The sequence below is a fragment of the Colossoma macropomum genome, unplaced genomic scaffold (assembly GCF_904425465.1).
Source record: "Colossoma macropomum unplaced genomic scaffold, Colossoma_macropomum, whole genome shotgun sequence".
Taxonomy (NCBI): Eukaryota; Metazoa; Chordata; class Actinopteri; order Characiformes; family Serrasalmidae; genus Colossoma; species Colossoma macropomum.
The window spans coordinates 31,175,744-31,464,101 of NW_023494804.1; the positions used below are offsets into that span (position 1 = coordinate 31,175,744).

General features: G+C 41.2%; 1 protein-coding gene across 1 annotated transcript; it reads left to right on the forward strand.

Moving 5' to 3' along the window:
* The first annotated feature begins 24,139 nt into the window (after positions 1 to 24,139).
* On the forward strand, positions 24,140 to 209,793 carry dchs1b (dachsous cadherin-related 1b). The gene is given in 23 exon segments (XM_036594360.1): positions 24,140 to 24,487; positions 43,248 to 45,072; positions 166,256 to 166,444; positions 168,701 to 168,932; positions 170,832 to 171,068; positions 173,485 to 174,016; positions 174,018 to 174,136; positions 175,566 to 175,958; positions 177,351 to 177,538; positions 179,049 to 179,145; positions 179,533 to 179,690; positions 184,283 to 185,132; positions 188,977 to 189,216; positions 194,966 to 195,091; positions 195,189 to 195,398; positions 197,146 to 198,012; positions 200,144 to 200,257; positions 201,080 to 201,291; positions 201,471 to 201,622; positions 203,244 to 203,374; positions 203,611 to 203,897; positions 205,328 to 205,469; positions 205,590 to 209,793. Coding segments are annotated over 22 exon segments (9,882 nt in total). The 5' UTR covers positions 24,140 to 24,487; positions 43,248 to 43,269; the 3' UTR covers positions 208,193 to 209,793.
* The last annotated feature ends 78,565 nt before the right edge of the window (positions 209,794 to 288,358 follow it).

Genomic DNA, 288,358 nt, shown 5'->3' on the forward strand with positions numbered 1-288,358 from the left:
GGCTTGTTCCTTAGCCGGCCAGACTGTAGAATCTACGGGTAATGTCTTTTGACTCACTGAGGAACGGGGCCAAACACTAGACATACTTAACTGGAGTAAATGGTGGCGTGTTTGTAAAATCTCTTGGTTGGAATGACCTTTATTCTCTGTGAGTAATTAATTTCAGTTATTTTAGGGGGGAAATAACTATTGAAAACTTCCAGATCTGCATTTTAATGGTTTTGTTGCTATGTTGCTTGTTAGGCTTCTGCTTGTTTACCCCTTTATCTATTACAAAGCTGTTTATAGTATGACATGGCAGATGTTCTTAATATAAGTTATAGATATGAAAACCAGTCCCCATTGTTATGATGTATTGTGTCAAGATTCATTATTTGTGGAAAATTGGCATCGAATGCAGTAAAGTAAGGTAGTGAGAGTTGCCTGACTCCCAGAGTTCAGCTCTCTTGGATTATTTGATTCCTCAATTTCTTTGGGCTCTTATTTAATGTATTGGCCAGGATGAAGTCATTTCCTCTTGAAGCTACCTGGCAGACCAATATCTGACTGGGAGGCGGCTGCTCTGCTCAGAGAAGGGGAGGCCGCTTTGTAACTCACGCTATTCCAGCCATTATCATAAACGATTGTGATAGACATTCTCCAGACATCATCAGATGAGGTCAATGGCTATTTCTTAGCTACAGAGAAAGAAGGAGAAGGTCCTCAATGATTAAGCACAGCATAAAACATTCTCCACTCTTTAAAATAAGGTTCCTAAATCGTGGCTTGGACACGCAGTTCTTGTAAAAAGCCTTTAATTGGTTACAATCTTCACATTATGTGGAGATTATTTAAACATTAAAAAGGTTCTTCACCCTCAATCTCGGTAAATCGTTCTTTAGCCCTTTAATGTTCTGCTCAACCATTTGGTAGAGCACATTTTGAGTCACAATATATGCCACAAAGTGCCATCTCGACTGTGTGGTAGACATGAGTATTTTAAAAATTGTGGGGTAAAAAATAATAATTAACACCAATTGTTTTTATTATCGCCCCAAACAAATAAAAAATACAAAATATAAAATTCCATTGCTTTTTTCTTGGTGAGGACATTAAAGGATTAAGGACTCACCTGTTGAAAGGGCACCTGGGGGCATACACACATACATATAGCATATAATCTGATTTGAGCGCATCTTAGTCAATGTTTTTTAGTAATTCTTCAGTCACCACAAACCACAACTGCAAGTATTATTGATAATAGTTCACTGCTGATTATTACATTATTATTATTTGTTCATTTCACAGTGGATTTCTTCTGGGATTGTTCAAATGCTTCCGTGCAAAGCAAGGTGAATGTATGCATTAATTGATATGGGTTTTTAATGAATGTATTTATGGGTCTGGTAGAGTTAAATGTTTTACAGTTCTATGTGTAAAACTATAACATTTTATATACAGTTTTACACTTTTATATGTAAATGTACAGTAAACTACTGGCTACTGAATTGCATTATTTTTACAGGAGATTACTGTATTTTAATTAGTTTATTGCTAAGTGTATGGCAGAATACCTCACAGTATTCATGTGGTCCAGGTGAGGGTGGAGTTACAGTGTACAGTTGTTATTTTACTGTCATCTACTGTTAATATGGTACAGTAAATTACTCTGAAAGTACTGTAAATAGTAGCCAGTAATTTTCTGTAATTTTACATTGATTTTTTTTACAGTAGTACTTCTACTAGTATGTACTAGTATATGAATGAATCCACAAAGGCAGACTTAGTTAACCATTGGTCTTAGTACTACTACTACTACTACTACTAATAATAATAATAATAATAGTAGTAGTAGTTGTTGTTGTTGTAATAGTAGTGGTGGTGACTGAAGAATTGCTAAGAAACTTTGACTAAGATGTATAGCATAAATAGCATTTAATAAATATTTATTCTTTAATTAAATTAAGTAAACTTACATTTAACAGTAGACCTGCACTGATCAGGCATAACATTATGACCACCTCCTTGTTTCTACGCTCATTGTCCATTTTATCAGCTCCACTTACTATATAGGTGCACTTTGTAGTTCTACAGTTACAGACTGTAGTCCATCTGTTTCTCTGATACTTGGTTAGCCCCCTTTTACCCTGTTCTTCAGTGGTCAGGACCCCCATGGACCCTCACAGAGCAGGTACTATTTGGGTGGTGGATCATTCTCAGCACTGCAGTAACACTGACGTGGTGGTGGTGTGTTAGTGTGTGTTGTGCTGGTCTGAGTGGATCAGAAACAGCAGTGCTGCTGGAGTTTTCAAACACTGTGTCCACCCACTGTCCACTCTATTAGACACTCCTACCTTGTCCGTCCACCTTGTAGATGTAAAGTCAGAGACGATAGCTCATCTGCTGCTGCACAGTTTGTGTTGGTCATCCTCTAGTCCTTCATCAGCGGTCACAGGACGCTGCCCACAGGACGCTGTTGGCTGGATATTTTTGGTAGGTGGACTATTCTCAGTCCAGCAGTGACACTGAGGTGTTCAAAAACTCCAGCAGCACTGCTGTGTCTAATCCACTCAGACCAGCACAACACACACTAACACACCACCACCACGTCAGTGTTACTGCAGTGCTGAGAATGATCCACCACCCAAATAGTACCTGCTCTGTGAGGGTCCATGGGGTCCTGACCACTGAAGAACTGTTGTTATGGTCCAGTCATTTTCCACATAATACCACTGTGTGGTATTGGCAGCTGTTTACCTGAGATGCCAGCTGGAGTGTACAATTGCAATGTTTGCATTCTCCCCCTCCAGAGGGACCCCTCATACACCTGCAGGATGAGCTAAAACCTTAAACCTCAGCTCTGTTTTGAGCAAAGTGTCCTCAGCTGCGAGTGAGCGTAGAAAGAGAACCTTGGCTCGACTTCCAAACCTAATCTGATTTAACAAATATATCACTATGAGTATGTTTATACGGCAAATGCATGTGTGTAAATATTTGGTCTGATTGTGTTGGAAGCTGCTGGAGATGGAGGATATAGACTCACTGGCTTAATCAGTGATTAGCCTGAGAGAGCTCACTGACCCTAATGTATGACGTGTTTACATTCCTTACTGTAGACGGTGTTCATTGTGTTAGTAGTGGCAGCACTTCCACACTGTTGGAAATAAAGGTTCTGTGCAGGTACAGTTTTCGTTCATCAAGGTACAAACAGTGTAAATGTTCCCTCAAAGGTTCAACAGTGGTTTTAAGGTCTGACTGTGAACCTTAAATAAGTTTTTCCAGGTGAAAAGTTCATATTGGCACCTTTTCATAACCGAATGCAGGGGTGTCAAACTCAAGCACTCAAAGGGCCGTTTCAAAATCTCTACAAATCTGTGGGCCAGCTGGGTTTTTACTTTAGTTTTACTCAACATTTTGCCGTTGTTTGTTCAAAATACGTCCAAACTACAACGGCAAAAAATGGGCACTGATTACCTGAACGATTAAAAAATTAATTATAAATAAAAACAAACTGTTTTGGATAAAAATATAAAACAATAGACTACAATAGCTCCAGATGACTGGAACCTCCCCAGCGTACAGTAGGTTTTTAAAACTGCCTATTCGCTTGAACTAGACACGTGGCATCGTTTTGTTTTGTTTTTGTGGTGCTGTGCCATGGATTGTTGTTGGGGAGGGGGTGGGAACAAACATTATGCTGCCGTGCATGCTGGGAACTGTAGTGCAGCTAATAATGAAATGGGCTAACATTAATAGAAAATTAAACTCATTTTGCGGGCTGAATAGGATTGTGCCTGCAGGCCTGACTTGGCCCACGGGTCTTGTGTTTGACACATGGGACCTAATGTTTTAAAACAGAACACTAAAATAAAAAGCCTGGAGACGAGACAGGGTGTGTGGAGTCAATACATACATACATCCATCATCTAAACCGCTTATCCTTCTGGGTCACGGTGGGGTGCTAGAGCCTATCCCAGGTGTCATTGGGCGGAAGGCAGGATACACCCTGGACAGGTTGCCAGTCCATCGCAGGGCAGACAGACAGACAGACATACACGATCACACACTCACTCACACCTAGGGGCAATTTTAGCATGTCCAATTGGCCTGACTGCATGTCTTTGGACTGTGGGAGGAAACCGGAGTACCCGGAGGAAACCCACGCGGACACAGGGAGAACAGGCAAACTCCACACAGAAATGACCCTGGTCACCGAGCCGGGAATCGAACCCAGGCCAGGCTGGGAGGCGACAGCGCTACCCACTGCGCCACCGTGCCGCCTGGAGTCAATACAATTTGTATAATTTCAATGGATTATGATACAGTTATGTTCCCTAACGAAAGGTACTGAGATGCACCCTTGAGGGAACCACCCCAGTGACAGGAGGGGCACTGCCCCAGGGACTGTTTCATACCTTTTTTCTGAGACTGTAGCTTCTAATGCTCTGATCTAGGTGATAAGCCAGAGGAAGTGTATGTTGTGCACTGAACTCATGAACTATGGATTAAATTCACAATTCAGCGACTTAGTGTTGGTAGTGCCTGTGATAATAGACCAAGGGACTGAGCTCAGCCGCCACCAGCGGCAAAGTAGATGCACTATTTTAAGTATCTGTACTTTATTAAAATATTTCCAGTTTTTCAGACTTTTTCTTTCACTCAGCTGTTTTCTGCATCATGTGCTGTTGCATATTATTGGGAATATGAATGCAACCCTCGACGCTCATGTTTCTGTTTCACTGCTTGGCTTCTGGTATAAAACAAGCTGGTGTTACAATAATTTGTGCTGTTGATATTTTATGTTCAATACCAAACAGCGTGCAGTAGACTAGCTGAAGTTTAACCGCGTTAAGCCTGTGTTGACCTAATGACCTATTCTTTAGAAATGTGATGCCAAATATTCAGTTTTACATACATACCACCCCAATAGAACACACACAATGTGTGCATCCTTAGGTAAGTCTCTATATATCGCTGCTGTTGGAAGAAAACCTCGTATCTCCATTTTTGTTTTTCAGTTTTTGTCATAATCTGAAAATGCCTGTTGCTCTTTACATTGTGTGTAAATTTCATGATGAATGGATCAAAAGAAACGGCTCAAAATGACTTGGAAAAAAGTCTGGTTCCATTGACTTACATTAAAAATAAAGCATTTTTTTCCTTTTCCTGTAAAGTTACCATTTTGGAGATACAAGGTTTTCTTCTGACAGCAGCGACATGCCCCCCCTAGAATTAACCCAAGTTGGGCAAGTGACCTGAGTGGTCTGAGCAAGTGAAATTTGAGTGACTGGTACCAGAGTGACAGAAAGACAGAATCTTTCTGATTATTGAAGTTACAGTGTGGGCGGATTTTATTTCTGCTCTGCTTCGTCTCATAAAATATAGAGACAGTGTGCAAGGTAGTGGGGGGGTGGGGGGGTGGGGCTTTTATAATTTGCGAAATAATACATATTGAAAGATCTTCACATTCTTAATGAGGGTTTCTTGGGCGTAATAATACTATATAAAATACTTAACTATTTATTATTCGACATAGAATTTTGTTGTACTTTCAATTATGACTTAATTACAATTATGACGTACAACACAGAGTCGTGTCATCTGCAGAAATTCTCGGACAGAAATTCACGGTGCACAAGGAATGGACAGGAGGAGGAATACAGGAAGCTGGTGAGGGACTTTGTTGACTGGTGTAAACTGAACCAGCTGCAGCTAAACATCAGTAAGACTAAGGAGATGGTGCTGGACTTCAGGAAGTCCAAACCTGCCTTGTCACCAGTCACTGAACTGTCTGAACTGAGCTGAACCACTTCACTGTATCTCCTCTCTGATTAATACACACTGTGCAATATATCATAACTACTACTGTATTGACTCTCACTATGCACTTTACACTGTAATATTGATGCAACTCAGAGTTAGTTATGTCTATAATCTGTGCTTTTAGTTAACCTCATTCCACTCAGTGCCTGCTGTCTTATAAATACAACAAATCTGTCTCATATGCCATGTAAATATGTAAATAGATACATTTTTAATTTTATTTTATTTCTCTTATACTTTAACTTGTCTAGATTTATTTCTATTTTCTATTTTTCTGCATTGTATATGTAAGTTAATGTGCAATTTTATGTCCTGCTACTGAAACACTGCAATTTCCCTCCAGGATCAATAAAGTTCTGTCTGTCTGTCTGGCTGTCTGTCTATCTATCTATCTAAAGGGTACTTTAAATTAATCATGTGTGAGTGTTAATGTTTTCATTTCTTCATTTTCTCCTAAGTGTGTTTTTAAATGCTTAATACTGTGATACCATGAAACTATGATCATAATCTGACAACATCAGACCATAACACCCCTAATTGACTCCTCTACAGCACTGGGCAAGGACTTTTTTATTTGCTCTATTTGCTGAGAAATGCACTAATCAGATTGTGAGAGTTAATTTGAGTAACTGTAAAATGTGTTTCAGTATAATCATCCCTGCCCCTATAATAATTTAAAGATGCCCTGCATTGATTCTGCCCCGGCACTGGCCCTCATCCCATCCAACTCTACCATCGTCAATTGCTATTACAACGCACTTAACCATGGACTGTTCCAGCCAATTTGAGGCTGCCCTGAGTAAAAATGATCAATTCTAATATGTTCAACTTAGCAAGAGTGACTTCCTTCTACACTAGCACCTGTGATAAGGTGAGAGCAACTCTTTCATATTCTCAATTATGAGAGAGCAATGTACATACAATAACATGATAGTCTTTTTTTCCAAGCCATCCACTCAACACAGTGATCCAGCGATGTATGTCTACTCATTTTAAGGCTTTTATTCTGCCTTCACGGTTTGTCACGCTGTACAAATAAACCATAGGACTGCTCACACTGGGAATGCCCCGCGTCCATTTTAATCGGCATCAAACGTGTATGAAAGACCTCAATTTCAAATAGTTTTGGACACATCCTCTCTCTCGGCCTATTTGGAGGGCCCAGTCAGTGTGTGCCAGAGCAGCAACCCGACAGCTGGGAGAGTTATCGCTGCACTGGAGTTGTTCTTGACCCAAATCCAGGCCCAAATAGACCACGAGGTCCTGCGTTCTGATTCCAAGATAGTCCAGTTTTCTGGAGGCATGTTATTCTTTACACAGAACTAACAGTGCTGTTGATTGTTCCCACAATTTTTTTAATACTGAGACTCAAGGAACCAGGAAATGGCAGCGAGTTTGTCATGTTGTTGTTAAGGTATTTAAGTTTATATACATCGATCAGGCATAACATTATGACCACCTCCTTGTTCATTTGATCAGCTCCACTTACTATATAGGTGCACTTTGTAGTTCTACAGTTACAGACTGTAGTCCATCTGTTTCTCTGATACTTTGTTAGCCCCCTTTTACCCTGTTCTTCAGTGGTCAGGACCCCCATGGACCCTCACAGAGCAGGTACTGTTTGGGTGGTGGATCATTCTCAGCACTGCAGTAACACTGACGTGGTGGTGGTATGTTAGTGTGTGTTGTGCTGGTCTGAGTGGATCAGACACAGCAGTGCTGCTGGGGTTTTTAAACACCTCAGTGTCACTGCTGGACTGAGAATAGTCCACCAACCAAAAATATCCAGCCAACAGCGTCCTGTGGGCAGCATCCTGTGACCACTGATGAAGGACTAGAGGATGACCAACACAAACTATGCAGCAGCAGATGAGCTATCGTCTCTGACTTTACATCTACAAGGTGGACTGACAAGGTAGGAGTGTCTAATAGAGTGGACAGTGAGTGGACACAGTGTTTAAAAACTCCAGCAGCACTGCTGTTTCTGATCCACTCAGACCAGCGCAACACACACTAACACACCACCACCACGTCAGTGTTACTGCAGGGCTGAGAATGATCCACCACCCAAATAGTACCTGCTCTGTGAGGGTCATGGGGGTCCTGACCACTGAAGAACAGGGTAAAAGGGGGCTAACAAAGTATGCAGAGAAACAGATGGACTACAGTCTGTAACTGTAGAACTACAAAGTGCACCTGTATAGTAAGTGGAGCTGAAAATGGACAATGAGGGTAAAATCAAGGAGGTGGTCATAATGTTATGCCTGATCGGTGTATATTTGTAAAATATTTTTGTCATTGGTCAGTTAGTGTAGTTGGTCCAGAGTAGTAGCCACATTGCACTTCCAAAACAAAACCAATGAATGACAACGTCTGTGAATAAATATCAGAGTAGCTGGCTTGTGGACAAACTGTCATAACAATGTCCACAATATCTATGCATTAATATCCATACAGCTGGCTGGAGAACATTCTGTCAAAACAATAACTATGAATAAATATGCGAGCAACTGGCTTGAGAACAGACTGTCATTCAAACCCACGCAAGCAGACGGCAAACTGTTCAAAAAGTCATATGCATTACATTTAAAAGAATAAAAAGAGAGTTCTGTCATTCACAGTTACAATCTTCTTCATCCCTCAAAGAACTCTTCAAGCCAGTAGCCTTCTGAGAGCGCTTCCCAAGCTCACACATCCTTCCTCAGGTTCATAGGCCAAAGGCTACTGTCGGATATGGACAAGCTGAATGATTTCATCCCCCGCGTGCACGGAAGCCCTTACAGGAAGCTTGCTCCCATGCTGGAGGTCGGTAGTTAAGCATCTTTATCAACAGAGGACAACACCTCTTCACAACAATAAACAGGAAGCATCTGAGGGATCCGTTCTGCGTGCTTCCAGAGACGATAGGGAGGAAGTGGGGGAATCCTTATGTGACTTTGTGCACTTGACCTTCACGTCATCCTCCTTTTTAGTAAGCATCTTTTGCGTATTACGCTTGCCAAGCTGAAGGACGAAGGAGAAGCAGAGGATGACTTCTCTGACACCGGCTCTGATCGCTTTCACATCAGACCAGGGATTCTCATTCAAAAGCCAAAGAAACGGCAGAAACGGCCCCATAAAAAAGGAAACCAGGCTCCTCGCTGACGACCCCTCTGTGTAACCTTACAATCCGGTTCGGACTGAGTTCTGTGACCCTCTCGGCCTGATAAGCCCAGATGGAGGCTGATAGGAGAAAGCCTACACAATGCAGAGCGAGCGCTACGTCTGCGATAACACGTCAACACAGAAAAGAATGCCAAATAAGTCAATTATGCCTTTTTTTCTTGCATGCACACACTTGTAGCCTCTTGACACGCAGGGGCAGGAACTTTCAGTCTCGCTCCCAGAACACAGACACACACAAGACCGAAAGCGTCACACTCTAAAACTGTCCTGGCTGTAGGTGAAGGGGCTCAGGGGTCCGGTAGTGCTGAGTGACTGAGCACAATGCAGAGGAAAGGCCCAGCGTAGCAATGCCTTTCTCCCTTTCCCACGATGCCGCTCACAGCCAGGCTGCTGCAGGGAAGGAAGCTGGTGGAGAGTTCTGTCGGCCAGGCAGGGGCAGCCATGTTGCTCTCCCAAAACACAGCGCTGCATATGCAAAATAAGCTTCAGGAAGTTCTCAGGATTTTACGCTTCCTGTTTTCTAGAGGGCCGGTTTGATGGACAATGCTGGCTGGAGCAGTGCTTTCACCGGGAATTGAAAATGGGGCTTTTTGAAAAAGACAACATTTTACATCTGAATTGTTCTACTAATATTTCACCACGGTAACATAAGATTATGATAAATTATAATGAGGTCTACAACATATCAGCAAAATTCACAACACTGAAATCAGGGACGTGTTGAAATGTCGGAAAAAACAAGATGTTTCCTTCAGAATGAATGACTACAGGGCAGTGTTGTAGTCAAGACCACTAGAAGTGAGTCCAAAACCAGACTAAGATTTTTTAGGAATATAAAAACAAAAAGACGACAGATTTTGTTTTTGTAGTTCAAATTCACTATCATTCATTCTGACCACCTCCTTGTTTCTACGCTCACTGTCCATTTTATCAGCTCCACTTACTATATAGGTGCACTTTGTAGTTCTACAGTTACAGACTGTAGTCCATCTGTTTCTCTGCATACTTTGTTAGCCCCCTTTTACCCTGTTCTTCAGTGGTCAGGACCCCCATGGACCCTCACAGAGCAGGTACTATTTGGGTGGTGGATCATTCTCAGCACTGCAGTAACACTGACGTGGTGGTGGTGTGTTAGTATGTTTTGCGCTGGTCTGAGTGGATCAGACACAAGGAGGTGGTCATAATGTTATGCCTGATTGGTGTATATATATACACACATCTAAAATGTAACACTAAACAATGTATAGCCCAAAAATATTATGAATTATTGTTCTATTACACTTTTGGTCCAACTTTTGGAAACAAATGATGATGAGGTTTTTCTGTCCCATCTTCTCTAAAATTTATTCAGAATCATCACCTAAAGTCAACTCAGCACAAACCAAACAACATACATACATTTTATTATTAAATTAATTTATTTAATTGATTAATATATTTTCATGAAAGCAGAATAATAATAATTACATTCTGATCTGCCCTCAGGAGATATTTGAATTTTGGAACTAATGAACATCAACAAACAAATAATACCCAGTTAAGCCATCATGGAAAGGATCAATAAGGTCCTCGACCCGCATTAAGCAGTTTTTCTTTTAAACATGTAGAAAAATTACTGTTTTATTCCGCTTGAAGGTATTATGGATATTTATTAATGACAAAAAAATTACTGCACATGTAGGCATTGCACTCAGCTGGTCTCGAGAACAATTTCCAAGTCCACCACATCCTGAGACCGAGACAAGACCGAGTCAAAATGATGCCGAGACTGAGATAAGATAAAAACTTTACGCTCTTAAGACGGAGACCGGACTACAGCACTACTACAGAGCCTGTATTTTCATTATCTTTGCATTGTCTTTCCACTGAGTTCCTGTTCTTTCTCCCAGTGGGACAACTGAAGCTCTATAGTATGAGCTCTATATGGAAACACTTTCTGAAGAGTGAGACGAAAGCAGAAGGATGTGGAAGGTGTCCTGCATTTTATGAGGAGAAGGGAATCCGGAGAGGATGATGAACGCATTAGTTGCTAAAGCACAGTAAAGTCATGCAAAATGATATCAAAACCAGCTCCTCCTGCTTCCTAGAGCACATTAAAACGTCTTTCGTCACACGTAAAACCTTTCTCCAGTAATCCAGGTCCCTGCGCCTCCAAACCCAAAGTTACCATAAAACTGAAGCGGGTAATTGCAGACAGTGAGCGAGCAGTTAACTACTTATCCATCAGAATTCAGCAGGAGGGAAAGGATAAGAAAGGGGTTCAAGAGCAATGCACTTTGTCCGGGAAGGGAGGGCAGGCAGGATGGACAGAAAGGATGATCTATACACTGTTAGTAATAAAGGTTCTGTGCAGGTACGTTTTTCGTCCATCAAGGTACAAACAGTGTAAATGTTCCCTCAAAGGTACAACAGTGGTTTTAAGGTCTGATTGTGAACCTTAAATAAGTTTTTCCAGGTGAAAAGTTCGTATTTGTACCTTTTCATAACCGAATGTTTTAAAAAGAACAGTAAAATAAAAGCCTGGAGACGAGACGGGGTGAGTGGAGTCAGTACAGCTTAGAACATATCATTTCAGTGGATCATGGTTCAGTTATGTTCCCTGACTAAAGGTACTGAGATGGACCCTTGAGGGTCCCCCCACTGACATGAGGAGCACTGACCCAGTGACAGTTTACTGCCTCTATTTCTGAGACTGCAGGAGCTGAAGGAGGAGACTGAGAAAACACATTTTTGGGATTCTTGATGGATGTAAATTACACTGTCAAACAAAAAAGCTTACCTTGTAGGTCCACCTTGATTTTGTACAGTAGAGACACTGCTATGTCTGATAAACTTGTACCTCACGTGGTACTTTGCCACTACTAGGTCAGTGTCTGTCACAAGCATTGAAAAGGTAGCTGATTATGCTTGAATGATGTCTGCTGTAGTCAGTATTGTGCACTAGAGATGCACTGAAATTTGAATTACTAAAAATTTTTGTGAGCTAAAAGTGGAAAAAAGGCTAAACGTTTGACTGCAAAAAGGCTTAAATAGGCCTACAAAGCTGCATCCTTTGTTGCTGGTCAGCACAGACATGATCAAGAAGTTTAAACAGTAACAAATCAGCAGTGAAAATTTCGGCCACGTGCAACTATTCCCCTGAGACACTGAGTACGATTACATGCACTGAATAATCCGATAACTGCAGGAAATCAGAGTTTGTCATTAATCCGATCAACACGTTCACATGCACTTGAGTAACCAGACAATGGGGAAACAGTAGTCTACAGTAATCAGATTTCTGCTTTGCAACCAGCCAATAAACTCACAGAAGACGACGTGACGTAAACGTAACGTAAAACTTTCGATAACATCGCACCACTTTACCTGAAAATACGAACATACATCGTCTAGGAGATGAAGAATATTTAAATCCTTTATTTTGTGTTTGGTTTCTGCGTCGCTCCAAAAGTGTTTTGCTGTGTCTCGCGGCGACGCTGCTCGCTTATTTCCGGTACCGCCGTCTGTTTTCACACAGGCGCAGACTGAGAAATCACATGCACTGTATCTGATTACTGAGCTATAATATAGCCTCTTTATCAGATTTCTTAATAGATTTCTAGATGGGAGTATGGTGTTTACATGACCATTTGAATGATCGGATAACCACAGAAATCCAGTTATAATCGGATTATTGAGTGCATATAATCGCACTCACTGTTCACCCTAGTACAGTGCCCAAGTATTTCCTCATTATGGGTTTGATACCACTTTGAAACAAGATATCCTGCTCAATATGTAAAAAACAGCAAAACAACAGAAGCAAAGAGGCCCCACTAGCATGCTGACACCATCTGTAGCCACAGCTTTGAAATAATGAAAAAAATCACAAATGATAGCACCGAAGTGCAAAATATAACTAAAAATAATGGGATTTATTGCCATAGATGACCATCCAATCTCTGTAGTTAAGGACTCTGGATTTTGTGACATTCATTGTAGTGCTACATTTCAGTAAGAGTATTTTAAACTGTTTTTGTTTAATATCAACTTTTTTGGGCCAGGCTGTCGGACCGTTTCAGTTTCAGTTCTGAATTGTGTTTAAGTGTACTAAAAAGAAGTCCTATAAGAAAGGTGCCTTATAAAATGGTCAGTGAATGAAGGTACAAGGTGTTATTGCAAATCAAAATCAAGTCAAATCAAATCAAATCATGTTTATGGTCACATCACATTTACAGAGGTAGAACGTGAGTGAAAATCTTAGATGTGTAGCCCCCTTGTAGAATTTAAGTACAAATATATATATATATACACCGACTCTGAATATACACATATACACAATATACACTAGTATTGCACTATTGTACTATGAAACAGTTACATATTGTGTTGAAATAAAACTATGATATGTTCTGTTGTACACATTTCCGTATATGCAGTTAGTCTGGGGTAGATAATAAATGAGATGCAGGTACTCAGGGGATAGAATACTGATATAGGAATCTTCCAGATTAATCAAGACATGGATAGAAGATGTACAAGATATCAGAGATAGATATGTGTAAGTACAGATTTGCTAGATTAGAGGTGCAGAAGATCAGAGTGAGTCTGATGAGATGTGGATGAGGTGTAGATTGTCCATGGAGACAATTATTTCTAATAATGTTCATGGCGAGTGTATTTACAGAAACAAGGGAAGGCATTACTTACCGTCTTCCTCTAAACACAAGAAAGCTCGTACAGAGAAGGGTTGAATTGGCTGCCAGCAAGCCTAATTAAAAAACGATTATATATATACAAACATTCCATGTTCATAGTAATAGCATTGACTGACCACACCATCCCCCTATACCCTCCACCCCAGCCCAACCCTTCCCCCTGTGTGTTCCCAGACCATCAACCTCCTCTCATCCTCAGGAACATAGCCTAGCCCCAATTACATCATCTCTCCTGAGTTATTAAAAGAAGGAAAGAAAGCAACATCAAAAAAAAGCTCATCTATGCTCTATGTCTATGTGTGTGTGTGTGTGTGTGTGTTTCTTGAATTATGATCTGATTATACCACTCTTTCCCACACAAAGCCTGGAACCCCATCATTGGACCTAAGCCATTTCTCACACTCAGTTCATTCCTACAGTAAAAATTAAGAAGGAAACGTGTTGGAGATGAATCACGGAGAAGCTGGCAGACGTGGCAGAGGAATTACAAGTGTTTTCCGGCTTCGCTTACTGACTTTTTCTGGCTGGTTGTAGTGATAATTCCTTTAAGTTGGACAATAACTTTCTGTGATGACTCTGCAGACTCGTCACATAGCCAGACATGAAAGTGGAATTACCATAAATTGCTGAGGGTTTCTGAACGTGCATGTTTAATACATTTAAGCCACTCGTATATTATGGAAATCAGTCGCTGAAGAGTGAGCCAAGATTACGGTGGCTTTGGGACAGTGGACCTGACTCACGCTTGCACAAAAGGGTGGATTTAGCCATGGAACTGGGCTACTAATATGATGAAGGAACAGCTCTGGACTTTGAGTTTACATCTTTGAAGAGAGTTCAAAGGAACTTTTTCTCAAAGTCCTACTAAACTGTCCACACAAGCTCCCGCTTTAACGCTGTCAGTCAACACTTCCTAGTTTAACCTACCACAGCAGGGCTGACCTCAGCGTTGTTGGTGGGCAGGGCAGCCAGGCCGCTGTTCTTTCCTGTTGCTTCTTTGGTTCCCACAACCGTTTTTTTCTTTACCTTGTGTCCTAAGAATAGGGCTGAGCTGCCGACGTCAAGACATCCTATGGGTCACAGCGCAAGAGAGGAAAGAGGAAGTAAATATCATCAAGCAGGATGGAGGTTGTTTCCAGAACCACAGCTGTACCTCCTGAAGTGATACTGCGCCAAGACCCCTAAAACACAGCAGCGTTACTCATAATACCCAAACCTGCACTCTTAAAAACGACGGTTCTTCAAGGGTTCCTCAATAAGGGAATGTTTCTATATAGAACCATGAGTTCCATATAGAACCATTTCATGTTAAATGCTTAAATGATTCATTGCATAGCAAAAAGTTTCTTTGTATTAATGGAGAATGTGCTGTAAATGGTTCTATATAGGACCAAAAAGGGTTCTTCTATTGTTACAAGCTTGACATTATAATAGTAGCAGAACAGTGTATGCAAGAAATGTATTGTTCTAAATAGAACAAGTTTCCTTTTCCTTTTACTAAAGAACCCTTGAAGAATCATCTTTTTTTGAGAATGTAAAGGGAATGGTTCTATGTAGAACCATGAGTTCTATTTAGAACCACTTCATGCTTAAATAAATCATTGCCTGGTGAAATGGTTCTTCAAATGGATGGATGATGTGTTGTATATAGCAACAAAAGGGTTCTTCTATTGTTACAAGCTTGATATCATATATGTACATGGTTCTACATAGATCCTTTCAAAAAGGTTCTATATAGAACCATATACAACTCATTTTTCATCAGTCTGAAGAAGCTTTTTCACCATGCAAAGAACCATTTAAGCATGAAATGGTTCCAAATAGAGCTAGAACGATTCTTTTTACTATAGAACGTAAAGGGAATGGTTCTATGTAGACCCATGGGTTCTATTTAGAACCATTTCATGTTTAAATGATTCATTGCATAGCGAAACTGTTCTTTAAATTAATGGAGAATGTGCTGTATATGGTTCTGTATAGAACCTTTTTGAAAATGGTTCTACATAGGACCAAAAAGCGTTCCTCTACTGGTACAAGCTTGACATTGTAACAATAGAGAACATAGTTCTATATAGAACCATTTTCAACACATTCTCCGTCAATCTGAAGAACCATTTTACCATGCAAAGAACCATTCATGCACGAAATTTGTTGTTCACTAAAGAAACCTTAAAGAACCATCTTTTTTTAAGAATGTAAAGGGAATGGTTCTATGTAGAATCATGAGTTCTATTTAGAACAATTTCATGCTTAAATAAATCAATGCCTGGTGAAAAGGTTCTTCACATCAATGAAGAATGTGTTGTATATAGCAACAAAAGGGTTATTCTATTATTACAAGCTTGATATCATATATATGTATGGTCCTACATAGATCCTTTCAAAAAGGTTCTATATAGAACCATATACAACTCATTCTCCATCATGCAAAGATCCAAATAAGCATATGGTTCCATATAGAGCTAGAACCATTCTCTTTACTAAAGAACCCTTGAAGAACCATCTTTTTTAAGAATGTAAAGCTAATGGTTCTATGTAGAAACATGAGCTCTATATAGAACCATTTCATGCTTAACCTTTTTAAAAAATGGTTCTACATAGGCACAAAAAGAGTTCTTCTTTTGTTACAAGCTTGACTTTGTAATAATAGCAGAACCTCTTGTACTAAAGAACGTAAAGGAAATGGTTCTATGTAGACCCATGAGTTCTATTTAGAACCATTTCATAGTTAAATGGTTCTATGCGCGGTGAAATCATTTGACACGTTTATCTCATCCTTATGAAGGTCCTGAACTGAGTCGTCGTCTACTGAAGGTGTCCTGGGAGAGGCTGAGTGTATGAGGGTCCCTTTGACCTTTGATGATGACATCAGATGATCTAATATGGGTCATTACTCTAAAGTCACTGTAGTGACTGATTTCTTTGTAAGCAGCACAGCTTTCTTTCAAGTGCAGAGAGATCCAGCCTGGGTTGGAGCCTGTAGAGCACTGAGAGCTGTGTGTTTGCAGCTGTCGCAACACACAAGCTTCGGTTTCAGCCACAGCCGTGATTGACGTTAGAAAAAAGCATCTCTCTTTGCTAAGGGTGGGCAACATGACGACATTTTATCATTATTGTGATAAATTATGTCACGGTATGCTTTCCTGAGCATATCATGGATATCGTCAGTACTTCAAGAACACTGACTAACTATGTTTCATTGAAAAATGACCATAATTAGGCCCGTTTAATTAGATTTAGTGCAGTGCAGTTTGTAAAACATTGATTAAGGCCCAATCCCATTTCACCCCTCGCCCCTACCACTCAGCCCTTAGCCCCCTGTTTTGCACGTTCATGTCTGGGGTAGGGTGTCCTGATTTTTGTTGAGGTACAGGGGTAGGGCGAAGTGTTAGAGCTACATGACCCTCCAAACGGAGGTTTTTCAGAGACTCTCCAAACAGAGTGATATGAGGAAAAAAGAAAAACAGGCAAGATGGCCAAGAAACCCACAAATGTGAGAATTTTCTCTGTTAAAAAATTACGATAACCATTGTTTTATCTTAAGTTAATGTCATTTCAATGTATTATGGTCGTTTTTTCATAACAAGCATAAAAGGGAGGGTAAAAGACAATTATTTATTATCACCCTCCCCTAATTCTTCAGTGATACGAAGCTGAAGTCAGATATTCACCAGCTTCTTGTTTGAATTTTCACATTCCACCTTAAACAGTCCAGCAGTTCTGACGCCTGAAGCGCCAGAATGTAACTGCTGCACCATTTAAGGTGGAACGGGAAAATTCAAACAAGAAGCTGGTGAATATCTGACTTCAGCTTCGTATCACTGAAGAATTAGGGGGGGTGATGATAAATAATTGCCCCCTCTTTGAAGGCACATGATGCCCTAAATGTAACTAAAGCCCAGCAGTGAGGAGCTGAACTTTACCCTCCTCTGCTGTCACTGCAGACTGGCAGGGTCGCCTACAGAGCAGCGCTGGTAGCTGTTAATGAAGTGATGCTCTTTTTATTATTTTTTTTTAATTTGTAACTCAGTTCCAAGGGGTTAGGGTGACACTCAAAAACCAGGGGTAGGGGTAAAAAGAAGAAATGGCATTATAGTGGGCAGGTACTCTTTGGAACTGCTGTGTCTGATCCACTCAGATCAGTCCAACACACACTAACACACCACCACCACGTCAGTGTTACTGCAGTGCTGAGAATGACCCACCACCCAAATAGTACCTGCTCTGTGAGGGTCCATGGGGGTCCTGACCACTGAAGAACAGGGTAAAAGGGGGCTAACAAAGTATCAGAGAAACAGATGGACTACAGTCTGTAACTGTAGAACTACAAAGTGCACCTATATAGTAAGTGGAGCTGATAAAATGGACAATGAGCGTAGAAACAAGGAGGTGGTCAGAATGTTATGCCTGATCGGTGTAAGTTCTCTGCTTTTCCCCCTGATGCTGAGAAATGAATAACGTGTATTTAATGACTATTATGACTGGAAATTAAATGAATCAGTGGTGGTTTTCAGATTTTGTGTGGCAGAAGCCAATTCATCTTCATCCCCTGAACATATTCATAATGTTATCTTTGCCACTGTGGGCATAAACACAACCAAAAGACTTACCTTTTTTAACCATAATCATAATGTATAATGTGCTTATGACTCTTTTTCAGCCTCTCCACAGTCTTGGCCATTCATTTTTGCTTTTCTTTTTCAGTCTTTTTATCTTTTGGTGTAGTTTTCTTGATTTCCTATTAGCTTTTTTCCCTCATTCTATTCTTATTTATTTTTGATTTTATCCTCCATATCATTTCTTATAACTGGGTCTTTGTCTTAATTGTATGTCAATCTGTAAAGCACTTTGAATTACAATTGTTTGTACAAAAGTTGCAGTATAAATAAAGACTGACTGACCGGTTGACTGATGGACTGCTGCCTCTGTTGCTTGTGCAGGGCCAGACTGAGATTTGGAACTGTAGATATGTTTGTGGTGGAAATGAACACCCTTTCCCTTCTCAGAAACACAGAGTGACCTCATTCCTGCCTTTCAGTGGAAGGAAGTATGAATCAGATAAAGGGGGAGCAGACACCTGCCTGAACGGGACCGCACCAGAAGATGCACTGATATTATAAAAGGGTACTGAAAACAATATCCGTCTCAGCTGAGATCCTTCATGCTGGGAAGAATGATTTTCTGAAATGCGGCAGCGCTGCTCTGGCCTTCTTTCCACCAAAATCGTTTTTGCGTCTTTGTGGTTATTTTCATTGACAAATAAATCACAATTATGGTGTCACTCATGATTTTGCAGTGAATGAATTTTTGACTATATTGGTCTCACTGTATTGCCCAATCAAACATCACGATGCATGACTCAGCTTCATCCAAGCTCGTGAAAAGTCCATTAAAAATGTTGGACTCGCCCCGTGCAAATGGTTCTTGCACCACAGACGAGAACCCCCATTAACTCCAAATGAGGGAGAACCAAATGACCTCACAGCGACCGAGTCTTAATTTACAACTGGTCTAGAAAGACAGATAACCGGCCATTAAAAAAGAAGGCCTCAGACCACAGTTGTGACCTGTATGAAGACTTGCTCCAGTTGGCAGTGGTGGACGAAGTACACAAACCATGCACTTGAGTTAAAGTAGAGACACCCAAGGTAAAATATTACTCCAGTAAAAGGAGAAGTTCCTCCCTTTAGACCTCCACTTGAGTAAAAGTACAAAAGTATTTCCTTCAAATGTACTTAAGTATCGAAAGTGAAAGTATCAAAGATTAATTATGGCTCTGATGTCCTATTATCATTTTTGTAACAAGACTCACTTCATTAACTCATTTTAGGTGAAAATACTCCAGTGTCTCTCTTGGTAAACCAGTCTTTTAATAGAATGTCATTAATTAGTGACGCTGATGTCTATTAAAATTATCATAAGCACAAAACACTGAAGGCAAACAGTTTCCATCAGGTAGAACTGAGTGGCTCTGAAATCACTTTTTACAAACAAGCAAAGTTTCAGTTTAAGATTTATTTGCAACTTAGTTTAAATAAAAATTAGTTTAAATTTAAACAAGTTTAAGTTTAATAAAAATTTGCTTTAAACTCACAAATGAGTTTCCTTTACCAAACTGCATCTGTAGGTCTCTGTTCATAAACATAAACTAGCAAAAACAAATTTACTATAAAATGAAATGTGTTTGTATAAATTCAGAAAAAAGACACGTCAGTCACAACTGCATATGTGTACATATTTCTATATTGTGGTCTATTTACACAAAGTTAGGTTAGTTCATCATTTATGTTGAATAGACTCTCCCAAAATTTTACGCTGCTGCACTGATGTTGAGCTGTGTGCTGCACTGGGTCGGTATGACCAACAGGTCAAAACAAGCTCAAAACAAAGTGAGCGCTGTGCCCTGATTGGTGTTCTTGCTTTGCGCTTCCTTAGTTTTGACATGTTATGATTTTATACACACATAAACCAAAAGGAACGACAGATTTCTCATAATGTAGTGGAGTAAAAAGTGAGATATTTGGCTTTGAAATGTAGTGGAGTTAAAGTAAAAAGTCACCAAAATGGAAAAACTTTAATAAAGTAGATACACTAAAAAAACTACTTAAGTACAGTAATGAATTACATTTACATCGTTACTGTCCACCACTGCCAGTCGCTGAGGAGTGCAGTTAGATCACAATGGGGGGGAGATAAGATCAGAGCGGGGCTGAAATGTAAAGTATATGAGCCAAATGGGTCCCAGCCATACATTTCCAGACCCACTGTGGGAATCAGTCTGGAGCTGTGTGGAGAACAGGAGTGACACAATTACTCCATCTGCTAACATTTAAGAATGTGTAGCGTAATCTCTTTGGTGCACTCCTCTCACAACAAAATGATGCCTTAAATAAAAAGGATGCACATGTACTAGAACCCATTCCACTCCCCATTTTCAGGCATATATCATCTTTCATATCCTGCATGAAGACGCCCGAGCTACGTCACCGCCGCCTGTGTGAACGTAAACAGAAAAATATTGCCGTTCTCCTCCTCCTTAGGACTATTTCACAGCCTTGCATGCGGGCAATCCACTCTCTGCACGTTATGGCCCAGCGACGGCAGTATATTGTTGACCTAAAATCCAGGTTGATTAATGGCCCTGTTGTCCTGCTGATGCTCCTGGTGCGCCAGCACACTCAGGCAGTGGTGTGTGTCCAAGCTCTAAGGCTCTCTTGGTCACAAAGACCCTCCCTGCTTCTCGCAGTCCATCATTTCAGTTTACAGCAACATTAAAAGGATGTAAACCGAGCTCAACCCTGTAGACACAGATACTATACTACTATACTATACTATTACACTGGGATGTACTGACCCCACTGATGAGTAAATACTATATTAGCTCACACTGTAAGACGCCCAAAACACAGCAGTGTATATCATCATACCCAAACCTGCACTCTTAAAAAGGATGATTCCTCAAGGGTTCTTTAGTACACTATCAAACAAAGATGGTTCTTAATGGGTTCTTCAATCAAGGGAAAGGTTCTATTTAGAGCCCTGAGTCTGTATAGAACTATTTCATGCTTAAATGATTCACTGCATGATGAAAAGGTCCTTCAGACTGATGGAGAATGTGCTGTATAAAGCACCAAAAGGGTTCTTCTATTGTTACAAGCTTGACATCATATATGTGTATTGTTTAATACAGAACCTTACAAAAAGTTCCTATATGTATCCATATACAACACTTTCTCCATAATCTGAAGAACCTTTTCACCATACAAAGAAGTGTGACAAGGGTCTGTATAATAGAACTCATGGTTCTAAATAGAACCATTTCCTTTACAAAAGAACCATTGAAGAAACATCTTTTTTAAGAATGTAAAACCATGAGTTCTAAATAGCTTAAATGGTTCTTTGCATGGTGAAATGGTTCTTCAGATTGATGGAGAATGTGTTGTATGTGGTTCTATATAGAACCTTTTTGAAAAGAGTTCTCTGTAGGACCAAAACGTGTTCTTCTATTGTTAGAAGCTTGCTACTGTGATAATAGCACAACCATTTTAGTGCTATACAGAACCATTTTCATCACATTCTCCATCAATCTGAAGAACAATTTTACCATGCAGAGAACCTTTTGTGCATGAAATTTACAGTTCTAAATAGAACAATTCCTTTAAACAAAGAACTCTTGAAGCATCCTCTTTTTAAAAAATGTAAAGGAAATCATTCTATGTAGAACCATGAGTTCTATTTAGAACTATTTGATGCTTAAATAAATCATTGCCTGGTGAAACGGTTCTTCAGACTGATGGAAAATGTGATCTTGATGTCATATATGTATATGGTTCTACATAGATCCTTTCAAAAAGGTTCTATATAGAACCATATACAACTCATTCTCCATCAATCTGAAGAACGTTTTCACCATGCAAACAACCACTTAACCATGAAATGGTTCTATATAGAGCTAGAACCATTCTCTTTACTAAAGAACTCTTGAAGAACCATCTTTTTCAAGAATGCAAAGGGAATGGTTCTATGTAGAGCCATGAGTTCTATTTAGAACCATTTCATGCTTAAATGGCTCTTTGCTCGGTGGAATCATTCTTCAGATTGGTGGAGAATGTGTTGTATATGGTTCTATACAGAATCTTTTTGAAAATGGTTCTAAGTAGCAACAAAAAGGGTTCTTTTATTCATACAAGCCTGACATCCTACTAACAGGTGCCATATAGAACCATCAGTACATTCTCTATCAATCTTAAGAACCTTTTCACCATGCAAAGAATAATTCAAGCATGAAATGATTCTATGTAGGACTCACGGTCCTAAATAGAACCATTCCCTTTACTAAAGAACCTTTGAAGAACCAACTTTTTTAAGAATGTAAAGGTAATGGTTCTATGTAGAAACGTGACCTCTGTATGGACTAGATTTCTTGCTTAAATGGTTCTATACAGAACCTTTTTTGAAAATGGTTCTATGTAAGAACAAAAAAGGGTTGTTCTATTGTTACAAGCTTCACATTTCAATAAAAGCAGAATCCATTCTAGTGCTTTGTAGAACCATTTTCAACACATTCTCCATCAATCTGAAGAACCATTTCACCATGCAAAGAATTATTTAAGCAAAAAATAGTTCTATATAGAACTCATGGTTCTATATAGAACCATTCTCTTTACTAAAGAACCCTTGAAGAACCATATTTTTAAGAATGTAAAGGGAACTGTTCTATGTAGAACCATGAGTTCTATTTAGAACCATTTCATGCTTAAATGGCTCTTTGCCTGGTGAAACCATTCTTCAGACTGATGGAGAATGTGTTGTATATGGTTCTATACAGAAAATGGTTCTAAATAGCAACAAAAAGTGTTTTTCCATTCTTACAAGCCTGACATCCTAATAATAGCAGAACCCTTTTTGTTGCTGTATAGAAGCATTTCAGTACAATCTCCATCAATCTTAAGAACCTTTTCACCATGCGAAGAACCATTTAAGCATGAAATGATTCTATGTAGGACTCATGGTTCTCAATAGAACCATTACCTTTACTAAAGAACCTTTTTTTTAATCTTTTTTTAAGAATGTAAAGATAATGGTTCTATGTAGAAACATGAGTTCTATATAGACTAGATTTCTTGCTTAAATAGTTCTATACAGAACCTTTTTGAAAATGGTTCTATATAAGAACAAATAGAGTTCTTCTTTTGTTACAAGCTTGACATTGTAATAATAGCAGAACCCTTTTTGGTGCTATATAGAACCATTGTCAACACATTCTCCATCAATGCGAAGACCCATTTCACCATGCAGAGAATTATTTAAGCATAAAATGGTTCTATATAGGACTCATGGTTCTAAATAGAACCATTCCCTTTACTAAACAACCCTTGAAGAACCATAAAATATTCATTTCAGTACACAAGCCTACACACACCTAACAACAATGTCTGCTCGGTTCTCCAAACGATGATCTGTTACAGTAATATAATAATTTACACAAAGCTCTGCTTTTGTATTCATTTCACCAGCTTGGACACCAGAACCACCAGCCTCCTTCCGGCTCTTTGTCTCTGCAAACCAGTTCTCTGAGGCAGAGCATGGTGGCACCAAAGCCTACCAGAACCACTCCTTTCTCCCCCTTTTTCTCCCTGCTCCCCTGCTCCCCCCCTTTTTGTGAGTAGCTCCCCACGTGTCGAACATATTAGCAATTCAAATGAGAAGGAGGCTGGGCTGCGTTCGGGTTTTATTTCCCACCCGTATTCCGCCTCCTGCGCTAGCATTGGTTAGTGGTTCATTCTCATTAGCGGTGCGCCTAGTGGGTCTGACCTATCAGCCAATCAGAGCGCGAGAAGCCGAATACTATCAGCCAATTGTAGCGCAGCTCGCGAGATACGGCCGGGGCTTGTCGGAATACGGGTGCGGAAAAAACATAACGCGGCGGCGGGGTCGGATTTCACTCGGTGAGATGGCGTGTGGTCACTCGGCTTTCTGTCCTGACTGGATTAGATGCTGTGGGAGCCGTTATACGGAGGTGCCTGCTGCTGGTTCTGCCTCATCCTTGTGGAAAGTGGACGCGGTGCTTCTTCTGCTTTGGGGAGGAATCTCGGAGGAGCCCGTCTCCACCTGACAGACGGGCTATAAGGCAAGCCGTGGTCTGTTAGACAGTTCCTGAGTGAAAGCAGTCTGGAAAGAACCCGAGATCAGTGCGGATTTTTCCTCTGGATCTCTTCCTCACCGGGAGCGCGCTGGAAGCACAGCCGCGTAGGGATTTTGGTGGAGGGGACGCAGCGGATGCGCCACGGCGGAGCGGAGGAGCTACGGGCAGATAGATGAGTGTAAGTGAAGGGCAGATGCTGTTTCAGTGGCTTTTATCCTGACCATTACCAGAGCGCGCAGCGGTTTAGCTCTGAATGCGTTGACTGCAAACGTCCCCATTCATGCGTTCCTGCGCAGCGGAAGGCTGGAGGACCAGCTCCATTCATCCTGGCGTCTTTTTGAGATCTGCTCCGAAAGATAAAGGCTCAGGCAGCCTGTAGACCGGCCACGTAGCCTGTTTAACACCAGTGACGAGGGAGCAGAGGTGCGATATCGATCCGTTCAGAGGAAGATCAGCGGGGCTGTGTGTGGTGTGTGGATGTCACGGTTTTGTCTCTGCGCTTTTTGAGTCGATACAGAGACGCTCAATGAAAAGCAGCCTCATTCACGCTCCTGTAGGCTATGATGAATTAATAAAAGTTATGAGTCACTCTTGAATAATGCTGCCTGCCGTTACTGCCATTATAGTGAATAAGTGTTTCCCTGAGCTAAGAGCCTGCGAAGGAGGAGCTGGAGTAAGACTGCCTGCGCTGAGGATGCTGCGTTCAGCCGTTCAGACAGGCAGAGCCGCGGCTCAGGTAGAGGCACTGTCGTGCGTGAACTTGGCGTGAGTGGACACGGTTTCTTTTCAGGCGTCTGAAAAACGTATAGTGTAAAGGTAAAGTATAGTTCAATAAGAAACACATGGTTAATCGCCGAAATACCCGTTTGTTCCTCTCTGCCTCGGCTGAGGCGGCCGGCCGGGCGCTTTGGGTCGCCTATGAGAGCGAACGTTATAGCAAGCTATAGGCTACTGCTCACCTCTATAGTACTTAGCAAAGGCTGCAATTAATACACACGAACGCCATGACCTGGAATTCAAGGTTAAAAGAAGTAAGAAAGGCTGAAGATAAGTTAAAGGGGAATTCCACCAATTTTTCAAAGTGTGGTTGAGATTTGATGTGAAATGGTTTGTAGGGAAACTTCACAACATTGGTTTCTTTACAGTGGTGGTGATGGGAACCAGGCATCCTGATATATGGGAACCAGGCGTCCTGATATATGGGAACCAGGCGTCCTGATATATAGGAACCAGGTGTACTGATATATGGGAACCAGGCATCCTGATATATAGGAACCAGGGTCCTGATATATGGGAACCAGGCGTCCTGATATATGGGAACCAGGCATCCTGATATGGGAACAAGGTATCCTGATGTATAGGAACCAGGCGTCCTGATATATGGGAACCAGGCGTCCTGATATATGGGAACCAGGCATCCTGATATATGGGAACCAGGCGTCCTGATATATAGGAACCAGGTGTACTGATATATGGGAACCAGGCATCCTGATATATGGGAACCAGGCGTCCTGATATATAGGAACCAGGTGTACTGATATATGGGAACCAGGCATCCTGATATATAGGAACCAGGCGTACTGATATATGGGAACCAGGCATCCTGATATATAGGAACCAGGCGTCCTGATATATAGGAACCAGGCAACCTGATATATGGGAACCAGGCAACCTGATGTATGGGAACCAGGGGTCCTGATATATGGGAACAAGGCATCCTGATGTATAGGAACCAGGCGTCTTGATATATGGGAACCAGGCGTCCTGATATATGGGAACCAGGCATCCTGATATATAGGAACCAGGGGTCCTGATATATGGGAACCAGGGGTCCTGATATATGGGAACCAGGCATCCTGATATGGGAACAAGGCATCCTGATGTATAGGAACCAGGCGTCCTGATATATGGGAACCAGGCGTCCTGATATATGGGAACCAGGCGTCCTGATATATAGGAACCGTCCTGATATATAGGAACCAGGCGTCCTGATATATGGGAACCTGGGGTCCTGATATATGGGAACCAGGCATCCTGATATATAGGAACCAGGCATCCTGATATATAGGAACCAGGTGTCCTGATATATGGGAACCAGGCGTCCTAATATATGGGAACCAGGCGTCCTGATATATAGGAACCAGGAGTCCTGATGTATGGGAGCCAGGCGTCCTGATGTATGGGAACCAGGCATCCTGATATACAGGAACCAGGCGTCCTGATATATGGGAACCAGGCGTCCTGATATATGGGAACCTGGGGTCCTGATATATAGGAACCAGGCGTCCTGATGTATGGGAGCCAGGCGTCCTGATGTATATAATCTTCAGATTCATGGAGAATGTGTTGTACATGGTTCTGTGCGGAACCTTTTTGAAAATGGTTCTATATAGCACCAAAAAGGGTTCTTCTTTTGTTACAAGCTTGACATCACAGTGATTGCAGAACCTCATCTTCCTACATAGAACCATAACCTGCACATTCTTAAAAAAGATGGTTCTTCAAGAGTTTGAGGAATGGTTCTAGCTCTATATAGAATCATTTCATGCTTAACATGTTCTTTGGCATGGTGAAAAAGGTCTTCAGATTGATGGAGAATATGTTGAAAAATGGGTCTGTATAGCACCAAAAAAGGGTTCTTCTATTGTTACAAGCTTGACATCACAATAATAGCAAAACCCTTTTTAGTGCTATATAGAACCATTTTCAACACACTCTGCATCAGTCTGAAGAACTTTTTCACCATGCAGAGAACCATTTAAGCATGAAATGATTCTATATGGAACTCATGGTTCTAAATAGAACCATTCCCTTTACTAAACAACCCTTGAAGAAACATCTTTTTTAAGAATGTAAAGGTAAAGGTTCTATGTAGGAAGATGAGTTCTGTATAGAACCATTTCATGCTTAACCTTTTTGAAAATGGTTCTATATAGGAACAAAAAGAGTTCTTCTGTTGTTATAAGCTTGACATTATAGCAGAACCTTTTTGGTGCTATATAGGAACCAGGTGTCCTGATATATGGGAACCAGGGGTCTTGATGTCTACAACACAAATGCAGACCACCAGTGAGCCTACATGTGTCTTCAAGGTGGTGATGATTTAAGCAATGGTCTGTCTTTTCTTTGGGAACTGCTTTGCCCTAGAACACTGTTCATGTGTCCCTCAACCATGAGTAGATTAAAATAAATGGATTAAGATACATTTTAGGCCACGCCTTTATCACAAAGCTACTGTCAAACAATGTCTCAGACATCAGGCTAAATATTCATAACCGTTTTACATACTAGCTTTCTGGGAGGGAGCTTTTAAAGGTGGACGTCTGGTTCCTATCACCACCACTGTGAAAAATTCTGACTCGGCAAGTTTCTCTAAAACAAAGTATTTTACACCAACCCTCTCTGATTTTGTTGACATGTTAACAATTTAATCAGGTAGAAATTTAAAAAAATGGTGGAGTTCCTCTTGTAATGTAAGCCACATATAGGGAGCATTGCGGTTTTTAGAAGTCGCGTCAGTCTGTGACTGTCGCAGGTGGGCTGCCGTTATGAGGATGTCCCATGTATTATTTTATTAGTTTTTAATTTATGCCTCCTGTGACTTTCATTCATCTATTATGAGCAAATATGACCTGTTTATGAATGCGCTTGACTAATAAGCAGAGGTGAACCCAATAACCTCTCTGCTTGGTGGTGCCTAGAGATGGACTTTCCTCCTGTAGTTTAGGCTGAACCTCAAATAGGTCCATGTTTCCTATATAGTGCACTTCTTAGGTCATTACAAATAATAGTCTGAACATCCAAACAGTGCACTGGATGTCTAAGAAGGAGCCTTTTGGGATTCGACCTCACAATCAATTCAAACCCAAATTATTTCAAAGCAAGCCATCAAATTGGTTTCAGATAAGCTGAGTGGCTGGAGGCGCATCTAGTACAGCTGTGGGCTTAGTCCTGAGGACCCAGTGCGCTGCAGATTTAGGTTTTCCCCCTGTCGTAAGACACCCTGAATGGGTTGAGAGTTACGTTAGTCATGTTGGACTAGGGAAAACTCGTGCAGTGTGTCTCTCACCAGGCCTGGGACTGAGGACCACTCAACTAGAGCACCTGTGAGGTCTGGGCACACTGAGCACACATGTTCATTCCCAGAGTGGATTGCAGATCACAGAGCCATAAAATAAAACAGTGCCCAGTGAGGGGCAGTCTGTTAATACTGCTACTCGTCATCACTTGGATGTGGATCATACAGCTGGGTTTGATGAGGACTGTTGGCTTTCAATGTTACTGGGACACATGCTAGCTTGAGATGTGGGGGAAAGTGTGTGTGTGTGGACGTGGAGACAATGTGGCATTATTCTAAAACACTTTGCCTTACAGTCATCTTGGTAATGGCTGTATTTTTTAAGGATTGTTGTACTGCTTTTGTATTCTATGGGGTCTTTTATGAGTTGAAAGGCGCTGTATAGTGAGACCAGGGAGGGTTGAAACATGGGGTGAGTTATTACACTCCCAGTTTCATCAATCAGAAATAAGCTGCAGGGGTGATATCACTGCTGCGGACACCCTCCAACCTCCTGAGCTGACAGGGGAAGTGTGGAGACTTGGTGTGAAATGGCGAGGAGTTTACAAAATGTTGAGCTAAGAAAGTTAAATTTCACATCTGGATCACATCTGGAATTTCACAGCCTGGTTAGCACTCATATTTGTATAGGCTAAACATTCTAACTGGTCTAAATCGGCTGTTTCTCTTGTTTAATTTGAGGTGTAAAATGTTTGCTGGTTTAAAACATGCATGATAAAAATCTCGTAATGTCGTGACTGATCAGGACGGGGGGGGTTGTAACACACAGTGTAATGTACGAGGCTGATCAAAGAACAATTGGCCCACTTACATTTTTTACATGAAACCTCTCAAGTAGTGGGCGATATGGCAAAATATCACGATACTTCAAGAAGTTTTAACAATACTCAGTATGCTGGGGGTCGTCAACACATGGCTCCGGAGTCACATGTGGCTCTTTTGCTGTCCTGTTGTGGCTCCACAGCAGAATCAGATTTGTAGGTAAAAATAAAATAATCCTCCTTTACAGTAAAATAAAGCTCTGCTGATCGTTCAACACAGTTTAACAATAAATGGTCTTAAACTCTGGAGTTAATGTAGAACTGCTGATTCACCCTTTAACCCTGAAGATCAGCGCAGACTGCTGGTCACCATAGCAACAGTCTTGCCTAGCTAGTAGCTAACGAAACGGCAAAGAGAAAGATTTGAGACAAACATCGATAATTTGGAGATGAATGGACTTAATTGTGTTTATAATCACTCCAGCTGGTTTCCTGAGATGTTTAATCAGCAACGAGAAACTGACAAACACTAGAAAGTCACAAAGCTGAAGTCAGTTTCTTGCTCACCCTCTTTTTGTTTAAATTTTCATGTTCTACCTTAAATGGTGCAATAGTTGGCTACATAGTTAGCTACATTCTGGCGCCTCAGGCACCATTTAAGGTGGAACGGAAAAGTTCGAACAAGAAGCTGGCGAATGAGAAGCGACTTCAGCCTCGTAAAAGACAAACGCTGAGAGACATTTTACAAGAAACTGTTCTATTTTAGCAGAAAGTTTCCTGCCGGAGATGTGAGAAAAGTGGCTATAGCTGAGCTAAAGCTTAAAGCAGAGCAAAGTAAGTCTACGTTTTTGTTTATATTATATTTTTTAGTCTATACTGGTACATCAGCACATACTGAGACATATTTACAGCCAAGATAGTGAAATGTTAAAATGGTAAAATGGACATGAAATGTTTTGGCTCCCAAGGTGCTTTTGATTTTTGTTGAAACCACAATATGGCTCTTTTTAACAACTGGGTTGTGACAACTGGCGTAGGTAAACTTTAACTGTCAATGAAAATTTGACTTCCTTTGATGACCTACCGTTTACACACACACACACACACACACACACACACAGTGCTGAGTGTTTAAAATGTTTTAGTATAGACTGTTCAGTGTTTTTTTCCCCCATTTACTGCTTTAAATTTAAGAAAAATTTAAGAAAAAATAAAAGAAACTATCCTTTACAAATAATTATTTTATACTTCACCTACTGTTCTGGTCCTTTTAAGTAGATTTCCATGCTATTGCTATTTGTTACAGACAAATTTAATGAGTATAAAAGTTTGAAAGCAAACAACCACTAAGTTAGAGGGTGAGGGTGAACTATCCTGGTCTCTTCTATACAAACTAGGAGTAATCAGTTTCATTTAAACAATGGAAATGGAAGTTTCTCTGCTATTTTTCCCACCCAATTTAACTTTAAGTTTAGGTTTCATGAGAAACAGGACAAAAAAAATCTCACCTTTTCTTCGGCCCAATCCCATTTCTTCTTTTTACCCCTACCCCTTCTTTTCGAATATCACCCTAACCCATTGGAACTGGTTGAAATCTTGCCCTTTGAAATGGGACAACCCTAAAACAAAAAAAAAAGAGCATTGCTTCATTAACAGCTACCAGCGCTGCTCTGTAGGCGACCCTGCCAGTCTGCAGTGACAGCAGAGGAGGGTAAAGTTCAGCTCCTCACTGCTGGGCTTTAGTTACATTTAGGGCATCATATGCCTTCAAAGAGGGGGGCAATTATTTATTATCACCCACCCCTAATTCTTCAGTGATATGAAGCTGAAGTCAGATATTCACCAGCTTCTTGTTCTAATTTTCCAGTTCCACCTTAAGTAGTGCAGCAGTTACATTCTGGCGCTTCATTCGTCAGAACTGCTGGACTATTTAAGGTGGAACAGGAAAGTTAGCTAGCTAGCTACCGAGACATTAGCATGCTATTAGCGATTTTTAATGCTTGTTATGAAGAAAACGACCAAAATACACTGAAACGTCATTAAACTAATATAAAACAGTGGTTATCGTAATTTTTAACAGAGAAAATTCTCACATTTGTGGGTTTCTTTGGTCTCTTGTTCAGCTGTCTTGCCGGTTTTTCTTTTTTTCTCATGTCACTCTGTTTGGAGTCTCCGTTTGGAGGGCCATGTAGCCCCAACACTTCGCCCTCCCCCTGTATCCCAACTAAAATCAGGACACCCCACCCCTAGACGTCAACGCGCAAGGGCCAAGTGTTAGGGGCGAGGGGGGGGAATGGGATTGGGCCTTCTTCTTCTTCTTGAAAAAGTTTCTATTTTAGATATGCATGGTGGTGCTATACTTCCATTGGCCGGCTTTTTATCTCTCATCTTTTGTGGTACAAACTATCTCAGTCACCACTCATTGTGCCTCATATTTGAGAAGCTGAATGTTAAGTGCTAAGGTCAGGAATTGCAAGCACACACACACACACACACACACACACACACACTAGAATGAGTACCAGATGACAGGAGCGAGAGTGCAGAGAGAACAAATAAGATTGTGCGTCTGATCCCCCCGTCTAAAGTAGCCGAGGGGAAATGTTTACACAAGAATTTAACTCCAAGCCCCCCCCCCCACACACACACACCCCCCACCCCGCTTGCTTAAGGCATCCATGAGATGTCGTGCTTCTTCTTTTGTTGATCATCAATATCTTATTACCACATTAACTGGAAAACAATGCTACAGAACCAATGGAAAAAGCGCTGAATGTCTGCAAAGCATTCCATTTTAATTAGTTTGCAACACACTCTCTATAGTTAGCCTATGCTGTCAGCTTGCTGGCACTCTAGTTAAAGCAAAAGCTATTATGTCTAAATGCTCCAGAATAATGCTGTTCTCCTGGAAACCAAGGTCTCCTTTTTGCCCATGGAAGGTTATTATTATTAATAGCCTCTCTAAGTCTCTAAAAGGGTAATAAGGTAATGGTGTATTCTCGTTGAGTGAGATGTTGGAATGCCAATTCAAAGCTGGTTAGTTGCCTCTGCCTCCTTTTCGTATGTTCCTCTGTTTTTGTTGGATTTTTTTTCTTCTTGTATGTGTTTTTGTATGTATTCTGTGCACAGTGTTCGGTAATCCAAAGGTTGTTGGGTTCATATCAGCTTGTAGAGCTGCACGTAGACTGTGGCAGGGTAGCCTGTATCAGAAGAAAGCTTTGTTTTCCATTGAGGTTTGGTCTGAAACACTGAAGTCCATTTGGTCCATACCGGAGAGAATAGCCATACCAGAGAAAGAGATGGAAATTGTTTGTAGGTTTGTCGTCAGAGACCCATTGCCAGCGGTGAACCACCAAAAAGAACACACATGAGAACCTCAGGTTTATCAGGCTGTTGAGATATCACTGTAGGAATGCACACAAAGATCTCAATTTCCAAAGAAATCTCAAACGTGCATGAGTAGGGTCGAATTTTATAATATATCCAGTGTCAGGAACTAAAACAATGGTGAAAACGTTTTAGTCTAATAGCCTTGAGCTGCCTGACTGGGCTGCTTGTGGTGGCATTTATGTTTTTTTTGCCAGTAATGGGCATTTAGCTCAAGCCTAACCTCAGGCAAATGGACTGGAAACAGCATGCTTGGAGATAAGGCCTGAGTTTGCCTAAGTCCATGTGAACCTCTACTGAGGCATGGTTCCTGTAACTGTGGTGGACGTCTTTGGGTGGAAGTTCTTTGCTGATCTTGGGCCAGTTAGTCAAGTTAAGTCAAGTCAAGTCAAATTTATTTGTGTAGCGCTTTTTACAGCTGATGCTGTCACAAAGCAGCTTCACAGAAATCCATTAAAGACAAAGTTTTACCATGAAATGTAAATCCTCCAGGTGAGCAAGCCAGGGGCGACAGTGGCAAGGAAAAACTCCCTCAGAGCTGAGGAAGAAACCTTGGGAGGAACCCCACAGGCTCACAAGGGGGGACCCATCCTCCTCTGGTCAAACTACCTACAAAATGATTATACCACTAATATTAATAGTAGTAGTAGTAGTAATAATTAGAAGTCCATGAAAACTTCAGTGTAGGGTGGGCAGCTGGTCAAGTGGCGGTGACTGGGGCGTGGGCAACTGGTCTGAAGCGGGTAGCAGGAGAGCTCCACAGACAATCATCCGTCAGTGTCCGGCCGGACAGGTGGGCAGTCGTTTACTCGGAAAAAGGTAGGGAGATGGAATTAGTTTGTTCTGTTTGGGTGTATGTAGAACAGTATGCAACTAACTGTAACAAAGGAACCACAAACTGGTCTCGGGTCAGCATAAAAGTCCTACGTCTGCCAACCCCAGCTGTTGAGCAAGCTTTGGAAGGAGTGAAGCTTTGGCCATTGATATGTGCTGGCTTAAGCAAGAGACTCTTAGCCCTACGGCCAGGTTTACGCTGACATTTAACGAGACCCAGTGCCGTATTATTCACATATTCCTTTTTAAAATCCATACATTACTCACATAAGTGCTTGTAAAATGGGATTTCACTTTGTAAATGTGTGAATAGGGGAAATGTTTATTCCCTCCAATTGGACTCAATGGGCAGAAGGAATTAGATTAGATGCAAAGTCTGTATTTTTTCCCCTTTAGAGATCAGAGATCGGCAGTAGCGCAGGCTGAGTTTACTGAAACCATCTAATATGTTCACATTTAATCATTACGACGAGATAAAGTCACTATTGAAAGCGCTGCTGGGTGACCCAATCATGTTTTTTAATGGAGATGCTAAGTATCTCAGCTGGTGTTGACTTCACGGTGACAGCCCTTCTCATTTGAGCACATTATGCAAGCAAATAAATCAGCAAGGACGTTCAAAGCTCTGAGTGATGGAGGGATTCCTGCATAGCTAAAGTAAAAGCAACCCGCTGAGCTCCGTTCGCGAGCCACTTTCCTCAGAGCTCTATGAGTGGATATATAGATGCTGAAGCCTATAAGTGTCAATCAGGCGTTTTCCATGTATGCACTGTGTCTAGACCCGATCAGACTGCACTCCGTTTGATCCCAGGACAAAATTGCATCAGATCCAGACGTCACTGCGGAACACTCGATGGCTAGAATCCGCAACAGAGTATGCGGTTGAACCTGATCTGCTGCCACTGCTGTGTTTAACATCTTGTCTTCTCCAATAACCAGCCAGCCCTTTGCGTATTAATAATTCAGTGACCTCGTCTCTCTCGCCGTCTCCGTTTTCCTGTGGAGTTTTTATTCCTCAAGAGAGCACGCATCGCACCCCAAGCCCTGCAGGAGCGAACCCGGCTCTGATCGCAACATGGTAACCGCAGGTTGTTTTTGATTTGTCTCAGTCATACAGTGCCTTGATACTGCCTCTCCGTATCTCTCTCACAGCGAGGCATGTGCTCCCCCCCCTCAGTGAGGACAAATGTCTGCTGTGCCCTAATCTGATTATATTATTGAATTCAAATCTGGCAAATTGCACGGTGGAAAAAGAGGCAAAGTGCACGACTGGGTGTTTATGTTACTCAGGAAAGAATAATATAACTTTTCACTGGAGAGGTTAGGAGATGGGAAAGTGATCTGAATTTATAATACAGGGATGCTTTTGATTTGTATGACCCCGTTTTGGCTTTTCACCCTGTGATTCGTCTCTTTTGTCTTCCGGCTTCTTCTTTCTTGGAAAGTTTGAATAGAACAGAGCAGCTCTTTTGACTATAAGGTGTCAGTAGATGATCTATGTCATATGGTGACTCGGTTGGAGGCTGCCTCAGTGCTCGACATTTTTACACTTTCACGTCACCCTTGGTTGACGCTTCACAGTTCCCACGAGAAAAAGAATGACTTCAACCTTTTTTCCAGCGAGTTTCCGAGAAGATTTAGAGATTTTAGGTGCACCTAAAAATCAGCCACTGTTCCAAGATAGGAAGAGGGAAATGACATTTGGCAATGATGGAGTGTGTTTCTTGGAATGGACGGATTTGAAGTGATCAAATTTGCACAGTTTTCTCAGCAGAAGACAGTAGATATAAAATAGTAGTAACATACATCTTGAAGCTTGAGTCGTGTCTGTTGTCAGTTTTTATAGATAACTGTATTTCACACAGTGGCAGGAACCATATAAGCAAGTCTATTTGAAGTTACTTAACTCAGTGAGGACTTTACTTGATGCTGATTGGTGGGGTATAAGCCTACATTACTTGTTAGCTACATTTGCCATGCAGCAAACTCTGGGCACCAAACGTGTCTTGGCCGACTGACTACATTTTGGCCAAAGGGAAACCTATGTAAATTCGATTTTTCAGCAAACTATTATTTTAAAGAAATCCAGAAAGGACCAGAGCGAAAGAGTGACTAGTGAAACTCAATCAGCATCCGCTCTGGCGATATCGTTGAAAGTTCAGGTATAGAGCGAGAGCAGACGCCTGGCATGAAACATGTATCACCTGGACTTGTGGGGTCACTGGCTGAAACCCCTGTTTTGTTTTCTCTGGCCTTGCCTCCAGTTTGAGAGGGGAAACTTGGAAGCCCTGGAGTTTATTTCCTCTCGTTTTTACAGCGATTACAGCACCGTGTTTCGGCCGTTACGGCGCTTTTTCGGGATACTTCATATCCCATTAAACCTGCCTCTCTGGGAGGCTGTAAAAAAGCAAACAAGTAGACTGTGTGTGCTCGCTTGTGTGTGTTTGCAAAAGGAACCGTCCGGAAAAGTGTTACACAGCACGGCCCCTGCTGGCTTGCGTCATTAGTATATCTGTAAATCAAAATCAGGCTTTCATTTGTCCACCTGATCCTGACCGCAGCCAGGCTTGTGTGTATGAAAGCTCTCCTCACCTTCTGTGAGTGGAGTTATCCTGGCCTGACTCACGGTTTGGCACTGACGCAGCTCCACTCGTCCTCTGGCAGTCGCTTTTTTATGCAGCGCTGTTCCTCTGTACCAGTCCCGTCTTGACGGTTTAAGTGTTTTGTTAAAGTTCACAGAGGGTCTTTATATGCGGAACAAATTAGCCTGTGATTGCACTCAGGAGCATCATCTTGGCCTTTATTGCAACAAAGAAGTTCTAAGGGAAGCTACAGTACATGCCATAGCAGTAGCCAGTGAGTCTCTGTTTAATGCATTCTTATACATTCTTACAGATTAAATCTGCTACATCGCTGCTCTGCGGAGATGTGAAGAGATTGATATCAAATGCTTTGCTTGCCTGGCACAGCTTTATATCTTTGTTAAAGTCAGAAATAGGTCACATAAATACCAGAGCATTCCAGCTCTCTGAAACCTCTACTGCAAAATGATATTTCTGCTCTTACATTTGGCCGCTGGTGTATCAGAGTCTGGTAACTTGAGCTGCCCTTTACATTGTGTGAACATTTATTGATGAATGGGTGAATAGAAATGGTCTAAAACTTGGAATGAAACCAACTTACATTAATGTACATTGAATTTCAGTTAAATTGAAAGACGTACGTTGAGTCAGAATAAAAAAACGCTAAAATTTGTTCGTGCGCTGTAAAAGCACACAAATGTCACTCTAAATGTCACTCTCGTACGTCATACGTCTTTATGCATTAACGTCACGGTCACAGCCTCAATAAGAAGGTCCAGCTCGACATACTGATGAAGGTATGACAACAATGATAGATAATTCACTTACATCCTTGGACGACATGTCATTTACCAGGTTTTGATTGAGTTCTCTTTGGCTACGTTCACATTACAAGCCTCATTGCTCAAATCCGATCTCTCTGACACGACGGTTCACACTCGTTTAGGTAAGTGACTCAAATCTGTAATTAATGTGATGAACTGACGTCCTGAAATGACCCTCATGAGCTTATCCTACTCAGTAACGTCACGTGAACGAATCACGTTCATCATCAGCACAAACTAACGAGCAGAACGAGCTTCGCTGAGAAGATAATTAACTCTGATCAGCTCTCAGCTTCATTATTAGAGCGAGACGAAGGAGAAAAAGGTGAGATGAGCTGCTTTTCCACCGTTTACAGGCTTTAACTTCTGTTCGGCGCTGCTGCCATGGTAACGCTGAATGACGGCGCAGTGGAAGAAAAAACGCATTCAAAAAAAAAGGACACAAATTCTGATCTGAGCGTCACATTAAGGCCACATGGCCACAAATCGGGTACGTATCTGATGTAGGACCACATATGAAAGTGACTCGGGTCGGATTTGAAAAGATCAGATTTGTGTCCACACATTCCTGAAAACATCAGATCTGAGTCACATTAGGGCAAAAAAATCGGATTTGTGCCACTTCAGCCTGGTAATGTGAACGTAGCCTTTGAGGCACAACCATCTTTACCAAGTTTTCTTCTAGTTGCGCATTATTTATTTAAACCAGAGTCTCCACATCCTCAAAACGTACACAGTGTTGCTTCAAAGGTTTTTTCCTTCACCCAGAAAGGTACCATTGTGGAGATACGTGTTGTCAGAGGAGCAGTAATACACTATGTGTTCAAAAGTGTGTAGACACCTGCTAATCCAACATTTCTTCCGAATTCAAGGGTATTAATAGATAGTTTGTAACTCCTTTGCTTCAGTAACAGCCTCTACTCTTCTGGGAAGGCTATACACTAGACATTGGAACATTGCTGTGAGGATTTGATTGCATTCAGGCACAAGAGCATTAGTGAAGTCAGTTACTATCATTGGATGATTAGTTTTGGATTACAAATGCCACTCCAACTCATCTCAAAGGTATTGGATGGAGCTTCATCGCTCCACTGCTCCACAGCCCAGTGCTGGGGGCTTTATACCCCTCTAGCTGACGCTTGGCATTGGGCAGGATGACCTTAGGTTCATGTGCAGCTGCTCTGGAGTGTTCCATTGGCAGTGCTTTTCTATAAATGATAGATTACACAATGTGTGTGCGATTGACTCATTAAAGTAGCTAAATTAACTAATTAGAAGGGGCATCTGGCTAGTGCATCTGTTTTTTATACTTTAGTCTTAGGTTCTGTACATTATGGGGATGTTTAAGGCTGTTGCATTCAATGCTATGCTAAACAAAAAAATGAAAAATGCATTTTTTTGGCTGTTCTTCAATTCAGCTGGGCTGCCACAGCTGCCATCTCTGCTCATTGCACGCATGTAAAAGGATCAGTGCTCATTCGTAAAAGCTGTTGCTTGCCGAGACCCGTCTACCACCTTCTTCCCAAAGCTAACTCCTTGATGACAGCTGGATGGCTATATGCAGAAGGCTTGGGCATTGTGGTTGTCTAAGTCCTGGAAACTGAGTAGGAGTGCATTCCTTACCCATTCAGTGCAGGGAACTATGCAGCAAGTCAGCATCCTGAAAAATAAAACCTCCAACATTTCATGAGCAAAAAATATGATTATTTGAAGCATTATGGGTTTAAGTGTTTTTAATCATTAATACTGGCCTAATCATCTGCACGCTGCATGCTTGGGGAAGAACACCCTGAAACTATGAGGGGAAAAAACACGGACAAAATAGGAGTTTATGGGTTTGTGCTGGAGACTGAGACATCTGCAGTGGTTTAAGGCTTAGAGCTCCTAGATCTTCTGTACTTTCATGCTGGAACTGCAAAGGTTTGCGTAGCTTATCGGCAGCAGAAGTTTAATGTGCTGACTTTCTATACTTCTACACTTATGTAGACTATTGCACTGTAAAGTTGATTACTAGGGGTCCAAGCACCATGGGTGATGGAATCGTATCGTAAGAACTTTCCAGTCAAGATGCTCATCGGTTTCTTCCATCTTCACATTGTTTACAGACTCTGTTTTGGATAAAGGTAATGCGTATAGATGCTACAGATGCAAAAATAACGTATCACAAAGTCTGAGTGCTTCTTTAGACATACAATACAAATCTTGCTCCCAGCTGTTCCAAGATGGCGAATGCAGTTCTAGAGTGCCACCGTGTAGCAATGCGGAGAACAGAAAAGCCCCCCGCTAGCTCTCCTCAGACGCCACTGTCAATCACTCAGTCTGGCTTCTGTTTATTCTGTGTGATGGAGAGACAGCCGGGTCCCTGCCATATATTTTAATAAGCCGTTAAGTTTAAGAATAAGACACATTGTTGAGGCGGTGTGGCAGTTCAGAGAGATCCTTTGCGACTCTGGAGCCTGTTTAACTTGGCTTCTGTTGGCGCTTGTGTTCTGCTGCGTCTGTTACATGCATTAGAGGAAGACTGGCCTTGCTGCACCCCCAGCTGGGGCCTGCAGGGGGGGCTATTACCTGAACCCCCCAAGTTCAGGTGACACAGCTTCATTTTGGTTGCAGAGAGAAACTTTTCAGATTTGAGACTTAGCTGTAGTTCATTTAGTGGTGTCACCAACGTTTATGCCTTATTGCTGTTTCCTAAGACGTGCCAGAGGACCCTTCATGTGCTGTGGTTAAAGACAATGTTGAAAACAATATAGTTCATATTTGACGGATCACATAAATGTCTTGAAACATCTGACATTGGTCTGTACATCAAGCTCTTGGGGAGCAGATCCCCAAGCGTGAAGACTGTGTGATGAATGGGAATGTTAATGTGTACCTACATGAGACAGGGGATGCAGAGAGGTGAAGTGATGGTCAGGAGATAGTCCCTTAGGTCTCTGTAAGTTCTGGACATGTTTATATGACTATATAGCCATGACAGGCTGAGATTGTATCTGTAGTCACATGTGCTGGCAATGGGTTTCCAACAGCCAGATTGTAATGTGGGGTAGACTGTAAGGAGCCTTACTGGTCATCTGTGCCTGTGTGGTTCATCATATGTAACATTAACCATGAGGCACACAGTCACAAACATGCATACACACACACACACACACACACACACACACACACACACATACATACATATAATCACTGTACAAATATGCACATACAGTACTGTGCAAAGGCCCTTAGAATTCTTTTAATATTTAGGATGTCCACCTTTTGCCTTTATTACAGCTTCTTTTCAGAAGACTTGCTTTCTGTTGTACAAAGAAATCTGTAGCTGGGTCATTCTACAGAAACGTCCATTTTTGTGTCCTTAGCGTTTACAGATATATTACACTTGAAAAACATGTTGGAGTTACAATTTATTACTATTTATTATTATTTATTTTGTACATTATTTTAACAATCACACCTTCTTGAGCCTCAATTTAGCAATATTGTTTTTTTAATTAATTATATAGAATTCCAAGCACCACAGAAAGCTCGTCCCCACAGTCATGTGTGAAGGCTGAAGCCATATTTTGAGGTAAAAAACACATTTTTCTGCAATTTTAACTACAATAATCTATACATGGCTATGAAATATTGGAATTAAATGACAAAGAAAACAAATGCCAAATAAATATTATAAAATATATAATGAAAGTTACCCAGGAGTCGTGTCACTGGTGTTACCACATAAAAAAAATCCCTTATTTTGAAATAAATGTCACACTGATGACATCACTTGACTTCCTTTTCCCTATTTTCTGAGGATCTTTGAAGAAAAGCTCATGGTGAGTCTTTCAGTTATCAGATTTTCTCATTTAGCTCATGATTTCATGTGAAGCTTTTAGCTGATGTCACTGGTATGAGCGACTTTATTCTGAGGTAATTGTGAAAAAATAGAATACAAATGGATTAAATTACATATTTTAGTGGATATTCCATGATTGACAATGTGTGGTTTGATGCTCTGTAGCAGCCATTTTGTAAAATGCGTTCTTCATTAAAATGTCTCTGGTGTTTCCTTTATTATGTGTAACACCAATGAGGATCAGTAACACCAGTGACTCCTATGGATAGACAGAAAAGTGGACGTTTCTGTGGAATGACCCAGGTGTATTTTTCCATGCTTCTTGTAAACACCTCCAAAGTTCAGTCTTAGAATTTGGTTGCATGTTCTGCTGCAATCCCAAATTACACGTTTAGATTTAGACAAATTTTTCAGTTCATAAAATCTTACTCCACATCTCAGATGTCCGGTTTTGATGTTCTTGTACAATTTTTTTGTCCATTTTATTTTCTCAGTAATGACGTCTTGACAGCTACACATCATTTCAGCCCCATAGCACTGAGTTGTGTCCTCTCAGTGGGGGATGGACAGAAAAACCTTTGGATTTTTTCAGATGTGAAGTGAGATTTTATGGATCTTGATTTCCTCCCATGCCTCAAAGAGGAAAGCTTTAAGTACTCTTTATTTTATGGTGACAGTTTTGGAGGTTGGTCTATTGGGTTGTTAGAAATCCCACTTCCTCCTCATCTTTTAATCATTTTTTTAACTTTTTTTGAACTTATTTATTTAATTGCTTATTTCGTTGCACTTTCTCCTTCCATTTGCCAGTGGATTGTGTTATATCTAATCTCCTTTAACCATTTTAGATGGACGAATTGCAAGGCAGGTAAGTTGTATTTGGATAGTGGCTTTCATGAAACTTGAAGAGGATGGATGGTTAAAGTGGCCGTGCGGTGCAGAAAAGTAAAGAGTGGACCATTTCGATACTGACGGATTTGATATTATTCTCAGTAGACTTTGACGCTTGTGTGGAATTTTCTGTTGAATATGTTTTCTGCCTGTTTTCTGACTCTGAAGAACTGCTGCTTGTTTTGACTGGAAATTAAATAAAGGAAAGGGTGGTCTCTGATTTTTGCACAGTACTGTATGCACTGTATGTTTGGATTGAGAGAGAGTAATTATTAGAATCTAAACATTATCAGTGAAATAATACATGCATTTATACTTCTTTCTTTCTCTTTCAGAATCACTCTTTCCTGCTTTTACCCACCTAAATTCCTATTTTACCACTAGAGGGAGTGTAAAAGTGTGGCCATGAGTAATGCTTTAAAACTGAAGCCATGCGGTCGAATCTCCTGGAGTAACAGAGCAAAAATCAAAGTGAAATCCAAATTCAATTTTTCTTTTTATTCCCTTTTTGGTCTCTGTGGGTTTCGGAAGGACACTTTCTAAAAGAGTACTGACAAGGACAAATTGCAGTCATAATCCAGCCATAACTGCAGTCTGCAATGATGGTCCGCACTGCTTCGCCAGCGTGGTCTGAAGAACCCCCACTTTCACTGACAAGTAACTAGTCTCCCCAGCACAGAATAGGCAGATCTCTGAGGTTTGCAGTTCCAGCCAAAGCTGTACAACCGCCTAATCTCTGCAGTGTTTTTTTTAGTTCTGGATGAAATAGCATCTGTAAGTCTGGCCACCTGTGGCTCTCAGTGTTCTGCATTCCCATATGTGACAGGAGCAGAGCTGCTCTCCAAACAGGCACACACACTGCTCCAAACTCCTGCCTTGCTTTTGTGTTTCCTCTCTCTCTCTCTCTCTCTCTCTCTCTCTCTCTCTCTCATATAACCTTTACTTTCTTCTTCATTTTGGAAAAAGTTTCCAGAATTAAAATCTCTTTGAAAGCTTTTAAAAACTGTATTTTTTCCCCTTTCAGACTTTTTTGGGGTTGCATTGACCACACTCAGTGGACATTCCTCACGTTAGCACTCCTGAATAAATCGCAGCACGGAGAGTTGAATGAATGAGTCTTTCCCTACAGCCTTGTGCCCAGGGCTTTAAACATCATTAAATCTGTGCCACATTCCTGTCATGCTCTGTAGTTATACTACCCACTCTACTGAATGTACATACAGACTATTATATTATAATAATCGAGTTATTCATCATCCTAAAAATACTTTAGCGTACTACAGAGGGCTGTTTAACATACAGTATATTGCTAGCAAAGATGGAGCGGCCCTTGAAAATTCTGCTATGTAAAATACACAACTAGGGCAGTTATAAAACACTTTATACAAGGTAGCACTGTTACCATTCTTGATGCATTCCTGACGAGCTTAGCAGATTAAGTATAAAAGAGTAGCCCATGTGTGATTAGCGTGAGGATTGTGTTATGTTTTGAGAAGAGCTGTGGGTAGGATACACGGAAGAGAGCTTACAGTCTTACAGTCTTAGTGTCCCGGGCTGGGCCAAAGCCTTTCCTCGCCTCTGCTCGCTAAGGAAAAGGCAGAATGATCCACACCAGACCTCTCTCATGCATTCCAGCACCTGATGGACTTCAGCGGTGGAGTTTGACATATGCGTGCTTTTAAAAGATGTCATGGTGTTTTCTTAGTGTAACTGTTTTCTGTTTTGTCTCTTTTCTTGCAGGTGTAAGAGAAACTGTGCCGCGATGACGTTATTCAAAGGCCCTGGGGACAACATATGTAGTCAGTTTTACAAGCAAGGAAGCTGGAAACTAAGAATGTTACTGCTTTTGTTTGTGACTGTGGAGTTGTTAACAGTAACTGTCGATGCGAACGCCACGCCAGGCATCCTGGAGCTACAGTTGGACGAAGAGCAGCCTGCAGGAACAATAGTGGGTGACATTAGTGCTGGATTACCGCCTGGAGAAACCGCGTCACTCTACTTCATCTCTGATCACGAAGGCACAGGTGTGGGGAGCGATCTCCATATTGACGAGACCACTGGCATCATCAAGACCGCTCGACGGCTGGACCGGGAGGAGAGGGATCACTACAGCTTTATAGCAGTCACTATGACCGGCCTTACAGTGAAGGTGTCTATCACTGTGAATGACATCAATGATCATGCACCGGTGTTCCCCAAGAAGAAGGCCTCTCTGAAGATCCCTGAACAGACCGCAGTGGGGACCAAGTTTTCCCTGGAGCCGGCCACTGATGCAGACAAAGACCAGCTCACCACCCAGGGGTATCTCATCAAAGAAGGCAATGTAGGGCAAGTGTTCAGGCTGGAGACCAAGAGGGCAGCAAACAAAGTCCTTTACCTGGACCTGGTGGTCAATGGTGTCCTAGACCGGGAGAAGAGGGCTTCTTACTCCTTGCTTCTGGAGGCCTTTGATGGTGGATCTCCTAAGAAAACTGGGCAGATGACGCTTGATGTGACGGTGCAGGATATAAACGACCATGCACCTGTTTTTAATCAGAGCAGATACCATGCCATCATCTCTGAAAGCCTGCCCCAGGGTAGCAACATCCTTCAGGTGTTCGCCTCAGATGCAGATGAAGGCGACAATGGCCTTGTGCTTTATGAGATCAACCGCCGACAAAGTGACCCAGACAGATACTTTGTCATTGACCCTCGGTCCGGAATTATCACGCTCAATAAGCCTTTGGACTACGAAGTAAGGAAGGTCCATGAGCTGGTAGTGCAGGCGAGAGACAACGCCAGCCACCCAGAGATCACTAATGCCTTTGTCACAATCCATGTCCGAGACTACAATGACAACCAGCCCACTATGACCATCATCTTCCTCAGTGAAGATGGGTCCCCACGAATATCTGAGGGCGCCCAGCCTGGTCAGTATGTTGCCCGTATCTCAGTCTCAGACCCTGATTACGGTGAATATTCCAACGTCAATGTCTCCCTGGAAGGCGGAGATGGTAAATTTGCCCTCACTACCAAGGACAGCATCATCTACCTCATCTATGTGGACCAGGTTCTGGACCGTGAAGAGAGAGACTCGTACGAGCTCCGTGTCATGGCTACAGACTCCGGCACCCCACCACTCCGAGCCGAGTCGTCCTTTACAATCGAAGTCACAGACATCAACGATAACCCTCCTTTGTTTGACCAGCAGGCATACAAGCAGACTATTCCAGAGGTGGTTTATCCAGGTAGCTTTGTGTTACAGGTGACAGCACGAGATAAAGACCAAGGCCCCAATGGTGACGTTCGCTACAGCATCTTGCCCGACAAGGGCACACATTCTGATTGGTTCACCATCGACCCTGTGACAGGGATCATCACTACGGCTACCCAGCTGGATTACGAGACCTACCCGAAGCCCAGTATCAAGGTAGTGGCTACGGACAGAGGAAAGCCCCCCTTGTCCTCCACTGCCCTGGTGGAAATCAACCTACAGGATATTAATGACAACGAGCCAGTCTTTGGGAGCAGCTTCTACAATGTGTCCATCAAGGAGAACACAGCCGCTGGGACCTGTTTCCTTGAGGTAGGGATCATATCAGCATGTTGATACAGCATTGATCGTTAAGCTGTATTTAATAGTAGCTAGTCATACATTACTATGATGTAGCCCACATCATTTATACATACTCCGATCAGGCATAACATTATGACCACCTCCTTGTTTCTACACTCATTGTCCATTTTATCAGCTCCACTTACTATATAGGTGCACTTTGTAGTTCTACAGTTACAGACTGTAGTCCATCTGTTTCTCTGCATACATGTTAGCCCCCTTTTACCCTGTTCTTCAGTGGTCAGGACCCCCATGGACCCTCACAGAGCAGGTACTATGTGGGTGGTGGATCATTCTCAGCACTGCAGTAACACTGACGTGGTGGTGGTGTGTTAGTGTGTGTTGTGCTGGTACGAGTGGATCAGACACAGCAGTGCTGCTAGAGTTTTTAAAGACTGTGTCCACTCACTGTCCACTCTATTAGACACTCCTACCTTGTCAGTCCACCTTGTAGATGTAAAGTCAGAGACGATAGCTCATCTGCTGCTGCACAGTTTGTGTTGGTCATCCTCTGGTCCTTAATCAGTGGTCACAGGACGCTGCCCAAAGGACGCTGTTGGCTGGATATTTTTGGTTGGTGGACTATTCTAAGTCCAGCAGTGACACTGAGGTGTTTAAAACACCTCACAACACACACTAACACACCACCACCACGTCAGTGTTACTGCAGTGCTGAGAATGACCCACCACCCAAATAGTACCTGATCTGTGGGGGTCCTTGAGGGTCCTGACCACTGAAGAACAGGGTAAAAGGGGGCTAACATGTATGCAGAGAAACAGATGGACTACAGTCTGTAACTGTAGAACTACAAAGTGCACCTATATAGTAAGTGGAGCTGATAAAATGGACAACGAGTGTAGAAACAAGGAGGTGGTCATAATGTTATGCCTGATTGGTGTATATCAGTATCACAAGACAGCTGTGCAGTTAAATCCCATATTAAATTATTAGAGAAGGATATGCCAACATTTTGACTCACTGTAAGGATTTACTCAGATCTACTTTGTGCATCTTTCACCTACTTGGATTGATAACATGGTGCAAACATTTTTATTTCACCTAGTGAGTCTACTTATGAGTACAAAATACAGCACTTGATTTTGCAGATGTTATCTCTGAATACAGACCAGCGAAGGAAAGTGTTGCTTGGCTGATAGCAAATTATGTTCTGTGCTGTTTTAAATGTTGACTTAAGACCGTTGCCATGAACTTAGTGACCATGCATCATTTTGGCCATCTATTTCTTCAGCTTGTTGTTGCCTCTGTGCAACAGAAAGGGAAACTGGGGCATGTTTTCTTTTTATGTTTTCCCTCTTTCCTCGCAAAAAGAACCACAAACTTCAAAAGTCTGAGAGATCATATGGTTCCAACAGAAGCATCTGCACCAAAAACGCCCTCCAGAAAAAATAGTTCGGATAAATACTGGAATTCCACAGTGTTGCAGGTTCATTTAGCTTATATTTGGAGAAGGCGGCTGGTCAGTGATCAGAGGAATTTGGAATGTGGGTTCCCTATAAGGGGAATTGGAGTGAGAGACTGAGAGCAGCGCTGCACTAATACAGATACGTTGACACTGAGATCAGGAAAGAATATAGAAACCAGAAGGGATTTAGAAAGGAGGAACGTTCAAGCACTGAAAAAGATCTGTCAGTTTTTCAGAAGCAACTATTCTAAGCTACCCTGCTTCGTACTACACCGAAGGTCTTTGGTTTGTAGCCACTAATGATAAAATGTCAACTATGGAAGAAATCTGGGTTACTTTTCTGTGTAAAACTATTTCGTGCCAGTTATTATTAGTCGACACCATCTTTAGAACTCATTTCATGCCGCACGCCACCGCCGTTGGTTTTTCACTGTTTCTAGAATGTGATTTTATTCGTTCCACTACATTCCTCAAAGCCCCAAAGGAACAAATCGGGACACTCTGACAGTCCACAGGATTGTTTTAGCCATAGCTCCGCTGCAGCCTCCACACAATCCGAGTTACACTGTGTTCCACACACTGACGTGCATAGCGCCAAACCGACTGTGGTTCCTGGTTACGATCCACAGGGAGGCAGAAGATGGCATTTGACGGCTGCTCCTTTCTCTCCAAGCCTGGCCTAAATATTTGACAGGTCATTTTCTTCTCTTTTTGTGTGACATCGGCACTGTAGACTTTTATTCACTTTTATTTAGATGGAAATTCTGAATTAATAGGAATGTCAGACATAGTGTCTATAATCCGTATCGCTGTTGACGGAAGAAGACCTCGTATCTCCATTTTTGTCATTTTTTTATTTTTAACATAATTTGAAAATGTCTATTACCCTTTACACTGTATAGAAATTTCATGATGAATGGACTAAAAGAAAAGGCCCAAAATGACTTGGAAAAAAGTCTGGTTCCATTGACTTACATTAAAAGTCAAGTCAGTTTTTTCCTTCTCCTGTAAAGTTGTAGTCGGAGATACAAGGTTTTCTTCTGACAACAGCGACATGCACCGTATGTTCTTTTTTCACTGTTTTCTGTCGACTGTTTCCCTGTGAATACTATGCATATCTGGTGTGGAGACAGTACCACAAGTTATAGAATGGGAATTTTAATATACTGCTTTTTTTATTGCCTCTCCTTGAGCCACTTTTTTCGTTCCCTCTGAAGGCTCATCTGTAGGGAGGAGTCCTTATCTGCGGCATAGCGTGGTGTACTATTTACATAACAGTGAAAGAAAAGACTGCCTTTTATTTATTTTTCGGTTTCCCAAGTTATCCCAAGAGTGGTGCTCATGAAGTCCGTCGTCTCCGGTTCTCAGTATGTTTTCCTGCTAGGTCCTGTGGATGTCTTGAGTTTAGTTTGATAACCAGACCCAATTCAGCGGAGGGCCCGTTATGGCATGCTGGGCTGAGAATGACCCCTCTGTGTGCGCGTGGTAGTTTCCTCCGCTCGGTCGAGTGTGTTTCTCTCTGTTTTGGGTTCAGTTCCTCATGTGATGATTGTTTCAGCATGAAGTTCAGCATGTTGGCTGAGCAAGATGGTCCCAGGTCAGGATGCTCAGTATGGTTCCTGCACTCTGTTTTGACTTATCCTGAGGGGTCAGCTTCCTCTTGTCCTCATTCAATCATAGGCCTGTTAGCGTTAGCTGTGATGACTTAAGGGTCTGCTTTGGGTTCCAGACCATCACGTACGATCTCAAACCCAGTGAGTGACAAATTACGACTGTTTCCACTTTGTAGGCTAAAAAGAAACAAACTTGACAGCATCTTTAGCATTTTTCAGGGCGAGTTTTGATTGCTTTCACATTTGAGGCAGGAGCGCTTGTGTTTATCAGCTCCTCACCGAGCCGGAGAGGAATCCTTTCCTGTGCGAGTCGTGCCTTGGCAGCCTTTCTCCCCGCTGATTTCAGATCTACTCGCTGGTGCTTGAAAACAGATCATATTGAGATCGCTTGCTTATGTATGCTAGACGTTAGGCACGGGGGTGTTGGGAAGGACTCTGGAGTGATTTTATCAGTTCCTTCACTCAGCAGCCCCATTCGATACTGTGCGTTGTATCTACCTTGGGTGTATGTGTGTGTGTGCATGTGCAGGTGCTGCAATATTGAGTGCTGTACCTCACATTAAACGGCAGTAAATTTCTGCCGTCTCTCCACCTGTCTCAGCAATCACGCGCGCCGCGGTGTGAAATAATGCTTTTCCCGAATCCTCAAGGAAAGACTAATCGCATTTAATAAATCCAAGGGTAGAACACATCTGGGCCGGCGCTAGTGGAGGAAGCTACCTGGGGACAGTTTCCTGTAACGCAAGACTTGGCCCACGGTGGGGTCACGTTGAAATGTGCCCTGACCGGAAATATGAGCCAGACTGTGGCTACCTGCTCACACAGACTGTAGCATGCAGCCCTGCAGAGCACAGACCCCTTTTTGTACTGTGCCCAGGAACCGGGTTGAACATGTCCTGAAATGAGATGCATGCACCAGTTGCACGTTTTGGCCGGCAGGCATGCTATAGAATATTTTTGAATTAATTATTATAATATGTGGGCCTGTTTGCGCCCTCAGAATGATGTATATACATCCTCCAATCGTTGGCACACAGGCATACGCTCAAACATTGCACTCAGTAAACTCTATTCCCATGAAGCCAAAACAATTACTTGATTCACTTAAAAAAACACTTCAGAAGCAGAGTCATTGGTTAGTGTTTACTTTGATTATTCACAATCCAAACATCTCAAATATTGGCAGATAGCTGGACTGTGTGGATCGGGGGTGGTGGTATGCCTCATTAAGTCGAATGCTTACTACCATATGGCATGGAGATTTCTCCCCGTTCCCTTAATCTCCCTTGTTTTTCTAGCTTTTTTTTAAATTTCTGCTTGGAATTTAATTCCAAAAATATGCTGATAGCCCCTAATTTTGCGAACTGATACATGTATGCAGGTTCTGATGCATCAGCCAGTGGAACTGAGATGGGTAATCATGCTTAATACACTTACCATGGCCTAGGGCTGAACGATTTTGGCGAAATATCTAATTGCGATTTTTCTGTCCAATATTGCGATTATGAAAATTGCAAATGTTTTCTATAAACTGATGTATGAGCCTTTTTTTTTTAATGAGAAGGCTATGTATGTGTTTCTGTCTTGAGGCTTGAACTCTTAACACGGAGCACCAGCCTCCCAGTTATTTGCGGTTGTGATGTCACAGCACACGGTTGTTTGGTTGCTTCTGGTTCGTCGAATTCATTTAAAAGCAGTTCACGAGCTCCGTGTGATTAGGTTAAATTAATACTTAAACCTCACAACGTATCAACATTCACACTTAAAAAGATGGTTCTTTAAGGGTAAGGAAAATGGTTCTATATGGAACTATGAACCCTCAAGAAACCCTTGGCCTGAATAAATGTTTTTTTTATTGTGAAACGGTTCTTCTGATTGTGCTGTATATGGTTCTATATAGCACCCAAAAGGGTTCTGCTACTGTTACTAGCTTGACACCGAAACAATAGAAGAACGCTTTTGGGTGCTATGTAGAACCCTTTTCAAAAAGATTCTATATAGAACCATCTACAGCACATTCTCCATCAGTCTGAAGAACGCTTTCATGATGCGAGGAACCATTTAATCATGCAAAGCGTTCTTTGAGGTGTTCACGGTTCTATATAGAGCCATTTTCTTTACTAAAGAACCCTTGGCCTCAACACAACTATTCATGTCCTTGGTGAAACCAGCTCAAAATCATAGACATAATATGAGTGAACAGATTTCCTGTTCCTTTCTGTGAAGTGTGTAAGCCGCTTCCTTGGTTTGATTGGTCGGAAGGACAAACAAGAAAGCTTGGCGTCCCAATGTGGAAAACCTCCCACTTGCTCCATACATACAATGCATTTCCTGCATCGCTGCTGTTCTAGTTCAACATCTAGTATGCAGAACAATAGTTGGACGCCGATGAAAGAAAAAAGTATAGGAAAAGTTCCTTACTCTCCTTTTTCTCTCTGACACCTGTCTATCTCTGTAAATACACTCCTTTCTTTTTTATTTATGATCGCCAGGAGAAAGAGGCCTTTTCATCTCATCAAGAAATTTTCCTTTGTGTTTATGTTTTGCTCCCTGACTCGTTCATTTTGTCCCTGCTTTATAGCTTTTGTTTAGCAAGCTTTCCGCCATTCTCCGATATACTGTCTCCTGTTCCCACGCTATTTTGCCGTTTGATTAATCACCAGGACCTGTTCTTGCTGTATCTCGTCGTCGCTCCCTTGTGTAATGTTACATAGGGGAGACCTCACGAAGGAACATCTGGTGTCTCGGTATTCCTTACTGGCTTTAGCGCCACGAGGTCCACTGGGTCATGGTGGTCCTCATGGTCACAATAATCGAAATTTCATGACGTACCGAGGCAGATTACTGCGAATTTGTGCAATTCTTTGGGTTCAGGGGAGGATCGTAGAGGGATGGTAACATGAGCCAGCAGGTGGTCTGAGGGTTTTAGGGATCACAAGGGTCTGTGGCGACAACTTTCCCACATAGTCATATTTGGTCAATACGATCTTAGGAAAACACTGATAAAAAGACGGAAAAGCAGGGCGCTCCGTCCTGACAGCAGGTGGCTGATTCCGACATCTGCTCTCCATGAGAAGAGGCTTATAGGAGATCCGGGACATGCTCTTGAGGATTCGTGTTTTAGTGTTAGCTACGTCCCAGTGGAGGACAGCTCCATCAGTGAATTCCTGCAAATCGTATGTCATTCTCATGAAAGACAGCAGTGCGAAATCCATCTTTACAGACTCAGGGATAATATAAAGGTTGACAGCCATATGCAAAGTAAACATGGTGCGTGCCTTGGTACCATAATGGTGGGGATGGGAGATATGGTGAAAATATAACTAGGTACACAAAAAGTATCATGATCTTTAGAAAAAGATAAAAAATTTTGAATATTTAAATGAAAGTTTAAAAAACTAACTTCTAAATTAGGTTTTTGATAGGAAAATTAGCTTCTCTCTAGCATTACATGTTCTAATTTAAGAACCATGAGATGTCTGAGCTTAATACTCGACCAGACCTCAGTAAAGAGCCCTTACATCATCTTACATTAGAGTTTCTTATCTGTTTAATGCAAAGAAGGAAGCAGAAAGACTACAACACCCAGCTAAAGGATACCACCCACCAAATGAGAAGCGCCACACCACTAGAGGGCCAGGTAGCAGATAGTACAAGGCACAGCTGTAACACATAGGAAGCGTCGCAGAAAAGAGCAGATAAACAGGATGCACGAATACTTGTATAGATTTGATGGAATAAAACTTTCAACATCATTTAGTGAATTGATCAAGTTTGGTTTTTACTCACAGACTTGCTGTTTTCAGTCTGAATGATCTGACGTAAAAAACGATCCAACAAGGCAAGTAATGTTAGCAGAGGTAACAGACGATTAGTATTTGTCTCATTATCTTAAAGTCAGAGTTTCCTACCGCGTTGTACATCTTTATGTATTACCGTCACACTCACAGGCTCAAAAAGGTCTGGCTCGATGTTTAGGTGTCAAATGCAAATTCAACATTGTACCGATGAAGATGTGAAGACAATAGTGGATAATTCACTGAAATCCTGAGAACGTATGTCCTTCACCAAGTTTTGACTGAGTTCTCCTTGAATATTCTTTCAGTGCGCTCATCAGATTCATCCACTCGGGGGAGGGGTCCAAAACACAGCTGATATTACAAAATGTTCTTCTGTACGTTGCCTGCAATTACACATTTTCAGAATAGAGGCCTCCAAATCCCCCAAACCTACATAATGTAGCTTTCAAGACTTCCTCGTCAGTGGAAAGCTGAAGCTAAACGACACTGACGACGGATCCGTGGTCTGGATTTAATGAGGCAGAATGGTGTCCCTGTTTTTGGAGGTGTCCAGTGTGCTGTGGCCTGTAGCTTCAAGAGCCCTGTACATTTAGACTTTTATGTGTGCATGTGTGTTAAAGGGGGGGGAGTGTTATTTTGTGACTGATGCCTTACAAATTCAGAAATTAAATTTGACTGAAACTCCATCCATAATGTTTAGTTTTCTGAGGTTTGGAATAGAGAAAAATCGACCAGTGGTGCCACATTTAAAAACACTTTCAGAAACAATGAAATTCAATCACTTTCATTCAACAGACTAACTGTTATTGCAGTTGCAGTTGCATTTAACCAGACCTAATTTTGCTCTATTTGCAATGAAGCATGTAGTTCAGTGTTTTTTAAGCACTGTGGATCTCCAGGATATGCTCAGAAATGCTTCCTATATCAATCACGATAACTTTAAACGTCGTCATGTTGCCCAACTCTACTTAATGCGCTGTCACAATGGTGTTCATAGCGTTTTTATAGTCTGTGCAGAGTTTCGCCCCATGTTTCATGTTTTACCTACCTCCTCTTGAGTATTTCCTGGCCTAGAAATCTGGATATCACTGATTTTTCCATTGTTGTGTCTCAGTCTCAACATTTCATCCAATTTATTTATTTTCCAGAAGGTCAGGAAGAGTTCCCAGCATGGTGTTTGCTCTTGTTCTATGTTTTAGACTGTGACACTGTGATACCATGATCTACTGCTTTCTTCTCTTTCTTTCTTCCTCTGGCTAAACTCTCCCATGCACTCTTCCAACAAAAGTGGATCTGTGCAGAGTTGTCCAAGGTGAGTCTTGAGGAGAGATGCTCTGGTCCTAATCCTGTTTGCTATCGCAGCTGCTTGTCTCTCGCCACACACGATCCTCTAAATCAACATCTCAGAGGAAGCGTGTGCCAAAACTGCTTATGCTAACACACACACACCCCCACACACACGCAGTCATACAGCACCGCTCACACTGTCTGGCTTACATATTCATACTCATAGATTATAATCAACCAAGTTCACTTGACGTTATATAAATAAGCATCAGCCACGCTTTTTCCATTTCCATCTTCTCACCAGCCACAATACGAAGGCCTCAGCTTTTGTTAGTAAAGCCCTGAATGGCACAGTTGGTCGGGATCAAACGTAGCCCAAATATTTTTGACTAGATTTGCGTTCAGACGACGCTGTTTGGGATTGCTTCGGAATGGTTTGTGTACAGTGACAGGCTTTTCGCCCCGAACTGAAAGGGCTTGTTTTAAGAGTGTGAGAGAGTGCAAGCTTGGGGCAAGCAGGCCTTTTTTTCAACAAACACCCCACCCTAGCCTTCCTCCAGGCCTGCCAACCTCTCCAATCAAAATCTCCTGCCTGGCTCCAGTGTGCAGCAGTGAAGAATGAGCAGAACGGTGGGGCTGAACCCAGATAAAAAATGCATTAGTCCAAAGCGAGACAAAGAGCCAAAAGAGTCTGAACTAAAACGCTACTACAGCTGCACAAAGGGGCAAATCAGGAGAGGCGACGGGACGGTCTTTCTCTTTATTTCAGTCTGTCCCTCCCTGGCATGTGTCCACTCCCTTTCCAACACTGTGCTCCCACTCTCTACCCCCTTCTTGCGTCTTTTTGCGTCTTTTTATCCTCCCTCTTTATACACTCTGCCTTTCCCTGTTTATCTTTCTCTCTTAGTCTTTATTGTCTATTTGCTTGTTGTTTATCGTGTACAGTTAACTGCTCTCAGAGTGTTAAGCTCCAATACATGGCCAAGGTCCGGAACATCATAATGTCTAACTTGCATCATGATTCAGTGCCATAGACTGTTTACTGAAGTAGCCTAGTAGGTATATCAACATCTTATACAGTCAACAACTGAATGTCAAATCAAATAAAGTAAATTCAGTCATATTTCAACAACATTTGTCAGTTTTCTCTTTTTGGAGCACGTCATGTGAAATAACCTCCCTCTGACTCACTTTCTTCTTCGACTGCTGTTCCTCGCCTCGTCCCTCCCCTGTGTGTGTGCGTCACTCACTCGGGTCTCAGTGCTCATCGTAATGCACAGATCTGATTGGCTGAGTCGCGTCATGTGTGATATTTACAACGCATGCGATTGGTCTGTGAGTCTCCCGGGCCGCTAAAGCTACCGTAAAGGCTAGAAAAGTTACGCTGATTAAAATAGGACCACCCCAAAATTAAATAATTCTCCATAGTTTATTGGTTATAGGTTCAGGTCCGCATAGGACAGCGTCTGGGTCTGGACTCGGACTGCCTATCAGTGACCTCTGGTATAGATTAGAGGAAAATGAGACCACCCATGCATACTTGTCAAATGTGAGATTAACTACACAAAAGCATGTGATTTTTTTATTTTTTATTTTTTTTTGCTCAAATTTGACTCAAAGAAAGATTTTTTTTATTTATACATCAGTGCATTTTGATATAGCTGCATTAGTGGCAGGTTTTTTCCTTCTCCTGTAAAGTTACCATTATGGAGATACGAGGTTTTCTTACGACAACAGCGATATATAACACACAGTCAATGGTGCCAACTCCTCCACCACTGTAACCTTCTCGCTTTCATACTGCAACATTATGTCTTGTTTCAAGGGTAAGTAGAGCTTTTCACAAAGCTTTTTTCTTTCTTAGCTGCTCATTGATTTATCCATATCCCGTGAGGACTGTCTATCATGGTCTGCCAAATTACAGATATTGCCGCATCAGTGTTTTACTTGTAGCTGATATTTCAGACTCGATGTGCTTCGGTGATAAACAAATTCAACATGGCAGTAGCCGGAGCTAACTTTGGCTTGTCAAGAGAGCCATTAATAGAACTTGGCTGGGCTTCAGGGTGAAACTGCGAAATCAAAGGGTCAGTAAGAGCGTTAAAATAAATTGGTGGTGTTGATCATTGATCATAAAATAAGCACTAATCATGTAATTAGTTACGCAACAAGTTATATCACCAGGTTCATGTCTGCACTTCTGACTAATGTTTGTTTCAATGTCAAGTAAGGGCAAAAGCATGTCAGAAATATAAAGGATGTTTTTTATTTCCACAAAATTACCATATTTGTGAAAGTATCTTTCAGCAAATCAAAATCATAATAAAATAAAAATATATGCTTTCTCTTCTACTTACTAACACAAATGTGGTATAGGTTAAACGTATAGAATCCACACTTTCAGCAACATTTGTTTCAATACGCTACAAGTGAAACGAATATATAAATCCACGCTTTTGTCATTGTTGGCCATTTTCTAAATTTGCTAAAGGCCTTTGCAGCTCTGTGATTCTGAAGGATGTGCCCAAGCATTACATCCTCTCAGTCTGAGAACGGAAAGATGGCTAACCGTTCTCTTCTCCCGCCTCCAAAATAAGCATTACTCTCTCTCACCCTCTCCCCCTCTAACATGCAGTGAGACGTTCCCATTAAAGAGCTCAGCTGAGTGAAATTTAATTACAAGGCTACTGCTGGCTGCAGACATACGGCCAGCAATAATAAGAGGTATATTGATTTAATGAACAGGTTGAAGTGCATGCTCTATTAAGGCTTGCGCAGGAGCAGACCTAAGCTTGAGTTGGATTGGACTCGCAACCGCACTGTGGTCCTGCTAATCTCCGCTGCTTTCAGCCTCTCCACCTCATGGTTATGGACCATTGTATTTATTAGCTGAGTTGTACTTTCATGAAGTGCAGGAGCACAAAGACTGATGTGGGCACTGGCTGCAGAAAAGTCACATGCATGCAAATATGCTCATATATTGATTCTCTGTTTTATAGTGTTAGGATTTGGGAACGTGTGTGTTGTGTATGTATCATATATATCATCACCGCCTTGTCAAAACCTCATAACGCCTTTTTTACTTTATTTTTCTTTTTTTATCTACTCTGCAGTTTGAAAACACCAGCTGGTCTTTACATTGTGTGACCATTTCATGACCAATTAACCAAGAGAAATGGTCCAAAATTACTTCATCTAAATATAAAAATATTAAAACTCCGGCAGCACTGCTGTGACTGATCCACTCAGACCAGCACAACACACCTTAACACACTGTCAGTGTTACTGCAGTGCTGAGAATGATCCACCACCCAAATAGTACCTGCTCGGTGAGGGTCCATGGGGGTCCTGACCACTGAAGAACAGGGTAAAAGGGGGCTAACAAAGTATCAGAGAAACAGATGGACTACAGTCTGTAACTGTAGAACTACAAAGTGCACCTATATAGTAAGTGGAGCTGATAAAATGGACAAGGAGCGTAGAAACAAGGAGGTGGTCATAATGTTATGCCTGATCGGTGTATCTTATTACATTAACATACATTACAGTGAAGAGCATTTTTCCTTCTTCCATAATATTAGCATTTTGGAGATATACGGTTTAGCTACAACGGCTACAATATCTAACTCCATTAACTCCTATTAAGAATTTTTAGGGATGCATCAAATGTGGGAATTGTATCAAAATATGGACATGCAATATTTTTCATGTATAATACTGAAATGTCTACATTAGCATTATGAAGAAGTGCAACTCTTATAGCTAAAATTTTAACACCCCCTGTCAAATTACACATTACACATTGTCTACAATTGTCAAAAAACGTGAGTCTTCAAGGGTTGTTTTAGTAAAGATATTGGTTCTGTATAGAACCATGAACACTAATGCATGTTTAAATGTTTCTTTGCATGATGAAATAGTTCTTCAGATTGATAGAGAATGTGTGAGAATGTGTTTTGTGTAAAGTTCTATATATAACCTTTTTTTAATGGTTCTATAAAATGGTTCTTTTTGAAAAGGGATCTTCTCTTGCTACAAGCTTGACATCATGACAATAGCAGAACAGCACTGCATTTTTGGTGCTATATCGAACCATTTTCAAGAAGGTTCTATATAGAGCCATTGTCTTTACTAAAGAACCTCTGAAGAACCATTTTTTTAAAGAGTGTACAAGGAACAAACTCAAACTTTATTGCGCGATTTCTGTTTATTTAATTTACCATGTTGGAAAAAATAAAACATCAAATATAAAATGTGCCATAACTCGTGCACAGGTCATTTTCCATGTTGAATTCAGCAAATAAACAGTGATTGTGCATTAAAATGTGTAGAAGTGTGTCTCTGTAGATGATGTGTTCACTAATTTTTACTGAGAAAATCAACAAAACAAATCATTTGACCCAAACTTTGGCACACGACTGCATTTGTAGAGAATCATAAATGCAGTTGAATAGATAATGAATAACGGCCTGAACGTTCAGCTCTTAGTACAAAATGAGCTTCATAAAAATCAGTTTGAAATATTAGCCAAATGTAAACATCTATCCGATGTTTTTTTGTTTTTTTTTTGAGAAATGATCTGAAGAAACTGATATGATTCCTTATCATTGTACGTCCATAGAATTTTCTAAACCTAACCCCGAATCTCAGTATCAAAACCCTGTCAATTTAAAAAATGGATCAGTTTTTACAAAAGTTTGCTCTGGATTTCAAAAAGCAAACTTTTCTCTGGTTTTCCTACAAAGACGGGCCATTTTGTCCTGAAAGTGTACAAAAACAAACACACACACACTCACTTTACCATAAATTGTGGCTGCCCAAACCCTTCCCTGTCTGCTGTAGACTGTCAGGCACCCAGCGTATTCCTCCCATGCCCTGTCCAGCACACCCAGTAATCCCATCCTCTCCCTGGTGGTCTGTTTCCTGACCTCCACCGTTCGAGTACGCACACACACCAGCACGCCGCAAACATTCTGCCAGCTGCCTGGCGGCATGAAACCGTCTCCGACTCATCCCCTTCGTTGTGGCGCTTAAGAGAAGCACCCACCATCTGCTCTCTTGCCACCATTACCCAACATGCTGCTGATGCGAGGGGGTAAATATGGTACGTTTGTTTTATAATTAAGACGCCGTACATTAGCTTGAGGTTTCTGTGTGACGGGAAGAAGGCCTTACTGCTTTTTTCCAAACCTCATGCTGAGTTGATTCATAGCCGCTTGGCCCAGTTTAGGTAAACTTGTTTTAGTTGGCATCTTGGTGTGGCTCTGTAAGATTTAGTTCCCCAAGACAGCTTTTGCTTAGAGAACGCCAAGACTAGGCCAAAAACTCCTCCGAAGTTGTGCTTCATATCTGCATTTCTGTAATTTACAGCCAGCGTTTAGAGCAGATTGTGACTGACAGTTGGTTTGGGTTTTCTGAATCTGCGCTGAACAGCGGAGCCAGAATCAAGTGTATGAATGAATCACTCTTCTGAACTGGTTTGAGTTCATGAGTCCAACTGAGTGAAACTTTTAGTAGCAATATTTACATCCATGTCAGAGACTGAATTATCACAAAATTTGAATAATATTCACAGTCGAAACTTGTGAATCAGTGGACGGTGTGAAAGACTCGGTTTGCTGAGCTGGATATCTGACTGTATCTGCCATCGTTCATGTACAAAAGATATGATATGCTTGAAAATATCTACTATTTACCAAACAGTAGATCCTCTCTTTCATAAGCTGACCACTGTCCATGCAGAAAGAAGTAGGATGGATGGAACAAAAGGTTGCAGTTCCTCCTTCGCCCTGATGGAGAGGCAAGAAGAACCTGGTCTACGGCATGTTGTGTGAACAAGGCTTGGAGACCATAATGCTGTGTGATGCAGCTGACTGAGTTAAGTTGCTTCTACACTCTCAGAAATAAAGGTAGTAAACTGTCACTGGGGCAGTGGCCCTCTGGTCACTGGGGTGGAACCCTCAAGGGTCCATCTCAGTACCTTTAGTCAGGGAACATAACTGAACCATAATCCACTGAAATGATATGTTCTAAGCTGTACTGACTCCACACACCCCGTCTCGTCTCCAGGCTTTTATTTTACTGTTCTGTTTTAAAACATTCGGTTATGAAAAGGTACAAATACCAACTTTTCACCTGGAAAAACTTATTTAAGGTTCACAATCAGACCTTAAAACCACTGTTGTACCTTTGAGGGAACATTTACACTGTTTGTACCTTGAATGAAAGAAAAATGTACCTGCATAAAACCTTTATTTCTAACAGTGTAAGCTGGGCTTCTTTGATCTGGTGTCCATTTTAGGCTATATCCACTGCCATGAAAACAAAGGACCACTTCAGAGGTGATCCAAGGGAACCCCCTGTTTTCTTTTTCATTGGAAACATCCGTCAGCCACCCAGCTTAAAGGAATAACGTTAACATGGCTTGAACTATTTGTATTTCGCTTTATCTGACATTATTTATGGCATAGTAGTATAGCAACTCTGACAAAGCTCATACTTGAGGAATCATTTTGTCCAGTACAGAACTGGATGAACCTCATTCGGCTTCTGATGATCTGAACTAAGATTAACATCGAGGACTACCTGGGGCGAACAAAAGGAACAGGGTAGTGCTTCTCAAGCCAGATTTGCCTCTGAAATGCAGCGGTCTCTTACTCCGCAGCATCCAACAATCCTTTTGGCATCCCTCTTCTTGAGTACGATGCAGTCTGTCCCTCCTTAGAGCAACATGACACAGTGTGTTTCATATCCTTCTATTGGCCTGGCCCTCTCTTTTCCCTCATATATTTGAGAGCAGGTATGAAGGGTCTCAGCGGACCAATCTGAAATACTTCATAGTCCAGAGCCTGGAAAATGGGCTCTTTGACCTTGCGTCTCTGTCAGGCCGATCAAATGAGGGAGTGATGCTGAAATACTTTCAAAAAGAGGAGAAGATTCCAGTAGCTTGGATTTGGAATCATCGTATTTGGCCGGGTGCCTGACGTCACTCAAGGCCGGCCTGGAAAAAGAAAGAGATGTTCAATGAATTCTCATTATTTGCCTTCAAATGGAAATGATTTGTCTCCGATTGTTAGTCAGCCAGCCAGCAGTTCCCAGCCGTTTTTGCTGTAGTCTGTAGCTTTTGTTGTTCCACAAGAGTTATGCATATTCTCAATGGTTTACTAGGTAACATTGTTCCAGTCAGCCCCGCCACCCACCCTAAAAGGCAACAAGATTTGTGTGTTAATGTTCTTAAATATTCAGCAAGCTGGCTAATGTCTGTATTCATAAAGCATCGTAGCGTAGGAGTTCTGATTTAAGACCAGGCTTGGATTTTAACATGTAAGGATTATGATCAGTAGGCACAAAGGGAATTAATGAGCCTGTTCTTTATGAACGCCGCCTCTGGTCTGTTATTTTGTTCTGCAGTTAAGAGGCCACAGAGCTCAGCTCTGCTCCAAGCCCTGTGTCAGATCCAGAGTAAGATGCTTGGACTGTGTCCCATGTCTCTTCAATTAAGAGCTGTATTTTCACAGTGACTGTCTTGTCCTGAGCTCCTACACGTGCAAGTTGCAATGAATTGTTCCTTCATTCAGTCTCTCCTGCCCTGTGGCTCATACTCTTGTTACTCTTGTTGAGCTGTGACCGTGGAATGCTGGTCTCGTTGTGCCCATATGGTCAAAGCGGATGTGCAGGGGCTCCCTGATTGCAGTGTGGACGACCAGACCGGATCTCGCAGGCCTCCACGAGCGAGAGATCGCTGCTATTGCGCACACCTGATGAGCTGGAAATGCCTTTTCCTCGGTGCTTATCTGTGAATAAGCACTTCAAACGCTGGACAGATGTGTCGGCACTGATCAAACGAAACATATGTCTGATTAGATCTCTGGCCTTTTGACTGCCTTTTGAGTTTGATGGTGGCTGGAATGCTTACATAAGAGTCTAGTAGCCAAGCCTGTTGGGTAATACCCAATGAATCAGTTCGCATGCTGCTGAAATTCGACGACCTGGCGCATGCCGATGACAGACTCGGATTTCATATGCTGCGCAACAGTGATGTGTGCAGTAAAAGGGTGAATTTGAATCAGTCATTCTTTATCATTTTTAAATGTGCCACAACTGGTCGCTGGTGCTTTATGTCTCAACCTTCAAACACTACAAAAACGGAATACGGTCATACGTCTTGTGTATTGCTGTTATAGAGAAACGGGCCTTCTAATAACTGTGCAAGACCTGGTAGACCACCAAAATGTCCCAATCAGATAAACAGTACTCAAAGTTTTGAGAGAGAGGAGAAACTCAAGCCTCACTCTTGCTTCAGGTCTAAAAAATCCATCGTGAGAAGACAACACTGGGTCTGAAAAGAATGTGTAGCTGTCAAAAAGCTCATACTGAGAAAAGGAAATAGACAAAGAAAAAAATGGTAATGCTTTACTGTAATTCATAAGGCTACATGACACCTACATAAGCTTGTTATTACAACTGACATAACCCTACATAAATGTTTATAAATGCTTCCATTTCAATTGGCGCCATTCACTATAAAGGTTACATTTGCCAATTTTGATCAAAGTTAGCTAAAGTAGCCTTTATGACAGATTATGCCTATTGGAATATGTAGGTCTATGTCAGCTGTCATGACAAGCTGTAGTAAAGTGTTACCAGAATTGTAACACAGAAGCTGTTGGTGTTTCTGGAACAGTGGACTGACCACCCCAGAGCCCAGACCTCAACATCATTGAATGTGTTTGGGACTGCTTGGATCGTGAGGAGAAGAAAATGCGACTAACTTCCAGCAAGTGAAAGGTGTGGAAAAATATCCCTGTAGATTTCTTGGAAAAAACGGAAAGCAAGTCTCTCGAAAAGAATGTAGGCTGTAATGACCGCAAACGGTGGACACACTAGATAGTAACAAATTGATATTACATATGACAATTATGTGTACATTTCTGTTAAATATATATATATATATATATATATATATATATATATATATATATATATATATGTGTAGTTTTTGACATTATGTAAAAATGCCTGTTGTCCTTTACATTGTTTGTAAATTTAATGATGAATGATCTAAAATGACATGGAAAACAGTCTGGTTCCATTGACTTACATTAAAAGTAAAGTCTTTTTTTTTTTCTTTCGCCTGTAAAGTTACCATTTTGAAGATATGAGGTTTTCTTCTGACAACAGCGATATATGTATATATTGTATGTGTATATATATATTTTTTTTCCTGACACTGAAAAAGAATAGTGCCGTTATCCTGAGGTAACCCTTTTGCCAAACGGCGTGTGACGCAGGGTTTTTTTTAGAAATTCACTGCTGTTGTTCTTGTGAGTGAAAGTGGTGGGAGGCTTTATACGACATACTTGTTAAACACAGGCACTTTTACGAGAGAGGCTGTGGACCTTTGCTGCCTCTTGCTGTTTACAGTCGAAACCACACAAACTGACTTGGACCGCATGAAAACATGGTGCACTGACTTAAATGCCACTTTCACAAAGACTACAGTGCCAATACCAGAGGAGAGCAGTACAGCAGAACTGTCACAGTACACGATACATACGGCAGTGTTTCGTTTTTGTGGTGTTTGAAGGTTGAAAAATACACAATGTACCAGTGCAACAGTTGTGGGACATTTAAAAGTACAAGTAAACTGATATGTATAAATTCACTGCTTTACTGCATATCACTACTAGGGGTGGGCAGATCGATCCGAATATCGATACTATCGATACCAATGTTGGTATCGGATCGATACTAGCATGATGGGATCGATATTTCTCTCTTCTACGTCTCCTTTTGCATCTTGCATGCACACTTTGTTCCTCCTCTCCTGCTGTTTTGTTGTTGTGCTGTCACGTGACTCAGCGGCGCTAAGAGCAGACACTTGTAGGCTGCAGTCATTAGCAGAGAGAAAGAGGAGCATCGTGTGGAGATATTTTATGGCTGTAAATGAAAACCTTGCAAACTGTGATGTGTGTAAGGAGGCTATTCTCTGCTGTGGCAACACCACCAACTTATACAAACATATGAAAAAACATGAAAAACTTATCCTTCTGGGTCGCGGTGGGGTGCTGGAGCCTATCCCAGCTGTCAATGGGCGGAAGGCAGGATACACCCTGGACAGGTCGCCAGTCCATCGCAGGGTAGACAGACAGACATACACAGTCACACACTCACACCTAGGGGCAATTCAGCATGTCCAATCAGCCTGACTGCATGTCTTTGGACTGTGGGAGGAAACCGGAGTACCCGGAGGAAACCCACACAGACACGGGTAGAACAGGCAAACTCCCCACAGAAATGACCCTGGTCACCCGGCCGGGAATCGAACCCAGGCCATTCTTACTGTGAGGCGCCAGCGCCACCGTGCCGCCCGGTAGCTTATATAGTGGTATATTATATTATTGTTTTGAACAAAAACCTCTGAAAAAGTATTTCAGTTTTAAAAAATTCGTTCTCCAGTAATAATTTTGTACACTCTGTATCTGCGATCCAACACCAATTGGTATCGGCGACACTGGTCCTATATTTACTTGGTATCAGATCAGTACCAAATTTTGCAGTATGGCACACCACTAATCACTACACCCAATTATCCTGATCAAATCAAACATTTTGCCAGCAGTTTCACTGTTTAAATCTGCCGCGAAAGTAGTTACGGTGTGTGTATCAGCATGTAGAACTGGAGCTTTTTGTGTGTCATGCACAAGACATCCTTTATTGTTGGAGCAGGCGTGTGAGCATGGTAAGCACTTATTACTGACTTGTTTGATTGGAGTGCTGATGAAACACAACTGATGTGTGATTTGTACTCCTATTCATGCATTTTCTGGTTCAGAATGGTAGTTTGTGACACAAATAATTAAAATCTGCACTTTGTTGGGTTTGAAAATAGGAGTTATTTGAGAGTTTTTCAGTATAGAACTATATAGCACCAAAAAAGGTTCTGCTGTTGTTCTAGAACCCTTTTTGCTGAGAGTGTAGCTCATGTTCTTTACATACCAAATAAATGCAGCAACAGCTTTTAGAAATCACATTATTAATGGAGAACAGATTGAACAGCAGAAATAGCCCACTTTCTTGTGTTGGCCTTAAAGGGGAATTCCACTAATATTTCACAAATTCTGCACAATTAATTCATGAAGAGGTAAACAGTCATTCAATATGGTGTGAAATGCTCCATTCTAGAGAAACTGACCAAGTTAGAGCTGTTCTCGGTGGTGGTGATAGGAACCAGACCTCCACCACTAAAAGCTCCCCCACCGAATGCTCTTACAAATATGCTCCCTGACGCTTGAGACATTGTTTTACGGTAGTTTTGAGATAAGATTTCAGAATAAAATGTGTTTTAAACCCCATTCATGATAGAGAGATATAAGTAGGTACAACAAGTCTCAAAGAAAAAGTGTTTTTTCATGCTTATCATTATTAACATTAACTATAAAACACACATGTAGGTTCACTGGTGGTTTTAGGTAATAAATAAAGTGTTCATATTTCTATTGTAGACATTGCAACTCCTGTATATATATATATATATATATATATATGTGTATACACCGATCAGGCATCCTTGTTTCTATGCTCATTGTCCATTTTATCAGCTCCACTTACTATATAGGTGCACTTTGTAGTCTACAGTTACAGACTGTAGTCCATCTGTTTCTCTGCATACTTTGTTAGCCCCCTTTTACCCTGTTCTTCAGTGGTCAGGACCCCCATGGACCCTCACAGAGCAGGTACTATTTGGGTGGTGGATCATTCTCAGCACTGCAGTAACACTGACGTGGTGGTGGTGTGTTAGTGTGTGTTGTGCTGGTCTGAGTGGATCAGACACAGCAGTAAGTGGAGCTGATAAAATGGACAATGAGCATAGAAACATTGAGGTGGTCATAATGTTATGCCTGATCGGTGTGTATATATATATATACGTGTATATATATATATATATATATATATATATATATATATATATACATACCTAGTCAGTACATGTGCATATGAGACTGAGAGAGATAGGAGGGTGAGTAAGATGTAGACTGCGAGACAAAGAGGGACAGGAGTGAGAGAGAGAGAGAGAGACGGGAGACAGGAGACGGAGACGTCTGCATGTGGCGTGATGTATCAGCAGTGAATTGTGCTGGTTGTGGTTGCCATGGTTACTGTGACCGTGCTAGGGTGTAAAGGAGGGATGGTGTGCACGTGGGTACATAGGAGTGCCTTTGTATTTAGGGGCAGTAATGTGTTCTCCATCGATGGTCTGCCGGGAACGCTCCACTTTCAGACTGCGTCGTATTTTCGGTGAGTTTTTCGTACGTGTGTGTGATTGTCTGCTTTGCGTCTGATGGTCTGTGGTCAAGGACGTGATAAGTGGGCTAATGAACTGCAAGGGCAAATCTCTTGGCTTGCAGTGTTAATGCAGCCTCCACATACACATTCACTCCCCAGCCTCTCTGTAGAGGAAAAAAAAACAAACCACTCCCTGTTTCCTCACATATCACTGATCACTGGCGTGCCTCCATCTCATAGACCTCCAAACACACAAACGTGGTTATCAGGCCGCCACAGGCCGTACAGAATGGAAGCGGACGGGCAGTGGGCAGAGTCGTGAGGGGAAAAAAACACACCCCCCATAAATCTCCGCTCCATCAGAACAAAGAGAGATCCCTTCCTCTGCCGCACCACCAGCTAAATGCTGTTACCGTCCGTCGTCACTGATGATCTGTCACTGCGCTCTTTTCCTTTATAAATGGCCGTCTTTGGATGTGCAGTAGGCTGTCAGTGCTGTCAGAGTAAAACCATGTATTACCTCTGAAACGGTAACTTTACAGCAGAAACAGAAGAAGGAAAATATATCTTAACTCTAATGTGTGTTGATTTAAAGATTTTATTCTGAACCATTTCTATTAGAGATGCATGATGATATGGGAATTAAATGGGCATCGGCATATAATTGCTTAAAAATATTATCGGTGTTGGAAAACCTTTGGATTTGACCGATATTTTAGACCAGTATTTGATGACACAGTCCTGTGCAAAATGCAAAACCCTTCATTTAATTCCCAGTTAAAGCAGCCATTAAGTACAACTCATTTTTAATAATCCACTTGCATAAGGAAGGTGAAAAAAATCAAAGTAAAATAAGTGAAAACAGGAGTATTTAAAACAGTATATAGGTTACAGTATATAGAGACTCCTAACAACTGGGCAAGACCTGGCTGACCACCAGAACCCCATCAGATAAACAGCACTTAAAGCTTTGAGAAAGAGGAGAAATTAAACTCCACTTTTGCTTCAGATCTGAAAAATCCCCAGGTGTTTCTCTCCATCCTTCCACTGTGAGAAGACGACTCAGCACTATGGGTCTGAAAGGGAGTGTAGCTGTCAGAAAGTTACTGAGGAAAGGAATCAGATGAAAAAATTGCAAATCAAACAAAGAAAAAATTCAAGCAGAGAAGCTGCTGCTGTTCTCAGAACCAACTTTCCCATCACTGAACGTATTTATGATGCAACCAACCTGAACTTCAGAGGTAGATTTCCTTGAAAAACTGAAAGCAAGTCTTCTAAAAAGCATGGAAACAGTGTAATAAATGCAAATGGTGGACACAGAAGATATGCTATCATATATATACCTTGTTTTCTGCTTTTTTGATGCCCAAAAATAAATAAATAAATGAAATAAATTAAGGTCTCTGAATTTTGCACAGTGCTGTATTTACTGCAGTCTGGAAGAGCAGAATGTTTAGACGATGGCCTACTGTGCTAAAATATCTGTATTTTTTATTCATTTTACTGCATTTTGCCCTGTTACATTTCTCTGTAATGCTAATCCAGTTAGATATAGTCCCAGTTTCTATATTTTCTAGATATTTATGTATCATATCGGCAGATATGTACATGAACAATTTTGGATGTCGGCGTTGACCCACAATTCCCATATTGGCGCATCAGTAATCTCTCTTGGTCCATTTGTCATGGAGCAGTTCTGATGTACAGGTGGTGTGAAATGAAGTTGCATGTGATTGATTGCTGATATTTTACGCAGTTGCTTGTGACTTTGCTTCTAAGTGTCCTCAAGAAGACGCTGTAGTTCACCATGAATGTTTGTGTTTGTCGTATAAGGTTAGCGGGACTCATGCTATTGTAATTTGGCAGAGGAATAGAGGTCAGACAGCTCCTTATTAGACATCACCCTCTAGCACCACACACACACACACACACACACACACACACACACAAACACACTGTTTTAACAAAGAAGAGGAGAGAAAGCAGACAGCTTCTTATTTGAAAGGCCCCTACCCTTCTACCCTTCCCCCACCAGTCGAATACAATGAGGGACGAGTTCCATTACCTCATAGGCTAGCATGTGTGTGTGTGTGAGCGTGTGGGTGTGTATCAGGGTGTGTGTGATGTGTGTGTAAAGCACGGTGTACATTTTTAATTTAGCTCAATTTAAAGAAGAGACCAGAATGCTAGCATTGCTAATAGAAAGTGAAGACCATTAGCCCTCAATTAGCATCATGTAGCCTATTATATACAATGCTGATTGGAAACTAGTGTTCATTTGCTGTTAGCCATGCTTGCTTATTAAAGCCATTTTTGTCCAGACTGTTCTGTTCATTCATTCATCCAATATCTTTCCTGATGTTTAAGCAATCTCCTCTGGTTACGTCTATAATTAATCTACAGATCAGTTGATTGGTTAGTCCAGCGCAGGGGTCGGCAACACTCGGCTCCGGAGCTGCGTGCGGCTCTTTTACTGGCCTGTTGTGGCTCCACAGCTGAATCAGATTTGTAGGTAATAATAAAATAATCCTCCTTTACAGTGAAATAAAGCTCTGCTGATCGTTCAACACAGTTTAACAATAAATGGTCTTAAACTCTGGAGTTAATGTAGAACTGCTGATTCACCCTTTAACCCTGAAGATCAGCGCAGACTGCTGGTCATCAACGACAACAGTCTCACCTAACAAGCTAACGAAAAGGCAAAGAGAAAGATTTAGAAAAATCATCGATAATTTGGAGACGAATGGGCTTATTTGCATTTATTATCCCTCCAGCTGATTCAGCTTCGAAAAAGTCAAACGTTGAGAAACATTTTACAGAAACTGTTCTACTTTTGTGGAAAAGTTTCCTGCCAGAGATGTGGGAAAAGCAAATGTAGCTGAGCTAAAGCTTAAAGCAGAGCAAAGTAAGTCTGTGTTTTGTTCATATTATATTTTTTAGTCTATACTAGTACATAAACACATACTGAGACATATTTACAGCCAAGATGGTGAGACGTTACTTCAGTAAAATGGATATAAAACGTTGTGGCTCCCAAGGTGGTTAGATTTTTTGTCGAAACTTGACAAAATGGCTCTTCTTAACATTCGGGTTGCGACCCCTGGTCCAGAGGTAAAGGCTGCTAAGCTCGAAGACGGCAGAAATGCTGATCTAGAGTCAGTTCTGGACTCGGATATACACTAAATCTGATTTGGTGAACAGACGGTGGCTGATCCTAGACCACTTTTTCTCAGCTGCTTTACTCAGACTGTTGTTTTTGCCTCGTGTTACTCGAGGATTGCAGCATGGTGGCCTGATCATGACTCAGAAAGTAGTGTGTTTGATCTCTTCATTCACTTTCTGGCTCCATACGTTCTCCTCTGACTACCTGAGGCATCGGTTGGGGAGGGCCAGAGTCAGGCCAGAATAAAGGCCATGATGAAAGGCACAGCCAGAAGCTCTGTTGTTGCAAGTGGTAAAGCTTCATGCCAGACGCTATCAGTGTTAGTGAAGGGTCTCCACACAGCAGAGGAGTTCTGGGTTGTTGTCTTGTAAATAGATACGAAGTAAAGGAAGCGAAAAGAGAAGATCAGTTTCCCCCTCTAATTTGTCTTTATAAGCACTTACTCAAGGATTTGGCGTACAGTACAGTTCCTTGAGGGTCTTTCAGGCCATCCATCATTGACCCACCCCCAAAAACAAACACACAACCCCCCAATACCTGTCTGTTTAAGAACCTAATGCATTCTGTCCTTTCCAAGGTCAGCTGAAAAGGCCTTTGCGGTGGGAAGGCTCATATTCTTCAGGCTCGGGGCGGGAGCTGCTTCATCTTTGAGTTCCAAATCATGGGCTGTATTTTCTCCATTATTAACTAATGAAGCTCTGACACTTATCCTGCTGCTATTTGGAAAAATCGCTTTCAAGCCCAGACTGGCGGAACGCAATGGTTTAAAAAAACGAAATACCAGACTGGTTTCAAAGCCCCATGGCAGGATTTTTATTGGAAAAGTTTGGACTGTAAATTGATAATGATTTTCTTTTTGATTATGCTCGGTTTCGCAGAGAGCACATAGGGCGTGGGTTCCAAACGTTCCTATGAAAACGCCCAACAGCTTGTGACAGAAGAAAGAAGCAATGGTTTTTTTTTCTCAGTTTACAGAGTAAACCAGAAACAAAACAGATTAGGCCTTTTTAATGCTGTTTTGGGGTTTTCTAGTAACAGCGTGTACCTCAGTCTCGCTCTCGTTCTCTCTCTGTCTCTCTCTCTCTCCCCATATTTGTCCTTTTAACTTTATTTTCATTACAAAGATGCCAGGAGTGACGTGACATACAGTCATGTGATGCAAACATTTAGGCACCCAGGCCATAATATGTGTTATTGCTTACAAATGAGTTAACTTATACTTGTCCTTTACAGCGAACGCACTTCTGCACATCTTAATGCACAATTACTGTTTATCTGCAGAATTTTCTATATTTTTCATGAATAATGAATGATGAAATATGAAATAAATGAATGATGAAATACAATAAATGAAAATATAAATTAAATATGTTGTGGAAAAAGAAGCAATATGAACAAAATCAACAAAATATGTCAGCGTTTTTCAGTTTTTGACATAATCTGAATAAATAAGTAAATTTCATGATGAATGGACCAAAAGAAACGGCCCAGAAATGACTTGGGAAAAATTCTGGTTCCGTTGACTTACATTAAAAGTAAAGTAGGTTTTTTCCTTCTCCTGTAAAGTTACCATTTTGGAGATACGAGGTTTTCTTCCGATATGTATTATTAGTGGTCTGTGGTTAAAGAAAGACAGAAAAATCACACAGAGTGAAATAAAGATGACATGTTATAGATAAATATGCGCGTGGGTGGAGATAAGTATATCATTAAAAGATGAAATAGCAGTAGAGGTATTGCTCTCTCTCTCTCTCTTTCTCTCCCTCTCGCTGGTTGCGCGCTGTAGTTCTCATGGGATTGGGATGTGTCTGAGCGCTGGAGCGTAGTGTCTGGGTTAATATGCCCACCGTCCGCCAACCAGATAAACGACTTGTTGGGGGGGGCAGGGGAGAAAAAAAGTGCCATTAGCTGAGTTCGGCAACCAGGTAACCATGGTAACCAGTCCCCTGTGGGCAGCAGTTTTAGAGGAAGTGCAATACGAGAGTAGGACAAAGGCTGCGAGGGAATACGAGTTAAACGAAGCTGCGTTTGTACGGCACTGCTGTAGTGCTGTGGTAGCACTGGCTCATACACTCATCTCTCAGCACCGCTACGCACAGAACTGAACCTTTTATGGCTGCACTGTTTGGAGTGTTGTGGCAAAAAAACAGTGCTGAAACACATTTTCCACAGTTCTCATTAGTGAGTAGGTGTGAGCGCTCGTGTGAGTTTGTGTGTGTGTGTGTGTGTAAGCATGCATGTGCTGCGCTCATATGAACAGGTGTGTGAAACTATGCATGTATTATAGGAGAACACAATATGTCTACACCGGTCAGGCATAACATTCTGACCACCTCCTTATTTTTACGCTCATTGTCCATTTTATCAGCTCCACTTACTATATAGGTGCACTTTGTAGTTCTACAGTTACAGACTGTAGTCCATCTGTTTCTCTGCATGCTTTGTTACCCTGTTCTTCAGTGGTCAGGACCCCCATGGACCCTCACAGAGCAGGTACTATTTGGGTGGTGGATCATTCTCAGCACTGCAGTAACACTGACGTGGTGAGGTGTGTTAGTGTGTGTTGTGCTGGTACAAGTGGATCAGACACAGCAGTGCTGCTGGAGGTTTTAAACACTCACTGTCCACTCTATTAGACACTCCTGCCTTGTCAGTCCACCCTGTAGATGTGAAGTCAGAGACGATAGCTCATCTGCTGCGGCACAGTTTGTGTTGTTCATCCTCTAGTCCTTCATCAGTGGTCACAGGATGCTGCCCACAGGACGCTATATGTTGATAGAGATATTTTTGGTTGGTGGACTATTCTCAGTCCAGCAGTGACACTGAGGTGTTTAAAAACTCCAGCAGCACTGCTGTGTCTGATCCACTCAGACCAGCACAACACACACTAACACACCACCACCACGTCAGTGTTACTGCAGTGCTGAGAATGATCCACCACCCACATAGTACCTGCTCTGTGAGGGTCCATGGGGGTCCTGACCACTGAAGAACAGGGTAAAAGGGGGCTAACAAAGTATCAGAGAAACAGATGGACTACAGTCTGTAACTGTAGAACTACAAAGTGCACCTATATAGTAAGTGGAGCTGATAAAATGGACAATGAGCGTAGAAACAAGGAGGTGGTCATAATGTTATGCCTGATTGGTGTAAGTGTCGATTGGTGTGATCACCAGCCTGTGTGAAGTTAGCATTTGCACATCGCTCATAATCATTCAGGAAACAAGCGTTCTACCAGCTTTCCTCAGGGATTCTGCCCATGCCTTAATCAAAATATGAATCTGTATGAACACGGCCCTTTAGACAAACTAAAGGAACCCATAAACCCATTTTTATTTACCTCAAAGGAAATTGGTCCTAATCCTCGGCAGCCTGATTTTTTCCCTCCCGTAGGAAATCTGCAGAAAGCTCAATGTGCCTGTTGCCGCACAGATGCTAACCATTATACACAGTGAAAGCAAAAGCTAATAACTCCAACAAAACTGAGTAATGAAAAAAAAGAAAAACAAGCTGGATGGCATGCAGACACACAAGCAAGTGGCACAGGATCCCTCCTGGCTCCGAGACGCGGAGTGTGCGCCGTTCCTAACCGGCTTTATTTTCCATAATCAGAGAAATTGAGCTGTCAATCATCGGCTGAGCCAAACTACACAGTCCTTTCAAACCCGACGCCCTTGCTGGAGCACTAATGTGCTCTTATAGAAAAAGTGCTCTGCTCTGGGATGATAGTGATCAAATGAGCAAAGTGGGGAATTCTAGCCTGGTTTTATTTTTGCCTCTAACCCAATTAGAGCGCTTGAGCTCCATGTACTGGTTGACAGGAAAGCACCTCACCTCCGAAAGTACCGCTTTCATTATTTTCAGTTTACATTCATGCTGTCTGTTTCACAATCATTACCGTTTCTATCAGTACTGAAAATAGCCTTAACCCTTTAATGTCCTCACCAAGAACAAAGCAATGGAATATTTTTGGTTGTATTTTTTATTTGTTTGGAGGTTATTTGTTATTTTTATTTCTTAACAGAATTGGTGTTTTTGTTTTGTTTTTTTTTAAATATTCACGTCTACCAAACGGTCAAGATGGCACTTTGTGGCAGTTATAGTGACTCAAAATGTGCTCTACCAAATGTCTAAGCAGAACATTAAAGGGTTAAACCTCGCAACGTATTAACATTCTCACTTAAAAAGATGGTTCTCTAAAGGTTGTAACTCTTGGCCTGATTAAACGTTTTTTTTTGCATTGTGAAACGGTTCTTCTGATTGATGTGTTGTATATGGTTCTATATAGCACCCAAAAGGGTTCTGCTACTGTTACTAGCTTGACACTTTTTCAAAAAGATTCTATATAGAACCATCTACAGCACATTCTCCATCAGTCTGAAGAACCCTTTTATGATGCAAGGAACCCTTTAATCACTCAAAGCATTCTTTGAGGTGTTCACGGTTCTATATAAAACCATTTTCCTTATTAAAGAACCCTCAAAGAACCATCTTTTTAAGAGTGTAGATGAAAATAGACTATAAGGCTTTGATGATAATTGCAGCTCCTGCGATTTGAAAATTGTGCTCTTTTAAAAACTCCAGCAGCACTGCTGTGTCTGATCCACTCGTACCAGCGCAACACACACTAACACACCACCACCACATCAGTGTTACTGCAGTGCTGAGAATGATCCAGTACCTGCTCGGTGAGGGTCCATGGGGGTCCTCACCACTGAAGAACAGGGTAAAAGGGGGCTAACAAAGTATGCAGAGAAACAGATGGACTACAGTCTGTAACTGTAGAACTACAAAGTGCACCTATATAGTAAGTGGAGCTGATAAAATGGACAATGAGCTGTAGAAACAAGGAGGTGGTCATAATGTTATGCCTGACCGGTGTGGGTAGTATCTCTGATTACTCTTGTCGATGGTAGCACCAAAGCTGCCTGCACTTCATTAAGCTGTGTTCATACAGAAAGCTGCTGTACGATAAACAGGTTTTTAAGACTTAATCAAAATCTCTCTTTAACTGGCAGATTCGCTGCTAAATTTGTCTGCTGTGCTTCTCTTATTAGTTAAGGTCACATCCTCTCTGCATTTTTCCAGGCCGTATCTTGGCGTTCCACTCTTGCAGGCATCAAGCATTCTGGCAGTCTTTGTCAATGTTACACACTTTGCATGTAAATGAATCTGGCTGCTTGGGATTCTGGAGCGTTTTGGGATTTCTTATTTGGACGGCAGCGCCTGCTGGCATTGGGTGAAACAAAGCTGGCTGGCAGGACGCCTTGGCAAAAAGGTCACTGAAAGACTTAGTTAATATACAAGCTTAATGTGGCTGCTTAGGTTAATCTTAGCGTATAAGTTTGGTAAAAGCAATGTGAGGACTCAAACTTCCATGTTAAGTTGTTTTTCAGTGGTGGACAGTAACTAAGTAAATGTAATTCATTACTGTACTTAAGTAGTTTTTCGTGTATCTGTACTTTACTGAAGTTTTTCCATTTTGGGCGACTTTTTACTTTCACTCCACCACATTTCAAAGCGAAATATCTCACTTTTTACTACACTACATTATGAGAAATCTGTCGTTCCTTTCGGTTTATGTGTGTATAAAAACGTAAAACGGCAAAACGAAAGAAGTGCAAAGCAAGAACACCAATCAGGGCACAGCGGTCACTTTGTTTTGAGCTTGTTTTGACCTGTTGGTCATACCGACCCAGTGCAACACACGGTTCAACATCAGTGCAGCAGCATAAAATTCTGGGAGAGTCTATTCAACATAAATGATGAACTAACCTAACTTTGTGTAAACAGACCACAATATAGAAATATGTACACATATGCAGTTGTGACTGACGTGTCTTTTTTCTGAATTTATACAAACACTATTTCATTTTATAGTAAATTAGTTTTGGCTAGTTTATGTTTATGAACAGAGACCTACAGATGCAGTTTAGTAAAGGAAACTCATTTGTGAATCTGAGTTTAAAGTTTTTATTAAACTTAAACTTGGAACTGAGTTCAAATAAATCTTAAACTGAAACTTTGCTTGTTTGCAAAAAGTGATTTCAGAGCCACTCAGTTCTACCTGATGGAAACAGTTTGTCTTCAGTGTTTTGTGCTTATGACAATTTTAATAGACATCAGTGACAGAGTAATTAATGACATGTCATAATTAATCTTTTAGTACTTTCACTTTTGATACTTATGTACATTTGAAGGCAAATACTTTTGTACTTTTACTCAAGTGGAGGTCTAAAGGGAGGAACTTCTACTTTTACTGGAGTAATATTTTACCTTGGGTGTCTCTACTTTAACTCAAGTACATGGTTTGAGTACTTCGTCCACCACTGTTGTTTTTAGTCACACTGTTCATGCTTTTCATTTCTGCGAGAAGGTATTATTTGAAGGTTGAAGGTTGGTTGTAGAGTGGACTGTAATCTTTAATCGCTGATGTATTTGACAAAATTGCAGTCTGTAGCAGAAATACAGCTTAACCCCTATAGAAAGCACTGAGAGAAGGTGATATGGGCTGATTACAGCTTGACGTGTGGTCTTTGGTGGCCTGTTTTGTCAGATGGTGACCTGGGGCTTCATGATTTGGATGTAAATTACATCATCTGTTAAGGAATCACTTCCTTCCCTTGGAGATCTCAGAGCAGGAAGTTAGCTCTTCATGCTGATTAGAGATAGGGAGGGTGAACCCGTACGGCGCTGCTACGATTCTTATCAGTAATCAAAAAATAGAGCATTCCTATCAAGAACACACATTGTGGTCCCACACACAATACGAAACTAGGGAAGGAGGTGAAAAAAGAAGGAGATAATAGACTCCCCATCTGGACCAAGTTATAAGGGAATATTTTCATAACTGCTTGAAATTGTTTATTCAAATTTGGTTGATTTTTTTTCAGAAATCTGAATATGGTTATCATTTAACAGGCCTTATCTCGCTGGTTTGTTTTTGTTGGGTTAGGTGATGTGGGACCAGAAACTGGCAAATTGATTGAGCGACAACTTTAACAAATCTGTCATTTTTAGTCATTAATCAGAAAATCGTTTCTCCATCTGACCATGTTCAGGTTCTTGCCCATCTTGGTTATCTGGATGAGTTTAAGCCTTACATGTCAACTATTACTTTTGTTGATTTGTACTGTACCTGCGTAATTATGCAATTATGTATTTAATAACAATGAGCATTTATATTTGATTTACATGTTGTATCCAAGTCTGCACGTATGACTTTTTCCATTTGTCTCAGTGTCAAGAAATGACGAATCACACTAAAAATGTGGAATGTTTTTGTTCTTGTATGCTGAACTATACTGTATGCACAGCAGTGACTTTTAATCAAATTCAAATCATTGTAAAATTTCTCCTCTTCCACTTTTTGAGGTGTAGATTGAAAGCCCAGAATCTGCACTCTCAACAGAATTTCTCTGGTTGTTTGAATGATCTATAAATGAGTAATAGCTAATATAAAATCATGCCATACATGGCTGCAGGACAATTCATATTTTTATCATTTTAGTAAGCAGCCAGTTACAAAACGAACAAGTGTTCAGCTCTAAACCTGCTCTATCCTGAGCTACTAGCCAGTAAAACTGCTTAAACATGATAACTGTTCTCACTCCCAGTGTTGTGTGTAAAATGCAAAGACCGTATGGTAAAAATTTTTAAGCAGTAATGACAACTGTCACAACAAATCTGCATCATCATGAAGATGGGAGGGGGGGTCAGCAAGATTGAACTCACGATCTCCTGATGATAGGGCCAACACTTAGACAGCTGGGCCACTCAGGAGCCCATAAAGAGCTTTTATTAAGAAATTAGTTATATGTTTATTAATTTTGTTGGTCTGGGTTAACCTTGGACTGTCATTGACCTTCAGTTTGGGACGCCTGATGTCTTTACAAGCCATTTTATTCTTGGTTAAAACCCGTGTCTGGAGAGAAAGTCCATAGAGAGTCCATGAGCAGCCTCTGGAGATGACAGGCAGGAGATGAACTGTTCAAGTGGTTGCATAAGTGGGGAAGACGGAAAGAGCAAAGTCGGGCCGCTGAGAGAGGGGGAAGCACTTTGGAGTAGCATTGTGGATCTGCTACTGAGAGGAAATCCTGTCTCTGTCTGCTGTCAGTGGCTCTGGACTCATTTTTGCAGGTACAAATCATGGATATTCATTACTCCTTATTTAATATGCTGGAAACATCTGTTTGATTACAGTAACAATAAGAGGAAACTTACTACATTCCTAATCCTTTATTTGCTTTTTGTTCAAATCGAAAGAAGAAGCATTTCTGAGTCAGGTGAAAAAACAAAACTAAAACACGGTGTCCATGCACTGCTATGAGTGACCTAGTAGCCTGACATAGTAATCTAAAAGTCAGGGCGTCGGGTCTGACTTCACAGGAGTTTTTCAAGACCATCGTACGTCTTTACGTATTAACATCAAGCATAGACTCAAAAAGAAGCTCAATTCTCAAGTCTCAAATGCAAAATCAACATTATTCTGATAAGGATGTGATGACAATAACAGACAATTGACTTATATCCTCAGAAGACATGTGCCTCACCAAGTTAACCTGCTCATCATCATCAGATTCCTCCTCTCAAGGGGCAAAAGGTCTGAAGCACAGCTAACGTTACAAAATGTTCTTCCTCACATTGCATGTAATTTCCAGATCCCTAAATCTTACACGGTGTAGCTTTTATGGCATGAATCTACCAATTTCTGGCATTTTCATTTAAAAATGGGCAAGATAAACAGCAATAAAAACATGTATTACTTAACCCTTTAAATGTTCAGGGTCCCCAGGCAGGCGCAGAGTTTTATTACACACTTTTATAACCTAAGAATAGCTCAGCCAGTTTGCATTGACGTTTGTGTAGTTACTGAGTAATAAGCCTTAGTATGTAATAAGCCTGGGCTTTTAAGGGGTTAATAAGAAGAGTAAATGGCAAAACCACCCATTTCTCCCTCTGCATAAAGTGGTTAGGCCACACTTCCAATCTTTGAGGTGATGGGTGAACAATTCCGCTGTAGAGAGACTTTGTATTGATTTATTATAGATCCTCTTCGAGGAAATCCACCTTTATTAACTGCATTGCTGTTTGCAATATTGGTTGGGAGACTTGTTACCACGCAACAGTCTCCAATGTTTGGTTAGCAGTTTCTTTTAAAGAGATAAATTACTACTCTAGTGGTTAAGACTAACCACCACATCACAGTTGGGACGTGAAGGTATTTTCCTAAAGAGAGGAATCAATCCTGTCCAACGCAAATTGCAATAAACCTGTGTCTGCCCACAGTTTCCCAAATTCCCCATAAGGCTCAGACAGATCCATGTGCGAAGAGACATGCAGACTGTCTCCAGCTGCTGCGCCGCCCAGCCCCACAGCTCCTCTGTTCTCTTTTCCACGGGCCAAATAAGCCGGGGCTGCAGGGCCGTTTGTGTTGTTTTTGACTTCTGAGAAAGCACTTTGATGTCATTGGCGCATCTCTGTGATTCATTTCGGATAAATCTTTTCAATTTTCTGCCTTGCTGTTCTCCTTTAAACATCCCTTTCACAGAACAGCGTAACTCCTCCCGAGGGAGGACTGGTAAGACAAACACACACCCATCCCCACCCCCCCCCCGGACATTTACACGCACTGCTTAAAACCACCCGGTCGCACATGATGACACATAGAACCGCAGCTGAACAACTGACGTCCATCACTGTCACTTGAGTTCTGTAATCATAATTTCTTAAACGTCACTCCGTCCTCGAGTGGTCCAAGCTTGCATGCCTCTTACCGTCCTGCCTGTCCGGGACATTCCAGACTTGGTGACTGTTATGTGTAAATACTGATGCCTTTGTCTTAACGGCTTTGAAGAACTCCACCGAGAGTCAAATGGACCCCAATCATATGGGAACAATCTTCCTCCAAGCTGTTTGCGAGCCACCAAAAAGAGCCATATCCATCCCTAAACGTCTTTGAAACATGAAGGGGAGTAGAGCTGCCTGTGCTGGGGGGAGACGCTCTGCTCTAAAATGGAAAAACGCCATATGACCTCTTTTCCAAGGTAATTAGTCTTTTTTATTTATTTGCTCGCCAGACGTGCAGGTCCGTGGCAAATCCTCCATTTTACACATTAGCGTCCCCATTTGTCCCGCCGGACAGGGACTCCAACAGGTTAGATTAAGTACCGAACTCAAACCCACGGCACCACTTCAGATTCCCAGCCATTAGTCTACAATAGTGCCCTTTCTTTGAGGCCGTGAAGAAAGGCTAAATGACTTCTTGGGGCTAAATGGCTTCTTTTTAGGTCCGGAACCTGAATTAGTTTTCATGTTTAAATGAAAAGAGAAACATTTGCATGGTGAAAAGAGAGCGCGGCCAGGTTTTGTTCGCTGATTTATGGCATGGAGGTTTCTGTGTGTGGCACAGCGCTCTCAGCAGTCGGTTCTTGACTTCTCTCCCCCTTTTTGGCTATGAAGAGGAGTCCTATTCAGCCCTCTAACATCATTGTTTTCTCAGACAACTTTAAGTACATTTATTAACTGCAGTGTTTGTCCTCTGCATCTTCTCCTCTTCTTCCGTCTCTTGTTTTTGTGTGGATTCTACCACCACTACCCTTAGAAGTCTGTTACTTTTATTGTTTTTGCTTCTAAAAGGCATTCCATGTTTTACTAGATGCTTGTGATAGGCGTATCAGCATATAGTTTACCTTGTAGTAAGGTTTCACAGTGACTCCTTCAGCCGAGGCCTGACACAGAACCACCGCCGCTGTTTTCCATTTATAAAGACCCATTGATTAGGCTGCTTCTTGTATTCAGTCAGTGAGTGGGATTCCCAAAAGTCCTAAAGAGATGTTTTTTTTTAATTTTGTCCTGCCTATTGGAATTTAAAAAAGTGGTTGATTCCTCTGTCACTTGGTAGGAGTGGGTAGTGCTGTCGCCTCACCTCAAATGCCTGGGTTCGATTCCCCAGCTGGGAGACCAGTGTCCTCTCCCTGTGGAGTTTGCATGTTCTCCCCAGGTCTGCATGGGTTTCCTCCCATAGTCTGAAGACAGGCAGGCAAGGTTGCTAAATGCTAAATTGCGCCTAGGTGTGTAAATGTGTCTGTCTGTGGGTCTGCCCTGTGATGGACTGCCTTCTGCCCAGTGAGCGTGGGGATCCAGCATCCCCATGACCCAGGATGACAAGCGGTTTAGAAAGTGTGTGTGATTAATCTTACACATTAGGCCTTAACCTATAGGAAAGAAAAACGGGTCCTGATTGGTCAGTTTTCTGCTTGCCGTTTTAAGAATTTAACCCATTTGTTTCCATCCAAAACTGTGCAATAAAACAGGACTGGTACTTTAATACTTGCAGAGTTTGAAAATCATTCCTAGAAATCATTAGGTCTTCTCTGAAGGCCTAGAAGGCCCTGAGGGTTCTCCTCTGAAAAATACTTTTTGGTGTCTAGTTCATGATGTTCAAATCAAATATAAGTTATTACTGAAAACAAAATGCCAAAAATGATTAATAACGCAAGTGACTCCAGACTTTGGAATGATGGTGTTCATAATGATATAATTAATTCCAGTTATAAACTGAATTACGTTTACATTCGGTTTACATTCTTCTGACTTATTTCACTTGTTTGGATGTCGAAAAAATGGCAAATAACTTGGTGAAAATGTTGTTTTCTTAGCAAAACTACATTGTACGCATAATACTTATTGAGTCAAATTCAAATCATGCAAAAAACTCCCTCTCCACACGTTGGACAGAGTTTCTCTGCTTGTTTTGATGAGCTATTAGTGAGAAATGCTATAAAAGTCTTGTTATCGCCGGCGGTAGCTTCAGAGGGTTAAATCGGCACATGCTTGATGTTGAATGAGCAGCTGATTGAGCTCCACATCTGCCCGTTGTGAGGACAGCAGCAGAAGCCGCAGCACAGCGTGGACCAGCATGCATGCCCCAGGGGATTTTGGGATGCTGGATGTCTCTGCTCTGCAGGAGGAAATGAACGGCGTCTAAATAAAGCCGGTTTAAATGAGTCTGACAGAGACAGCTTCGGCCCCGTAGCCCATCTGAGCCTCAGCGAGTCAACAGTCTGGAGACAGATGCTTTATCCGGGGTTAGAGAGTGCAGATGCTGCGAGGCTCCTCCGGCTCGAATCCCTCTCTTCCTCAGCTTTCCCTCCAGCAGACCTGTTTGGAGAAGAGCGGGTAAATATATGTTACACTGCGTCTCTGGTGATCTAATTTGGCTTTGCTCGTGGCGTGGGGTCGAGAGCTGTTTGATTGTGTTGGAATATGTTTTTGAAACATATGCCGTGCCGATTTCGTAGGTTTACAACACGGCTGCGCAAAACAGATCCCCGGGACTCCTGCCTAGCGTTCTGGGCTTGGGTCAAAGCGTGGTCATACAGCTGAAGCTGGCTGTCTTGCGCCAGCAGGTCATTCGGCTGATTTAGGAGGACGACATTGGGTCTGGAGCTATTAGCCGACTTATTTTCGAGTTGTAAGTCACATCAGCACATAGGCTGTCGCCATTCCATCTGGAACGTGTACCCGTTTTCTTCTCCTGCCTCCAGGAGTGCTATATTCTGAGAGGTATTGATAGAAAACAGGAAAAATCTGTACAGTTCATTACATTTGGAATGAGGCCTTCACCGAATCCTCCTCCTCTACTCTCTTCCTTTCTGGATACACTTTGATCCTGGACTCTCGAACATGTCTTATGAAACCCTGCCCAGTCTACAGAGAGCAGATGTGCTATTTCTATCTACCATACAGACGGCGCAGTTAGAGGTTGGAGCAGAATCATAGCAACGTGTTTATCATATCATTGCTGTACAAATAAAAAGCCAAACATTTTTTCCATTTTTATTTTTCAACATCATTTGAGAAAAAACAGCTGCCTTTTCCATTTCCTTTGCATTTCATTATGAATGGACCAAGAGAAATGCTCCAAAATGGCTTAGAATAAAGTCTCTTTTAATTAACTTACATTAAAAATACATTTTTGCCTTCTTCTATGAAGGTGCCATTTTGGAGATTCATACATTGTGTTTACGATTAAGAAACATGCTTCAGTACAAAAATCAGTCAGTCCCACATATCCATTTCCTTTTCATTATACCAATAAAACCCGAGACTGATGTGAAAGTATCCCTGTTTTTCCATTTATAGACAGATTAACAGTTTCGATAACACACTGAGGGTTTGTTATTAGGATCGCTGAAAGTCATTGCACAATACCAGGGGTCGGCAACATGCGGCTCTTTTGCTGCCCTGTTGTGGCTCCACAGCAGAATTAGATTTGTAGGTAAAAATAAAATAATCCTCCTTTACAGTAAAATAAAGCTCTGCTGATCGTTCAACACAGTTTAACAATAAATGCTCTTAAACTCTGGAGTTAATGTAGAACTGCTAATTCACCCTTTAACCCTGAAGATCAGCGCTGGTCACCATAGCAACGCAGACAGACTCACCTAGCTGGTAGCTAAAGAAAAAGAGAGAGATTCAAGACGAACCTTGATAATTTGGAGAAGAATTTGCATTTATTTATTTGCATTTATAATCACTCCAGATGGTTTCCTGATGCGTTTAATCTGCAATGAGAAACTGACAAACACAAAGTCACGAGGCTGAGGTCACTTCTTATTCGATTCTCCTGTTCTATGTTAAATGGTAAAGCAGTTACATTCTGGAGAATGAGAAGCGACTTCAACCGCATAAAAAATTTTACGTTGAGAAACATTTTACAAGAAACTGTTCTAGTTTTGAGGAAAGTTTCCTGCCAGAGATGCGAGAAAAGGCTACAGCTGAGCTAAAGCTTAAAGCAGAGCAAAGTAAGTCTGCGTTTTTGTTTATATTTTCTAGCCTATACCAGTACATTAGCACACACTGAGACATACGTACAGTCAAGATGGTAAAACGTTAGTTCAGTAAAATGTTGTGGGGCTTAGATTTTTGTTGAGAGGACAAAATGGCTCTCTTTACATTTGGGTAGCCGACCTCCTGCACTATACAGTTAGTTGCCATAATCAAATCACACGTTTTGTTGATTTTCTAAGTGAAAGTAAGTTAGCACATCCTCTACAGGGAACACACTTAAATATGGCATTTAGTGCACAAATGTTATTTATTTGCGTTGAGTTTAACATACTGGAAAAAACTAAACCTTAAACGTAACTTTTGTACAGGACACATCTTTTATTTTCTTCCACTATGTTAAATTCAGCAAATGAACAGTGATTGTGCGTTAAACTGCAGAAGTTTGTTCTCTGTAGACCCGATTTTTCCCTCAATTTAGTCGTCTCCAATTCCACCCGCTACTTAGGACTCCCCCAATCACATGATACTATCAACGCTAGGAGGGTGAAGGCTAACACAGGCTTCCTCCCGAGACCTGTGAAGCCAACCACCACTTCTTTTCGAGCTGCCGCTCACGCAACGTCACTGGACAGCCGAACGCGCTCGGAGGAAAGCGCCAACCGCCAGATCTGTTACGTCAGCTAACAGACGCCTGCGCTGCCTAGCATCACGCTGAGTGATGGGGGGAGAAGGAGGGGCCATCCTACCCAGCCAGAGAGAGCGAGGCCAATTGTGCTCTCTTGAACACATGTCATATGTCCAGGGGTGTCCAAACTTTTACATTTGACTCTCTGGATGTTTCTCCAGGTAGAGAGTGAACTTGTGGTTTCTAACAGGACAGAACATCACATCTTTCTCAAAGTCATACTCGAGCCACAACACACTCTTTCTCCCACTCGACTCTTTCCTCTTTCCATTAGTTTTTTCGTTGTCACTCTACCGCCACTGGCAGCAAAGCCAGATTTTACCATTTAACACAGCCATAATGGCAAACTAAGAAGAAATGCTAGAAAGAAGCTGTAACTTGTCATCACATTAGCTTCTGTGTTGATAACATTAATGTACGGTCAGCAGATTCTAACAGTCTGATTTTTTGACTCTGGCAGGGTGAAAAGTATTTGTTTTGCTATTAAAGATGGATATTTGTGGACATGTGGAAATTCAGTTAGTCTAGGCCCCGTTTCCCAAAAGCATCTTAGAGCCTGTTTACACCATGCATTAACTTGTGTTTGGTATCCAGATTGTATCTGGATAAACTGGTTTCCATTCCATTCATACCTTTCACTAAAACGTGTTACCATTGTAGCCAAATGAGACCCAATTTTACATTCCCTGCATAAAAGCTTATCAACACATGCGTCGTTTCCATTTGTTTACTTTTTTCCCGTTACGATGGTCAACAAGCTTGGCTTGGACACGTTTCAGAACTTCAGCCTCGCATATCCTCCATCTTTCGTTTCATTGTTTATTCTGTCTACGGATAATGAAAACGCATTCCACCTACTCGTGTGTTAAATGTGGTAAAGATCTGCTCCTCCACCTCCAAATGTGAGTTGACTGATCTGATCACAGTGCATCCTGGCTTTTCATGTGGTCAGGTGAAATCTGAACATGATCCGCTCACTGGAAACACATGTTGATGCAAGGTGTAAACAAGCCCTATGTTAAGATCATCTGAACTGGGAAAGCAAGTGTTCAGAGTCATCATCACTCTACCATTTAACCCTTGTGTGGTGTTGGTGTGTGTGTTACTCCGTGGTCTGCTGGACCCACCACATTATTGTTTTATTAATCAATACAGCCATAACAATTAATGTAAAAACACCAGATGTTTATAATATCACAAGTGTCCAGCGTAGGGTTCTCCTTTAGCAGCTGTAGCCAGTCAGCAGCCTGTCCATGTTGTTCACCCTCACACACACACACACACACACATATACAAACACATACACACACACACACACACACACACACACACACATTAACAGCAGGCCATGTAGGAGGAGAACAGAGTGAAGGACACAGCACCTCCACACTTTTACTCCCTGCAGATTCACCCAACACCACATGTGTAATATAAATGTGTGGGGGGTGAACAGAGTGAAGACACTGAAAATGGGTTATTTTGTATGTTTATATGTATTTTATATAAGAAAATGAGCAAAGGTCAATGAATTGGAGGTTGAAATAATAATAAATCATCATTTTTTCTTTTGGTAAACATTGAAAATGGATCCCAAAGACCCCAAAAAGGGTTAAGAATCATCTTTGTGCTAAGATGCTTTTGGGAAACCCAGCGCTGGTTTATTAAAAGGGGAAAAAATGGCGAAAAACGTGGCAAATGCCCACTTGACCTTCAAGTAAATGTGAAATCTTGTGGCTAGGGAACCGGACAATAGGCAGTATTGGTCCTGTTGTATCATACAGTCAGTTATCAGAGCTCATTGACTCAAAACACATAGAAGCCAATAGGCAGGTGCTGAATATTATACATATGTCTTGAGTCAATGAGCTTTCTGGGAAATTGTCAGTGGTAACTGGTTGTGGTTGGTATAGTGTAGTGGGTAACACCTCTGCCTTCTACTCTGTAGGCTGGGGTTCAGTCCCCACCTGCCTAAACACCCTACACTATACCAATAAGAGTCCTTGGGCAAGACTCCAAACACTGCCGTTGTCTCCCTGTGTAAAAATGATCAAATTGTAAGTCGCTCTGGATAAGACCGTCTCCCAAATGCCGTAAATGGCTGTCTGCTGCAGCTGCGTTAGAAAGAGATTAGGTTGAAAACGCTGGAGTGTTCCTTTAAGAGGAAAATTAATAGGATCCCATTGAAATATAATGGCTGAACAGACATCTAAAGATTAGCGGGTTCATCCTGTCTACATAGTACACGCTGTTTGTTGTCGGAATGTAGTTTGTGTCCAAGTAGTAACTGGAAGTTAATCAAGTGAGTGTTTCCCTTTCTGATTTTTAATGTAGCGTGGACTTTGTGTCTTTAGGCACGTTTCGTCTTTGGAACCGGACCCCGTCTCGCTTCTCAAGCACAGAGCTCTTTGTGACCCTGGTGGTCCGATCTGGGCCGAGAGTGCTGAGTGTTCCATTAGTCTGCTATGTGTCACTCAGCGAACTCCAGAAATGAGAGACAGAGAGAAAAAGAGAGAGAGAGAGATTTGGGAGCGATCTCGTCGCCAGCATCGAGGAGGTGGATCTCATTATACACTCAGTAAATCACTCATTCACTTTCTCTTGGAGACACACATGCAATCACAAAGGCAATCACACCATGACGACTCGCTGTTGACACACACCCACATAGATAGACCCTTTATTATCTTGTCGCCGTCCCACCATAACCAGACCCTCTCGTCTTTATTATTAATTGAAATGTGGTGCGATGCCAATCATTGCCTCATACATAAAAGAAAAAGTCCAGAATAGCCAAGCACTCTCGCGGGTCTTTTCCTCTGGGTGGAGTTGTTGAAATCAGCCAGGCTGGGGCCTGCTTTGTCATCATCAATCTCCAGTCGGGGAGCAGTAGACACCGGACTGGGCTGTGGCCAGGTGCCCATGCTCTGGGCAGTGTTTTCCACACTGCAGGAAGAATGTTCTGAACAAAGGGACATTTAGCAAAGCACACCTGCGCTATAACTCCACCTGACAGCTTCATCCTCTGGGCCTCGTGCCCTCTTCTCTCTCTCTCTCTCTTCTCTCTCTCTCTCTCTCTCTTTCTCTCTTGGCTCCGTCTCGCTCTCCCTCCCTGGCTTTCCTTCTCTCTCTCGCTCTCCATCACGCTCTCTCTCCCCACACCCACTCTCCATCTGTCTGGCCTGCGAGGGGATTGGACGGGTGAGGGCTTCCCTGGCACAAGGCTCCTCGACTTGCCATCCTTTTATTGCCCCGCTCCCTCCTCCTCCTCCTCCTCCTCCTCCTCCTGCCTCCTCTACTTCTATCCTGCTTTCCCTGCAGTTCATGTGAGCAGGCAGCTGCATGGAGCTAGGAGAAGGTGGGGGGCTTTTCACGAAGGTGAGAAATGAAAACTGCACTCGCGGCATCTTCCCTTAGGGCATATCCTCTGAACGTGGAGCTCGGGGCTTCCTTGCCCATGTCTCTCTCTCTCTCTTTTCTCTCATGCACTCTGTATGCAATAATGCAACAAAAACTAAATTTGCACAGTTTTTGCCTTCTCCTAAAACATGCTTGGTGTCTAAATACTGGAAACCTTTGAATACTAGTGATTAGCATTGTGCAAACTCTTCTTGATTCACCCTTTTCTCTCAAACCCCACTGATTTCTTACAGCTGTGCTATGTACACGTTTTTGTTAAAATTGAAAGGAGTAGCATTACTGATACAAGAGAAACAAACACACTAAAATATGCTGTGCTTGCGCTGCTGCGAGTCTACCGAGTCTGCGAGTCTGTAAAGCCTGGAATGATCATTTAAAAGGCAGAGGTCTCGAGTCGAACCTCAAAGGAGAGTTTTGGACCACGTCATACATCTTTATGTATTAACGTCACTCACAGAGGCTCCAAAAAAGGTGTGTCTCTATGTTTTGGTCTTGCAAATTAAACATTACTGATGAAGATATGATCACAAGTAGGATTGTATGATATGGACATAAACCGTGATGTTCAGTAAAGCTGTTATATTCCAATGGTGATATGAGAAGCAATAAATTATTAATAAAAAAAAGAAAAGGTGCCTCTGTCAGGATGTTATTTATACTCTGTCAAGTATTATTTATTTATAAATAAATAAATAAAGCAGATAGCAAAATAAAAAAGCATCATTCACTATTGTGCAAATGAAAAGTAACTTTACAGAAGGAGGCAAAAACACTCTTTCCTTTCAGTGTAAGTTAATTTTACTTCAAGATATTTTGTCGTATTTCTATTCATCATGAAATTTTCACTCAACATAAAGGACAGAAAAAGTAAAGACAGAAGGACAGAAAAGTAAAAATCAAAATAATTGGAAATATATAGTTTTCTTTGGACAGGGATGAAGATATATAAGCACAAGAGCACAAGATCAAATACATATTTTTGTTTATTTATTTATTTTGTTTTGTTATTAAAGATGTTTGTTGTGACAGTAGCCATCACTGCCTCACACACTTAAAACATAATACTGGGTGTGAGATCAAAATAGTTTTCGATGCATTTTCACAGGTCAGTAGTTCAGGATGGAGGAGTTTTGAGCTGCACACGGGTGTTTTGTATTTGGCTGTTTAGCCGAATGGTTAAGTTACTCATCTCTGAGGCTGAAATTTGACAAAGTTATTGTAAATAGATCATTACTATGAGTGTAGCAATGCAATGTATGGAATTTAATAGAATACAAGCCTCTCAATTCAGTATTCACAATACATCCAACAGACTGGAGCAAATAAAAGTTTAATATTGCTTAAATTGCATCAAAAATAATAAAGAATACACAAGCCCACAATGAGGGCAGAGCCTTCCTCCTCTAAACATATAACTTCCTCTTAACTTAAAATTGAGAGTAGGGGTAAAAGCACACTCCTCATAAGCTCCTTTATTAGCTTTGAGCTCCCAAAAGTTTTAAAATATTGAATAAAATATGTAGAAATACCTTTCAGTGTGCAGTATATGATGATTAAATCTACACTGTATAAGTTACTCTTGAATATAAATTTAAAAAATTATATATATTATTTTGACGAGATTCCAAACTTTTGGACGATAGTGTTGTCTTCTCAGAGGGTAACCTTAGAGCTAAAGTAGAATGCATTCCAGAACAGTGGAACAGCTCTGCATCAGTGCCTACTCAGCAAGAGGCTCATCTAATTTCAAAGAGTTTATTGCCGTGATTTACTATGCTTGTCTCAGCAAGGTGACTTTGCTCTGCTTCAGGCTTCTCCCTCTGCCCGTCATCTTATACGCCTGTGATCTGGGAATGGCTCTGCACAAGCACACGAACGCACGAACGCACCCTCACGCTCACGGCCCAGTAGAATTAAACAGACAGCTTCCACGGGGAAGTTAGCGTCTTGGATAACCTGCTCTGATCTTTCTTCATCCTCAGTTTTCGTGACTCTGCGGTCTCGTAAGTCGTAATTGATTTCAACTCGGTTTACGGTTACCTAAATCACCGCGGGCGTCCCATCGCCCCATGCCCCAGCCCCACCATAGAGAATCAATCAATGTTCTACCTCGTTGAATGTGTACTCCCGTAATTTGTCTGTGATGAAAGATCTGGGCCGCTTCACGTCTTCCGGCTGGACTGAGCTGACCGCTTGAGCCTGTGAAACCAGACGATCTCGTGACAACTTTGTGCTCAAAGCCTCGAAGCTTTGTTTTCATAAGGTCCACCTGTCCTTTCTGTGTGATAAAGAGATCTTGATCCAGCATTAATTTCCTAAAGAACCACCGTTGAATGTTTCCGATTTACTGTGATAAAACACAGGTGGTAGTTTTTGACCAAATGATCAAAATACCTTAAATAGCTATACATTGCAATTGCCAACTCAGTATGAATTAAGATGAAGTGACCCTTATTGGTCCCACAACATGGAAATTTTTACTCATCTGTGCAGTGAAACACCACATTAGTAACACCACACTAGTGAACACACACACTAGGGGGCAGTGGGCAGCCCTATCCACAGTTGGTGGTTAGGTGCCTTGCTAAAGGGCACTTCAGTCACGTGCTGTCTTCTCCAGGCTTTTTATTTTGTGTTTTTAAAAAACTTTTAAAAAAAGGTACAAATACAAACTTTTCACCTGGAAAAACGTATTTAAGGTTCACAATCAGACCTTAAAACCACTGTTGTACCTTTGAGGGAACATTTACACTGTTTGTACCTTGATGAATGAAAAATGTACCTGAACAGCACCTTTATTACTTCCTTACTGCAGTCAAGAATAATGAAGGCTGCATAGTCATGATCTTGCACAAGCATGGGGATGGCATGTTCTTATGATATTAAAACGAACTATCAAAAGCAACAGTGCATTATTGTGATGGTCAGTTTGTTCTTCAACTTCGAAAAGTATAGTAGCTCCAGTTGTGTAGCCTGTATCTGCATTGGAACTAGAATTTTTCTTAACCTTAGTCTCACTATGAGCTTGTGGTCATCAGTGGCAGCACGAGATGATAACAGGTCAGTAGTTTCAGGCAGAACCCCCCCCCCATTCTCACCCTCTCCCCTCCACTCTGAGACAGCTGTCTTTCCGCCCTGCCCACATTCTGTCACCTCTTGTTCCCTGTCTGCCCACATAGCAGGTGCAGATATCCCTACTTCCTACTAGACTGAACCACATGGAGATGGGGTCTAAAGAGTAAGGCCTGATTTAGCCCACTTATTAGGAGCCTCTGTTCTGCCAGCTGAGCCAACAGTAATAAAGATCCAGTCTGCCTATTCAACCTGGTTTAATGGTGAAGCTATTCTGAGAGGTGGGTTAAAGCAGCCTGGCCCAGATCAGCTCCGGGCTTTTAGGTATTAGGACGTCCTGCTGGATGTCTACCCCTTGTTGCAAGGTTTAGATACTATGCAGAGTTTGGTTTCATGTGACAAAGTGTTTGCACCCTACCACCTCCCTATTCTTCTATTCCTCAGTGGTCATCAACGCTACTCCTGGAGATCTACCTTCCTGAAGAGTTCACTTCCAACCTACATCTGATCCAGTTCCTCAGTCCACCGACCTAGTATGATCAATTGTGTTGGATTTGGGCTTGAGCTGAATTCTGCAAGAAGGTAGATCTTTAGGAACAAGGTTGGTGACCACTGGTCTATGCCTGACAGTCCTCCAAAGGGTGGTTCAGCATCAACTAGTTTGTAATGTAGTCCATGTACACCGATCAGGCATAACATTATGACCACCTCCTTGTTTCTACGCTCATTGTCCATTTTATCAGCTCCACTTACTATATAGGTGCACTTTGTAGTTCTACAGTTACAGACTGTAGTCCATCTGTTTCTCTGATACTTTGTTAGCCCCCTTTTAACCTGTTCTTCAGTGGTCAGGACCCCCATGGACCCTCACAGAGCAGGTACTATTTGGGTGGTGGATCATTCTCAGCACTGCAGTAACACTGACGTGGTGGTGGTGTATTAGTGTGTGTTGTGCTGGTCTGAGTGGATCAGACACACCTCAGTGTCATTGCTGGACTGAGAATAGTCCATCAACCAAAAATATCCAGCCAACAGCGTCCGGTGACCACTGATGAAGGACTAGTGCATGACCAACACAAACTGTTCAGCAGCAGATGAGCTATCATCTCTGACTTTACATCTACAAGGTGGACTGACAAGGTAGGAGTGTCTAATAGAGTGGACAGTGAGTGGACACAGTGTTTAAAAACTCCAGCAGCACTGGTGTGTCTGATCCACTCAGACCAGCACAACACACACTAACACACCACCACATGCAATATACTAAAAATTAGGAAATCTGATGCAATCAAGGGTACATGCCCTCTAAAACCCACCCCTTAAGTCCTCTATTCCATACTCTTTTAGTTAAGCAAACACCATTGCCTGTCAGTCAAATTAGTTGATCAAGGCCAGTTTCTATTTAAATATGCATAATTCATGTAATTTGAGTGATGCTGCTATGTGTTATATGATTAGTTACCATTTAAAAGAGTTTTCTGTGCTGTAATCACAGTCCTTCATGCCTTCCAGCATATCTGTGCTGTTTGTGTCATCACGCTTTCCATTCGTTCCCCTTCAGTTCTGTTGTGTATGATGGGAAAATGTGAATTATTAACAACAATGATCTCACTCCTGCTGGGCTCTTTGTTCATCTGGCGAATTTGTTAATGTTAATTCTTTCCCTTTGGGGTTATTTTCGAAAATTGTTTTAATTGCTGCTCTTAAGCTCTAAGCATTGGTCCTCCAACAAAAGAAAGGGGAGAAAGGGCTTGAGAAAGGCCTAAAAAAAACCAGGAGGGGAGCGGCAGAACGGGGGATCTGGGGATGGGGGCCCCTCTCCTGTGCCTCCAGAGAGCCTCTCCTTTGGCAGACATGTGTAAATATCTTAACTGTCTGTTTTATCAATCTGCCAGAGCCGCTACGGTACTACTCACGCAAGGCGCTGATTGGAGACCCAAGGCCATCTGTCAAGTCCAGGCTTCGACTGCTTCGATTCTACGAACAAGGCGCTCCGTTCGAAGCCCCCTATCTCTCCCTCATGGCTGGATCCTGCAGGATGCCAAGCAGATGAATTACATAAGGAGAGAGCAGAAGCAGTTGCAGTGGTACATTATCAGACAAAGCTGAGAAAGGAATTTGCAGAAATATGACACTAAGTGAAAACAGTAGCTGTGAGCCTTGAGATTGAAACTGAATAAGCAACAACTTCTCGGGTCTTTGAAAGCCGAACGCTGGAGTCTCTCGGGTGTACTGTGTTATATAGGTAAAGTGCTTTCATATCAAGCCAAAATTAGTCAGACAAGTTGTTGGTTGGGGTCTGGAGGTTAAGTGCTGGACTGCTCAGGAGGTTATGTTTGGGGTCACTCAGGTTAGGAAAGTGGCAACAGATAGCTCCGGGTCTTCTCGTCAGCTGATCACATTACAGTCAGCAGAGGACAGAGGTCAAGGCTTAGAGCGCATGGTTTTTGGTGAAAGTCATCCCAAAGTGTTGCTGATTGAGGTTCACCGCTCTTCATCCCAGCTCTAATGCCAACCATTTACTCTGGAGTCATTACTGTTGTTTTGCTATACAATTTAACACACAATGAATTACATTCACAATTAATTTACATTTTTATCGACAAGTTTGAGTCCTTACTTCTAACATTTTTCCATTTATTTGTTGTGTAAAGTTTAGGCGTCAGGATTTTCCCCGTTGTTTTACACACGAGTGAGGAATGACTGATATCACACACAGAGGTGTTAGAATTGAACAGATCCCTGTTGTCGGAAGAAAACCTCATATCTACAAAATGATAACTTTACAGGAGAAGGAAAAAACCTACTTCACTTTTAATGGAAGTCAATGGAACCAGACTTTTTCCCAACTCATTTTGAGTCATTTCCTTTAGTCCATTCATCATGAAATTTACACACAATGTAGAGAGTAACACATATTTTCAAATTATGTCAAAAACTGAAAAATGTCAAAAATGGAGATTTGAGCTTTTCTTCCGACAGCAGCGAAATATTTCAAGTAAAAGTGCAAGTAATTCTGTAAAAGATACAAAGTACAGTCTCAAATTCTTCGCTGAAATTAAAGTGCGCATATTTAAACGTATGGAATATATTATAAAAGTAAGTGTCCCCTAAAGAAGGGCATCCTGTTACACTTTATGAAATGGGAAATTAATCTGATTAAGAAAAATCACAAATGAAGTAAACGAGTTGCTGCATTCTGAGACCACAGTGACTGTACAGAGCTCCCCAGTCTGTAGCTACTCTTAGAAAATAAAGATGGCAAAAACGGTTCTCTGTGCGATGCCATAGAGGAACCCCTTTTGGTTACCTAAATAAAGCTTTCAGTGGATGATTCTTTGGAGAACCATTTTTGTAAATGAGATGTGTGAGTGTGAAGAACCTGTTTAGAGTTTAAAGAACCTCAACATAATGTGAAACTTCTAGAATGAACAATGTTATAGAACATTTACATTAAAAGGTTCTGCACACTCACAGGTCTCTTTTTCAAACATGGTTCTTTAGGGAGCCAAAGGTAGTTCTACTATGGCAGGGGTTCTCAACCTTTTCCAACTAAAGGCCAACTTACTTATCACTAGAAATCACGAAGGCCCACAAGAAAACAAAACTGCTTGAAAAATTGAGATATGGAAATTTTCAGCCCAGCTCTGTTTGAGTGCTGTGATGTGCAGTATTAACTGAATGGTGGCAGATGAAGTGGAACGTTTTTACATGTATTTTTACACTTGTGAGTGGGGTTTGTTTTGTTTATAGAGGCAAGCAGCAAAAGATTGACAAAGCTGCCTTTGTGTGTTGCAAAGGCACTTAATATGGACTTAATATGCTCTAATATGTTTTACTATTTAAGAACATTTTATATTGTGATTTTTATGACAAAGTGCCATCACCTCCATCAACCTCTGCATTGGCCAGAGGACCACCAAAGGGTGTTCTGCAGCCCACTTGTAAAACCCTGTTCTATGGCATTGCTCAAGGAACCCAGCTCTTTTTTAAGAGTACTTTACTCTGGTACTTTCTTTTTCTTCATTTTTGGTGTAAGATGGCGTGAAGGTGCCTGAACAGCCAACTGTGTGTAAAATAGAGGAATTGCAAATAAATCCATCAAGGGATAATTTGCCTCCCTGTTCTTGTCACATCTGTTAGAGTTTAGGCATTTGGCACCTAATCAACTGCTGGAATGTGTCTGGGGCAAAATTCTCTTTATGGCTACGTTCACATTACCAGGTTGTGACTCAGATCTGATGTTTTCAGGGCTGTGTGGACACACAAATCTGATCTTTTCAAATCTGACCTGAGCCACTTTCATATGTGGTCCTAGATCGGATACGTATCCGATTCGTGGCCATGTGACCGTAATGTGACGCTCAGATCGAAATTCATGTGCTTTTTCTCCACTGCGCGTGACCATCATTCAGCGTTACCATGGCAGCAGCGCCGAACAGAAGTTAAAGCCTGTAAACGGTGGAAAAGCAGCTCATCTCACCTTTTTCTCCTTCGTCTCGCTCTAATAATGAAGCTGAGAGCTGATCAGAGTTAATGATCTTCTCAGTGAAGCTCGTTCTGCTCGTTAGTTTGTGCTGATGATGAACGTGATTCATTCACGTGACGTTACTGAGTAGGATGAGCTCATGAGGGTCATTTCAGGACGTCAGTTCATCACATTAATGACCGATTTGAGTCACTTACCTAAACGAGTGTGAACCATCGTGTCAGAGAGATCGGATTTGGGCAAAAAATCAGATTTGAGCAGTGAGGCTTGTAATGTGAACGTAGCCTGATTTTTTAAAAAATGTGCAGATTATGGTGTAACAAACCTGTTTTAAAATGTAGTGAGTAAATGTCTAAACTGTGTAACTATGTCATTATCCTTCATTACATTCCCACCTAGACTTTTGTTGAGACTTCTAAGGATGGAGAAACTGGTTTCAGATCAACAGAAGTGGCTCCTTCTTTCTTCCTGTCTGAGTCCAGGACTCTGGGTTATTACAGAGGCTACATAATGCTTTCAGGTCACATCATGCCATTCTTAATGACCCCTATTGTTAACAAGGCCTTTAATATGACCATTCGCAACAATCACCCCGTCGTCAGCACTGTGCCCTGCAATTAGCTAAAGCGCCACTCCGGATGCTCGAGGTCAGTGGAGGTCAGCAGGCCGAAAACCTCATACTGAGCTGGAGTCTACTCATCTTATACCACTGTGTATTTCAGAGGCTGAGCAGTAAAGTCACAGCTGCTAACATAATGAATGTCTTTGCGTTCGCTCTGTCAGAATCAGGCCAGTGCAGTTGCAGATGGATGTCTGGAAACAATTGCTGTTTTGATGTTTTTACTGTTGACTTAATGTTGTTTTCTCTGATGTGCACTGTAACACTGCACACTGTGCATGTCGAAGCTGAGTTGAGATGATGAGTAACAGAAACTACAGATGTACGTTTCATTCTTTCTGCTGGTTTTGATGTTTGGAATGTTGTTTTGTTGGCAAACTGGCAAAATATTGAACACAGGGATTTAACCCTTGTTAAGTTGCGGCTACAGCAGTTTTATATTGATTATTTCTTGTTCACAGTGCAACCAACAGAGAGATTGTCTAAAATACAGATTCTAAAAAAAAACATTAAAAGTTAAGTGGAAGTGCAACCATTGAAAAAGGTGCAGAACCTGCTGATATGGAATGTAAATGGAACATGGATATAATTAATTACGTAACTCACTACATAACTGATCATAGAATTATGTTATCAAATTTAAATAATATCGCAAGACAACAGTGGGTGTGCTGCCATGCAGTCTGATGAAAATATCTACATGTGTTACATGGAATGCAAACAAATGTGCAAAACTGTTCCCATAGCAACACAATATAACATCCCGTAATCATAAAAGATCTAAAAAAATTGGATGGAAAAAAATCTAAATTTAGAGGTTAGGGTTTGGGACAGTCACCTCCCATATAGGTGAGTACCTTATAAAAGATGATTATATATATATATGTATAATCAAAACTAAAGTAGGTTTTTTCCTTTTCCTGTAAAGTTACCATTTTGGAGATAACAAGGTTTTCTTCCGACAACAGCGATATATATATATATATATACAATTACAGCAGATTGTGTCTGACGATTTTGTCAGTAATCCAATCATCATGCACTTGAGTAATCAGACGGTAATCAGATTTCTACTTAGTAACCAGCGAATAAACTCACAGATGAAGACGTCGTGACATAAACGTAATGTGAAACTCAAACTTAATGCCACGTTTTTTTAAACATCCGCCACTTTACCTGAATATATGATCTTACATCATCCAGAAGATAAAGAATATCTAAATCCTTCATTTCGTGTTTGGTTTCAGCATCAATCCAAAAGTGTTTTGCTGCATCTCGCGACATCCACCGTCTGTTCTCGCACACGCGCAGACTGCGAAATCCGAAAAAAATCAGAGTAAGAGTCTACATGTGCTGAGAAATCTGATTACTGAGCTAAAATCCAGCTCTCTTTATCAGATTTCTTTATTTACTGTTGTACTGCAGTTATATGAAGGTTTTCTATTCCGACCAACCCTTTAGTCGTATTGTTCAAGCATTATTTGGCTACATCTAAACAGAGTTGAGTCTTAGAAGGGTAAAGTACCCATAGCTTACTTGCGTCAGTGTGAAAGCTCGTGGTTGATGTTGTATTTGTTTTTGTCTTAAGGCTTCGCTCTGTTGAGTGTCTTTAGTGTCCCATCACTTGCAGCTCAAAGAAGCGGCTTGGCTCCGGGAGCAGGGATTTCTGGGCCATGGACGTGTTGTACACAAATCTTTGCGAGTCTGGCTCAGCTGCCCCAACGCTGTGACTAATGGAAGCTGGAATGCTTGATCTGAGACTCGAGTGAGTGAACACAAGCACGAGAAGAGAAACAGAAGAAAGCGAAGCTAAACAAACGGCTTTGGAGTGCGAGCGAGACTGTGCCAACACTGCCTCGGTGATTGCATTAATGTAGACGTGTGTTAGCCACATGAGATGAGTTCATTTAATTAACGTTGACTCCCGTGAACAGCCTCTCTGGAGTCTGCGATGCTGCTTTAAATGGGCTGCGTTGCTGCGCTGCCTGTCAGTACAGGGTATTGTTGGAGTATGTGGGAGGCCGTTGCTTTCTGCTTTACCCCCTGCAGGCCTAGAGTGTGTCCATTTCTTTCAGACTGAGACAGGACCCTCTCGGCTGACGTCTGAGACAAGATATTGAATGGGAAGTTATTGAATATCTGTACATCCATAAATGGAGGCCAAAAGCAATGGGAGATGAATGGCAAAGCAAAGTGCTGGAGATCCACCTGTGAGAAACACCACAATCTGCCCCTACTTCACACAGCTTACTAGATTTGTGTTTTTGTTTTCACACCTTGAGTGAACCTTTGGCTGCTGACAGGTCACACTTCTGCCATGAGTGCCCAAACGAAATTAACCCTAGAGTTATTACTGACGCTTTACTATACATTTTAACCTTTTAAAGGAACCGTATTGTGGAAAAAAAAACGTTTTTCTTGATTTTTTGATGTAAATTTTGATGTGATACATAAACACAGTCAGTACAGTACATATATGGAAACTAAGCTGAAAAAACAGCCCCTTTTTATCGTTTCAGCGTCAGGAAAACAAAGATATTTGTTTTAGCCCTGCGCATTCAAGTGAAATTCAGGGTTTCAGGCAAGAATACTTTCTGAAAGAGGTGTGATGCAAAGCATCCGGTCAGAACAGAGGTCATTTACAGATATTAGTCCTAAAGAAACAGCTTGTTTAATCCTAAACGATAAAGAGAGGTTGGAAAATGGTCATTTAAAAAAGAATTGTGACTGTTTTTGGTTCATAAACCCACCCGAACATCACAAGTGGATTTCAGGAGAAAAATTAAAGTGCAAGAAAATGACTATTTTTACGAAAGTCCCGAGAGGCCGTGAGCGGTTGCTGTAATTTTCTGGATTGTTATCTTGAGATAACAAGATAAGTAACTCATTTTCTCAAGATAACAACTTTGTTATCCTGAGATCACAAGATAATTAACTCATTATCGGAAGATAACAGCTTTTGTTTTCTTGAGATAACAAGATAAGTAACTTATTTCAAGATAACAATGTTTTTATCTTGAGATCGCAAGATAATTAACTCATTATCGTAAGACAACAGCTTTTGTTTTCTTGAGATAACAAGATAAGTAACTTATTTCAAGATAACAATTATTTTTATCTTGAAATCGCAAGATAATTAGCTCATTATCGGAAGATAACATCTTTTGTTTTCTTGAGATAACAAGATAAGTTACTTATTTCAAGATAACAATTTTTTTTATCTTGAGATCGCAAGATAATTAGCTCATTTTTGGAAGATAACAGCTTTTGTTTTCTTGAGATAACAAGATAAGTAACTTATTTCAAGATAACAATTTTTTATCTTGAGATTGCAAGATAATTAACTTGTTATCTCAAAATAACAGTCCAGAAAACTACTACCTCACGCCTCTCTGGACAAATATTTTTTGCCATTTTATCCACTGTTGCCTTTTTTTGCTATGTAAAAAAAATATGAATTTTGATTCAGTCCAGAAAACAAATGAATCAGAATATGTATGAATGAGCTCACATGCTCTCTGAACGCAGTGCATCCAACAAGAAAGGAAGCCATGTGCATATTTTATATGGTGATAGAAAACATGGTAACACACCAACAGCTGATTCTATGAAATGAGGTTGATAGAGTGATGTTACTGTTGCTGGTACTTTGGTGGCAGATTTAAACTAGCAGCCTTCCTGTTTTTGGGCGGGGGATTACAGGCTTGTTGGGCTCATGTGGTTGGTTCTAAGTCATTAGTTCTAGTTCATTAGATTCATTTTCAGTTTTTTTTATTTATGCAAAACAACCTTTCATTAAATTCAACTCACAGTAAAAAATATCCCCTCTCCCACTTTCAAATGTAGTAAGGATTAAAAGTTTAGAATCTGCACCTTCGTCAGAATTTGTTAGACGTGTTTGAATGTTTACGCTGTTCTTGCCCAAAGAAAGCACATTCTGTATGAAGAGTCTCGTCGCTCTTTCACTTAATGTCCAGTCCAGGGGCTCGTATTCCATGCAGGGCTCCAGTGCTGCGTTTCAATCTAACACTTCTCTCTTTTTTGCCACCTCAGCACAGCCACCTCATCAGCAGAAAGCTGAAGAGCTGTTGGGAGCTGAGGTCATTGATTTAGCACTTAGAGTGCCGCCCCTGGACTTTAGAGCCAGAGTCTGGACTCACACACACAGACCACAAAGCTTCATTTGCCCAACTGAGCGAAATGAAGGATGAGACCCTTCTACTTGAGGTCATTCCTGAGGAACAGGACGTGATGAAGGTGTTGGATTGAGAGTCATTTGTTTGGGAAGGAAAAAGTTCGGAAGCCTTGATGTTGCGCAGCTTAAGCAATTAGTTATGAAGATGTGAAGTGTAAAAGATGGTGGGCCAGAATGGATTTGCATGCGTAGTATGGAAAAAAGTCCTCTGGAACAGTTCAAAGGAATTGGGAGTGACGCGATATGACTCTTTCCTCTTCTACCACTGACCCCATCACCGCATGGATGTGAAAATCATTACATCTCAGGTGACACACCTTAAAAATAGCTCTCATTTAGAGCGCTTGGCGTTTGTTGAGGTTTCATCGAAGCCCCCCCCCCTTGGCCTGCTGTGTGAAGGTGGCCAGATGTGAGGAGGTCTGGAGAAGGCAGTCATGCTGTGTTGCGCCCATTACCTGCAGATGAAATGACTCTGGCTGTGGTCCTTCACTCATTAGCTTGTTGAGCCGCGGCACGAGCAGAATACTTCAGTGGTGTGGTCTGGTCTGATGTAGTGGGTATACTGGGACATCCCTCCTCCATGCTTTCCATTTAGTACAACTCAAAACATTAATTATTTACCCAATTTTCAATAATATAGGACAATTTTTTTTACCTACATAACGTCAACCACAGTCCTTATAGATATGTCTGTTGCCAAACTTGAAGCATAAGACCATATTTGAAATTGCTAGTTAATCACTAGGCAAAAATGGAATACATATATAGTATTTTTTGGTTCAAATAACACAAATAACAACACATATAACACACAAAAATGTATTTTTCGTGTTGTTTTAGCTAGTACAACTGCACTACCCCACTAAGAGGGGGGTTCCTTACACCTTACACCTTTATCAACAGCAGGTCAGGCCTTTACATGGTTTATTTGGATGACAGTATATTAATTTGTGCATGTGTATAATTATTTACATCTTGCACACTAAACATGATTTCTCAGATGGAAAAAGGCATATTTATCATTTGCTGTTTTTTTGCAAACTTTCACAAGTGACCTGAACTCACTGACCAATCACAGTTGTCTCTGGAGTTGGCATGGCGACAACCAAGATGACTTGTCAGCTGTGTCCCAGAAACGGCAGCTTTTTGATATACGTCAAAAGCAGCTCGAACGGGGCTCAAACTAGGGTCCAAACATCTGAGTTACATGTGGAAGCACTCAAGTTCAAGCTTCTGAAGGAAGTGATGAAGCTCTCCATGCTATTTTCACTTTTCCAAACTGTGTGGCCTGATACTGTTACTGGTTGCTCGTTCTGTGAGGAGCAAAGAATATCTTCTTTGCGCTTGAAGACGTTCGGTCTGTTTGTTTTGTGCCTCTAAAATCAGAGAGCCCAGCCACAAGCGAAGGCACTCAAAGTTTCAGCTCCAGAATGTGATAGTTAAACTCTTTGTTCTTGTTCTGTGTTTTCAAAATAGAAAGCATCCTGTGCAATGTCACAAATTGCCCATTTAGATAGATAGATAGATAGATAGATAGATAGATAGATAGAAGAAAGAAAGAAAGAAAGAAAGAACAAACTTCACTTATCCCGAAGAGAAACTGCAGTGTTTCAGTACCAACAGATATAATTGCATGTAAACTTAGATATACTATGCATAAAATAAAAACATAGAAATAAAACTAGACATAAATTTAAGTATAAAAGAAATAAAGTAAAAGCATACATATTTGCATATTTTCATGGCATATAAGACAGATTTGTTGTATTTACATGAGAGCAGGCACTGAGTGGTATGAGCTAGTCTAAAAGCACACTGATTATAGACATAACTAACTAACTAGGTGTTGCAAAAGCGAAAGTGTCATTACAGTAGCACTGAGAAGTAGTCCTGAGAAGCACATGATATCTTGAGAGATATAGAAGTAAATACTTTTGTATAGTATGTATAGCTTTGATGCTTAAAATTCATTCGTTCATTCATCTTCCATGCCGCTTAACCTCCTGAGTCATGAGGGGTGCTGGAGCCTATCCCAGCACTCATCAGGTGGAATGCAGGAAAATACATGGAAAGGTCACCAGTCCATGACAGGGCAGACAGACAGACATATACATTGGCCTGACTGCATGTCTTTGGACTGTGGGAGGAAACCCATGCGGACACGGGGAGAATCTGCAAACTCCACACAGACGGGATCCTGGTCGCCCGACTGGGGAATCGAACCCAGGCCCTTCTTGCCGTGAGGCATAATACAACAACCGCAGAGTGACAGAAACAATCTTCAGTTCAGTTAGATTAGTTCTGGATCACAAATGCCACTCCAGCTCATCCCAAAAGTGTTTGATGGAGCTCCATCATGCCAGAAAATGCAGTTCCACTACTTCACACCCCAATACTGTTGGGGTTTATGCTCCTCCAGCTGACACTTGGCTTTATGCTCCTCTGCAGCTGCTCCATAGCATCCTATTCTATTACCAACATCTCGGTATAATCACTTTTGGACATCAGCGTATCATTGTGCATAATGGGTAAATAGGGTATACCCATTTTTGGCTAACTATCTCTTGGCGGTGGCTTTTTAGACCTTAGGGTAGGTAGCAGCAGCCCAAACCTGGTGACCCTGAACTCTGGGGGCTCCCCTGAGGACTAGGCCTCGACTCTTTAGCCATGTGAAGGTAATTTCCTCAGCCTCGTGTCAACAGCATCACCGGAGGGGGTTGGAGGAGGGAACTGGACACGAGAGCAGAGTTGTGTAAACACACTCCACGCTGCAGACTGTGTGGAAGCAGAAGGAGCTAAACAAAAAGCGCTTCTGTTAAATACTGACCACAAGGCCTTGGGCCTGCTCCTTTAGCTCTAAGGAAAGAGATCTGGGTAGTAAGTGTGCGTATGTGTGTACGTGTTTACAAACACGCATTAATTGCCGCGTGCGAGTGTTTATGTCCAGCCAAGAGTTGCTGTCCGGCATGCGAAATTCATTTCATCTCTTCATCCTTGGATCTACCTTAAAGTAGCAGCGGTGCTCAGAATATATCACAGCAAATATGTAAACTGTTTTGAATGGAGCTTAGACAGTTTAACTCGAGCATTCTCTCATGAGAACCTGGCTCAACCTCCGTCTTGCATCTGGTGTGCATCAGCTTTGTCAGGCCGCATAGCGTTAGTGATAGGGCACTTAGTGCTGCTGACTCTGTCTCTATGTGAACGCTTCCACTGCTGTACCTCTCCCAGGGTACGGTTTCAGTCCAGGGCTTCAATATTTAATCACTGTTGTTGAGCCAGCGTTCAAACATTTAAGAGGCCATTGATGTGGTGCCCAGAGAAGTGAAGGTGTTCCATGGGATTCTTGGAATTTCTGTACTTCTGCATGTTTATGTGTGGGTGTGTGTACGTGCTCTGGAATATCCCATCCCTTCTTTGATCCCGACACTATCTTGCGGTCTTGGTTTTAGGGCTGTTTTCATTGGTGTCCATCCACACTTGATGTAGGAAATCCTCTGATAAGTGTCCACTGGGTTCATTCTGTCTGGGTCTGCTGTGTAAAGTCTGAAAATACCTTGTTCTGTCCTTATATGACACTAAACTGGATATACCCCGCAGGTACGCACGTGTAAACTTTGCAGTACAGGTCAGTTGTAGTGCAAACGGGTGATTGAGGAAGAGTATTGGACTTCCTCAAGATGTGTTGCTTTAACAAACAAAACTGTCTGAAATGCACATTTGAGTTTACGAGCCCCATGCGCCGGTAGTTTGGACAGGAGGGATGTCTGTAGCCTGGGTGAAGAGGTCAAGCGCTCTGCAGGAGATACGGCTGAAGAGGAGCATCGATTTTCCACTCCTACGACAGACGAACCCAATACTGCTGACCCTCAGCTAAAGCAATAGCTTGATTGATTGGAATGTGTCACGCTGAGCTGAGTGAGCTTCCTTTGGAACCAAGATCTAGAATACTGTCCTGCATGAAGACTAAGCGCCAAGCCCTGACATAGCTGAGGGGGGGTTTGGATTGAAACCCCTCTCTATTTCATGATGGTTCCAAATGATTATTAACGGACAGACGACATAGCAGCTGATTGTGCCACCTATAATATGTAAATATGTGATGCACTAAAACGTTTGCAAAAATCAATGAATTCAGCATTAAAGATTCCAGCAGATTTAATCACCACTTTCTTTGATGGACATTAAGTAGACCTGTTGAGTCCATTAGCTTGATTAATCAAATTTTATTGGGTACTCGCCTAATTATTGTAAAAATTAGGATTATGCATTGTTCCTGTGAAAGGAATGATTTGAAACCTAGCAAACTAGCTGTGTAATTGAAGGTCAGACACAAAAACGTTGCTGTAATAAAATTTTTTTCTTAGTAACTATTCTCAAAAACTTTTTGCATTTTTTTAATGATGAAAATGTTCATGTAAATTGTGTAGTTTTGAAATACAGCAGCATTTCAGGGAAATTATGCAGCCAACCCAGAGATGTATAGATTTTATTTACCTTTTATTGTCCAGTCAGAACTAAGATAAAGTGAAGAGAGAGCCACGTTTTATGATCAGTGAAGTTGGTTTCATTTTCGCATATTTTTAATTAATAGGGTAATATGTGTACAGCTTTTCCTTTCCGACCGAGACAATCATCTATCTCTTTGTTTTTGTCTGAAATTGATGCAGAACAAGTTGATTTCTGTGGATGTGACCACTGTGAGAGCTTAGTGACCATCTGTAAATTACAGCACGAGTGGCAATTATCCGGATCCAAGCATTATGCACCTTATGGAGCCATTATAGGCCTTTTAGCAGATAGAAAACTAATTGGGATTGGGAGTTTTTAGAATGGCCTCTATTTATAATAATTGCTGAGAAAGAAAGATGTTTGCAAATTTCATGCACACTTTAAAATACCTAGAAAACACTACAGTTTATGGATGACTTTTATTTGCAAGTGCATTTACAAGTATTTGCAAATGTTCAAGTTATATTCACAAAAATTGTCTCTTGAATGATGGAATGATGCCACCAGACCTTGATAAAGAAGAATGATTTCTGAACTTGTCACCTCACTGCATGTTCGTTTTAATGTCTGACTATTGATATTGGAAGGTTGGCGGTTAGAATAAGTCTTAGGTCTGTGTCCACTTTCACCCCCATGTTTTAACTATGCATATAAGTGCACGAGGTGGCTGCCCTGTGTATCTTACATTAATAGGTTTTACAAATCTGTGAAAAACGACAGCAACATAATAGGGACAGTATACCACAATGTGATCTGATAGCAGTGGCAGATGGAACAAAATACTTGTGCTGCTTGTTTCTGCCATCTTCTCAAGACAAAAGGAGTTACAAAATAACTATAGTTTTCCGAAGGGGACCATGCCTGAAACTCCTCCTTCCGATCAGTCCTACCTTTGTTAAAAAAAAATGGGGGTCTGGCCTTCTTGCTTGACTAGAAACCATACAGAACTTCAGCCTGAGTTCTTTCCTCTCCTTCAGTCATACAGTCTCCTCTCATACTGTAACCATAAACCAAAGGCATGGTCTTGACTAGCAAAACAGTTGTTGTCATGGTCACTGTCAACATATTGTGTGAAACCAAAAGAAATAGTGTAGGAAGGTACTTCCGTGCTGGCCATAGATGACTGTCCAAATTTGTCATGCTATCAGTACTAGCTGAGAAACTTTGAAGCGTCTCAGCTTGTAGGAAGAACTAGGCCCAAGACCGCAGGACAGCCTGAAGCAGCTGGCAAAACGAGGAGTGCTATAGGCGGTGTACACACAAAGCCGGCTAATCTCTATGATAGGCTAACCCCAAGAGACTGGCTTTTCCTTCCACTCCCCAATTTTTACCCGATTTTCTCCCGAATTTTGTCGTCTCCAATTCCACCCGCTACTTAGGACTCCCCCAATCACACGATGCTATCAACGCTAGGAGGGTGAAGGCTAACACAGGCTTCCTCCGAGACCTGTGAAGCCAACCACCGCTTCTTTTCAAACTGCCGCTCACGCAACGTCACTGGACAGCCGAACGCGCTCGGAGGAAAGCGCCAACCGCCAGATCTGTTACGTCAGCTAACAGACGCCTGCGCCGACTAGCATCGCGCTGAGTGATGGGGGGAGAAGGAGGGGCCATCCCACCCACCCAGAGAGAGCGAGGCCAGTTGTGCTCTCTCGGACTCCCGGCTACAGACGGCTGTAGCATCACCAGGGATCGAACTTGCGATCTCCTGATGATAGGGCCCATGCTTAGACGGTTGCGCCACTCGGGAGCCCCATTCCCCTCTTTAACTCATTAACTCATCACATTTTGATGTCTGCTCCTCCAGCAAACTGGACTAACTTACCTCAGAGTTCAACCCTCTACATAAGTTGTGTTTGCTGCATGCCAATTTCGCCGTAATGACAAAAAAGAATTTCACCAGTGTGAGCACATACAGCGCAGCCCTTAAATAGCTCTATGATGAATGAAATGACTCTATGATGATTTCTAACAAAATTGCAACCACTTGTACTCCCATCTAGCATTGACCCAAATCACGCGAGCATGTCACGTTTTTAATAATTGTGCTTGGTCTATATATAGAGTATTTTCTCACTCTGTGGAAATTAATTTCTGGCTATGCCACTGTTGAGATCAGCTCTGTGTTTATTTGCCTTTTTTCTTTTTGCATGGCGAAATCTGATGCTTTATCAGTTTCTTTGAGATGCAAGTTTTTTCTCGGTCACATCAGCTCAAGCGAAAGAGGTTTTCAGCAATCCTGGCACTCTCTTTTTTTCGCTTGGCCTGATGAGCTTGCACACACTCCTCCGCACGGCTGAGAAGGGTGAAAAGCCTGTCAGTGGAGAGTAAAAGTCATGCTAGCAGTTCAAGATCACTCCAGCACATTCCTGTGACCTTAAACCTTCACTCTGGAAGCCATTACCTAAAATTACCTCCGAATCAAAGGCTTTTGGGTCATGCCTTTTTTTTTTCACCACCCATACACAGCCCAACTGGCTGCTCAGATGGAGGTGGTAGTGTTGAAATGTGCAGCCTCTGGTCAAATTTACTTTTCTGTAACTTTAAATGAAGTGCACAAGCATAAGCTAGAGTGCTAATTAGTCTGTTTTTAGGCATTTAGCTGAGGGAAAACATTGGCAGTTTGTAATTATACCTTTAAAAGTAACGTGATAAAATTAGTTCTTTGGAGCCGTATAGCAGAAGAACCACTTTTGGTGGTCCTTTAACCTTTCAGTGGATGGTTCTTTAACCCTTTAAGTAAAAATGTGTAAAATATTTGACAAAGTACATTTTTGAATAAACGAATACATGAATAGGAATAGAAGTCACCCTGCATTCACGCTGGCAGAGACACGACGGTACAAAGTGGCCAGAACTCATTCGCTTTTAATGAGAGCTGGTGATTTCCGACAACAGATGGTGATTACCAATGGCAGTTGAGCAGAGTGGTACGTGTTCCATTTCCACCACGGTCAAATGGTGTGGCTGTTTTTTTGCTTTGTAGGTGTTGCTAATGGAGATGGAGGAATGGTGGCAGTGCTTTCGCCACAAATAGATGACAGCAAACACAAAGACCTGGGATTAAATGTACAGACAAGATGTTTCTCTCTAGGAATTTTATTTTTGGTAGGAATGCATCTGATTTGTGGTTGGTGTCAGTGAAACCATGACAACCAATGGTCAGATTGAGTCTAGCAATGGCCACAGACAATGAGCGACCAGCGACAAGTCACTGCCCTTGTGAACGCAGCGTCGTACTTCGGTCATGTTTTATCATTACTCTAATAAACCCAGTCAATAACAAGCGCTTACTGATTCAAATTGCGTTCTGAATGAGCTCACACACTCACTCATAAAAAAAAAAGTAATAAAACACTGCATCAAACAATAAAGCCTCCAGTCAGTCCACTGTTCATCAAAAACGGGTGTCCGGCCTTCTTGCTTGACCAGAAATCGCCCAGAACTCCAGCCTGAGTTCATTCCCCATCCGTCTTCGGTCATAAAGTCTCTTCTCATACTATAACCATAAACTGAAGGTGTGATCCAAACTAGAAAATGAATTGTTGTCATGTTTATTGTCAACATATTGTGCGAAACCAAAAAAAAAACTCTAGGAAGGTACTTCCATGCTGGCCATGATTCTACGTCCAAATTTGCCCGCATCTCTGACACTGGAGCTTTCATCTGCGACTGTCAGACACTTCTGTAGATAGATAGATAGATAGATAGATAGATAGATAGAAAGAATTTGGTTAGTATTACAAGCCACTCATGCTATCAGTATTAGCTGAGAAGCCTCTCGGCTTCTAGGAAGGACCAGGCCCAAACCTGCAGCATAGCCTGAAGCAGCTGGCAAAGCGAGGGGCGCTATAGGCGGTGTACATGTCAAGCTGGCTAATCTCTATTATAGGCTAATGGCTAACGGCTAACCCCAAGAGACTGGCTTTTCCTTCCACCCTCTTTTCCCCCTTTAACTCATTAAGTCATACTGCATCCAACAATAAAGCCAGCTTTGCATGTCTTTTATGCAGTGATGCAAAACACGGTAGCATGCAGAAAGCTCAAGTCCTACGCAGTACGTTTCACTGTGGCCATCATGGTCGTGGACATACCTTAACTCCTCTGGCAGCAGATTTAAATGAGCTAAAGGGAACGTAGCTAAATTGTCAGTGTGGATCATGGGCGAAGTGCTCGGTTCAATAGAGTTACAAGAACTGTTCCTGTAAGTGAGATGTGCAATCGCAAAGAACTTTTTGCATGTTTAAAGATATAAATGTTTCTTTTTCAGATGAGGGCTTTTCCTTAAACTGTGCATTCAAGGACCATTTATGAAGGTTTTGGGAAAACCATTAAATTTACATCTAAAATTCTGTTAATAATTTAAGTTGAGGCAGTGAATTACACAAAATGTGAATTACAAAAAATATTATATATATATATATATATATATATATATATATATATATATATATATATAATTCATGTCATTTTCATGATGAATGGATTAAAAGAAATGACCCAAAATCACCTGGAAAAAAGTCTGGTTTTATTAACTTACATTAAAAGTAAAGTAGGTTTTTTCTTTCTCCTGTAAAGTTTTCATTTTGGAGACACAAGTTTTTTCAGAAAACAGTGATATATATATTAAAGTTTGAGCACCTCTAGTCAAATTACATGATTTGTTGGTTTTCTACATAAAAATAATTTAACACATCCTTTGTGTGGGGAAAAACTAAAATATGGCACTTTTCTGATAAAATTGTAGTGCACAAATTTTATTTATTCATTACTTAACAAATAAGAAAATGATAAAAAATAAAACAAAGTGTTAAATGTGGCTTAACTTTTTATATTTTATTTGTTCTTCCAGTATGTTCATAGAAATTGTGCTTTAAAATGTGCGTAAAAGTGTGTTTTGACTTAGTGTTCATTTACTTTTACTCAGAAAATCAACAAACCGTGAGATTTGACCAGGTGCACTAAACTTTTGCAGACAACTGTACATGTGACTGGGCAAGAAATATTCTTACTGTAAAACTCTGGCTCTAAAACTCTATGCAGCTGCAAAATGATGACGACTCAGAGATTTTATGTTTCCTTAAATAAAAAAAGGAAAAATTCCTGTTTGCGTGACACAGAAACACAAAACAAAGCCCTTTTATTTTCTGGTCTGCGTTATTATTTTTGTGGTTAGAGACGGATCCTCGCCATTCAGAGCTGCGGTCGCTCTGTGGTGGTGTTATCAATGTGTTATACAACCAAAGAAACAAATGAGGCACTCATTGTTGAAGCTTATTCTTCAGGATTCCTCATTATTTATAGACATTGGCCAAAGCGTCACCACTGAGAATCAGCATGCAGTCTGTTCCACAATCCTAACTGCCACGTCTGAGCACTAACAGAGCAGTTCAGTAATGCTCATATGTAATGTGTTATCACTTTCACTGTCTTGTCTCTGAGTGTGCACTCTTTGAAAATGCTGCTATACACCGGTCAGGCATAACATTATGACCACCTCCTTGTTTCTACGCTCATTGTCCATTTTATCAGCTCCACTTACTATATAGGTGCACTTTGTAGTTCTACAGTTACAGACTGTAGTCCATCTGTTTCTCTGATACTTTGTTAGCCCCCTTTTACCCTGTTCTTCAGTGGTCAGGACCCCCATGGACCCTCACAGAGCAGGTAGTATTTGGGTGGTGGATCATTCTCAGCACTGCAGTAACACTGATGTGGTCGTGTGTTAGTGTGTGTTGCGCTGGTCTGAGTGGATCAGACACAGCAGTGCTGCTGGAGTTTTTAAACACCTCAGTGTCACTGCTGGACTGAGAATAGTCCACCAACCAAAAATATCCAGCCAACAGCATCCTGTGGGCAGCGTCCTCTGACCACTGATGAAGTACTAGAGGATGACCAACACAAACTGTGCAGCAGCAGATGAGCTATCGTCTCTGACTTTAGATCTACAAGGTGGACTGACAAGGTAGGAGTGTCTAATAGAGTGGACAGTGAGTGGACACAGTGTTTAAAAACTCCAGCAGCACTGCTGTGTCTGATCCACTTGTACCAGCACAACACACACTAACACACCACCACCACGTCAGTGTCACTGCAGGGCTGAGAATGATCCACCACCCAAACAGTACCTGCTCTGTGAGGGTCCATGGGGGTCCTGACCACTGAAGAACAGGGTAAAAGGGGGCTAACAAAGTATGCAGAGAAACAGATGGACTACAGTCTGTAACTGTAGAACTACAAAGTGCTCCTATATAGTAAGTGGAGCTGATAAAATGGACAATGAGGGTAGAAACCTGATCGGTGTATAGTGTAGGAATTATAGCCCATCCTGTTTGCGATTATGTTTATTTCATTGATTGAAGTGAAAGTGACTCAGCAAACCAAGAAAAGGAAAAAATATACAAAACAAAAACCGTTCTGTGTGGTTTGGTTTGTCCCCATAACACAAATAGGCTCGACAGGGCCTTATTATAGCGCTCCAAGTGTTAAGAGTGACGATGAAATGTGACAAATCGCGCAATTTTCCGCACAGACATCAGGGCATGAATCATCTTATTTAAAATGAAGTGTAAAGGACGCATTGTTGGTTAAGACAAGCTTAATTGCGTTCTAGGAGTGGCGTGAAATTGGCTTCTTGCTTTGTTGGTTTCAGTTTGTCACCATGTTTGGTTGCGGAAGTGTTATTTGGCATCAGCCTACAGCATCATATCTGAAGGAGGGCTGATCTAAGACGAGGGGTGAAGTTTAGGCTTCGAAATGGCAACCCACTGCTACTGACACGCTAGTTCATTCATATAGATAAGAGAAACCACATACGCGAGTCTATTTGAACTTCAAAGTTCAGTCTTAGAAGTTTGTTGCATTTTCTGCTTCTCATGATGCAAGAAATCCTGAGTGCATTCACTGATGTTGAGGTCTGGACTGTGAGGCGGTCACTCCCTTATTCGGAGAACTCCAGCTTGTCACGGTTTGAGATAGTGTAGACATGAAGTTAACAAAACGCCAAGCTTCCATTACTTGTTACTAGTTGTGAACCCTTTAAATAAGAATGGTACACCGAAAAAACCTTCATGATACATTGTGTTTAAACTTAACCCTTTAAATGGTTATGACCACCTAGTTTACGGAGAGAGGAGAATGCTGGCAAAATACACTGACCGTTGAGTGGACGTTGGGAAGTTGTTCACAACACATACCTTTTACATAAATAAACCACCTCCTTGTTTCTACGCTCATTGTCCATTTTATCAGCTCCACTTACTATATAGGTGCACTTTGTAGTTCTACAGTTACAGACTGTAGTCCATCTGTTTCTCTGATACTTTGTTAGCCCCCTTTCACCCTGTTTGTCAATGGTCATGACCCCCACAGGACCACCAGAGCAGGTATTATTTGGATGGTGGATCATTCTCAGCACTGCTGAGACCAGAATAGTCCACCAACCAAAGCGTCCTGTGGGCAGCGTCCTGTGACCACTGATGAAGGACTAGAGGATGACCAACACAAACTATGCAGCAGCAGATGAGCTATCGTCTCTGACTTTACATCTACAAGGTGGACCAGTGTGGTAATAGAGCGGACAGTGAGTGTAGCTTTGCTGTGTCTGATCCACTCAGACCAGCGCAACACACACTAACACACCACCACCACATCAGTGTTACTGCAGTGCTGAGAATGATCCACCACCCAAATAGTACCTGCTGTGTGGTGGTTTTGTGGGGGTCCTGACCACTGAAGAACAGGGTAACAAAGTATGCAGAGAAACAGATGGACTACACTCTGTAACTGTAGAACTACAAAGTGCTCATATATGGTCAGTGGAGCTGATAAAATGGACAATGAGTGTAGAAACAAGGAGGTAGTTTTCATGTTATGGCTGACCGGTGTATATATTGTAGGTGTAGAGCAAGATTAACCTACTTAGAACAAAAGCACAGATTTAGGTTCCTTAGGACTTTAATGACTAAAGAAGACGTAGATGGGGAAGAAACTGCTGATTCTCCTCTCAATCAATTCATGGCAGGGTCTGTCGGGCAGGGTTTCCCAGTTTTGCCCCCTTGCCCTGCACATTTTAATGCTTTCTCTGCTCTCAAACGTCTGACTCAACTCATCAGCTCATCAACAAGCTCTGCGAATTTAAAGCGGGTATGTTAGAGCAGGAAAAGCTCTAAAACCTACACTGCATTGGTATTCTAGTGCCATGATGAGGAAACTCTGGTCAAGAACCGGTCCAGCTTTGTTTATTATTGTTTAGGCCTGAGCTTGGGTCCAGAAAGTTGATCTCTGACTAATCCCAAGAGACATCGCTGCCTCAGAAAACCTCTGTTAAAGTTTTTTGGGTAAGCATATGAAAAAAAAAGCACTGTGCTATTGGAATGCATTCCTTTTCACATATTGAAACACTCTTCATGTAGCTATTAGTTTCATAACGTAAGATCAAAATATTTTAATATTTACCCAGGACTCATAATTTGGAGTTATGAGGAGCGCTGGCGTAAATCGATGCTGTTATTTTTTTTTACGACAAATGTTTTCACATTAACAGTTCGCCACTCGGGTAGCGGTGCTTTGTTGTTGCTGTTTATCTTCTTATTAACTCGTAATCTCAAGGTTTCCGCATTGTTAAACTGATCAGAGCCGTCCCAAGGAACGCCAGCTGCTCTAACTGTGCCAAGGGAAAATATTAAAGAGGAAACATATTGCCTTATGAGATAGTATAACCTCCCGGTTATTAAAAATAGATCCTGGAGAGATATGAGTAAATGCAAGTTAATGTCTTCTCAGGATGTTTCGAGCTGCCTTGAAGAAAAGAATGTGCGCGGTGGGCTCCAGACGCCGTCAGTATCGGCGTTAGACCAGCTTCCGTTCTCTCAGCCCCAACAATAGACGTCCTTTCCTGGTTTATCGCATGACTTCCTTCGGCAAGGCCTGGCACGTTTTCACCAATCTCAGCGACTACAGAAACTACAGTCCTTCGTCCACTGAGGGTTAAGTGGGGAAATAGGCCTGCGAGAGTTTTTATAAGTCAGTTAGCTGTTTGAAATTACACAGAGCTCTGTGCTTCACAGATGAAGTAATGGAAGCTTAGGAGAGCCCTATGTGTTAATCAGAGCAATATGCTTCTTAGTGCGCTTCACTCTGATGATATAGTGTTGCTAAACAAAGTCTTCTTTTAATCTAAGGCAAGTGGATTTAGCAGGGACATGTCTAGCAATGCCCTTTTAAAATGATGGACGGAGAAAGCACAAGGACACTAAGGCCCAAATCCGTTTCTTAGTTTTACCCCTACCCCTCGTTTTCGAGTGTCACCCTAACCCCTTGGAACTCAGTTCAGGGGTAGTGGTTGAAATCCTCCCTCTGAAATGAGACCCTCAAATAAAAAGAGCATCACTTCATTAACAGCTACCAGCGCTGCTCTGTAGGCGACCCTGCCAGTCTGCAGTGACAGCAGAGGAGGGTAAAGTTCAGCTCCTCACTGCTGGGCTTTAGTTACATTTAGGGACTCATATGCCTTCAAAGAGGGGGCAATTATTTATTATCACCCATCCCTAATTCTTCAGTGATATGAAGCTGAAGTCAGATGTTCGCCAGCTACCGAGACATTAGCATACTATTATTTTTTAAGCTTGTTATGAAGAAAAGGATCATAATACATTGAAACGATATTAAACTAAGATATTTCAATTGTTATCGTAATAAATTAACAGAGAAAATTCACACATTTGTGGGTTTCTTTGATTTCTTGCTCAGCCATCTTGCCAGTTATTCTCTTTTTTTATTCTCACTCTGTTTGGAGTCTCTGTAAACCTCCGTTTGGAGGGCATGTAGCCCCAACACTTCGCCCTACCCCTCTCAACACAAATCGGGACACCCTACCCCAAGACATGAACGAGCAAAACAGAGGGCTAAGGGCTCAGTGGTAGGGGCGAGGGGTGGAATGCGATTGGGCCTAAGTGTGTCCTGGCTTATTAGGCAGTGTGAATACTAGGGGTCTAAATATGTGACCCTATTTTTCTCATTTAATTAGATTGTAGCTTTTTAGGAAGTGCTTCACTGCATCATGAAATCTGAAATTTCACCATGATTCGATGTGGGCAGGTTATTCAGAATTGGTTTTAAAAACACACAAATTAGCTGGTGAAACTATTTAGAGTCGTTTTTTGTCCCATCTCTTTCATTGAAGAGATGTTCAGAGATGGATTTGATCTTCTCATCAGACGCTTTTGCACAAACTCGTGGAGTCCATGCCAACTCGAGTGCTTGTTGTCATTAAAGCCAATGGGGGAGCTACCATATACTGCAGATACCAAGACAGAAAATCTGTAATTCATGTTTGATTTCAATAATTATTCTACTTTTCACTCAAACTGTTCAGAATCTGAGTCTTGACTTTCTTCCTCATGCTGCTGTTTATGCGCTTATTAGGGGTCTGAAACTGCGTTTCTGTAAAGCTGCTTTAGGACGGCCCCTGTCGTAAAGAACACTATACAAATCAAACTGAAAATGGACTGACATGCATGTTTACGTGTTGCACAGATCAGTTTTTGTTTCTCTAATACACTTCGATCTAACAGAGCTAATTACATCATAAGTTGAATCAGGTGTGTTGGTGCGTAGCAGCTGTGGAGTGGACGGGCCTGAGAGCAAGGTCATTTCCTCATTGTAGAGAGGACTGCACCATCCATCACAGTGTAAAAGCTTGTTGTTTGTTCTGTGTGAGAGCAGCTCTGCAGACTGAACAAGAGCTTTGCAAGGAATTACAACCTCACCCCATCCCACGGAGATCAGATGCTTCTAAAAGGGGTGTGCCAGTGCATTGTGTGTGTGTATGTGTTTGTTTTATCCATTTCCAGGACAAAAATGGCTTTAGAAGATAAACAGAAAACTAGGCTAACCTACAATATCAGGACCAACAAAAAGCTTTGTTTTTTTAGGGCTGCCGAGTGGCACAACTGTTTAAGCATCAGCCCTACACAACAAACGATCTCCTCCCATCAGGAGATCGCGAGTTTGATTCCTGGTGATGCTACAGCCGTCTGTGGCCGGGAGTCCAAGAGAACACAATTGGCCTCGCTCTCTCTGGTTGGGTAGGATGGACCCCCGTCTTCCCCATCACTCAGCGCAATCCTAGTCAGAGCAGGCGTCTGTTAGCTGATCTGGCAGTTGGCGCTTTCCTCCGAGCGCGTTCAGCTGTCCAGTGATGTTGCGTGAGCGGCAGTTCGAAAAGATGCGGTGGAGCTTCACAGGACTCAGAGGAAGCCCGTGTTAGCTTTCACCCTCCTTGAGCTGGTGGTATTGTGTGATTGGGGGAGTCCTAACTAGTGGGTGGAACTGGATGCAACTAAATTTTAAACAAATAAAAGAAATTTTGTCAGCAAACGTCTTTAGATAGAAGAATGATTGTTAATAAATGGAAAAATGTTCAAAATGAATTATAGTTTAGTTGAATGCATCATAAATTCCTGCCAAGCATTCACTTTGAGCCGCCTGGAGAACTTAAAATGTTTGGACAACAAGAAAAATGCTCAGTGCAGTGTGTGTGGTAGAAGGATGGCATGCCATGGAGGCACGGCAAGTTTGATGACTCATTTTAAATATGTACATATAGTGATTTTAATCCAAGTACAAGTATGCGTCCAATCCACACTGCCTCCGACTCGGTCGGGCTCTGTCACGTAAACATCTTCAGTCGGAAATATCAGTTCTTTTATGTCCTTTTCTCTTCCAATTACACAGCGATTTAAAACTTGTGTGACAGCACAAACAGCCGATCTGTTCATTTCTACAAAATCTCAATCACGAGGTTTTAGCACTGTAGCTTCCTCACACTGGCCCACATTAATCAAGCATCTCAGAGTAAGAGCACTGATCTAAGATCAGGTCATGGAATTTTATTCAGTGTTAGATAAAAAAACATAAGCTGATCCTGGATCATTATTATTGCTCCAAGACGTTTGATAAGTGCGGGCCACTGTTAGTACAGCGCAGGAGCTGCTCTGCAACTACCACACCAAGATAATCACATTTTACTGGACTAGTCTTTTAAATATAAATTAGAATAAATGTGAAAGTGTGTGACTTTACTAGATTACTGTCGAGTTCACTCTTCACTTATGTACAAATGAATAAAAGAAGACATGTTTAGACACACATCTAGTGCAGGTGGTGTGAACTGAAACACCGATTAAAATAGAAGAGCATCTGTTTAGTCAGATGGACGAATAAAAAATGCTTTAAATATTATTGTTTTTGGGGGTGATTTTGAGAATGAGCATTAGAGTGCTTATTTGGAAACATCAGCAAGTAAACGAAGCCTTTAAAATGCTGTTCAGTTCAACCCTAGTAGTTACATATACAGTCATATACAGAAGTTTTAACACCCCGGTCAAGCTATGTTTTGTTGTTTTTCTAAGTGAAAACTAGTTAAGACACGTTTCTACAGGGAACAAACTCAAATATGGCTTTTTTTTCTTCAAATATCATTGTACAATTTTTATTTATTTATTATTTATAGGGGAAAAACTTAGGGTCTCATTCACCAACCACTCTTAAGAAAAAGTTTATTCTGAAAACCTATTTAGGCGGTTTTTACGAAGATTCTGTCATTCACCAGTGTTTTCTTATTTGGGATTTATTCTTAGGTAAGAACAGAATCTTCACACACTCAAGAGCACAAAGGTGAGAACAGTTCTGCGCTTTAAGAACACGTCATGAATCTGACATAGACTTTTTCTTAGGACCTTTCTCAAGAAAACACAACAAAAATATTCTCACGTTTTATTTGACATCACACTGTATAGGCACCGCTATTTTGAGGACCGAATCAGGGGGTGACTGCGCTGTGCGACGCCTTCAATCTGCTGTGCTTTGTGAATGATTCACCTATAAGACACGACAGAAGCCGAGAGACGAGAGACACACAGACCTTTAATTCAGTGTTTAACTCCAGGCTTGGAGCCGCTGCACTGTACAGTTCAGTGTTTCTCTCTGCTGTTCACACCTTGTTCAGCTCAAGAAGGGATCAATTAGCTAATAATATAAGGAATTTAAACCAGGGGTTGCAGGACTGGAGCTGGGGAACTCTGCGCTAGCAAAAAAGCCAGAAATTTGGTCCCAAACATGGCGGCCACAAGAGAAAAATCACGACTGAAAATGAAGACTGAAACCCTAAGATAATGTGCCATAACTCTTGAATAGGCCATATTTTTCTTAAAAGGCCACATTATTTTTTAAGATATGTTAAATTCAGTAAATAAACAATAATTGTGCATTAAAATGTGAAGAAGTGTGTTCTCTGTAGAGGGTAATTGGTCCAGTGGCACCCAAACTCGCCTGTGTCTGTCTACACAGTAACTCTGCAAGAGAAGGAGGAAACATTCTTAACTTTAATATAACAAGATTTTATTCTGTAATAATGGTTTTGGATTGTTCTATTGGCCCATTTGTCAGGAAACGTTTACATCTAAATGGTGTAAAAAACAGAAGAAGATTTGCTGGTATAGCGTAGTAGGTAACACCTCTGCCTTCTACTCTGTAGACTGGGGTTCAGTCCCCACCTGGGTAAGCACCCTACACTATACCAATAAGAGTCCTTGGGCAAGACTCCTAACAGTACCTTCGCCTACCTGTGTAAAATGATCAAACTGTAAGTCGCTCTGGATAAGAGCGTCTGCCGAATGCTGTAAGATAGAAGTGGGACGAGATGTACATGGCTGAAGTGGAAAAAGGGGTTTTGCTTGAGATCACCGCATTCCTCCAAAGCTCTCTCAGCCTCCCTCTAAAAGCCTTGCTATAGTATAGTGAGACTGATAAGTGCAGTGTCGAAACCCTTGAGCATCAGACATAATCCCTATGCAAGCACTGTGATCTATCACCAAGCAAGCACCGTTTCTCTGTGGGCTCGTGATATATTGCTTAATTGTGTGTCTATTGATTCTGCTGCTCTGCCATACAGAGCCATATTTTCACTTATGGTGACCCGCCTTTACGCTGCTCCTTCCTTTTTCTCATGGAACAGCTAAGCTTAGCCTTCCCTGAGGCTCGTCCAGCTAATATAAACTCGGGCAGCGTCGCTCTGTGGCTGGCAGATACCTGAAAACGAGCCAGCACCCCTGTGAAGACTCCATTTTCGTCAGACGTTGTAGTGGTAGCGTTCTCCCACACACAAGTGTGGGCCAAAGTACGAAACAATAGGACGTTCGTACTGCAGATTCCTTCGTAGTCATGCGATACTTGGAGCTCAGCCTTGTTTATTGTACTCTCTGCGAATGATGAATAACTGTTACGGCTAACTCTCAGATTGCATCTGTGATAAGATGAGGTCAGAGCGTTGCTTGGCTGTAGCCAGACATACGCAGAAACCAGAAAAGGTTGATCTGGGTAAAATGTGGCTGTGTATATTCATAACCCAGCGAAGAGTCGGGGGGAAATGATTTTGTCATCAGATGATGTTGATTATCTTTTAAATACTCAAATGAGTAGCCGCTTGAGGACGATGCTGTGTGCCCTGGACTGCCCTGTCCAAAACATTCTTCATACTCCCTACAGATTATGTTGACACTGTTTGACCCCAATTGAAGACGCCAGCAGCCCTTTATGTTTTGCTAACGTTTTATGATGAGTAGACAAACAGAAATGGTCCAAATTTGAATAAAAGTATTGAAAGGTATGATTTTTCCTCTTCTTCTAGAGTTACAGTTTTGAAGATATGAGATAATGATAGTCCTATATACTGTCACGAATCTGTTGCTACTAAAAGAGTTTAATGTGGTATATAAACATTGCTCATGTTTCAAAGCGCATCATTCGCTCCAGTGAACATAAAGACCTTATATGGAAACTGAGCTGCCGAAACTGAACTCATTGTTTTTGTGATTTCATTCAACCGCCTAACAGTTTAGCTCCACCCATTCACAGTGAAGCAGTGCTTCTGAGGCACAATACAGGGCAGCCAATCAGATCTCTTGTCAGCTCTACATATATCAGTCTTAAAGGCACAGCAACAAAACCAGTCTGTTTAATTCTAAAGAGAGGCTGGAAAATGATAGTGTAAAAATGAATTACGACTGTTGTTGGAACAGAAAAGCACACAAGCAAATCCCTTTAACCTTTGCAAGTTAATGTAAATTTAGATCATTTTTATTGGTCCACACGTCAGGAGTGTTGAGTAATCTAGATTAAGTAACATGATTGCCAAAATGCGATACTTGTAATTAGAATGGTACACTTTTGAAAATACGCATATTGAGATTACAGTTACTTTTTTTTTTGAGGATTGCTAGTTTTAAGGATTCCATTTGTACATAGGCAACTTCAAAAAATTACACTTTTAATTGTTAATTTATTGAGTGCCCAAAAATGGTAGCCACGTTTACATGCAGCCTAATAATCTGTTAATAATCCGACTTATAGCTCAATCGGAATAGGACACGTCCATGTAAACACTTCAATCAGAATAGTCAGAATGCAATTTCTATCTGATTGATCAAGGTGGGTAATCCTGTAAATAATCCGTTAAATCGAAGAATAATATCCGTGTAAACGCCTGTATCTGATTACATTCCCTATCGGAAAGTTTAAGTCCGTTCTGATCATGTTCGTCACGTCATAGTGAAAGTTTATACCGTTCAACATGGCGGAGCAGAAACTGGTCTGCAGAGGAGACGAAGTTTATGCTCTGATCTATAAAAGACGGCGGTGGGACGGACGTCCAGCTTACGTGTCTCAGAACACGACGTCTTCCTCTCGGCCTTCTTTAATAGGGACATGTGAAGGACGTTTTCCTGAGTCTGACATCGTTTTACAGCAGTTAAAAACACAAGCGCTGCTCACTGCTGCTCATCTCACTCTGACTCACGTGATGCTCGTTGTCATGGTAATTTTGGATCGGATTACTTGTAGTGAGCATGTAAACAGAGATTTTCATCAGATTGTTGAGTAGAGTGAGAATAAACACCTCAGTCTTAATCTAATATCAGAATGTATTGAATCGGACTGGCAAAAATCTTTGCACATAAACACAGTTACTAACTTTGCAAAGAATGATGGTTTATATGTGAGAAGGAAGGAAGGGAAGGTATATTAGGCCTTTATTCTTAGTTGGTTCAAATTTTATGCAACCAATTAAGCGATTATGAAAGCAAATAAGCCAGTTGGATCACACATTTGATTGTAATCTAAATAATTTCAGTACTGATAAGACTGTTGGTCTTGTAATTTGTAATCAGTACTGGATTCCATTTCTTAATGAATTTACCTACCTCTAAAAGCCAAAAAAGGAAATTAGTATGTCAGTGACTATGTATACCGGTCAGGCATAACATTATGACCACCTCCTTGTTTCTACGCTCATTGTCCATTTTATCAGCTCCACTTACTATATAGGTGCACTTTGTAGTTCTGGTAGACGTGGTGGTGTGTTAATGTGTGTCGTGCTGGTACAAGTGGATCAGACACAGCAGTGCTGCTGGAGTTTTTAAACACTGTGTCCACTCACTGTCCACTCTATTAGACACTCCCACCTTGTCAGTCCACCTTGTAGATGTAAAGTCAGAGACGATAGCTCATCTGCTGCTGCACAGTTTGTGTTGGTCATCCTCTGGTCCTTCATCAGTGGTCACAGGACGCTGCCCACAGGACGCTTTTGGCTCGATATTTTTGGTTGGTGGACTATTCTCAGTCCAGCAGTGACACTGAGGTGTTCAAAAACTCCAGCAGCACTGCTGTGTCTGATCCACTCAGACCGGCGCAACACACACTAACACACCACCACCACGTCAGTGTTACTGCAGTGCTGAGAATGATCCACCACCCAAATAGTACCTGCTCTGTGAGGGTCCATGGGGGTCCTGACCACTGAAGAACAGGGTAAAAGGGCTAACAAAGTATCAGAGAAACAGATGGACTACAGTCTGTAACTGTAGAACTACAAAGTGCACCTATATAGTAAGTGGAGCTGATAAAATGGACAATGAGCGTAGAAACAAGGAGGTGGTCATAATGTTATGCCTGACCGGTGTATGTACGATAAACCAAGGCCCGTATGAAGGATAATCAGTATTGAGAGTAAACTCAACAGCCCTATTCTGATAATTATAGCATACAGGCCGGATTGCAACAGAGAGCTGAGCAAGCCCTGTTGGTCTGGCAAAGCACTGAAGTATGTAGTCACTGGTGAGTAAGGTTGTGTGTATTTATCAGTTACGGGTATCAAAAACTTTAGCCCATTTCCTTTTATAGTAAAGTGCTGACATTCATTAAACGTGACTTCATAAAACCCGCCGCGCCAGCCGGAGGTATTAAATCGGACGCATTTTCTCAATATGCTTATTTGCAAAGTTATAGATGAGGTGCAGTGACCGTGATGGTGTCTGCTGAACCCTGTTTAATCTGTAGGGAGTTCACATCGAAGACTGTTGATGGTTCGGAGGACATTAGCAAGCTGGCGAGACGCTGAAATGATCTGTGAATGGGTGCACCACAAAGCGGGGCATTTCATTTTGAGGAATTACGTCCTGTATCGCGTTCAAGTTTCAGCGTGTGAGTGTGTGTATATGTCTGCGAGGAGCCGAAAGCATGTGTGGCTGAATGGCTCTGTTTACCAGCTGGTGCCGTGGGCCACATGGAGATTAACACCATCATCAAAGCTTCAGTGGAATGCCTTATTCAGCAAACCTCCTGACCACCAAAGACCACTATGACTATAGAACAATACAGAGAAGGCCTGCTGAAGAGTTATGTTTAGTGGACTGTGTTTATTTTCTTTTTTTTTTTAGAGAAATCTTATTGTGGACTTCAACATATAGTTTATAACACTGTTTGTTTGGCCTTTTTTTTACATTGATCACTGAGCAGGAGATAAAACACTGTTTAGTCACCCATAGATGAGTAAATGTATATCGTCACGGTCATTGAATCCATTTTTTGTTTATTTTTGCCCACTTTTGAAGACGCTGCTGCCCTTTACATTGTGTTCAAAGTTAATGACCAGTGGACCAGTGGAAAGGTCTAATAAAATCCTGTTACATTAACACTGGGGCTGTCAAACAATTAAAATAATCACGATGAATAGTATCACTTTGTGGAGTGAATAGCGAGTAACTACATTATTTTTATGTAGTTAATCACAATTAATTGCATTATTTTGTCTAGTTAATCAGTCTTAACTGTCTTATTTGCTCAAATTTGATCCAACGATTTGTTTTTCCTTTTAAAACGCAGTGCTGTTTTGATGTAGCTATATAAGTGGACCAATCCCATTTCACCCCTCGCCCACTTAGCTTCTTTCCCTTTGTTTTGCGCGTTCCCATCTGTCCTGATTTTGTTGAGATAGAGGGGTGGGGTGAGATGTTAGGGCTACCTGACCCTCCAAACAGAGGCTTTTCAGAGGCAGAAACCCATAAATCTGAGTATATTTGCTCTGTTAAAAATGACAATAATCGTTGTATTATATTAGTTTATTGTCATTTCAATGCATTATGGTCCTTTTCTTAATAACAAACGTGGTATGCTGATGTCTTGGTAGCTAGCTAAAGTTCCCGTTCCACCTTAAATTTAAGAAGCTGGTGAATATCTGACTTCAGCTTCATACCACTGAAGAATTAGGGGTGGGAGATAATAAATAATTGCCCCCCTCTTTGAAGGCATATGATGCCCTAAATGTAACTAAAGCCCAGCAGTGAGGAGCTGAACTTTACCCTCCTCTGCTGTCACTGCAGACTGGCAGGGTCGCCTACAGAGCAGCGCTGGTAGCTGTTAATGAAGTGATGCTCTTTTTATTTGAGGGTCTCATTTCAGAGGGAAGATTTCAACCACTACAACTTGTAACTCAGTTCCAAGGGTGCGACACTCGAAAACAAGGGGTAGGGGTAGAAATATGAAATGGGATTGGGCCAAACAAGCTTCGACAGAGTGTATTTATTCATTTTAATAACATAAACTGAATGTGACCATAAGGTGAATGCATTTTAAATTTTTTATATATATAATATACACTACTCCACGATTGTAGCCCTCTCACTCTCCCTCGTTCATACAGCTCACGGATTCTTCTTACAGTGGAGACTCTTGAGGAGGACTTTCCACTTTGCTGCTGATTTTATTGCTTTGCTGCATGTTGATTTTTCCATAGGTCTCCTGTGGGCACTGTTCAGTGTAGTTTTCTGAAGATACTGGTTTATAAAAAAGAACATTAAAAAGCTGCACTGTAAAAAATGGCTTATCAGATCAACCTAAAATCAATATTTCATGTGGTAACAAGCAACTGAACTAGCTTTAATCAACTTAAAAAAATGCATTGATTAAAAGAATTGTTCAGTAGCTATTTAGGTTGAATAAAACTAGTTAAGTTACTTGTTACCACAATAAGTAATTTGGTAACACTTTCTATGAATGTCACTTTTGTAAGCATATATAAACACATTCATAACATGTTATAATGCATGCATAAGACATTATAAACATAGCTATAAGTATTTATAAAAATGCATTATACGTTATAGACATGTTTATTATGCATTATGAATTGTTAACATATTATAAGTACTGATCATAACAAGTTATAAGAGCTCATAAGTCGTATTTGTCCGCTCTAAGTAAAGTGAAGCGTACTGTACTAAAGCCTCCTCCAGTGTTCAGAGTGAGGCTTCAAGTTGAAGTATTTACTGAAGGATTTACTGAAACACTAAAACATTCACAGTAAAGCACATTACAGGCTTCAAATGTCAGAGTTTAAACTAGAGCTGCCATCAGTGTTTTACCCAATGTGGGAAAGGTAATGTACACCACCGTTAGCTTGGTATTTGTCTTTACTTTACGCTCTCCAAGCTGGGACTGACTTCTTTGGCACTGACATTATAACATGTTATTAACACTATTTATAATGCATTCTATTAACAATTCATAATATAATAATATAATAAACATGGCTATAAAGTGTAATTCAGTGTAATTCTCTTTTATAAATATTTATAACCATGTTTATAATGCCTTATGAATACATTATAACATGTTATAAATGTGTTTATAGATGCTTACAAAGGTGACATTCATAGAAAGTGTTACCCAGTAATTTTTTTAGATTGAACTGACGAGCCATTTTTAAAGCGCATGCTTGAACAAGAGTGTTACAGTCACATGTTCTATTATAGCAACATGCAGTGTGAGAGCAGCTGGCCTTCAGCCTGGACTGCTATGGATGATCTGAAGGGTCGGAATAGGAAAATGTGTAAATGCCCTGATTAATATATATTGAAGATGAGAATGTTTTATCCTTTAAAGTTACCAGTTTGGAGATATGAGCTTTTATTTTGTCAGTGTCTGTATACTGCGTGGGGTTGGTTATAGACGTCAAGCCTAAGGTGACAGACTAATTCAGACAGGTTGAATTAGTATTTAGTGTTAGAAATGTATAGGACTGTAGAAGTCATGCCTTTCTTGCCTCTATCTTTGGTTTAATTTTCTCACTTGTGTTTGACTTAAGCAATAGAAAACAAGAGGGAGTTTGATCATCACAGGCTGTGATGTTATTGGCGATAACACACTCCTCGAGTGTTCTACTGCTTTAATACAACAGTTAAATAAATAAAGTAATAAATTAATAAACTGGGCCGTGAACGCGGCGTTTAATATGTTTTAATGTTCGCAGTTCCTTCACCAAATTATAGTTCCTTAACAAGCAGCTTGTTGCTACGTCAGAGTAACGAGCTCCGCCCACTCGCTGCACAGCCAGCAGTTCGTTCACCAGCTCCTTACACTAAATTCCCAAACTGTCATCACCACTGAGCAGCTTTTCAGTCGGCAGCTGTGACAGAAGAACAGCTAAACAACCTGGAATCAGCCAGAAATGAACCCAACACCATTCGCCAAACTAAATGGGCTGTAAGATGCTTTACAGACTGGCTGGAACAAAACAACATTAATACTGATCTGGCAAAAACTGACAAAACTGAGCTAAACCTGATATTGCGGCAGTTTTATGGCTCAGTCCGATTTGGTCAGACTCTGAGGATCAGACTACACGTTTGGCGAATGGTGTTGGGTTCATTTCTGGCTGATTCCAGGTTGTTTAGCTGTTCTTCTGTCACAGCTGCCGACTGAAAAGCTGCTCAGTGGTGATGACAGTTTGGGAATTTAGTGTCGTCTCATCGTCAGAGTCTGACCAAATCGGCTGTCGGTCAAATGTGATCTTAAAAGTGTCCATTTTCTGTTTGTGGCAAAGTAAGAAGTAAAAACGTTCAAATGTCTTGAGCGTCTCCTACAGCTGTCAAAGTCGTCGCTTAGCAACGGTGTCTCAGCAAAGTGATACAGTGTTTGCGAAAACCTGTGATGTTATGGTGGAATAACAGCACAGTTAGAACGCTTCTGTTGTGTTAATTGCAGTAATACACACAATGTTGCCTTCACTTGTATTTAGACACAGTTATCTAAGAATCCGGAGAAAAGTCACACTCACACTTCTAATCTTGTCAAGATGTGCCACTTTTTCTGAGTTTGATGGTCATCTCTGGTCAGAAACCGTGAGGGCTCCTTTGGAATGTCCTCTCATTAGTCTTCAAAGCGAAGCCAGCATCTCAACCCCTCCTTTTACTCTCGTGGAGAGGACATAAGTCAGACTCGCATTCCCATCATCGCTGTGTCCCCAGAGGTCAGCAGGGCAGGCCTCTTAATAGGCTGGTATGAAGCTTTCTGTTCTCCGTATTCAGCCATAAAGCTTATGGGTTTAAAGTTCTTAAAGGCTGAGTCCGGCTTTAATTTGAGCACCTGTGGGTCTGGCTTTTTCACAGATATCTGATACGTACCTGGTCTTTTCCTTGGAGTCTAAACACTTGGAATTCTATCTTTTTGTCCGTGCTCATTCGCATGCGTCTCAGCAAACGGTCATGATCGGGTAGTCTAAACATACAATTTAAGACGTGGACATGAAACTGAACCTTTTTTTGTCCAAATATAGATCTTTAAGCACTTCTGCTGAGACGTGGATGAGATACGAAGACTATCTAACCTATAGGCCCTGCTGAAAGATGAGGCTTATAAACCATAAGCAGTGGTGTGGGAGTATCACATTTCACAGTGTCACGATTACATGAGAAATGGTTCTGCTTGTCATTTCATCCCACCATCAAACTGAGTGCTCACAGTGACCGCATAGGAGGCTAGTGCTTGTGTGTGCACGTATGTGTTGTATGGTGCATCAACACTAGGAAGATAATAAGGGTAAAACTAATGAGACGTTGTTAGATCAAGGGACGACATGAGGGAGTCTCCCTCTCCCTGTTTCTCTCTCTTTCCTTCTCTACTCTTTCACAGCAAGCGCTGAGCCGAGCTAAAAATGACACTGCACAGGACTGCTAGCTAAGCGTGAATGCAGAGAGGGAGCAAAGAAGAAGGGAACCGTTCAGAGGTAATGTCCTTTAGAGGTCAGGAAAACATGGCAAGGAAAAGAAGCATGACTGGTTTCTGCATTATAGAGTCACATGGAAGATTCGCTCTTAAGAAAGCAGTGGTTTGTTGTGGAATGTCTTCAGATGGACATTGGGGGAGTTAAGAGGTCAAATACAGGTCGAGCACGGAGGCCCACCTGGGGCAGAGAAAAGGTGACCCTTGTTGTTGTCCATCCAGCGGTGAACAAATGGCGAAATCAAATTATGACTGAAATGGTCCAAGTGGAATTTATTACCAGAAGGGCAAACGTATTGCGAGACTCACGTCGACCGACACGGATGCAGATTAAGAAGTTATCCCAGCCGGAAATACCTGGAAGCTGGATGCCATGGAAATGGGGCTGATGGAACACATGGGTCCGTCTGTTTTCCTGAGGCAGGAAGTGGAGTTTAGAGTGCTCGCTGATGGTACAAACACTTTGTTTTTGCAAGAATCTGTACTTGCTTTTTCTCTGTTTTCCACCTTCAATTAGTTGAGACAGACTAAAGTTTAAGTTCTAGATGTTCACTCAGCTTTGTGTAGATTTGCATTGTGTTCTGTTGAGGAATCACTGACCTTAACCCTTGTGTGGTGTTGGTGTGTTTGTTACTCAGTGGTCTGCTGGACCCACCGCATTATTGTTTTTTAAATCAATACAGCCATAACAATTTATGTAAAAATACCAGATATTTAAAATATAAAGTGTCCAGCGTAGGGTTCTCCTTTAGCAGCTGTAGCCAGTCAGCAGCCTGTCCATGTTGTCCAGGCCAAGGTCTGTTGAAGTGAATTGGAAAGTACATGTAAAAAAAAGTATTGCACTGAATTTGCTTGATTTACATGTGTGCTTTGTTTCCACATGAATAAAATGAGCAATGGCCTCGACCTGATATAAGGTATCAGTATCACGCAGGGAAAAGAGGATGAAACTGATCTAATCCTGTAACAAATCTGTCCTGAAATAGCACTAATTTACCTTGTGTAACGTGATGTTGTTAGCTGCTTAGCTCTTCTGGTGGGGTAAGTTTTTGAGTGGTTGAGTTTGAGTTTGCAGTGAATTTTAGATGCTCATCGTAAGTGCCTCACATAAAAATAGCTTATCTTAAAGTTTAGAAAAAAAGTTTTGTGCCATCTCTAAATAAAATATATTACATCAACACAATTTTGTCTTTCAGTTAGCTTTTTTTGACAGTAATTGTTAGGGGAGGGAATCTTTAGGCACCTCACGATTCGATTACGATTCAGCGGCTGCGATGCGATTATAAAACGATTATTGATGCATCTTGGGGGATCGCCTTGTCAGTAAAATGTCTTCGAGACGGGACGTGTGGAACATAGCACGAAAGGCCTGTTTCGCAACAACTGAGAACCGGCATGCAGACTGCAGGTCACATAGCAACGTCGCGTTATTCGCGTTTGTAAGCAGCGCAGTTGGTTTCCTGGCATGTTAAATCTGCAACGAGAGACTGTTACACACTAACCTAGCTTTTAGTGCAGAGGGTGCCGGTCAGATTTCTCACTCATCCAGTAGTGTTTTTGTTGTGTGCCGCCACAGACTGTCCAGGCGCTGCACTTACCCACTTACAGGTTCCGCCTTTTGCGTTCCGTTAACATTACGTTATAAATAAAATATTTAGAAAATCGATTTTTGACATTTGTGAATCGATTCAGAATTATTCACGTCCGCATCGCGATGCATCTAAGTATCAGGTTTTTCCCGCACCCTCAGTGATTGTGTTGATGTAATTTAATTTGTATATCGCTGCTGTCAGAACGAAACCTCATATCTCCAAAATGATAACTTTAAAAGAGAAGGAAAAAACATACTTTTAATGTAAGTCAGTGGAACCAGACATTTTTCCAAGTCATTTTGGGTCATTTCTTTTGATCTGTTCAGCATGAACAAAATGTCAATAAGGACAACAGGCATTTTCAAATTATATCAGAAACTGAAAAACGGGAAAAATGGAGATACAAGGTTTTGTTCCGACAGCAGTGATGTAATAAATTCATGTGGAAACTGTTAACACTTTCAAATCAAGTCAATTCACTGCTTAGGCCAGACTTGCACTCTGAGTTGAAACAGCGCACAGTTGGTAATACTTGGTAAGTGATGGCGGTTCTGTGTAAGATCTTTTAGACTTTTCCAGAATCAATAAGAAAGACATAATATTCCACATTTCTATTTTACAACTAACCAGACCACATTGTGGTCTCTAAACACCTCTGAATTTACTTCCTGCATGTTCAGCCGCTGCTGTTACTCTTTTCATGTGAGTCTTTTCAGGCAGCCTCTTCAGAACAACCCTCTTGGATCTTTTAGCATGAGTTGGGAGGTCCGGACCGGCTGGTCCAGAGCCCACCCTGAAACCCAAATCCACTTTAGGACCCTTTGATCAGCTAATAATCCACCCGCCAGTCTTTTTCAGCCCCACATATCATGTGACGACTGGAGGTTTTTTACCCTGGGAAGAAATTCAGTTTTGGGTCTTTTCTTTTAGCAGCCAGACCTGAAGGAAATGCGGTGATTCCAGGATAATTCCTGTCTTTTTTAGCTTATATTGGCACACGGTTGTTCAATTATGCTCCAAAGCATATTCTTTAACTCCTCATTCGCTTTCCATGTGCGAAAATGTGTACGGGAGAGTGTTAATGTATGTCTGTCGTCGGTCAGCACACATCGCTCTCTGTGGTCATCACTCAACAGTGCTGGTCTTTCAGATGCATCCCTACTGGATCAGAAATGGTGGGGGGACTATTATGGGGATGTGGTGAGATGCATCAGGTTTGAAGGAGGGTCCCTCTTGACCTAGCTATTGTGTTATGTCTGTAGAAGCTGACATCAGGGTTAGTGCAGCGTTCCAGGTTTCGGTGTTTGGACAGCTGTAATGTGTCGTAATGAGTCTGATAAAGCCTCAGTTTAGGGAGAGGATTAACATCAGGATCCAGAGTTTAGGCCATTGTATCCCTTCTGTTAACCCAACTTCTACAGGAATTGTTCTGTGGGTCCCTTCTGAGAAACATTCTTCTCGCCACAGATCCCATTTAGGGAATTTTGGGGAGAATTGTAGAGACAGCCTTCTAGGCACAGATCAGGTTTATGGAATTTTGAAGAGAATTGTAGAGACAGTTTTTGAAGTAAAGATGAAGTTTATGGAATTTTGAGGAGAATTGTAGAGACAGTTTTTGAAGTAAAGATGAAGTTTATGGAATTTTGAGGAGAATTGTAGAGACAGTCTTCTAGGCAGATACTTGGTTTATGGAATTCTAAGGATTATAGAGACAGTCTTTTAGGCACAGACTCAGTTTATGGCATTTTGAGGAGAATTGTAGGACAGTCTTCTAATCACAGACTTGGTTTATGGAATTTTGAGGAGAATTGCAGGACATTCTTCTAGGCACAGATCAGGTTCATGGAATTTTGAGGAGAATCATGGTGACAGTCTTCTAGGCACAGATTACATTTATGGAATTTTGAGGAGAATTATGAATACTGTCTTTCAGTCACACATCATCAAGTTTATGGAATTTTGAGGAGAACTGCAGAGTCTTTTAGTTCACAGATCAAGTTTATGCACTTTTGGGGAGAATCTTCATTGACGCTGAACAGGCTTAATCTGTGTCTGGGAAAACCGCTCTGTTTAAGAAGTTCTAAAACAGGATTAGCTTCGCCGACAACTATCACCGAGGACAGCTATTAATGGAATTTAGATTTGAGGACCATGAACTCTTCTCTAGCAGTAACAACTATTGTCCCCTTGTGTTCTGCCTGCTATCTACTCTCACATCTGTCCTCTGACATACATAAGAAACAGAAAAGCAGGGCACACATGCCGTATGGAGTGACACGCTCTGTAAGATACAGAGACCTGTTTCTTGTTTTGGGGTGGCCCTTCTGTGAGCTGCCTGGCCCTGCAGAGCTGATACAGTATAGAAACTCTGTAGACGATGCACTGAAGGCTCAAGAACTGATGAATGACAGTGAATGTATCTAGGAGTATCTAGGAGTTCTTCTCCTGAACAGGGCACCCCTGACAACCTCATTCAGTGTTTGAAGCCGAACACATGGTTCCTTCGTTTTGTGCTCTCCTCATACGAATCCTCCATGAACTCGGTGACTCTGCCCTTGCAGCACGTCAGCAGCAACGCCACAGGGAGCACTGACAGCGGAAGACTTGATCACCGCTGTGCGCTGCAAAGGCTCTGGCGTCACAGAGGAAGCTGTCGGAGCTGGCCTGTATCGATCTACATCATGTCAGAAAACAAAGCAATTAGGCCAATCGGAACGCAGTCGTTTTAAGTTTTAAGGGATTAGAGATGTCGGAGACGTTCTGAGGCGACATGCTTTGATTTCAGAAGTTCTAGCTTGTCTGAAGGAGACAGAACGTGGGAGCATGTTTTATTCCATTTGCGCTGATAATGTTGTTCAGTGCGGCTCTGCTGCAAAACTGGCATCCTCAATTATCTCATTTTGTCAGTTCAATTCAGTTCAATGAGCTTTGCTCATCGGAGCTATGAACATGTCTAGTTATCGTGCTACCAAAGCTTTATCAAAATAAGAATGAATTTTTAAACTGAAGTATTGATTTGAATTACAATCAGATTCTGTTTGTTATTTTAGTGGGTGGTGAATAGGAATAACGAGAGGGAAGAGATAAAGAAGAAAGCACTATAAGGCATAACAACAGGAGAACTATTGAAGTTAAATAGTGAAGCTCTCTCTGCTTTCTCTCTCTCCGCCCTCTCTGCCCTCATTATTCTCCTCACAGCGACAGTACTGGAGTCTTGTGCCCATTTCTTTCATTTTCCTCTTTTCACAATCCAGCTGGAAAAGAGTTCACTGACTCTGATCCATAGTTGTTATTTCAGTATTACTCTGTTGGGCCCTGATCACTGGGCTCAATCACGGCATCCCCCAGTTTTCCACTTTCCTCATCTGGATGCTTCTAAATGTTAAGTCCATTAAATCTATTGAACCAATCCAAGGTTTTCATTCGTTCGGCATTCGCTACTGTTCGGCTTTCGAAACGGCTATACAGTAAAACGGAAAACGGCAAGAGTGCTCTGTGCAGAGGGCTGTGTAAAAGCATTGTATTCCGTTTTATAGAAATGCTATTCCTTTTTTTCAGACTTATTTTTTTCTGTGGTGTTTTCACTTGGAATGCATCTTTTACAAGGCCTGGTCCACTTAAAGCAGTTTTCCCTGAGGAGGTGCTGTTAATTAGGCTAATGTGAAACATCGGTCAGCAAACAGCCCACTTTTCTGCTCCTTATTGTTTTCCTTATCGACCGTTCTTATGCGAAGGCGACCGAGTTGTTTAGCTTCACTTAAGGCTGTTAAAAGCCAAATCGATATGTTTTAGGAATTTTAAGGTATCTTGTACTTTCTTTGTAGTATGCGTGTGCGCTAAGGAATGCTGCATGAATGATGATGGAGCGAAGACGGGAGGCGGATTTGGTTTCTTTATTCGCACATGTATGAGAGTGCTTCTTTCTCTTTCTCAGCTGGAGCCGGGGCGCCCTTTGACCCCTGCGCTATCTCGCGCTTGGCCATCGTGTTTTTCTTGGCCATTCCTGGAGCCTTAGGTAGCCAAGAGCAGAGAAAACAGAGTGCAAGTGGGAGTGTGCTGTCTGGTGTGTGTCCCTGAGTGCGCGAGTCCATATGTGCATCCTTTAGTGTATGTAATGCTCCGGCAGACGTCTAGCCAGTATCTCAATAATTTATATCCCACTTCTACCAGGCACTGACTTCATTATCTAGCGAAAAAACCTGCAGGAGTCCCCTTTGATCCAGCCCTGGCTGAGATGTAGATAGCTAAACTGGCCCAGGCTAATTCTTCAGCTTCTTTAGCTCCACTCCACACCCCTCAAAACAGGCCGCCCAGCGAGTGAACTCTCAGCAAGGCCACTGCCACTCAGCAAGCGGAGCACGAAGGGTTACATCCACACATCCGGCCCGCAGCCGTCCACTGACAGCTTTATTTAAGGGTGCGTGTCCCTGCTAAACCTTTCGGAAGTGCTCCCTTCAAGATCAACAAAGCGCCTTAGAGGAAAAACACGAAGGAAAAAAACGCAGCACGTGGATGTGTGTAGCTTTTCATGCAACAGGTGCTTTGTGAATCGGAGCACTTCCCTCTTCCCTCTGTTCTCCAGGTGCAAGTAGCATGCTTAACACTGGGAAGGAACCAAGTGCAAGCTATTTGTCACCCTCGGCTCTCAAATTTTTCAAATGTGAAAGCAAGAGAGACAAAGAGAGAGAGAGAGGGAGAGAGAGAGAGTAGAGTAGAGACCAACTGTACAACTCTGGCCTTCCTGGAATGTGCTCGGAATACTTTGCACCTGGAATTCTCTTTCAGCCACCTCTCCAATTCCCAAAGCTCTTTCCATAACTCATTTTCTGGGCGAGAAGGTTTCCAATAAATGAAATCCTGTCAGCAACATCAGGCTTGTTCTCAATCTCTGCTTTAGTTTTATGATGTGTGGATATGGCCGTTTGGCCGTCCGCTAGGCTAAAACTAAGTGTTCCTAAGTTGTTCTAGACTTGAATGTATGGTTCTAGGACAGACTGTTAATTGTTAGTGTTTATATTACAAGACTTTAACCCAGCAAACACATGAAATTGTCACAGTGCTGTCCACTTTCTTACAACGTTGTCAAAAGGTGGCGCCGTTTACGTTGTCACAACGTTGTCAGATAACGTTCCTCCAACTTTCTGAGGAATTACATTTCAACGTTGTGGGCACCAAAACAGTAGGTTGTCACAATGTTGTCACAACATAACTGTGTTTGCTGGGAAAGAGGTTCTTCACACTGTGGTTCTTCTATGGAACCCTTTCCTAGCACCGTTATTTTTAAGCATGTAAGTGTGGCTACATGTTATAGACACAATACCATGTTGTAAATGCGCTGCTGTACACCAGTCAGGCATAACATTCTGACCACCTCCTTGTTTCTCCGCTCATTGTCCATTTTATCAGCTCCACTTACTATATAGGTGCACTTTGTAGTTCTACAGTTACAGACTGTAGTCCATCTGTTTCTCTGCATACTTTGTTAGCCCCCTTTTACCCTGTTCTTCAGTGGTCAGGACCCCCATGGACCCTCACAGAGCAGGTACTATTTGGGTGGTGGGTCATTCTCAGCACTGCAGTAACACTGACGTGGTGGTGGTAAAAACTCCAGCAGCACTGCTGTGTCTGATCCACTCATACCAGCACAACACACACTAACACACCACCACCACGTCAGTGTCACTGCAGTGCTGAGAATGATCCACCACCCAAATAGTACCTGCTCTGTGAGGGTCCATGGGGGTCCTGACCACTGAAGAACAGGGTAAAAGGGGGCTAACAAAGTATCAGAGAAACAGATGGACTACAGTCTGTAACTGTAGAACTACAAAGTGCACCTATGTAGTAAGTGGAGCTGATAAAATGGACAGTGAGTGTAGAAACAAGGAGGTGCTCATAATGTTATGCCTGATCAGTGTTTATTAGCAATAGTAGTGATTATAATTTGTCTTGCAACATACATATAAACACTTGGGTGAACTCTTGATGTGATGTGGTTAGAAAGACTGGTCTGCATTATTTTGCCTGAAATTATTTGTGAATTCCTCGATTCACTCACACACCCACAGAAATGCACATCTGGAAAGTATAAGATTTGCATGCTCACTGCATACAACTGTTATTTGTTAGAACTATTCTTTTGTCACTGTCCCAAAAAAAGCATCTCCAAAGTGTTAACTTTACAGGAGAAGGCCAAAACATTCTTTACTCGTAAATTATGTTCATGTAAAGTAGTTTTGGACTATTTTTATTTATTCATTCATCATGAAATCTTGACCCAGTGTAAAAGACAACAGCTGTGCTTAAATGATAATAAACAAAAACAGAAGAAAGTTCATTCACAAATTTAAGCTTTCTGCAAAATCAGTGTTGCTATAATGAAGCAGAATCATATATCCTGTCAACCTTCATGAAGTAAGAGCATTAAACCTTTCTGCATGTGCTAAGCTGGTTCTTGGCTTGGATGGATTGTTCTAGGAAAACACTTTGTATGGTTATGTTGTGTGGAGGTTCTTCAGACTTTAAAAGGGCTCAGTATCAAATATTTACCATTGATTCTTTGAATAACCATCTTTGAAAGAGTCTACATGGAACCAAACCTGGTTCCACCATGGCAGGGGTGTCCAACCAAAGTTGGCTTGTGAGGACGTTTGATTTGGCCCACCAGGAAAAGTATCCTGACCCCATCCCCTCACGTAATGAGAGAGCAAACATTTTATACTTTTATATATTTTTATATATAACTTATTAAATGGGTCATTCTACAGAAACGTCCCTATAGTTTACATATGTATTACACTTGAAAAAACATGTTAGGGTTACAATTTATTTCTATTTTAAAATAAAAATGATAAGTTATTTCAATAATAACACCTTCTTGAGCCTCAATTTAGCAATATTGGTTTTTAAATCAATTATCTAGAATTCCAGGCACCACAAAAGAGCTCGTCCTCATAGTCATGTGTAAAGCCTGAGGCCATATTTTGAGCAATAATCTATACACGACTATGAAATATATGATTTAAATAACATAAAGAAAACAAATGACAAATATTATAAAATATATAATGAAAGTTCCCCAGGAGTCGTGTCACTGGTGTCACTGCATAACTAAAAATCTCTTATTTTGAAATAAAAGTCACACTGATGACATCACTCAACTTCCTTTTACCTGTTTTCTGAGGATCTATGAAGAAAAGCACATGGTGAGTCCACTGTGTCTTTCAGTTATCAGAGATTTTCTCATTTAGCTCATGATTTCATATGAAGCTTTTAGCTGAAGTCACTGGTGTGACCGACTTTATTCTGAGGTAATTGTGAAAAAATAGAATACAAATGGATTAAATTCCATATTTTAGTGGATATTCCATGATTGACAACATGTGGTTTGATGTTCTGTAGCAGCCATTTTGTAAAATGCATTGTTCATTAAAAATGTCTCTGGTGTTCCCTTTATTATGTGTAACACCAATGAGGATCAGTAACACCACTGACTCCTATGGACGTTTCTGTAGAATGACCCTGATACATATTTCCTTTTAAAAGTGCATTTTATAAGTATTTTAGTAACAAAAGATTAAAAAGTGTGGGCTCTGCTCTTTTGCACCGCTCCAAAGAGGCCTTTATTTTGGAGAATGTATATAATAAATTTCACCAGGATTCTTTAAGAACCCACTGATCCGAGGTCCAGGCTCTATCTATGACAAGCATACCCACATGACCTCAGAGCTGTAACTCACTCTGTGTCCGTTTGTCCATCTTGATCTCTGCCCCCATCTCACTTTCTGTTTCTGTTCTACCCATCAGCCCTGTGTTCTTCGGGTTCCTCGGGGTGCCGCTCATTGATTTATATCCACAGTGCGAAGAGGGGTCGCGACCCTGACTCGCTGCATGAGGTTTGGGATTTTAACCCTTTAACCATCTGGTTAAAACCTGTAGCATCACATTATATTGATTTGTGAAGACCAAAAAAGAGGCCTGCAAAAGCAGGAGGGAGCAAACGCTGCGTCTAACTGGTCATTCTAACCAACACGTTCAGCGGTGGTTCAATGGGATCTTAAATAAGATTAGCTTAACCGCATTGTGGCCTTACAAAAACAAAATCAGGTTATTGTCACAGAGGGAGCAATATGTCACTTTAACCTCGATTTAGGCAGCTTTTGCTGTTGTCAACTATCAATCGGTTGGCATTTATTGAGATTTGTTTCCTCACACATGGTTTTTGAGTCACAATTCGCAGCCTATGATCTGTTTACACGCTAGCCTAATCCAATATGGCTTCCATTAGACAGATTGGTTGCACTGTGCTGAGGCATTTTTTAAGGTTTTAGACCTAAGCAGGTCTCCGAAAAGGATCCTCTCTCAGTCCTTCCCTTTTCTGCTTTCGAAATTTGCATTTAACGGCCGCATCTTGCTCAATTTGTTCCTGTCCAAATCGGACAAAGCTGCCCGCCCTCCGTCTCACCCTTATTAAAGTACTGTATACGTCCCCATATGCAGATCCTCAGGTCATAGCTGGATTATAGGAGCCCTGTAAGCCTTTGCTCTTTTCGACTCCGAAAGCCGAGGTTCCTTTGATGTGTGCGGCCTCTCTGACCTGGCCTGTTATTTAACTGCCTTCACTCTTGCTAATGCAAGCAGTCAAAGCAACCTGAAACCGTCCAGCAACATCAAACCCTACGCTACATTTCTCCGCTGGTTATTCTTTATCATTAGCGCTGTCTCTATGCTAGGTCATTCTGTCCTTAGCCCACATCAAACAGCACCTCAGGGAAGGAGAGTCGTGATCGTGAAAGTAATCGGCTGGTCTGGTTCACCAGGGACGTTGGCTTCTGCTGGCGTGCCAGGAGAAAGCACTCGCTGAGCTCATGTCATTTGCGGAGTGTGAATTAAGAAGGCGTCCACAGGAATGGACCTACTAAGCCTCAACCAATCAAGCTACACTCTACTGAGGTTCCCAACAGTTCTTGTCTTGGATGTGTGGTCCTGGCAAAAACCTCTAATGGGCCTTTACATTATGTGCAGGTTATTTAAAGATGTTCTTTATAGAACTAGCTTTTGAAAGGCATTCTACTATGGCATCTCTCTAAAGAAGAGCTTTGGGCAGCCTTAATTTTACTAACGTAGGTGATTACATTTGATAATGAAGCTGTTTTACCAGTCCAAGAGAATCTTCACACACACACACATCTTCTAAGCCGCTTATCTTTCTGGGTCGCAGGGGGAGCTGGAGCCTATAAGAGAATGTTTGAGGAAATTGTTTTATTAAAATGACGAAATGATCAAATTCAGAGCAAAATATTATGTGATTCCTTCGAATTGAAGGGAAAATGTATGTCTTTTCTGCACTGGGTGGGGTGAGATCGGAGATTATTTCAAAATAAAGCATCATCAGGAAAGGTACGGATGTATTTAGGAAAAAAAAACGTACCCTGTGGTAAAATCACTGTAACGTATGGTCTCAAATGGTTTATTGCTTTTAGGAAAGGACAACAGCATATTATCCCTTTAATGTTCTGCTCAACCATTTGAGGTACAGTTTGGGTCACTATATATGTCACAAAGTGCCATTGAGACTCTCGTTGGTAGACCTGAATATTTTAAAAACACGAAAGAAAAAAAAACAAAAAGAAACACCAACTGTTTTTATTATTGCCCCAAACAAATAAAAAAATACAAAAAATCCATTGCTTTTTTCTTGGTGAGGACATTAAAGGGTTAAATAATACACAAATTTTCAATGACTTTTCAGTTACTAGTCATTTCGGTCATTAAGCAGTCATTTCATGAAATTCTTTGACATTTTTTAACCAAAACACCAACATTTACTTTTTTACATTGCAGCTTTACAGTCATTTATTTAGTCAATTGTTCCATCAATACTTCAGTTCTATCCTAGCGCTGAATATTAATGGAGGAGCAGTGTAGTCTGTTATCTTCTACATTGTTTAGTCTGTGATCTTTTAGCTAGGATCACAGTCAGCCCCTCAGTTTAAACAAAACCAGACTCATCTATCTTTATGCTTGGTGGTCCATGCGGGCAGTGTACCAGTCCATTCACGGCACAGTGGTTTTCAGTAACTTACTGCATTAATACAGAGTTTAGTTGCTGTAAGATGGACATAGATGTGCATGTATTGAGTATTTTACAATGGCTGGCTTTGAACAAACAGCCAGATTTTAGGACCAGAACTCCATTTAAAAGGTTCCTCTTATAATGTGAAATAGTACGGTTCCTTTCATGATTGTAGCTTATTACGTAAGTATCTCTACGTGTCCTTCAGCACAGTGTAAATGCACTACATCACCATGAATAAGAAGGATGTTTCCTTTATCTGTAGACATTTTTCTGTCTCCAGGGCTGATTTATCATTTAAAGCCTTTGCCACATGGAAAGCTTTTCTGCAGGAGTGCAAAAGGTAGTTTACATTTGCAGAAATCACATGTGTACATGTGTAGAACTACTTGATTTCATGATTTAAGCTGCTTTGATCTTCCGGTATAGCTCCTTAGCTTTGACTGAGCTGGACTGTTTCACTTTGAGAGTGATTATTAGCCATGTTAACTATATTATTCGAGCACCTTCCTCAAAACGGCATATGTGAAAATGTTAACATGCTTTGATGAATCTGGGCCTAAGGCTTGCCAAAGTAGCTGGTATGGTGTCCCTCATTCACAAGCTTCAGCCTTCACTGGTGATAAGCCTGAGGAGCTATTAGAGCTGTGAGATGTGGGATATGATGTGGAGCTCAGCTGCTTGCTAAAGTCTTGGGGTAATTGCTTCCAGATTGCTCATTTGCTCAAAGTTTGAGTCCTCCCTAAGCTACTGGTATCAAAATGCAGTCTGCGACACACGAATATCAAGGCAGAAATGATGCATCAGTGTCAGCTACTAGATTATTGACTGATTATTGTCCATATCATATCAAAAACATGCATCTTCATTTGTGATTTGAGCACAAAAGCTGCCCTTATATCTTCCTTAAACATTTCAAGATGAACGGACCAATAGAAATGGTCCAGAATGACTACCTAGCTTACATTAAAAGTTTTGTCTTCTACTGAAAAGTTTCTGTTTTGGAGATACGTAATATTTTAGGATGACAAGCCTCTTATTTTTATGCTGCAAAGAGGTTTGAAAAGGTTTCAGAAGACTTTTAAATTACTGCTTAACAGATTAGCCAGCGAAGTTTGTTGGTCGGTTGACCTCAAATGAATGGATACCAGTAACCTTTGGTTCACTGAAAGAAATGATGAAAGGATAAGGTCTTTATTGCAGTAGAAATACCTCATCTTCTGGATTTTCACTTCCAAGAAAAGCACATGTGGCTGAGTCAGTGGGATAGCCGGCCTGTTTCCCTCTGTTTCTTCGCAGTTAGCATTTATCATTGTGCTCTCACATCCTCTCTGTATAAAAGATGGTCAGAGTTTGAACCTATCCTCTTCCTTTTCACAGCTTTTCTGTTATTGAACGCATGCATGGCCCAGACTTTTATGACCTCTATGATTCATTCATGTGTATTATGAGGCCAGGATGAACTCATATGATGTACGCTCGAGTATTATGCTGCTGCTCTGAGCTCAAAAAGAATATATAGCTTGGATTAGGTCGATGTGCCACGCTTTGAGCGGCCTAATTAGATTGGCTTCGGTGAAACTCGATGTCGCCGTGACTGCGGTGACTGACATCATGGCTTAAAATGACCGCTCGGCTAATTTGAATGTATGAGGCCCTTCGACGAGATCCTTAGAAAAAGGTGTGAGAGTCTGTGTGTGTTTTTGTGTTATTTAGAGGTAACAGGTGGTCCCTCATTGTGTCTCACATTGTCACGTCTCAGCCCACATGAATAGTCCCGTTCAGGGACACTGAGAAGTCACGTCAGTGCCTAAGAAAAGAAGGGGTCAAAGGTTAAGGTACAACACGCAGTGGGCAGCTTGCTGTTCAGCTGACCTTTGACTCTGACCGTTCGTGCACCATAGGAGCTCACTGGACCCTGACTGGTGCTCAGCAGTGAGCATCTAAGGCTGGTACTGGACATAGAACAGGGGGGATGTATGGGGTAGACGTCACATGAATATATATATATAATCGGTGTATATATGACATTAACATTATGACCAGCTCCTTGTTTCTACGCTCATTGTCCATTTTATCAGCTCCACTTACTATATAGGTGCACTTTGTAGTTCTACAGTTACAGACTGTAGTCCATCTGTTTCTCTGATACTTTGTTAGCCTCCTTTTACCCTGTTCTTCAGTGGTCAGGACCCCCATGGACCCTCACAGAGCAGGTACTATTTGGATGGTGGATCATTCTCAGCACTGCAGTAACACTGACGTGGTGGTGGTGTGTTAGTGTGTGTTGTGCTGGTCTGAGCAGTGCTGCTGTGGACACAGTGTTTAAAAACTCCAGCAGCACTGCTGTGTCTGATCTACTCAGACCAGCACAACACACACTAACACACCACCACCACGTCAGTGTTACTGCAGTGCTGAGAATGATCCACCACCCAAATAGTACCTGCTCTGTCTCTGAAATCAGAGGCATTAAGGGGGAGTTTGTCCCCCTTTGCTGCAATAACAGCTTCTAATCTTCTGGGATGGCTTTACACTAGATGTAAGGGTTTGATTGCATTCAACCACCAGGGGCATTAGTGAGGACAGGCACTGATGTTGGACGATCAGTTCTAATCACAAAAGCCACTCCCAACTCATCTCACAGGTGCTGGAGTTCGCTTCAGAGAACAGTTTCTCTTCTCCACAGCCCAGTGGCGACGCTTTCCACCTTTTCCACCATGATTTAATTGTAGAAAATGTTGAGAAATATCTGACACACAGCTGGTTAGTCTGTCTAGAGTCTTGATCATCAGAAGGAATGGAAATGTATAACTGGGTGTCACCAGCATAGCTATGAAAATTTATATCATCATCACTTATTAAAAGGCAGAGATAGCTGCTAATTCTAATACTCTATAAGCAGGTTAGATTAGAGTATGGATGGATGCTAGAGCAGCACTTGTGCGCACCCTCCTTAAAAAAGACATAAAGTGCTTCAGTGCACTACAGAATACTAACAAATGAAAGGCTTATTCTGCAAAGAAGAGCCTCCAGCTGTGATATATTCTGATATAGGCTGAGCCCCAGGGCAGACCGATGGAAGTAAACAGGGTAAGAGATAGTGCTGCAGGTTTCTGGGGGAGAGCGCTGTCTGTATTTATGGAGCTCCGACAGTCTATCGTTATCCACAGCACTCCCCCAGACTAGAGTGGCCCTTGAGCCCTGACCTGCTCCTTTCCAACCTCCCACCTTCCCTTCTCTTTTCCTGTATCCCTTCTTCCTTCCTCTCCTCCTCGGCTGGCTCCAGTGGAAGAGGAGGCGCCTGGTTTGTGATTGAGCTGCTTATGCTGCAGTGATTAGGCTCAGAGGGGGCATGTTTAATGTGGCGGGGGCAGTTTATACAGCTCTAATTCTGTTTGGGTTTCGGGCAGGCGTGTAATTGAGCCCGTACCATCGAGAGAGGCGACAGAGTACGTCTGCTGAATGACAACGGCACCCTGAAGGGGTTTCATTTCTCTCAGTATGACAGGGCTGTATTTCTCCACGTCTCTCATGCTATTGGATAGGGATGTACTGATGGGGAGCCGATAACGATAACAGATAAAAGGGCCCGTACTATTGGAAAATTAAAATTTCTCTGCTATTTTGAAATAAAAGTTTGATGTAGGATGTAAATGTTCTAAAAGTTTCAAAACAAACTGTTCACTTTCCAGTCCATGCATATTAAAATTAACCTTAAAAAACCCACCTGTTTTGATTTCACTGTACTTGTGATGCCACATAATCCAAAGCATTTATACATGTTTACCTATTCAGCCTACAGCAGTGTAATCCCACCCCTTTAGTGTGAAGTTGTATGGAGTGATTCAGTCTGGACTGAATGAGGCACAATACAGGACAGCCAATCAAAACAGTCGTTTATACATATCAGACTTAAAGGCATAGTTTAAAAAACAGCCAGTTTATTTCTAAGAGGTAAAAAGAAGTTAGACAACAATCATGCAAAAATGACTTATGGCTGTTTTGTGGTAATAAACCCATATAATATTCTAAGCCCACTTCAGGAAGAAAATAAAATGAGAGAAAAATATAAGATATGATCTTTTTGACACTTTCACAATACCAATAACCATTAATTTTGTTTTTTTTTTTTTGCATCACACGGTAATCCGTACATGAAGTGTGGTGAACACAAGACTTAAATTACCATAGCGATGACATGCTACAGCATATATTACAAACATTTCAATATTCAGTAGAGAAACTTTTCCAAGCCAGATTAGAAGAGTGTTCTGGTAGGCATCTTGCCCAAGGACTCTTATTATGGCATTCCTGCTTGGATGGGGAATAGAACCTACGATCTAATGTGTGGTGATCTGTAGTTTTTTCCACTTTGTCATCCACTTCTGTGACTGAATTAATGAGGAAACAATGAAAAGAGCTGAAGTTATCATCAAAGATATTATTGTAATTATTTGTTGAAGATGATAATAATTATAGAAAGCTGATTAAAATATTTTTTCCTTTTATTGTCAAATAATATACAGTTGTAGTTTTAACACCTATAATCAACTTGCATGTTGATTTGCTAAGTGAAAATAAGTTAACATGTCCTTTACAGGGAACAAACTTAAATATGGTATTTTTCTGCAAATTCTGCAAATTCTGATTCACAGTTTCTATTTATTTGCACAGGTGACATTTAATATTTTATTTATATTTATTATAAGTTTTTAAATTTAGCAAATAAATCACACAATTGTGCATTAAATTGTGCAGAAGTGTGTTCTCTGTAGAGGTTGTTTTACTTATTTTCACTTAGAAAAGTGTAATTTGACCAGGGTACCCAAACAGCGTATGACTGTATCGGCTCAGGGTGATTTCAAAAAGATTTATCCAAATTCAAAGTGCCATGTTTTTACAACCGTGAGGCGTCTAGGAACCAATCACAAGAGGGGGTCATAGAGTTTCTGACTGTCAGTGGAAGATGGCTCCTTCAGTCTGAGAGGAGATGAGACCCCTGAGCAGAAAGCGTTCTGCGTTCTCCACTTCAATAAGAGTGAATCAGTCATAACTGTGCAGTGTGATTTTCGTGGGCAGTGAAGCTCCAACAGCTCAGAGCGTTCGGCGTTGGTTCCACAACACTGGATGATCTCCGAAATCGCACTGAAAGAGCCGTGAGTGCAGCGACACCCAACATGCTCAATCCAGTATGGGATGAGTTTGACTATGGTGTTGATGTTGTCTGTACAGCTGGAGGAGGTTCAGACTGAGACCTTATACAATTACATAATAAACTTTATGCTCATTTAAACCATTTACAGTTCACTGCATTGTTCTGTAATGATTTACAAGAGAAATAAATCATTTTGAAATCGGATCAATCTTTTTGAATCACCCTGTATATCGATATACATTGGAAATGCCCATCACTGAATATACGAGCAAGAATGGGGTACCAAGTTAATCAGCTTTAATTATCAGCCCCTATTTGAATATGTTGGTGACCCCTGCATCTGGAGCTTCTCTGCTTTTTGTCTTTCCTTCTCTCGTTTCTTCTCTCCTCTTTCTAATATTCACCGATGAGTAAACTCTCTTAGTTTGAGGCCTGCGCCTTACAAGGCGAGTGAGGAGGAGATATGTATAAGGCAGAGGCAACCATGGAGTTAGTCCAGCTCCTGCTCTGCTTTTTGTCAGAAGTCTTGAAATAATCTCAATAAATCATTCACCTGATGCTCATATTGTCCAAAGGTAATGGTGCAGAACATCATGCATCCTATGGATATGACATATTAACGTCTGGGTAAACTATTTCTATGCGGTCGAATCTCGACATTGTACAACATTGATATTCTCCTTATCTTGACACGTTTGGCAGCTCTGTATAAGCGATATTCTGTCATTTTCCAACTCTGCGTTTTTGCTTAAATAAGATGCCAAAGAAAAAGGCTCGGGTCTCGTTTGATGTGGCCAGAAACGCATTTATTTGAATAGGCGGTGTCTGAGTGAGCGTGATTGCCTTGAATTAGCTTGAGTGATATTAGCAGCGTTGGCTGCTCTCCGTGTCTGTCAGCATGATGTATGGCTGCAACTCAGCCCATCGATCTCTCCTTTCCATAACCTCAAGACTCGAAAAGTAGCAGTCAATACTTACTGTGGCACAATACGTGAGATATGCACACTGGGGTGCAGAGGGGGGGCACAGATTGCAGGTAAGGGTAAAGCTGTCTGGAAATTTGTACAGTAATAGAAGTTCTGCATTCTTGAAATGATGAGATTATTTTATATGACAGCACTTAACACTTAACCCCATGAAGGGGGTTATTATCAAGCTATTAGTCCTAATGGAGTACTCCAGTGTTTTTCAACCTAATGTCTGTCTGCCCCATCTGTAGCGTATGATCGATTACCATGGACAATAATTGCCACGTACTTAGAAAAGACCAGAAAACCCATTGACCCAAAATGTACTTTTAATAGGATGGTGTTGCACCAGCTGCCCATTGGCTTCTATTATAAATGTGTTTCAAGTCATTTTTTTTTCTATTATGAAGTGAATGGTAATACACACACACACACACACACACAACACACACACACACACACACAACTTCTAAGCCGCTTATCCTTCTGGGGGGAGCTGGAGCCTATCCCAGCAGTGTGAATGGTAACATTTCAAAAATATTGTCTGTGGTAAGTGACTATATGATAGATGCAACAGAGATTAGGTTGAAAAATGCTGGAGGTCTCATATAATTACTATTATTTAGTCCCTGTGAATTCTTCAGTATGAAACTAGTATGTTGGTTATGTAGTTTTGAGAAACTGAAGTGTGAACCACATACAGTGGGGTCCAAAAGTCTTAGACTTTGCTTCTGTTTTTGCTCGTTCTAGTTTAATACAAAGATTTTCATTACAATCATAATTATATATATATATATATATATATATATATAATATATATATAGTTATATTATAAGCTTAACAGTTTGAGTGAAAAGTAAAATCTTTAAAATGTTGAAAATCTTTAAGAAAATCTTTGAATTTCAGGGTTTCTTTGTATTTGCTATGTCCCCCCTCTACTTTAATGACAGTGTACACTCCACAAGTTTGTATGAAAGCATCAGATCAGTAGATTAAATTCACCTCAGAGTCATCTGAACATGTGCTTCAATTAAAGAGATAAGGGTAAAAAAACAAAGGCCTTAACCTGGTCAGTGTCGCAACATTGCTAAACTTGAATAGTGGCCTAGAAATAGTGGAGAATCTTTTTTTGTTTGTTTGAAAATCTTCAAAATGCAAGCAACGTCCACGTTTAAATGTAAAAATCCCAGATTTTCAATGCAGTCTCAGACATCTGGACCCCGCTGCACAGGCTCCCAGGGTTTAGATGCTAATCTTTGCGATTATAGATGTGCACTTTGTGTCTGCTTCAGTAAAAGCAAGTGAAAAAGCAGGAGGACTTGGTCGTGTCTATCTACACTCAGTCCCTGGACAGCATAGACCGAGAACCAGTTAGCTTTCCCTCTTTTCCCCCCTTCCAAAGCCTCATTAGGAGCCTAGAGGGGACGTTAATCAGCCTGCATTTAACTGGATTGGTCCCTAGGCTCCATCCCAACACTCAAATAGCACCACATTGCATGCCTCCAGCCTCGAGTGCATTCAGCGAGAGGGGGCAATACAGAACGTTTATGTGTGACTGCGAGTGCATTTCTTTTTGTGATGGACAGAGCTTGGACATGATTATACGAGACAGAAAGAAGAAAAATAATGGCAGTCTCTTCTTCTGTCAGACTGAAACCAGACTGCTCATTTTACTACAGTAGTGATGTACACCGGTCAGGCATAACATTATGACCACCTCCTTGTTTCTACGCTCATTGTCCATTTTATCAGCTCCACTTACTATATAGGTGCACTTTGTAGTTCTACAGTTACAGACTGTAGTCCATCTGTTTCTCTGTGTACTTTGTTAGCCCCCTTTTACCCTGTTCTTCAGTGGTCAGGACCCCCATGGACCCTCACAGAGCAGGTACTGTTTGGGTGGTGGATCATTCTCAGCACTGCAGTGACACTGACGTTGTGGTGGTGTGTTAGTGTGTGTCGTGCTGGTCTGAGTGGATCAGACACAGCAGTGCTGCTGGAGTTTTTAAACACCTCAGTGTCACTGCTGGACTGAGAATAGTCCACCAACCAAAAATATCCAGCCAACAGCGTCCTGTGGGCAGCGTCCTGTGACTACTGATGAAGGACTAGAGGATGACCAACACAAAATGTGCAGCAGCAGATGAGCTATCGTCTCTGACTTTACATCTACAGGGTGGACAGACAAGGTAGGAGTGTCTAATAGAGTGGACAGTGAGTGGACACAGTGTTTAAAAACTCCAGCAGCACTGCTGTATCTGATCCACTCGTACCAGCGCAACACACACTAACACACCACCACGTCAGTGTTACTGCAGTGCTGAGAATGATCCCCCACCCAAATGGTACCTGCTCTGTGAGGGTCCATGGGGGTCCTGACCACTGAAGAACAGGGTAAAAGGGGGCTAACAAAGTACACAGAGAAACAGATGGACTACAGTCTGTAACTGTAGAACTACAAAGTGCACCTATATAGTAAGTGGAGCTGATAAAATGGACAGTGAGTGTAGAAACAAGGAGGTGGTCATAATGTTATGCCTGATCGGTGTATTCTCTATAGATGACAAATGTGCAGTTTCTGTTGGAACACAGTGTCTGTAAACCAAACATGTAAACTTTTAAACCTCAAACGCCAAAGAAGGCAGCCTAAGTTATCCTTAATGCGCTTAGTCTTCAGCATTCTGTGTACATACTTATACTATGAGCTACAAATTGGAAACCATAAGCAACAGCTCTTGACTGCACTTCAAAGAAGAATGCAAGCCTGGACGCAGTGTCTTTCGACAGAGGCCAACAAATCCCACAAGCCCATAAAATAAAATAAAAAAAAAAAAAATCTGTGGCATCTTTACAAAAGACTTGGGAAGAAGAAACATCCACTGTGTATCATTACTTTATGGGAAAGCCACTAAAATGCTCCTCTTTATAGCATATACAGTACAGCCCAGTACTGAAGTTCAGCTAAAGATGCCTTAGCCTGTAAATCCTCTTTAAGGTACATATACTTACACAGCAGCTATGCATCTAGTTAGGAACTGCGGTTTGCGGCCGTCAGGACGTTGCGTCGGTGGAGACCAGCAGCGGTTGGAGTCTGTCTGTTCTCATCTGTTGTCTTTTCGCTTCAAATGGACCGAGTCAGACTGTCCCTAGTCTGTCACTGTCCCGTTTAATTACTATTTTCTCCAAACCCTGCAAATGAAATTGCCGTGACAGAGTGATTGGCAATAATCTCTACTCTGCAAGTAATGAATCTCTGCGCATAAAAAGACTGCATGAGCATCTGGAAGCATTTCTGGAATCTCTTCGGCTTTCGTCATGTTGCGTCCCCTCTTTATGCTCGCCGTATTTATAATTTCTCATGCTTATTGAAATTCCAGTAAAATCGGAACTGTGAAGGATCTGTCATCGTATCTCAGCATCTTGCCGTGTCATAGCTGTGTTTGCTATTGCAGGGTAATTTGGGCTTAATTTTGATGATTATGATGATTGTATTTCAGTCATTTTCCAACACAAGACCCCACTGGAACCACTGTTTTCAATCTTTCAGTCGTGAACAGGAAATATATCTACTATAAATGATGGAAGAGGCCTCATTAAAAGCAACACATGATCATCAAAAAGGCAAATGCCATGCTAAGGCACAAATTGCATGTTTTCGGTTTGGTTTATTGCTGCAAAGCGACAGTCGTATAAAGGAGTGCTTTGTAGTCTGTATGTGGTAAAGAAGATGTAATATGTGATTCATTTGATAACATCAACACGAAGCCCATTAGTGAGCTGAGTCATGCTGGTAATGTGGGCGGCCGGTGTGACTACCTCAGTCCCACCAGGGCAGATCTCCATATTTTATAGCAGGCATCTGAGTGCCAGACCGGCTTCCTCTTTGAACTGCCTCTTGGGGGTATGTCGGATGCCTCAAAGTGGGCGAGCTACCATCCCCCTCAAGCTAATGTATGCTTTGCATTAATCATGGTGGGCCAGTGGGGTGGCTGCACTAATCTATTAGTTGATTTTATCACATTTTCTCTCTGCAGATCAATATTCAGGAGCTCAGAGTTCTCATGTCATATTAGCCTCTGCTAGTTCTGCTTGTTGCCGAGGAAACGAGATCATCACTTGCCACGAAAATAGGTAGAATATCTTTAACGCTGACAAAACTTAGATCAATTATCTGTACTTGCCAGCAAGTATTGATGTATGATCCATGTTTAAAGCCAAAACTGGAGGCATTTCCAGGCAGATGTGAGGTCAGAACTTCACTGGACGGCTCTTCTCACAAACTTTTATAAGATGAAGAAAGTTGAATGGACATGAACCCGATCTTACTCAGCATAGCATCAGTAATACGTAGCCAAAGTGACATGGGAACTGGAGCTTTCTGTGTGATATGGTTTCCATCACTATATAAAAGAAGCAGAGAGCCGCCTTTATTGTTTCAGAATCAGAATCAGATTTATTGGCCGATTATGTTGACTCACACAAGGAATTCCGGCTATTGGTGTCTCTCTAGTATTAAATACAATATACACTAAAAATCACACACACACATTTTGTAAGCCACTTATCCTTCTGGGTCGCGGGGGGCACTGGAGCCTATCCCAGCAGTCATTGGGTGGAAGGCAGGAAACAACCTTGAGAGGTCAATATACAAACAATGTACATATAATTTACAGACAATACACAATATGCACTACATACATTGTATATAAGCAATATGCAGACTGTATATGGATAAGTAATACAAAGACTATGTACATATTATTTACAGACAACATATAAGCAAGATTTCTGCCAATCTGATTAAATACATTCCGATTATAGATTAAGACTGAGGTGTTTATGCTCACTCTACTCAACAGTCTGATGGAAAATCTCTGTTTACGTGCTCACTAGAAGTAATCAGATCCAAAATGATGTGCATGTTTAGAGAACCACTTAGTGTAGACGTTACCACGACAATCAGCATCATGTGAGTCCAGTCAGAGTGAGACGAGCAGCAGTGAGCAGTGCTTATGTTTTTAATTGCTTTAAAATGATGTCAGAATCAGGAAAACGTCCTTCACATGTCCTTATTAAAGAAGGCCGAGAGGAAGACGTCGTGTTCTGAGACACATAAGCTGGACGTCCGTCCCACCGCCGTCTTTTAAAGATCAGAGCATAAACTTTGTGTCCTCTGCAGACCAGTTTCTTCTCCGCCATGTTGAACGGTATAAACTTTCACTACGACGTGACGAACATGATCAGAACGGACTTAAACTTTCCGATAGGGAATGTAATCAGATACAGGCGTTTACACGGATATTATTCTTCTATTTAACGGATTATTTACAGGATTACCCACCTCGATCAATCAGATAGAAACTGTATTCCGAATGGCCTCAATCAGACTAGTCTATTCCAGTTGAAGTGTTTTCATGGACGTATTCTATACCGATTGAGCTATTAGTTGGATTATTAACGGACTATTAGGCTGCATGTAAACATGGCTATTGAGACACATGAGACAACAGCCTTAGGAAATCCCATCATTAAAGCAGAATTCCACCTTTTTTCTAAATTTCTAAATAATTAAATTGTTAAAATGTAAACAAAGTCCTTCGTCAGAAGAATTCTTCACAGTGGTGGTGATAGAAAAAGACATTAAACCATTAAATTTTGCCAATGTTGATGAAATTTCACTTTAAAAATGTAGATCAAAAGGCAAATAGATCTTATTTTCACCTCAGCTGCTCCTTAAGGGGTACTGCTGAACATTTAAGATAAAAAAAAACCCCTCAAATATGACTTTAATCCTTTCAGATACTTCATGCAATTAAGAATCCTTCTAAATCCTCCACTGGACTTGTGACCCACCTAGTTCTGTAGTGCTTTCCTTTTTTATGTACTTTTAGCTTTCACAGCTACATTTAATATATATACTGTATATATATATATATATATATATATATATATATATATATATATATATGTACACAGTAAGGGGATATCTTGCTACCATCTGTCAGCTGGGCCAGTGATGCAAATGTGGGCTTAGTGCCAGAGTGATAGGGGTTTTAGGGGGCTATAAATATGTGCAGGTTTGTTATGAGTTCATCTCTAATTAAGTCTGTAGCCCCTCACCTCTGGAGGACGCTTTGAAATAGATCTGCGGTTGAGGCTTAGAAGCAGCGGTGCGACAGTGGGAGCTTAACGCCAGATGAAATCACATTCAAATGTATAGCACTTATCTAGATGTGGACTCGGGCTGTCATTGTAGTGGAGAATCCTCTTAACTCCTCTTAAGTCTCCCTGACCCTTACCTTAAACCTCAGAGTAATAGGCACTTTGAACTGAAGTAAGACTGTAGAGATTAGCCGAATGAACCCATACACAGCCCGCTGGGGGCGAATAGCATTCGGGCCTGCTTTTCTAACCCCAAAAAAATTTTTGTCTGGGAAACAAGAGCTGTACTGTAACAAAGGTCAACAAGCCCTATTCAAGCTGGATTGGCTTTACTGGTAGCAAGTCCGGCAACTTAATTTGTAAGGGAATACTGGCCTGGACGCTCATGTCAGCGTTAAGATTTAAATTGAAGGCAGGGGTCCATGCACTGAAAAACAAAAACGTCCAGGTAATGCCAGATAGAATAGCATTAGGCTTGTAAAATAGGCTCATTTAACCTACCAAATGCTGCCCAACAAGATTGCCATGTGATGATTCAAAATATTTCATTTCCCTTCTCTTTTTAATTAGGCCATCACCAAAAACTGTTGTAGATTATTTAGTCCTGTTGTACCAAGTCAAGCTCCATTTTGGTGGTTAGTCTGGTCTTCTAGTCGCAAAAAATAAGGTGCTGTTATCTGTTACCATTTCTTATATACATTACAAATATAATTACATATTACATTGATGTCAATATGAACAGGAGTACTGTTACTGAGGGAGCTCTGGGTTCAGTGAATAATGCTACCGTGAAATAATATTTCCTGATTTCCTCTATTTTTGCACTTTTGTCACACTAAAAGGTTTCAAATCCTAACATAAAAAGTGATGAACGTTAGGAAAGTCAAATTGTCTTAATTATCAACCAGTCAGATTTATTTAAGTAGCGCTTTTTAAAATGGGTGTTGTCACAAAGCAGCTTTACAGAAAATCTGGGTCCAAGCAATGAAAAATGAGTAGAAAGAGAAAGAGGAGGAGATCTTCGGAGAACCTTGGCTTAATGGTGATACGTTAGGATGAATATGTGAATCGCTGTGAAGAGCTCAGTATAGTGTGAGGCAGGTGAAACGATGTCCATACAGGCACCAATATGATCAGGAAGATGTGGCATACAAGTGAGGCTTTCTGCACAGCAGGAAAGCGAATGGACGTGCAGGAAGCTCTATGGTGGTTCGGAGGTGGGTAAACAGGGGCACCCAGTCAAGGTAGACTGTGCAACAGCATCAGACCAGACAGGATGAGCAGCTGCTCAGCAAAGAACACCCCGATCAGTGTAGAGCTACATTTGGTTAAGGGGACATTTACTTTTTCACACGGGGCCAGTTGGTGTTAGGATAACTTTTTTTCTGTTAGTAAATGAAAACAATTAACCACCTAAATGTGACAAATGTGAATATGCAGAAATATAAGCAATCAGGAGGGGGCTGAATACTTTTTCACAGCCTTGTATAGAAGGCAATTCGCAGCTGAATTATTAGAACTTAGCAGATTTGGTTAAAACTATGGACGTTGCAGATTCGTACTGGATTAAAATCACAGATTTTGGCAGAAATCACTCAAATTAGCAGCACCTCCACTAAAACTAACCCAGTCTGAACTTTAGGACTTTAGCCAGCATTAGGTATACAGTATATATATGTGTGTGTGTGTGTGTGTGTGTGTGTGTGTGTGTGTGTGTGGGTGTGTGTGTGTATGCATGTGTTGCATATGTCTGAAATCAATCCGCAGTGTTTAAGGAGAGAAAAACCTCTCGTTAAAAATATAGATAAATTTTACCTTCGGCCTCTTGACAGTGGATGCGAGCGAGAGATAAACCCCAGGATTAATAATGTGGACCACATGTTAGGGACTGCAAGCAATGGAATAACAAACCATTTAAAACACTTGTAAATGCAGGGTGACCCGGGCCGCTTTGCTGTGTTTGTGGCTGTATAACATTCAGATGAGCGCACGTAAGGGTTTGTCGGCTAAACGACTGTTCTGGAATTCGGGAAGACTCGACGGTAGTTAAACAGGTTCGGCTCAGGAGACGCACGCATAAAAACGCTCGCCAACATTAGTCGTCCTTTTCAGGTTGCGCTGGACATTAATGGAATGCTGTTCCTGTTTGTGTTATTCCAGACAGAAACAAACAGTTTAAAAGATGGTATTTCATCCAGCGATGCCTCTCCATTCCCACCCTTTTTGAAAATAAACGTGTGAAAAGAAGGGTTGTTCAAAGTGATTCTGTAAAAGAAGCACTTTTGTTTCCCTAAAGAGCCTGTTGGATGATTCCTTAAAGCAGGGGTGTCAAACTCAACCACTGAAAGGGCCACATTAAAAAATCTCAGTAAATCTGAGTGCCAGCTGTGTTTTTACTTCATTTTTGCTTAATGAACGGGACATGGTTTATTCATAATATGCCAAAACTGCAGCAGCAAAATAGTTATAATAGTTATAGTTATAATAGTTTTTGAAATACCTATTCAAAAATAATTCTAATTAAAAATAAATTGTTTTAGGTAGTTTTTTTAAACTGTCTGTTTGCTTGAACTAGACACCAGGCATCTGTTCTTTTTGTGTAACCGCTGGCCCAGAGGGGGTCTGAACACACACCATGTTGCAGTGCATGCTGGGGACTGTAGTGCATCTCAGGGTGAAACGCTAATAATAATAGAGAATTAAAATAATTTCGCTGGCCGAATAGGACTGTGTCACTGGCCTGACTTGGCCCACAGGCCTTGTGTTTGAAAAATGGGCCTTAAAATATTGTTTTTGTAAATAAGACATGAAGCTATTGGTTGGTATAGTGTAGTGGGTAACACCTCTGCCTTCTCCACTGTAGACTGGGGTTCAATCCCTGCCTGGGCAGCACCCTACACTATACCAATAAGAGTCCTTGGGCAAGACTCCTAACACTGCCTTCTAAACTGATCAAACTGTAAGTCACTCTGGATAAGACTTTCTGACAAATGCAGTGAATGTAAGAACAGATTATAACAACCCCCACATAATGCAGAGGTTCTTGCATCACTTTAAAGCTCTTCCTTTAACAGTATATAAAGCTAAGAACCATTTAGGAACCTTTTTTTGGGGTGGGAGGTTTTAGGCGGGCTGCCAGATGTTTTATGTTCTGCCCTGCGCCCCTTTGAGTGCTCCAGGGTTTGCCTTTTGCTTTCTGTGAAATGTCTTGCTGGGCAGTGTTGGACTCTCTGAAACATTTCACTCTCTTCATGGTTCCCTCTCCCTGCCTTTCTGCCTCTTCTTCCTCAGCTCCTTAGATGTTGTTCAAAGTATGTATGGCTTCAAGCAAGAGTTCAGCAGTGCTGAAAGAAAATAACCTCTTTTTAATGAATAACTCATTGAGGGATAGAAACGAGCCAAGGGAAACTTTCTCTGTATTGCGATTCGCCGTGTCCCTTTTAATCAGCTCAGAAGTTCAGTCAGGTGAAGAAAAAAAGCTAATTGTATTTGAGGTCTTTAACCTGTTGTTAGAATCTTTCAGTTATGATTGTGAGCACTGTTTCAGCGCCAACCTCCTCTGAAATCTGAACCCGGACCACCTGTTAAAAGCTTGGGTTCACATATCCATAGCTTTCCAAATTTTTTTTTTATGCAAATGAGCCTGTTTTCTTTGTCAGTTTGTAACAACATAGTAGATTAAAACCCAAACAGGTTTATTTTGAGAAAAACAGCATCGTACATGTGAGGATTAGTGACAGTATTTATGTAAGTAGCCTGAAATCTTTCAGCTGTTAAAACCATCTTTAGGCCAAAAAAAAAAACAGCACACACCAGCATGCATTTCATGCTGGTCTAAGCTGGTCTGTGCTGGTCTGGCGCTGGTTTAACTGGTCAGCCAGGATGGTCATGCTCGTAGACCAGCATACCAACATCCAAAACACAACATATTGGTGTTGTTGGAAGAAAACCTTGTATCTCCAAAGTGGTAACTTTACAGGAGAAGGAAAAAACTTGCTTTACTTTTTTTGCAAGTCATTTTGGGTCGTTTCTTTTAGTCCATTCTTCATAAAATTTACACACAATGTAAAGGACAACAGGCATTTTCAAATTATGTCAAAAACCGAAAAAGATAGGAGATAGGAGGTTTTCTTCTGACAACAGCGATATGCTGGTCTTGCTAGTGACCAGCCATGCTAGTCTATGCTGATTTTCTTGCAGAAAAGAGTTGAAAGACAAAACTATTTTTCCAAAATTTACCCGAAGTATTAGCACATAGCTGTTTTCAGCAAGTCTGTGCAACCTTAATGAAGACCTTGATATGGCTTGAGTAGGCTGAGATAAGTTTTGGGTGACTATTGTGTTTGTTAGCATCATTAGCCTCATAGCTGCAGCACTGAACCAAAGAAGCACGTTTTGGATACCAGACATGTCTTGGCTTATCAGCTACATCTGGGATGAGGCAGAAACGTGTGTAAAATAGTTTAAATGAAAAATGAAAGCCAGAAAAAGTCCTATTTGAAAAGAAGGCAAGATGTTTCTTAACTTTTGACCAGCAGGGTGTGTATCATGTCAGAATAATATTGCTGATCTGGGATTTAGCCATGTGATGGTATTTGGTTGGATATCAAAGCCAAAATCGGCTTCAACATAGTTACTCTTACATCAAAGTTTGATACATATGGCCCCTGTTCTCCATCTCTTGAGAGACATACGAGCCCAAGAAAGGGCTGAATTATGGTTTACAGTGGGACACACTCTTTCCTGTGAGAGACTGCACGCAGTGTGACCTCGCATCAGGAATGGATGAGTCTCAAAGGCAGCAACGGGCCTTCGTCCAGACAGAATTACTACCCTGCTTTCACACCAGCGCCTAATCCATCTGTATCACACTCTAATACCAGGCTAAGTAGTCTTTCAGATTTCTGGTAGCGCTGCTTTGGCTGTGCTGCACTTAACTGAAGAGTCTCGAGTGAGTGGAAGCAGACTACTGTCCGTAACGCTTCAGATTGGTCTGCGATCCTGGACGTGAACTGCACTTCACTTGTATTGTTAATGTTCAGTCTTTTTGCGTTTCTCTTGGAGTGAAGCGTCTCTCCCACGACTGTGGAAAGAGGTCATTCTGTTCATTGATGATCGAGAAATGGAGAGAGTGATTATGAGCGAAGCTGTGGCTCATCAGCACTGTAATGTATTGACTGAAGCTGTAGGTGAAAGGTTGATTTCTACGATCTCAGGGTGGGCGGTATTTCAGTAGAAAAGTGTATAGCAGTAGGAGATTATGTCCTATTGTGAATTTACCATATTTTGGATTCTGTGATAAGCCCAAAAACAACTATAGTCCTGCCCACAATACATTTTTTTACCGCTTGAACTCGGAACAGCTTTAATAATACCACCTCCTTGTTTCTGTGCTCATTGTCCATTTTATCAGCTCCACTTACTATATAGGTGCACTTTGTAGTTCTACAGTTACAGACTGTAGTCCATCTGTTTCTCTGATACTTTGTTAGCCCCCTTTTACCCTGTTCTTCAGTGGTCAGGACCCCCATGGACCCTCACAGAGCAGGTACTATTTGGGTGGTGGATCGTTCTCAGCACTGCAGTAACACTGACATGGTGGTGTGTTAGTGTGTGTTGTGCTGGTCTGAGTGGATCAGACACAGCAGTGCTGCTGGAGTTTTTAAACACCTCAGTGTCACTGCTGGACTGAGAATCGTCCACCAACCAAAAATATCCAGCCAATAGCGTCCTGTGGGCAGCGCCCTGTGAGTAGCAAGTAGCCTACTGTGAAATGGGGAACAAATGTGGGGAAACAAACAAGGAGACGGGAAGCAGTTCAAGTTGCTTTTATTGAAGGCCAGTTTTACAGTTGGTGTGGAGTGGCATGCAGAGATGAAAAGGGTCTGGGGTATCCATGAACAAACAAACAGAAAAAGAAGGAAAACTAAAATAACCCAAAAACATTAAACAAAAATGGGTCACAAAGTACAAAATGAAATGTAAGAGGAAAAAGACAAGCAAGAAAGACATGAGGATATTAAACAGTGCATGACAGGGAAGAACGACACACAACCAGTGATAAATACACTGAACACAGGCAAGATGCAATAGGAGGCAGTAACGAGAATGTGAGGTTACAAACTAAACACAGGTGAGGGACATGACAAGAGGGCGGAGCTATGGAACCAGGGGAAGTATAAAAATAGTCTTCCTTTTTATAAATTTTTTAGATCATTATATTAGCTTAATACTTTAATTTGTATTATTATTTTTTATTGTTGTTATTAAGTACATTATGATATACATTTATGATGTACAGATGTTGCATGTGACCAAATTTTAAGTTTGCCCAGTCTTCTTTTTTCCTCACAAACTGGCGTCTGTTTATCATATCATTTCTTCACCGTATTCCTTTTTATCACTCTCTGAGTTTTCATAAAGCTTCTCCTGCATGGGAATTTCTGCTGCAATGGCGAGTGTGTATTTGTGTTTATCTCAGCATGTGCAGATTGCAAGCGCTCATCTCTCTGAACTCCTGAAGGGTGTGGAGAATCGATGTAGCGCTAGGCCTGCTCTCCCCACAGCTGAGAGCCTCTGCACAGCCCCCAAAAGGGGCCCAGCTCAGCACAGGGCCCCCCTAATGCTTTTCTCATCTGCACCCCATTCGCAAACTGGCTGAAATCTGCCGCTGACCGTGACCCCATCATGCCCCATTACCCCCACACCTGACTAAATCAGAATCAGAGTCGGAATAAGGTGCACAGGCATGTGTCAGATTTTTTCTTGGTGTAGTTTCATAGAACAAACAACGTTTAACCCAGACGATAGTTTTCTTACCGCATTCCGCCAAAACGAATCCCTCTTCCCACCACTGGTGGGGGTTTCTATGTTGTTCTTGTTTAAGGAAAGATTTCTAACATTTGTGGCAGTTTCTTATTTGTTTTTTACTTTTAATATAAAACAATTAGAATAAAATAGGGGCTCATGCTGTCGGCTAATGCAATAAGAAAAAATACATGCTTTCATAAATTTAGGAATGCATCAATCAGAAAGTTAGCTCTCAAACCATTTAAGCTTTTTTCACTCAAATGTCCTCACTCCATGGTCCCTCTCCTCTTGAGTCTGCAGGACACGGCGTCTGTGGTTTCCAAAAAGAATTTCTAATTTTGATTCATCTGACCACAGAACAGTTTTCCATTTTGCCTCTGTCAATTTTAAATGAGTTTTGGCCCAGAGAAGGCGGCAGCGTTTCTGGATCATGTTGACATGTGGCTTCTTCTTTGCATGATACAGCTTTAACTTGCGTTTGTGGATTGCATGGCGAACTGTGTTCACAGACAGTGATTTCTGGAAGTGTTCCTGAGCCCATGCAGTGTTTTCCAGTACAGAATCATGCCTGTTTTTAATGCAGTGCCACATGAGGGCCGAAAGATCATGAGCAGCCAATATTGACCGTCAACCTTGTCCCATGTGTACAAGGATTTCTCCAGATTCTCTGGATCTTTTGAAGATATTATGTGCTGTAGATGGTGGGATATCCAAAGTCTTCGCAATTTTACGTTCAGGAACATTTTTCTGAAATTGTTCCTCAATTTTCAGATGTAGTTTTTTGCAGATTGATGAGCCTCTGCCCATCTTTGCTTCTGAGAACCTCTCTAAAATGCTCTTTTAATATCCAGTCATGCAAATTAGTTGCAAATTGCTTCTCCAGCTGTTTTTTTGTTAGTAACACTTACTTTTCCAGTCTTTTGTCACCCCTGTCCCAACTTTTCTGAGATGTGTTGCTGCCATCAAGTTCTAAATGAGTTAATGTTTTTCATGAAATGATAAAATGTCTCAGTTTCAACATCTGAGATGTGTTCTATGTTCTACTGTGAATAAAATATGGGTCTATGAGATTCGCAAATCATTGCATTCTGTTTTTATTTACATTTATTTACATTTTACACAGCGTCCCAACTTTTTTGGAATTGGGGTTGTAGAAGAGGAGATATTTTATTATGATTTGAATTTGTTTGAATGTTATTGTGTATACACTCATGTTTTGCAAAAAGAGTAAGTATTGTTTATTTTTTTGCCATGTGTTTATTGAACCAAACCAAAGAAGTTATAAGTTTAGACTTAAACCTGTCAATACAGATTAAATATATATGTAATTCCCTACATACCTAACCACATAATTAACTATATCATTTCATTTCATTAGTGTAGACCACAGTAATAACTCAACCTCTAACATACAAAAAACAGAGCGTATAACTACCACACACACATTCTCTAAGCCGCTTATCCTCCTGGGTCGCAGGGGGAGCTGGAGCCTATCCCAGCAGTCATTGCTGAACAGTGCTGGACAGGTGTATACTGACATATAAGGTACATAAAAACATCCAGTGTGTGCAAAGTGTAAATCCAAGAAAACTATCAATAAATTGAGTGTCCACAATTAGGTAAACACCTGACCAAATCATGGTCACCTCAATCTTCTTTCTGTCTGTGTCTCCTTCAGACACAGTTGGTAGACTCTTGCTTTCACTGTCTGTGTGCCATCGTTATTTTGCTCTTTCATTCGTTCTTACTCTGCATTCGTTCTTACTCTGCAGTTCATTCTTTCTCTCTCTTGTAATAATGATACTGGGTCAGTTATGATCTCACCCATATCTAAGCTCCTCTGATAGCCAGTGTGGAAATTTATGGATGCTTTGGTGTGCTTAGAGGTGCTGCTGAGGTCATCCAAAAACTGCATGGGCCTCACTTAGCGTTCCTGTGTGGACAACTGACCCTCCGGCCTGGTCAGTGCAGCGTCCCGAGACAAATTAGTGTCGCAGGTGCCTAATCTCCCTCAATCTATGTAAATATCTACGTAAGGACACAAGGCAAACATAAGATCACTGATCCATCTGAAAGATAGTGTTACACCTAAAACTGAGACCATCAGGAAATTAGCCAGCGTGCTAATGAAGAAGACATCTGCATGACGGCGAAGGTGGTCTTGTTTTTGTTAAGACAAGATCCTCTCAGACGTCTGTGGCTGAGATGGGATGGTGCAGATGTGATATCATGGTTTTTCGGTATTATTGCCAAAATATTTTCTTAAATTATACAAATAAAAATGCATTGTATTGATAGATTTTTAATTGAACCCCTTGTTTGTCCTTATAACACCAAATGTTCAACTTAAAATCGGTTTAAATTAATATTAAATGATCAACAGCTCTACTGCTACCTTGGCTGTATCATGCTGTGCAGGGAGACTGTAGTGATAAACTTCTTCCACCGTAGCATTTCAAACAAAGATAATTGTACACAGCTACACAATTATTATTATTAAAATAATTATTAAAATTTAAAACAGCATAGCTCTATTCTGACTGGACGCCTTTATCAGGAGGACACCTGTAATAACATTTTTAGCCTCCTCAGTAACTGAACTCTCACGTCCAGACCCAGATGTTTGTATTATTTGCGGTTATATGATCACAGAAAACTAAAAGTTGGTGATATTGAGAATATAAGCTGATGCTTTATACCTGTAGTTGCCATTAATTTCACCCCTTTAATCAGCCTGTGGGATCTCGCTTTTCAGACTTGCTTTCCCCTCCTTCTAATGATCTAATGTGGAAATAATAGCCCAGATCAAGGGATGGTTAAGAGGCTCTTTCAAGGCATTTGTCATTCCCTGATTCAGGAATTGATCAGTAACAGCACTCAAAAACCTTTTCTTTCCAACATAATGCGACATCTGCCTGTAAAACCATAGAGGTAAAATTATCAGAGCATTGCTGAATTTAGTGCGAACCAGTAGTTAATTTGGCCTGTAATGATACAGACATAGAATCATTGATTAGCCCCTGTAAAAGAGGAAATTATGCCCCAAAGCAGGGTTATGATTACCACTTTGGATTATCAATAACACCAGTAAATGACCTGTCCCCGTTAAGCGTTAGCTTTTAGCATAGCCATTGCTAAATTGTGCTTATACTTTTAAGCATTATTCGTTAGCATTGGTCTGAGTATGATATATTGATTATTGATCAACAAATTACATTATGTATATTCAGGGATGCAAATTTGGTCCAACAAGTGGGGGGTAGTATCAATATCATGATATATATATATATATATATATATATATATATATATATATATATATATATATATATATAATTTTTTTTTGTTGTTGTTTTTTTTTGTTTTTTTTGTTTTTTTTTGTTTTTCAGTTTTTGACATAGTTTGAAAAAAATGCCATTTTCCTTTTACATTATGTGTAAATTTGATGATAAACAGTCCAAAAGCAATGGCCAAAAATCACTTGGAAAAAACTCTGGTTCCATTGACTTACATTATAAGTAAAGTAGTTTTTTTTTCCTTCTCCTGTAAAGTTACCATTTTGGAGATACAAGGTTTTGTTCCCACAACAGTGATATATGTATATATATATATATATATATATATATATATATATATATATATATATATATTTAACTGATATAACTGTATATATGTTAATACAGTGCATATATATTGCCTCCTTTTCTGCTCAGAGTGTTCTACAACCAGTCAAATAGAGACATTATTCTTCTCTAGGCTTACAGTGAAGCTTTGAAGCACAATTTGCTCTGGCTGCATCAGTTGTAAGGCTGGTACCCTGACAAAAGTGCTGCAAAGTCCACAGCTAGGTGCATGAGTGAGCAGCACAGACTGACTACAGATTCATGGCCAAAAGTGGAACCATTTGGCGTCCAGCCAGGATAACCGGCTTTTTTCCATTTTAAAACTCCGCTTTTAGAATGAAGAAATATCGGAGGGGACGAGGAAGTTCAGGGCAGGATCATGGAGAGGAGCTTCTCAGTTTGGCCCTTTTTGGACCGATTTCAAAGCTGCAAAACCTTATAGAACAGTCCAGCTTTTACAGCTGCTGTAAATGGCACCAAGCAATGTTATAGAGCTGCTTTCAAAGCCAAACATATAATTTTTTTGTTGAGAAGCAGGCCGGCAGGGTCAAAGGTCATTTCCCTCTAATGTTTTGCAGAGGAACTCTTTGTTGGGTTATTGGCTTTAGAGGCTCTCTGTATGTATGGAAATGATGAATGAGGGGTTCCTGGGACCACCAGTGGAATTCTGTTTACCGAGTGTGTCATGGGGGGAGAGTGGTCAGGCCAGAAAGAGGAGTCAGGAGGTCGTGACTCGAATCTTTCCGGTTGGAAAAATCCTTCTGAGCAAAGCCGTTTGAGGAACACCTGAAGCCTGTTGGCTTTTCTTCTCAATTTCTGAACATGTTCATGGTGTAACGTTAGTCAGCTGTGGTTTAGAAGATTGGACAATGAGGCTTTCGCATTTTGGCTCTACCATTGTTGTTCATGCTTGCGGCACTGATCATTTTAGTGTATATGCAATGGATAAACTTTTATAATCTAGGATGGAGCTGATTTGTTGGGTAGCTTATATGAGAAAATAAGACTAATGTGTGGTTGGCATGGAAGTGGTTAATTGAATATATGAATATCTGTATTTATCTTAGTATTCATTTATGTAGCCTCTTTCTGCAGGCCCCCTAGTGGCCATTCTGCCAGCTGAATGGGAACTGATATTTTTAATTAATGTAATGTAATGCAATAAAATATTTTTCCTCATAACTCTGCTGGCATGTTAAGTAGGACACTGTTGGCTCTCTCTATGTAAAATGTCATGACTCTATGTTGAGCTGCTAAGAAGTAATGAGGGGAAAATAGCATTTAAACGCCATAAAAGACTTTAACAAGTGCTGACTTGCTTGCTTACCTACAATAATGTGAATCCAGTTCATTTCCAGTTTGTATATAATGTTCATTTCTATCAAAATATATTCCTTCAATGTTATTGAGGAGAAGAATGCATAGTTCAAATGAGGAACCTTTTCCAGAACAGGCGGAAATTGTTTTTTTATGGCCACTGTGAAAAAACAAAAAAAATGAATTTTATGTTATTTTATTTGTTTAGAAGAAGTAGCATTACCAAGTCAAGAGAAATAAAAACTCACTAAAATATGCCACCCTGTAAAGCATTAAAAAATAATTTAAAAGTCAATGTTGTTGGATCAGATTTCAGTTTGGCCCATGTCATACGTCTTTACGTATTAATGTCAACTAAGACTGACTTAAAAAGAAGGTCTTGCTCGATGTGTAGGTGCAAATGCAAAATCAGCTTCATACTGATGAAGATATGATGATATTAGTAGATAATTCACTCCTTCACCAAGTTTTGACTGAGTTCTCTTTGAAAACTCACTTGCAGCCATCAGATTCATCTACCCGGGGAAGGGGTTTGAAGCACAAACCATGTTTAAAAATGTTCTTCCCAATGTTGCGTGCAATTACACATTTCCACCAGAGAGGTCTCCAAATCCCCAAATCCTACATAGTACAGCTTTAAATACATTTTCAGATAATTTGAAACGAAATCGCAGAGCATATAGTAAACAGACAGTTCTGGCATCTCATGTTTAGCAAAACTGCAATGATTATAAGCAGAACTATGTATAGAAACATTTACAATAGCAATAACAACTGACCAACAATAGGCAAATCAGGAGTGATCATGTCTTAAACTATCTGCGTGTGATAAACACGTGTTCGTCTGTTTTTGTTTTTTATTCATAACTGTATAAATAGCGTAAATGATTACAGCGCTCAGATTGGAATTTGGGCAGATACCTGCACAGGAAGGGATTTCCTCCTCACGATGCCCATTCGCAGTGTTAAGTGTCATAAGAAAACATCTGGAAGGCAAATGAACTTGACCTGAACCGAGTCATAAACACAGGCTTCCTTTCTCGCAGCTGGTGGACAGAAAGACAGCCGCTCCTCTGTAAAACAATGTTCCCTGTTTTAAAACCCAGCTACTGCACATCCCACAAGACAAGACTCTCCAGCTTTGACATCCGCTCTGCTCTCAATCCTCAAACGCTTCTATTTAGATCAGCTAATGACCCCAGTTGGCGCCCGCGCCAAGCTATCAATTGTATATTTTTCTGTCACATTTCTTTTCGTAAGTGGTTCATATCATGAACATATCATTTAGATGCTGTCTGGGTGCCAGTACTGAGTGGAGGCAAGGTGCCTAGGCAAACAAATGGTTTTGTGATTTGTAGAAGCAGAGCGTTCGCTGATCCAAGATCCAAACTATACGATTTCTATTCTTATGGGTCTGCTAGCCTGCAAAATCCAGCCGAACAGATGGACCCTGGGTTGCGTTTTCACTTTGTCTCTCTTTTCTTTCCTCCTTCCTTCCTTTCTTTCTTTCTCTATTAGTTGAATGGATATTATTTAAACTGCAAAAAAAAGAGAAAAGTGTAATAAAAACATATTGACATATTTGAAAAATATGACAACCTGTATTGTAACCATGTTACAGGCCAAATGTAGTTCTTCTTATAATACACAAACACGGTAACCTGGTGCGCAACATGGTAGTTGGTAAGACTGGCTCTCCACTGTTGTCGGAAGAAAACCTCGTATCTCCAAAATGGTAACTTTACAAGAGAAGGAAAAAACCTACTTTACTTTTAATATAAGTCAATGGAACCAGACGTCTTTCCAAGTCATTTTGGGCCGTTTCTTTTAGTCCATTCATCAAGCGATTTACATATAATGTAAAGGGCAACAGGCAATTTCAAATTATGTAAAAACCTGAAACATGTCAAAAATGGAGATATGAGGTTTTCTTCCGACAACAGCGATATGACAGTTTGAAAATATTTTAATACTCAAAAAGAGCCCCTGCAGGTTAAATCGGCTTAAAGTATCATTATTACGGTTTCCTGGCTGAGGCCGCAGCCCCCCACAGTAGCGCAATGGACGGAAAAAGTTAAGGATGTTTACTGTAGGGAAAGTATAACTGCAAGATTACATTTGAAAGCAGACATTTTTTTGACTAAATGGTCCTCAGTTATTACATATTTGTTTATTTTTTTCCTGTTTCTTTTCTTCTCACGTAAATGAAAGCACCATACACTTTACTTGTCTTTGAAGATATAACTGTACTTGAAGATATAACTTCTGTATAAGAAGTTCAAAAAAAAAATCGGCTTAAATTAAGGCGTTTATGATAGACAAGCACAAGGCTGCCCCTTCAGATGAGCTAACACTAGATCTAACAGTGGAGATGATGAGGGTTGAGCTAAAAGGTGCAACCTAAGCTGGTGTGGAGGACTCATCATTTCTTTTTCCTGAGTGGATGATGTGCCATGTTAGTTTGTCGAGGTAGCATTGAAAACGAGTGTGTGTCTTTTCACTGTCCCTCATTTTAGCTAACCTCTGGCAACCTAGTTTGCTAGCCTCGGGTAGCCTAGCGAGAGATACAGCTGTACTACCGCAGACTTCTGTCACTTTCTTGACACGTCTTTGGGAATGTGCTCACGTTAAGTAAAGTACTACAGCTTCTTGTCATGTCTCCCCCCTGTATATTTTCTTTCTGACCAAATAGTGATTTATGTCTTAGTGTAGTGGATTATCTGTGTGCACGCCTGCTACATTAGCAGTCAAAAGTTTGGACACAACTTTTGTAGTTTTCCACTTTTTTGGAAAAATAGTGCAGGAATCAAAACTATGAAACAATGGAGCTCTTTAGTGACTTTTATTTTGCATTCCCCCCCTTTGCCTTGATGCTTCGCATGCCCCTGGCATTCTCTCAAACAGCTTTGTGAGGATCCAGAAATGCTTTTAGAGATCAAGAGGTCAACAGTTGAAGATTCAGTAGGATGTGCCCAGACTTTTGACTGGCACTGTATGATCAAACATACCTTTATGTCCAGTGTAAAAGTCCCTGCTGACTCCGCCCTTCTTTATCATGCTTATCACTGTAGCTCCGGTAGCGAAAAGCAGTATAGCTCTCCATCTCAGCCCAGTCTTCTCACTTCATTATTCTCCTCCTCCTCTCTCTCTCTCTCAGTGAGTGCTCCTGCGCTCTGTGGCAGTCTGCCCAGGTATGTACGGGCATGGCTGAGGCATCTGGGGCAGCTCCCACACAGTGGGTTGTCCTCTGTGCTCTCTCTCTCTTACTCACTCTCTTACTCACTTTGGCAGTCACCACTGCTCTCTGTTACTCTGCTCAGGAGGAGTTTTTTTTGGATAAATCCTTAGAAATCTAGATTCATCGTCTTTTTGCTATGCTTTCAATGTCCATTTCATAATTATTTAAATGTAAGGCCCCTACGAAATGAGACCCTCAAATAAAAAGAGCATCACTTCATTAACAGCTACCAGCGCTGCTCTGTAGGCGACCCTGCCAGTCTGCAGTGACAGCAGAGGAGGGTAAAGTTCAGCTCCTCACTGCTGGGCTTTAGTTACATTTAGGGCATCATATGCCTTCAAAGAGGAGGGCAATTATTTATTATCACCCACCCCTAATTCTTCAGTGATATGAAGCTGAAGTCAGATATTCACCAGCTTCTCATTCGACTTTTCTTGTTCCACCTTAAATGGAGCAGCAGTCACATTGTAGCGCTTCAGGAGTCAGTACTGCTGGACTGTTTAAGGTGGAATGGGAAATTGAGCCAGCTAGCTACCGAGACATTAGCATAATATTAGCGATTTTATGCATGTTATGAAAAAAACAACCATAATACACTGAAACGACATTAAACTAAGGTAATATTATGGTTATTGTAGTTTTTAACAGAGAAAATTCTCACATTTGTGGGTTTCTTTGGTCTCTTGTTCAGCCATCTTGCCAGTTTTTCTTTTTTTCTCATAACTCTCTGTTTGGAGTCTCTGAAAATCCTCTGTTTGGGGGGTCATGTAGCCCTTCACTTCGCCCTACCCCGCTATCTCAACAAGAATCAGGGACACCCTACCCCTAGATGTGAACACGCAAAATGGAGGGCTAAGGGCTAAGTGGTAGGGGTGAGGGGTGAATCGGGATTGGGCCTAATTATATAAAATATATATAGATGATTGGTTAAGTAATTAATTATCTTTACATTCAACATTCATTACATTCTTTTTAAGTCTACTCTTCTGCATTTTTCCATCTGATCAAGATCACTGACAAAACTATGGCAAAAACAGTATAGGATGTTTTTTTTTGTTCTCCAAAACAAGACTATATAGGCTAGAACAACTTTATCAAACACAAATCATAATAAAATATCTCCTTTTCTACATACACACATGCATGTGGTATTGATTGAAAGTTTTCAATGCAAACTGGTTGAGCTATTCTTACATTATATATTATAGAAGTGTGTAAGAAAACTTTGGCCATTTGAGGGGTTAAAATGGGGGGTGAAGCCTTCGAGGTTAAAGCAGAAGTCACCCAGAAACTCCAGCCCAAGTTCTCTCCCCTCTCAGAATCATCTAGTGTCTTCTCATAGTGTGACCATATGAAGGCGTGGTCAGAACTCATAAAAAACCCCATTGTGATCCATGTAAGAGTTAGAACAGACAGTGTTAATCAGACTCTGTGTTGTGTTTTGTCTTTATTTTGCGCAGGTGGCAGCAAATGATGCTGATGGCGGCTCGTTCGGCGCTATAACGTATTCTCTAGGATCGGGACCCAGCAGTTCTGCTCCTTCACTGTTCAGCATCAATAAAGAGACAGGACAGATCTGCACCAGCACTGCGCTGGACCGAGACGAAGGAGCCGACAGCTTCGAGTTCATCGTCACTGCTGCTGACGGGGTGAGTGGTGGGCCGACCTGTCATTCAAATCTCGATTGCTCGATTAAAGTCTTTTATTAAATGAATAGATGGAATTTACCTTTGTGATGAATCAGCAATAGCAGGTTAATGCATATTTCTACTGGTCTCTCTCATAGTAAGAAAGGTTGGTCTTACAGCGTTTTTAGATTTTTTTGAGACTGTAAGACTGTTTTTATTGTTTGGCCTTTTTTATACTTGTTACCTGATTAATGGTCGAAGTAATTAATAGATTGCTCCATTGCTAGTAGAACTGATAGCCCTAAATTACAGTAATGTAGTACTGTAAAGACTAATAATCGGTTTTAGGGGTACAGTAGTGCAAAGTAACGTTACCATAATGTAACGAAGTAGTGTATCATTTCTGTTCCACATTACACTCAAAATTATTTTAAATGCATTACAATTACTGACTTAATAAGAATTTTGTTAATTACTATACTCATATATCTCAAACAGAGCTATATTAGTTAAGAAATTTCCTCTATATAGATTATTCAGGCCTGTTCTGAGCAGTTGAGCAGTTCAGCATGATCACAGGATGCCTGTAAACTCGGCAACCAATCAGTCGAAGCATCTAATGTTGCTGAAATAAAAGTGATGGATGAAGAGCCTCATGCCAAAGAAGAGAGAACCCTAAACTCACCTAAACCTGCCTGATTTTACCTGTCAATTTTAGTTAAAGAACACCTTTGGAAGCTTTAGATTTATTCATTAAGATTTTTTTGGATTGTGATTAGTTTCTGGGTTTTTAAACAGCATCACTCATTCATTATTTAATAATGCATATCTGCCTGTGTCATTGATGATGACAGGGCTTTTTAAATGATGTTTAAATGATGTTTATGGGGCAGTCATGGGCTGGAGGTTAGGGAACCAGCCCTGTGACCGGAAGGTCGCCGGCTCGATCCCCAGAGCCGACAGTACATGACTGAGGTGTGCTTCAGCAAGACACCCAACCCCGGATAGGGCTGCCTACCGCTCCGGGCAAGTGTGCTCACTGCCCCCTAGTGGAACACCACATATACACTAGTGAGCACACACACTAGGGGGCAGTGAGCACACTTGCCCACTTGCACCTCCGCATTTAACCCATCCGTGAAGTGGAACACCACATATACACTAGTGAGCACACACACTAGGGGGCAGTGAGCCACTTCACGGATGGGTTAAATGCGGAGGTGAAATTTCCCCGTTGTGGGACTGATAAGGGTCCCTAAATACAGTTACAGTTTTACATTATTTCTTTCTAAACAAAGTACTTAAAAGACTCTGGTACTTTCCGGTTGTTACAGATTTGTGTGGGTTTTAGAGAGTAACGTAGAAGTAATGAGTAATAAGATTACTTTTGTCCAGGACATAATAATTAAACTAATCCCTTTTCAGTTTGAGAGAAGTAATTGATCATTTGTATTGGATTATTGTGTAACTATCCCAACACGGCTCATAACACAGTTTCGTGATAAGCTTCATTTGACTTTTAGGACTGTTGTGCTTTTCAGGAAAGTTTGCTTGCTAACTGTAATGGTCCATAACAGTGGTCAGGTTTGTTTTCAGTGGATGGACCTACCTTACAAATCACTCACTGACCTCTTTTACTAGAACATTATTCAAGGGTTCGACCCTTTAATAGCATTTTCCAGTCAAGACTGAACAGACGCAGTGCTTCGATACAAAGGTGTGTTTGTGCTGTAGCGTCGTCCTCAGAGCAGCTTTCTGATTCACTGCACAGCATATTCTCTTTTTACTGCCAGCAACAACAATCGTCCACTCCCCACATGAAAAGGCAGTAAAGCACAGTGTCCCTGGGGTGCATTGTTATATACCAACGCAGGCATTCACACTCCCTGTCTTTCTGTCTGTCTTTCTCTATCTGTCTCTGTTTCTCACTCTTTTTGTGCCATTATATCTTTTGCTTTCTCTCTCTCTCTCTCTCTCTCATACCCAGTCACTGTGTCACTCTCTCTCCCCTTATATTGGGCAGGTAGCCGTTCTCTCATTTCCCCATTTCCATTATTAATGCAGTCATAACACGGTGCTTGCGAAGGACGTGTAATGAGTGCGCAACTCATTTAACTTTCCTCATAACAGCTCTTTTTTCATCCCCCTGAATGCTGTAAGGATTTCCCTTACAAATTTTAATGATCAAAGAAAAAGTGAAAAGCAAAGCTGACTGCAGTGAAGCTGGTTCTGCTGCAGTCACTCATTGGTCAATGACGTGCTCCCTGTTTCTCTCAGGGTGGTCTGAGTTCATCAGCGTACGTGAAGGTGTCACTGCAGGACATCAACGACAACAGGCCCACGTTTTACCCGGTCAACTACGCGGTCAGCTTGAGCACGCAGAGTGCTCCCGGAACCTCCGTCATCAGGGTAACGGCCCATGACCCTGACGCCGGGGAGAACGGCAAAGTGACGTATCGCACTGTGCCAGGAGGAGGCTCCAACTTCTTCACCCTCAACAAGGACACAGGTGAGTGTGTGGGCATGGGTGCATGTCTGACAGTCTAAGGGGGGGTGGGTATGGTGGACACATTCCTCCCAATACTGAAAAGAAAGAATCAATTTCATCCCCCAATTTAAGACTAAAATATAAATAAATGAAATAAATGAAAACACATTCATTGAGGATCATGCAAAACCTTCAAATGGGTGCAGTGACACCTTTAGAGAGCAGTTACTGTCTATGCTTTACTGTATTTTTAGTAGCGGCTGCAGAGAAAGTAGTAGTGGACAGTGTGTTTACATCACAGTATTATTATGATTTTGAGATATATTGTGTGTAGTATATTTCGCTGTTGTCAGAAAAAAACTTTGTATCTCCAAAATAGTAACTTTACAGGAGAAGGAAAAAACCTACTTTACTTTTAATGCAAGTCAATGGAACCAGAATTTTTTCCAAGTCATTTTGGGTCATTTCTTTTAGTCCATTCATCATGAAATTTACATAGAATGTAACAAGTAACAAGTATTTTCAAATTACGTCAAAAACTGAAAAATGTCAAAAATGGAGATATGAGGTTTTCTTCCAACAGCGGCGATTTATGTATTTGTTTTTAATAAAAACATTTTGGATTCTTAACTAAACCTGTTTTTGTAGATTAACAATGGGGTCATTATTATTGTTATAATTATTATTATTATCATAGGACGTCCCTTCACTTTTAATGAGAACCATATTTAACAACTGAAATAAATCTGAAATTTTTTCATTGGGCAACATAGTAAAAATAGAAATTAACAATATATGGACAGATGTCAATATTGCTTTCTAACACTAGTGAGATAAAGGAGAATGCATGAAAGCACACAGCTGCGCAGCTGAGCCCAGCAAGAGCACTGCTGAATATTATTTAACTAATTTCTCAAGTCATTTGTCTCATACATGTGTCTCTTATGATCTACCTTTCATCTACAAGTGTCAGACGTTGCTGGAATTTGGGAAATATTAGTCATTGATGCTTGATGAACCTGCGGAGCCTCTCGCTAATTTGTGGCATGAAGTGTAGATGAGAAACTCATATCTTTGAATCGACCTATTAAGAACTGGTATAGCCATTACAACATGGTAGTTACTATGTAGTAATGGTACATGAGTATGTACTATGTAGTAATACCACCTTTACTACATCAAGCAGTACAAAAACAGTCTGGCTAATCTTTACTCTTTCAGGTGAGGATGGAGTCACCTTGAACTCTTATATGATCTCTTCAGTGCATCCGAATGTAAACTAGAGTCATTTGTTAATCTGTCAGTAATTATTATTATAATGTTATAGTATTAGCTAGCAAGGTGGCTAAAGCTAACATTCTAAACCTTTATGCTAGCATCCCATTTCTGCCCCCCAAGTCATAAACTAAGGTCCAATCCCATTTCACCCCTCACCCCTACCACTGAGCCCTTAGCCCTCTGTTTTGTGCGTTCACATCTAGGGGTAGGGTGTCCCAATTCTTGTTGAGATAGAGGGGTGGGAGATAATAAATAATTGCCCCCCTCTTTGAAGGCATATGAGTCCCTAAATGTAACTAAAGCCCAGCAGTGAGGAGCTGAACTTTACCCTCCTCTGCTGTCACTGCAGACTGGCAGGGTCGCCTACAGAGCAGCGCTAGTAGCTGTTAATGAAGTGATGCTCTTTTTATTTGAGGGTCTCATTTCAGAGGGAGGATTTCAACCACTACCCCTTATAACTCAGTTCCAAGAGATTAGGGTGACACTCGAAAACAAGGGGTAGGGGTAAAAAAAAGAAAAAAGAAATGGGACTGGGCCATAGTTACGTCTTTGTCCGGTTACAATGCGATCATCCATTTAGTGGTGTTTTCTATGGCTGACCGCACTGTGGTGTCATTTTGAATGGCATTTGTATCTCTGTAGGGGTGATCTCTCTGTCCCGCTCCCTGCATGGAAAGGCCAACTCTGTCATCACCATGGTGATCACAGCGCTGGACGGAGGTGGTCTCACGGCACCGGTAAATGCCAGAGTGAACATCAGTGTGGTGGCTGGCTCAGTGGCGCCTCCTGTGTTCGAGCAGGCTCAGTACTTCTTCACTGTCTCTGAGGATGTGCTCAGAGGCACTGAGGTCGGGGTAGTACGGGCTAACAGCCGAAACGGTAAGTGCTTACTACAAGGTATGTAGCACTGAGAAAGGCTTCTTCTCAAACCCATTTAGGTGCTTTAAAAATCCATATTTTAAAAGGTTCTTTAAAGAACCATATATAAGCAGCTCTCCATCATAAAGAAGAAACACTTAGCCAGGCAAAGGACCCTTTAAGCATTCAGATAGTTCTTTGAGTTGTCTATCAGTCAGCAAAGACGTGTTTAGGCTACGTTCACATTACAAGCCTCATTCTTCAAATCCGTTTTTTTGCTCAAATCCGATCTCTCTGACACGATGGTTCACACTCGTTTAGGTAAGTGATTCAAATCGGTCATTAATGTGACGAACCGGCGTCCTGAAATGACCCTCATGAGCTCATCCTACTCAGTAACGTCACGTGAATGAATCACGTGCATCATCAGCACAAACTAACGAGCAGAACGAGCTTCGCTGAGAAGATCATTAACTCTGATCAGCTCTCAGCTTCATTATTAGAGCGAGACGAAGGAGAAAAAGGTGAGATGAGCTGCTTTTCCACCGTTTACAGGCTTTAACTTCTGTTCGGCGCTGCTGCCATGGTAACGCTGAATGATGGTGCAGTGCAATGGAAAAAAAGCACATGAATTCCGATCTGAGGTTCACATTAAGGTCACATGGCCACGAATCGGATACGTATCTGATCTAGGACCACATATGAAAGTGGCTCAGGTCAGATTTGAAAAGATCAGATTTGTGTGTCCACACAGCCCTGAAAACATCAGATCTGAGTCACATTAGGGCAAAATAATCAGATTTGTGCCACTTCAGCCTGGTAATGTGAACGTAGCCTAAATGTCTAAAGTTCGCCTCTTTAGTTTTGTACTGGAGCTACAGGACTAATATAGCCAACAAGTAATAGAAGCTTATATTCGCCAAGCAGCATCGTGCAAACTGAGTATCTAAACCATCTCACAGCTACCATTTCCACACTAGCAAGTCTGTTTGAGATTATTTAATGCAATTTGAGGTAAGTGATGATTTAGGCATTCCGTTTGCTAACTGGGGAGTTTCATCTTCCGTTTTTGGCTACGTTAGAGCTCCAGTGCAAAACTGAAGAAGCAAACTTTGGAGGCCAAACATGTCTTGGCTGATCAGCTACATTTGGGATAAAAGGGAAAATTGTGAAAATTAGATATTTTTGCTGAATAGTGCTTTAATGCATCCCATTAGTGGCTACTTCTTATTCCCACTGCTGCATGAACACACAGCTCTCCACATCTGTAGCAGTGCAAGGGCTGAGGATCCGTGAGCTGCAGTGGCAGGACGTGCTGAAAGGCTCGATACTCAGTCTTTTTGCTCACGTTGAGTCAGTCGGACGAATAGAAAAACAGCTGCACTGTGGAGCTCATTAGGCCCTCGCATCAATCACAGATTCCGCTGCCTGTGCGGTGTTATTACACTTCATGTTCTGGCATTTTGTTTTCTGACAGTTTTTTGGTGCGCTGGAGCCGAGTGGTGAAAAATGTTTGAGAATGAGATTTAAAATAGAACAGATTGAGGTGACTTGTTCTTCCTCTCTCTCTCCCTCTCTACCTCTTATTGATATGACTGTATGGAGTACGAGTATCGAGGATTGCTGAAGCTTTAAAATCAGCTATTTTTTACGAAAGTCCGGAAAGGCCATGAGCTGTTGCTATAATTTTCTGTATTGTTATCTTGAGATAACAAGATAAGTAATTTGTCATTTCAAGATAACAATTTTGTCATCTCGAGATAACATGATAAGTATTTCATTATTTCAAGATAATTTTGTTATCTTGAGATAACAAGACAAATAACTTGTTATCTCAAGATAACAACTTTGTCTTGAGACAGTAAGTTATTTATCTTGTTATCTCAAGATGACAGCTTTTGTTATCTTGAGATAACATGATAAGTAGTCTGTTATTTCAAGATAACAATTTTGTTATCTTGAGATAACAAGATAAATAACTTACTATCTCAAGATAACAACTTTATCTTGAGATCACAAGATAATTATCTCGTTATCTCAAGATGACAGCTTTTGTTATCTCGAGGTAACATGATAAGTAATTTGTTATTTCAAGATAACAATTTTGTTATCTTGAGATAACAAGTTAATTAACCCAATTATCTCAAAATTATATAACTACCTCCTGTCCTCTCTGGACGTCAGTATATTTTTACTGAAACACTTTGATAAGATGAGCAGTTAAAAGTAGACTCAAACTACTCAAACTCTGCTGGTCCACAGGAGAGGATTTCTTCCGACAGCAGCGATTTATGTATTAATGTTATTGTGTCCATTTCACAATCAGACTACACTTTTGTATTATTTGCTCTTTTGTATTTAATTTGTGTGGTGAGGACCATTCGGACAATAGTGGGAAGTTTAATCTCTCTCTCTCTCTCTCTCTCACCTCTTCCAGGAGCCACTAAGGATATCTCCTACACCATCTCCTCTGGCGATCCTGATGGATATTTCACAGTTGACTCTGAGACAGGAGCCCTTCGCACCAGCCTGCCGCTGGACCATGAGGCTCGGCCGTCTCTGGAGTTGGAGGTCCAAGCCAGCAGCGGCTCCCCACCGGCCTTTGGTCAGACACGAGTCATGATCACTATTGCTGACGTCAATGACAACGCGCCCACCTTCCTGCCCTCCTCTTCTGAGTCCCTGCTACTTCCCGAGGCCACCAAGATCGGCTCGGTGGTGTACCGCGTCCAGGCCAAGGACCGTGACTCGGGACAGAACGGCCGACTCACCTTCTACCTGCTGCCGTCTGGAGGCCAGCGTGCGTTCAGCGTGGAGAGGGGCAGTGGAGAGATCCGTCTGATCTCCAGCCTGTCCTACGACAGTGTCCCGCGCTACGATCTGCAGGTGCTGGCCCGGGATGGGGGCATCCCGCAGCGCAGCGCCACCTTCACTCTGATGGTGCACGTGCAGGCCGAGGATGACCAGGGCCCCTGCCTTTGACACCCTGACCTACCGTGTGGAGCTGAAGGAAAACACTCCCCTCAACACCCGCTTCCTGCAGGTGCGCGCCCTCAACAGAGACCAGGCTGGAAATGGAGCAAACGGAGGTCAGTATAATCAGCTGTTTATAGATTCTTATAGACTTTAGGAGGTAAAATGCATTAACGTTGATTTTTTAAAGCGTTAAAATCAGTATAATCAGTGACAATAACAGGTAATGCTCTAGTTCTAGTATTAACCAGATAAGTGTGTGGTACGAACTCCAAAGTACTTGATTATCATTTTAGGTAGCATGATGGGAAGTTGGTAATTACTAATATTACACTGAAATAACTAACAGGTTCTAGTTATTAACCTGACAAAGGACATATTAAAGTCCCTCATAGTTATTTGGAGTAATAAAGCGGTAATTACATGCTAGATTTCAATGTAATGTCATGCATTTAAGCAGGAAAGTAAATCAGAAGCACCACCAAGAACCAGGTGGTTACATGGTGTAAAATGACAACACAAAATAAAAATAAATAAAATATACGGTAAAGACAGTAAAACCATAGTAGAATCATTGCTTTCTTTTACAGCCCAGATTCAGTTTTGTTTCTCGGTTATAATTAGGTTCATACTATATAAAGCTCTTTGTACTTTATTTGCGTATAATCATTTAGGTAGTATTTTTACATCAAATAACTACCCAGTACTTTTTTACAATAAATATTTACATAGTACTGTGGAGTGTGTGATGCATGAATGGTCCTTTCTGATGATGCTGCAGCTGCACAGACTCAGACTATTTAAACTATCTAATTAACCTTTGCTCCTCCTGTTTTTCCCCATTTTGTATTCTAATATTTTATACTAACGCTGTTTGCTATCCGGTGTTGACCAGAGGAGGATGGGTTCCCCTTTTGAGTCTTGGTTCCTCTCAAGGTTTCTTCCTGTTGCTCTTAGGGAGTCTCCATTGGCGACGCTCAATGGGGCTCAGACCCGGATTTTTCTGTAAAGCTGCTTTGTGACAACACCTGTTGTAAAAACGCTATATAAATAAACTTTGACTTGACTTGACTGTGTGCCACATACTTAACCTGTTAGTACCTAGAACCAGTTGGGCATTTCAGTACCATCATGCTTCCCAAAATAATTACCTAGTACTTTGGACCTCACACCTTACCTAATGACTTCAACCTTAAGGGACTATAAAGGAAATTTTACAAATTACTTGATTCATTTCCTAAAGAATTGTACTCAGTTCTAATTAGTGTGAGGTTGAGATTTACACCACCATTGTTTATAGATTTTGTAGACTATTTTTATATACTGTATTTTTATAAACTGTATTTTTAGATTGACTGAGGTATTACATGATACAAAGACCTTTAAATGAATAGTGTATGAATGTATATTTAAGCTCATACTTATATGGAACTTTGTTTGAATGTGTTCTCTTTTGTGATGGTCACACTGTCCACACTGAATCAAGACAAATTTCCCATCAGCGACCATAAAGATTAATTTAAATTCGATTCAATTTCTCTGGAGGTTCCACTCCTGCTGAACCGCTGTCCTACCGCCTCCGGCCTGACGGGGACGCGGCCGGCTTCGGGATCATCCCGGACAGCGGCTGGCTGTTTGTGAAGAGCGCTCTGGACAGGGAGGCCAAAGACATCTACCTGCTGACAGTACTGGCCACCACAGGCAGTGGGCGCATGAAGAAAACGGGCAGTGCCACAGTGAGGGTCTCTGTGACAGACGAAAACGACAACTCCCCTCGTCTCTCTCAGGAGAGGGTCTTCCTGGCTGTGAGAGAGAACCTGCCTGCAGGAACGGGGTTCGGCAGGGTTTCGGCTACCGATCGTGACGCCGGACTCAACAGCCGGCTCACCTACAGATTGCTGCACACTGACCGCAACTTCCAGATCAACTCCCAGACTGGTGAGCAGACAAAGGCTGACAGTCATTAATCTCATTCTGAGATTTTTGGTCTTGAAGGTAGAAAAAATAGGAGTTCGTTAGCCAATGAAATCAAAGCAGACTCAGCCTTTGTGGGAATGTATGTCAATTAACGTTTTGATTTTCTAAGTAAAAAAGTTTCTTTACAGAGAACAAACAAACAATTTCAGTGCATAATTTCTAGCTTAACATTTTAGAAAAAAAAATCAGAAAATATAAAATGTTTTTTTCGAATATGTTAAATTCAGCAAATAAACTTTAGTTGTGCATTTAGTGTGCAGAAATGTGTTCCCTACAGAGGATATATTAACTTTTTTCACTTAGAAACACAACAAAATTTTGCAGTTTGACCCAAACTTCTGCATGTGACTGTCCATGGATGTGGTTACTTTCTACAGGAGTCAAGCTTTCCAGTGAAATATGACACAGCATAGTCATGAGAGTGTGGTGAAGTGTGGCCTTCCTCAAAGTCACCAGTACTTAGAAAATCCAATTAGACATAAGGATGCAAGTGGAAAAAACCCATTGAAATACTCAGATTTCTGCTGAATCTTGACATTTTTATAACTGCAATGTATGTTATCGAGATATTTCATCAAAAAAATTGAACAACAACTTTGTGTGAGTTGTGCAAATTCCATTGAAATGAATGTAATTTCGCTCATGAAAATCAGCCCACAGAAAGCTAGTGTGACTAGGCCTTTATTCAGCTTATTTATGTGCCCTATCCTCAGTTAATTTGGGCAGGAAGTCCCTGTGGCCATTGTTAGACATTAGGCTTGTGATTAAGTTCTTGCAACGGGCAGGATTACCGGCCCTGCCAGCCAATAGCCATGACAAATATATTGAAGCAAGCAGTGATTTTTACACTGTCAAAGAAATTACGAATAAACCAATTCCAACTTCCAGACCAAGTTCTAGACCAGCGTCCGGGCTAAGGCGTACAGCAGAGGTGTCCAGTTCTGGTCAGCAGTGAGTTACCAGGTTTACTAATGTGTACTTGGGGAGGGAAATTGTCAAACTGTGCTGAGCTCTGGCTCTACAGGAGCAGAACTGATCTGGACACCCCTGGCCAACGGTCTTCAATTGATTCAGGCTCAGCTAGGCAGGCAGTCGACATCATTCAGTTAATTTATGTGCCTGTTTTTCAGTTCATTTGGACAGGAAGTCCCTGTGGCTATTGTTATACAATTAGCCCTGTGATTGAGTGCTGGCAGAGAGCAGGGTTAGTGGCACTGCCACCCACCAGCACTGCTTTCCAGCAGTTGAACTATGTGTAATTTAGAACTCCCACAGCCAAGTCCAGCTACTTCTGAATCTGATATTCACTGTTTTTTCACTTTTCTCTTCCTTTCCTTTCATCCTCCTCTCCAGGTGAGATCAGCACCAGGGCGGCGCTGGATCGTGAGCACCAGTCCAGTTATCAGCTGGTAGTGGTAGTGCAGGACGGAGGCACTCCTCCACGCAGCGCTACAGGCACGGCCCACATCACCGTACTGGACGAGAACGACAATGCACCGGCCTTCAGCCACACGCTGCCAGGCAGAGAGCTGCTAATCCAGGTAAGAACCACAGCTGGCGCTGTAGAGCAGGGGTTCAGATCACCAGTCTGTATGATAGACACAACCTCTACCACATCTGGTAGACAAAGGACTTTTAATTATTAATTGCTGTTGGCTTTTTTCAATTATGGCAATCACAAATATTTCCTAGATGTTTTCAGACATACTTGCCTAATATGTTATAAGTCTACATTGCTAATGGTTATAAGCCTACATAGTTAACAGTTTTAATCAGATACCATGAAAAAAGATGAGGTGCTCAAGGTTGGCTGGTTTAATGTCATGTTTACTTTCACGTTTACTAGACTACTAGCTAACTGGACTATCTTACTAACTATTTCTATGACTCTAGGTAGGTTTTGCATTCCATTATTTGTTTTTATCTAAAATATCAAGGCAATATTTGATCATTCATTTGATCATTATTCAACAAAAATCATTTTTAGTTGTTTAAATGAGGTGTTTAAGGGTTCCCGAGTGGCCCAACCGTCTAAGCGTTGGCCCTATCATCAGGAGATTGTGAGTTCGATCCCTGGTGATGCGGCAGTCGTCCGTGGCTGGGAGTCCAAGCGAGCACAATTGCCCCCCCTACTTCTCCCCCAGTCATTCAGCACGATGCTAGCCAGCACAGGTGTCAGTTAGCTGACATAACAGATCTGGCGGTTGGTACTTTCCTCCGAGCGCATTCGGCTGTCCAGTGACATTGCGGTGAAGCTGCACAGGACTCAGAGGAAGCCTGTGCTAGCCTTCACCCTCCTAGCGCTGGTGGTGTCGTGTGATTGGGAGAATCCTAACTAGTGGGTAGAATTGGAGACGACTAAATTAGAGAGAAATTTCAGGAAATTCTTTTAAAAACAGCGTCATTTTTTATGTCATTTGTGATTTTAGAAGTTAGATCCTATTCTGCAGGTGTGTCATGACCACTAGTGGAGACTTAGCCCTAATTAAAGCTGCACTGTGTACGTTTTGGGGATTTGGAGACCCCACAGGTGGAAATATGTAATTGCACACAATGTGCAGAAGAACGTTTTGTAACATCGGTTGTTCTTCCCTGAGCAGATGAATCTGATGACTGTGATCATGTCGAAAGAGAATTCAAAGAGAACTCGGTCAAAACTTGATGAAGGAAGTATTTTCCAAGGATATAAGTGAATTATTTAATATTGTCGTCATATCTTCATCAGAATAATGTTGATTTTGCATTTGAGACCCGAACATCGAGCGAGAGCTTCTCTTTGAGCCTGTTTGTGACATTAATATGTTAAAAAAATGACGTGGTCTGAAAAACATACGATAAATTATTGTTTCAAGCTTTACCAGGCAGCTCGCAGCAGCACACGCACCATATGTTAGCATGTTTTTTTCAATGTTTCGGCTTCTTTTAATTTTAACAGAAAAATCTTACATAGTGCAGCTTTACAACTGAATGTGTGTGACTGTTCAGCTAAGTGTGTATTATAATGTGTTGCATAGAAACAGATGCATTTTCGCCTCCATGTGTATGATCCAGGTGCAGGAGGGTCTGCCGGCTGGCTCTCTGTTGGGAACACTCCAGGCTAAAGACGCAGACGAGGGAGAGAACGGCACGATCTTTTACTCGTTGTCTGGTAAGCAAGCAAATCTCCTTCACTATGAGCTGTTTACAAAGGCTTACACAGCATAATTACATTAAAACAAGCTGGATTTCCTAAAAGCATGTCAGCACAAGGATGGTTCTTAAATGGTAGAGTGAGCATCACGGTGAACACTCTCTCTACCAGTTAAGACGATCTTCACACTAAGATGCTTTTGTGAAACAGGGCCAAGATTAGCAACATATAAGCCATTTTTGTTTTTTTTTTTTACAATAAATTCATAAGAGGAAGTTGGTCCATGACATGACCCACCAACTCCAGCGAGGACTGTTAAACATGAGCTCGACTTCTCAGTGAATAGATTTGTTTTGGCTTGCCATTTATTTGCCTTTTTTACCTCAATTTCCTCTTTTCTCTCAGGGTCCAGAGCAGAGCGGTTCTCTCTGAACCCGAACACGGGGGAGCTGCGTTCTTCTTCCCCATTGAGAAGGGCTGAGAAAGCCGAGTATAGTTTCACGGTGACCGCCTCCGATCGTGGTGCTCCGCCTCAGAGCTCGTCCTGCGTCCTGCGCATACAGGTCAGAGTTTTTACGCTACGTTCACATTACAAGCCTTATTACTTCATTTTGGTCATATCCTGTCTTTATGCCTTGATTGTTTGCACACCAGCGTTCAAAAGTTTGGAATCACTGTAAGATGCAAAATCACTGTTTCACTTCAAACTTCGATGCGATTTTGGATATATTGACTTTTGAAATAATAATAGCTGACACGTTATCTCTGATATTGTCTCTCTAGGTGGTACTAATGGTAATATAGCATTGATATATCTTGTATGTGTAAAGCCCACTACCCAAAACATACATCATGAAAAAAAGAAAACTCTTGAAAGTAGTCTATAATGTGTTTTGGACCAAAACCCCTTCAATTGCTTTTATTTTATTCAATTTTAACCTATACGGTGAAGATTTAAAAACTATAAGCTAAGCACCAAAGAGTATTTTAGAATGTTTCATTCAATATTTCAGTAACTCTGGGGAATATGAAATATTTATAAGATAATAGCTATTATACTGTAATTATTTATTTATAGGATTTTCTTAAGAAGTGATCTACTTGAGATTTGATTAGTTTCAAATGTAAGGCATTCTGAGTGTTCAATTTATTATAACTTAATTCTCAATGTTTTACATCTTTCTTATTCATTAAGGAATCATCTACAGCTCTGTCAATCATTTTTTTTGGTTTCACAGCTTCCTACTAATGATTTGAAATCTGTGTAGTAGCATCATAATTGTTTTATGAATTAATCTGCCACTTTTTTAAATTTATTGAAAACGTCTGAAGACTAGTTTAAGTGACCCATCTGTGATTTGCGAATGTGCAGTAAAGTGTGATGTGCAAATATTTGAATTGAAACATAAAATCGAATCATTACAGTCACACAGCCATGAATCAGATGTGTATCTGATCTAGGAGCACATATGAAAGGGGCTCAGATCTGATTCGAAAAGATTTTTGTGTTCACACCACTCTCAAAAAATCAGATCTGTGCCGTTTCAGCTCTGTCAAGCCCAATCATGACAGTCTGGGATTCAGACTTGCAGTTGCATCACATTTTATAGAGTAATACTCAATAAAGACATTTGTAATTCATCAAAGCTGGGTACCGTCAAATCTGATCGCAAAATAAGCACATGCAAATTTCACCAATGGTTTTGTTATTCATTATTTTCATCTTTGGCATATCTGTACGATCAAACTCATGTCTGGAAGGAGTGTAAACTTGAGCATAATAGTGTAACAACCTTAAAAATGCTTGATTTGTGGTTATCTAACCAAAACTATTATCGATATCATCTATAATAGCATTGATAAGAATAAAAATAACAAAATTACAGAAAATAATAATAACAATAATACATGGCCATCCAGAACAAAAGTGGATATACTTACTTTGCAAGTTCATTAGTATAAACAAACAAACATGCTGCAACTGTTCCATATTCTATTTAAAGACATATTACACTGTGCTTTTATTTTATACTACTGACACAGCCCAAAAAATAGCAAATAGAAAATTCACCTAGTGCATAAGGATCTCATAGACTGCAATAATTCAGTACTTAAATGTTATTTTGGGAAAATAATCGCAGTACACAATCACATCCGTACCGTATTTAAAAAAGACTAAGATGTTTTCTTTTTTTTTTTTTCTTTCCAGTAGTTGTAATTTTAACACTATAAAGTTTGGTCAGTAGGGGGAGCAATGCACTCACTACTCAACCTCAACCTCAACCATTGGCTCACAAGCCACTAAATGTTGTCGTTTTATTGGTTCCCTACCGAAACATCTGCATAATTTAAGGTGTAATTTATGTAAATGATATGTAAATGAGGTGCTGGTAGGCTGGCACTTGATTTCATGCACTGAAGCTGGCTTCAAATTTCCTTACCAACGTTTCATGAATCAGATGTACAGTAGTTTGTACGTCATTAAAGGAGGTCAAATCTTCACAACTTTATGTCTTGGCTTATTTCTGTTATCAGTATAATCTCTGAAATCCTTTAGGACCACTTTGTCCACCACATTCAGGCACACCAGTCTTCAATATGGCCAAACCACGGGACTACATGTGGCAGACCGTGGTGGAGTTTTAATGTGTGGTATCTGTGATGTGTTGAGGGAATTGATATGAAAGCGGAGAGCTTCTGTATGTCTGCTGTAATTCTTTAAAAACACATTCAATCAAAACTCTCAGCTTTACTTCCTCTTTCCAGAGCTTGATCCCGTAATCCAAACCCAAATGAGAGAGCCCAGGAAGCCGGGCTATTGGCGCGAATTAGATCTATGCGTCACGCTATATTTTACACGATACACTGTTTTTGTTTTTATATCCGCTCCAGTGTGTCCAGATCCCGCAGACTATCTCCTGAACGGAAGTGTTTCTGGCAGGCTTTGGGCCTCTTCTATAGTGCACGATCCTTAATGCTTTTTCAGATGTGATTTCCAAAAGGGGATAGGATGCTAATTGTAGAGCGTACAGTTCCCTGCCATATCTCTGCCTCCAGAAAGAGAGAAAAGGGGAGGGGGGGGGCAGCGAAAGAAGAAAAGGCACCTTTGAATCAAGTGTTCCCAGATGGCCTGTGATGGGCCCCAGCTGTGGCTCGCTCTGATCAGACGCAGAGAGCCGCTAACCTCAGCCTTCTCGCACGGTAGCACTCACGGACACACTCGCTCCAGATAACGTTTCACCACAACAACATCAAGATAATATTCCACATACCGGTCAAGTAATACCAGGCACTCTGGAACGTTCCAGTACATTGCATTTTAGAGAATGCTAAGTAATGCAGTTATAGGCGTTCTACGATTCCTCCCGCTGCTCGGTGCCCATGGAGTGGACTGTTTGCTTTTCATGGTGATTTAAGCATGAAAGCTTTCACCTGTTGTCATTACAATGCCATGTTTCCAGCCTCACTCAAAGGGCACAGGAAATGACCTTATCATGCTTTCATGTGCCTCAATTTGAGCTCTTATGGAGAGTCCATGGCTTCTGGGTCAGTATAGTAGAGGAACTTTACTGTTCACAGTAGAGGTGTTATTTGGATTTCAGTAGTGTGATGGAACAATGGTAGAAGCCCGAGTCTCTTAAGCCTGCAGTGTACTTTAAACAGAAGTAGTGTTTCGAAGCAAAATGACATCATTTTGTCCAAAAGAAAAAGGCTTGAGTTCACATGGTGTTCTGTGTGATGCTTGCTGAACAGAAGTCTTTGTCACTGCGCGTTTACATGCACTTAATAATCTGATAACTGCAGAAAATCAGATTTTGTCAGTTATCCGATCAACGCATTTACATGTTCTTGAGTAATCAGATAATGGAAAAACTCCGGGTCTACATGAGTCAGACAGTAATCAGATTTCTGCTTTGCAACAAGCCAATAAACTCACAGAAGAAGACGTGATGTAAACGTAACATAAAACTCAAACTTCATGCCACGGCTTTTTTCGCAACGCTTTACCTGAAAATATGAATATACATCATCTAGAAGATGAAGAATATTTAAATCCTTGATTTTGTCAAGCATGTATTTGGTATCGCTTATTTCCAGTACCGCGGTCTGTTTTCGCACATGTGCAGACTGAGAAATCCGAAAGAAATCAGAGTAAGAGTTCACATGCACTGAGGAATCTGATTACTGAGCTAAAATCCAGCCTCTTTATTGGATTTCTTAATCAGATTTCTAGACCTTCCACCAATCTAGGAGTGTGCTGTTTACATGACCATTTGAATAATCAGATAACTGCAGAAGTTTGATTATGAGAGGAATTATTGAGCGCATGGAAACGCACTCAGTGTTTGTTCTGAGACCTCCACTTGACTGTGATTGGTCCATATCACCATGTTGTTGCGCTGATTGGGTTTGATCTTCTGCATGAAGCAGGCTACTAGCAGTGCTGAGACGTACCCCAGCTTCAAGTACATCTATGACAGGATGTTCTACAGTTTAATTTCGTTTAGTTCTTTTGTGGTTTGAAGTCAACTGTCAGCTTTACAGTAAATAAAGAAAAAAAACAAGCTAAAAAACTTCTAACGCTTCTAGAAAGGATGACATTTTCTTTGCATGGTTTGCAAACTTGCTGTTTTTTCAGTTGTTTGAGTTTTTCACAGTGTTTACTTGAAGACTTGCTTTTGGTGTTACAGCCAAAATAGGCCTTCTAAAATGAAGACCCACTAAAGTAGCAGTAATTATTTTACCAGGCTCTCTTGTGGAAGGTTTTCTTAGTCCTGTGGAGGCTATGGCAGTCCCTTATTGTAGAAAGTGAACCCAAAACACGTTTTCATAGAGCTGTCTGAGAAATCTGACCACTATCAACAAGCTGGTGCACAAACTTTGACCAAAGAGAGCACATAAGGTGCTAAAAACTCATTTTTCTCTAATCGTTGGGGTCTTTAATCTTTTGAGGGTGTGTGCTGCTGAGACTGTTGGTGACTTTGAAGAGACATTTGTTTTCCGTCTGGCCGCATGAAAGCAGCCATCAAAGTGATTATATTGTGGCTGTAAAATAACAGACTGTATGAAATTGAATATTTACAAGTTGTAAGAGGTCGTGGCTCCATGACTGGCTTTGATGACAGATTCTTGCAATCTTTGTTTTTAATCATAGGTTCTGGGGTCTGCTAGAACTTCTCCCAAACCCAACACCCTGTCCATGACCCTCAACTCGGTGGAGGGAGCACAGCCAGGCTCCATCATAGGTTCTGTGCGGTCACATGAACATCGTGATGTGGCGCTTGACGGACAGGTGACTTACCTCGTAGTGGGTGGAACCGATCAGGATGGTACCTTCATGGTTGACCGTCTGACAGGGGATGTGTATTTGGCCAGGGAGCTGGACTATGAAAAAGGAGCTCGCTACACCTTACAGATCGAAGTGGACGACTTCTCAAAGACCTACCCTAGCACCTATATGGTCCAGCTGGATATCAATGTGCAGGACAGCAATGACCATGCTCCAGAGTTCCCTGAAGATCCTGTTACCATAGTTGTCCCTGAGAACATGCAGCCAGGCTCCTCCATCTACACCTTCCAGGCCACTGATAAGGATGGCAGTGGCCCCAACAGTGAGGTGCGCTACTCCATCCAGCACCGCTGGCCTGACCGCTCAGATCTTCTGAGCCTTGACCCCGTAACTGGAGTGCTGACTCTGGGTCAGGAGTTAGACCACGAGGACACCTCCAGCCTGTTCCTGGTGGTCCGAGCCACCGACTCGGCAGCGGATCCCAACCAGAGGCGCTGGGGCTCAGTTACGGCCCGCATCTTTGTGACGGATGAAAATGACAATGCTCCAGTCTTCAGCTCTCCTACAGCGGTCAGCATGATGGAGGATCAGCCTGTGGGCTTTGTGCTGCTCTACGTGATGGCCCGGGACGCTGACCAGGGTGAAAACGGCCGAGTGTCCTATCGTATCCAGACTGGCAATGCAGCAGGCCGCTTCAGCCTCAACCCCAACACCGGTGAGCTTCTAAGTCAGAGGTTTTCAAATCTGGACCTTGAATCCAGTTTCTGGCCCTGGAATTTTGTGATCACTGAACTGCTGATGTAATGGATTGGCCACCTTCCAACACAGCCACCAGTAACTATAAAATCCTCAATCAGAAACTGGATTCAAGGTCTGGGTGTGAAGATCACTACTCTCAAAACTCAAGTCAGTGTAGCTATACCCATGTAGCAGAAGGACCAGGGAAAAGAAATCTGTGTTTTCTTAGGTTAATCTTGCTCTTGTGGCACCTGATAGACATGTACAGAGTATGTGCCTTGAATTACGGTTCAATGCCCAATAAGTGGTTTGTGTATTTTGCCAACATTCTCCTCTCTCAGTGTAAGTCTGGGCAGTTCTAATCCCTCACCAATCACAAGGCTGATGAGGTTTGTCTCACCCACACATTTTTAACAAAGCAGCGTTCCCCAACGGTCTCCTTCTCTGTGTTCAAGTCAGAGAATTTACCGTGAGAAAGCTAGCGTCCATCTGACCGTTAATTGAACAGACCACACCAGCACTCCCTGGATGCACATTCAGCTTCCCTCAGTTTCACTCGTTTCTTCTGTTTATGTAGATCCAGTTTCACTCGTTTCTCCTGTTTATGTAGATCCAGTCTAACTCATTTCTCCTGTATATGTAGATCCAGTCTAACTCATTTCTCTTGTACATGTAGAACCAGTCTAACTCAGTTCTCCTGTACATGTAGAACCAGTCTAACTCATTTCTCTTGTACATGTAGAACCAGTCTAACTCATTTCTCTTGTACATGTAGAACCAGTCTAACTCATGTCTCCTGTATATGTAGAACCAGTCTAACTCATTTCTCTTGTATATGTAGATCCAATCTAACTCATTTCTCCTGTATATGTAGAACCAGTCTAACTCGTTTCTCCTGTACATGTAGAACCAGTCTAACTCTTTTCTCTTGTATGTGTAGATCCAGTTTCACTCATTTCTCCTGTGTATGTAGAATCCATTTACTAATTTCTCTCCTACTCACACTGTTGTGTTTAGTTTAGCTTCAGTGACATAACAGGCAAGGAGCCGTAAACTGAGCACGCTCATTAGGAGTATATGAGGACCACACCCAGACAGTTCACTGATACGCCTGATCAGTGTTTTCGAAGCTGTATTTTATTAAATCACTATCTTATTTTTTCCATTCAAACTTCTCAAGACTCAACTTTAGTGTCATACATTTTTAATAGTCTACACTTCGTTTCTTGGGACTTGGGAAGTGGCATTCTCTTTTCACTAAACATTGACGTGAATCAGTTGTGCAACATGCTGTAAACTAAAGTACCAGGCAGCTGTAACACGGGGAAAAATTTGGAAAAATATCTAGTTTCTAAAGAAGCAGGAGTTCTGTAAACAAACTTTAAATATGATATAAATGAAAATATATAAGTGTGTGAGACATCGCCATGCTGAATTATAACCAATGCTATTAAATGTAACGAAGACATTCTCGGTAACATATATAGTGAATTGACAGCTTGTGCAATGTTTTCCACGACTGTGTTAGTTATTTATTATCGACTGAAAATCAGGACGTTTGGTTGTGTCAGGAAGTCCTTTCCTGGGGACAGCCATTTTCCCAACTTTTCCCCATTTCCCACCACAGCTTTATGTTCATTTTGTTCAAAGCCAAAGTCCCAAAAGTCATTCAGCAGGAGGCGAGAGGGTTTCTCTAAGGGTTTATAAATGGGAGAGCTGTTTTATTTTGGTTAGGTTTACCGCACCCTTTTGATTTGATGTGCATGTATACATTAGTTTGAAATTTCTCCATCATCAAAGGCTCATAATATAGTCCCCACTCAGTGCTTACTCTGAATAGGATTAGAAAGGCAGAGACACCTAATAGAGCTGCCAGCTGGAAGGCGTTTTTCTTCCATTAATGTCAAAACGGTTTAGGAATTAATATGGGCTGATATTTCATTTCTGTTTTAAATCAGGCATGTTATATGTATCGCTGCAGTGGCGCAACCCAGGGTGGGATTAGGCATAAGTTTACGTCTTGGTGAGCAGTAATGAACTGATATTGACCAGACTTGGGGGATTAAAGCTTAACGGCGTTTTGACTGGATGAGGAAGAGGAGGTGGTCTGGCGGTTGTCTCGTGCTGGCCTTAAGCGCAAAAGCAGAGTTTTCGAACTTTAGAGTGGAAGCTTACTTCACCAGCCGCTGATGTGTTTAGGGCTGAAGTGTGCTTCGTGAATTATTAATAAAATGAGGCCTCACGCAAACGCTCGGCAATATAGGGCAGACGGGCCGGCGGGCAGGCTGTCATGTCAATCCCCCTGAGTGTGTTTTACACTGGGAGACCCCAAAACCTTCTTGCTGATGACAGTGAAACGTTGGATCCTCTATCCCCTCAGCAAAAAAGCACTTTCTCTGTGATTGTAGCGGAACTCAGAGGCATTATCAAGGAGGAAAGCAGAATGGGGAGTCAATTGGGCAATAAAACTCTGGCTTCTACTTGAGGATCCTGCGGTTGACTTTTTCAGTAGTAATAGAATCCTGGAAATCTAAGCAACTCAAGCCTTTGAGTCTTTTGGCTCCTGCCATAGCGTGTGCAGTGCATGTGGTTCGTGAGTGAGAAGAGTGGGAAATATTTCTACCCCGGCTGTGTGAGTGAGGGGAAAAGCCACTGCTTTATCACTTCTTTTACTTTGTGGTGGAGGGAAGATAATTGTGTCTGTTCAGCTGCCGAAGGCATGTAAATAATGCAGTTCCCAGGCAGAGAAAGTAAGAAAACACGCTGATCCCGGCCTGTAATAGCTTACGAAATTTGGGGTTTTACCTTCTTTTGATTTTAGCAATGATTTAGCAGCCTAATAAGTTTTAGAATAACAACCGAATAATTTCTTCATACAGAACTCTTTGAAACAACTTAAAATCCATGTTTACTGAAGAACGGGAACTGAGTGTTTCAAGGAATGCTTCGGAAAAATGTAATTTGCACAGTTTTCCACTTTCCCCAGATGTAGTCGGTCAGCCCGGGCATGTATGATGTCCGGATTTTGCTTTTTTAGTTTAGTGCTGGAGCTAACATTAGTTTAGTGCTATGAGCCTAACATTGCTAATGGGTACTAGAAGTCAGTAGTCACCCAAATCTTTTGTGTAAATATATCCACAAAACTTCTCTCAACCCTCTCATCCGCGGATCCATTTAGGTCTAAGACACAGTACAACTGTGAACTATATAATGAACAAAACTTTGCTGTGTAGCTATTCACAGAGGGAAACCAGCTATATGGCCATGACTTTATGGTAATTTGTAAAATGTGATTTACTGTCTCTAAGTCAAAAAACACAGTATATGGCACTTGAAACTAAAAGTCATGGCTATGGACAAATTGTCAAAGCAATAAGCCCCAGTAGGCTGTGTAGTACAGTGATTTTACCATGGTTAAGGGGTGTTGTTCAGCAATTATACACCAATATTCAGTAAATAGTTATTTATTGTAATATTTATTGTAATAATAATAATAACAATGAACAGTTTTTCTGCAAACTTAGTAAGCATTAGGCTGTGGTTGCTAAGCAATATAACAGTTCAAGGTTAACTTAAAGCCACATAATGCAGAATTCAACTGATGTGTGTGGTCATATGTGTGTATATGGAGTATTTTACTGCAGTTTTGAACATGAATAAGCTAGCAAGATTTTAGAACATCTATTTTATAAAATCGCCTTTTAACCTGCTCTCCATTGATGTAATGCAGTAAAGTTTTATTTTTAATTTCTATAAAGATGCCATGGATTTTTTTTTTTTGCATGTTCCTTCAAGCTTTCTTCCCTTCTGCTCTGCGTCAGGTTCTCTCTCCATCCTCAAAGCTGTGGACCGTGAGGAGCAGGACAGCTATAATCTCACTATCGTCGCTGAGGATCATGGGACACCGCAGCACTCCACCACTCAGGTGCTGTCGGTGCAGGTCATTGACGTGAATGATGAGGCTCCCTGGTTTGAGAAGAGCGAGTATGAGGTCAACGTCAGAGAGAACCAGCCGGCCGGAACCGCTGTACTCACCGTATCTGCCGCTGACAGAGATCAAGGTGAGACGATCCATAGCGTTTGCTCATCAAAGGTTTATGTACGTCTTTACACTGTTACTTTTCAATCAGCCCTTGTGTGGTGTTGATGTGTTTGTTACTCAGTGGTCTGGTGGACCCACCACATTACTGTTCAATACAGCCGTAACAGTTTATGTAAAAATACCAGATGTTTAAAATATCACAAGTGTCCAGCGTAGGGTTCTCCTTTAGCAGCTGTAGCCAGTCAGCAGCCTGTCCATGTTGTCCACCCTCAAACACAAACATACACACACACACACACAACACACACTAACAGCAGGCCATGTAGGAGGAGAACAGAGTGAAGGACACAGCACCTCCACACTTTTACTCCCCGCAGGTTCACCCAGCACCACATGTGTAATATAAATGTGTGGGGGGTGAACAGAGTGAAGACACTGAAAATGGGTTATTTTATATGTTCTTCACAGAAAATGAGCAAAGGACAAAAATCTGAGGTTAAAATAATAATAAATCACATCATTTTTTCTTGTGGTAAACAAAAGTTCACAGACCTGAACACCACACAAGAGTTAAGGAAGTAAGACAAATAATTGGAGCATGTTTAGGAATATAGAGGAGCTTTTCACTGATACCTTGAATACATTTAGCCAGAGCTTCATATTCATCAAAGTACCACGCTTGGTATGATAAGTAGGTTTTGCACAAATAATGCTTCACAATGCTCCACAGGGACCCCCAGGTGGCCCATATTTTTGCTCTAGCCCTATGTGTTGGGAGTTGGGATAGAACAAAAATGTAGAATGGCAAAAATGTAGGTGGTTCCTGAGGACAGAATTGAAAACCACTGGTTAAAAGTACTTTTTTGGCCCGAAGGTGGTTTAACAACAGGAGGATAAAATGCATGGGCTTTGAAATTACGCCCAGCTTAGTACCTCTGTCAACTGTTCCTTCAGTTTTGCAGATTTTGCAAGGAAAATGCCTCTTTTAACCTCTTCCTATTGGCTCCCTATTGGCCGTTCTGACAGCGAAATGGAAATCAACTTGGATATTTTTCTTTTGTATAATCGAATAAAAGAGCTTTCCCCATAACTCAGTTATCTGATTAAATAGGACACTCTTGGCTCTCTGAGTGTGAAATGTTGTAAGCTGTTATCGAGCACTGAGAGGTGAAGGAGGGGAGGGGTCAGAATCAGTCCACACCTTTCCACAAGGACAGCCATACTGAGACCAAACAGAAAGCACAGCTGCAGCATTCTTCACAGCAGAAGATCTTGTACAACTGACACAATAAAAAAAAGCATTTAAGCTCAGTAAAAAATGACTTGCTTGGTCACCGACAAAGATGATAATCCAGTTGGCTTTCGGTTTTGTAAATTGTACATATTTCCAATAAAATATGTGGCGTCAGTGAAGAATAAGACTCGGGAAACAAAGGCTCTGTTCACACAGCAGGTGAAAGTGGCCTAAATCAGATCTTTTTCTTCATATGTGACACAGATGTGAACAGCAAAAACACGTTAAATCTGACATTCTCTATTCCGATTTGGGACACTTTCATATGTGGTACCAAAATCCGATCCAATATGCGGCAGTGCGACTCAGTCTGAAGAGTCAGATTGGAATTCATGCGACTTTTATGTCAATTCAGTTCGACTTTCATCATCATTTTGATCTGCTGAGACCTCATAAACATTTAGTCTGATGTTTCTGTACCAAAAAATCAGAAGAAACGTATCGCACCCGCTCTGTGTTCAAAAAATTGTAGAAAAAAGTGACTAAATGTGGCCGTAGGAGAACGTGGCTGCAGCGTAAGGGAAAAGTCTGAAAGCACTCCTGTGATGCTGGTGAAGATGAAACTGAACCCTCCAGGAGTGACTTGCGTTCGTTGGCAGTCATGATTGTTTATGTGAAGCATTGTTCTTTTGTGCATGTGGGTCAGTTTAGGAGCTGATCTGTTCAGACTGATGTCACATACAGATCACATTTAAAAGATATTGTGAGCAGCCAAACAAAAAAAATCTGATTTGGTGAGAAAATCAAATTTGGGCCACTTTTACCTGCTGTGTGAACGAAGCCATAGGGCGTCAAGCGAATGCTCTTTTATTGAGCACAGCAGCAGGGGAGAACCACCACTCGGTGCTCCTGAACAGCCAGGAAAATGGGGCAGGTCATCAATAGTCCATGGTCCAGTAGTCCAACTCCAGTCCACTCCAGATCCACTGCCACCAACCCACAGCCTAGCATATCAAGTCAAGACAAGTCAAAGTTTATTTATATAGCACTTTTTACAACAGGTGTTTTCACAAAGCAGCTTTACAGAAAAATTCGGGCGTCGCCAATGGCGACAGTGGCAAGGAAAAACTCCCTAAGGGCAACAGGAAGAAACCTTGAGGGGAACCAAGACTCAAAAGGGGAACCCATCCTCCTCTGGTTGACACTGGATAGCAAACAGCATACAAAAACAGGAAAAACAGGTGGAACAATGGTTAATTAGATAGTTTGAGTTCATGCAGCAGTAGCATCATCAGGACGGTCAGTTCATGCAGGTGAGGTTTGCACAGCTTTGTACAGAGTGAAGCTCCATGGTGGTCAAAACGGTGCAGATCAGCCAACGGAGATCGAGCTCTGGTGACTCTAGCAGCTCTGGTGGCTCCCATGTGGCGACTCAGGCAACGTCGCTCAGAAGAGAGAGAGAGAGCGAGAGAGAGACAACAACAACAAGTACAAACAACATTCCAGCACCAGTAACCCCCCCAACAACTTATTTAAAGTCTCTCCTTTTGGCACCGGCACCTCCCAGCAGCCTGTGCACGTGGCCGCTCTGCATGGCCATGCGAGCCGGTAGCGGGACGCCACAATATATTCTGTTAACGTTACTGAAGTAAAAATGCATCGTTCAACTCAGGGACCTCCGAAAGAGGCGAAAACTGCATTTAATGGCTGTTGTGCAAAATAACATATTGAACTGTTGCAAACCAGCAAAACTCAAGCTCATTTGTATTTAAAACATTTTGAAAATCCCACCACTGGCAGAGCAGTTATCAGCCTGTCCTCTCATGCATTTCCTTCTACAACCCCATTTCTAGAAAAGTTGGGACTCAAATAAAAACACAATGCAATGATGTGCAAATAAATTAAACCCTATGTTTAATTCAAAATAGTACAAAGACAACATATCAAATGTTGAAACTGAGAAATGTTTGTTTTTTTTTAAATATATATGCCCATTTTGAATTTGATGCCAGAAACACGTTCCAAAAAAGTTGGGACGGGGGCAACAAAGGGCTGGTAAAGTTGTGTAATGTAAAAAAAAAAGTGCATTAGTGCACATGGTGTGGGTGACGTGCACATCTGTGAAGGCACCATTAATGCTGAACGAAATATACATGTTTTGGCAACATATGCTGCCATCCAGACGACGTCTTTTTCAGGGAAGGCCTTGATTATTTCAGCAAGACAATGACAAACCACATTCTGCATGTATTGCTCTTTTAATACATTGCTCTGTATTAAAAGAGTTAAGGTGCTAAACTGACCTGCCTGCAGTCCAGATCTGTCACCACTGAAAACATTTGGTGCATTATGAAATGAAAAATAGGGCAAAGGAGACTCCGAAATGTTAAGCAGCTGAAATCCTATGTTAAGCAAGAACAGGAAAACATTTCACTTTCTAAACTACAGCAGTGTCTCCTCAGTTCCCAAACACTTACAGAGTGCTGATAAAAGTAGAGGTGATGAAACACAGTGGTAAACAGGCCCCCGTCCCAACTTTTTTGGAATGTGTTGTTGGCATCAAATTCAAAATGGGCATTTATTTTTCAAAAAACAATAAAATTTCTTAGTTTCAACATTTGATTTGTTGTCTTTGTACTATTTTCCTTTAAAAATATGGTTCACATGATTTGCATATCATTGCATCCTTTTTTTGTTTGCATTCTGCACAGCGTCTCAACTTTTTTGGGAATGGGGTTGTACTTCTGCTATAAACATTTTACATAGTCAGCAACAGTTTTACTTCAGAAATTTGATTTGGCACCTCGTTTTTGAGAGTGTATTGTGTCTAAGAGTTAGGCACGCACATTTTATGTCTTGTTTTTCACAGTTACGTGCCATTAGAACAAACAATTCAGTGCTGTGCCTTGTTGCAAACCAGAAGCAAAGGTTTTTAATCGCTCATATGGAGAAGATTGTGGGGATCCTTCTCTCTCTCCCCGGCTGAGTGTAAGGGCATGAAACAGAGCAGCTGTAAAGACTGTCTCCAGGAGTCATTACCGGAGTAAACAGGTGCTGCTGCCAAATCCAGTTCACTCTGCACGCAATCTGGCAGCCGCGTGCCAGCTACAGCCCACAGTGGAGAAAAAGTGCCAAAGGCTAAAACAGCACGTTTGCCCGTTAATAAGGTTGCCTTGTCCTTAAATCAGATTTGGAATGTTTTTATATCTCTGTTAATTGGAAAATTAACTTACATAGCAATTCTGGTTCTTTGCAGGATCACAGTTCAAGAAGTCATTCATTGGCATTCATTTTTACACCTCTGTTCATCAGACAAGTGTAGTTTAGACAGAACTATCAATATCTGTATCGGGCCGATATCACAAAAAAAGATGCATTGAATATCACAGAGGTGAGAACGGTTCTGCGCTTGAAGAACACGTCGTGAATCTGACGTAGACTTTTTCTTAGGACCTTTCTCAAGAACAAATGTAAGAAAAAACCTAGGAAGATATTGGACAATGAGGCCCACTGAGCTGAGCTCAGTAGCTAAGTATTATGCTGCATTCGACTAAGCTTGTAACCTGGAGTTCCCCACTTCCGACTCGAAAAAAATCAAAGAAAATGACGTTCAGCTGGGAATTCTCAACTCTGAGCCCATCGTATGACGTCAGATCAACATGGGTGCTCAAGCAGTCAATAATAATAAAGAATTACTACTTCTAAATGATGTGAGTAAATCTATAAGGTGCTGTTCTTTTCCCCAATTTTGTCGTCCCCAATTCCACCCACTAGTTAGGACTCCCCCAATCACACAATACTACCAATGCTAGGAGCGTGAAGGCCAGCAGAGGCTTCCTCTGAGACCTGTGAAGCGCCACCACATCTTTTTGAACTGCTCATGCAACGTCACTGGACAATCTAACACACTTGGAGGAAAGCGCCAACCTATGCCAACGACTAGCATAGCTTTGAGTGATGGGGGGAGTAGGGGGGGCCATCATACCCACCCAGAGAGAGCGAGGCCAATTGTGCTGTCTAGGACTCCCGGCTACGGACGGCTGTAGCATCACCAGGGATCAAACTCGCGATCTCCTGATGAGAGGGCCGACGCTTAGACGGTTGCGCCACTCAGGAGCTCCCAAAAAGGTGCTGTTTTGAGAAAGAAAATACATCCTGAATTTTAAAATCACTCACTTTCGTAGAGGCATCAAGTTTTTCCCACTTTGTAGCTCAAATGATGCAATTCCAAGGTCCGACTTCCCCCTTCTGAGCCAAACAGAACAAAGCATTATACTGTAATTACAATTCCTTTATTTAAACCAGTTAGACTGTGCTACTTTTAGTTGGTCATTTTAAATAAGGCACTTCAATTAAAATGCTTAATTTTAAGGCTTAATCATTTTTCATGTATAATAATATCAGTCTGGTATCAATATCATCCAAAAGGTTTAAAGAAAAGTGCTATTGTGGTGTCCAGCTTTAAGTAACAGTTCACACTCCAAGAATTAAATCATCAGCTTGTTCTTTGACCTTTGCTTCAACTCTGTTTCAGGTACTAACGGGCGTGTAACTTATGGAGGTGTGACAGTGGAAGGCTTCCTCATTTCTCCTGACACTGGAGTCATTTCACTCACCAAGGTCCTTGACAGGGAGCAGCAGGATCACTATACTGTGACTGGTAATGAACTGTTTTCCTATGTTTTGGAAAGAGGCAACATATGCAGTGTTCTTATCAGGGTATTGCTGACATGATTTCTTTGTTATATGTGATGCAGTGTATGCCAAGGATGGAGGGATGCCCCCTAACTTTGCCAAAGCCACGGTGCATATCACAGTCCTGGATGAGAATGACAATGCTCCGGTTTTTGGGAGGCTACAGTACAGTCTTGAGCTGCCAGAGAACCTCGAACCTGTAGAGCTTTTTATCATCAAAGCCACTGACCAAGACAGCGGTGAGAGTGGCAGACTGGAGTACAGGATTACCGGTAGGTTTTTATAGTGAGAGAGGCCCAAACGTTTTGATTAAGGTCGAGGACAAGACCACATGAAGGTGTGCTGTTTTGAATGTAAAGCACTGAATGCAGTAACACTGACATGGTGGTGGTGTGTTAGTGTGTGTTGTGCTGGTCTGAGTGGATCAGACACAGCAGTGCTGCTGGAGTTGTTAAACACCTCAGTGCCACTGCTGGACTGAGAATAGTCCACCAACCAAAAATATCCAGCCAACAGCGTCCTGTGGGCAGCCTCCTGTGACCACTGATGAATGACTAGAGGATGACCAGCATAAACTATGCAGCAGCAGATGAGCTATCGTCTCTGACTTTACATCTACAAGGTGGACTGACAAGGTAGGAGTGTCTAATAGAGTGGACAGTGGGTGGACACAGTGTTTAAAAACTCCAGCAGCACTGCGGTGTCTGATCCACTCAGACCAGCACAACACACACTAACACACCACCACCACGTCAGTGTTACTGCAGTGCTGAGAATGATCCACCACCCAAACAGTACCTGCTCTGTGAGGGTCCATGGGGGTCCTGACCACTGAAGAACAGGGTAAAAGGGGGCTAACAAAGTATGCAGAGAAACAGATGGACTACAGTCTGTAACTGTAGAACTACAAAGTGCACCTATATAGTAAGTGGAGCTGATAAAATGAACAATGAGCATAGAAACAAGGAGGTGGTCATAATGTTATGCCTGATTGGTGTACTTCCCTCAGCTTGGATTTTCTTTTGTAGTGGTCATGTTTGAATAGAGACTGACCGGCAACAGTCCACAGAAACATCAAGGGTACTGCATCTTCCTTGAGTTCAAAATCTGGATTTGGCATAAACATTTTGGCTATTGCTGTGGCCAAAAACCTGCAGATCTACTTGAATGAGATTGTACTGGCACAATAACTGACTGTTGACGTGGGTGATGTATAACAAGTTCGGTACATTGGAAGTCCAAGTTTTTTCATTTGTCAGAGCGCTCTCCATTAAAAGTTCTTAAATGGTTCCTGGCTTGAATGTAGTTGGTATTGAACTTTTACATTAGGTGACGGTTCTTTAAACTTTGGAACCACTTCACATTTCATTTATTGAGAGGTTCTATAGGAAACCGAAATGGCGTTGCTGTAAACAATCTTTTATTTTTAAGAGAGCCAAAAAGCAGCTCATTTTTAACCCTTGTGTGGTGTTCCGGTCTGTGGGACCCATTTTCAATGTTAACCAAAAGAAAAAATGATGTGATTTATTATTATTTTAACCTCAGATTCTTGGCCTTTGCTCATTTTCTGTGAAGAACATATAAAATAACCCATTTTCAGTGTCTTCACTCTGTTCACCCCCCACACATTTATATTACACATGTGGTGTTGGGTGAACCCGCGGGGAGTAAAAGTGTGGAGGTGCTGTGTCCTTCACTCTGTTCTCCTCCTACATGGCCTGCTGTTAGCATGTGCGTGTGTGTGTGTGAGGGTGGACAACATGGACAGGCTGCTGACTGGCTACAGCTGCTAAAGGAGAACCCTACACTGGCCACTTATGATATTTTAAACATGTGGTGTTTTTACATAAACTGTTATGGCTGTATTGATTAAAAAACCAATAATGTGGTGGGTCCAGCAGACCACTGAGTAACAAACACATCAACACCACTCAAGGGTTAAGAGTGGCTTGATGTACTTTAAGTGTCAAGTGTTTATCAGCCTAAATCCTCACTAAGATCCCTCTTTTTTTTCCTAAGCTGGAGACCCAGATGGTGACTTTCAGCTGGACAGCAGCTCAGGAGCTTTGTCCACCTCTCGACCCCTGGACAGAGAGAAGAGAGACAGCTACTCTTTGCAAGTGGTTGCCCAAGACCATGGCAGCCCCTCCCTCAGCAGCACAGCCACTGTGGAAATCACTGTACTTGACGTCAATGACAACAGCCCCAAGTTCAGCAGTAGTAGCTATACCATAGATGTTTCAGAAGATGCAGCTGTTGGGTCTCCGGTGCTGGATGTGACAGCCAAAGATGCTGATGATGGACAGAATGGTCAGATCTTGTACTTCCTGAGCAACGAAGCTCGAGGTGCTTTCACAGTAGATCCTGACACAGGTAGAATTGTCACAGCTGCTCCACTGGACAGAGAGAGAATAGCCTCCTACAGCTTCCAGGTGTGCGCTGTTGACCTGTCCCCAGCTTCGCCCCGTAACACCACGGCCCAGGTCACCGTCACCATCCTGGACGTTAACGACAACGCGCCCTTCTTTATCCAGGATCCCCTCATCATCAACGTGTCCAGCAGGAGCGTGTCCACCAACCACGTGGTGGCTACCATGAGAGCAGAAGATAAAGATTTTGGGGCCAATGGCTCCGTGTTTTATCGTTTTGCCGTTCCTGTGCGAGGCTTCTCCATAAACTCCCTGACTGGAGAGATCCGGACCACGGAGTTGCTGAGCAGCTTGACCCAGAGTCAGCGTACGCTCATCGTGGAGGCCATGGACCAGGGCAACCCTGTCCAGTCCTCCTTGGGGGTAGTCATCATCTACGTGAAGGAACAGGACTACCAGGGCATCCGCTTCTCGCGCACCACCAGAGACGTCAGCATCCAGGAGAACGCAGCCAAAGGTTCGTGAAATAGGCAAAGATTTGTGATGTAAAGTTTGTAGTCTAGTCTGCAGTAGTGAGTTTTGGGGCCGAACCAATATGAAAATTTTAGGAAGCTAAAATTCGGGTAACCAAGAAACTCGGCGGATGTAGTTTGAATAAACAGACGCCCAGTAGTTTTAGTTAGAGTGCTTTGCTGTCTGTTGTGATTGTTTGGGATGCGCATTTCAGTTAAATTTAATATTTGAATTTGTAAAGTATTATTTAATGGATATTACCTAACAAATACCCCTCCACCCCCTAAAATAAATAAATAAATAAAAAGTATAGGACTCTTCAGGCTACCACACACAGGACACATCAGGCAAGCACCACCAGGACCAGTGATGCCACTCAGCATTGTACTATTACCATTGGTAATGCTGTTTCACCATATTAAACCCAGACTCAGAACACAAATACATAGGAGGTGACGTAGCTTGATGTTTACATCAGGACAGGCACTAAAGTCTTTTTTTTTTACATGTTTTTGTATTGAAATATAAAAAAAAAAGGTTATTTGTAAAAAAAAAACAAAAAAAACATTGCAGCATATCTGTTTCAGTAGTGACAGTTCTTTTTTTTTATTTATGATAGCAGACAGATGTACAGTGCATGAGGCAAACAAGTAAGATTAAAAAAACAGGAAAAGCCAGACAAAAATCATGACAACAGTACATTAGACAAACAAATAAAGTGAAAAAACAAAAAACGTATTAATAATAATAATAATAATAATAATAATAACAATAATTATTAGACGCTAAAGTCTTTAAGATAAACAGAGAAATTCTAATCGCATGTTTTCACCTCAGCTAACATTACTAGTCTAGTCACATCATATTTCACCCCAAACCTTTCAGCTCAAAAACCTAGTTTATGAGCTGATAACACACACATCTTCTAAGCCGCTTATCCTTCTGGGTTGCGGGGAGAGCTGGATACACCCTGGACAGATCACCAGTCCATCGCAGGGCAGACAGACAGACAGACACATACATTCACACACACACACTCACACCTAGGGGCAGTTTAGCATGTCCAATTGGCCTGACTGCATGTTTTTGGACTGTGGGAGGAAACCGGAGAACCCGGAGGAAACCCATGCAGACACAGGGAGAACATGCAAACTCCACACAGAAAGGATCCTGGACACCCAGCCGGGGAATCGAACCCAGGACCTTCTTGCTGAGCTGATAACAATTTAGTAAATTAATTGAATGAAAGTTTTGTTTCATTGAATCTAAACGAGAATAGTGTAAAATTAATTTGGGCACTTTTCTGTAAAGCCTCCTATGTGCTGTAGCTGTGCTACGCAGCATGAGGAACCCAAGGGCTGCATAGCATTGAGCTTCTATTCAGTGTGCAGTAGCCTTTAGCCAGCCGCAGTAGTCTTTCTGTGCTTTCTTATTCGAGCTAGATAGGTAAGAAACTCTGCCCAAAGCGTAAGATGTGGGTTCTTCACTGTCCTTTGGTGGAGTATAAAGTTCAGACATCTCGTGATTCTTCAATATTTGAGAGAAGCTAATTTGCATATCAAAAATATATATTATTCAATGTTTTTAATTTTCGCAACTATTTAAAATAGTCCACGTGGGTTTCCTCCGGGTACTCCGGTTTCCTCCCATGGTCCAAAGACATGCAGTCAGGCCAGTTGGAAATGCTGAATTGCCCCTAGGTGTGAGTGTGTGAATGTGTATGTCTGTCTGTCTGCCCTGCGATGGACTGGCGACCTGTCCAGGGTGTATCCTGCCTTCCGCCCAATGACAGCTGGGATAGGCTCCAGCACCCCACCGTGACCCAGAAGGATAAGCGGTTTAGATGATGTATGTATGTATGTATGTATGTATGTATGTATGTGACTTGTTATTGTGCAATAGATTTTGTTTTTAATTTGTCATGAGGAGTGATGGAGAGTTTAATTTGTCAATTTGCCTTTAAAATAGACATTAAATCACAAACATTACACAGTTAACAGTGCTTAAATGCTGAAAGCTCCATCGTCGTTCTCTGGCAAAATCTCTTTGCACACAGGCGCCACATTGGAATTCAGGCTGTCAGGTCTAGTGAATGTGATTGCTGTGCTGAGCTGCAGGCTCTTTCGTTCCCTTAGGTACCGCAGTAGCTCAGGCCCAGGCGCAGTACCCGGACGGCACCCGCAGTGGCATCACGTACAGCATCTTCAGTGGGAACAGACAGCAGTCCTTCAGCATCACTTCCAGCACGGGTCAGTTTCCACAGCATTCAAGTTCAGGTGGAGTTCAGTGCTGCCCTCCCAGGCCTCCCATGAGTCTACTGGGGTCTTCATTTAATCAGATTTTTGTAAAAGGTTTATATATCACTGAATGCATGTATCTTAGATCAGCACTCTTAATCTGTGACATTTTACTATATATTTGTGTAGGCCAAGTTTACAGGGGAACTCCATCGATTTTTCAAAATTTCTGCATAATTCAATCACTGAAGTGAAAACAAAGTCATTCAGAGTGGTTTGATGTGAAACGCTCCATTCTAGAGGAACTTAGCAACTTATTTTCTTTGTAATGGTGATGATTTTAACCAGGGTCATGATGTGTACACTAATATAGCTTTCCAAAACAACCAGCGAACAACCAGCAAGGTAAAGTAGTCCTAAAATTCTGATAAAAAATGTTTTTTGGGGGGTCTATTTTGCCTTATAACACCCTACATGTACCACTATACCATAAATAGACTTACTTTTAAGCCAGAACACAAACAAACAATGTCTTAGGCATCAGGCAATGTATTTGTAACTGTGATGTAGCTTTTAGAGGCATTAAACTTTCCAGACATCTGGTTCCTATCACCACTGCTGTGATCAAGTCTGTCTCTGTATGTTTCTCTAAAATGCAGCATTTCACATCAAACCACTCTGAGTACTTTGTTTGCATCTTAATGTAATAATGCAGAAAAAAATGTAATCGGTAGAATTTCCCTTTAATAAAGCTGTATATCCTCAGACAGGGGATATGTAAAGTAGTAATAGTAGACAGCTGTTTAACTGGGCCATCCCTGTTTTTGTTCGCAGGTGAGATTTGGGTTCAGAGCTCCAGTGGCCTGGATTTTGAAGACACTCCAAGACTCCGCCTAGTGGTAAAGGCTGAAACTGCAACTTCCAGCTCATTCATGGCTGTCAACCTCATTCTTCAGGACGTCAATGACAACCTGCCCCGCTTCCAGCTGCAAAACTACGTGGCATACATGCGTGAGGCACAGGGCTATGACTCTCCTATTATTCAGGTTAATCTTCTTTGTACTTTCAAAACAAATGAACAAAGATCTAATAAATTAAGCTGGCATTTGAATACAGATTCAGCCGATGCATTAGAAATGAACATATTTGAATGTGTCTCAGGTTGGCGTGACGATACTATTGCTGTCTTGCACCGAATCAACCTTAATATGCTGTCTGTCATCAGGTTGTAGCTGAGGACGTGGATCAAGGCCCTAACGGTCAGGTCACCTACTCCATCCAGTCCTCCAGCCGCAGCGGCTTGTTTAAGATCGACCCTCTGACCGGCAGCATCACCACAGCGGCCATCATGGACCGGGAGATCTGGATGCAGACCAAGTGAGTGCTGCTTTTTTGTGCATGTGCGCCGTGTTTGGCAGGCGAGTAAAGCCGAAGCTCTGCAGGTTTTTTATTTCCTTGAGCTCTGTGGAATGTACTCGTCCTCCCCTTACACGCCGTTATCAGCCTGCTTGTGATGTGTTCAGGACCTTGCAGTCTTCGCCATGTGTTTCATTTCAGACGTGCTCCCCCGATCTCTATCATGCTGTGAGGTTTTCATTTCCCACATATTTGGTTATGCTGGTGATTTGAGGTGCATTGTGAATATGATCCTTTGTCCCTTTTGAAAATAAAACACACTTTTTCTCAACTTTTCTCTCTTTAGACAGAGCAGGAGGAAAGGGATGTGGATTAAAACTGACATTGGCTCTATGCTTATTTTTATATACTTTTTTTGTACAGCACTTCATATACATTTTTTTGTATGACCCCACCCGTGGTCCACTTACGCCTTTTTTTGTCTTAATGTGTTTTTCTATGACCCTTTTCCAACCTCTCTTTATTTCATGGAGCTAAACAGGCTGTTTTGTAACCGTGCCTTTAAGATTAATGTATATAAATGATCTCTGTTTTGATTGGCTGCCTGTAATCCAAATGCTTTTTAACTGTAATTCTCCCAGCTGGCTAAAACTCCTGCACAGTACTGTATTTTAATTGGAAATAGGCTGTTTTTTACAGCTTAGCTCCCATACATGGGCTGGGGAGTGAACATTTTTTTAAATTTAATGTTTACAAACTGCACAAATGTTGTTTTTTTATCAAAAAAGTTCTTAATTTTTTTCCATGATATGAGCTTTAAATACCTCTCTTTATTCCATGGAGTTAAACAGGCTCTTTTGTAACTGTGCCTTTAAGATTAATGTACATAAATGATCTCTGTTCTGATTGGCTGCCTGTAAATGTGCCTTGTTCAAAGAACTGTCCAGCCTGAAACACTCCTTGTAATGTGAATGGGTGGGACAGACCTCTGTAGACTGAATAGGCAGATATATAGTACTGGGCAAAAGTCTTAGGCCTCTGTTGTTTAGTTCTTGTGAGCCTGTTTGAAAACAAGCTTTGATTCCAGATTTCTCCAGGAAGCATAGATTTGCTAACGTTTTGTCACCAGCACACTTAATTTAACTTGAATAGGAACTGATTATCCAAACCAGGTACTGGCTGATAACTACAAGTAATAGTGGGCAGTTGTTATGAGATAAAGATGACGTAAAACCATTGAATTTATTAAATTGTTTTCTGAGCAAATAAGCATCTATTGCCTGGTTAGCTGTTTTTTAATTGTAATTTTCTCAGCTGGCTAAAACTCCTGCACAGTACTGTTTTTTTTATACATTTTTGTGACATCACAAAGATGATTAATTGGAAATAGGCTGTTCTTAACAGCTTAGTTTCCATATATGGACTGAGGAGTGAACAGAACATTTTTTTAAATTGAATGTTTACAAACTTTTTTTTATCGGAAAAGTACTTAAAATTTAGTTTTCCATGACATGGGCTTTAAATATGCTCTATAAATAAAACTTTGAACTGATAGTGAAGAGAGATGTTATGTATCAGGGGGTGGGGGGGGGCTGTGGTGATCTCATTTCTTGACCTTTGATCTGTATCTTTTTCATATCAGGCTGGTGATTACAGCGACAGACCGTGGCAGCCCCAAGCTTGCTGGTTCAGCCACCCTGACTGTCATCATCGTGGACCTCAATGACAACAGCCCTACGATCCCCCTGCCGAGAGAAGTGAGAGTGCCAGAAAGTGAGTAAGCTAACGTGCCTTTTGATTGTTGCTGTGAATGACTCATTAGATTCTTCTCCCTGAGGAATAACAGCCCACAACTTCTCGTTAGCCTCACTATAACCACATTTGCCTTGCTTGGAGTCTCCTTATTCACTGACTTCCTATGGGCATGCGAAGCTGTTGAGCGTTCATATGTCCATACCTGTTTCTTTTCACCGTACACCCGCTGAGAGTGTGTTCTGTCTCTCCCCCAGACTCACTTATCGGCACCGAGATCACCATGGTAACGGGGAACGATGTGGACTCGGGCCCAGCGCTTTCTTATTCTCTCCGTCTGGACACTCCCTCGCAGGGCAAGTTTGGAATCCACCGCTATAACGGCAGGGTGTTTCTGACTGCTCCGCTGGACTTTGAGGAGAGGACGTGGTACACCCTAACAGTTCAAGCCTCGGACTCTAAGCATCAGAGCGAGGCCAATCTCACTGTACTGGTGGAGGACGTGAATGATAATGTGCCTACTTTCACACAAGACCTGTACCAGGTAAACTGCAGGAATAATGAATAGATGGGTCATTCTACAGAAACGTCCACTTTCCTATCTAACCATAGGGGTCACTGGTGTTACTGATCATCATTGGTGTTACACAATAAAGGTAACACCAGAGACATTTTAATGAACAATGCATTTTACAAAATGGCTGCTATAGAACATCAAACCACATGTTGTCAGTCATGGAATATCCACAAAAATATGGAATATAATCCATTTATATTCTATTTTTTCACAATTACCTCAGAATAAAGTCACACGAGTGACTTCAACTAAAAGCTTCATATGAAATCATGAGCTAAATGAGAAAATCTCTGACAACTGAAAGACACAGTGGACTCACCATGTGCTTTTGTTCATAGATCCTCAGAAAACAGGTAAAAGGAGGTCAAATGATGTCATCAGTGTGACTTTTATTTCAAAATAAGAGATTTTTTGTTACGCGGTAACACCAGTGACACGACTCCTGGGGACAACAACTTTCATTATATATTTTATAATATTTATTTGTCATTTGTTTTCTTTATGTCATTTAATTTATATATTTCATAGTCATGTATAGATTATTGTAGTTAAAATAGCATTTTTTTCTTCAAAATATGGCCTCATCCTTCACACAAGACTGTGAGGACGAGCTCTTCTGTGGTGCTTGGACTTCTAGATGATTGATTTAAAAACCAATATTACTAAATTGATGCTCAAGAGGGTGTAATTGTTAAAATAGCTTATTGTTTTATCTTAAAATATAAAAAAATGTAACCTTAACATGTTTTTAAGTGTAATATATCTATAAACACTAGGGACACGAAAATGGACGTTTCTGTAGAATGACCCAGATGCATTTTTCACAAACTGTGCGTCGACATGGCTCAGTTATTGGAACACTTTCTCTATTTTAGTGTCATTTCTTATTTAAGACTTGTACTAACAGACTCATGTGTTAGGTTACCAATTTCATGGAAAAAGCGAGTAAGAAAAGCGAGAGAAAAAAAGAGGTTTTCCCGACACTATATTTGTGCTTTTTCTGAAGATTTATTTGGAGCTGTATTTTCCTCATAAAAAAGTCTGAGTGCTAATTTGCGCTAATTCATCAGATGCAGACGGATGACCTTCCCAGCTTTTCGCACCTTATTAAATTTGATAGACAGTTCAAATAAATTTACCTCAAGCGCATATTCCAGAATACACAGGGAATCGCTGTGCACAGCCATAAAAACTTTAATAGATGAATGAATCTGGATGTAGAGGTTGCATTAAGCTTATTGCTCTGCGGTGGTTAAGGAAATGACATCAACATTTGCAGAAGGAGCTGTTTATTAAAATAAGGGGGAAAGGAAGAAAGGAGTAAGAAAATGTTCCTTGCTTGGGAACCTACACTGAAATACAGCATACCTAGTTATTGCTCTGTTGTGGTTTCCCAGGTGACGCTGCCAGAACATTCTCCTCCAGGCAGTCCTGTGGTCACGGTAACAGCCACAGATCGAGACTCGGGAGAGAATGGAAGGGTCACCTATCGAGTGATGTCGTCATCCCGGGATGGCTTTTATATTGACCCCAATAACGGTACGATGTTCTGTTTTGATGTTGTCACATTTTCTGTTTTATGGTTTGTACTGTGTAAATGAAATGGTAAACAGTTATATCACACTTCCAAGCAACTTCCATGTGTTTTTCCCTTTACAGGCACTTTGTTCATCAGCCAGAAAGCTGAATTTGACCCAGAGCGTCCATCTGTGAGTGTGGTCATTGAGGCTTGTGATGGTGGAAAGCCACCTCTGTCCTCCATTGCCACTGTCCAGGTCCAGCTCACAGATGTGAATGACAATGCCCCCACGTTTCATCAGTCGGAATACAGAGCCGCAGTGTCTGAGGACCAGCTCCCTGGAGCCACCATCCTGACCTTGGAAGCAGTGGACGGTGACCTTTCGCAAGAAAACTCAGGCTTCGATTTTGCCATCGCAAGTGGAAACGTCGGGAACGCCTTTCAGATCGAGAGTAGTGTTCGTTTCATTGAAGGTCATGGCTTTCAGACAGTAGGGACACTGATCTTGGCAGAACAGCTGGATTTTGAGGCAACATCTCGCTACAACCTCACTATCGTGGTATCAGATCGCGGTGTTCCCCAGCGCAGCTCCAGTGTGCCTGCTGTCATCACTGTGATTGATGTCAATGACAACCCGCCTGTATTCAGCCACGCTGAATACATAGTGGCTCTGAGTGAGGGAGCTGCAGCCGGCACCGAAATCCTACGGCTGTCTGCAACTGATCAAGATTCAGCCCCCCATGCCGAGATCCAATACAGCATTAGCTCTGGAGACGAGAAGGAGCTGTTCTCAGTAGACCAGTGGACTGGAGCACTGCGACTGCAGAGGCCTCTTGACCGAGAGACTCAGCCTTCCCATGTAGTCATCATTCAAGCCTCAGACGGTCATGGTCACTTTGCTCTGGCTCCTATCAATGTGGAGGTGAAGGATGTCAATGATAATAGGCCCTACTTCCCTATTGAGACAATGTCTGCAAGCATTCGAGAAAACCAACCCCCTAATTCAGCAGTCACAGTGTTGCATGCCATAGACCATGACACTGGCATCTATGGACAGCTGAAATACTTTATAGTAGACAAACCCAGTCAAGGAAAAGACTTCTTTGCGGTGGATCAGACCACAGGGGAAGTGCGTTCTCGTCAGGCCTTTGACTTTGAGAAGGTGAACTCTTTTCATTTCATGGCTTTAGCTGTTGATGCAGGTAACAACTCTGCCACAGTCACTGTACAAGTCTATGTCACCGGGGAGGATGAGTATGATCCGATCTTCACTTCCTCAGCCTTCTCCTTCGAGGTGCCAGAAGGAGCCAAAAAGGGCCAGAGTATTGGGCAGGTGCAAGCCATGGATGAGGATGGTGGTGTGGATGGGATCGTGCTCTACTCTTTCCCAAACAGCTCTCCGTACTTTGAGGTGAACAAGACCACTGGTGTGATCTACCTCAAAATGGACAGCTCTGGAAGTTCTGGTGGATCAGGCCGCTCCAAAAGGGAGACTCGCCTTATGACCATGGATGTTACTGCCCATAGTCCTCTAGAAACCTCAAGGGTCACAACTGCCCAACTAACCATTGATGTCACCAACACTTCTTTTGGACTTGCAACTGACTTCAACATTCTCCTGATCAGCATCATTGCAGCCTCTCTTGGCGTAATAGTCATCTTAGTCATAATTGCCGTGGCACTGTATCTAGTAAAGTCCAGGCGCAAGAAGAAAGGGCAGAACACTGATACTGTGGATTCAGGCACTGCACTGCAGCAGTTGGATGAATCCAAATCTGCTGGTGGAGAAAGGATCTACCACCAGACCCTTCCTGGGTATGCTGGCGATCAGGGTGGAGGTGGAGGTTCCTACACCAGAGGGGGCTCCTTAGATCCATCACACTCCAGTGGCAGAGGATCCGCAGAGGCTGCAGAGGACGATGAGATCCGGATGATAAACGAGTATCCTCGAGTGGCTAGCATCACCTCTTCCATGCAAGAGCACATCTCCGCCCGGGGACCTGATTCCGGAATCCAGCAGGACGCAGACCAGCTCTCTGACATCTCCTGTGAACCAGGGGCGCTGGATGCCAGCCAGTGGTTCAAAGGGAAGAAGCTGGGGAGCCTAAGTGGCACGTTGCTCTCAGGGCAGCTTCCAATCTACAGAGATGAAGGTGGTGGCTACCTTGGAGTAGGCAGAGGGCTGAATATATCCCATCCCAAGGATTATGCCTTCCCTGAGGATGGCAAACCTTCGGTAGATGGGTCCCTCACAGCCATTGTCGCAAGTGATGAGGAGTTGCGAGGCAGCTACAACTGGGACTACCTTCTCAACTGGTGCCCGCAGTTCCAGCCTCTTGCTAATGTCTTTACGGAAATCGCAAGACTGAAGGATGAGAGCATACCCCCTAACAACCCACGGCGACCCTTCCAACCCAAAGCCAAGACAGATCCTAAACCAAGAATTGATCCACCCCCTCTCATTACCTCTGTAGCTCACCCTGGTGCCAAGTCTGTTCCACCAAAGCCTGCCATCGCACGGACGTTTCCACACCTAGCGTCCCTAAGACGCTCTCCTATCAGCCACGAGGGCTCCATTTCATCAGCAGCCATGTCCCCCAGCTTTTCCCCTTCCCTGTCCCCTCTGGCAGCCCGATCACCAGCAGTTTCCCCTTTTGGTGTCACACAAGGTCCCTCAGCCTCCATGATTAGCACCACAGAGCACTCCTTGGAGCACAATGATGAGGCAGAGATGAGGATCTAATTCTGCCATATTGTGGGGAGCATTGACCTCTTGTTTGGAAAACGCATGCAAACCACTAAAGACGTTTGAAAAAAAGCGAAAAGGGACTCGCTTCATAGCTGTCTGCGTGACACAGGTTTCTGGTAACTGACGTTAACAAGGGTTAAAAAAAAAACTGCGTTGCTGTGAAATGACGATACCCTTCATCAGAGCCAATGTAGAGTTTTGAAGATTTGTATGCTGTTTTGTGTCACCTCACTGGCTGGCCAGTGAGATAAGGCTTTAGTGCTCTTTTGTTTTTGATACTGATGAATGACTGCTTTGAAACACCAGTGTCTTGCAGAGTCTGTCCAAGATGGCTGCTATCACCACACTTTCTGGACCCCGTTTGAACTGTCTGAAAGATATTTCACTGCAAACGCACGCGGTAGCTGACTTATATACGCAAATGTATTTTTAACTGTTCCCCTGCATCATATTACATGTTCTTTAGTTTCTGAAGAAGAAAATGCAATTACCTCGCATTTAAGAGGCGCTCACTGCATTTACATTCTGTATATTTGTATGTATTCTAGCCATAGTGTGTAAGCCTTATTGTTGTATAGTGTTTGATATCATCAGTATGTATGGTTGTCAATTTTGGTGTGATTCTTGCTCTGTGATGTGAATGACTGGGGAGTGTTGTGTTTTGATAATTATTTATACTAAGGTCGATTCATGAAGATGTTGAGAGTACCCATGTTGCATAATATTATATTATACTTTTTTTTTTTTCTACCTTTGTTCCCTTTGTTTAACACTAGATCTTCCAGCATCATAGTGGAGCTTGACATGGAAATGTTTGAGGCTTATCTTGAGGCCTATTCAGTAAAAATGACTGAAAATACAGCAAAGAGACTTCATGTGATAAGTTTTCCTGCACAGTGCCAACTGAAGAAAAACAGTCCTTGCTCAGTACTTTTTGTATGTTAGCTTGTTTGTGATTATTCTGACTCTAAGTATGGGAGATTTGATCATTCGGTTCCTCTGGCAGGTAAAGAAACGTCCCTGTTAGTTGCAATTTTGACTAGTGTCTTCAAGTCATGTGCTTCCATATTTACCCAAAAGGTCAATGAAATTGAAACCCCAGGGAAGCTGCCCACACCTGTAGTGGCCAACAGTATTGGACTCACTATAACATGAGATACATACATTCTGGGATAAATCTTGGACATTTAGAAAAGTAAAAGCTTTAATATTCTTTCCTATCCCTGTACACTCTCCGCTGCAAAGAAGATTACAGCAAATGGACGTCCTCCTATTTTCCTGGACATCCACCTGTCTTCTGAGGACTGTTTGGCTACCTCTGGTGCATGCCTAATACCAACACTGCCTCAAGCTGGAATGGCCCTCTTCTAGCCCTCAGTACACATTCAAGGAAAAGGAGGGCGTGAAATGGTTAGACTGTCTAATGCAGTTACGATTAAAAGTTGACCTTCTATTGTTTAAGAGTGTGGAATGAGTCCATTTTGAAACAAGTTTGACCCAAGACAGCTGCCAAACTCCTGGCAGCAGAGTGGTAGAAATCATCTGTACATATATTTAAAGGAACCATTAAATTCCTACTGATTTCTTTTGTCAAACTATTCGGTCTTTCCTTCTTTTTTCCCGTGGAAGTTGAATGGAGCCCTGGCAGGGGATATAAAAAGCAACTGAAGCCTAAACAAGCTCTAATCATCTGACTTTCAGGAAAGACTTGCAGAGGTCAAAGTCAAATTTGTCCTTCATTAAAAAGCTATTTGCCTGGAAATAGTATGTTCCAGTGGCCAGCACTGGCCTGAGACTGTGTACAGCTGAGAGCAGAGGGTGTGTCCAGTGCTTAAGCATGGCCATCAAGCACATCAAGGGATAGTTAGGAGGAATTAAGTACTTTTAGAATGAATGTATATTTTAGGGAAGGAAAATAGATCAGTTGCGTCTGCTAGTGCATCTGGCAGGTAAACAGATGGCGAAAGAGGGACAGAACCTACGTACTCAATGTATACAGTGCAACTTCTCGCGGTTAACTGTGTTTGGCAGCGTGAAACTCTCACATGAACTAAAATTTACACTGCGTGTGGACCTCACCAGATACCGTGCTTAAAAATGCATATAATGTTGATTTATGTAATTGCAATATGTTGTTCTCATATGGTGGCCAGGCTTGTTTGCATAGCTGTGCAAGGATTTCTGCTCCATTAATGTGCCACAGAGCAACAAGGAGCACAATTGTTTAAGAGGAATATTTGGAATATTAGAGGATGCATATGACCGAGCTATTTATGGAAAATTAGCAACAATCACAAGGATTTGTTTGTGCAAGTTGGAATGGACACGCTTTTCAGTTTTAAAGCCGAGATGTTAACTTTTACCGTTAAGCTCATGTTGAAGTTCTATGGTTTGTTTCTTTTTTGGTGTCAGTTACAGCTTTATTGAACAGTTCTGTGGAGAAGCATGAAGGAGGCTTTTCATCACGGCTTTCACATATGGCTTATTCGAGGTACAGTGCCAGAATACAGTAGAAGAGTATGCTAGAACGTCCGGCTCTCTGACATTTAATGTTATTTCTCCAGTGTACCATGAAGAATTTGAATCATGTGACTCAATGGCTATGAGGCAGGTTATCACTGCACCATTACTCTAACTCAGACTCGAACTTCCTGAATCCTTAAAGAATATTGTTATTCTTGCTACGTCTGCCTTGTCCTGCATTGTGAACCTGGGAGGAAAATGGTTTTCCAAGCCTATAGAGAGCTCCTGTTACTAAGACTTGCATGGGACGCATGATATGTGTCCCAAAAAGTTCATTTTTTACAGAATGTCATTACTGATTATGATGGTGTTTAAGTGATCTACCCATTATTTTGACAATTAATTGAATAATCAGCACCAGAACAATCCAAGTTTTTATAAAAAAGGCCAGTCAATAAAAATAGACTCAACTGCACAATAATATTCATTGCATAGCCTTTCAAATACGCCAGAATCTCCACAGAAATACACAGGTAGTAGAATTAGTCATACAAAAAACTCAGTGACTTTCAAAATTGCTCTGTCATAAGATGCCACCTTTCTACTAAGTCAGTTTTCCTCCCTGCTAGAGCTGCCCCGTTCGGCTGTAAGTGCTGTTATTTATATCATTTCATTTTATTAAGACGTTTTATACCTCTAAAACAACATTATTCACACCTTAAAAGGGCAACGCCATGATATACATAAAACAGAAATAGTCAGGGATAACATAAAAATGGCTGCTATTTGGTCCCACAAATAGAAAAACAAACCAAATTATAATAATGGAATTTGAGTCTTGGAGATTAACTCAGGGGTCGGCAACCCAAATATTAAGAAGAGCCATTCTATCCTTTCAGCAAAAATCAAACCACCTTGGGAGACTCAACATTTTATGTCCATTTAATTTAAGTAACGTTTTAGCTTCTTGGATGTAAATATGTCTCAGTATGTGTTAATGTCCTAATATAGGCTAAAAAAATATATAATATAAATCAAAACGCAGATAGTTTGCTCTGCTTAAAGCTTCAGCTCAACTATGACCGCTTCTCTCGCAGGATACTTTTCCACAACAGTAGAGTTTTGTTAGCTACCAGCTAGGCGTGATTGTTGACGGTGCTATGCCGGCAGTCTGCACGCCCTCTAGCGTTTGAGAAACCTGGAAGACATTTCAGAGTGGTCATTCTGCTCTCTACAAGTTCTCTGGTTACACATTAATTTAATCAGATGCATTCCCGCTGGGAAGAAAATTCCTGGTGAGAAATCGCCTGTGTGCTTGTTTTTATTTAATCCCCGTATCTGTGCAGTCAGAGTGTGTAGAAAACACTGTTTGGTCTTTGTGATTACTGTCTATCTGTGACGAAAACGGCGCCACCATCATTCAATCACTAGTAGGAACAGTTATCTAGCAACCAAAACTGGAGTGTACGGTTTCACAGTGGCGGAGATAAAGCGCGTACTACGCTGCTCGGTGCTCAATTCCTATTGGTAATCGCCACATCGCTTCATTCCTTATTTGCATAGAGCTCACTTCGTGTCACCAATGTTCGCACCGCCTTCTGTCGCCGGAAATCGCCAGCTGTCATTGAAAAGGAATGACATCCGGCTGCTCTGTCGCATCGCGTCGCTGCCGGTGTGAAGGCCTCAACATACTTCTTGCGGAGACGACGTTCGCCTGGCCTCAGCGAACAACATGACGTAATTGTGGAGAAAACGAACAACCGCAGACGTCATGAGGAGGTGGCAGCTGGCCGAACTCCGCGGACGAAGACGTTACACGACAAAGCCTCTGATTGTTCGGTAAAAAAGAGGCATGCCATGAAACAAAGATGGACATCTTTGAAGAGCTTTGGCTTCGGCAGATGCACTAATATTCCACTGTGAAACGCGTATTTGTTACATAAACAGTGAATATCTCCTAAACATCAGATGCTAAATACTAGTACTAAGCACCGAACATATAGGTTATCTTATATTTAGATTCACAAGAGGACGAGGCTGAAGTTGGCTTCCTATTCACCAGCTTCTTGTTTGAATTTCCCCGTTCCACCTTAAATTGTGGCAGAATTCTGAACTCAAATGTCGCCATAGTTAGAACAGTGAAAGAATAGTTTTCCGGCAGTTATAAAGCATCACGTGGAGCGTCTGCGACAGGCAACACGAAGCCACAGTAAATATGCGAGCTTGTAAGTTCGCGAAGGAGCTTTCGGCTTCGCACAACCCTCGAGAAGTTCGTTTCGCAAGAAGTGCGCTGAGGCCTTGAATGCAGGGTAACAGTGACGATAGGCATTACTATCACACAATCTGCCAGTTCATCATTTCCGATTTATTGCGAAGGTAAATCGCACGCGGGGTTGAATAGAGCTGTTTTAGCGTTCCCCCAGTATGATGGTGAAGTCTGAGATTTTACTTCAGTCTGTTGGTGAAAACTGAGGATTGCGTTGTTGACTCTCTGAGGAGTTTTGAGTGCGATAGCCAAGACAATAAGTGTGTCTGAATGTTGTATGTAGCTGTATTTTCTTTCCCCCTCTCTCTTCCTCTCTCTCGTTCTCTCTCACTCCAGCTGTTTGTCCTGAATCTGATCTGTCTGGCCCCATGCTGTGCAGTTGCTGTTGGCTGAAGCTCAGCTCCCCTGTACCTCACTACTACAGCTCATGTCTCACAGATTTACACTCGGCTCTGATAGCACCAATATGATTCACTTACGGTCAGACTTTCGTGAACTATCGCACTACCAATAGCATGCAGCTATTGGTGACCTAGTAAGGCACTGAATTTGCCTGATTTAAAGTGTCTACATCATTTCCACATGAATGAAACACAGTACATTAGCCAAACGTATGTGGATACCTCTTCTGATTAGTGTTTTGGCTGTTAGGGGCCATGTCCATTGCTGGCAGGGGCATAAAATCAAACATGCATTCATGCATTCATCTCCATAAGCAAACACTGATAGTAGAACTGGTCGTACTGAAAAGCTCAGTGTCTTGTGATGTGGCACTGACATGTCCAACTTTCCAAGTTTGTCAGTTATTCCTCTGCTAGAGCAGCACCCTGTGTAGATATGAAGGGGTCATTCTGAGCTACCAAGCTAACGAATCCCATTTCACCCCTCGCCCCTACCACTTAGCCCTTACCCCTCCGTTTTGCACATTCACGTCTAGGGGTAGGGTGTCCCGATTTTAGTTGAGATAGAGGGGTAGGGTGAAGTGTTAGGGTTACGTGGCCCTCCAAACAGAGGCTTTAAAGAGACTCCAAACAGAGAGTTAAGAGATAAAAAGAAAAAAACGGCAAGTTGGCCGAACAAGAGACCAAAGAAACCCACAAATGTGAGAATTTTATCTGTTAAAAATTACAATAATCACTGTTTTATCTGAGTTTAATGTCGTTTGAGTGTCCTTTTCTTCATAACAACCATAAAACATTGCTAGTAGTAGCTGATATTTCGGTAGTTAGCCAGCTAAATTTCCCGCTCCACCTTAAATGGTGCAGTAGTTCCGACACCTGAGGCAACAGAATGTAACTGCTGCACCATTTAAAGTGGAACGGGAAAAATCGAACAAAAAGCTTCAGCTTCAAATCAACAAGGAATTATGGGTGGGCGATAATAAGTAATTCTCTCATCCCCCCTCTTTGAAGGCATATGATGCCCTAAATTTAACCTACAGAGCAGCACTAGTAGCTGTTAATGAAGTAATGCTCTTTTTATTTGAGGGTCCCATTTTGTGGGGAAGATTTCAACCACTACCCTCTAACTCAGTTCTAAGGGGCGACACTTGAAAACAAGGGGTAGGGGTAAAAATAAAATGGGATTGGGCCTATATTCCCATTTCAGCTAATAGATCCCCCTAAATCTCACACAGTGCACCTTTAAAGAACAATGACCAACTATGTGTTTCGTTACACAGAGAGAATTAGTCCTTTTCACTGGAAATAGTGCAGCGTAGTGTGTGGACTGTTTTTGATGGTATGTTTTTTTTATTGTGGCACGACTGGGACTTTTTTTCGGTACAACGTATCAAACTTGAATATTGTGATGCATATTATGTACCGGGAAATGCCCTGGATCATCATGATATGGTATTTTTGCCAAATCGTCCCACCTCTACTTCAGAATAAATCGGATTGCTGACTGTGAGCCAGGCCTTATCGCCGATTATCAGTGCCTGACCTCACTAGCGGTCTTGTGGTGGAATAGAAATGAATCTCTGCAGTCATATTGCAAAATCTAGTGGTGAGCCTTCCCAGAAGAGTGAAGGCTGTTGTATAGAGTAGACCAACTCTACATTAACGGGCCAGGATTTTGGAATGAGATGTTCAACAAGTCGCTGTTGTTTTTCAGTTTTTGACATAATTTGAAAATGCCTGTTGCCCTTTACATCGTATGTAAATTTCATGATGCATGGACCAAAAGAAACGGCCTAAAATGACTTGGAAAAAATTCTGGTTCCATTGACTTACATTAAATGTAAAGCATGTTTTTTCCTTCTCCTGTAAAGTTACCATTTTGGAGATTCTTCCGACAGCAGCGAAATGCATAATGGACGAGATGTTTGAGTGTCCAGATTTTTTTGGCCATATAAAGTGTATTACATCAACACAATTATTGTGAAAAGTAGGTAATCTGAAAGATACACTTGATAATGTAATATATTTTATTGATATGGAAGTGATGGACACATTTGAATCAAGAAACTCAATGCATCTCATTTTAACAAGCCATGCTTTTTTTCCAAAAGATGGGGCTCTTCAAGGGTTCTTAATAAAGTCAATAGTTATACAGAAACATGACAACTCAAAGAACCATTTCAATGCTTAACTGGCTCTGCATTGCTAAATGGTTGCTCTCCATGATGCAGAATCTGTTGTATACAGTTCTTTAAAGAACCTTCAATGAACAGTTCTATGTAGCACTAAAAAGAGCTCTGCACATCACAGGACCATGTTTTTGGTGCTGTATAGAACCTTTTTGTCTACAATATAAAACCTGCAATATTTTTGCATTTTACATTGTGATATAGCGTCTTTTAATATGCACATAACTTTATCCTGGAGAATCAATAGGAACTGAGTTTACATATGGATGTGTTTAGCCCCATTTTGCTGCCTGACCTTTTTCTGGTCAGGTCACCTTAGGCCCTGTGTTATGAATGATTAATTTGTTTTAATCAAGGTCACAATTAAGATGAAAAATAACGCTGATTAACTTTCCTGGCTATGAATATTCAATGATCCATGTGTAAAAGTGGAATTTATTACACTCTAAACTTTTGCCCTGGAATAGCAGTCTGGACTTTCCATTTAACCATCATTTATCAAGGTGAGGGCCCTGCTCTGATATTGGTAGCTGTACTTTTCTTCAGAGCCATTAAGATGTCAACTGTCATATGATTTCTGGCAGGGAGTGAAGAAGAGAGGAGCAGGTGGCTCACACTTGCTGAATCTCAGTAGAGTCAGTGGAGTTTGTGCTGTAAAGGTAAGTAAATGATCTGTATAATCCCTCATACATCAGTATCCTCATACAGTAACACAAAGCTGGAATGCCAGAGATTAGTCCTCAAGCCCCGGCATGTTATATATGAGTGTGATAAAGAGAATATAGTGTTTTTCATTAGCCCTGCTGTTTGGCAGGAAGAACAGCTCCTGCCTCATTTGAGTGCGAACGTATGCATGAACTACATTTCACACTTTCCCACACTGGTCTGACACCTGCATCCCTCTGAGGGTCCTTTACACTAAACTTGGCATGCAAAATCCATTCAAAACACACTGTACAGTTACTGCCAATTATCGGACACACCTGCCTTATAGGTGTTATAGGTTACTGATTTGAGACTGTTATAGCACAATTTAGCAACCTACACCATCCATCAATGGAAATAGAGCCATGACTGACCAGATATTATTTGCATACTGTAGTCCATCTGTTTCTCTGCATACTTTGTTAGCCCCCTTTTACCCTGTTCTTCAGTGGTCAGGACCCCCATGGAGCCTCACAGAGCAGGTACTATTTGGGTGTTGGGTCATTCTCAGCACTGCAGTAACACTGACGTGATGGTGGTGTGTTTGTGTGTGTTGTGCTGGTCTGAGTGGATCAGACACAGCAGTGTTGCTGGAGTTTTTAAACACCTCAGTGTCACTGCTGGACTGAGAATAGTCCACCAACCAAAAATATCCAGCCGACAGTGTCCTGTGGGCAGCGTCCTGTGACCACTGATGAAGGACTAGAGGATGACCAACACAAACTGTGCAGCAGCAGATGAGCTATCATCTCTGACTTTACATTTACAGGGTGGACTGACAAGGTAGGAGTGTCTAATAGAGTGGACAGTGAGTGGACACAGTGCTTAAAAACTCCAGCAGCACTGCTCTGTCTGATCCACTCGGACCAGCACAACACACACTAACACACCACCACCACGTCAGTGTTACTGCAGTGCTGAGAATGATCCACCACCCAAATAGTACCTGCTCTGTGAGGGTCCATGGGGGTCCTGACCACTGAAGAACAGGGTAAAAGGGGGCTAACAAAGTATGCAGAGAAACAGATGGACTACAGTCTGTAACTGTAGAACTACAAAGTGCACCTATATAGTAAGTGGAGCTGATAAAATGGACAATGAGCGTAGAAACAAGGAGGTGGTCATAACGTTATGCCTGATCGGTGTATATACACACATACACACACACACACATATTTTTATATATACATAGATAGTTTATATATATATATATATATATATAGATAGATAGATAGATAGATAGATATATAAAACAGGAATTTCAATTATTTTTCTAAATATCTGCATAATTCTGTTGTTGAGAAGTAAAGTGGTCCATTGTAGAAAAAGCTTACCAACTCAGATTTCTGCACAGTGGTGGTGATGGGAACCAGGGATCTACAACACAAATATAGACATTTTATTTGCTATCCAGAGCGACCAGTGAACCTATATGTGCCTTCTGAGTTTCTGATGATGGTAAAATAGTGATAAATCTGGAAAAATAAGTTTTCATTGGGAACTATTTTGCATGTACGTCTTTGCCAAGAAACAATTTTTAAAAAATTTAAAATAAAGGCCAAAACTTCATCTCTAAACTATTGCAAAACACTGTCTCAGGCATCGGTTTTTACCATATTTGTAACCATTTAATGTTTTGCAGCCATTACACACTTCTTATATGTTCCTATCACCACCGTGAACAACATACTTATTATTTGTTTTCAAAACTTTGGCCTCTAAATGTTAATTAGAAACTTGGACAGAACTCCTCAAAACAAACCTGCAGTGAGAGCGGCACTGGCAGTAAATTCGGGCAGGATTAGTTTTCCATGGGGAGGTGGGGTAGTGCCAGTTTACCACAGGACATCTGTAATGTTTATGAGCAATATGCACAGGTAAAGAACTCTCAGTATAAAGAAAGAGTCGGGAGTGGCTACTCGATTTATGTACCACCTTCACTCCAGAAAAGAGTAGAAAACATGTTAAAACGTTTAATTTAGCCATTATTTTGTTCACCCTAACCATTAACCTTGCTGCATTAAGTGTGTCGTTAGCATCACCATTAGCTTGGGAATTCACAGCCAACAGTCAACAACACTGCATTAAATTTTTTTTTTTGTTATTTTTACATTTTGAGTTGTACATGAAATAGGAGAGTAACGTTACATATCAGCTTGATTTTACCTAAAGAGATCACAGGTAAGCACTTATTCAAGTGCCTCCATACTTAAAACTCCTTTTCCACAGGAAATGATAGCGTTTTCACCAATGTTAATATAGCCTGAGGTTATTTCTATGGCTTGTTTTGTGGAAGGATAAAGGCACTGAAGTGGGAGCGCCCATTCAGGAAAAATGACTGACACGGCCCATTAGGTCAGGACTGAAATAACTGGGAAACGCCAGTAAAATTTGCATTACCCCACCTCCTCAGGTAAACCTGATTCTGTCCAAATAGGGCTTAAGAAATGATGGAAAGGTGTTACTGAGGAATCTATAAAGCCTGACATATAATATCCTGATCATCTGAAGGGAGGTGCTGTTTTTACTTCATTCCTGAAGCTGAAAATGTTTTGTGATTAAAGAACATAGAGCACCAAACTCACTGCTCAACCACAAAACTACTAACAGGCAGACTTATTCTAGCTCTAATGTAAGTTAAGCTTTATCTGGGCTGTTGTGTTTGGATTAATCTATGTGGAAGGCTATAAAAATGAGGAGAAGGGGGCGTGGCTGAGTGTCAAATGCAGGACGGGGAGCCGGTTGGGCTGAACCAGCAGGCTAAGTAGCTGATGATGTTCACCTGTGCCTTGTTTCTGCCAGCCTACTTATAACCATCTCTCCTCAGTTGGTGGCAGAGCCCAGAGAGAGAAGGAGACCAGGGGAGATGGCATGGCATGGCATGGCATGGCATGGCATGGCATGGCAGAGCAGAGCAGAGCAGGGAAAGGAAAGGGTCTTAATTTGTTGTGTATAAATAAAACCTAGCTCTCCGTCTCCACGCCTGCTCCCGGTGTCCTCACTCCACCCATGATTAAAAGCTGTTACAAGGCAAATTCAAGGTAAGCTAAACATTGTATTGGTTACTTTGTTTGCTAAAAAGGTATTAAATTTATTTTTAAAATGTAATATGATGTATACCAATACATAAAGTTGCAGAAAAGTGTTGAGCCCTGATTTCATAGCTGCTGGCAGTTAGCCTTATAAATCAGTCAGATTAAGCAGGACTTTAGCATTAGCTCATCTGAAGGGGCAGCTTCAATCACTAGAGCCTCATTCTTAGACATGAAAACCTGCCTATTTAACGTTGAGCAGCTAAACAGTTTGTCTAGTTTAATTAATGTAAACCGAATCCATTTTTTCATTTGAGTCGGCCTACATGCATATGGCCCTCAAACATGTGTGTCTGCAATGAGCATCTTGTAAAGTTAGTTTATTTTTGAAGGAAAAGATGTTTCAAATATGAAATTCTGTGTGCTTCTGAATTTTCTTTTCGGCTGAACTTTTAGTCGATTAGCACAAAAGCTGCTGATGCTCTTATAACCCCTTCTGTGGCACACAGTCAGCCACCCTGAGCTAAACTTTGACGGACGTAGCAACAATAACAATAATTAGGGAGACGGCACTGGGTCAGGATTTTGCTTGTATGTGTTAAGGCCAAGCCTTTTACAAAACTATTGAAAAACAACGTCTGAGGCATCAGGCAATGTATTTGTAACAGTTTTGTGTAACAACTTTCTGTGAGGTAACGTTTAGAGCCCATGTGTCAAACACAAGGCCCACGGGTCAGATAAGGCCCGCCACACAATTCTATCCAGACTGCAAAGTATTTTAATTATCTATTATTATTATTATTATTATTATTATTATTATTAGCCCGTTTCACAGTGTGCTGCACTACAGTCTCCAGCATGCACTGCAATGTACAATGCACTTCGACTCTTCTACCCCAACAACAGTCTATGGGGCAGCAGTTACACCTCAATTCTACACAATTCTGTGCAATTCAACACCAGTCATATCACAAAAAATGCATTTCAGCTGCAGTTCAACCAATATAAACACTACAGATCAGCTCAGCAGCTCAGAAACTGAGCCCAAGCATTAATAAACCTGCAGCAAAGAAAAGATGCCAGGTGTTCAAGCAAAGAGGTAGGTTTAAAAGACTGAACACCTGGGGACGTTTAAATTTTGAATATTTCAAATGTCCAATATTTTAAGGTCTACTACAAGTGTCTGTCTTTTATTGTTGAAGTTTTGGCATATTTTGAATAAACAAAGGCCGGTTTGCGTTATAGCACAATATTAATTAAAAATGAAAAAGCATTATTTTCTCTGGCCCACAGATTTGATGAGATTTTTTTAATATGGCCCTTTTTGAGTTTGATACCCCTGGTTTAGAGGCTTTGGACATCTGGGGCCATATTACAGAAAATTCTAGAAAAGTCCTAACTTAAGTTCTGACAGGTCAAGATAAGATTTTTCACAAATTCGTATTATAGAAGCAAATCTGATCTTAATTTAAGAATCTTATCTTACAGCATCTTTTCTTATCTCTAGTTAGGAAATCTTAACTCACTCAATTGAAGTCGACAATCGATTGTCGTGTCTGTTACCTAGCAACCGGCCATACCCGCACAGCTGAATCTAGTAAACACGTAATCGAGTTAGTTAGCCAGACAGCTAACATTAGCTACTGTCACTGAGGTGATAAACTGAGAGTTTAGAATATCGTCTCAGTGCTTCGTGCTGTTTATCAGAGCGTCGCCGCCTCCAGTTTCAGTCTCCATTTCCCAAACTCTTTAGCCGAGCGCGCTAACATTATTCCTCCTAATAAACAGACACACGTTCAGCTCCATCTCCTCATTATTCACCACCATCACTGTAATATTTCATCATCAACATTAACACATGAAGGTAATCAGAGGGCGGTGGAGATCGAGTCTGCAGCGTCTGAGGCTTTAAAACGCTGTTAGAAAAAAAAACTCAAAGCAAAAAATGTCAAAGCACCGTTTTCAGTGTAGATAAATGTAGTTAGCGTCATTATGCTACTTATAGTGAACTGTGCTGCCTGACACTGCATAAAACAATAGAAACAGACGGTTAAAACAGAAATTAAGACGCTCTGGCGTTTATCTTAAAGTTTTTAATTTTGGCAAATTAGGATGTTTCTGTAAAACCGTTTTCTTATCTGGAAATAAGATGAGATTATAGACTTAAGAACTGTTGTTCCATTATGGCTTCTGTCCTAAATTCAGTCTTAACTGAAGTTTCCAACAAAGCAGATCTCAGACTTAAGAATTTTCTGTAATACGGGCCCTCCTATCATCACCCCTGTGAACAATTCTGACTCGGTCTGTTGGCACATTTCATATAAAACCCCTTCAGAATGACTTTGTTTACACTGAAAAATAGATTTTTTTTGCAGATATTAAAAAAACACAATGGAATTCCACTTAAAGGACCATAAAGTTAGTGGTGCTGGTACCACCATACTGTAAACCTGAGCAGACTCTAAATGTGAGAGCAAAGCTTTCTGTAGCAGAAAGGCACTGTGGGTGTGTTTTCCTTCTGCCTGGTCATAGAATAGAGTACTATATTAGGTCCATGGGTCTTGTAATTGTTTCAGCAAGTAGGACCCACACATAGTTAAGTTAGCACAAAGTGACCACACAGGGATGTACTGTGCATCATGGGAAACGGCTCCAGCCTGTATCAACGCTTTACAGGCCTCTTATGGAGAAACCTCGCATTTACTGGACGAAATCAAAGCCATTTATATGTTAAAGGGATTCTCTGGTGTTTTCAACTTCTGTGTGCTGCATGTGTTGCAGACAGTCTGTGGCACAGACAATAACTTGAATGTTTCTTTGTACATTTAAAATAACAAATTCTTATTTAAAAATGCAGCACCTGTCATTGACTTCTATTACAAATGTGTTTTAGTACAAGGAAACACATTCAGTTTATTGTCTATAGTAATCAACTGTACAATACTCAGTGGTGGACAGTAGCGAAGTAAATGTAATTCATTACTGTACTTAAGTAGTTTTTGTGTATCTGTACTTTACTGAAGTTTTTCCATTTTGGGCCACTTTTTACTTTCACTTCACTACATTTCAAAGCCAAATATCTCACTTTTTACTACACTACATTATGAGAAATCTGTCGTTCCTTTCGGTTTATGTGTGAATAAAAACGTAACATGTCAAAACTAAAGAAGCGCAAAGTAAGAACACCAATCAGGGCACAGCGGTCACTTTGTTTTGAGCTTGTTTTGACCTGTTGGTCATACCGACCCAGTGCAGCACACGGTTCAACATCAGTGCAGCAGCGTAAAACTTTGCAAGCGTCTATTCAACATAAATGATGAACTAACCTAACTTTGTGTAAATAGACCACAATATAGAAATATGTACACAGATGCAGTTGTGACTGACGTGTCTTTTTTCTGAATTTATACAAACACTATTTCATTTTATAGTAAATTTGTTTTGGCTAGTTTATGTTTATGAACAGATAATTCTAATAGACATCAGCGTCACTAATTAATGACATTCTATTAAAAGACTGGTTTACCAAGAGAGACACTGGAGTATTTTCACCTAAAATGAGTTAATGAAGTGAGTCTTGTTATTAAAATGATAATAGGACATTAAAGTCATAATTAATCTTTTAGTACTTTTACTTTTGGTACATTTGAAGGCAAATACTTTAGTACTTTTACTCAAGTGGAGGTCTAAAGGGAGGAACTTCTACTTTTACTGGAGTAATATTTTACCTTGGGTGTCTCTACTTTAACTCAAGTTCATGGTTTGTGTACTTCGTCCACCACTGACAATATTTGTGCAACAGATGGAGATGCTGGATGCGGAAACATGCTGGAGTATTACTGTAACCCAGTCTGCTGCCTTGATGTGAATGTAGTGTAGGATCTCAGACCTCTGACTGAGTGTTAACCCTTGTGTTAATGAAGTGTATAATAACACTTCTATAACCTAGTAATTTTGCTTATTTCATGTAATTTACATTAACCCACTCTATAATAATGGTTTCATATCCACAAATCTTTATAATCTACACTTGTTATGATTATATTTTGAATACTGGATGTTATATTGAGATCAAAATGCTGCTCATGGCTTTAAACGGTTTGAGATGCATTCGTTACTTCATCCACATGGATGGAGTGTGCAGGGAAAAACTGATGGTTAAGGCCAGAGTTGCGGCCAGCCTGAGTGTTTAGCGGTTTAATGATTGTGTTTGTGCCGTTCGTAAACATTTCGACTGATTTTAATAATCTCTGATAACTTGAATGGATTTGTTGGCAGGCGAAGTCGGGGTTCTTTGCTTACTCAAAAGAAATAAAGAAAAGAAAAAGAAACAGAACGAATGCCAGCGCACGCATTCCGATAAATAAACTTCTCTGACCAATGATTAAATTAATCTGATAACGAATAAAGATCACATGCTCATTTGAAAAGTGTGATAGGCCCTACATGCCAACAGCAGGATTTTAATCAGCGACTGTACTGGACTGTACTGGACTGTACTGGACTGTACTGCGGATTTATGAATAAGCTCTGAGGTTACTGATGGAAAGATCTGGCACATTTTGCCATTTGCTGGCAGTTGCCATTTTAACTTTGCTGCAAAAGGGACTGGAGGACACCCAGCTGTGGAGGAAAGAGTGTGTGTGTGTGTGTGTGTGTGTGTGTGTGTGTGTGTGTGTGTGTGTGTGTGTGCTCTTGTAGTGCTATACTTGTGAGGACCCTATGTCCTCACTATGATAGGACTAATATGAAATTTTTGCTCAAGTCAGGACATTTTGCTGGTCCTCACTTGAGCATGTGTTGTTTTCATCACAATTACTTTTTTATTTGAAAACTAAAAGAGGAGAAAAATTGCCTTCTGGATACTGAGGTTAAGGTTAGGGTTAGGTGTAGTATTATTTAGCTACAGTAACACAAAAATCAATAGAAACCTATGGAAGTCCTCATATGTACAGCAAGACAAGTGTGTGTGTGTGAGAGAGAGAGAGAGAGAGAGAGAGAGAGAGAGAGTTTGACAACAATGTTCTGACCTTGTAGGAAAAACAGAAAGAAGCAGAACTAACCCACAGCATACAGACAGCAGATGCTCCTGACTTTACAAAGTGCTTCTTTACAAAAGCAACTTTTTTTTAAACTGACGGGGAAAAAAAACAGCAAAACAACTTATTTCTGGGAACTGAGGTTAAGGTTGATGAACAGATGAAAATTAGCCAATAGGGCTAATTCTGGCTCGTTTACAGTATTTTTTCTGTTGATTAATAAGCACCGTCCCTATCAAATAAATGAAAGTTTACGGTTAGAAAGTGCATTAAGGTTAAAATAATTAAGGTTAAAAAAACACATGCAGTCAGATACATACAACACAAAGGTGCTACCCATAGATATAAATACCTAGATGCCGCGTTGGGTCCAGTCAGGCACGTTTGGGGCGGTCAACATCGCTGCTGGACTGCATTCAGTACCATTACAGAGCGGCAGTTTAAGAAAGATACTGTCCAAAATTACACTATTTCAGGAATATTACACTCAGAAAGTGGGATAGGATTGTCTGGGATAGGATTGTCTCATGTCTGTGTGATGTGTATTGTTTGTGTGATGTTTGTGTAGATATGGTCATGTGGTTAATGAGGCACAGAGAACCTGTTGCTGTGATTGTTTTTCCTCTGGTTTTATATTAATCTTATTTCATTTAATAGTTTATTAAGGGGGTCTAAACTTTATGTAGTAGTTTATTTACAGTGATGGTTAAAGCTTTGTAGTTCGGTAAGTTATATCATTCCTTAATCCGTGTAGATGTTCATAATAGATTAACGTTAGCAGCTTCTTGTTCGAATTTTCCCTTTATGCCGCTGACCTTAACAAGAGCCCCTGGACCACTGCAATACAGCCCCAAAGCATCAAACTGCCACCACCATATTTTACTGTGGGTATGAGGTGCTGTTCTTTGTACTCTGCCCCCTTTTTTCTCCAAACATGATGATGGTCTGCATGGCCAGAAAGCTCAATTTTTGTCTCATCTGAACACAACATATGATTCCAGTTGTAATTCCAATGTTGCTTGACAAAGTTCATGCGCTGGGATTTGTGTCTTGGTCTCAGGAAGGGCTTCTTTCATGGAACTCATCTGAAAAGCTCCAGGTCATGGAGGCGGCGTCTCACTATTGATTTTGAAACAGTGAAACCCCAAGACTGTGGTCTTTGGGGTTCTCTTTGCTTCTCTTAGCATCAACTTCACTGTGCATGGTGGCAATATGCCAATATTTCTGGATCTGACTGTATGTCATGGTATGAAAGGCAGCTAAAGGTTCCATCAACATAAAATAATCATGTTAATCATCATTCAGGGGATCATCGAAACATTTGATTAAATGCCAACACTCACAGGTTTACCTTTACACAATGTCATATGTCTCGTGTTATATTGCGTAACTACATATACTGTGTATAATACAATGCAGTATTAATTTGTCTGTTATGTAACTACATATAATGTATAAACTGTCAGAACAAAGGTCAGTGCAGGAACATCTTTTCATTTATCAAGATACAAGTGATGTAAATGTCCCCTTAAAGGTACAAACATGGTTTTGAGGTCCAATTATGAACCTCAAAGAAGTTTTTCCAGGTGAAAAGTACATATTTGTACCTTTTCATAACCTAATGTTTTAAAACGGAATCATAAAATAAATATACTGGAGTCACAACAGGGTGTGTGGAGTCAGTACAGCTTAAAAATGATATAATTTCAATGTATTATAGTACTAACCAAAGGTACTGATGACGGGTACCACTCCATCTGACAAGATGGGTACCACCATATATATACATATCTGGATGCCGCGTTGTCTGTTGTTCTCTGTCTGAGGCGATACGTCTGCGCGTCCGCCATGCTGGAGAGGTCAAGATCTGCTTGTGAACAGATTCACTTGTATTGAGAGACGATGAGTCTCAGGATTAAATCAGCCACAACTTCTTTATTACTCAACTGATTTTGACCAAATCTGTTTAGTTATAATCCTGAGACACAGATTAATCCAGGCTGCTCGGATCTGCTCTCGGTATCTTTTATTACTTTACTAACTGATCGTGATAATTAGCCGTCCGGACCAGCAGGAAAGTATTCAGTCTGCACCTGACATTAAAAACCGAGTTTAGCACAAAACACAATCAGACACATCAGCAAATCCATCAATGTGTGAATCACTTCTAATCTTAATACACATAAAAATAAAATAAACCCCCAAAACACAGTAAGAAAGACGAAGCTGAAGTTGGCTTCCTATTCGCCAGCTTATTGTTTGAGTTTTCCTGTTCCACCTTAAATGGTGCAGCTTCAGTCACCAGAAAGTGTTTCATTACCTTTTTAATTAAAAAAGTCATAAATTAAATTTCCCTTTATTTGGGCCGTTTAAATGATATGATGAGTCATGCTTGATATATTATATTGATATGATATTAACTAACAATGTTTAATAGGTCAGTTTTGATTTCACGTTGACAGGTTGTCATAAAGTCACCAGAACTTACTCACTAAGATCTTTCTTGAAATAAGCAAAATGATCTGCATTATGTTGTGAAACAAACAGAATATCTGCCAATGGAATAACACACTCTCACTGAATAAATCAAATCTAGCGACAGATTGAAAACTCTTATACTCCCAGTAAACTCATAATGAGAAATATTAGCTATATTGACTTGATTTAGGATTATTCCACTTGCCAAGATATGCTTTTTGGAGTGTAATTTATGATTTCAGGTTACTTCTGGCAATAACTGTGTTGATGTAATATATTTAATTAACGTAGAAATGATGTAGACATTTGAGCCAAGTCAATCCGGTGCATCTCATTTTTCAGTGTATTGCACAAATCAGTGGAAATACACTGAAGGTGTGGAGGAAAGAGTGTGTGTGTGTGTGTGTGTGTGTGTGTGTGTGTGTGTGTGTGTGTGTATGTGTGTGTGTGTGTCTGTCTCTGACTCTGTAGTTGGCTCCGTTGCCGTGATCACAGACGGGGATGACGTTGTGCTGGAGCTGACAGCGTCTCAGATGTGAGCATCAGCAGCTGTTTCGGAGCGCTCTCTCAAACAAGCACGGCCAGAGCACAGATCTCACTCGCTTCCAGTAAATGAATCACATCAGTGACACTGAATCAGTGCTAAGCGAAGAGGATGAACACACACAGAGTTAGCATTAGCCACACGTAACATAAACAAGCTCCATTTTCAGTAAATGCTGGAACAAATAGAGTATACAGCGTAAAGATGCTTCTCTTGTTTGCCAGCAGACGAAATGACTGCAGACGTTTGGATTTTGTGAGTTTACATGATACACAGACACAGATGCTACAATCTAGCACGAGCTGGTCAGTTAGTCTTTCACGTATTCAACTCTTCAGTGCACAAATGATCCATAAAAAGGTCAGTGACCCCAGTGTGGGTCATATATCAACCCGTATCTTCCAAAGATGCCCCTAGATAAGAGCTAGCTTTGAATTTTCAACATGTGAAGGTTCAAAATGCATTCCATTCTTCTTAGCCGCCCTCAGCAAGACACATGCGGTGCCAGCGATCGTAAAAGCTGACCCTACGTTTTGATATTGAACAGCCAAGTTACGATAAATAAACGAATAAATCAGTAATAAAAGAAAGGAAAGAGAATATTATGCATTTTCTCTTTACGACGCCTCGAGCGTTATCTGTGAGATAAGAGTCCTTAAGCGCAAAGTTGTATGTTGTCGTAAAACATTATGACGGTATTCCTTTAAAACCCTGTTTTAGTCGTTGGCTTTTTAGATCTAAAACAGTTCAGTCTGGTTTTACCATCATTTCAGAAAACTATAATGATGCTTACAGTCTTTATGGAAAAACTTAGATCCTTCCTTTATGGTTAATACTTAGTTTCGACGCTGAGTGTGAAAACCAAATGTGAGGATAATGGTGTTGTTTGAAATCTGAGTTATACAGTGTCTTTGCAACAGCAGGAACGCTCGTTTTTTAACCCGAGCCGTCATTTCGGTCATTAATTATTATCATCCAGAGATGCTATAAATTCCTCTTGATAACAGGCCATAAAGAGGAGCTGGTAATGAAAGCCAGATTGGTGAAGGCCCGAGAGCAAAGAGCTTTTCTTAAAACACAACCTCTGCTCTTGTTACTTTTATTAACCTCAGCGTTCAAAATCTCCTATCTGGCCCTAAAAAAAACCGGCCCCCTCGTGAGGGCCTACAGAAACACTGCTTGGTATCCAGTTTCCAGGAACGCAGTCACTGATAATGTTCATAATTATGATTTGCGCTCATTTTCATCCCAAGGTTCTTGCCATTCCATTTCTCATGTAATCTAGCCATGCCTCTCTGCTCCGAGTGCGTTCTGTCTCATGTTGCACGGCATTTCTTTCCAGGTTGTAGCTAATGCAGGGCTCGTTTGGTGTCTTGCTGCACTTATCTGCATCTAGCGTTATCAGTTTCAATCACTTGCGGTCGTTGTGGTCGCCTGCTGTTGTTTTCGTAAAACATTTCTCAAAGTAATCGCAGCATCACGAATGGGTGGATGGTAGAGTGAAGATGATTGCTGGGTTTTGGGAATCCAAAGCCAGGTCAGGTTTAATGTGAACTCAAGCGTAAATGTTTAAGAACAATTAGCGCACTTCTGTTACTACCTCCAAGGGTGTTACTACTCACAAGCTGTCAATTATCTGTGAATTTCCTGAAAATGGCTCAAGAAGAATGTCAAAATGTTAGGAATGATACATACAGCCTAACCCAACCGCAGTCATTCGTGTCTTTGAAACAGGGACGTCTGGATCCAATCCAAACGATTAGGACTGGAGTTGATCAGGCATATTTTAATTGATCGTGTATTGGGTATATTAAGCCCAATCCATACCAGCTTTTTACTCTGTTTATGCTACTTTTATAGAGGTGCCCCTGTTTAAAGCTGTGGCTGTTATGTGTTGCCAATCAGTTTAATGTGGAGAGTCTGAAATCATTTCTCAGAGAAGAGTTTACTTTGCTGGGTTTCTTCTTTATATTTGAGATTGAGATCTGTTTTGAAAGCTTACTGTATTCCCTGATTTACTCAAATGATTCCACACCCTTGAGAGAAAAGGTTAGATTCTACCTCTGAATTAAGAGGCATGGTGTCTACAGTGTACAAGTCACTCCATAAACAAATATACGGTATTCCAATTCTTAAGCTTCTTTGTTTTAGGAGAGTGAATTTAATGTTAAACCTAATTGGGTCATAGTGTACGGAAGTCTGGAGACGCTGTGAGCCATTGTTACAATTGTTTTCTTGAGATAACGAGTTAATTATCTTGTGATTTTAAGATAACAACTTTGTTATTTTGAGATCACAACAAAATTAACTCGTTATCTCAAGATAACAACTTTATCTTGATCAGAAAACAACTCGATAACTCGATCACAGGATAATAACAACTTTGTTATTTTGAGATCACAAGACAATTAACTCGTTATCTCAAACATTTCTGTTATCTTGAGATCACAAGACAATTAACTTGTTCTCTCAAGACAACAACTTTTATAATTAACTTCTCAAGAAAACAACATTGTTATCTTAAGTTAATTGTCTTTGGATCTCGTTATCTCAACATAACAACTTTGTTATGTTGAGATCACAAGAAAATCAACTCGATATCTCAACTAAACAACTCTGTTATCTTGAGAACACAAGATAACTAAGTTGTTGTCTCAATATGACTAAATCATTATTTCAAGCTTGGGGTGACCGGGTGCCTAGTACCCAACACACCAAACAATTCACGTCAAGTTTATACAGAAGGCACATCTACACCTACTTCACTGTGTAAATTTAAAGCAAAACCATTATTGTCATTTATGTAACTTAACAGTAGTTGGCATGTAGACCAATCAGACCTAACATTCTGACCACCTCCTTGTTTCTACGCTCATTGTCCATTTTATCAGCTCCACTTACTATATAGGTGCACTTTGTAGTTCTACAGTTACAGACTGTAGTCCATCTGTTTCTCTGATACTTTGTTAGCCCCCTTTCACCCTGTTCTTCAATGATCAGGGCTCCCACAGGACCACCACAGTTAGTGTGTTAGTGTGTGTTGTGCTGGTGTGAGTGGATTAGACACAGCAATGGTGCTTAAGCTTTTAAACACTGTGTCCACTCACTGTCCACTCTATTAGACACTCCTAACTTGTCAGTCCACCTTGTAGATGTAAAGTCAGAGACGATAGCTCATCTGCTGCTGCACAGTGTGTGTTAGTCATCCTCTAGTCCTTCAGTGGTCACAGGACGCTGCCCACAGGACGCTGTTGGCTGGATATTTTTGGTTGGTGGACTATTCTCAGTCCAGCAGTGACATTGAGGTGTTTAAAAACTCCAGCAGCACTGCTGTGTCTGATCCACTCGTGCCAGCACAACACACACACACATCAGTGTCACTGCTGGACTGAGAATAGTCCACCAACCAAAAATATCCAGCCAACAGCGTCCTGTGGGCAGCATTCTGTGACCACTGATGATGGACTAGAGGATGACCAATTCAAACTGTGCAGCAGCAGATGAGCTATCGTCTCTGACTTTACATCTACAAGGTGGACTGACAAGGTAGGAGTGTCTAATAGAGTGGACAGTGAGTGGACACAGTGTTTAAAAACTCCAGCAGCACTGCTGTGTCTGATCCACTCAGACCAGCACAACACACACTAACACACCACCACCAAGTCAGTGTTACTGCAGTGCTGAGAATGATCTACCACCCAAATAGTACCTGCTCTGTGAGGGTCCATGGGGGTCCTGACCACTGAAGAACAGGGTAAATGGGGGCTAACAAAGTATCAGAGAAACAGATGGACTACAGTCTGTAACTGTAGAACTACAAAGTGCACCTATATAGTAAGTGGAGCTGATAAAATGGACAATGAGCGCAGAAACAAGGAGGTGGTCATAATGTTGTGCCTGTTTGGTGTATATGCATATGTTTTGGATGAGTCCTATTGTGGATATATTTTGATCCTATGTTCAAAATACTCTCAGTAATATTTTGGGACAATCTGTACATAAAGATCCATGGATTTTCTATGAAAATTGTTTTTTTTTTTTTTGGCTGGCTTTACAGTCGTCAAAAAGACAACTTTGAAAATATGGTTCAAACTCTCCATGCCTGCTCGTCTTGTTTGGCTTGCTTATTTTTGGGACATTACTCTTCTGGAATGTACAATGGCTACAATAAATAAGGCCAAAATAAGCACAACTGTATTCTGGTCAAATGCTGAAAATAATGAGAGCTTAATGACTTTTGTTAACTAATGTGAGTGGAAACTCCCACACTGTGGTGCTTTATTTAAGTGTATGTCTCCTTTTGTGAGTGTAACACTGATAATCACCACTATTATCATTAATATGACTACAAATGGTATCTAATATTAGCAATTAATTCTATATTATTACTACTGTGAAGAGTGCTGTGGGCATATCATGGGTTTTGTCAATTCATCTGTGGTTAAGCCACTTTTCATTACTTCAAAATTAGACCACTAGTATTGGCCCTGACCATCTTCCGACAATGCCACAGCCATCCGTGGTCAGGAATCCAAGAGCATAATTGGTGTTGCTCTTTCTGTGCACAGACAAAACCAATATTGCCTCAAGTAAGTCACCAGCCAATCAGACTATTTAAAAAAATGTTGCGCTGTAATAATCTGATTATTGTTTGATCTTACTGTGGAAAAAACACTGAATTTGATGCATCTAGAGGGTAATTTAAAGGTACATTTGCCCCTCAGTCTCACTTTGCAGATTATATTACATCATGAGATGTTTTGTTCTGTCAGCTCATCACAGAACGCAGCCTGATTGTGTGAGGGACTGTTTAGGTGCATTTTAGCTGCATTTTAAATTCGCTAACGTTTAGTTAATTTTCTGAAGGTGTATGAATTAATTAATATGATTAGCAGAGGGATATATCACAGTAGGGTCGATTCCCAGCCCGGGTGACCAGGGTCCTTTCTGTGTGGAGTTTGCCTGTTCTACCCGTGTCTGCGTGGGTTTCCTCCGGGTACTCCGGTTTCCTCCCACAGTCCAAAAACATGCAGTCAGGCTGATTGGACATGCTAAATTGCCCCTAGGTGTGAATGTGTATGTCTGTCTGTCTGCCCTGCGATGGACTGGCGACCTGTCCAGGGTGTATCCTGCCTTCCACCCAATGACAGCTGGGATAGGCTCCAGTACCCCACCGTGACCCAGAAGGATAAGTGGTTTAGATGATGTATGTATGTATGTATGTATGTATGTATATCACAGAAAAGAATATCGAAACTGGATAAATTGTAGTTGTTGTTGTTGTTGTTAATGATTCTGTTTGTTTTTTTGAAAAATATAAGCCCCTAAAGTTTCTCAGTTTCAACATTTGATATGTTTTCTTTGTAGTATTTTCAATTAAATATAGGGTTTAAATGATTTGCACATCATTGCATTTTGTTTTTATTTACATTTTGCACAGCGTCCCAACTTTTTTGGAAACATTATTATTATTATTATTATTATTATTATTATTATTGCCTGTGAAATTCATAGAAATGACACATTAAGAGCAAAGAAGAGTGTTAAAATGTTAGGAAACTAACACCAGTCATTTGAGTTAGAAAAAAGCATGAGTTCAAGTCACATGAATTGCACCCGAGTAGAGGCAAAGGCTTATTTCTTGGGTGTAACCGTATAGTAACTCACTACTTCCAAACTCTAATATACCTGAGATCTTAAAAATAGCATCTTATGAGCAAAGAAGAATGTCGAAAAATGCAGCCCAACACAATAGCATTGATATTATTAATCTGCTTGAAGCTGCAGTGTTTATTAGATTGACCTAGATATGAAATCATGAGCTAATATTGCTGCATAATTAGCACCAGAATTAAGTCTTGGAAACCATGAAGCAGCCTTGACACCCACATGGTAAATAGCAATTTCTGAATGTATTACTACTTTCAAACTGTGAATTACCTGTGAAAAACATAAAGATGACACGTTAAGAGTGAAAAGAAGGACGTAAAAATAAAAGCAGCCTAACTCAACAGTAATTATTCATTCGAAAGCCATGGAACTTTGGTACAACCATGGCATGTAGTAACAAATGCTGGTTTCCTGAAGCTCTTTCCCAGTGGTGTATCCCAATGTGGAACAGTCTCCAGCACAAAAACAGAGTAAATGAAAGATATGCCTATAGAAAGGTTGAATGGCTTTTTCTCAGATGGGGATATTTGCTTTGTGTCAGCAGCAGTGAGCAATGGTGCAGGCTGAGGGAGGCTGGCAGGCGATGCCCTCTCCCAGGGTCTGTGGAGGTGGGCAGAGCTATAGCAGATACGCCTGACACTTCCCATCAACACCTCTCGATTTATGACTGCCCCGGCCTGGGACTCTGTGAGTGTGAGAGAGTGAGAGAGGAGGTAGTGAAAACAGTTTTGTAAAGCTCAGACTGTGTGAAGGCCTCAGTTATGCTGTTGGTTCTATGTGAGCTGTAGCACTTCCTGAGCATTGCTGTTCTCTTGTGCATTAGTACAGTAACTGAGCTCCAGCATGGAGTGAGTGTTGCGTACAGTAGAGCTTTCATGATCGGAGCCAACTCTGGATCTCTCCAAACAGATTATATCAAGATGGGCCAGCGTTTTTCTAACAACTCAGCACTCGCACTTTATTAGAAACACCTACCTCGTGCTAAGCCACTTTATGAGGTCTACTCTTTTTTTAAATAAGGGTTCCTGAATGGTTCTTGACTTGGAATTACAATTTTGTGAAAAAACTTACATCAGATGTGCCCAATTCTTGTCCTGGAGTTCTATCATCCTGCAGAGTTTAGCTCCAATCCTAATCTAACACACCTCATTAGGCACGTTTACATACAGCCTAATAATCCGTTATTAATGTGACTAATAGCTCGTTCAGAATACAATACGTCCATGTAAATACTTCAATCGGAATAGACTAGTCTGATTGAGGTCATTCGGAATACAGTTTCTATCCAAATAGGTGGGTAATCCTGTAAATAATCTGTTAAATAGAAGAATAATAACTAGTAAACGCCTGTATCTGATTACATTCCCTATTGGAAAGTTTAAGTCCGTTCTGATCATGTTCGTCACGTCATAGTGAGAGTTTATACCGTTCAACATGGCGGAGCAGAAACTGGTCTGCAGAGGAGACGAAGTTTATGCTCTGATCTTTAAAAGACGGCGGTGGGACGGACGTCCAGCTTATGTGTCTCAGAACACGACGTCTTCCTCTCGGCCTTCTTTAATAAGGACATGTGAAGGACGTTTTCCTGAGTCTGACATCATTTTAACACAATGAAAAACACAAGCGCTGCTCACTGCTGCTCATCTCACTCTGACTGGACTCAGACGATGCTCGTTGTCATGGTACACTACGTGGTTCTCTACACAAGCATGTAAGTTTGGATCAGATTAAGTATAGTGAGCATGTAAATGGAGATTTTCCATCAGATTGTTGAGTAGAGTCGGCATATAAAGACCTCAGTCTTAATCTATTTGGATTGGCAAAATTCATTGCATGTCAATATAGTCTTTGAGAAGATGAAGGCCTTCGGCAGCTTCTGATCTGATCTGAACTCCAGGGTGGTGGACCAGGATTGTGCACCCCTGGTTTACATGATGTTGAGGGTTTTTAAACTTTAAAAATGTTCGTCACACTCACACAGCTAATTTACAAAAATGGTTCTTTAAAGAACCACTGAAAGCCTCTTTAGGGAGGCAAATGTGGATCTTCAATGATCTGTCTTAAAGTCAAGTGAAGAAGTAAGAGCACCTCATAGAAAGATTAGACTTTTCAGCATTTTTGGATGTACAGATATCCGGTCGTCATGTTGATGGATAAAGGTGATATACTTTAATAAGTGACCCCTAAAATTAACACTTTTCGAAATCCTTTGTTTTACTGAAATAAACAAATGCAATTTCCTTATAAGGAAAAAGTAAATGCACCCCTACAGATTCCACTTTGTCGAATGCTTCAAATTGAAATCAGGTGCCCCCGAGTAGGTGCTAATGATTAGAACATCATTAAAGAACATCTTGGAGGAATCTGTCATATTTAAACTTCAGATATCTGGTCTGGTTTGCTCTTTGTTATTGGAGTGTTAGGTATCATCACGCCTAGATCAAAAGCTCTCTGTGCCCTTTAGAAAGAAAGTTGTAGATGCCTATGTGTCTGGGAAGGGGTTTAAGAAGTGTTTCCAAAATATTATAAATCAGTCTTTCCACTGTCCAGAAGAACATCTACAAGTTGAGAAGATTTAAAACCACTGCCAACATGTTCAGGCCAGGCTGCCCCAGCAAATTTGTTCCAAGTCTTTAGGAACTCCAAAGTTTCACCACAGAATCTGCAGGTAGCACTTGTCCCTGTTGATGTAAAGGTGCACCATCATTTATCTACCCTTAGAAAAAGTCTTTGCTGTCTAAAAAGAACATCAGGGCAAGAATAAAGCTTGCTAATGAGTATTAAGGACTAGGACTTCTGGAACAATGTAATGTAGACAGATGAATCAAAGATAGAGTTGTTTGTCCACAGTACCAGAAGCCAAAACCAATAACAGAATTTCATCAGAAGAACCTCATACCAACTGTAAAGCACGGTGGTGGAAATGTTATAGTTTGGGTCTGCTTTGCTGCCTCAGCGCTTGGCCAACTTGCAATCAAAGAATCAGCAAGGAATTCTCTTTCATAACAGAAAGTGCTTGAGGAGAATGTGAGACCAAGCTGCTGAAGCTGAATAAGTGGACTTTCTAACAGGATAATGATCCCAAACACACAAGTAAATCCACCATAGAATGGCTCAAAGGGAAGAAATGAAAGGGTTATGGAATGGCCTAGATCTGAATTCCTTTGAAAATGCCATGTGGATTGCTATGGGGATTTGAAACAGACCACACATACAAGAAACCCCTCAAACATTCCACCATTGGACATTTTTCCCAGTGGCTGCCAGAAACTGGTAGACAGTTACAAGAAACATCTACGTAAAGTTGTTTCTGTCAAAGGGGGCAATACCAGTTACTGAAGCCAAGGGTGTACTTTTTCAACAGAAAAAAACATCTGTTAGTTTGTTTTTAAATAAATGATTGCAAAGTCAAATTTCCAATGTTTGTTCTATTATGTAGCATTTATCTATATATACTGTTTAACTGAAGACCAAATACTGAATGTCCGCATAGGTAAAAAAAAACCCCGAAACATTTCATGTGGTGTACTTACATTTAACATGACTCTCTATGTGCCTCTCCAGAAGGTCCTGTGAACTGGTCAGGGGTGTTCAGTCTTATCTACAAAGCTCTGGTGCAGTGGCAGGTTTACATTCCAACAAAGCAGGAGCGCACCTGATAAGCTGTTTGAAGACTGAGACCAACAGATTTAACACTGTCGCAATAGTAGTTGTTATGACAAGCGTTTGATGTTTCGCCTGAGCCCTTGTAATCTGCCTTGTTGAAAAGCTTTGCCTTGTTAGACAGCAAGTTAGTGGTAGTCAGTGAAAGTGGCATTTAGGAGTTTTTTCATATAGTTCTGTTTTTTTAAGTTGTTTATACCTCATATGGTTTTTTTAATTATTGAATCAGTTCAAAATATTCACAGAGCCAGTTTTCATTCTTTTTTCCACATTGATCTTAATAATTATCCCCACTTTCATCATCATCATCACTTTTATTTGTATAGCGCCTTTCCCATACTCAAGGACACTTTACAATCAATACATAATCAACAATGCAGAACACACACACACACATACACACACTCCACAGCTCCCACAGCTATCGGAGGGAATTTCACTGACCACAGAATAGAGTCACATAGCTAGCCCGGCAGGAGTCCTTAGCGGTGGGGGAAAGTCTCTGACCGCAACTATGGTGCATCACACAGGAGGCCGACCCAGGAAGCCTCGAAGGCTGAAGATGTCCTTCGCCAGGGGAAGCATTTCCTGCAGCTGAACACCACCAGTCCAGGCAGCCTCATACCTGCAGTGCAGCGTTACCCAAGAGGCCTTGTAGCCACAGCGTAGCGCTGCTCATGCAGCCAAACACTACCAGTCCAGGCAGCCCCACAGCTGCAGTGCAGCGTCAACCAAGCAGCCAGCCCAGGCCGCGATGTGATGTCAATCAGGTCCTCAGTCCAGAAAGCCCCAGAAAGCCCCTCAAGCGGCCGGTCCAGGCTGCATAATAGCTGAGATGTAGTGTCACCCAAACAGCCAGTCCAATAAGCCCTCTGAGCCACAGCTGGAAAGTGACTCTCGGCCCCTATCTAGGTGGATACGATGGCAAACTCCTCAGGCAAACATCAAAATAAACACACAAACAATACAAAACCAAAGGAAAACCAACGTACAGCAGCAGCCATACTGGGCCATTGTGTCTCTATTTAAGAAAAATGAGGACTGAGCTTTACGTTGATGTTTTATATGTGTGAAACCGAAGTACTGCTGTTAGAAACATGCAGGTTTTGAGTGTTTTGTCCTTTCAGCTTTAACAAAAAGAGAAAGGAGAAGGAGGAGAGATGTGAAGAGGACAGGCAGAGGTGAGCAAAGGCCTAAGGACAGAAGAGTGAAGGGTAGGACAACAGAACAGCAGAGGACTGTGTGTTTAGAAGCTGAATATGAAGTATCAAGCCTGTCATTTATAAAATCAAGGGGAAAAACTCTCATGGTAGATAAAGCAATGGGCTTGGAACGAACCGTAAAGCATTTGTTCTTGATTTTCCTATATTTTTACACCAGAAGGGCATTAGATTTAAACATTTATTGCTTCATTAAAAGTCTATGAATGTAAAAACATCTGTGTTTATTTGAAGGTTATTTATAATTTATACAACAGTTAGTTCCGGCCACGCAAGCTGATTGGTTGAGAAGCGTTCTAACTGTGCTGTTATTTCACCATAACATCACAGGTTTTTCACAAACACTGTATCACTCCGCTGAGACGCCGTTGCTAAGCAACGACTTCGACGGCTGTAGGAGACGCTCAAGCCATTTGAACGTTTTTACTTCTTACTTTGCCACAAACAGAAAACGGACACTTTTAAGATCACATTTGACCGACAGCCGATTTGGTCAGACTCTGAAGATGAGACGACACTAAATTCCCAAACTGTCATCACCACTGAGCAGCTTTTCAGTCAGCAGTTGAGACAGAAGAACAGCTAAACAACCTGGAATCAGCCAGAAATGAACCCAATACCATTCGCCAAACTAAATGGGCTGTAAGATGCTTTACAGACTGGCTGGAACAAAACAACATTAATATTGATCTGGCAAAAACTGACAAAACTGAGCTGAACTTGATATTGCGGCAGTTTTATGGCTCAGTACTTCAAAAGGCGAGGCTTACAGCAGACTGTGCAGTGAGTGGGCGGAGCTCGTTACTCTGACGTATCAACAAGCTGCTTGTTAAGGAACTATAATTTGGTGAAGGAACTGCGAACATTAAAACATATTAAACGCCGCGTTCACGGCCCAGTTTATTAATTTATTACTTTATTTATTTAACTGTTGTATAAAAGCAATAGAACACTCGAGGAGTGTGTTATCGCCAATAACATCACGGCTGTGATGATCTACGGCAACCAAATCACAGCCGTGATGTTATTTCGCGATAACACACTCCCTCTCGTGATCTACTGCTTAAGTGAAAATGCACCAGAAACATCATTTGCGGAAAAAAATCAAACAAAAAAAAGCCAGCGTGGTTCCCCCTGTAAAACCTGACAAGTTCCACTCTTGAGTACATACAGTAGACCAAGGGTGCCCAATCCCGGCCCTGGAGATCTACCACCCTGGACATTTCAGATCCAAAACACACCTGGCTCTATTACTCAGACGCCCCTGAAGGCCTTCATTACCTGGATCAGATGTGATAGATTAGGATTGGAGCTAAACTCTGCAGGATGGTAGAGCTCCAGGACTAAGACTGGGCGCCCCTGCAGTAGACTGTTGCTATGTACCATTTGCCAACCACTCTCGACCCATTCATCATGGGTCAGTTTCACAATTGGCCAGGTATTACATTACTTGGGTGGTCATTTCTCCACACAGCAGTGAAACTGACATGGCTGCTGTATGAGTGTATCGGGCGCCTCACCCTTGCTGGAGTTTTTAAACACGTCAGTGTCACTGCTAGGTTCAGAGTGGTCCATCATCCAGGAATATACAGCTAAGAGCAGTTCTGGATGGCCTGCCTCTGACCCTTCATCAATAGTCAGTTTCTGGGCTCCAGGCTCTCTCTGGACACCAGCAGTGTTTTAAAAATAAAGGCGACAAAAAGGCTCTCTGGAGCGAGGCCATAGAAAGATCTTTTGCTCTCTAAAGAACCTTTCAGTGAATCGACCCGTTTTGTAAATGACATTTGAAGAACCTTCAATTTACTTCCATATAATATAAGGATTCCATAGCAGGGGTGTATCTACGGATGGGCCTGTGCATCTGTAAAGATGTTTAATTTGACCAAAGCTGGGTTAAAATCTAAAGTAAATCGTCAGTGCCTGGTGATGCTAGTGGCTTTCTCACTAATCTCAGTAGTATAGTGCAACAAATGTCAATTTTATAGAAAAAAAAACACGAGGAAACTGAGGAACCCAATCACATGTGCCAGCTTCAGTTAATGCTGCTGTATCTGGGCCACTCCTTTTTTCTTGATTTGCTGACGAACCACCAACTCAACTTAAGCTGCAATCATTCCCTGGAAAGATAATTGCAGGCAGGTTATGCTGTTTTCAGTGAAATGGTACGGACAGGTCACATGGCATGAGTCCGGTCAGGTTAAGGACGGGTCATTCTGCAAATCCTGCAGACGTGCTGCCTTGGCATTTATATTCAGGTGACTGTAAAGTTTTCTGATTGAGCTGGAACTTTGTTGAGACAGTGTTTTGTTTTTTAGGTTCTTAATACTTTTACAGGGTTCAGCGTGAACTTTTCCAGCCCTAGCTATTTTTTTTAATATCTAATCAAACAGCTAATCAGACTGTCGTCAATGTTGAACCCTGCTTGTACTTTCATATTAGTTTCTGTTATTTTTTTCCCTGTTTTTTGTACTGCATGCTTAATCTGCTTCAATTTGGTTACAGTGAGAGGTAGATGCTGTCATAAAACTGAGAATGTGCTAGGAAAGGATCACCATATTTTGGTTTTTAGAAAAGAAGACACTGGGGGCAGAAGGGCAGCACAGGGTTTGTACACCGATCAGGCATAACATTCTGACCACCTCCTTGTTTCTACGCTCATTGTCCATTTTATCAGCTCCACTTACTATATAGGTGCACTTTGTAGTTCTACAGTGACAGACTGTAGTCCATCTGTTTCTCTGATACTTGGTTAGCCCCCTTTTACACTGTTCTTCAGTGGTCAGGACCCCCATGGACCCTCACAGAGCAGGTACTATTTGGGTGGTGGATCATTCTCAGCACTGCAGTAACACTGACGTGGTGGTGGTGTGTTAGTGTGTGTTGTGCTGGTCTGAGTGGATCAGACACAGCAGTGCTGCTGGAGTTTTTAAACACTGTGTCCACTCACTGTCCACTCTATTAGACACTCCTACCTTGTCAGTCCACCTTGTAGATGTAAAGTCAGAGACGATAGCTCATCTGCTGCTGCACAGTTTGTGCTGGTCATCCTCTAGTCTGTCATCAGTGGTCACAGGACGCTGCCCACAGGACGCTGTCGGCTGGATATTTTCGTTTGGTAAGTGGACTATTCTCAGTCCAGCAGTGACACTGAGGTGTTTAAAAACTTAAAAACATTCGAACAAGAAGCTGGTGAAACACTGAGAGACATTTTACAGGAAACTGTTCTACTTTTGTGGAAAGGTTTCCTGCCGGAGATGCGGGAAAAGCAGCTATAGCTGAGCTAAAGCTTAAAGCAGAGCAAAGTAAGTCTGCGTTATTGTTTACATTATATTTTTAGCCTATACTAGTACATCAGTGTTGTGGCTCCCAAGGTGGTCTGATTTTTATTGAATGGACAAAATGGCTCTTCTTAACACTTGGGTTGTCGACCCCTGACCTACAACATCCGGCTGAACTAATGAGGTATTGTTTGCACGTTTTGGGCTTTTTGGCCTATTGGACTTGTGGGTATTCCAGGATTTTTGGTTAAACTGCTTGTCTCTGTTTTGATGTGGCTGAACTTCATTCCATTTTTTTTATCTCCAGCACTTTGTATATGTCACTGGGTAAATCTTTTGATCAGTCCTGTTTCCTCAAACTGATGTAAAGAAAGGAAATATATGACGATCACTGTCATATAAGCCACAGATTCTTTGATGTTTTTGGTTGGAGTCACAGGGTTTTAAACAGTCTCTTTGTTATTGGGTTCAATAGCTGAGTCATTTCTCAAACATATTACAGTTGAGTCACAGTCTTGCGGCTTCTGTTTGTAATTACGCTGCTGGCCTCAGGGTCTTTACATCTCCTTGGGTGTCTGGTGACGTGCCCAAGGGAAAATGGAGAGAAGTAGGATGCTGTGGCTTGGCTTGAGAGAGCAAGGAAAACTGCCACCATGGAAATTAATTGAATTAGATTCGACTTCTTTGTTGGTAACTTACAGCGGTTGCTCTTGAGAAAACCAGTGTTACTAAAATGGACCATCAGAGTGAAGATGAGATGAAAAGAGTGTCATCACTCTTTCAGTTAATTGATTGCGAGAGAGAAGCATCTGTTCATGCATTTTCATTGAGTTGATTAGAAGCCTTTCGTATCTGCAGAAGCCTGATGCAACCACAGAAAACTCAGAAGGGCAACTAAGACGTTGTGTGTGGATTGGTCAGTGATTCATTCCATTCTATTGTAAAATCCATGCTCCTCTAGCTTATGCATTCTGCTATGAATGACTTATAAATAGATCCAAAATGGATTCAAGATGAACTTACTGTGATGAACGTTATACCCTCAGACTCAGCTGTAACACATATAAGGGTGGTGATTTAAAAATGAGGATGATGTATGTGCAGAAGACAAGTGCAGAATTTTGAGCCATTGTGAAGGCCTGTGTACTGCAGACTATTGATTTAAAAAAAGATTCTTTAAGCAAGAAAGCTACAGAGGCCCTGGGCTGACGTATGGGCAGCGCAAAGTGGACAATTGCCTAAGGGTACCAGACTGCTAGGTGTGCTGATCTGTTGCTGATTTATGATGTAGGCCATAACGTCTTATTCTCCAGGGTATATTTTGTTTTTTGTCCATCTGAATTTACATGCCCAAATCATAAGGCAAATTATTCAGTAACTGCATGAAATAAATGTACATTTTTATTTTATTTATTTATTTATTTATGAAAAAGCTCCGCTCAAATTAACAGAACATGTGTTTTATGATACACATATTGCTATATGCTTACAATTCAATGCTGAAAGCCAAAAATCTTAGACGCTCTTTGTATTATTTTATAAAAATCATTTTTACAGTGCAGATCACTGAAGAGACGCCATCTGTTTATAGTTTATAGCCCAGATTTGTGGAAAAATGGGTCGACTTTCAGTAGACAAAAAAATTGTGAGTTCAGCTTCTTTTATTATAAGGGTTAAAATTACATTACGCATCTATTTGACTGGAAAGAAGAAGTTACAGCCTCATACGACCCCCACCTTTAGAATGTAGCTTATGAAATATGAAAGTTATGAAGAATATGACGAAGTGCGTTTTGGAACCACCGGTGGTCCCAAGGAGTTGAAAAGGATAAAGTATAATAGTTGGCTGACCTATTAACGAAAATCTGCCTTTGTTAAAATGAAGCATTTAATATGGTTACATGTGGATGTGCTGTGTGGAGATCAGTCATCCAAACAAGGGTGCCCTCGCCTAAAAATGTGACTAATAGGGAAAAATTAACTGCACTTACCGTTAGGGAGAAGGTTTGGGTAATTTAGGGGGGAGTTATTGTGAGAAAGCTTCCCTGGCACACCTCAGCACTGGAAAGACCTTCTGCAAAAAAGATGAAGTGTAATATTTAAGCAAACACTAATGGATTTATCAAAAGGTCCTAAGTATTTTTTATCCAAATGTCTTTAATGTAAGTCAGAATTTTAAATGTGATTTAAGTGTGTTGAATAATTCTTTAGTAGTTGTATTTCCACAAAACACTCTGCTTAAAGGCCCAGTCATACTTGCGACTGCCAACAAAACTGACTTTCATTTCAATGGAATTCACTGAGATGAGCGATTTCACGATGCAGACTTGTTCAACTTTGGTGAACTTTTGTGTGCAAATTCATGCCCTTGACCAGTAGCGCTACCAGAGAACTTGTAGAGAGGAGAATTATCACTCTCCAACGTCTTCCGGGTTTCTCAAACACTAGAGGGCACTCCCGAGCGAGTCCAAAATCAATGGGTTGATATGGAGCATTTGAGCAAAATCGGTTTATAAATGCTTAAACATTTTTAATGTAAAAGAAAGTTTTATTTCCTGAACACAGAACAGCATAAAACATTTTAACGCTGCTGTTATATTTTTAAGAGCTTTTAAACTCGAGTTATAGGAGTTTAAAACAGCGCCTCATGTACGTCCATGATGTCTGTGAGCGCAAACAACCAATGAGCTGCTCCACTCGCCAACCAATCAGCACCCAGTAGCAGTAATGCCCGCCTTCTGCTGCCCAAAACCCGTTTGCTGTAGGAAAAAGGAAACATACAGGTAAGTTTTCTTTGTTTTTTAGTGAAATCCATCCTTCTACTTTCTAAAACTAAAGAAACGTTCTGGGCGAGTGATGAGAAACTATTTTAACTTTCTCGTTTTTAGCCGTTGAGCTCCATTCATTGAGGACTCACTCACGGGCGCCCTCTGCTGTTCAGTAGTCCTGTTTTTGATATAACGGGGGAAATAGGAAGCGGCCGGGCTCCTCATAAACCGGCTCTGGCGCTACAGCTTTGGCTGTGTTGACCGCTGAAGGGGTGACCTTTCATATAGCAGCATTGAACCTTCATAATGGAGTGAATGCTAATTTAAGTATCTAAGCGTAAACCTTATCATTTCATCCCCCTGGCTATAAATAAACACCTAAAAGGGGGACTACCTGATACGCAGCTAGTTAGGAGACTACTGTTATATTTATTTCATTGATTTTACTGTTTGTGCTCAGTGAGTTAGCCAGCTTGCTTCTATGTCACCCCACTGTCACCATGCTGGTTATCTACATTTCTTTTCTACAGATCAGTGAGATCACAGCATATGAGTACAGATTTTATTCACTTTTGTGTTCTTACTGTTTATGATTAGTGAGTCTGCTAGCTTTAGCTTTGCCAATCTCGGCTACAGGCATTCGATAAGGTGACACTGATGGCAAATATCTAGTATGACTATGTCTTTAGGCTATTTTAGGCTATTTGTCTTTGTCTGAAAATGTTCTACATGACTACATTATTCAGCTTGGAGGGATTTCAAAATGGGATAATGGTAACTGGACACATTGTGGTATAGCTAACTTCAGCTTGCTAACATTAGCTGGAACCTAGGCAAAATACAATGACATGAGGTACCCTGTGGTAATCTGTCATTGCTGTTTAGAGCAAAACCTCACTGTTCACACTGAAACACTTTATCTTAGCCTTGAATCAAGCGTCAAGCGTTATTTGCCCTCAGAGCCCATCCAACAGCATGTAATAACAGCCTGTTATTGCGCAGCCGTTCTGTAATACAGTAAACTCTGGCCCTGCCTATCCCGAAGCGTTACTGCCAGCATGTTGAGCCTGGCCAATTCAGACATCAGTCATAATGGAGAGTGAGGGAGGAAGATGAATGGAAGCGGAGAAGTGATTCTAGTGTACTCTGTACTGTATCAGTGAATTCCACTGTGCTTCTCTTTTGTGTGGCCTGGGTCCACGTCGACGGCAGGAAACAGGCGCCATCCATAACCCCGACAACGAGCTGCTCCCACAGCTTGCTCCATGTCTCCCCCCATGCAGGCTTTGCTTACACAAGTGGGCAAAAATCTGCACTGGATTGGGTTTTCTCCCACTTCTTATCTTTGCTTTTCTTGCTTTATATGAAATTGGTGCTAAAGCAGGACCGAGTGGGGTTGGAGTGTCCCTGCGGGACGAGACAGGATGGCGAGACAGCTGCTGACTGACTCTGGCCATTACGAGACTTATAAATGCCCCAGAGGGTCATGGGTAAAACCTATGTTTTTCAAAATCTCTGTACAGAAAAAACAGCATCATGAGATCATCTTAGTGCTACAGAGTAATGCAAAAAATAACAACATTTATTAGCCCTCCAGGGTCCACCACGGTGTACATGCCGCAAAATGTTTTCTTACGTTATTTCACTCATGGTTTGTTGACATTTGTGTTCATAAGTAGAAAAAGAGATTTTATTTTGATTTTGATTTGATGGAAATGGTGCATTTGTGCAATTTTTATGCAATTATTGTGCATGCGGTCTTGTTTCGCAGTTTAAAAAAAAAAGCATCCTTTACTTTATTTTTGTTTTGAATAAAACACGCCCATACAGAATGGAAATCAAATGTCAATGGACTTAAGTAAGTAAAAACAAATACTTATGTGATATAAATATACAGCAAATGACAAAACTGGGTCAAAGGCCAGGTTGGAGGAAATATAACCTGTAGCATGTGAAGCAAATTAGAAACTTTCTCAGTTCAGCTGAATTCAATTCAATTCCAATGAAGTCAACTGACGTCAAGTACACAGAGAAATACAGAGATCCAGGCCCAAACGCCTAATAGACCACTCGAGTTGTGTCATCATTCTGTGGTCGACATCGTGCCCATGTTGGCAATTCCTGGTCTAAACTGGAGGCAAAAATGAATGAGATCATTATAGTGAAAATCACCACTATCACTGTGTGCAGTATCACACTGTGGTTAACAAAGTAGTTCTAGACTCAATATGTTTGGTCCTGTGTACATTTTTCCTCTGAATGTCTCTGGATCCTCTGATTTACGACGTTTTTACTAATACTGCTAATACTGTGGCGGCACGGTGGCGCAGTGGGTAGCGCTGTCGCCTCACAGCAAGAATGGCTTGGGTTCGATTCCCGGCCGGGTGACCAGGGTCCTTTCTGTGTGGAGTTTGCATGTTCTCCCCGTGTCTGTGTGGGTTTCCTCCCACAGTCCAAAAACATGCAGTCAGGCCAATTGGACATGCTGAATTGCCCCTAGGTGTGAGTGTGTGTGTGAATGTGTATGTCTGCCTGCCCTGCGATGGACTGGCGACCTGTCCAGGGTGTATCCTGCCTTCCGCCCAATGACAGCTGGGATAGGCTCCAGCACCCCACCACGACCCAGAAGGATAAGCGGTTTAGATGATGTATGTATGCTAATACTGCAGCACACTAATTTGACATCAAAAACAGGCAAGTACACAAAACAAACCAGGAAGCTTTGTCAAGTGTAGTTAAGTTGCTTTGGCAGTGAAAGGACATTAGGAGTAGCGTTGCAGTAGACTTGCTTTCATGCAAAATCATTTCAGTGCGCAGGAGTGAAAGGTTACTATAGATCATGGATGTAGCAATGTCCAAATTTCATCTTCCTAATGACTACATAATGTAGAGGATCCAGTACCATTCATGGGAAAAATGCAAATAGTGTTGATTTTTTGAAAAATCTTTCATTTTTGCCACAGAGAAATCCAGCTTAGACCCAGAGTTGCTATAATATGGACATGATGCCAACTACACAATGACGTATGATTCTAGAGGCCTATAATCAAGTCAAGGGTTACATCATCAGGAGACTGACAGTTCTGATAGACTTTTACCATCAGTCATTGTCTTATCTCATAAATCTTTCCTCTGTATGATCTGAGTGTCAATGTATCTTGTAAACCTGTTCTACTTGCATAGTAACTCTGCTTTGTGGTACAGTCTAGAGGACAATAGGTTCCTCTTTTTGAGTATTGGTTCCTTTTTTCATCAAGTTCTTAGCGAGTTTTTCCTGCCGCTCCCTTGGCTTGCTCATTAGAGGCCTGGTTCCTCATTTCTGGAAAGCTGCTTTGGAACAATGTCTGTATACAAAGCTCTAAATTAAATTAAACTGAATTTAAAATGGTAGAAAAAAACCCTAAGATAACATGAGAATGCCACATTAAGAGGAACCAAGATTTGCAAACACTGATGTTACATATAATCATGGATGAAATTGCTGTAGGACATATTTCTCTCCAGTGGTAGCTGCTTTGGAAAGGAGATGAAAAAAGTGAGTCAATAAAAGGTGGATCATATAATCAAAAACTCTATTTTACCTCTGTATTTGAGCTCAGGATGAAATTTATGTTCCATTGAGTTCAGGTAATAAAGTGGAATTCTTGTAATAAAGCTCCCTCGCTTCAAGCTGTCAAGATGAAAATGTAAAATTATTGGTCAGGCAAATTTACTGTTTGTCTTAATGTTCTTTTTTTCCCTCAGGGTTTCCTGTTCCACCACTTTTGTACCTGTGAATTCTCCTCCAACTCTGCCTGACTTCTTTCACATAGGAATCAAACTGCTCAGAAACCTATATTAGATTTTAGATCCCGTTTTTTTCTGTCTTAGATAAGCATTTCTCAGGTTTCACCATGAGAGCGAACAGCAAAATTACTATTCACTTTAAAGTGTCATCTTAAAACATGTCACCAGTCTGTTCTGCCCAAAACTTTTAAATGAGCTCAGTAAAGCCGAAACCCACAATAGCAGACTTAATGTGATTATGTTCATTGAGCTGCTTGGAAAGTTTTTGTAATGAGACACATTGAAGTCGTTCATTGATTGTTGTGCCTTTTTCAACACAAGAAGCCAAACAACGTCGATCCATTCTGCTTTCCAAAATGGCAAGATATGGACAGATATAATTAGCAGGTATGATTTTAACTCTACTACCTCTCCTTTTAATGCCTTTTCTACTTTAGCATTTGGGTCATTCCACAGAAACGTCCACTTTTTTATCCAGCCATAGGAGTCACTGGTGTTACTGGTCGTCATTGGTGTTACACATAATAAAGGAACACCAGAGACATTTTTAATGAACAATGCATTTTACAAAATGGCTGCTACAGAACATCAAACCACATGTTGTCAATCATGGAATATCCACTAAAATATGTAATTTAATCCATTTGTATTCTATTTTTTCACAATTACCCAAGTATAAAGTCGGTCACACCAGTGACTTCAGCTAAAAGCTTCATATGAAATCATGAGCTAAATGAGAAAATCTCTGATAACTGAAAGACACAGTGGACTCACCATGTGCTTCTCTTCATAGATCCTCAGAAAACAGGTAAAAGGAAGTCAAGTGATGTCATCAGGGTGACTTTTATTTCAAAATAAGAGATTTTTGTTACGCAGTAACACCAGTGACACGACTCCTGGGGACAACTTTCATTATATATTTTATAATATTTATTCAGCATTCATTTTCTTTATGTCATTTAATGCATATATTGCATAGTCATGTATAGATTATTGCGGTTAAATTTGCAGAAAAACATGTTTTACCTCAAAATATGGCCTCAGCCTTCACACATGACTGTGGGGACGAGCTCTTCTATGGTGCTCGGAATTCTATATGATTGATTTAAAAACCAATATTGCTAAATTGAGGCTCAAGAAGGAGTAATTGTTAAAATAACTTTGTTTTATTTTTGCTCGCTTATTTCTAGACATTATTTACCTGATTTAGGTCATTTTATTGAGTAAAATTATCTACAATTTAGCTTGTTTCAAGCACATTTCTTAAAACAAGAAAAATTATCTGCCAATATAGTGAGAATTTTACTTAATAAAATTACTTAAAACAGGTAAAAATGTTTGGAAATAAGTTAAATAATCTTAAAATAAGCTCACAACAATCTCAACAGGACAAATATTAGATATATCGACTAGATTTAACATCATTTTGCTTGACAATATACTGTTTTTTGCAGTGTGCCCACACGTCCGTTGAGAAGTCAAATGACGTCATGCGTCATTCAGTATTTGGCACTGGAGTGCATCTTTAATTCATTTTTGACCTGCTATATTCAAGTCAAGGTACTTTTATGTTTACTTGGGTCACTATTTTATCAATGTACCCATACGTTTACTTGTGTATTGGTTTAGCATGCACTGCTTAGCTCTGCACTTGAGTTTAGTTCACATGCAACACTGCCTGTGCAACACTGCTTGGCTGACCAGCGAGATGTAGGCAGCCAAGCACTGGATGCTGTGGAGATTGCAAAACGGAGATTGATGAAACAAGAATGTGGGACATTTGTTCAAAGAAAAAAGCATCTGGCAAGTGTGCAGCTGTATCTTGAATGATTAGCATTACAAACTGTTGCGACTGTTGTCCCCCAAATATTCGATAGATTTAATTTAAGTGGGGTCAAAACCCACAAAACCTTATGTAGCCGGTCCTCTCTGCATTGGGTTGTGTGAGGAGGACACAGCCACTCTTACTCAGGAGGCTTGGATGCTGGTACCAACTCTGGAGATCATTTATTTGAAGAGCGTTCTGGATGAATAAGACAGAAAAATAGTGAGAAATGGCTCCCAGCCTCGTGTCTGCTTGCATTAGCCTCTGCGTGCACCCAGAAAATCACAGAAAAGGTGGGAGAGGGGTTAGCTTCTCATATTACAGACAGCTGTAGCATGCTAATACTTCTCACTGGTTTTACTCAGTAATACATTGGAAAATACACAAAATATATCTATAAAACATCCAGATAAAGATCCCTGATGATATCTCGCTTCATATTAAACCATTCGATGACTTTAACACTATATTGGACATTTGATGACCACTTTATAGCTCAGAGCTGAAGCTACACCACCCTCCAGCAGTGCTCTAACCCATAGATATATACATATCTGGATGCCGCGTTGTCTGTTGTTCTCTATCTGAGGCGATACGTCTGCGTGTCAGCCATGTTGGAGAGGTCAAGATCCGGTTCTGAACAGATTCACTTGTATTGATGGACGATGAGTCTCAGGATTAAATCAGCCACAACTTCCTTATTACTCAACCGATTTTCACCAAATCTGTTCAGTTATAATCCTCAGATACAGATTAATCCAGGCTGCACGGATCTGCTCTCGGTAGCTTTTATTACTTTAATAACTGATCATGATAATTAACCGTCCAGACCAGCAGGGAAGTGTTCAGTCTGCACCTGACGTTAAAAACCGAGTTTAGCGCGAGAAACACAATCAGACACATCAGCAAATCATCAATGAGTGAATCACTTCTAATCTTATTACACATAAAAATAAAATTAACCTCCCAAAAGAAGGACAAAGCTAAAGTTTTCCCGTTCCACCTTAAATGGTGTAGTAGTCACTTTCTGGTGCCTGAAGCTGCACCATTTAAGGTGGAATGGGAAAATTCGAACAAGAAGCTGGCGAATAAGAATCTGACTTCAGCTTCGTGTAAGAAGGTGCTAACGTTAATCTATTATGAACATCTACACGGATTAATTAATGCTATAACTTACCGAGCTACAAAGCTTTAACCATCACTGTAAATAAATAACTACTACATAACGTTAAGACCCCCTGAATAGACTATTAAATAAAATAAGCTTAATATAAAACCAGAGGAAAAACAATCACATCAACAGGTTCTCTGTGCTTCATTAACCACACAGCCACATCTACACAAACACCACACAAACAATACACATCACACAGACATGAGTGTGGATCACTGCGTTCCCTCCGTTATATAATCCTGTCCCACTTTCTGAGTGTAATATTCTTGAAATAGTGTAATTTTGGACAGTATCTTTCTTAAACTGCTGCTCTGTAATGGTACTGAATTCAGTCCAGCAGCGATGTTGACTGCCCTAAAATGGCGGTGCCATTGACGTGCCTGACTGGACCCAATGCAGCATCTAGGTGTGTATATCTATGCTCTAACCAGACTGAAGAGTGTGTGATGCACAAGATGACAAAAATACAAAATAAAAAAAAAATTAATGAAAATAAAAAATGAACATATTCCAAATTTTTCTTACTCTATTATTTAAATAAATGCAAATAGAGAAGGCATGAAGATTTTGAGGGAAACGTAGTGAAAGAAAATAAAACCTGTTACACTTGCATTGTTTGCAATGCATAAAAAATGTCTGATGGTGGTGAACGTTACACCAAAATATCCATCTGTTTCTTCGTCTGGGAGTCTTCAAAAGTGCCTCTTAGCATATGTTGGGCAGTTGGCACTGTGTGTTAGCTAGCTTTACTACAAGTATTCGTTATGATTCACTCACTATCGAGCCTCGTCTTCTTTGATTGAGAAAAAATGCCTTCAGCTTTACTGAACCACATTTTTTGTGTATCAACAATGCAGCTGCTGTGCTTGTGTGTCATGTTTCGCTCGTGTGCATATGAAAGCCGTCCTCTTCTCACGTGCTGGCCTCGGGTCCAACAGCGGTCCTGTCCGAGACGCAAGCACCGAACCCCATCTGAGCTCCAGAATCTGGGCCATAGAACTCTGGATCGAGCCCAGCTGACCCAGAGTAGTGCAAACAAGAGGCAAATACTTCAAGTGGAAAGTATTCCAGACTACGGCCCCATCTGCTTTCACTTTAGAGTCTGATTCCACACCTAAATAAAGATCCCTCCTGAACACTTTTACTGCTCTCCATCCCCCTCTACCTCACAGCTTTTCTTCTTTCCTCCCTCTCAGGCTGCATTTCAGCAGGCATGCTCTGATGTGAAAAGCTCCTCTATCTCCTGCTGGTATGAATAAAACTGTCCTGCATGAAGTCAGAGGATCTTTACATTTTGGCCTTTAGGGTTTGTTATTGGTGCGATACCTGCGTTTCTGTTTTTCTTCTTGCTCTTTCTGTCTGCGCTCATTCACTTCTCCATACAGCACCATAAATGATAGCAAGTATTGAGTTCCAGTGCTTTGACTGGCCTGGGTGAGCTCCTTCGACTCTTTGATGTTCTCAAACTTTCCGGAACCGAATACGCGATAACGAGGAACGCATACTGACGTCTTTATCCAGGTCGATAAATTGTAAAAGTGTGATAAACTGAGTCTAAAAACAGCGACGCAGTTCACACGTTACGCTGACCGTCAGGGCCCTGTGTGTCCAGAGTGACTCTGTGGAGATTTCAGCGATGATTCAGTGAGTAATCCAGCTCGGAAAACCACCACCCTCCATTTAAATGACCATTTAAATTTCCATTTAAATCCTCACACGGTCAAAAATGTCCCCTCATGTCTCAAATAGTCCTCTGATTGACTCAGACTCAGAGTTTAGTGCTGTTAATCAAGAATTTTATGCTTAAATACAAGTAAAAATCGACTCACGATGTAGTCACACTTCTAAAACTGAGACTACACTGCAAAAAATCATATCTTGTCACGTAATTATCTTAAATCTAGTCAATAAATCTAATATTTCTCCAGTTGAGATTGTTGTAAGCTTAATTTTAAGATTATTTAACTTATTTCCAAACATTTTGTATTTGTTTTAAGTGATTTTATTAAGTAAAACTATCCCACTATAATGGCAGATAATTTTGATTGTTGTAAGAAATGTGCCTGAAACCAGCAAAATGATCTGCCGGTATAGTGAGATAATTTTACTTGATAAAATTACCTAAAACAAGTAGAAATGTCTAGAAATAAGCTGGATAATCTTATAATAAGCGAACAACCATCTCAAAATAAGAAAGGTTAGATATATTGACTAGATTTAAGATCATTTTACTTAGATTTTACTGACAAGATAGTATTTTTTTGCAGTGTAACCACCAGCCATGTGGTGTGCCCATGCTTCTGAGCTGGATGGGGAGGGGCGGAAAAAGGCGACAAAAATGCAGTGTCCCAATTCAACACACAGAGTGTACTTTCCCTCTTTTCCTCAAAATCACACAAACAGGCCCTGAAACACATTTAAACAGATAAATAATAATAAATATGACAGATATTATTATAAAATTAATAATATTTAGCTCTGTTTTTCAGTTTGCATTGATTTTGAATATTAAAAATATCTGATATTAAATTTGCAACTCAATTTGTAATTAAAAATAAAGCCTGTCTTGCTGTGTGTCAGAGTTTTGGCACTCAGTCTGAATCCAAGAGGACAGAAAATCAATAAAAACCATGTCGCCTTATGCTAATTGTTTATTTTTACTCATAATAACCAAAAGAATGAAACCATCAAAATTCTAGCACTTTCAGCCCACAGACACTCCAGACTAACAGTTTCTGAAAAGGTGTCTGAGGTGAAACTTGTTTTCAAGACCTCTATAAGCAAAAAATTACAAAATTTTGCAGGCGCTGGGTAAATTTTTGATCATTTCATAAAGATATCAAATTTCTGTCAGCATTTACATGTCATACAATGGCATATCTGAGCAGCCCAGGGTCTCCTGAAAGTAACAACATATGGCATGTGTGACTGTCACATGTAAATACTTTATAATTGTAATTGTAATTGACTCAAAATGCCCAAAAAACCCAAATTTTAGGGTTCTAAGGGTTAAGAGGTTAAGTTGACCTGTCCATACGCTCTTAAAAATAAAGGGGCCAAATGCCTTTGCTTCTGTGGAGAACCCTTCGCTGGACGGCTCTTTAAAGAGTAAGCTTCGTAAATGGGATGTGCACGTATGAAGAACCTTTTGTGAAGTTTAGAGAACCTTCATCTGAAGGATCTAGACAAATAAAAACTTCTCCTATATCCATACCTTCAAGCCAAGAAACACTCAGGAACATTTATTTTTAAGAATATACCTTACATTCACCCACAGCCACCATCGTCCTGTTCCGGAGATGGTCATCCGTGTCCGTTTGTTCTTCTCAGGCTGCTCAACAGTATGTTTTGGAACCCTGCGCCCCCCATATGTTGTCCCTGACTTCTACTCTCCTCTTCCCACTGCTGAAAAGTGCCTGCTGGTGGAGCAGGATTTGCTGCCTTTGGCTGAGAAATGAGAGAAAAGAGAAAAGGATGTAACATACGGTCAAGAGCAGCTGCCAAAACCACCGAAACACTATTTCTATTGGTTTATTTCTCCCTTCTGCGAACAAGTGAAGCTTTAAATAGTTGTGGCAAATGATTTAGCTTTAGCTATACTTAACCGTTTATTGTCCAGCACCCTCCCTGAAGACATAACAAAGTTTAAACAAACACCTATTTGTCTTTTTGCAAAAACACAAGGCCAGAATGAATCAGAAAAAGTGTTGGCATGACAACAGAAATAAACCGAGGAAATGAAAATGAATAGGTCACTAAAGCAAGACTGATTTAGCAGTTCAAGAAATTTGCTGATAAGATCTTAACGCATCGTGACAAGGGTGATGGAGCAGGTTGCTGATTTGAGTCCACCAAAAATATCCCGGCTCTCATCTTTTAACGATCCTGCAGCTGGCCTTATTTATTAGCCTCCCGGGATTCGGCCTTCAGATGGAGCGGTCTTTATATGAATAAGGGATGAGTCCGAGACCTTTCTCTTTTTTTTTTCAAGGTGACGCTCCCGGCTTCTCCTCCCACCTCCCCCGTGGATCCACTGGGCACGTTCTCTGAAAGGGTGGCTGATTTATTCAGTTGCTGGCTTATTTATTTGTCTGTTTGGCCCCTTTTTGTGAAACTGATTTCCCCCAGGAGAATGGGCCCGAGAGGTATCGAGTGGCTCCAGCAAAGCCTCCTCCACGCTATCAGGAGCAGATCAGGTTGCTGAAGAAATCAGAAGAGACGTCGCGCTTATGAGTCACTGGGGGTTTCATTCACGGGAATAATTCCTCTAAAGCGTTCCTGTGCCAACCCAGCCTCCACACAGCTCAGATAAGGTGTTATGGGAGCTGCTCAGCCAGATAGGAAATCTAATGGGTTGCTTGAACCTATGCATTTATCTTGTGTTTGCCATCATGGCTCATAAGGCAAGGTGAACTTGGTTCTCAGTTCCTCAGACAGCAGCATACCAAATGTGTCTTCAATAGGCTTTTGATAGTACAGGTGTTAATAGTCATCATACTCATGGCTGTAAATAGCTATGAGGGCACAGAGGTCCGGACCTCGGTAGTTTCGGAAAGATTCGGAAGAGATTCAGTGTGGAAAAAAGTGACATAACCACCGAATGAGCAGTGACTCGTTCTCAGCTGACCTCAGAACAGCTGTGGCTCGGTGATAGACTTTACTGCCCACTCTGTTTATCTCTGTACGAGACACTACTCTACCCAGAGAACCTTTGAGTAACTTTTGAGATGTTCAGGTCTGCAGCACACATTCAATAGGCTAACATATAACATCGCAGTGGTAATAGTGTATCTAGCTTATAATTTATGAGCAATTAACACATTAAGATTGTAAAACATAAACGCTATATTTAATTTTTTGTTTGGATTAATGTTGCTGGCCAAACCAGCGAGCTTCAGTAGATGCTCAGTTTATGCTACAGACTCCATAGTCAGCTATATTGGTAATTATACAACAGTTAGTTCCGGACACGCAAGCTGATTGGTTGAGAAGCGTTCTAAGCGCACTGTTATTTCACCATAACATCACAGGTTTTCACAAACACTGTATCACTCTGCTGAGACGCCGTTGCTAAGCAACGACTTTGACAGCTGTAGGAGACACTCAAGACATTTGAACGTTTTTACTTGCACCCAAACAGAAAATGGATACTTTTAAGATCACATTTGACCGGCAGCCGATTTGGTCAGACTCTGAAGATGAGACGACACTAAATTCCCAAACTGTCATCACCACTGAGCAGCTTTTCAGTCGGCAGTTGTGACAGAAGAACAGCTAAACAACCTGGAATCAGCCAGAAATGAACCCAACACCATTCGCCAAACTAAATGGGCTGTAAGATGCTTTACAGACTGGCTGGAACAAAACAACATTAATACTGATCTGGCAAAAACTGACAAAACTGAGCTAAACCTGATATTGCAGCAGTTTTATGGCTCAGTCAGTACTTCAAAAGGCGAGGCTTACAGCAGACTGTGCAGTGAGTGGGCGGAGCTTGTTACTCTGATGTAGCAACAAGCTGCTCGTTAAGGAACTATAATTTGGTGAAGGAACTGCGAACATTAAAACATATTAAACGCCGTGTTCACGACCCAGTTTATTAATTTATTACTTTATTTATTGAACTGTTGTATAAAAGCAGTAGAACACTCGAGGAGTGTGTTATCGCCAATAACATCACGGCTGTGATGATCTTCGGCGACCAAACCACAGCCGTGATGTTATTCATGATAACACACTCCCTCTGTGTTCTACTGCTTGATCAGATGAGAAATCAAAGTTGTATTGTGTTACCTACTCATAACACACTACAGCCAGCATGAGGAAGTTCACTGTTAGCCAGCATTGTGATGGTATAGCATCATGTAGCTAACATTATCAGATCATTATCAGTATCTAATCAGTTTATGGAACAGTAATAGCAGAGAAGGATGGAGTGATGGGGAAGGAACAAATGAAAAGAAATGATGCATAACAGTTATGGTTGGGTAAAAAAGGAGCAATGATTTGGGAAAAATAAATAAATAAATAAATAAATAAATAAACCCTAAAGGTGAAACTAACGGTTGGTGTAAAAGTCATATTCTGCAGTTAGTCAGTCAGTTTATTCACCATGAGGCCTGATCATATTGCCAGACAAACATCTACCTGGCTCTATTTTGGGCCTGAATCAGGAGACTCACAGGCTTTAAGCTGAAGATCTAATAAGGTGTTCATGAATGTAAGAAGATTTGAAAGTATGTTTCAGTTCCTTGCACTTCAGCCAGTCTAATCTGCATCCTCTCCACAAAAGCATCAAGGCAGCATTATGTTCCTCTTTAATTGATAAAGTGCCTACACTGCAAAAAATAGTATCATGTCAAGTAAAAACTATAATAAATCTATTCAATATATATCCAATATTTCTCCTGTTGAGATTGTTCTAAGCTTATTTTAGGATTATTTAACTTATTTCCAAACATTTTTACTTGTTTTAAATAATTGTATTAAGTAAAATTATCTCCAATTAGAATAGTAAGATAATTTTACTGAATAAAGTTGCTTACAACAAGTAAAAATGTTTGGAAATAAGTTAAATAATTCTAAAATAAGTGCACAACCATCTCAAAATAAGAAGTATTAGATATATTGATTAGATACAATGTGACTACAGGCTTCCACCACAAGAAAGAAAAAAAGAGATCTCCTTAATCTCTCTGTGGTTTCTTCTAAAAAACAAGATCAAATCGAAAGAGAGAAGACTTTTGCTCTCCTGCTGCTTATATTTCTAGTTTACAAAATATGCTTGTAATCTTGCATGTCTTCTCGAGTTTTAGTTAAGATCTCAGTGAAGTCACACACTGTGCTCAGATTTATTAAGATCTACACCGGTCAGGCAGAACATTCTGACCACCTCCTTGTTTCTACGCTCATTGTCCATTTTATCAGCTCCACTTACTATATTGGTGCACTTTGTAGTTCTACAGTTACAGACTGTAGTCCATCTGTTTCTCAGCATACTTTGTTAGCCCCCTTTTACCCTGTTAGGACCCCCATGGACCCTCACAGAGCAGGTACTATTTGGATGGTGGATCATTCTCAGCACTGCAGTTACACTGACGTGGTGGTGGTGTGTTAGTGTGTGTTGCGCTGGTCTGAGTGGATCAGACACAGCAGTGCAGCTGGAGTTTTTAAACACTGTGTCCACTCACTGTCCACTCTATTAGACACTCCTACCTTGTCAGTCCACCTTGTAGATGTAAAGTCAGAGACGATAGCTCATCTGCTGCTGCGCAGTTTCTGTTGGTCATCCTCTAGTCCTTCATCAGTGGTCACAGGACGCTGCCCACAGGACGCTGTCGGCTGGATATTTTTGGTTGGTGGACTATTCTCAGTCCAGCAGTGACACTGAGGTGTTTAAAAACTCCAGCAGCACTGCTGTGTCTGATCCACTCAGACCAGCACAACACACACTAACACACCACCACTACATCAGTGTAACTGCAGTGCTGAGAATGATCCACCACCCAAATAGTACCTGCTCTGTGAGGGTCCATGGGGGTCCTAACAGGGTAAAAGGGGGCTAACAAAGTATGCTGAGAAACAGATGGACTACAATCTGTAACTGTAGAACTACAAAGTGCACCTATATAGTAAGTGGAGCTGATAAAATGGACAATGAGCCTCATTGCTCTCTAGCTGGAGAGTCTCAACATGGTTCAATTTTGGTTAAGTGGTGCCCAGTCAGCTGCCTGTGCACTTACTGTGGAGGCACTGGGACAAACCCAAAGTGCGGAAGGATGTTCTTGTAGTGATGTGACATCAGTTCTGCGATGTCCTAGATCAGCTTCAATAGTGACTACCAGCACAAAGAAAGTCACTGCCTAAGCCAATTCGATCATCTAGTAGTCATCAATAGGGAAGGGCTGAGTAAGCAAAAGGGAAATAAGGTCCATGTGTATCATGATTAGACATCAAGGAGGTGATGTGAATCACTGAGCGGCCGCGTGCATTGATTTAACTTTCTCATGCCACGGTGTGGCAAGGCTCCTTGTTTTTCGGCTGGATTGCGGGAAAGAGTGAAGGAGTTCCCAAAAGCCATGAGACCTCAGTCTGGCAGAGAGGAACAAAAACAGCCACACACAAACCAAATCAGCTGAGGATTCAGAGAATAGCTGATAAATTTGTTGGTAAATCTTCTTAGCTGAGGAAGCAGTTGAGTCATCAGAGCATGAAAACACAATGCAACTGTAAGAAATGCTGAACAGACTTACAGAAGACTTGAAAACACAACGTGTGAATATGCAATGTTACTAAGGTAACATGCAATCAAGAGAAAAGGCTTAGAATGCGTCTTTCGGGCATTCTGTTAGTCATGTATTCACAAATATCACGTATTCAGAAAACCTAAACATGGGTTTTCTTGTTATATTGGGATTTTTCTGGATTGTCAGATTGTCCAGCTCACTGGTTCCCAAACGTTTTACAGGCCCGCACCCCCACAGACATTGAACTTCCTGCTGCGAACCCCCCTCTCTGTCACACATACAGGTGTGTTTTGACATGATGCATATATGCATATGTAAGACCTGTACAGTTTGTGTTGGTCATCCTCTAGTCCTTCATCAGTGGTCACAGGACGCTGCCCACAGGACGCTGTTGGCTGGATATTTTTTTTTGGTTGGTAGATTATGGTACAGTTATGTTTCCCTGACTAAAGGTACTGAGATGTACCCTTGAGGGTCCCACCCCAGTGACAAGAGGGGCACTGCCCCAGTGACAGGTTAGTACCTTTATTTCTGAGAGTGAAGGCGTGGGTCACTTTGGAGTTCCTGTTCTTGCTCAGGGTGTCAGAGGACTGAACTCGCACCGATCACAGCAGCTACAAATGAATAACTTACTGAAACTGCGTCTGTGAAAATGAAACTAACTTGAATACGTGACTCACAAGCGTCTGACACACCTTAACAACAGTTAGTAAAGGACACTCGCTTTCATTTATACACAATTAACTTTATCATCCTTAGTATCTCCTAAACGCGCAGCTCTCAGGAGAAGCCAGAGCGACTTACTTCTCTGATACAGCCTTTCATAATAGAAGAGTCAAATAGCCTACGACGGCATTTTAGGGCCACTGTTAATAAAAATAAAAATAGTAGACTTCGGAAAAAAACTTAGAGGAAAGGGAAGGCAGCACTTCCTCCTGTTAAAATGATGGCAAAATCCTCTTTATCCTCGAAATATTCAGACTTTTTTAACGAAATATTACAACATTTTTCTTGAAATATTACAACTTTATTCTCGAAGACTTCTATTTTCATTTTCATTAACAGTGGCCCTAAACGCCGTCATGAATAGCGAACTATTAGAGCTTGAATGTGTAGAAGCTGTTTGTGTCACCCAAATTGGGAGAAGTTCTGTAATTGTACAGCCGACTGATTAGAAGAAATTAAATGGAGATTCCTGTCGGATGTTTTTGACATACCCCCACTGTCATTCAGCATACCCCTGGTTTGGGAGCCACTGGTCTTAAAGAAAGCTTAAAGAAAACCTAATAACGGAAAAACTTAACTAAAAACTTGTATCCTATCATACTCTCTGCACTTTAGCTTCTATAGGCATTGGGAATCAGAAATCACATTGCACTGCATTATAGGACGATTCCGCCATTTTGGCAGGGTTGGTTCTTTGTTTACATGCTGCAAATACACATTCTCACTGCTAGAGCTTAAACTAAATGCTGGTTTAATTTGGATTTTCAGGCATCCTGCTTAAAAACTTGGGATGCCAAGCAACCACACAATGATAAAATTAGCCTTATTGATTGCATGAATCCACTTCCAAACAAAGAGAGGAGTAATGATCTGGATATGCTAACGTTGCTTTGAGGCCTTCATGAAGTTAGTTAACTGATTCCAAATGTGATAAATCCAGTAAGTGATGTTTATTCCATTAAATCTGCATGATTAAATCTGTAAAATGACTTTGAGCTTGATATTTATCCCAATTCTCACATGCAATGATTCCTATGGGCCATTTAACTAGAGCTATGAATGAAACGGCCTTTTCTATCTGCTTTGTTTTATTTTTGGACGCAGCCAGAGGCTAGAAAAATAATTAGGACATAAATAAAAGGAGAACAAAGTTTTAGAAACGGAAGACTGTTAATCAAAAGGAAAGGTCCAAAGTGGTGATGTGCCTTTACTGCCTCGTACAAACTCCTTTTATTACTTAAACACCTGCCTGTTGGCCTCATCTGTACGAAGGCAGCGAAGTCCAAAAAATCGGCCTGAAAGAATGCATTGTTTCTGTCTCTCCCTCTGAATTAGCATGGAGGCAGTGAGCCTGCAAATGTGACTTGAGGGGTTTCATTGCTGTTGAGCAGCTCAAATATGCACGGACGTCTCCAGGAGCGTTAATATCACGCTGTGGAAGTATCCTCTTGCAATAGGGAGCCGAGCATTACGTCCGCTTTGATTTTAAGCACAATTTAGCATTGAGAGATGGCTTCAGTGCGCTGAGTTGTTAGGGTTTGACAGGATGACTAAGCCTAGCCTCCCTACTTTAAAAGCACTTCGGCAAGAAGTGCTAGGAAATAAGAAGTCCCGTCCAAAGGAACGAAAATAAAGGAAATGTTTTTTGCTTTTAAGTCTTCTTTAGATTTGCTTCTAATCTGACGGGCTCTTTTAAATATTGATCAATACAGAGGATACTGCTATATGCAAAGAAGGCCGCTCGAACATGTGGATATCCTCTGTCTTTCTCTCTTGCTTTCTGTTCTGATCCTGTGCGTATCCACTCTTTGAGGAGGCATTAGGAGCTGGCGAGCAGGGGAGATTGAGAGGGAAGGAATGCAATAAGAACATGGATGCAGAGCTTTGGAAGACAAGCATAAACCGAACACACTCCATGACCTTATAAGGGCATCCAAATCGTGATTATGGCTCCACTGACACATTCGCTGGAGATACGAGTGGAGTTTCTTTAGGATGAATTCCTCATGTAGAGTAGCACATAATCAGCGAGCGTTTCTTGATGGTTTATGAAAATGGCATAAAGGGGGTCTGACGGTTTACAGTTGAGGATATGTGCATCACGTGTACACCGATCAGGCATAACATTCTGACCACCTCCTTGTTTCTACACTCATTGTCCATTTTATCAGCTCCACTTACTATATAGGTGCACTTTGTAGTTCTACAGTTACAGACTGTAGTCCATCTGTTTCTCTACCCTGTTCTTCAGTGGTCAGGACCCCCATGGACCATCACAGAGCAGGTACTATTTGGGTGGTGGATCATTCTCAGCACTGCAGTGACACTGACGTGGTGGTGTGTTAGTGTGTGTTGTGCTGGTGCGAGTGGATCAGACACAGCAGTGCTGCTGGAGTTTTTAAACACTGTGTCCACTCACTGTCCACTCTATTAGACACTCCTACCTTGTCAGTCCACCTTGTAGATGTAAAGTCAGAGACGATAGCTCATCTGCTGCTGCACAGTTTGTGTTGGTCGTCCTCTAGTCCTTCATCAGTGGTCTCAGGACGCTGCCCACAGGACGCTGTTGGCTGGATATTTTTGGTTGGTGGACCATTCTCAGTCCAGCAGTGACACTGAGGTGTTTAAAAACTCCAGCAGCACTGCTGTGTCTGATCCACTCAGACCAGCGCAACACACACTAACACACCACCACCACGTCAGTGTTACTGCAGTGCTGAGAATGATCCACCACCCAAATAGTACCTGCTCTGTGAGGGTCCATGGGGGTCCTGACCACTGAAGAACAGGGTAAAAGGGGGCTAACAAAGTATGCAGAGAAACAGATGGACTACAGTCTGTAACTGTAGAACTACAAAGTGCACCTATATAGTAAGTGGAGCTGATAAAATGGACAATGAGCGTAGAAACAAGGTGGCGGTCAGAATGTTATGCCTGATGAGGATTGGAACAGCAGAAGATATGCTGCTAGATCATGAACGCAGGTTCAGTTCAAGAGAGCCTCTTGGAATAATGTTAGCCTGATGCTAAGTCCTCTTCTCATGAGCAGGCTATGATCCTGGTCGGCCTCGATGTTCTCCTGCCAAACACAACTGCAGGCTGAGACATTAATCTCCGTCTGGGTGACTAAGATGGAAAAACAAGATTTACTCAGGCAGGAGCTCTTCCCATCATGCTACCAGCGCCAAACCACAGAGTTTAGGGGGCGTTCAGGGGGCCAAATGGCTCTCTGTTTACCTGTTAGAGGACTGGAGGGAGCAAAACAGGGAGCAACGTAGGAAGACATCACAAAGATGTGAAAGGAAGCAAGGCTGTCCCAAAGCTCAGTGAGCCAGAGGCCTGTTGCAGGTGACCATTCCACTCAGAATCAGCTCGAGGCAACAATGGCTTTGCACTGAATCCTGCACCTTTGTATGGCACCCTGTAAAGCCAGAGCAGGTGTCTGGCGCAGGTGTCTAACCTTAGACTTAGCAACCTACCAAAAAGATAGATTTTGTGGTAAAGTTGCCACTTTTTACATTTTTACTTTACATTATTTGGAGGTTGTTTACCTCTATATAAAAGAAATACATGCATATGATGTTTTTAACATGTTAGATATATTAAAAAAAAGGAGAACAAAGTTTTAGAAACAGAAGATTGTTAATCAAAAGGAAAAGTCCAAAGTCCTGCTCTTGCAATACATGTGGTTTCATTCAAAAGTGCATTCCAAATTAAACCAAAGGCATTGATTGAAAGAGTAATAAGCTAAACTTATATATATTATATACAAAACCATCATTTATAGGGTGCTTTCTATTGGGGGATGTCTGTCCCAAAGCCTAACCCCAACATTTCGACCTGTAAAAAAAATAATTCTTCGATTTTTTAAAGTTTGGTTTTTTAAAAAGATCTTTTTGATCAATTTTAAAGTGAAGTTGAAAAATTTTGATTTGTCATGAGTTTCAATTTTAAACATTTAAAAATAAAAAAATGCTGCCCCACAATTTCATGTCACCTCTGAAACACACAGTTTAAGTCCATGGGCGGAGCCTTATTTTAGCCACACCCCCGCATTTTAGAGCAGGAAGTTAGGCATCCTTGTCTCTCATGGCCACATGGTGAGCAGTTAGATCCCTAAAGTAAATGTGTCCCAAAGTCTGGAAATCAGCACATAACATTAAGAATTGTCAGTACCGAAACACACATTTTGTGCTATTAGGTAAACTTTTTTTGTGTTTTAATGAAAAGTATTATGATTTTATGTGTTCAACTGTTCAAAGCTGTGTTTGCTAGGTTAGTTATGCCCTGCTAGCAAAAACAGGATAAGCCAGCATGGCTGGTCCATAGCTATACCGACATATGTTGTTTTGGATGCTAATACGTTGTTTAACCAGCATGGCCATGCTAGATGACCAGCTAAACCAGCACCAGACCAGCATAAACCAGTTTAGACCAGCTTAGAATTCATGCTGGTCTATGCTGGCTAGTGTTTTTGAGTTCTGCTCAGAATTTTTTTTTTTTTTTTGATAATGACAAAATGAAATTTTCAGTCATTTGTTTTTAATAAAATAAACATAATTAGGGTGTAGGATCATAATTATAGTCCAAAGTCCAAGTTAGTTTAAAGTCCAAAATGTGTTTTTTTATAACCCTGAACTGAATGATCCATATTTATTTCATGTATGAACTTTAAAAGGTTATTCACATGCATACGTCCCATTACTGAACCTTCCATCCAGTGGATGTTTTTCAGGGAGCAGAAAATGTTCTTCGTCTTTTTGGTACCTTAATTTTTAGGCCACAAATGTAAACACAACTCGAGACAAAGGCAGCAGGACAGTGTGGATGATGGGATAACATAGCATTTATCCGCTACCTAAAGCTCCATGTCTGTGTCTGATGTAAGGGAGGTGGAGGAAATGTACCTCTGAAGTTGTGTGTAGTTCTGCAATTGATGCCGAGCCCATATTAGCAACTCCAGGTCTAGGCTGGATTTCTGTATGACAGTAATGAATGGGATTTCTGGAAATTGCTGCTGTCACACCCTGTGGTACACGAAAGGGTTCCAAACGCGAAACATTTCCCACTGAATGTCACTGGATCCTAAGAATTATGAGGCTGTTAATGAGTCAAAATATGAATATTGCTACAGCCATGCTGACAGCAAGCTAACACTCCTGCACACTGAAATGACATGAAAGTAAGTCTAGTATTAAATGTCAACACCCTTATATAATAACACCAACTATGCCGAATATTCTCTATTACCGCCAAAGACACTTAACTGTCACACTTGAGAAAGTTTGCTGGTTTGTTTGGGGTATTTTTTTGTGGTTGCCAGATTTGACCTGTTCAGACCTTGTCCAGGCTAGCTAGCAAAACTTTGTGATGGCTAAGCTTCGGATTTAGAACGAGAGCGTCTGCTGCCCTGAAGAACAGGGTAAAAGGGGGCTAACAAAGTATCAGAGAAACAGATGGACTACAGTCTGTAACTGTAGAACTACAAAGTGCACCTATACAGTAAGTGGAGCTGATAAAATGGACAATGAGCGTAGAAACAAGGAAACAATGGTCATAATGTTATGCCTGATCGGTGTATAACCTTAAGGTGTGTACTCCTAGTGGAGATGGCAAGGGCAAGTCGATGAAGGCTTGTTATAAATGAACTTGAGACAGAGGGTAAATGTGCTTTTTCCCTGCTGAGACTACAGAGAAGGGCACACGGGTTAAAATAAGCAACTGCAGACTTACAGGAGACCAAGAATGATAAATATTTTGTTCATGTGGGTCTAATTGAGGTTTTGGCTTAAAAATAATCACACGCGTCCATATTGTTCTAATATTTTGTTTTGTTTGTTTTGTGGTTTCTTGTTTTGGTCTCTCATTATGCTTTGGTCAGTTGTTATGAGTAACATTATGTTGCAAGGAAGAATAACAGATATGAGGAATTTATGATGCTCACTCATTCAGGCATTTCATTTTTGTACAATTTAATTCATCCTTGTTTTAAATCGTGATTTTGCAGCTATGGTTGCAGAGCTGTGCTGTGTAATTTTAGGTAAGCATGAATATGTTATGTTCAATCATAAGCACCCATGTGATTACGTGACAAAGTCAGTATCATACAAATGTGAGTAATGTTACAAACCCTATACCAAAATAGTTGGGACAGTAGAAACAAAGTATATTGAAAGCGATGATTTTGCAAATCCTTTTTGACCTGTGTTCAGTTTAAAACAGTACAAAAAACAACATATTTAATGTTTCAACTAATTAACTTCATTGTTTTTTTATATGAATATTTCTTACAGGCTCGTTCTACATTTGATGCCTGCAACATGTTCCAAAAAAGTTGGGACAGGGTCATGTTTACCTCTGTGTTACATCACCTTTCCTTTTAACCACGTTCTGTAATCACTTGATATAACGACTCAGCTGCTCAACAGTCTCCACTGTCATATACTGCAGTTCATAATGCACCCCAGATAGCATGAAGACTCAGCCTGAGCTCGGCTGATCTGTGGCAGCTTAAATCGGGCCGAGTTTGGGTGACACTCGGCGGCCGAGGAGCTTGCAAATGGGGCTCGGGCCGATTCCCGTATGTACTGACATGGCCCAGGTGTGCATTCATAGGCTTGGGCCAGTTGCGGGTTACACTCAGCAGCTGGCAAAAGGAGCTCGGGCCGATTCCCGTATGTGCTGATGTGGCCCAATTGAGTGTTTATAGGTTCGGGCCGAGTGTATGTTACATTTGGCATCAGGGGAGTCGGCGAAAGGAGTTCAGGCCGATTCCACATGTGCTGATATGGCCCCACGTTACACTCTGCATCTGGAGAGTCGGCAAAAGGAGCTACACATTTTAAATGGGAGACAGTCGTGCACCTGCACCCTCTTACTACACAGCCACGCTGTTGTAACACATGCAGAATGTGGTTTGGCACTGCCTTGTTGAAACAAGCAGGGTTGTCCCTAAACCCAGGTTCCACTACACGACTTTTACCCTGATTTTAGCCCCGATTCTCAGTCTAGCCGAGTCTGAGCTGGTCGACTCTAGTCTGCAGATTTTTGAGTCAGTCGGAGTCGACAGTTGGAGAGAGGGTTGAGTCGTGTTTGAGGGGCGCAGACTCAGATTTTTGGCCTCCCGATCGCGTTTCAGACTTAGTTTATCAGACATGTTTGATTTTTTTGACACAACTCTGTGCAAAATCTAATGTAAACTGGTCAACGACTCAATCTGACTGGACTCCTGCAACAGCCAATGAAAACTGAGAGTACGAAAGAAGAAAATACAGCAGGTGAAAAGTCTCTCACGTGTGGAGCGAAGCTTTTTAATGAGCTGAATTTAAGGCACAATCGAGTTTTTTAAATCCATGATCCTCACTTAAACATGTTTACCTGTTGCTTCTTTACTGCATCAGTGCAAACAGCAGCAGCTGAGTAGTGTGTGATCCCTAATCTTCTAGTGTGGATCCTCAATTTTTCAGTCACCCAAAAGAATCTCTAAAAACCAGTCTGATAGTGTGAGACGCCCAGTCTTTAGAATCTGTTCAGACTTTAGAAGTCGTGTAGTGAACCCAAGGCTTAAAAAAGACGTCGTCTAGATGGCACCATATGCTGCGGCAAAATGCATATGTGCCCCTCGGCATTAATGATTCTGTCATAGATGTGCGAGTTACCCACGCCATTGGCACTAACTGACTAATGTAACAGACGTTCGATGTTGGTTTTCGGCTGAACAAAACTTTGTGTCTCTGAAATGGTAGCTTTCCAGCAGAAAACAAAAAGTTAATGGAATTATATATTTTTTCAAAGTGGTTTTGGAGCATTTGGAGTTACATTCACTGTGAAATTTTAAAACAAGGGCAGCTGGCATTTTCAAATTCTGTAAAACAGACAAATAAGCAAACAAACAAATCAATAAATAAATGACAAAAAATGGAGATGCACATGGAGATACACAGTTTTGTTCCAACAGTATGGTTATGCCAAAAAAATGGAATTTGCAGGACTTACCCTTCTTATAACCTGAGAACAACCCAATCAGCTTTCACTGTTTCATTTTATTTCCATTTTATTGAATAATTAAGCCTTAGTGTTTAATGTAGGATGCAAATTTGGAGGTGTTAAAGAACCAAAAACACCATTTTGTGTTGAATGGAGGCCAAAATGCAGAGAAAAACTCCTTTTCCAAAGCATCCATGCATGCAGACAGACACTAAATTCTTTCAGGCTTAATTCAAAGTCACTGTGCCTTTCTTTTCCCAAACCACTCACCCCCCCCCAAACCCAAAACAAATCCCTATGTGATTCCCCCAGAGGTGAAAGGTCAACTCTTTGCATTTATTTATCAGCACACCTTTTGCAAAGCAGCTCTAGATCTCCTTCTCACAGATGGAGATTTCTGGAAAAGTTATTTGTTCTTGCGCTTGATTGTATTGAAAGGGTGGGCCGTGTCGTTTTAAGTGGGGCTGAGGGAAAGCCCGCACTCACTCTTAATGGCTTCAGCGAGGAGGACCATCCATCTTCCTCTCAGCAAGCTTTAGGAAGGAACCCCAGGAGCTGACCGCCACGACAGCTACATGGGGTTCATTCACTAAGCACTGTGGCAGAGACGACGTCAAGGTAAATACAGAGTTGTGCTCTCTTACACACGCAACTGGTGTGTTGTTTGGAGAGTAAAGGCTCTTTTATTGTGGTGGATCACGTCAAGGTTGAGTGTATTGAATTAGTGTGGAGTTTTGTAAACCATCAAAGATGTAAACCTGACCCGGCTGTGTGACGTTATGCTTTATTTTATTCGAGGCAGAGGGGCAATGAGTGACTCCGAACAGCGTCCCCACATGGTTCAGGCATTCAGCAATCTAAACAATGCCATGATCTGTTGATGCTTATTCAGATGTCAAATGTCAGTGTTTGTGATGTTTCTGGTTAAAACGTGAACCTTTCAAGGCCCGAAAGCTTGTCGCCCAAGTCTGTTTGCGCTAAAATCAACAAACATAGCAGGTATTTTTGTTTGTATCTTCAGTTCATGACGTCTGTGGCCTGGTAAATGGAATTCATGTTCATGTTCATAACATGTTGGAACTCCAGGCAGTTGCGAAGAATAACGCTATAAGTCAAACAGTCCTTGGAATATCATATCTGCCAGTTTTTTTTTCCAGTGCACTGAACGTGGAATATTTCAACCCTTATCTTTTATTGCCTCTCCTCTATTGTCTTCCTAGCCTTTCATCGCAGAATATAATGCCGTGTCCTTAGAGATGAGGTCGAACATAAATCAGCCAATGCACTATAAGCTCAGGATGTAGTGATGGGAGTAAAACAACTGGACGGAGATAACGAAGAGCTAAGCTCGGAACTTTCCAGCCTGTCACGGGATTATGAAAGTAAGAGCACATGCAAATCCAGTCCCTGCGGTTTAAAAAGTTGAGTACGCGAATCAAATCCATTATAATGCTTTGCATAAGCTTTCGATCTTTCAAACTTCGTTTCTAAATTTCTCTAAGACTCAAAGGACGAAGGGTTTGAGTGGCGGGGTTGCGTGTTCTGAAACGAAGGCACAAAGTTCTTTTGTTTTTCCCTTTTTTTTGTTTTCACGCACGACTTTCATGGATTTTATTCATAGGCCTCTCAGGAGACACCTGTATTTACAGCTGTAACTCTTTCTCTCTCCCCTCTCTCTCTTTCAGTCTCTCTCTCTCACATACATACACGTGCATGCACACACACAGATGTGTGTATTCATACCTTGTCAGGACACGGGGTCATATATCAGAGGCGAAGGCAGAGAAATGGTAGAGGTGGCACTGCCCACCCCTGAAATCTAACTCTGGGTCACTCTGGGTCACTCTGGGTGCCGACCCACACTTAAAATGGTTCGCCCTCTCATTTGGATAAAAGGTAGATCAGGACATTACATGCAGTTTGACTCTGACACTGGTGGACGGAGCCGGCTCTATCTTTTTAGTGACATGAGCGGCTGCTTAAGGCCCCGCGGCCACCAGGGGGCCCCTAACAACATTTACGCAATTACTGTAAGCTATGTTGTCTAATAAGATGCTGGAATTGGGGGGAGATGAGGAGAAACAGCTAAAAGATAAATGTATGTTTTGGCTTCATTTTGAGCTGTTAACTGTTTTGTTTTTTGGCTCAGAAAACAAGAATTAGTCTGTCACGACTCCCTTTGGCTCTGAGGTCTCTTTGGACTCCATCTCCCAGAACCCCCTGGGGGATCACGTGACTCCTGCCTCACTCTCATGCTCCAATCAGCTCTCCATAGTACTAATCATGTCCACCTGCAGTTCATTGATTAGTTTAGTGTAAAGCCTGGGCTTGTAGGACCGGTTCTTTGCGAGGTATTGCGTCTGTCTGTAGACCTACTCAGCGTTCATATCTATTTGTTATTCTGGTTCTGACTTTTTGCCCTGTTTTTGACTTTTGGATTGTTTTCATCAGTAAAGCCTCTCGTTCTACATTTACCTGTGAGCGTCTGCGTCATTCTGTCGTGTTACATAGTCAATCTGGATGGAGAATGATGAGATGCCATCAGAACCCTGTTAACATTGGATCATCAGCAAATACACAGAATTACCAAGTTTTTTTTTTTTTACGGTACATCAGCTAACAAGCTAACTGGCTTGCTAATTAAGTAATAGAACACGAGAGGGAGTCCGTTATCACGAAATAACATCACGGCTGTGATTTTGTGTCTTTGAGCCGAAGGCGAGTGTTGTAGATCATCACAGCCGTGATGTTATTGGCGATAACACACTCCCTCTGTGTTCTATTGCTTTAATACAACAGTTAAATAAATACAGTAATAAATTAATAAACTGGGCCGTGAACGCGGCGTTTAATATGTTTTAATGTTCACAGTTCCTTCACCAAATTATAGTTCCTTAACGAGCAGCTCGTTGCTACGTCAGAGTAACGAGCTCCGCCCACTCGCTGCACAGCCGGCAGTTTGTTCTCCGGCTCCTTACACTAAATTCCCAAACTGTCATCACCACTGAGCAGCTTTTCAGTCGGCAGCTGTGACAGAAGAACAGCTAAACAACCTGGAATCAGTCAGAAATGAACCCAACACCATTCGGGACTGCGGTTATAACTAATTTACAGGGGCAGTCGTGGGCTGGAGGTTAGGGAACCAGCCTTGTGACCAGAAGGTTGCCAGTTCAATCCCCTGAGCCGACAGTATGTGACTGAAGTGCCCTTGAGCAAGGCACCTAACCCCCAGCTGCTCCCCGGGCACTGTGGATAGGGCTGCCCACTGCTCCGGGCAAGTGTGCTCACTACCCCATGGTGTGTGTATGTTCACTAGTGTGTCTGTGGTGTTTCACTGCACAGATGGGTTAAATGCGGAGGTGAATTTCCCTGTTGTGGGATTAATAAAGGATAACTTAATTCAGTAGAATGGTCCATATATGTAGCTACCAATATCTAAATCTAATCCCACACTAACTAAAAAATGTTTACTCTTTAAAAAATTAAACACTTGTTTAAGAGTCAAGCCAGATCCATTTTTGCCCTGTTTTACTCTGGTTCTCCTTCAGGACATTTTTGTCCTGAAAATGTAGAAAAACAAAGAACTAAACACACACACATACTTTTCTCTCTCTTTTTTCTCAGGCCTGCAGTATCAAAAGCCTGCGCTCCACCATATTAATCCCCTTTAAAGCTTAGTCCGTTGCACTCAATGGTTGCACTAAATTCAGCCCCGGCCGTGTGGAGTATGAATGGTGTGGGTTTGGGTTAGTGTGCGCTGGGGAAAAGTGGAATCAGGGGGAACATTCAGATTTCTTGGTCCAGAGAAGCATGTGTGGAGAAAACAAACAGCCTCTTCGCAGCTGGCCGCCATGTTGCGTGTGAGCACTTTGTCACCCTCAGGCCTGAGATCCTGTGAAAATACACCCACACACACACATATATATACACACATACAGACTCTGCTGCTATACTTGGTCCAAATTGTAAAGCACAGAGCTGTAGGAATGTTCTTAGTGAGGGAAAACGTGAGAGAGAAAAAAAAGCTTTGGACCCTTTTTTCTTTTGCGTTTATTTAAATACTGCAGCTCCAAGCTTTAATGCTGCGCTGCTGTATTGGTGGCATGTTTTGGCACTTTTTAGTAAAGTATAGTAAGGAAAAGTAAAAGTATAGTGCTAGTGCTACATTAGCAGCAGTGCCATGTTAGACGCTGTAAAATTCCTGTCATTAATGGTTACTAATGATTGACCTTGTAAAGGAATAGTTTGGTGAAAAATAAATGTACATGATTTTCTCCTAACCATAAATATGCTTGATCAGCCAAGACATGCTTGGTGTCTGAAGTGCTTCTTCAGTTTTGGGTTGGAGCTACAAGACTAACGTAGCTAAAGTACAGACGCTTATCTGGCATTGCTAAAATCAGTAGCAGCAGTTTTCTGGAATACTGAAGTTTGTCATTACTTTTGTACATCAGTTTAAATAAATTAAGCAGCAGAACACAGAGGGAGTGTGTTATCGCGAAATAACATCACGGCTGTGATTTGGTCGCCGTAGATCATCACAGCCGTGATGTTATTGGCGATAACACACTCCTCGAGTGTTCTATTGCTTTTATACAGCAGTTAAATAAATACAGTAATAAATTAATAAACTGGGCCGTGAACGCGGCGTTTAATATGTTTTAATGTTCGCAGTTCCTTCACCAAATTATAGTTCCTTAACGAGCAGCTTGTTGCTACGTCAGAGTAACGAGCTCCGCCCACTCGCTGCACAGCTGGCAGTTCGTTCTCCAGCTCCAAACAGACCAACTGACAGTTTGGGAATTTAGTGTTGTCTCATCTTCAGAGTCTGACCAAATCGGCTGTCGGTCAAATGAAATCTTAAAAGTGTCCGTTTTCTGTTTGTGGCAAAGTAAGAAGTCAAAATGTTCAAATGGCTTGAGCGTCTCCTACAGCTGTCAAAGTCATTGCTTAGCAACTGCGTCTCAGCGGAGTGATAGTGTTTGTGAAAAAAACGTGATGTTATGGTGAAATAACAGCACAGTTAGACGCTTCTCAACCAATCAGCCTGCGTGGCCGGAACTAACTGTTGAATAAAGTGTCATAAACTACATACATGACTTTATTTGAGGTAAGTGTGTAATGATTTGTGAATGCAGCTTGCATGATCCTAATTGGTGGCCTAATTGCTAGAAAAACCAGCACAGGCCAGCAGGTCATCAGCAAAAACAGCATATGTTGTTTTTTGGATGCTAGTATGACCGTCAGCATCTCTTTTTTTCATTTTTTCAGTTTTTGACATAATTCTCAATTGCTTGATACTCTTTACATTGTGTCAAAATTTCATGATGAATGGACCAAAAGAAACGGCCCAAAATGACTTGGAAAGAAGTCTGGTTCCATTGACTTACATTGAAAGTAAAGTAGGTTTTTTTCTTCTCCAGTAAAGTTACCATTTTGGAGATACGAGGTTTTGTTCCGACAGCAGGGAATGGAAGCTGTTATGTTCACCATCAGCAACACCAGCGTATCATCACTGTTGGAATAAAACCTCATATCTCTGAAATGATAACTTTACAGGAGAAAGCAAAATGATTAACTCGTAAAACAAATTCCTGTAACAAGATTTGTTTGCAAGTCATTTTGGATTCTCTATTTGTCTGTTCATCATGAAATTTGGGCACAATATAAAGGGTAACTGGAGTTTTCGAATTATGCACAAAAGTAAAAAAATAATAAAAATGGATATACAAGGTTTTTGCGCAAAAGCGATGATACGTTGTTTTTTAGAATGCTGGTATGCTGGTCAACCAGCATGACCATGCTGGATGACCAGTTAAACCAGCACAAAACCAGTGCTAGACCAGCATTAACTAGCTTGGAGTGCTGTTTTTTCAGCAGGGAAATAGAAGCTCCCATTACTTCTTAGCTATGTTAGCCTTGTAGCTTCAGTGCTAAACTAAAGGAGCAAACTTCTAACATCAAACATGTCTCCGCTGATCCGCGCGTCTGGGATAAGGAGAAAATGGTGTAAACTACATTTTTCACCAAACTATTTCTTTAATGCAATTAATGGTAATTGTAATGGTGGTGAGCTGTACTGATTTTAATAAGGCTCGTACAAAATCTAGATACTTAATCTGGGACATAATTCAACACTTTTTCTGGAAACTGGCCTGTAAAGTTTTTGAGGAGCGGCGTTTTAGGCTTTCTCTGGGTCAGACTGACTAAACCGCAAGAGTGCAGTCACTGGCCTGCTCTGACACATGAAGATAAACTGGCGGTGGGGGTCTCAGGGGAGCTGGCTTGGATCAGTCAGCAGCCCCTGATGCTCCATCACAGGCCTCTCTGGAGAGAGATTTGGCCTGGAGGTTGAGGAGCGGAGGAGGAAGGGGGGCTCCTGCAGCTGCTTCTGGTTGTGTCTGGTTGTGCACATGCATAGACACACATGTACACACACCTTCTGCCTTGTGAAAAACATGTAGGACACTAGACTTTGGTGTTAAACTATCATACTTATCCCACAGGCTGTTGAGGTGCTTCTTATCCAGAAATTGGTCATTTGTGCTTTGGGCCAGGCCCACATAACAGCATCCATGCACCATGGTGCTGTTTAATTAAAACCATTAGCATGTGCAAATGACTTAGTTTGACCAGTAACACAGTCAGCGGGACGTTCTTCATGGCCTTGTTAATGGCCCTAAACCCGCATTCACTAATATGAGCCAGAAACACCGATCAGGCACAACGTTATGAGCACCTCCTTGTTTCTACGCTCATTGTCCATTTTATCAGCTCCACTTACTATATAGGTGCACTTTGTAGTTCTACAATTACAGACTGTAGTCCATCTGTTTCTCTGCACACTTTCTAGCCCCCTTTTACCCTGTTCTTCAGTGGTCAGGACCCCCATGGACCCTCACAGAGCAGGTACTATTTGGGTGGTGGATCATTCTCAGCACTGCAGTAACACTGACGTGGTGGTGGTGTGTTAATGTGTGTTGTGCTTAGTTTTTAAACACTGTGTCCACTCACTGTCCACTCTGTTAGACACTCCTACCTTGTCAGTCCACCTTGTAGATGTAAAGTCAGAGACGATAGCTCATCTGCTGCTGCACACTTTGTGTTGGTCATCTTTTAGTCCTTCATCAGTGGTCACAGGACGCTGCCCACAGGACGCTGTTGGCTGGATATTTTTGGTTGGTGGACTATTCTCAGTCCAGCAGTGACACTGAGGTGTTTAAAAACTCCAGCAGCACTGCTGTGTCTGATCCACTCAGACCAGCACAACACACACTAACACACCACCACCACGTCAGTGTTACTGCAGTGCTGAGAATGATCCACCACCCAAATAGTACCTGCTCTGTGAGGGTCCCTGGGGGTCCTAACAGGGTAAAAAGGGGCTAACAAAGTATCAGAGAAACAGATCGACTACAGTCTGTAACTGTAGAACTACAAAGTGCACCTATATAGTAAGTGGAGCTGATAAAATGGACAATGAGCGTAGAAACAAGGAGGTGGTCATAATGTTGTGCCTGGTCGGTGTACTTTAGTATATCTTGGCCTTCTTCTGTGTGTGTATAAATGACTGTGCAGACTGTTATTTTTAAGGGATAAGTCATTGCTATTGGAGTGCTATTAAGGTAAGTTTCCTCGCTGACTCCAGACTGAGTCAGGCATATTCACCTGTCAGAATTAACAAGAGTTGGCTGAAGCAGACTCAAACCGTCCTCCAGTAAAAGTGTTGTTACTTCAGTGAAATAATGACTCAGGTAGAAGTAAAAGCAGTTACCAGAAAACAACTTGAGTAAAAGTGTCAGTGCTAAAAAACACCCTAATCACTCACATCCATTCAGAACTGCAGTGGAACTTCTTAGTATGAGTGGCAATGTGACAATGTTTATATCACTGTGATAAATAACATCACGTTATATCACAATATGCTTTTCTGAGCAGCATATTATATATTGTCAGTACTAGAGCTGAAAGATTAATCATTTTTATATCAAAATCGCAATTTAAGACAAGCAAGAGCTGCAATTTTAAAAATTATAGCCCACACTCTTAAAAATATAGTTCTTTAAGGTTCTTAAAAAAGATGGTTCTTTAGTAAAGACAGTCATTCTGTATAGAACCATGAACACTCAGACCCATTTGCATGCATAAAAAGTTCTCTGCATGGTGAAATGGTTCTTCAGATTGATGGAGAATGTGTTGTATGTGGTTCTATATAGAACCTTTTTGAAAGTTCTCTGTAGGACCAAAATGTTCTTCTATTGTTATAAGCTTGATATCAACAAGCAGCAAAGTAACAATACCAGAACCCTTTTTGATGCTGTACAGAACCAAATACAACACATTCTCCATCAATCTGAAGAACCATTTCACCATGCAGAGAACTTTTTATGCATGCAAATGGGTTGCTGAGTCCTTATGGTTCTACATAGAACCACTGTCTTTACTAAAGAACCCTTGAAGAACCATCTTTATTAAGTGTGTACATCAGCAAAAACGTTGTTCTAAGTTTTAAGAGGGGAAACGGAACCTAATAAGAGTTTGTGAGCTGCCTGTAGGTGAGTTAGACCAATCAGAGGCAACCGAACCTCCATGGGTTGTGACATCACAACCACAACTTACTGGCAGTTTGACACACTGTGTTCAGGCGTCGAGCCTCAAGACAAAAAAGGTGGATGGTCTGGTCTTCTTGGCCAAAATAAATCAGGCCTGAATCTCAATTTTAAAAAAAATGCAATTTAAATTGCTGTTGCAATATTAGTCGGAAAAATCGCAATTAGATATTTTCCACATTTAGTACTTGATGAACACTTGAAAAACACAGACTACATATTTAATTACAAAGAGAGCAAAATTAGTCCTCTTTAATTGTATTTAGATCAACACTGTGTGAAATTTTATCACCATCTTTTTGACAATATTTTTTCAAAATGTGGTGCTTCTGGCTCTTTTTCTGTTCCAACCAATCAAACATCAGAAAAATGAAATTTCATGATGCATTGTGAAAATGTGTTGAAGTATTGTGATTTTTGCCATATCATCCAACCTCTACAATGTACATAGTGCATCCAGCACAAGAGCTTGAGTTAACAGGCATATTCTTCACTTTTAAGGGTTCTTTCAGTGTAAAACAACATGTAAACTCTTGAAAGCACCTAAGCACGAACATATCCAAGCTGATTAAGATGTTTTAGTTAATACAGCATCAGTAAAAGTGTTAGCTTTTGAATACACACTGAAAAGTGCTTATGTAGAATTGTGCTTATGTATACTGGAACTACTTAATACCCACGTATGGAAGACTAATGCTGCATTCCTGACCAAGGACTGCAAATAATCCATTTGAACGGCCATCCAACTCGTAAATACTCTGAGTTTCTCAAGAGTCTGACTTCCCAGAGTATCTGATCGGCTACATCATTCCAACATGTTGGCACCCATAAAACAAAATGTAATAATGCATGTATGTTTTTCAAGCTTTGAGTTTCTACTTGTTTATCATGCTGTCCGAGTATCATTGATTAATTGTAGCAGGATCCTTGGATAACTGTAACGTTAGGCTGTTCTGGGCATGATTTCTGACCAAAGCGCATGAGTTTATGCCATTTTTAAAACTATATTAATAATGAATTGGCATAGCCTACATCCACTTTTAAAATAAGTAAAATAAGTGAAGTGCTAACCAAACAGCAGTAGATGCAATACATATCACTGCTGTTGGAAGAAAACCTTGTATCTCCATTTTTGTCGTTTTTCAGTTCTTGGCATAATTTGAAAATGCCTGTTGCCCTTTACATTTTGTGTAAATTTCATGATGAATGGACCAAAAGAAACGGCCCAAAATGACTTGGAAAAAAGTCTGGTTCCATTGACTTACATTAAAAGTAAAGTAGGTTTTTTCCTTCTCCTGTAAAGTTAGCATTTTGGAGATACGAGGTTTTCTTCCCACAACAGTGACATCCATAAACTCAGTCTTATACTTTTTTAATTTAGAAATTTGTCACATTAGTGTGCACTTGAGCAAAATCACACACTGTAAGTGTGGACTGTGGGACATGGTGTGAGATAGGGCCACCTTAGCTACATAAAATTCCTGGACACTTGATTGTTTCTACACTCATTGTCCATTTTATCAGCTCCACTTACTATATAGGTGCACTTTGTAGTTCTACAGTTACAGACTGTAGTCCATCTGTTTCTCTGATACTTTGTTAGCCCACTTTTACCCTGTTCTTCAGTGGTCAGGACCCCCATGGACCCCCACAGAGCAGGTACTATTTGGGTGGTGGATCATTCTCAGCACTGCAGTAATACTGACGTGGTGGTGGTGTGTTAGTGTGTGTTGTGCTGGTCTGAGTGGATCAGACACAGCAGTGCTGCTGGAGTTTTTAAACACCTCAGTGTCACTGCTGGACTGAGAATAGTCCACTTACCAAAAATATCCAGCCAACAGCGTCCTGTGGGCAGCGTCCTGTGACCAATGATGAAGGACTAGAGGATGACCAACACAAACTGTGCAGCAGTAGATGAGCTATCGTCTCTGACTTTACATCTACAAGGTGGACTGACAAGGTAGGAGTGTCTAATAGAGTGGACAGTGAGTGGACACAGTGTTTAAAAACTCCAGGAGCACTGCTGTGTCTGATCCACTCATACCAGCACGACACACACTAACACACCACCACCACGTCAGTGTTACTGCAGTGCTGTTATGCCTGATCAGTGAATAAGTATTATATTGTATCTTTATGCGTATTTTGTTACTACAGAGTTGAATTACATTTTGATGCAGTGGATAAATTTACCACTGACATGTTGTGTGTCAATAAAAGATTCAGTTGCTTAATTAATTAGTCAATTAATCATTCAATCATTCAGAACCTAATCTCCCCAGTTATTGCGTTGAAGTGCTGTCTATTGCCTAAACATGTCACCAACAGTGCACCTCTCCCAAATAGTTGTTCCATCTTGGAGGGTGATCTGGTAAACATTGACAATCCAAAGAAATCCTTGATAAATGGCAACCCTACTGTCAGCCCATGGGGTGTAGTTTGGTGTGTTTCCAGCCACATCAGCTCTTGATTGGTTAAGATAAAGCTAACTTATCTAAAGTAAAGCGACGGCCCAGTTTGCACAAACAGGGGAGAATTTCTGGTGAAATGCATTCGTCATTTACTGGAAATTTGAAAGTTATTCATAGGACATACAACACCATTTCCAAAAAAGTTTGGATCATTGAAGCCCTACATTAATTGACAAAAGTACAAAGACAACATCTCAAATGTTGAAACTGAAAAATGTTTTTTTTTTTTTATTTGCTCATTTTGAATTTGATGCCAACAACATGTTCCAAAAAAGTTGGGACGGGGGCCTGTTTACCACTGTGTTTCATCACCTCTACTTTTAACAACACTCTGTAAGCGTTTGGGAACTGAGGAGACACTGCTGTAGTTTTAAAAGTGAAATGTTTTCCTGTTTTTGCTGGATAAAAGATGCTCAACAGTTCAGTGTCTCCTTTATTTCATTTTTCTTTTTGTAACACGCCCAAATGTTTTCAGTGGTGACAGGTCTGGACTGCAGGCAAGAGACTTTTGCACCTGAACTCTTTTACTACAGCCATGCTGTTGTAATACATGCAGAATGTGGTTTGACATTGTCTTGCTGAAATAAACGAGGCCTTCCCTGAAAAAGACGTCATCTGGATGGCAGCATATGTTGCTCCAAACTCTGTATATATCATTCAGCCATGCCATGTGCACTAATGCACCCCTATACCGTCATGGATGTTGGCTTTTGAACTGTGCGCTGTCAACAAGCCAGCTGGTCCCTCTCTTTTTTGTCCTGGAGGATATGGCGCCCATGATTTCCAAAAAAGAATTCCAAATTTTGATTCGTCGGACCACGGGACACTTTTCCACTTCACCTTCCACAGTGAACTCAGGCCCAGAGAAGGCGGCGGGGTTTCTGGATCCTGTTTATATATGGTTTCTTCTTAGCATGGTAGACTTTTAACTTGCAATTGTGGATGCAGTGATGAACTGTGGTTTTCAGACTTGTTTCTGAGCCCATGCAGTGATTTCCACCGCAGAATCATTACTGTCATTACTGAATCATTAATCATTACCGACTGAAGGCCCTAAGATCACGGCCAGCCAGTGTCAGTTTTTGGCCTTGTCCCCTTGCGTAGATTTCTCCAGATTCTCTGAATCTTTTAATGATCTTATGTACTGCAGATGATGAAATCCACAATTTCTTTGCTGTTTTATGTTGAGAAACATTATTCTTGAATTGTTGCACTATTTGATCGTGCAGTCTTTCACAGAGTGGTGAACCCCTCCTCATCTTTACTTCTGAAAGACTCCGCCTCTCTGAGATGCTCTTTTTACACCTAATCATGTTACTGACCTGTTGCTAGTTAACCTAATTAGTTGTGAGATTTTCCACCTGTTTTTTTTGTTTAGAATTACACAGCTTTATAAGTCGTTTCATGCCCCTGTGACAACTTTTCTGAAACATGTTGCTGGCATCAAATTCAAAATGGACAAATATTTTTCACAAAACAATACAATCTCTCAGTTTCAACCTTTGATATGCTGTCTTAGTACTATTTTCAATGAAATATAGAGTTTAAATGATTTGCACATAATGGCAATCCGATTTTTATTCACATTTTGCACAGCAAAATTGCAAAATGGAAACAAGGTTACATTGTACATTGTGCGTCCACAAGACCAGGATTAGCAAACTTAGAAAGAAAGCATGGATTTAGGTTTCCTTAGGGCATAAACAAACATTATACAACAGTTAGTTTCGGCCACGCAAGCTGATTGGTTGAGAAGTGTTCTAACTGTGCTGTTATTTCACCATAACATCACAGGTTTTTCACAAACACTGTATCACTCCACTGAGACGCCGTTGCTAAGCAACAACTTTGACAGCTGTAGGAGACGCTCAAGACATTTGAACGTTTTTACTTCTTATTTTGCCACAAAGAGAAAATGGACACTTTTAAGATCACATTTGACCGACAGCCGATTTGGTCAGACTCTGAAGATGAGATGACACTAAATTCCCAAACTGTCCGTTGGTCTGTGTGGAGCTGGAGAACGACCTGCCGGCTGTGCAGCGAGTGGGCGGAGCTCGTTACTCTGACGTAGCAACAAGCTGCTCGTTAAGGAACTATAATTTGGTGAAGGAACTGCGAACATTAAAACATATTAAACGCCGCATTCACGGCTCAGTTTATTAATTTATTACTTTATTTATTTAACTGTTGTATTAAAGCAATAGAACACTCGAGGAGTGTGTTATCGCCAATAACATCACGGCTGTGATGATCTACGGTGACCAAATCACAGCCGTGATGTTATTTTGTGATAACACACTCCCTCTCGTGATCTACTGCTTAATTAAAATATTAGTTACTATCACATTCATTCATTCAACCGCGTGAACAATCAGTTGATTCAAATGTGATCTTTTTGCACTTGTACTCTTGACGACTCTATCAGCCCGTCGTAAAAACACTGTGATCATTTTCTTGCTGGTGGACCAGACGTGTGAGCATCTGCTCAAGTGTTAGCAAGCTAGCATCTGGCTCACTCACTGCAAAACTGAGTTTTTCCTGTGGTTTAATCTTCCATAATGACCAGAGACGTAAAATCGCTGGCAGCAGGAGGCGTGTAAATCATTTGGAGTTTGCTTGCCAGTGCTGTCCTTTTTGGATGCCAACAGTCATGAGTGGCTCTCGTGTGTCTGAGGATTTCGCCGTACAGCAGTTCTGGGACCAATGCACAAAATCATCTGTGATCAGCTTCTCAGAAGTGTCAGTCTGCAGAAAAGGGTCATTTAGAGTATAAAAGTCGAACACATGGCTTTTCTTGATTTGTGTTGGAATCACAGCGTGCAGTCGCCTGACGCTGCAGTTAGCCAATTCATTTCTTCTTTTGTCTACATCGGATGTCTATTACCTTCTAATATGGATTAATTACTACAGTTTCACAAAGCTGGATGGATTTGTTAGCTAATGTTCTTGTAGTATAAACACAGTTTGCTGTTGAAGATCCAAAATACTTGGATCTTCAGAATAAAAGGTCCTCAGTTTCACTGTGGTAACTTATTGCACTTCTTCCGTAACAGTCATCGTTTAGGGCGTCCCTGTTTCTCATGTCATTTGACCTGATTTCTCTTGGTCAGCTTTGGTCTGTAGAAGTGTTTTTTGTACAGTCTGAGTCAGATACACCCAAGAGGCTACAGCTCCACCATGTGGTCTACATGGGTATTGAATAACTGTAAGACTGCAATATTTTTTCTCTTGTTGAGATGTGAATAAATCTGACTGCTGTTTTGGATTTTCTCCACCTTTTCTGCAAGTCATAATGATGGACTTGTACAGAAGTGGCTTCCAAATCCATGTAGGTTATTAAAATGAGAGATTATGATGTAAACACATAAAGCCTGTATGCATCATACTAATGCTGTCAATTCAGTTTGTTATGTAGCACGTTTTACAGCAGACATTGTACCAAAGCATCTTTTCAGAAATACAGGTCCGAACCTTTAATGAGCCGAGAAAGAATGTCCGAAAAAATCTCTAAGAGCATGAGGAAGAATCACTGAGACCAAGGCCCAATCCCATTTCTCATTTTTACCCCTACCCCTTGTTTTTCAGTGTCATCTTGCCCCTTGGAACTGAGTTAGAAGTAGTAGTGGTTGAAATCTTCCCTCTGAAATGAGACCCTCAAATAAAAAGAGCATCACTTCATTAACAGCTACCAGCGCTGCTCTGTAGGTGACCCTGCCAGTCTGCAGTGACAGCAGAGGAGGGTAAAGTTCAGCTCCTCACTGCTGGGCTTTAGTTACATTTAGGGCATCATATGCCTTCAAAGAGGGGGCAATTATTTATTATCACCCAGCCCTAATTCTTCAGTGATATGAAGCTGAAGTCAGTTATTCACCAGCTTCTTGTTTTTTGAGTTACAATCTGATGTTTCAGGCGTCAGAACGGCTGGTCTATTTAAAGTGGAACGGGAAATTTAGCTTGTTAGCTAATGAGACATTAGCATACTATTAGCGATGTTTTATGCTTGTTATGATGAAAAGGACCATAATAGACTGAAACAAACATTAAACAAAGATAATACTATGATTATCATGTCTTTAACAGAGACAATATTCATATTTGTCAGTTTCTTTGGTCTCTTGTTCAGCCATCTTGCCGGTTTTTCTTTTTTTCTCATAACTCTCTGTTTGGAGTCTCTGAAAAATCTCAGTTTGGAGGGTCATGTAGCCCCAACACTTCACCCTACTCCTCTATCTCAACAAGAATCGGGACACCCTACCCCTAGACGTTAACATGCAAAACGGAGGGCTAAGGGCTCAGTGGTAGGGGCGAGGGGTGAAATGGGACTGGGCCCAAGTAGTACAAGTTACAGTAACTCTGCAATCAACCAGAGGAAAGATCTGTGAGATAAACTAGCGAGCAATGATGAAAGTCTCTCAAAGACAGGGCCACTCATTGTGTCATTTACATACAAGATGTAAGATATGAAAACAAGTAAGTTCAATAACTTCACCTCACGAGGGAAGGGATGGTGGGCTGCTTATTCCAGCTGCAGAAAAATGCAAAACACTGTAAGTGCAGCCATCTTAACTTTAGTTTAATATTTCTCTTTTTCATATTGGTGGACTGAGAAGGTCTGACTGACTGACTAACAGAGTATGCAGAGAAACAGATGGACTACAGTCTGTAACTGTAGAACTACAAAGTGCACCTATATAGTAAGTGGAGCTGATAAAATGGACAATGAGTGTAGAAACAAGGAGGTGGTCATGATATTATGCCTGATCGGTGTCTGTCTGTGAACCCGTCTCCAGGAGCATTGATTATCTTTGGCATAAAAGCTGACAAGCAAATCCGTTATTTGTCGTCTTCGTTCGTTCGTGAGAAGACGTTTACTACCAGTGTTAGCGGTTAGCACTGGATGCTTCATTTTGAGATGGTTATGCATTGCAGATGTATTTTTATTGTACTTAAGCGTATTTTTACACCTTGTGCAGCTGATTGTAGAATCGGATTAATCTTTTCTGAAGTATTTCCAGACTACCGAAGTTTGTTTCGCAGAAGAGCTGCTGTCTTCACCGTTTGCCTGGGTCCTGTAGTGTTTTTTTTCTCCTTCCGACTAGTCGACAGCTCCCCCTTGCGCCTACTAGTGGATGGACTAGTCGATTAGCCTAATACACTCATTCCAAATTTGATGTAAAATGTTCCAAAAATGTGGACCTTAAGGAAAACAATAAAATAGAAGAAAAAATTATGACATGGCCTTGATTTGTGAGAAATGTAATGGCATTTCTACCCCAGTATTGTAGTGATGGACTTGTACAGACGATTTGGGTCTTGCGTAAAAGACTTTGGAAGCTGTGGAGCATTTTGGAGCCAACATGTGTTGTCTTGCTGATTAACGTTCACGTACACGTTTTACACTTGTACTGTAAATAGAATAATGAATGACTGTTCTCTCTGTAGGTTATTCATGGTTTGTTGTTGTGCCGGCCAAATGGACATGTGGTTTTAAAGATGTCTGTTCATGGTTGTCTTCAAAGGTCTGTGTGAGTGTTTTCGGGCAGGTCTGCTTTTGCGTGCGAGTGTTTTACTACTCCGCTGGATGTGTATGTGGTTTGTTTGGTTAAAGCCTACGTGCAAGTGCTGCATTACTCCTCATGAGAAAAGCATGGAAAACAGGAGCAATTAAAACAGTAAGAAAGTAAAACTTGGCAAAAGGGGAGCCTTTTAAAACACCTCTGTGAAAGGTGGCCATGGTGTATTGTCACATTAGCGCACCTTCCTGTCTGCATAGAGGAGTCAAGAAACACTCCCACATAATTTCAACCTTATCTGTTTCGTTGTTACATCAGTACCATACAGTCAATTACTGTGCTGTCAGGACAAAGGGTACAATATCAAGGTACAAACACTGTAAATATGTCCTCAAAGGTACAGCAATAGTCTTAGGGTCCAGTTGTGCAAGTGTTAAAGAGATTTTCTTAGGGGAAACAGCTTCAACCTCCCAAATTTCCCACTTGTAGAGGTCAATTTTCAATAAGATTTAGGGGTACTAAAATATGGAATAAGTTTTTGCATTTGGCAAAAAATTGTTAAAATCTTACAAAAGATGTTTAAAAGACCATTTGATATCTGTACTGTAGTTGTTTTTTCTATTGTTGTCCATATATCTTTTTTTTTGCTTTATATATTGTTACATCTATCCTTACTATTGTTCAGGAGTTAATATAGGTGTATTTTATATATATATATATCGCTGTTGTTGAAAGAAAACCTCTCCTCCAGAATGGTAACTTTACAGGAGAAGAAAAAAACCTATTTTACTTTTAATGTAAGTCAATGGAACCAGACATTTTTCTAAGTCATTTTGGGTCGTTTCTTTTAGTCGATTCATTATGAAATTTTCAAACATAGTAAAGGCCAAAATGTATTTTCAAATTATGTCAAAAACTGAAAAACGTCAAAAATTGAGAGGTTTTCTTCTGACAACAGTGATATATACATATATGCATGGATGCTCTTGTGCACATACACAACGCACACAAATGTTGTGTTATGTCGATGCTGATATTTAGGTCATTTGATGTTTGTCATTTTTGTATTATGTATTATTTTGTATTTTCCATATTATTGTGAGATTTTAATGTTATTTAGGTGGAGCCTGTTAGGTTTTTGCCTCTCCCTGCACTGTGTGTTATCTTTGTCTATTTATGTGTTTTTAAATTGTGCAAAAATAAACTACTACAAACTATAAAGTTGAATCGTTGTAACTTTTTGTAACCTAACATTTTAAAATAGGTGAATAAAATGTAAAAAAAAAAAATAAGTCTAGAATCGAGAGAGGGTGTGCGGAGTCAGTCCATCTTAAACATAGAATTGCAGTGGAGTTAAGTTCCCTAACTGAAGGCACTGAAGCTGCAGCCTTGAGAGTGACAGTTTAGTCCCATTCTCTCTGAGACTGTATTAAAACAGCAGAAAACCCGTAGACCCGAAGCACCTGCCCATTGGCTTCTATTATAAACACGTTTTGAATCAGCAGCTTTTCAGTCCTTTTCTTTTTTCATATCGAAATTATTGTCCATGGTAATCGCACACACGCTACAGACACAGCAGATGTAGATGATGTTGAAACAGTGCCGAAGTATTCCTTTAAGTGAGGCCTTCACACGTCATTGGTAAAGGCAACACTGCTCATAGTGCCTTTATGAGTGTAAACCGCTGCTTGGGTTCCGGATGCCTGTGTCTTTGATCCGCTCAGTGGTGTTAATGTGCAGTAGCAGAGTTACCCACTGAGAGGATTAAACAGGAGGTGTTCTCACGCTGCTGCTTCGCCTCAGGTTCTGCATTTCTACCGTTAGACGCCTCTGTTTCAGAAGGAACCTCACTCCACGCTGTGAAGCAGATGGGCAGAATGTAAATGTTTGGTGTTTGCACTGAAAAACGTGATAAATTTACTTAAATCATGAATAAAATATTATAATTTCAACATACATACGGCAAAAGAAAGTAAACGTTAAGACTAGATTTGTTGATGCAATATATTCAGCATGTCTGGATATGATGTACAAATTTGAATCAAGTTTATTTAGTGCCATTACTTTTTTTCCAAAGTGTGATATGGTGCACAGCTTACAGCGAATGAGGTGTAAAATGGAGAGCGAGCAGGAGAGAGAGAGAGAGAGTCGCAGGAGCCTATCCCAGCAGTCATTGGGTGGAAGGCATGTCCAATTTCATATACCGCATATCTTTAGATTGTGAGAGGAAACCCACACAGACACGGGGAGAACATTCCAGCTCCGCACAGAAAGGACCCTGGCTGTCTAATAGAGTGGACAGTGAGTGGACACAGTGTTTAAAAACTCCAGCAGCACTGCTGTGCCTGATCCACTCAGACCAGCACAACACACACTAACACACCACCACCACATCAGTGTTACTGCAGTGCTGAGAATGATCCACCACCCAAATAGTACCTGCTCTGTGAGGGTCCATGGGGGTCCTGACCACTGAAGAACAGGGTAAAAGGGGGCTGACAAAGTATCAGAGAAACAGATGGACTACAGTCTGTAACTGTAGAACTACAAAGTGCACCTATATAGTAAGTGGAGCTGATAAAATGGACAATGAGCGTAGAAACAAGGAGGCTTTTCCGAGTGGGACTCCACTGCAACACTACCCAGTCCAACGTCACTAATGTAGCATAACAAGCTAACGCACTTCATGTATAATCAGCTAGATTTGAACAAGTTCACTGTTAAGGTACGTTGCACTCATTTACACTAACAACTACTTAATTCAAAGGTTACATATCACTGCTGTCGGGACAAAACCTCATTTCTCAGAAATGGAAAAAAACATGCTTTACTTTTAATGGAAGTCAAGGGAACCAGACTTTTTCCAAGTCATTTTGGGCCGTATCTTTTGGTCCATTTATCATGAAATTTACACACAATATAAGGAGTAACAGGCGTTTTCAGATTATGACAAAAACTGAAAAACGATAAAAATGAAGATACGAGGTTTTGTTTCGACAGCTGCGATATTATGGTATCAGAATTGGTATCAGCCAGTCTGTACTCAGACTTGTACTCAGCCTGAAAAATGTTGGTATTAATGCATCTCTAACATATATATGTATATACATGTAGAAAATACGACATAATTATAACCATATTATGTAATACTACTACTACTACTACTAATAATAATAATAATAATAATACAATAACATTTCCAAAAAAGTTGGGACGCTGTGCAGACTGTAAATAAAAATAGAATGCAGTGATGTGCACATCATGTCTGTTTTTAATGCAGTGCTGCTTGAGGGCCCAAAGATCACGGACAGCAAGTACTGGTTTTTGGCCTTGGTCCCTTACATACAGAGATTTCTCTGGATTCTCTGAATCTTTTAATGATATTCTGTACTGTAGATGATGAAAAACAAAAGTTCTTTGCTATTTTATGTTGAGAAACGTTATTCTTACATTTTTGCACTATTTGCTTATCTTTCACAGAGTGGTGAACCCCTCCTCATCTTCACTTCTGAAAGACTCTTTTACCCAATCATGTCACTGACCTGTTGTCAATCAACCACCAGGTGTTTTTTACGCATTTCACAGCTTTACCAGCCTTTTGTTTCCCCCGTCCCAACTTTTCTGGAACGTGTTGTTGGCATCAAATTCAAAATAGGCAAATATTTTTCAAAAAACAATAAAATTTCTCAGTTTCAACATTTGATATGTTGTCTTTGTACTATTTTCAATGAAATATAGGGTTTAAATGATTTGCACATCATTGCATTTTGTTTTTATTTACATTTTGCACAGCGTCCCAATTTTGTTGGAAATGCGGTTGTAATAATAATTGCACAGAAAATTATACAGAAGCCTCAACAACTAAATATGATATAATTATTATTATAATGTTAAAACTGTTCAAAATTTAATACTGTTTTAGCCTCTGTTTGCCCTTATTTACAGCTTCCAAATCTGCAGGGATATTTTTCTACGCCTTTTGTTGGGCCACTATGTGTGTGGGCCGCTCAGAGGGTGAGAAAGAGATTAATGCACGGTCGTTTCTAATGCAGTCCTAAATAAAATGATTGGAGATCGGCCAGAACAAACAGCATTTGTGGGGCGA